The sequence below is a fragment of the Sarcophilus harrisii genome, chromosome 2 (genome assembly GCF_902635505.1).
Source record: "Sarcophilus harrisii chromosome 2, mSarHar1.11, whole genome shotgun sequence".
Classification (NCBI taxonomy): Eukaryota; Metazoa; Chordata; class Mammalia; order Dasyuromorphia; family Dasyuridae; genus Sarcophilus; species Sarcophilus harrisii.
In genome coordinates this window covers 192,439,591-192,727,948 of record NC_045427.1, presented here as the reverse complement: position 1 = coordinate 192,727,948, position 288,358 = coordinate 192,439,591, and positions in this window count along the sequence as shown.

Genomic DNA, 288,358 nt, shown 5'->3' with positions numbered 1-288,358 from the left:
GCTAGGCAACACAGTATTGAGTCTAAAGTCAGAAAGACTTATCTTCTTATAGTCCTCAGACATTTTCTGGATATGTGTCTCTGGGCAAATCACTTAACCCTGTTTACTTCAGTTCCTCATCTAAAATGAGCTGGAGGAGGAAATGACAAGCCAAGTCAGCATTTTTCCAAGAAAACACACATTAGGTTCATAAAGAATCTGCTAACACTGAAAGGAGTGAATAATTATCCCTTTTCAACTTAAATCCTAAGAAATTACCTAAGATTCATAGAGATTAGCTTGTTACATTTTTTTTCAAGTCAATCTGATTCTAAACTTAGTACTTTATTCAATATTATGTTATATTAACAATAACATAAAATGAATCACAATTTTCTGTTCTTAGTGAATTGCAAACTGTGTTTTGGTCAATTTTTCTCCAATACTTATAACATTGAGTTCATCATGTTTATCATATTTTACCCTCCTATTATGCCCATAGATTTACTACTGACAGCCTAGATTAGAACGAGATAGAAGTTCCATGAAGGCAAAGCTGAGAACTTATCTAAAATGTATATCTGCCCCAGTACAAAACACAAAATTACAGTATACAGATGTTGAATTTTTTCATCAGTTAATGTTTTTCCTTTTTGTTTCATTTTACTATATAGACACAAGATTTGAAGATCCAAACCACATCACAGACATTACCTAGTAAATGTGTGTGTGAAAACTGTTACTTGTTTGAGGGAAGAAAGAGAAGATGAACCATGGTTGCCTTCTGACACTATGAGATGAGGAAAGAAGATTTTATTCTTAAGTGATATTTCACATAAGCCTGGTTTGAGTAGACTCAATGTCATCAAGGCCAATTTTGGAAAGTAAAGTTTAACAACTTCCCTAACCTGTGTCAACCAAGAGCAAATATACTTTTCATTTGTTTGGTGTCAGCAGCTACACAATATGAACTTTTCCACATTGGAAAACATCATCTAAACGCTTCAACTCTAAAATATATAGAGGATTGACTCAAATTTATTAAAATTCAAGTCATTCTCCAATTGATAAATGGTCAAAGGATATGAACAGACAATTTTCAGATGAATAAATTAAAATCATTTGTAATCACATAAGAAGGTTCTCTAAATCATTTCTGATCAGAGAAATGCAAATTAGACTACTCTGAGATACCACTATACATCTCTCAGACTGGCTAAAATGACAAGAAAATATAATGATGAATATTGGAAGAATGTGGGAAAACTCGGACATTAATACATTGTTGGTGGAATTGTGAATGGATCTAGCCATTCTGGAGAGAATTTGGGACTATGTTCAAAAAGTTACCAAACTCTGCATACCCTTTGATCAGCAGTGTTACTACTGGGCTTATATCCCAAAGAAATATTAAAGAAGGAAAGGAACCTGTATGTACAAAAATGTGTGTGGCAACCCTTTTCGTGGTGTCAAGAAACTGGAAACTGAGTGGCTGCCCATTAGTTGGAGAATGGCTGAATAAGTTATGGTATATGAATATTATGGAATATTATTGTTCTATAAGAAATGATCAGGAGGATGATTTTAGAGAGTCCTGGAGAGACTTACATGAACCGCTGTTGAGTGAAATGAACAGGATCAGGAAATCATACACAGCAATATCAATATTATATGACAATCAATTCTGATGAACGTGACTTTCAAACAATGAGATGACTAATGCCAATTCCAAAAATCTTGTGATGAAAAGAGCCATCTACACCCAGAGAGATGACTGTGGGAAATGAATGTAGATCACAACATAACATTCCCACTTTTTTTGTTGTTGTTTTTTGCTTGCATTTTGTTTTCTTACTCATTTACTTTCTTTTTTTTTAATTTGATTTTTCTTGTACAGCAACTTGTATAAATATGTTTATCCATATTGGATTTAACATATATTTTAACATGTTTAACATATATTGGATTGCTTGCCATCTAGGGGAGAGGGTGGGGGGAAGAAGGAGAAAGTCTTAAACACAAGGCTATGCAAGGGTCAATGTTGTTAAATTATCCTTGCATATGTTTTGAAAATAAAAAGCTTTAAAATTTTTTTAAAAATAGATAATTAGTTTTAAATAATAATAAAAGGGGCGGAGCCAAGATGGCAAAGAAGGCACACACGACTTTCTAAGCCCCTCTCATGCCCTCACGAACAACTATTAAATTCAGCCTCAAAAATAGTGCTTGACTGGTAAAATCCATGAAGCTTAGAAGCACAACAACTTATCAGCCAAAGATAATCTGGAAGATCCCCAGGAAAGGTTTGTCTTGAGGGTCTAGGAACAGACCAGTGTAGCCAGGGAGAGACTAATGTCCAGAACAGATCAGGGGTGGGGGTAAGCCCTAGGACTAGAAAAGGCTTACTTGAATAAAATAGAGAAAGAGAAGATCAATGAATTGGGCTTGCAACTTAAAAAGCTAGAAAAAGACCAAATTAAAAACCCTCCATCAATTATTAAACATGAAATTCTACAATTAAAAGAAGAAATAATAATATTGAAAGAAAAAACAAAACTATTGAATTAATAAATAAAACTAAGCATTAGCTTTATGAAAAAAAACCAATAAAATAGATAAACCTTTGGTAACTCTGATTAGAAAAAGCAAAGAGGAAAATCAAATTGTTAGACTCAAAAATGAAAAGGGAGAACTTTCCACTAATAAAGAGGAAATTAAAGAAATAATGAGTTATAATGAGTTACTTTGCCCAACTTTATGCCAACAAATTTGATAACCTAAGTGAAATGGATGACTACCTCCAAAAATATAAGCTTCCCAGATTAACAGAGGAGGAAGTAAATTGCTTAAATAGTTCCATTTCAGAAAAAGAAATAGAACAAACTATTAATCAACTAACCCCCTAAGAAAAAATCTCCAGGCTCAGATGGATTTACATGTGAATTCTACCAAACATTTAAAGAACAATTAGCCCCAATGCTATATAAACTATTTGAAAAAAATAGGGAATGGGGCGGAGCCAAGATGGCGGAGAAGACACACCCGTCTTTCTAAGCTCTTCTCTTACCCTCTTTATCAATATTATATCGAGCCTCAAAAATAGTCTTGACTGCTACAATTTAAGATAAGAAGTAGAACAACTCCACCGGCCAAGAAAATCTGCAGTCTCGCCAAAAAGGTTGGTTCTGGGGCCAGGGGGAGATCGGCAGACTGGGAGAGAAATTAGGTTCCGAGGGAGAGTCTTCAAACCCAGGGTGAAGGCACAGATCTCAGCACAAGCGGCATCCCCAACCGCAGTATGGGGCTTTTCCTTGGGGCAGTTGTGATCCTGCACTGCAGGAGGACGCAGCCGGGTTAGCCTCCAATCTGGCAGGGGAGCCGGCTTGGGCCATAGAGGCTTATCCAGGGCCGATTTGCATTGGGCAGAGACACTGGGCAGAGTTTGTGGCTGTCTGCATTCCGGTCTGCTCAGCTGCTAATACTCACAGTCCCACAAGAGGTCGCCTGGGCTGACACTTCACCACTTATCTCCCAGCCGAGGGCAATCGATAATCCACTCAGCCCTACTAAGCAGTTTGATAGCTCGGCCAGTGCTGAATCCACTTCCTGTTGGGGGAAGGGAAAACTCTCACCAGAGCACTCCCATACTCGGAGCGGAAATGTTTTAAATCTTTCCCTGCTCTGAGAGGAAGCTTGGTAACCCCTTGGCTAGGAGACCCACCCAAAGGCTTTAAAAACATGAATAAAAGATGAAAAGAACGATCGACAGCTTCTATGCAGAAAAAGAGCAGGTCAGCAAACCTGAAGAGACCTCAAACAGCAAAAATGCATCAGACTGTCCTCCTTACATAATGCTTTCATAGAAGAGACCATTAAAAAGTCTCAAAAGAGAGTTAGAAGATAAATGGGAAAGGAAAGAAGCCTTCAAGAGAGCAAAAACTTCCTGAAATACGAATTGAAAAGTTAAAAATTCCCAGGAAGTGCAAATTGGTGAATTGGAAAATAAAAATCACAGGGAAAGGTAAGAATTGTGAATTGAAAAATAAAGAATTCACTAGAAAGTAGGATCTTGAATTGAAAGAAAATAATTCACTAAAAAAAATTAGTGAAATGGAAAAAATTCCAGACCAAAAACAATACATTCAAAACTCAATTGGACATATACAGAAAGAAGTAAAAAAGCTAATGAAGAAAATAATTCTTTAAAAATTGAACTGAACAAATTGAAACTAATGATGCATTGAGACAGCAAGAATGTCAAGCAAAACCAAAAAATGACAAACTGGAAAACCATGAATTATCTACTTCAAAATGACAGACTTGGAAAATAGATCTAGGAGAGATAATCTGAGGATTATTGGACTTTCTGAAAACTATGATGAAAAAAGAGCCTAGATACATTTTACAAGAAATCATCAAGAGAACTGCCTAGATGTAATAGAATCAGAAGGTAAAATAGGCATTGAAAGGAATTCATCGAACAACCTCTGAAAGAAACCCTAAAATAAAACCCCAAGGAATATTGTGGGCCAAATTTCAGAACCATCAGATTAAGAAAATTTTACAAGCAGCCAAAACCCATTTAAATACGAGGTGCCAACAAGGATCACCCAAGATCTGGCTGCTCTACATTAAAGGAAAGAAGGGCCTGGAATATGATATTCCGAAAGGCACAAGAACTTGGGATAACCACCCAGCTAAGTTGGAGCATTTTCTTCCAGGGAAGAAGATGGACGTTTAATGAAACAAATGAATTCCATTTGTTTCTGAAGAAAAACCAGAACTAAACAAAAATTTGATCTCCAAGAATAGAACTCAAGAGATGCAGAAAAAGGTAAAAATAACTTTGAGAATTGTATTTCTTGTGGATATACAAAAAAATACATGTAAAATTTGATAGTACTGATATAACATAAAAAGGGAAGTAGATATGGAAAAGGGATGATGGCAGAATAAGGTGGGAAGGGAGGGAAAAAAGAGGTCACATCCCACAGAGGCTAAGGAAACTTATCATATCTGAGGAATTAGAGAGGGAGAAATTGGTGAATCTACTCTCAATTGAGTTGGCTCAAAGGAAAAATAATTGACATTTGTTTAGAGAAAATTTTCCGCCTATTAAAAACGGGGAGAGGAAAAGGAAAAGAAAAGAGTAATAAGGGAAGGAAGGGGGAAAGACCTAAAGGGGGGAGGGAGGGATTAAAGAGGAAAGTATTGGATACAAGATTAATAAGTTAAAAGGGGAAGAGGTTGGGGAGGCAAGAAGTAGCACAACTGGGTTATTAGGATGGCAGGAAATACAGATTGTAATTCAACCGAAATGTATAGAACTCCATAAAGAGGGGAAGAGACTGGATCAAAGTCAGAACCCAACAATATTTGTTCAAGAACACATTAAAGCAGGGTGATACATATAGAGTAAAGAAAAGGTGAAAAATCTATTAGCTTCAGGTGAAGTAAAAAGGAGCCATCCTTATTCAGATACAAAAGAAAAATATCTAATTAAAAGAGATAAGGAAGGAACTCATCCCTAAAGGGAGCATAAACAACGAAGCAATATCAATATTAAACATATAGACCAAGTGGTATGGCACTAGCTCCTAAAGTGAGAGAATTAAGAGAGTTAAAAGAAATAGACAACAAAACTGAATAGTGGAGATCTCAACTTATCTCAGAATTAACAATCAAACCACAACAAATAAGAAGAAATTAAAGAGATATAATATTAGAAAAATTAGTATTTGATCTTGGAGAATTGAATGGAGATGAAGAGAATATACTTTTCTCCCAGAGTTCATGGAACCATTCAAAAATTGAACCATATATTAGGACATAAGACCCAAATTAAATGAAGAAGAGAATAGTAAATGCTTTCTTCATCATGGATGCAAAAAAACTACATTCAAAAAGAGGGGAAAACAAAAAGTAATTGAAACTAAAAACTCATCTTAAAGAATGATTGGGTGAAGCAGAAATTATAGATACAATTAAAATTTCAACTAAATAATGACAAGATGAGACATCATACAAATTTTGGGATGCAGAAAGCGTAATAAGAGGGAATTTTATATCCTTAGAGGCTTAAATAAAACGAGAAAAAAATGAAGGTTGAAATAAAAATAAAAGCAATTAAAACCCTCAAATACTAAATTGAAATTCTAAAATTAAAAGAGAAATTAAAAATAGAAAGTAAAAAACTATTGAACTAATTAATAAACTAGAGTTGGTTCTTATGAAAAGTCAAAAAATAGATAAGCCTTTAGTAAATCTGATTAGAAAAGGAGGGAGGAAAATGAATTAGTAGTCTTAAAATGAAAAGGAGAACTTTCACCAATGAAGAGGAAATTAGAGAATAATAAGAGTTATTTTGCTCAACTTATGCCAATAAATTGATAACCAAGAAATGATGACTACCTCCAAAAATACAGAGTTTAGACTAACAGAGGAAGAAGTAATTGTTGAATAGTCCATTCCAAGAAAAAGAAATAGACAGAATTAAACAACCCCAAGAAAAATCCCAGGACCAGATGATTACAATGTGAATTTTTCAAACATTTAAAGAACAATTGCCCCAATGCTATATAAATTATTTGATAAAATAGGAATGAAGGAGTCCTACCAAATTCCTTCTATGCAAGAATGGATGACCTAAACAGGTAGCTGAAAACAAGAAAGAAAATTAAACCAATCTCTAATGAATATTGATGCTAAAATCTAAAAAGATATTAGCAAAAGACTTGAAAATCATCTCCAAGATAATATCAGTCAAGTAGGATTTATAAAGGAATGAGGTTGTTCAATATTAGAAAACATAAATAATTGGCCAATAATAACCAAATTAACAAACCATATGATATTCATAGATAAAAAGCATTTAAAAATCCAAATCCATTCCTATTAAAAACACTTGAGAGATAGAAAAATGGACTTTTTCCTTAAAATAATAACAGATCATTAAACCATTCAAGATCTTAATGTAATGAGACAAACTCAAAATTCCAATAAGATCTAGTGAAACAGTTCCCACCTATACAATTTACTTTTAATATTGTATTAGAAACGCTATATAGCAATAAGAGCTGAGAAAGAGATTAAAGAATAAGAATAGGAATGAGGAAATAAATTATCACTCTTTGCCGATGACAGATGTATACTTAGAGAACCCAGAGATTCTGCTAAAAGTTATAGAAATAATCCAAACTTTCAAAGTTGCTGGTTATAAAATAAACCACATAAGTCATCAGCTTCTTATATATCACTAACAAAATCCAACAGTCAGAGTTACAAAAGAAATTCCATTTAAAGTAACTAGTGATAATAAAATATTTAGGAATCATCTGCCAGGGAAAATCAGAAACTTATGGCAAAATTACAGACCACTTTTCAAAATTAAGTCTGATCTTAAATTGGAAAAATATTAAATGCTCTTGGGATAGGGCGAGCAAATATAATAAAGATGACAATTTACCTAAACTAACATTTATTTAGCGCTAACCAATCAGACTCCAAAACTATTTAATGACCTAGAAAAATAACAAAAAGTTCATATGGAAAACAAAGGTCAAGAATTTCAAGGGAATTTAATAAAAAAAATCAAATGATGGTCAGCTGTACCAGATCTAAAAACTATACTATAAGAGCAGTTACCAAAACCTATTTGGATTGGCTAAGGAATAATTAGTTGATCAGTGGAATGATTAGGTTCAAAGGGATAAAACAGTCAACAACATAGCAACCTAGTCTTTGAAAACCCAAAGATCCCAGCCTTTGGGATAAGAACTTACTGTTTGATAAAAAATTGGCTGGGAAAAATTGGAAACAATATGCAGAAACTAGGCATTGATCCATACTTAACCCGACACTAAGAAAGGTCAAAATGGGTTCATTGACCAGGCATAAAGAATGAAATATTAATAAATTAAGGAACTAGGATAGTTTAACCTCTCAGACCTGTGGAAGGGAATTTTATGACAAAGAGAACTAGAATCATTACTGATCACAAAATAGAAAATTTTGATTATACAAACTGAAAAAGTTTTTAAAACAAAACTAATGCAGACAAGATTAGAAGGAAGCAATAAACTGGGAAAAATATTTAGCAAAGGTTCTGATAAGGCCTATTTCCAAATATATAGAGATTAACTTAATTATAAAATCGCCATTCAATTGAAAATGGTCAAAGGATATGAACAGACACCTCAGATGAAGAAATTGAAACTATTTCTAGTCAAGGAAGATGCTCAAGTCATTATTAATGGAAATGCAAATTAAGACAACTTAAGATACCACACACCTGTCGATTGGCTAAGATGCAGGAAAATAATGATGATTTGAGGGGATGGAAAACTGGGACATTGATTCATTGTTGGTGGAGTTGTGAACAATCCCCATTTTGGAAAGTTTGAACTATGTCAAAAAGTTATCAAATTGTGCATACCCTTGATCCAGCAGTGTTACTACTGGGATTATATCCAAAGAGATTATAAAGAGGAAAGGACCTGTATGTGCACGAATGTTTGTGGCAGCCTTTTGTATGGCTAGGAAACTGGAAACGAATGGATGTCCATCAGTGGAGATGGCTGAATAAATTGTGTATAAAAATTAGGAATATTACTGTTCTTAAGAAATACCAACAGGATGATTTCAGAAAAGGCCTGAGAGACTTAAAGAACTGATGCTAAGTGAAATGAGCAGGACCAGGAGATCATTACTATACTTCAACAAATACAGATGATGACCAGTCTGATGATCAGGCCATCCTCAAAACGAGATCAACCAAATCTTTCAATGAGCAGTAATGAACTGAATAGCTATACCCAGAAAAAAGAACCTGGGAGATGACTAGAAACCATTACATTGAATTCCCAGTCCCTATATTTATGCACACCGATCTTTGATTTTAAGCTAATTGTACAATAATTCAGAGTCGATTCTTTTGACAAGAAAATAAGTTTTGTCATGTATACTTATTTTATCTAAGTTATATTTTAAATATATTTAACATCTACTGGTCATCCTGCCATTTAGGGAGGGGGTAAGAGGTGAAAAATTGAAACGAGGTTTGGCAATTGTTAATGGTAAAGTTACCCAGTAATATCCTTATTAAAGGCTATTAAATAAAAAAAAAAAAAAAAAAAAAAAAAAGAAAATAGGGAATGAAGGTGTCCTACCAAATTCCTTTTTACACAGACATGGTACTGATACCTAAACCAGGTAGGTTGAAAACAGAGAAAGAAATTATAAACCAATCTCTAATGAATATTGATACTAAAATCTTAAGTAAGATATAAGCAAAAAGACTATAGAAAATAACCCCCACGATAATACACCATGATCAAGTAGGATTTATACCAGGAATGCAGGGCTGGTTCAATATTAGAAAAACTATCAGTATAATTGGCCATATTAATAACCAAATTAACAAAAATTATATGATCATCTCAATAGAGGCAGAAAAAACATTTTATAAAATCCAACATCCATTCCTATTAAAAACACTCGAGAATATAAGAATAAATGGATGTTTCCTTAAAATAATCAGTAGCATCTATTTAAAACCATCAGTAAGCATCATAGGTAATGGGGATAAATTGCAACCATTCCCAATAAAATCAGGAGTGAAACAAGGTTGCCCACTATCATTGTTACTATTTAATATTTTATTAGAAATGCTAGTTTGGCAAAAAGAGTTGAGAAAGAGATTAAAGGAATTAAAGCAGGCAATGAGGAAACCAAATTATCACTCTTTGCTGATGATATGATGGTATACTTAGAGAACCCCAGAGATTCTACTAAAAAGTTATTAGAAATAATCCACACCGTTAGCAAAGTTGCAGAATACAAAATAAACCCACATAAGTCATCAGAATTCTTATATATCACTAATAAAATCCAACAGTCAGAGTTACAAAGAGAAATTCCATTTAAAGTAACTACTGATAGTATAAAATATTTAGGAATCTATATGCCAAGGGAAAATCAGAAACTTTATGAGCAAAACTATAAAAACACTTTCCACACAAATAAAGTTTGATCTAAGCAACTAGAAAAATATTAAATGCTCTTGTATTGGGCAAGGAAGTACAATAAAATGACAATACTATTTAAACTAATCTATTTATTTAGTGCTATACCAATTAGACTCCCCAAAAAACTATTTTAATGACCTAGAAAAAATAACAACAAAGTTCATATGGAAAAACAAAAGGTCAAGAATTTCAAGGGAATTAATAAAAAAAAAAATCAAATGAAGGTGGCCTAGTTGTACCATATCTAAAATTATATTATAAAGCAGTGGTTACCAAAACCATTTGGTATTGGCTAAGAAATAGACTAGTTGATCAATGGAATAGGTTTGATTTAAAGGACAAAACAGCCAATAACTTTAATAATCTACTCTTTGACAAACCCAAAGACCCCAGTTTTGAGGATAAGAACTCACTATTTGACAAAAATTGCTGGGAAAATTGGAAATTAGTATGGCAGAAACTAGGCATTGACCTACACATAACACCGTACATCAAGAGAAGGTCAAAATGGGTTCATGACCTAGGCATAAAGAATGAGATCATAAATAAATTGGAAGAGCATAGGATAGTTTACCTCTCAGACCTGTGGAAGAGAAAGGAATTTATGACCAAAGAACTAGAAATCATTATTGATCACAAAATAGAAAATTTTAATTATATCAAATTGAAAAGTTTTTGTACAAACAAAACTAATGCAGACAAGATTAGAAGGGAAGCAATAAACTGGGAAAACATTTTTCCAGTCAAAAGTTCTGATAAAGACCTCATTTCCAAAATATATAGAGAATTGACTCTAATTCAAATCAAATCAAGCCATTCTCCAATTGATAAATGGCCAAAGGATATGAACAGACGATTCTCAAAGAAATTGAAACTATTTCTAGCCATATGAAAAGATGCTCCAAGACATTATTAATCAGAGAAATGCAAATTAAGACAACTCTGAGATACCACTACATACCTGTCAGAATGGCTAGAATAACAGGGAAAGATAATGCACAATGTTGGAGGGGATGTGGGAAAACTGGTATAGTAATATATTCAGCAATTCTGGAGAGCAATTTGGAACTGTGCTCAAAAAGTTATCAAACTGTCCATACCCTTTGACCCAGCAGTGTTTTTCCTGGGCTTATATCCCAAAGAAATCTTAAAGAAGGGAAAGAGACCTATATGTGCATGAATGTTTGTGGAAGGTCTCTTTGTAGTAGACAGAAACTGGAAACTGAGTGGATGCCCATCAATGGGAGAATGCCTGAATAAATTGTGGTCTATGAATATTATGGACTATTATTTTTCTGTAAGAAATGACCAGCAGGATGACTTCAGAAAGGCCTGGAGAGATTTACACTAACTGATGCTGAGCGAAATTAGCAGGACCAGGAGATCATTATATACTTCAACAACAATACCATGTGATGATCATTTCTGATGGACATGGCCATCTCCAGCAATGAGATGAACCAATTCAGTTCCAATAGTGCAGTAATGAATTGAACCAGCTACACCCATCTGGGAGATGAGTATGAACCATTACATAGAATTCCCAATTCTTATATTTTTGTCCACCTGCATTTTTGATTTCCTTCACAGGCTAATAGTACACTATTTCAAAGTCTGATTCTTTTTGTACAGGAAAATAACTGTTAGGACATGTATACTTATATTGTATTTAATTTATACTTCAACATATTTAACATGTATTGGTCAACCTTCCATCGTGGGGAGGGAATGGGGGGAAGGAGGGGAAAAATTGGAACAAAAGGTTTGTCAATTGTCAATGTTGTAAAATTACACATGCATATAACTTGTAAATAAAAAGCTATAATAAAAAAGAAAGAAAGAAAAAAAGAAAGAAAGGAAATAATAATAAAAGGAAAAAAGCATCATTGTGAATTTCCAACCTCATATAATGAGTAAGTGAGTGAGCTGAAGCTTGATCTTGAGACTTCTAAACCTATACTCAACAACTACAGCAAAAATAAATCAAATCTCAGTGCCCTTTGTTTCCTAAACATATTAACTCTTGCCACTTTACCACATATCTGTTTTGTTGACAGAGCTGAGTTTAGATTAATAATAATAAGATGATTTTAGAAAAACATGGATAAACGTGCGTGAAATAATGGAGTGAAACAAGAAGAATCAAAAGAATATTTTGTACAATAGAAATGATATTGTTTTAAGAACAACTTTGAGAAACTAAGTCATTTAGACAATATAACTACAAAGGACATATGAATTAGGACATTATCTAAATCCAGAGAAAGAACCCATAAATAGATGTATGTTTAGAATGATTTTACATATGTATACATATTGTGTTTAATGCTAGCCATCTCTTGGTTGGGGTGAGAGAAGAAAAGAAAAAGGAAAAAAAAAACGTTATTATATATTTCAAAGGTTGTACCTAATAGATTTGCAGTTTCATGTACAATCATTTTTGTATTGTACTATTTTGAAAATGCTTGTTTTATTCCAAAAATAATAATACACATATTTTTAAAAATATTAATAGTAATTGCAACAACATCATTAATAACAATGAAAATTTGTTTATATGCTTTCATTCCTTCAAGGTAAAGCTCAAATACCAATTCTCTGATTCTATAGTTCTTTTTATTTTTTTTATGTATTCAGGATATTCTTGATAACGTTAATTAGTTGCACAATATTCTGTTACTATATAGTGTTTCTAGAATCTGTCTTCTATATCTTTATATCTCACCCCAGACTGAAGTCTACTGTCTGACATTGTGTAGGTTTTAAATCAAATATTCTTTAATGGAGTGTTTGGGAGGGAAGAGGAAGAAAGTGATCATTTATTTAGTTTCAGTAATGAAAAATGCAAAAAAAAAAATTTCATTCCCAAAATTTCACCCTCATTTCTTTCCTATAATATAATACAAACCTCCAAATACCTTTACAAATTACATATAAATTATTTAATTCATCTCGAATCTTTTTTTTTTCCAGCCCTTCATTGCACAAGACTCTCTTTCATTTAGTCTATCATCCAGCAAAATTAGCTTTCTTACCCTCATATGTGACACACTACTGATGAGGTCTAGATATGGGGTACCTAAATGAAATTAGGGTTTAATTGAGGTCTAGTGGCAGGTTCGTGGTACAGGGAGTCAAATAGAGCTCCTCTGCAATCCCTTTGGATTCAGCACAAGGATATGGACTTAAATGAGATCTAGTAATGGCACAAGAGTCCCCTGTAAAGGAATTTACACGCCTGAAAAGCTAGATTGATAAAAGAGGTTTATTATGGGGTTTGGAAGTAAGGAACAGGGTTCCAGTGGACAGAGATCCCTGGCATGCCAGGTGTAAGGCTGGCATGTTTGGAACCTCTGAAAAGAGAGGGCTCCAGCTTGATTCTTTTAAAGGAGAGATTTAGCTAAAGGGGCCTGTGGATGGAGTCCCAAGTTGGCTCCTCCATGGATTTCAGTGGGGACTTGAGTTTGCTTTGTAGGGGTTGGGAAACCTGAGTATATCATTAGAATGAAGGCTGGGACAGCCCAAGTTGGCTCAGATCTGGGTTGGGGCTGGGACAGGCCCAGATCTTCTATTGGAATTCAAAGGGGTGCTTTTGACCAGGATTTGTGAATCAAAGGTTCTAGCATTGATAATGCATTAGCTAGGAGGGGTTGGGAATCAGAAAGAAAGCAATAAATCAATTCTTAAAGTGACCAAAACCAGCATCACTATCACCCATCTTTGTCCCTTTTGTACAGATTATTTATCATGCCTACAATACATTCTTTTAGATTTTTGAGTCTCATATAAGATTCGACTTATTATTTTCTTCAGTCCTCCAATTGTAGTTCCTCCCCCATGCCCATTAAATCTAACTCAGCAAGGAAAAAAAATCTAGAGCTAATAGGGATGGTTGAGAGTATAGAGCAAAAAATACAAGAATTAAAGGTTGTGTTTGAGGCAAAATGAAAAATCACATTACAAATAATTAAAAAAGAAATAAATGAATTACAGGCTGAGTCAGAGAAAAGATAAAAAGTTAGGTTACAGCAGTTAGAACAGAAAGAATTCAGCCTACTGGCTAAAATTAGAAGGAAAAAGTTGGTGAACATGCCAAGTGGAAATTAGCCTGAGAAATCCTCTTTAGAGTTTTGTTAATTTATCTCATCTACCTTTGCTTTTGGGAATCTATTGACTACCCTACTAAAAGGAAGGGATTTGGTTCTTTCATATGCAAAACTAGGTTTCAACTCTAATTTTGGCCACCGCTTAGCATGCATCTTTGGGGAATTTTCCCTTTCCCGATCCTCCTCCCTCAACTCCACTTTCTAGGGCAGCAGGAAGAGGAGGAATGAGAGGGGCAGTGATATTATCAGCACCACCCATTAACCAGTTGCTCCCTTGTGTTGTTATTACAAAAGGAGGGAATAGGCTTCATGGCCCAAGGCAAAAGAGACTCTTGGTATCTTGAGGGCAGCAATTGCTATTGTGCTCAATGAATCTTTGAAAATGCAGCTCAGTTAGTCTCTAAGCAAGCCTGTGAGGGTAAGAGATTGCAGTTAGAGAGAGTAGAGTTTTATACCTATAGAACTACAAAGATGTTCTCTGGGGAGCTGAAACTTGTCTTTGTTCACCTTATAGATCTTTCACACACAGTTAGCTTGATCACCTCATCCCTTGAGAGTACTTATAAGACAGTGTATATTTATGTACTGATTTGGGAAACTGAGGAATGGTTTGCTATTGTCCCAATTACTAATATAGAGAGAAAGTGTGTGATCTGTGATCCAGGAGGAGAAGTAACATCAGGTTTATTGACTCACACTCCTGAAATAGAATTTGGTGATAGTTATTCAAACTTTGACTTCCAGAAGCTGAATTCAGGTATATTATGGAGCTAAACTTTTACAGCTGAATGTCCTTTGCTCATTACCTGTATGAATGGCAGACCATTGAAAAGGTTGGGAGACACAGATGTAAGATAGTACAGCTATTAGAGGTGCCAGCTGGTCTAGTAATTGGCTAAAGATTACAGCAAACACCTATATGCCTGGCATAAAAAGATCTATAGTAGCTAAAATTAGTGCTACATCTTTGAGATGGGAATTTAAAGATAAGGCAGAAGTTTTTATTTATTTTACAGTTGAAAGGTTTCCGATCAATCAATGGGGAAGAGATATCTTACAAAGTGAAAAAATTCAGACTTCACTAGGTATAGGACAGGATCAAAGTAACCAAGGACATTTACAAACTTCTCTAAGTCCTTGGAATTCCTCTGAATTTGTTATAAAAAGGAAATTTAGGGAAGAGAAAACGTTTATTGGTTCAAGAAAAGTAAATGGACATATGGAGACAATGGAAGCTCTTTAGCTTGGGCTTCCATCTCCTCAATTGCTTAGGGAATTTTTCTTTTTTTGATTAAGAATTCTATCTCTCTAGATAAGAAGGATATGAAGAGATTTATCTTTTCAGTGCCCAGATTAATTTAGCTGAGTCTCATAAAGTATTTGAATGGACAGTTTTGCCACAGGGTATGAAGAACAGTCCTACTACATGCATGTCAAATGCATGTGGCTGCTGACCTTACTCCTGTAAGAAAAGTATCTCCAAAAGTTATGTTGTTACCATCATTAAGAGGAGACAGTGCTTTAGACTCACCATGCCAGCTTACAAAAGAAGCTCTAGAGACTCTAAAAGAGATTGAATTGGCTTTATTTAATATGGTTGAAAGAATAACTCAAAAAGTATTGGAAATATCCATTTTTGTTACAAAAGAGGCACCCACAGCAATCTTTCATTAAGGAGACAATATGATGAAGTGCATGACCTTCTAAACACAATCAGTTCAAAATTTTATTCCTTACCCAGTGCTTGTGGCTGGAATTTCAATAAAACCCATTAAGAGAGTAGTACAATTATCTGGGACAAGACCTGGCAAAATATACACCTCTTATACCAATGCATAAATTGATATGAGTTGTGAAACCATCCCAGAGTGGAAAAAATTATTGGCCACAGCTCCAAGCCTTTCAAATGGATATGTAAATATAATTTTTGATTTGGCTTATTCAGTAGATGTGGTACAAAGAATTGCCACAGCCCAAATAGTGGACTTTCAACTCCTATCTTTTATCATCAGGCTGCTAGCTTTACATTTGCAAATTGTGATAACTAAAGAGGAAGCTAGGAACATAGCAGAAGGCTGTACAGCTTGCCTTCCTTTTCACTCTCTTATGCTCCCTCCAGAACAAAACCCTCGTGATTTGAGATCTAATGCTTTAAGGCAAATGGACATTACTCATGTTAAGAGGCAGAGTATCCATGTAACTATGGATATACATGTTCAGTTCATTACGGTTTCACCAATCTGGAGAAGCAGTCAGGCATGTGATCAGCCATCTTTCCACTGTAGGAATCTCACATGCACTTAAGACAGGTAATGAACTAGCTTATACATCTTCTGCCTTTAGGTCCTTTTGCATTAAATTTGGCTTTGCCTGTTCCACTGGCATCCCATATAACCCTACTTGCCAAGCCATCATTGGACAGACTATTTATACCCCCAAGATATTTTCTTCCATACAAGAGAAGGGATTTGGGGATTTGCATGAGATGTGGCAATACATATATGTAATTGCCTGTAGTTTTCAAATTCTTTGGATTTTACCCCATCAATGCACTTCTGGCATACACAGAAAGTGCAGCTAACTAACAGGCTGACCAACAAGCACAAGAACTCTTTCTCCACAGTGATGTGGAAAGGCACATTGTGCAAAATCCCACAGTGGCATCTGGAAGGGCCCAGGTTGGGTCAGGATTTGGGGCTCTGGGTATAGTCTTGTCATTCCAGATTCAGATCCAACAGCAGAGGAGTGGATCAGAAATATCCTGGAGATCTAAGAAGAGAAGGACCAGACAAGGCCCAGAGGGTTGGCCAGATGAGGTCAGTCTGCTTGCATTTGGCCTGCCTCTCTACGTTTTTCCTGATAAAAACTGACCTTTTCTGATGATCTTCAAAATTATCTTCTGCTGGTAATTTGTTGCACTCCCAATATTCGTGGATTCTGCCAGTCCAGACCTAATTTAGAGGTTGGATTTTCTAATTAGTCTGAGGGTTGTAGAAGAAAGTCAGAAAGAAATGTGTGTCCTCTCTGACATATTGGCTCTGCCCCAGAAGTCCTGGTCATTCTTTTTCAGAACTGGTGGATGAGTCTTTAAAGCAAAGTCAAAAAGACTATTTGTCTAAGTTGGGGGGATTCTTTTTCATGTGTGGGTTGAACTAGGTGGTTATTGAAGTCCTTTTCAACTTTGAAACATTGTGATGTCTAAGATTCTTCCAAATTGAATATTTTAGAGGTGCTTCTGACTCTCCTTGACCACAACTGGCCTGACTTTCCTACTATCACAATCTTCTTACTAATCTCTTAAAGACATGTTTTATCATCATGGGCTCCCCTAAATCTGCTCCTTTGCAGCCTAAACATCCTTGGCTCCTTCAATCAGTTTTAAAATGTTTTCATCTCATACTCCCTTGCTTCTCTTGCTACTTTCTTCCTTAACAACCCTCTCCAATTTATTAATATCCTTTCTCAAAGTGTAATTCTCAAGAATTTAAGACTTTTTTACCAGGCTTTCACAACTGCTATGTTGTTCTTAAAGTACACAGTGTCTTTAAATATTAGTTGGCTGGCAATTTTCTACTTTGACACTGGTCCCCATATCCCAGATATTTGAAAAGGTGTTTTTTTTATTTCTTTCTCTTTTGTTATTCGAATTAATAGAAGTAATAGTAATAATAACAGTAAGTAGTAATGTCCAACTCTGTGGTATCATAAATAATATGACAAATTTATAGACTTAGCAAGTTGTTGGTTGCAGTGGTAGAGTAAGTGACTAGCTTAGCCCTACCACTTTGTACTTGTGTATTCCTGGGTAAATCACTTGATTTCTGGCTCTCAATTTTCTCTTATTTAAGTGAAGGTATTGGATGATATGATTTTCAAGGCCTTAGCTACTATTATCAAATATCGTGCGTCAGAATATTCAAATCTATATATGTATCAGTGCCCATTTGCAGTTTTTGTATATTTGTATATATAAATATATACATATGTGCAAGTAAATATATATGTATAAGTATAAAATTTATTTTATTACTATGTCAAAAAAAAATAGAATAAAATGTGTTTTTAAGCAAAACTATTACTTGTTTTCTCAGTATTTGTTTTGACTGGAATTCAATTTTTCTCATCCCTGATTTGTCTGTTTCAACATTTCTAGAATTTGTCTCTACTCTACTCATTTGTCAGCTGGGAAACATACAAGGGCTGGATGCTTGATAAAAATCCTAAGCAGGGAAGCTTAAGTACAGTTTAAGTATTTGCCATGGAGCAGGAGTTCACCAGACCTTCCTGAGGGGATGATAACAAAAGTACCACTTGTGGCTCAATAAAGACAATTTTAATTAATAGGAAAACATAATCAAGCCCAGGTACTGAGTATTGCTCTCTGTGTTTTCTTGCCAAATCTGTCTGTTGCATTGGCCCAGTGAATGACAATTATCTTCTCCAAGTTAATGGAACAAACACTGGCTGTCTGTGACCACAATGTCCCACAGGTTCACAGTTTGAAGGGGCCCATTATGAGTAATCACATCAAGCTTCTGATGAGCAGAAGCCTCCTTGGTTTATGCCTCTGTAATCACATTTCATCTCTCCATTAATGGAAAAATAGTAAAACAAAAAAAATAAAACCTTCTACTTCTTCTTCGAGTCTGGTAACCAAATAGCCATGGACTAAAACAAGGAGTTTCCCTATTCTGTGCTTCAGTTCTCTAATTTGGATAATAGCATTGCCTAATTATAACATTGGATGATAACTTCCTCTAAAGACTGCTTTGAGGAATAAATAAGATGATATAGTAATAGGGTATAGTAGAAAAACACAGGACAGGATGTAAAGAGATAAAAGTTTCCAAATCTGCCGTCTTCTCTTTTTGCTTTGTGACTTGAATAGATGTCACTTTATCATATAGACTTCATTTTGACTTAAGAAAATGTGGGGATACTTTCACTGACTATCTCATGTAGTCAAGATCAAATAAGCTAATATGTTAAATTTGTTTTCTTAAGTAAGTACTGTCAATGGGGGGTCTAGTATCAAATATTCCATTGGGCCTTCAATCTAATCCATTTCAATGTTCCCTTTAATGATACAAATCATTATCCATTCCCATTTGCTCATTCTGTGCCATCCTTGTTATGCTCCTCAAATGGGATATGGACAAAATGCTAAAGGTCTCTTTTATTTTTCTCTGATATTATAAAAATATAAATAGTGCATAGATACTCTTTATCCTTTATCCTTCAACCTTGTCATATTTCCAATTTACCATTTTTAAATGATTCCTTAATGATATCCTTTACTCTTCAGAATTCCTTTTATTTTTTTTTATACACTGCTTCCTACTCACCCTCATTATTTAACTTTTTCTTCACTCATTGTATAGTATTTACATTCAGTTTAGCTGATAATATTCCATTTACTGTAGCCTTTCAGCAAAGGTAGACTATTGAAATTAAAAAGATAGAGCATTGTATCTAATAGAAGTTTGGGTTTATTAAAACAGCCTTGTAATTTACAAAAGGCAATTCAGCTAGCCTTTGTACCCCTATTTGATTTTGTCTCTAACTTGTTCATTTGTACTGAGGAAAAGAGAGGGTAAATTACTTCTCTAAAGTTGCTAATTGAGTAAGTTGAAAGACTATGATAAGTTAGAGATTTTTTTTTAAGAAAGGGATAAGTGGCTTTTGGAAACTTGTAGGGTACAGAACCAGTACTGATTGCCTTAGATTTAGTTTCTATTAATGTATTTGGCAACATCCAGAGTCTGAATTTAGTAGAGGCTAATTTAGTTGATCAGTGTTTCTTTACATCATTTTGAGTTTTCTCCAAATTGTTCCTACCTCTTTTCACTTAAAAAAATATTAAAATCATATTTTGTGTGGAAAATTGTTATAGGTGTTGAGAATGATACAATAGACAAATTGACAATATCTACCTTTCCAAAGTCTACAGAATATTAACAGTCATGATGTAAAACTACAACATATATTCAGTATCTACTATGTACCAGTTATTGTTCTGGTGATAGAAATAATAATGAAATATAAGTGTATTCCAAGATAAAATATGAGAGTATCTATGAGAATTAAAAAGTAATATTTCAGAATAGAAAAACACTTCTTGCCTTCTTTCCAACTTTGATATTCTTAATTTTGTCATAGAATTTAGAGCTAGAGGTGGCTTTAATAATATGAAACAAGTACATTTTTATAGAGGAAATTAGGGTCCAGAAAATTTAATTTATTTGTCAAAGGTAACACAAGAAATAATGGAGCAAGAAGTCAAATCAAACATGTTTTCTTTTTAAAAAATCTTAAAGTCTTCAGATATTTATAAGAATTTATTTTTTTTCCTCTAAAAGAACATTTGATAAACCTATTCTTATTCAACCTAGCTACAGGCCTTTAAAGTTTGGTCTAACATTCAAATATCTACTAAGAACCATATAAAGTTAGAATTGATGGGAAATAATTCTCATCTATTTATTGAATACAGTATTTCAAAGATGGGTTGGATTTCATTGGCTATGAAATCAAGACAAGAATGGAAAAATGAACCTCTATACTCAACAAATGACCATCAAACCTCTGCCACAAAACTTTCAGTAAAAAGGAATCTACTGGCTTCATTCCATTTTGGGATAGCTCTAGCATGAATTTCACATCATTATAACAAATCTAAATTGCTTCTACAACTTTTCTCCTTCTGTCCCTGTCTTTGCCATCTAAAGCCAAATAGAAAGAAATCAATTTCTCTTCCTTGTAATAGCTTTTCATATTCTTAAAGACCACCACCTTATTTTTTCATTCTGGATTGTTAATTTCCTTTGCCTTAAACTGGGTATCATATGATTTCACTGAAGACCCTTTCTAATGATAACTCTGTACCATTTCAATATTCTCCCCAAAATATTCACCTAGAATTCTAATAGTATTTTAGAAAGATTCTGCCAGATTCAATACTCTTTGAACATGACATGCCTTCAACCACCTCATTTTACAGAAGAGGAAATTAATCCTCAGAAAAGGGAGAGGATTTAACCTAAGATCACAATTTCGATTTCTGGCAGAGCTGAGGCTTGAAATCAGGATTTTTAATCCATTCCCCTTTCACTTAAGAAAATCTTCCTTCTTTGCCCCATGTCACATCTCAGAAGTTTTCTCCCTGGACACATACTGTACTTTGCACAATAGTTATTGTGTCTGAATTATCGATTTTGCCTAATGGATTGCAAAAGAGAAAGGACATTTCCCAGAGAAGTCAGCTTTTTTTTAGAGTGTTCAATTTTAATCTTAATTCAATTTTAATGATTTCTAGCTATTTTTATGTACAGTAGTTAGTTTCCAGACTGATGAGGAGAAGTCTCCCTTGTACAGATGGGAAATGCTTATTATGCTAATGGTGTTCTGGATTGTTAGCAGAGATTATTAGACAGAGATGTTAGAAATGCCTCCAGTGGAATTGAGTAGGTGACAAGGTAAAAGGAAGAGATAAATGACAACACTAAGTAGGCAGTACATCAGGCTAAAGATGCTAAGCAGAGCTAAAGAGAATAACGGGATTTCATTCCTTGTGAGGAACCATTACATAAAGGTCCAAACTCACTATTAATGTAATAATCTATAATAAAGGCATGGTCTGCATCCTCTTAGGAGTATAGATGTAATCCTGAAATCCTGAAGGCTATTTCAGTAGAGCAACACAAAATGAAAAAGCTTTGATTAGGGACATAGTATCATACTATCTATTTGTTATCTGAAAACCAATCTGGATAAATGTGGAAAGAGAGTCTTAGAAAGTTGGTTCATCAGATGAAGAATAATGCTTTGGGTACACTGTCTCATGATGATTACCTGCATACTGTCTAGGGGTTTTCTTTGCAAAGTAACTGGAGTAGGTTGCCATTCCCTACTTGCCTGGATTAAGGCAAACAAGAGTAAAGTGACTTTCCCAGCATTGCACACTTAATATCTGAGGCAGGATTCAAATCCAGGTCTTTCTGACTCTAGGCCCAGCACTCTATCCACTGAGCCGTCTACTTGCCTCTAAAGTTTTATTACTTCACTATTTTCAAATGTCTTTGATTTTATTGCTGAGTATACTTCTATAACCTCTATATAGCCCAGAGTATGGGTAATGAAGAGCTTGATACAACCTAAGGACTGATCAACAATTACAACAACATAACCTATAGAAATATAGTTAAATGATGGAAAGAGCTCTGAAGAGCCAAATATGTAGACTTTTAGTCCTAGTCTGGCTGTGCTAAAAACTGTGTAATTTAGAGCAGGTCACTTTGTCCATATTTGATCAGGCTATTGAACTAGACCAGGATTTTTTTTTTTTTTTTTATATTATGAACCCCTTTATCAGTACAATAAAGTCTATGGACCTCTTATCATAATGATGTTTTTAAATGAGTAAAATAAAATACATATTAAGAAAAACAAGCATATTGAAATATAGTTTTCAGAATTTTTCCACAGACCTCATATGAAGATTCCCTGATATAACTCATCGCGAATCTCTTTTTCAACTTTAACATTTTGTTAAATGGAAGAGGAAAACCATTTGGTTAAAAACCCCTGAGTCCATATAAGGAGAGCAGATACAAATGGAACAATTACCTGGAGAAAGCTTATTGAGATGTTTACAAGGAAATCAGAGCACCTGAATTAAAAAACAAAACAAAACAAAACAAACAAACAAACAAACAAACAAAAAAAAAAACACTTATAGATCTCCTGGAGTTAAATGTTACTAAAATATTTTGGTCAAAAATCTATATCATGTAAGGCCAACAATGTATTTTTTCTCTTGGGTTGTGCCTGAGTAATGATGCTATCTATCACATGAGAATCTTTCGTTATACAAGAAAAGACACATACTAAAGTCAGGTGTGCTGATTGTTGTGGTTCTCTTGCTGTTGTCTCATGACTTTCTCTAAGTCATGCCACAACAATGGCATCTCCAAAATGTCAATGTCACTTATGATTGGGTACTGTCTTTTCCAACTGAGAAACAGGACTTGCTTTGCATTCTGTATACTAAAGAATTTGCTGAAAGCCCTTTTGGCATGGAAGCTTTATAAATAAATAATAATTCATTTTTATGTAGTGTTTTGATCACTTTTTATAACAACAGTCTCATGAGGAAATGTATCATAAATATTATTATTGTTTTATACATAAGGAATCTGAGGTATGAGATTACACATGTAAAGAGTCACAAAGTTATTGAGGAAGAGCTAGCATGTGAAAACAGATTTCACCATATCCCACAATATTTCTACTAAGATGCTTCTGATTACCAAGGTCCAAATACAGAATGATCTTGAATCCCAAAATGACATTTTCTCTGTGCAATGTATAAATGTATATCAAAATATTACATACATAATACACATGCAAACATAAGCACATAAAAATGATTGTGATGATTATGGAAATAAAGATGTCAGCTGATTCATATTATTTATTGTTATACAAATTATACCACATATATTATTTCATTTAAGCTTCATATTAATTGAGTGGTATGCTTGCTAATTTTATCCTCATATTAAAGAGGGGAAATTGAAAATTCAGAGAAGTTAAATAAATAATATGTCCATAAATAAAATGACACAGTATTGAAATCAGGTACTAGTGACTCAAAATCCCACACTACCTACCATTCAAATATATAGTCATAAGCATGTAAAACAAAAATCTATTTACTATGAAAAATGCATTCAAAGGTGGTAGAAGAGATGATGGAAGATGGCAGAGAAGTATGAGAGGTAAAGTTTTCTCAATTAAATACAAAGGTAGAATTTCAGATGATGAACAGAAAAGAAGCTTTGCATATTTTCACATAATATTTTATCTAGAGGAGAAGGGTAAAGAATTTAATTAGTATAGATTGTACACTAGACCATCACTTCTTGAAACATGGTGCTAGAGAGCAGCTAACCCAATCCAAAAGGAACCCAGAGGAATCAGATTATAGGCAAGCCACATTTGGGTAAGGAGGCCCCAACACATAAAGCCTGTAACCAGATTCTTATCTCCCAGCAGAAGAAACTTTTGATAATGTCCCTTGTGTCTCAGGAACATAGTTCAAAAAGTTACAAAATAGGTTGAAAATTAGCAAGAAACAGAATAAGGACCCTGATCATAGAAAGCTCCTATAGTGACAGGGAAGATCAAAACACAAACAACAACACAATCAAAATGACTACATGGGAAACCTCAAAGAGGACTATAAATTGGTCTTAAGCCAAAAAAGCTTCTTGGAAGATCTTAAAAAGGATTTTAAAATTAAATGAAAGAAATAGAAGAAAAATTGGGGGAAAGAATGAGAGATATGCAAGAGAGAATCAGCAGCTTGGAAAAGGAAAAAAAAAGTATCTAAAGAAAAGAATCCCTTAAAAAATATAATTGGCTCAATAGAAAAAAAAATCCCCTTAAAGAAAACATCCCCTTAAAAAGAAATGACCAAATATAAAAACAGTTACAAAACCTTACTAAAGAAATTAATTCCTTAAAAGTTAGGATTGGGCAAATAAAAGTTAATGAGAATCAGTTAAATAAAATCAAACAATGAAAAAAAAAAGAAAGTATTTCATTGGGGTGCAAACTGGCCTGGAAAATATATAAAGGATAGATAATTTAAGAATTATTGCACCCTACTACCTGAAAAACACAATAAAAAAAAAGTTTGGCAGAATTTTTCAATAAATTATCAATGAAAACTACCCTGATAGCCTAGAAACAGATGGTAAAATGTGATGACCACATTAGCACCCTAGATACTTTAGAATCAGCTGGAGTCAGGATAAGCAAAAATCCTTGGTCTTTGTTCTTGGTCTTTAGAGATAGGATTGAATTGAATGGAAGCAGAATCACTGCGACCTTCCTTCTTCGTCTCCCCCCAAGAAGTATTCTGGCTAGTTTTCCTCCACCCCATCGTTCCTCCTACAATTCTCTGTGTACACTAATTATCAAGCCAGCACAGAATAGTGGGAAGGGCCATTTTCCAAGCATATGCTTATAGAGTATTGTCCAATTGGTAATTAGCTTTAAGTGCTCAGTTGTCTGACCTCAGTGCATCACTCAAGAGCCATTTACAGTAAAGTCACTGAAAGAATAAACCAACTACTTCCTGAAGAAGATGAAAATAAAAATTCCAAGAAATATTGTAGCCAAATTCTAGAATTATGAAGCTGAGGAGAAAATAATGTAAGCCAAAAGGAAATGATTCAAATATCAAGGATCTACAGTCAGTATTTCCCAAAATTTGAGGGTTTGGAGTATAATATTCTGGAAGGCAAAACAGCTAGGATTACAAGCAAGAATCAGCTATCCAGCAAATGTGAGCATTTTTTCCCAGGGAAAAGATGGATATTTAATGAAATAAGAAACTTTCAAACTTTTCTTTGAAAAAGATCAGAACATGACAGAAAATTTTATTTTTAAATAAAAGATTCATGAGAAGCATAAAAAAGATAAACAGGAAATGAAAAAATAACATTATTCAATAAGGTTAAACTGTTTATATTCCTATAATGAGATGATTCTTGTAACTCTTGATTATTATGTTTATTAGGGCAAATAAAAAGAGTATAATACTCAGAAGATATGCTATAAGTTGATTTTTATGTGATGGTATAAAAATATAGGGTGAAAAAAAGATTGTATTGTGAAGAAAGAACAGGGCAAAGCAGAATAAGGTTAACTACATCACATGAAGAGGTACAAAAGACCTATTGCTATAGAGAGGAAGCAGTGTGAATTCTAATTTAAACCTTACTCTCCTGCTATTTGACTCAAAGAGGGAATAACATACACATTAAGTGGGTATAAATATTTATTTTTTTCTAATAGGGAAGGAAACAAAAAAAAAATGAGGAAAAATGAAAGAGGATTCTAATAGAAAGGAGGGCAAAAGAGGAGGGGAAGGGAGAGAAAGGGAGAGGACTGATAAAAGGGAGGGCAGATTGATGGTGGTGTCATCAAAAGCAAAACACTAGTAAGGAGGGACAGAATAAAAAAAGAGAAGAAAAGTATAAACAAGGGGGAACAGAGGATGGAGGGAAATAAAAACAAAATAGTAATCATCTCTGAAAATGTGAATGGAATGAACTCTCTCATAAAATGAAAGTGGATAGCATCAAAATAGAGATATTAAAAAGCCATACCCCTACAGTATGCTATTGATAAGAAATGAATCTAAAGCAGAGAGATACACACAGAGTAAAGACAAAAGCCTAGAGTGGGATATATTTTGCTTCAGGTAAAGTTTAAAAAAAAAAGCAACAGAAGCAATTCTTATTCTATACAAAGCAAATGCAAAATCAGATCTATTAACAAGAGCTAAGGAAGAGAACTGCATCTTTTTTTTTTCTTATTCTTGTTCCATTTTTTCTTTTCAGATAGTTTTTTTTCTTTTTTTCTTTTGTTTGTAGCAAGTTTATTTATTTTAATATATATTGCTTTATGAATCACGTGGGGAGAGAAAAATCAGAGCAAAAAGGAAAAACCATGGGAGAGATAAAAAAAAAAAACCAGATAAAAAGAAGTGATCATAGTATATATTGATTTACTTTCAGTTTCCATAGTTCTTTCTGGATGCAGGTAGCATTTTCTATTCAAAGTCTATTAGGATTGCATTGGATCACTGAATTACTGAGAAGAACCAATCCTTTCATAGCTGATCATTGCTAGTTTTGCTATTGTTGTGTACATTGTATTCCTGGTTCTACTTATTTCACTCAGCATCATTTCATATAACTCTTTTTAGGCCTTTCTATAATCAGCTTGTTCATCACTTCTATTATCCTTATGCATCACAACATATTCAGCCATTCTTCAATTGAGGGCATCCACTTCTATTCCAATTCTTTGCTATCATAAAAAGGTCTGCTACAAACATTTTTGTATATGTGGGTCCTGTTTCCTTCTTTATGATTTCCTTGGGACACAGAGCCAGTAATGGCACTGCTGATTCAAAGGGTATGCACAGTTTGGACAAAATTCCAGATTGCTCTCCAGAATGATTGCATTATTGATTGCAAGTGATTGCAACAATGCATTAGTGGAAGGGAACTGCATCTTGCTAAAAATGTACTATAAACAGTTAAGGACTTCCAGCCAAGATGGCAGAGAGGACACACACATCTACTTAATCTCCATGTTTGCTCTCAGAATTTATTTCATGACAAGGCCTCAGAATTAGTGCTTGACTTAAAAAATAAATAAATAAATAATTACCAACAGAAGACATCCTTGAACTTTGCCAGAAAAGGTCTGTTTTTGCTCCTCGGTGGGGGCGGTTAGACTGGGCGCAGACTGAAGGCAGCTGCAGCACAGCAGACAGAGTACAGAGCTCACTGAGGGGGTGGTGTATGATCTCAGCAGTTTCTGTGAGGAGATCTTTAACACAGCGTTGGCTACTTTGCCCTGGCAGCAAGCCAGCAGACCAGCAAAGGAGCTGTAAACACAGGAGGTAAAGACTATAATCCCAAAAAGCTAGAGTCTCTCAGGACCTGACCATACCCACCCAGAGTGTCTCAGCACACACTCAGAGTCTCAGAGCACAGAAGCAGACATTACTGTCCTGCTAGTGCCTCACTGCTGTAACCTCCAGTCTATAAGTCTATAGAGGAAGCTCACTAATACCATCCAGCGACCCCTTCCGCCCCGCCCCCCCAAAAAAAGATGACTGCATTTGTTTTTTTTTTTTTTTGTTTGTTTGTTCATTTGTTTTTTTTTGCTAGTTTCTGTCCTTTAATTCTTCTTTGACAAAATGGGCAAAAAAATTAAAATGGACTCTAACCGTGGATAGTTTCTATATGGCTAGAGAGCAGACTTTAAATCCTGAGGAGACTAAAACCAGACCATCTCCAGATGAATCTCCAAAAGGGGATATGATCCTCTCCTTAACACACAAGACTCTCATAGAAGAAATTAAAAAGGCTCTTGCAAGAGAGCTAGAAAAAAAAGGAAAGGGAAGCTTGGCAAGAGAGTCTGGATAAGTCATCCCACTTATTTAAAGATAGAGTTGATAAAGAAATCAAATTCTTGAAAAACAGAATCAGTGTACTGAAAAAAGAAAATAGCTCTCTAAAAAATAAAATTGGTGAAATGGAAAAAAATTCCATAGAACAAAACAACTCACTTAAAAACTCAATTGGACAATTAGAAAAGATATAAAAAAGTGAGTGAAGAAAATAATTCATTGAAAATAAGCATTGACCAAATGGAATTGAATGACTTGAGGAGACACCAGGAATCAGTCAAGCAAAACCAAAAAAAAAAAAAAACAATGGAAAAAATGTCAAATAACTGCTTGGGAAAACAACAGACTTGGAAAATAGATCTAGGAGAGACAATATGAGAATTATTGGACTCCCTGAAAAATATGATGAAAAAAAGCCTGGACACTATGTTCTAAGAAATTATAAAAGAGAACTGCCCAGATGTTACAGAAACAGAGGACAAAATACACATTGAAAGAATTCATTTATCATCTAGTGAAAGGGACCCTAAAAACAAAACTCCAAGAAATATAGTGGCTAATTCCAGAACTATCAAACCAAAGAAAAATATTATGAGCTGCTAGAAAAAAATCAATTCAAATATGGAGGAGCCACAATAGGGATTACCCAGGATCTAGCAGAATCCATATTAAAGGATCAAAGGGCATGAAATTTGATATTCCAAAAAGTTAAGGAACTTGGTATGCAGCCAAAAATAACTTACCCAGCCAAAATGAGAATTTTTTTCCAGGGACAATTGTCCAGATGGACATTCAATGAAATAAGTAAATTTCATCGATTTCTGATTATGAAACTGGAACTAAACAAAAAGTTTGATGTCCAAATATAGAACTCAAGAGAAATCAAAAAATATAAAAAGAAATCTTGGGAACAATGTTTCTGTTATAAAGATATATAAAGAACACATGGATTTTTTTTCTAGAAACTAGAGGTGGAAAGGAAATTGTACCAGAAGAAAGGTAAAGTGGGGTGTACTACATCTCACAAAGAGGCAAAGAAAATTTATTATATCTGAGAGAAAGAATGGATGGGGATGTACATAGTGTGTATCATACTCTCATCAGAATTGACTTAAAGAAAAAAACATTAGACATTTGATTTATGGTGAAACTTCTTCCACCTCATTGAAAAGTGGAAGGGTAAAAGTGAAAAGGGAAGGAGTAAGCTAAACAGAAGGGAATACAGAAATTGTGAAGAAAAGGGGTAAAATAGGGGGAGGAACTCTAAGGTGGGGGGAGAGATTCTAAAAAGGGAGGGTGTGAGAAGCAAGTAGTGCTCACATGTAAAGGTTTATCTGGAAGCAGCCTTAGTCTCAGTTGAAATAAATAATTACTCCAAAATTGAAGCCAGCTGGTAAAAATGCAAACATTTATTTCTCCTTCCAAATTAGCCCGGTTAGTTCAGAGACCTATCTCTCTGCTTGAGCTCTTGCAGCTTTGTCCTTGGCTTCTGCCTCTGCTTTCTTCAGCCTCCAGCCAGCACCAAGTTGGAAGATGCAATGGATCTCTCTTGCCTCGAAGATAGGGCTTGTAGGCTTTCTTCCAGGGTCTCTCTCTCCTAAGTCCCACAAGAAGAACTAAGCCCAAGCTTCAAAAGCTCCCTACATATGTGATCTCCCAAAGGTTAACTCCGCCTTCTGGAGGGAGAAGGATTCTGAGTTATCTCCCAGAGTGCTCTCTGGCCATAAGGGAGGTGTGAATTCAGACTAAGCCCTACACGTGTGAACTCCATTGAGTACTTAGATACTTATGAGCTCTCTAAAGGTGTGAACACAAGCATTGTTCTACCACTTCCACTTAGTACCTTGTTTCAAGTTCTGGCCCAAAATATCTCTTTCTAAGATCAAATCAACTCCAATGGCTTAACACTTTGTAAAAATTCCAACACTCACAAGTTTAATACTGGGGAGCAGGGTAAGGGAGAAGGAAAGGAGAAAAGCATAAGAAGGGCTTAACAAGATAGCAAGTAATACAGAATTGGTAATTTTAACCATAAATGTGAATGGGGTAAACTCCCCCCAAACTCCAGTTAGCAGACTGGATTAAAAGCCAGAATCCTAAAGGAAATACAGTTGAAGTAGGGCAATACATACGGAGTAAAGGTAAAAGGTTGGAACAGAATCTACTCTGCATCAGGTGAAGTCAAAAAAGCTGATCTCAGATCAAGAAAAAGCAAAAATTGATCTAATTAAAAAAGATAAGGAAGGGCACTATATCTTGCTAAAGAGTAGCATAGAAAATGAAGCAATATCAATATTAAACATATATGCACCAAGTGGTGTAACATCTAAATTTTTAAAAGAAAAATTAATAGAGCTGCAAGAAGAAATAGCAAAATTAGAATAATGGGAGATCTCAACCTTGCACTCTTAGAATTAGATAAATCAAACCACAAAATAAATAAGAAAGACAACAAAGAGGTAAATAGAATACTAGGAAGATTAGATATGATAGATCTTTGGAGAAAACTAAATGGAGACAGAAAGGAGTACATTTTCTGCTCAGCAAGTTCATGGAACCTATACAAAAACTGGCCATATATTAGGACATAAAAACCTCAAACTCAAATGCAGTAAGGGAGAAATAGTAAATACATCCTTTTCTGACCACGATGCAATGAAAATTAAATTCAATAAAAAGCCAGGGGAAAACAGACCAAAAAATAATTGGATACTAAATAAACTCATACTAAAGAATGATTGGTGATACAGCAAATCATAGACACAATTAATAACTTCACCCAAAAAAATGACATTAATGAGATGCTATACCAAAATGTGTGGGATGCAGCCAAAGTCATAATAAGAGACATTTTATATCTTTAGAGGCCTACTTACATAAAATAGAGAAAGAGAAAGTCAATGAATTGGGCTTGCAACTAAAAATGCTAGAAAATGAACAAATTAAAAAACCCCCAGTCAAACACTAAACTTGAAATTCTAAAAATAAAAGGAGAGATCAATAAAATTGGAAGTAAAAAAAAAAACTATTGAATTAATTAATAAAACTGAGATGGTTCTATGAAAAAACCAACAATATTGATAAACTCTTAGTAAATCTGATTTTAAAAAGGAAAGAGGAAAATAAAATTGTTAGTCTTAAAAATGAAAAGGGAGAACTTGCCACTAATGAAGAGGAAATTAGAGCAACAATTAAGAGTTACTTTGCCCAGCTTTATGCCAATAAATTCGATAACTTAAATGAAAAGGAAGAATACCTTCAAAAATATAGCTTACCCAGATTAACAGGGGAAGAAGTAAATAGATTAAACAATCTCATTTTAGAAAAAGAAATAGAACAAGCTATTAACCAACTCCCTAAGAAAAAATCCCCAGGACCAGATGGACTTACATGTGAATTCTATCAAACATTTAAAAAACAATTAAACCCAATGCTATATAAACTATTTGAAAAAAATAGGGATTGAAGTAGTCCTACCAAATTCCTTTTATGACCCAGACCTGGTACTGATACCTAAAGAAGGTACACTGAAAACAGAGAAAGAAAATTATAGACCAATCTCCCTAATGAATATTGATGCTAAAATCTTAAATAAAATATTAGCAAAAAGATTACAGAAAATCATCCCCAGCATAATACACTATGACCAAGTAGGATTTATACCAGGAATGCAGGGTTGGTGCAATATTAGGAAAACTATTCACATAATTGACTATATCAATAACCAAATTAACAAAAACCATATGATCATCTCAATAGATGCAAAAAAGGCATTTGATAAAATCCAGTATCCATTCCTAAGAAAAATACTTGAGGGGATAGGAATAAATGGACTTTTCCTTAAAATAGTCAGGAGCATATATTTAAAATAGTTAATAAGCATCATAGGCAATCGGGAAAACCTGGAACCTTTCCCAGTAAGATCAGGAGTGAAACAAGGTTGACCACTACCACCATTATTATTCATTATGGCATTAGAAATGCTAGCCTCGACAATAAGAGTCAAGAAAGAGATGAAAGGAATTAGAATAGGTAATGAGGAAAGCAAACTATCACTCTTTGCAGATGATATGATGATCTACTTAGAGAACCCCAGAGATTCTACTAAAACACTATTAGAAATAATTCACAACTTTAGCAAAGTTGCAAGATACAAAATTAATCCACATAAATCCTCAGCATTTTTATGCATCACCAACAAAATCCAAAAGCAAGAGATACAAAGAGAAATTCCATTCAAAATAATTGTCGATAGCATAAAATATTTGGGAATCTATCTATCAAAGGAAAGTCAGGCATTATGTGAGCAAAATTACAAAACACTTTCCACATAAATAAAGTCACATTTAAAGAACTGGAAAAATATTAAGTGCTCTTGGATAGGCCGAGCGAATATAATAAAGATGACAATACTCCCTAAACTAATCTATTTATTTAGTGCTATACCAATTAGCCTTCCAAGAAAATATTTTAATGACCTAAGAACAACAACAACAACAAAATTCATATGGAAGCACAAAAGGTCAAGAATTTCAAGGGAATTAATGAAAAAAAAAATCAAATGAAGGTGGCCTAGTTGTACCTGATCTAACACTATATTATAAAGCAGCAGTGACCAAGACCATTTGGTAGTGGCTAAGAAATAGATTAGTTGATTAGTGGAATAGGTTAGGTTCACAGGACAAAATAGTCAGTAAGTATAGCAATCTAGTTTTTGTCAAACCCAAAGATCCCAACTTTTGGGATAAGAATTCACAATTTGACAAAAACTGCTAGGAAAACTAGAAATTAGTATGGCAAAAATTAGGCACAGACCCATACTTAACACCATACATCAAGATAAGATCAAAATGGGTCCATGATTTGGGCATAAAGAATAAGATCATAAATAAATTAGAGGAACATAGGATAGTTTACCTCTCAGACTTGTGGAGGAGAAAAGGATTTGTGACCAAAGAAGAACTAGAAATCATTATTGATCACAAAATAGAAAATTTTGATTACATGAAATTAAAAAGCCTTTTTACAAACAAAACTAATGCAAACAAGATTAGAAGGGAAGCAACAAACTGGGAAAACATTTTTACAGTTAAAGCTTCTGATAAAGGCCTCACTGCTAAAATATATAGAGAATTGGCTCTAATTTATAAGAATTCAAAACTTTCTCCAACTGATAAATGGTCAAAGGATATGAACAGACAATTTTCAGATGATGAAATTGAAACTATTTCTACTCATATGAAAGAGTATTCCAAATCACTATTGATCAGAGAAATGCAAATTAAGACAACTCTGAGATACCACTACACACCTGTTAGATTGGCTAAGATGACAGGAAAAAATAATGATGAATGTTGGAGGGGATGTGGGAAAATTGGGACACTGATGCATTGTTAGTGCAGTTGTGAACAAATCCAACCATTCTGGAGAGCAATTTGAACTATTCCCAAAAAGTTATCAAACTGCGCATACCCTTTGATCCAGCAGTGCTACTACTGGGCTTATACCCCAAAGAGATACTAAAGAAGGGAAAGGGCCCTGTATGTGCCAAAATGTTTGCAGCAGCACTGTTTGTAGTGGCTAGTATCGGAAAATGAATGGATGCCCAGCAGGATGAATACAGAGAGGCTTGGAGAGATTTACATGAACTGATGCTAAGTGAAATGAGCAGAACCAGGAGATCATTATATACTTCAACAACAATACTGTATGAGGATGTATTCTGATGGAATTGGATATCTTGCACAAAGAGAAGATCTAATTCAATTCCAATTGATCAATGATGGGTAAAATCAGCTATACCTAGACAAAGAACACTGGGAAACAAGTGCAAACTGTTTTATTTTTGTTTTTCTTCCCAGGGTAGTTTTACCTTCTGAATCCAATTCTTCCTGTGCAAGAAGAGAACTGTTTAGTTCTGCACACATATATTGTATGTAGGATATACTATAACTTATTTAACATGTATAAGACTGCCTGCCATCTAGGGGAGAGGGTAGATGGAGGGAAGGGAAAAATCAGAACAGAAGTGAGTGCAAAGGATAATGCCGTAAAAAATTACCCAAGCATATGTATTGTCAATAAAAAGTTAGGATAAAAAAATAAAAAAAAGAAAATGTATTATGAACAATGAAGTCATATTAATATGAATGCACGTGCACCAAGTGGTGCTAAATAATTAAAGGAGAGATTGGGTGAATTACAGGAAGAACAAAGAATATAATTGTACAACTGAAAAAAAGCTAATAAATAAAATAAATAATTTAGACATTTTGATAATCAAAGGGGAGATTAATAAAATTGAAAGTAAGTAAATTATTGAACTAATAAATAAGCTAAAAGCTGGTTTATAGAATAAAATACAGTATACCATGTATCATTTGATTAAAAAGGACATCAAATTATCAATATCAAAAATGAAAAAGCCAAAATCACCATAAAATAAGACAAAATTGAAGCAATAATGAGAAGCTATTTTGACCAACCATATGCCAATAAATCTAACAATCTAAGTGATATAGATGAATATTTGAAAAAAAAATAAATTGTCTAGAACAATAGAAAAGGAAATAAAATACTTAAATTACGCCATTTTGAAAAATAAATTTAATAAGGCATAAATTAACTCTTAAGAAAAAAATCTCCAGGGCCAGAAGGAATTACAAATACTACTGAACATTTAAAGAACAATTAATAGTAGATCTCAGACTATTTTATACAGCACCAATCATCAAAATTATCTGTTATACATCTCATACTTGTCAGATTGGCTAACATGTCAGAGAAGAATAATGATAAATGTTGAAAAGGAAAATGAATTGTAATGAAATTAAATTAACAGGAAAATTGGGACTCTAAAGCATTGTTGGTAGAATTGTGAACCGATCCAACCATTATATGGAAAATTTGGAACAATGTTTAAAGAGTTATAGAACTGTTCATTCTCTTGATACAGCAGTGCCTTTATTTGGTCTGTATCCCAAAAAGATCATAAAAAAGGAAAAAGGAGACATGTACATAAAATCATTGATAGCAGGTCTTTTTTGTAGTGATAAAGATTTGAAACTGAGTGGATGCCTATAAACTCAGACATGGCTGTCTGTGTCATTTGAGTGTGATGGAATATTATTGTGTTTTAAGAAAATGATATGCAGGCAAATTTCAGAAAAACCCAGAAAGACTTACATTAACTAAGACTGAATAGAGTGAGCAGAATCAAGAGAACATCATACACAGCAACAGCACCTTGTGTGATGATCAACTATAACAGCTCTTCGCAGCAATAAGTTGATTTAAAACAATTCCAAAAGGCTATCCTGGAATATACTAACATGCAGAGAAAGAAGTATGGAATGTGAATGCAGATTGAAGCATACAGTTTTCACAGTTGCGTAGATTATTTGACTTTTTTTCTTTAAGTTCCCAGTATCTAAGACAGTTTCTGCCACATGGTAGAAGCTTAATTATTAGAATAAAAGAGAACTTAAACATAGAATATGTTATACAAACATGAGAATGAATCTTCAGAAGGCAATTAATCAAATATCTTCATTTATAAATGAAGAAATGGAGGCTGAGAGAATGGAAGTAAATTTACCAAAGCCACAAAGTTATGAAATTGAAAAGAACTTATCAGAAACAGGGATCATTTTGTCAATTAATTGTCTTAGTTTTCTTTTAAGTTGTTTTCCTTATTAAATATGTATTTGGGAAAAGTAACTTCTAGTCTTTCAGCCCCAGTTTTCTCAAGCAAAGAAAAGTTTAGGGGGATAAAAAAGTGTACTAGAATAGGAGTATATAACCCTAGGCTCCAACACTGGCTCTGAGACTATTCAAGGAACATTTATTTATAAAACACTTATTATATGGCAGGTATTATACTGAACACTGATTTATAAAGAAAGGTAGACCAATATTTTATGTGAACAGAGTCAAATTTCTTCTTTCAGGAACTTAGTTTTCTCATCTGTAAAATGGAGAGATTGCCTTCATTGACATTTTAACATTCTATGGATGTATGATTTTCAGTAGATGAAATGGTATAAAAAGATCCTTTAAATCAGCATCAAGTAATATTAAAGTAAAAATGCAAATATAAAACAAATTGGATGACTTATCCAAAGTAAATGTCAGAACAAAATTTTGTAACATATCCACACTTTTTTCTTGCTTTGTTGTACATTATACATAATAAAAGATTGCACATGGTTTGGTGAGTGTGAGGTGAAGGATTAATTGGGGAGAGATATTCTGCAAATCACTAGTTCATTGATGGGTCCAAGACTTTGTGTAGAAAGAAACATATTTTGTGAGTCTAAGTTAAGTAGAAACTTTCTCCCCTAAATCCTTCAGCAATATGATTCCACACACCCAGAACTATTCTCTGGCAGCAAGGAAGGAAGGAAGGCATTGCTTACATCCTGATCAGCATTTCTGAAGTAGAAATTTTCTAGGTGATAGTTTGGTCTGAGAAAAGAATTAAGGGTATTTATTTTTTAGTTCTGTTTTTTCCTCAAATAAAATTTGTATTCTGCTGAATGGAATCCAAGTTCATATTATCTTTTACATGGGTATAAGTAAGGACAGAGCTTAATGTCCAAGAATATCATGCTCCATTATTCAAAGGACACAGGGACCTCTTATTTGGAAGGACTTTTTTGTGGGGGGGTGGTTGTTTCTATTTATTTATTTGAGGAAGTACATGATTAAACCAGAAGCTGAAATAGAGGCTATTTATCTTTCCCTCTTTTCTTCTCTCTTACCAATACCAGCTCCTTTCCCTCCTCTCTTAAAAACTACATTTCCTAAATGTGCCAAAAGGTCAGAAACGGGCTTCATCTATCATTCTTAATAAGCTGATGAAAAGTGGAGAGTAGTCCAGGCTTGTGGCTTTACTATTTTAGGCAGAAATTGAAATGGGAATACCATGCTATAACTTCTACTTTCTAAAATGTAAAGCTGGTTTTTAAGGCATGGTTCTGGAACCCAGAAGGAAATCATATGAGACAACTGAAGTTTTTATTCCCTGTGACTCTAATTTTTCACCAACAGTCATGGCTTCCTTCAGGACAGGTATATTGTGATAGATTACTTTGAGAAAATAGCTCAACTCCTCACATTGAGTTGAAGAAAGCACCCATGCCTGTAAACTCATATAATTTATAGTAGAAAGAAAATACTCAGAATTCAGAAGTAAGAAAATTGACTTTGAAATTTAATTTTCACAATATTTATTTTCTAGAGTGATCTTAGAGACATCATTTATCCTATGGAAGTCTCAGTCTACCTTTTTAAAAGCATAGTATCCATGTTATTATATGAAAGTGTTCATGAGTTGTCTAAATACATTTCTGGGGAAAATGTGAACAGGTATCTTTGGAATCTCATACACTCTTTTTCATAGGTGATTGATTCTTCCTTGGAAAGGAAACAGGAAAAGATATCGTAAGTGCACGCTGCTATCTTCATAGAGAGAGTTGCACACTAGAATTTTATCTATTTGCTTCTCCCCTTAAAACTGTTGGTTAAAAATTTATTTTTTAATTGATACAATTTCCTGCTTCCTAGCCCCAAAAAGATCCATTTCAAATTTGTATTTAAAAGCTTGACCACTTTCCACCAAATGTCAAACTTCATAAAATACCATCACAAATATTAAATATCAATTAAAACAATTTATCCAAGAAAATCTCAGAAATCAGACAAGTCATGAAGATTCGAATATGCCTGACAAGAAATGAGTTCTCCCATGGAAGAACAAGTAAGAAATATTTCCCAATTCATCTCAGGATAAATTCCTGAAAAATCTATAAGGAGTCAATCTGGAGATCAAGGACATGTTCTGTGGTCAGTTTTTCCACATATTTGCTTAACCATAGGAAGCTGGTGGCATATTGGATAGAGCACTGGGCCTTAAGTCAAGAAGATGTGAGTTCAAATCCAACTGCCATGACTTATAATAAACCTGAGTATCATTTAAATTTCATTTGCTTCATTTTCCTCAACTGTAAAAAAGGAATAATAGTAGCATTATTGTAGCACATTAATAGCAATTATAGCAAAGAATCAAATAATATGAGGACCAAATAAGATATTATATAATAAAATGTCCTGGGACTGGGCACAGGATCATTCTCCTCACCAAAGTAGTCTTATCTAAATTCTCCAAACTTGAGCACAGGATTACATTTTTAAAATTGGACTTGATGTTATCAAAATTTCCTTCAAGCTATAAACTTTACAATTCAATGTTGAGTTAATATTTTTGGGTAAATAATAATCTCTTTCTCTTATTTAGTCTTCTCTTCTTTAAAATAATAGGATTATACAGGGTAATTGCTAGGATCCTTACCAGTTTTACCTTACTGAGTCTATGAATCAAGGTGTCTCAGTAAAATAAAAATAAAATGATGATAATATGATAAGATTTTATGATAATAATTTAATTTTTATTTAATATATTTGGGATATAATGATACAATATTGTGGGATATTGATGATGATGATGATATGCAAGGAAATGCCCTCTTGAACTATGAAGGTGTAGTTCCCTGACCACCTTTATTTGATGATTTCAAAAGTTTTTTTAATGACCAAAAAGATATTATCCTAATATCAGGTTAGTAATGGGCTTCCCTATTTTGTATGAGTCCTTGGAGGACAGGAATCCAGTTCTATCTCCTTCATCATTATAGGACCTGCTGGACTTTATGACATATTTATAGTCTTTGAGATTCCCCAGTCACTTCTATGCCCAAAAAGGTATAAAATTTGATTTTAATGGAGAAATAACATTAATGATAGTAAGGGGTCCAGAGCTCTAGACTTTTACTTTCATTGATTTCAAAGACTTCTGGATGTGGAAAGTACTTTCATTAAGATCAACAATTATTGTATCTTATAGTCTTCAAAAGTAACCTGGAGATCTGAAAGTTAAAGTGACTCACCCATAGTCATAATTCATGTGTCAAAGAGACAGTAGCTGAAGTCTTTTTTTAAACAATAAAATGGATCCCTTTTTCAACATGCAACAGTATCACTCTTTACTTAACTTTATATTTATATAATAGAGTGAAGGCTATGATAATCTTCCTGCATGATAACTCTTGCAGTAGGGGGTAAATTATTATACTGAACATTTCACAGATAACATTTAGGTTAACAGATTACTAAAGTAATGTCCATAATTTTCCCAGTTAGAATGTCAATGGTTAAATTGGTTATTTGATTCTCAATAAATATAGTACTGTTTTCTTTCTACCACATTGTCTGGAATGAAGAAACATATAATTTTACGCATAGAAGCAAATAAATTGTCTGTTAAAAAGATCTTGTATTTGTAGAAGTGCTATTTGTATATGACCAAAGCAGACCAATGCTAACATGGTATAGCAAGAAAGGTACATTGTATTTGAGGATCAGTATCTGGAACTCTGTCACTTTCTAATTATGGAACTTTGGGTGAGGTGAGTTACTTAAGTTTTATGCAGTATCTTCATTTCCTGGTCTAGAAAATGAGCAAAAGCAAAGCTTATGTGCGTAAGAATAAAAAAATCAAGGACATCCTCAATCAATCAGAATATATGTATTAACTTCCAACACTGTACTAATTTTTGGGTGTGCAGTGATAATATCTCAATCCCTATTTTCCAGAATTGTTGAACATATGGAATGAGTTTATTTATGGTCATTTTCTACTGCCTTGTATAGTGCCTGGCACTTATTAGGTGCTTAATAAATATTGCTTGATTGATTTTCCAGCCTCAGCAACTCATAAAACCATCTACAAAGGTATTCAGAAGATACAATTTGCAACAGTGGAGGTACCAACTCCATCAACAAATCACAGATCCTTGAATCACTGAAAAAGATAATGTAAGTTACAAGGTATTATGCAAAGGTAAATATTATTTTTATTTTAATATTATTTTCATTTTAAAAATCATGATTGCACTAGTTATTTGTGCATCTAGAAATGATGAAGCATGAACACTGTTTTTTATTAGATATTTGTTTCATTCAGATCAAGATAATCCATGGAGTTGCCCTAAAGTTAACCACTCTTCCAATCGAAAGAATATAATATGTAAGAAGGTAATATTTGTAATAAACATGGAATGAGCTCTTATTTCTAGTTTTACTGGAGTAGTATACAATACAACAAATGTATTGTAAAAAATGGGGCAATACTTTTCTTCTCTATGAGTCACCATTTATTCATCTAAAATATGAACGGTTTGCAGTACATGATAAAAATCTTATAATGAGAAAGAAAGAAGGCAGGAATGAAGGCAGGAAGGCAAGCAGGTAGGTAGGAAGACAGGAAGGTAGGAAGGCAGGGAGAAAGGGAGGAAGGAAAGAAAGAAGGAAGGAAGGAAGGAAGGAAGGAAGGAAGGAAGGAAAGAAAGAAGGAAGGAACGGAGGAACGGGGGAGGGAGAGAGGGAAGGAGGCAAGGAAGGAAGGAAAGAAGAAGAAAAAGAAAAAGAAGAAGAAATATTATGGGGGATTGAACTGGATGATTTCTGAAAACATTTTTTCAACTTTAGCATTCTATGATTTAGGCCAAGGAGATGCATATTTTCATGATCAGGGAAAAATTGATGATACACATATGCATACATAATTTTTACTATCTCTGCACTTATAGAGATGTGAATAGACATACAAACACATATGTATTTGTTGTGATATGGTAGCCACCTGCCAGTGGCAGCTGGAGGTCTAACTCAGACCTGTAGAATGGATCTCTTTATGTGAGTGGATGGTGATGATACAAGGATACTGGAAGGCAGTTGCATTCTCTGACTTCTCCAGTAAGAGACAGTTGTGTTGTCTGACCTCTCTCCTCTTCCCTCTTGCCTTCAATTTATTTTTTTCCCAGTTTACAAGGAACATCTGCAAAGGCTGCTTTGTAACTCCTTCAAGTTTATGATTCATAGCTGTGGAGGCTCTCAGAGAATTGACCTGCCCCTTCATCTAGGCATGGTCCTTAACATGTATGTGTACTTACACGAACATATTTACATATATATATATATACATATGCATATATATATACATATGTATGTATATGCATTTGTCAAACACGAATGCTAATTTTCATAGCATAACATCAAAGTGGAGATAAGCCAAGTCAGGAGATCAACATGTCTAAGATCAAAGATGGAGAGCTGACAATGACCTTAGAAATAATGTAGTTTAATTGTCCCTATCCGTTTTGCAGATGAAAAATTTGAATCTTATAAGCTTAACATGATCTATTCAAATTACACAGACATTAACCTAAGATTTGATCTAAGATTATTTAATTCCAAACCAAGAACTTATTCCAATAACATACTGCTTTTATTCAACCTTGTAAGTACCTTGGATAATTTTTACATTTGTTGTTTTATACACAAACACATGCACATAGATTCAAACACAATCCAATATGAAAGAATGGGGGCAGAGAGGAAAGTGATGTTATTTCTCATAAAGAATTCCCTTTAACACACAACCATATGTTCTTGGCTACTCCTGAGGTCCATGGTATTTTAATAAGAACCCCAGATCTTAATTAAACTGCCTCTATGAGAAGAAATTTTTGGCCAGATACTTTAGATTGCTAGGAAAATAGGTTTTTCTTGTCAAACTTTTAGCTCATTTTTGTAGAAAAAAAATTATGAATTCAACTGTAATCAACAAACACCTGTTATGGTTTCTCTTTCATCCCAACTAAAACATCCAAATACTTCTTCTCCACTCTGAAATAAATCATTATAATTGGGGTATTTATGAATAGATGCTTATGCAAATACACATATACACATATATGCATATGTATATATTTGCTTTTGCATATATTGGAAGATGAGTCATAGGAGGAAGATACAATTATATAAGAGCCTTTCAATTAATCAGAAAACATATTAAGTTCCAACACTTAACTAAGCTATGGATATACTGTGACCTACATGAAATAGAGCCTGACTTAAGGTAGCCAATAATCAGTGAGGGCAAGCAACATATACAAATTTCAACATAAAAAGAATATGTCTCGAGAAACCTAAAAAGTTAAAAAGAAATCCTGGGAACTCTATTTCTGCTATAAAAATATATAAAGAATACATGTATACCTTGTTCTAGAAACAAGAGGTAGAAAGGAAATTGTACCAGAAAAAGGGTAAAGTGAGGGTACTACATCTCATAAAGAGGCAAAGGAAACATATTATATCTGAAAGAAAGAATGGAGGGGGATGAACATAGGTGTATCTTACTCTCATCAGAATTGGCTTAAAGAGAAAAATATTAGACATATTTGATTTATTGTGAAATTTCTCTCACATCATTGAAAAGTGGGGAGGGAAAGTGAAAAGGGAAGGAGTAAGCTAAGCAGAAGGGAGTACAGAAATTGTGAGGAAAAGGGGTAAGATAGGGATAGGAACTCTAAGGTGGGGGGAGGGATACTAAAAAGGGAAGGCTATGAGAAGCAAGTAGTGTTCACAAGTTTGATACTGGGGAGGGGAGGAAGGAGGAAGGAAAGGAGAAAAACACAAACGGGTTAACAAGATAGCAAGTATACAGAATTGATAATTTTAACTATAAATGGGAATAGGGTAAACTCCCCCCAAAAGAGGAAGCGGTTAGCAGACTGGATTAAAGGCCAGAATCCTACAATATGTTTGCAGGAAACACACCTGAAGCAGGAGAATACATACAGAGTAAAGGTCAAAGGTTGGAACAGAATCTACTATGCTTCAGGTGCAATAAAAAAAAAAAAGGCAGGGGTAGCCATCTTCATCTCAGATCAAGCAAAAGTAAAAATTGATCTAATAAAAAAAGATAAGGAAGGGTACTATATCTTGCTAAAAGGTAGCATAGACAATGATGCAATATCAATATTAAACATATATGCACCAAGTGGTGTAGCATCTAAATTCTTAAAAGAGAAATTAAGAGAGCTGCAAGAAAAATAGACAGCAAAACTATAATAGAAGGAGATATCAACCTTGCAATCTTAGAATTAGATAAATCAAACCACAAAATAAATAAGAAAGATGTCAAAGAGGTAAATAGAATACTAAAAATGTTAGCTATTGTTGGAATTTTACAAAGTGTTAAGCCACTAGACTTGATAGAGACAATAATTATCTAATTTGGCATGGTTCAATATGATTGATTTGATCTTAGAAAGAGATATTTGGGCCAGAACTTGAAACAAGGTGCCAAGTACAACTGATGGAAACAATGTTTGTATTCACACCTTTAGAGAGCTCATAAGTATCTAAGTACTCAATGGAGTTCACACGTTTGGGAGAATTCAGGGTTTAGAAAGAGATATCCGAATTCACACCTCCCTTAAGGCCAGAGAGCACTCTGGGAGATAACCCAGAATCCCTCTCTCTCCAGAAGGCGGAGTTAACCTTTGGGAGATCATATATATAGAGGAAGCTCTTAGAGCTGGAAAGAGTTTACTTGAGAGTTTTACTTGGAGTCAGAGAGGAGCACTCTGGGAGGAAGGCTTAACACTTTGTAAAGATTCCAACAAGATATGATAGATCTCTGGAGAAAATGAAATGGAGACAGAAAGGAGTACACTTTCTGCTCAGCAGTTCATGGAACCTATACAAAAACTGGCCATATATTAGGACATAAAAACCTCAAACTCAAATGCAGTAATACAGAAATAGTGAATGCTTCCTTTTCAGACCACAATGCAATGAAAATTGCATTCAATAAAAAGCCAGGGGAAAATAGACCAAAAATAATTGGAAACTAAATAATCTCATACTAAAGAATGATTGTGTGAAACAGCAAATCATAGACACAATTAATAACTTCACCCAAGAAAATCACAATAATGAGACTTCATACCAAAATGTGTGGGATGCAGCCAAAGTGGTAATAAAGGGAAATTTTATATCTCTAGAGGCCTAGAAAAAAGAGAAAGTCAATGAATTGGGCTTGCAATTAAAAATGCTAGAAAAGGAAGAAATTAAAACCCCCCAAACACTAAACTTGAAATTCTAAAAATAAAAGGAGAGATCAATAAAATTGAAAGTAAAAAAAAAAAAAAACTATTGAATTAATTAATAAAATTAAGAGTTGGTTCTGTGAAAAAAAGAACAAAATAGACAAACCCTTAATAAAATTGACTAAAAAAAGGAAAGAGGAAAATAAAATTGTTAGTCTTAAAAATGAAAAGGGAGAACTCGCCACTAAAGAAGAGGAAATTAGAGCAACAACTAAGACTTCAATTACAGTCCAACTTTATGCCAATAAATTCGATAACTTAAATGAAATGGAAGAATACCTTAATAATATATCTTGCCCAGATTAACAGAGGAAGAAGTAAATAGACTAAACAGTCCTATTTTAGAAAAAGAAATAGAACAAACTATTAACCAATTCCCTAAGAAAACATCCCCAGGACCAGATGGATTTACATGTGAATTCTACCAAACATTTAAAGAAGGAGTCCTACCAAATTCCCTTTATGACACAGATGTGGTACTGATACGTAAACCAGGTAGATTGAAAACAGAGAAAGAAAATTATAGACCAATCTCCCTAATGAATATTGATGCTAAAATCTTAAATAAAATATTATCAAAAAGATTACAGAAAATCATCCCCAGGATAATACACTATGACCAAGTAGGATTTATACCAGGAATGTAGGGTTGGTGCAATATTAGGAAAACTATTCACATAATTGACTATATCAATAACCAAATTAACAAAAATCATATAATCATCTCAATAGATGCAAAAAAAAAGCATTTGATAAAATCCAACCTCCATTCCTAAGAAAAACACTTGAGAGGATAGGAATAAATGAACTTTTCCTTAAAATAGTCAGGAGCATATATTTAAAATAGTTAATAAGCATCATATGCAATGGGGAAAAACTGGAAGCTTTCCCAGTAAGATCAGGAGTGAAACAAGGTTGACAACTATCACAATTATTATTCATTTTTGCAAAAATAATAAGAGTTGAGAAAGAGATGAAAGGAATTAGAGTAGGTAATGAGGAAACCAAACTATCACTTGTTGCAGATGATTTAATGGTATACTTAGAGAATCCCAGAGATTATACTAAAACACTATTAGAAATAATTCACAACTTTAGCAAAGTTGCAGGATACAAAATAAATCTCCATAAATCCACAGCATTTTTATACATCACCAACAAAATCTAACAGCAAGATATACAAAGAGAAAATTCATTCAAAATAACTGTCGATAGCATAAAATATTTGGGAATCTATCTATCAAAGGAAAGTCAGAGATAATATGAGCAAAATTACAAAACACTTTCCACACAAATAAAGTCAGATTTAAAGAACTGGAAAAATATTAAGTGCTCTTGGGTAGGCTGAGTGAATATAATAAAGGTATTGGCTAAGAAATAGATTAACTGATCAGTGGAATAGGTTAGGTTCACAGCACAAAATAGACAATAACTATAGAAATCTAGTGTTTGACAAACCCAAAGATCCCAACTTTTGGGATAAGAATTCACGACTTGACAAAAACTTCTAGGAAAACTAGAAATTAATATGGCAGAAATTAGGCACGGACCCACACTTAAAACCGTACACCAAGAAAGATCAAAATGGGTCCATGATTTAGGCATAAAGAACGAGATTATAAATAAATTAGAGGAACATAGGATAGTTTACCTCTCAGACTTGTGGAAGAGGAAGGGATTTGTGACCAAAACAGAGTTAGAGATCATTATTCATCACAAAATAGAAAATTTTGATTATATCAAATTAAAAAGCCTTTATACAAACAAAACTAATGTAAACAAAATTAGAAGGGGAGCAACAAACTGGGAAAACATTTTTACAGTTAAAAGTTCTGATAAAGGCCTCATTGCCAAAATACATAGAGATTTGACTCTAATTTATAAGAAATCAAACCATTCTCTAATTGATAAATAGTCAAAGGATATGAATAGATTATCCCCACTCATATGAAAGAGTGTTCCAAATCACTATTGATCAGAGAAATGAAAATTAAGAAAATTAAGACAACTCTGAGATACCACTATACACCTGTCACATTGGCTAAAATGTCAGGAAAAAATAATGATGAATGTTGGAGGGGATGCAGGAAAACTGGGACATTGATGCATTGTTGTTGGAGTTGTGAACGAATCTAACCATTCTGGAGAGCAATCTGGAATTATGCCCAAAAAGTAACCAAACTGTGCATACCCTTTGATCCAGCAGTGTTACTACTGGGCTTATACCCCAAGGTGATACTAAAGAAGGGCCTGTATGTGCCAAAATGTTTGTGGCAGCCCTATTTGTAGTGGCTAGAAACTGGAAAATGAGTGGATGCCCATCAATTGGAGAATGGTTGGGTAAATTGTGGCATATGAATGTTACGGAATATTATTGTTCTGTAAGAAATGACCAGCAGGATGAATACAGAGAGGATTGGAAATACTTACATGAATTGATGCCAAGTGAAATGAGCAGAATCAGGAGATCATTATATACTTCAACAATGATACTCTATGAGGATGTATTCTGATAGAAGTGGTTATCTTTGACAAAGAGAAGATCTAACTCAGTTCCAATTGATCAATGATGGACAGAAGCAGCTATACCCAGAGAAGGAACAATGGGAAACAAGTGTAAACTGTTTGCATTTTTGTTTTTCTTCCCAGGTTATTTTTATCTTCTGAATCCAATTCTTCCTGTGCAGCAAGGGAACTGGGCGGTTCTGCACACATATATTGTATCTAGGATATACTATAACATATTTAACATGTATAAGATTGCTTGCCATCTGGAGGAAGGGGTGGAGGGAGGGGAAGGGAAAAGTCGGAACAGAAGTGAGTGCAAGGGATAATGTTGTAAAATATTACCCAGGTATATGTTCTGTCAATAAAAAGTTGTGATTTAAAAAAAAAGATTAAAAAAAAGAAAATATGTTCAAAATAAATTCAAAGTAGTTTGGAGAAGTGCAGTAGCAATCACAGAAGGATTCTTGTCAAAAGTTACTGCATAGCAGTTCTAAAAATCACAGATGAGGAAAGGATTGCTTGCTAAGCACAGAAACTATCAAGTATAAAAACATGCATTTGGGACATGGAATCAGTGTATGGAAAATAGTGTCTATAACTTGTTGACATAGTAGATATAGTTCTGAACCTGGAGTTAGAAAGCCTTGAGTTCAACTCTAGCCTCTAATATGAGCTGGTTCATCCTAAAAAATTAATTTGACCAATGTCTGCTTTGTTTTTTTCATCTGTATTTTGGGAATAATAACAGCAGCTACTTCCTAGGATTGGATCTTTAGCATTTTACAAACCTTTATATACTATGTAAATATTGGTACTTGCTATTAGTGAAATATCATCAAAATATTCATTTCAATATCATTGGAAAAATTTCATTTTCTAGGTGGTGACTGTAGATGTAATGCATATTTCTAATCTCTGGCATGGCAATGACTAAATCATTATAAGTTTGGGGAAAGAAGATAATTAGAAGATGATCTCTGTGTGTGTGTGTGTGTGTGTATGTGTGTATCAGGATCAAAAATGAAAGCCTCAGGTTTTTCTTGTTTTTCTGATTGCTAGACCTGAAGAATATGAATTAAGGCAGCCAAAATTCTTATTTCTCAGCTGGTAGAGCATGATAACCAAGAAGATTTTATTTCTAGCTAATTTGTTACAGGACAATCGGTATGCCTGTGTCCCCCAATCCATTAGCAGTGACAGCAGCTGCCTATGGTTGCTTGATTCCAGCTGCTTGTTCAACCATATTGCCTTCTTACTAATCACAATCTCAGAAACCAATTGAATGGGTGTGAGTGCAATTATCATTAGAAAAACAACAATAATTAAATATAATTAATAAAGACCCCTATTAGCAGGGCAAATTCATGCTTTGAGTCTAAGTTGGATGAAGTCCCTAAGTGAGCACACCTCATTACCCAAATGAATTGCTTTCATAAAGCATAACTTTTATGTTACTAATATTGTCTTAATACACTTGATTTCCACTCCCAACCCAATAGGTAGCTCTTTGTAGACATACGCCATTATTTGTTACTGAGTGATATAAGAGCAAATCCTATAAATTTAACCAGTTCAAAGTAGCTTTATCCTACCTCTTCAGTTGTTACAATGAATAAGTCATTTCATCAGTGAGCCTCAGTTTCCTCATGTGCCAAGTGACAGATGTCATATTATGGGGAAGATATATTATAAAACTGGAAGAGCTAAAGAAGTGTGAGTCTAGGTTGTAAATTAACTCATTGTGACATTATTTTTTTCATTGAGAGACAGAATAAGAAGCATGTCCATTGTTTCTCTATTACATGTAACGTTTCTTACTTCATCTGTACATTGACAAGATTCCTTATGTAGGTAGATCAAAAGTTAAAGTTTATTTTGACTCTGACAGCACACATATCCTGAAATACATTTTCTCATGAAATTAATGGTATACATGTGAATAAGGTACAGAGCCAGTCCACAGGAGCTAAATAATTAGTAGTTAATTCAGCTGAAATATAGACTAATAGCACTATTTTACTTCAATTTTCATATAACATTAAGTATATATCATTCCAATAACACTGCTTAATAACTCTAATCATAAATATATTTTGACAAGACAAAAAAATGTGGTTTACTATTGTGATCAAGGAGTACAATTTAAAATTTAATTACTTTAAATTACTTTAAATACTTATATATGGCGAGGTCTACTTGGTGTCCCTCTTTATGCATTATGTTGTAGTAAGCTTTGGAAAATTCCAGCTTCCGGGAAAAGATCTATAATATCTCAAAGCAGTCAGACCTGACCATTCATAAAGGAAAGAGCAAATGGAAGAACAAATTACAACATTCATTTGGATGGAGAGTATAGAATTTCTTAATCATTATTTATATATGATAGATAATAGAGATGGCCATTTAGTTCTTCCCAGACTTCCCAGACCAGAAGATGAAAGAGATGGTTACAGATTTCTACTGGTAGAGAGTGAAACAAAAAGAACCAGAGAAACAATTTATACAATATGCAATAAATACAATAACAAAATTATAAAGGTAAATAACTTTAAAGTACTTAAAAATCCTTAGCAATACAATAACCAAAAGACTGAAAACAAAGTTTGCTATTTATCATTTGACACAGAAGAGAAAAAAGATAAATGGATGATAATTACATATATCTATTTCTATATGTCTATATACAGATATAGATATGTACGTAGACATATATATTCACAAAGTACTTCTCTTCAATTTTTTATTTTCTTTATCTATAAAATGAGAGGGCTGATGCCTTCTAGCTCTTAATCTTGAGATACTTGAGGAGCTAATGATCAAAGGAATCTATGGCTATTTTTAACAATGTTTCTGTGGAAAAAAATATTCTAGTACTAGGTAATGAATGGACATTAATGTTGTCATTTTCTAGGACCAATGTATTCATTTGTTCATTCGACAAATATATTTCAAGTGTCTATTATGTACAACAAACTGTTAAGTGCTAAAGGACATAGAATGATGACTGAGGCTCTGAGGTCATCCTCATGAATTATATTTTCATAAACATACATATACATACACACTTCTATCATATATATACATATATTTACACATATTTCTGTGTATATATGTGTACATGTAAATATATACATATAGGCATAAGCACACATATTATGTAAGTATATGCAATAATATGTTATTTTAGACTTCCCCAACATAATATATAACAAACGAAATTATTGGATAGCAAACCTTTAACTTCTACAACTTTTTTTGAAGGGTATATACATTTCACAAAATTATAATAGATTTGTCTTTTTGTATTCTTTCTGATTTTCTTTTCATTCTCTTTTATTTTAAAAAGATTTACTGATGTTTATTTAGTTTTTTTCTTGATCTTTATTGCTACCCACTATTTCATCACAAGCTCCTCATAAAAGTCCTGCTTTGTCCCAAGTATATAGAGTAAAGGCAGACAGCTCATCACTTTGTCTTCTCTGCACATGTAGATTGTTTTTCTCTGAACATGTACATTTAATTATGCACTTCTATTCAAACACATCCCTGTCTGGATAAAAGCTACATCCGCATTCAATTGAAATCATGAGCAGTCATTGGATTGATCAAAGTTTAGAAGTTATTGCAAATTTCTCCTACATTTTATTACGTATTAAGTCAGTGATTCTCCTGATTATGCTTATTTCATCCAGCCTAAATTTGTACAAGTCACAATACATTCTCTTTCAAATGCTTATCTATCACTTAGGATCATGAGGTCATAGACAAAGAGTTGGTAGCGATCTCAAGGGCAGTAGTTCATTTTTTTCATTTCTACATAAGAAATCCAAGACTTAGGGAAGTTAACTGATTTTACCTAAGTATCTATAAGTAGTAAGCATTGTAGGCAGAATTTGAATCTAGGTATTTTTCAGCCCATATTCTTTCCACTCTTTCAGAATGCTTCCCATCAGCTTGTTAGGGATTTTAGACCAGAGATTTTTGTTGTGACTTCAGCCACATAGTCTTTTGAAGTCCTCTCCAATTTTGTAATTCTGGGATATTATGAATTTAAGAGTATAAAGGCTTGATCTACTTTGGGGATTTTTATTATAGCATTTACAGATTTCTAAGGGAAAAGTACATATTAAGGGGGTTTTAAATTTAGTTTGGAGATAAACAAGTTATAGATATAGCTACAAATACAATTGATTTCCTTTTAAATCTTGCATATTTTATTTTTGGAGCAGCTAGGTAGTGCAGTGTATAGAGGCCTGGCATGTAATCAAGAATACTAATCTCCCTTATTTAAATCTGATCACAGACAATTACTAGCTATATCATTACAAGGAAGTCACTTAATCCTGTTTGCCTCAGTTTCCTCATCTGCAAAATGATCTGGAGAGTAAAATGGCAAACTACAGGAATATGTTTGCCAAAAAAAAAAAAAAAAACTCAGATGAAGGCAAAAAGAATCAGAATAAATGCCACCAACATTTTACTATAAGCATTTAATTGTTTGAGAAGGGGTCTATGACACAAAAATCATCTTTTGTATAGTGGCTGTGTAATAAGTATGCCTCATGCTTCTATTTTAACTTCATTTTATATGTGTACATTTCACTTCATTTTAAAAAATATCTTAGAAAAGAAATTAATTTAAAAACAGAGAACAACCTAAGTTTCAATAAAGTATAAATGAATAGTGATTAAAATGATCTCACTTTTCTGAAGAAGACAACTCCCTTTGGCATATTCCTCTAAAGAAAACAGACTGCATGATTACAGAGGAAAAGTCACAAATCCTTTTGTTTTTCTGGGCTCTGTGGTTTTATACATTGGAATTTCTAAGTACTATTTCCTTCTGACTCTCAGAACAGTTTCTCTGCTCATTTCTTACTAAGTGGTTGCTATTAATAATAATACTGTCCTGTCTTTTTCTTATAGAAAACTGGGGACATCTTTCTGTTTAAGTAATGGCTATGCTATTTCCTCACAATTCCTTTCTATGTTCAGTCAAGGATTTGTCAGTCAATTATAATATAGTCATCCATCTAATCATCAAATAAATATTAAGTACCTACTATGACACAAACACAAAAACTTATATGATACCATGTAATTTTTCAGAAGGAAATAAACTCATACCATTTGAAATGTGAGGGAAAAGATTATTATCAATATAGTTCTTCAGAGAAGGCTTCATGTAGAACGTTACATTTAAGTGGGACCAGAATTTCAACACTTAAATAGACAATATTTTCAATCTAATTACTGAAAAGTGTACTGATCAATGTATAATTTTAAATACTTGTCAACAATTAGAGTTTTTATTTATTTTTTGTAGCACAAAATAGATAAAAAATCTATAGGCATAGAAATATGCTGTTACTGTTCTAGTACTCTCAGACTTAAGTCTTGCAATTTTTTTTTCAGAAAACAAAACAGTGCAACACTTCAAAAAGGTCATGCAATTAGACACTAATAATTCAGGAATATCAAACAAAATCAGCCTGAAACTTTTTCCCCTGCATGATCTGTAAAGAAAGCATTTGCTAAAAAAGACAACAACAACAAAAAAATAAATAAATTTACAGGAAGAAAAATAAAAAATGTCTAAAGAAAATAATTGTTTCAAGCACAATCATTTTGTTGTAACTGTCCCTTTCAGCTTTGTTATAGTGGTTAGAAAGCATTTTTCTCCTGCCAGCTTTGTGAAGTAGGTAGCACCATTTATTATGGCAGTTTTGTAGATTAAAAAACTGAGTATCATGGAAGGGAATAAACATACCCATAATCACATAGCTAATAAGTATAGGAACCATGGGTTGCTCTCGGGAGATTGGCTCCAAGACTATGGTTAATCATAATTCCCTGGCTTTTATATTTAAACAATTTTTGTGCTAATTACAAACCAACAGAAAAAAGTTTCCTAAGTATTTATAGACAATATTTAGCTTACTTTCACTTATCATACATTCTTAAATTATAAAATTATGTTTTCCAAAAATATATAATGTAGAATTTTCAATGATAATCTTTTCTGCCTCCACATATACCCCTTACTACAATTTTTGAAATTTGTATATGTTTAAATAAAGTTGCTGCTAAAATATTTATTGAAATTGTAGAATGCTATAACAGAGGGTGGATACTTTAGAATGCTAAACAAAGATGTCTGAAAAATCACTAAGTGATACAGAGGCCTGAAAACTGTTGAGCTGAAAAGGGACATATATGAAACAGATCTTCCTACCTAACATTTTTCATTGATTTAATGCCATTTTGCCTCTCTTTATCGTGGTGAAAGGAAATTTAAGCAATGTCTTACAATCAAAAGTTCTGAGATGAGGTTGAGAAATTTATAAGCAAGCAAGGGAATAGTTGGAATTCAACCTGCCTTCTGATATTTAAACAATTAGCCATCCCTCTATTTTACTGCTGAAAGTCAGTTAAAATGTAGTGGATCATAGTCTGGGTTAGAGTAAATGCCAACTCACTAAGATGATATTAGTTTTCTTGATTTCTTCTTTCATGTTTCAAGTATATAATATTCCTTTCACTAGTCCATAAATGACATATTCCTCCTACTTTTCCACCAAACAACTCTCTTTTCTGACCTATCACATTAATATGTGGATTTTTTTTAAGTTTAAGGTAAAAGTTAAGCAATTTATGATAAAGAGATATATGCAACTCAATTAAGTAGAAAAGCGGGTGGAGGTGCTATGTTGATATGTTAGTGTACCATACAGATGTGAGAAAGGGGGAGCTTGTGTGGGTGAGTATCAGAGGATGTGGGAGGGGTGTGACTTTAGTAAAAGATGTCAAAGTGTCATAGCTCTATCCCAGAAAAAAAATTGTACTTCAGTCTGAAAAACTGACTTGTTTTAGATTAATTCAATATGAAATACTTGCTAAAATATATCCCTGAAATGTGACTACTTTACAACTCTAGGACATATTACTTGTGGGACTCTGGACTTGATCTTGTTGAGCCATATTTTTTTTATCTATAAAATAAAGATATTTGGCTTTGTCTACTATATCTCAAAAAGTTGTTATAAGGAAACTAGTTTATCATTCTTAATTATCTTCAAACATGTGACCTATAGAATTCAGATCTGATTACATTATTCATGTTCTCCAGAAGTTTCAATGACCTCCCATTGCTTCTTAAAGAAAAATAAAACACAAACTTTTCAAATATTTTGCATTTGAAACTTATTATAATTATTCTTTCCAGAATGAATATTACTACCTCTCATACAGTCTACATTCCATACAAATTGTTTTAATTGTGGTTCTCTATGTGTGACATCCCTGCCTCAACACCTTTGCAAAGGCTGCTTGTAAATGACCAGAATGCTGTTCCTCTTTATCTCTGCCTCTTGGAAACCATCTCTCTTGAAGAATTAAATAAAGGAAAGGCTCAGCAACAAAGCCATTGTCTTCAAAATTCCTTTCCTCATTCCCTTTATTTGTTATTCTCTCCTCTCTTCAAATTACTTTATATTTGTTTTGCCTATATCTTTTATGTGAATTCCTATATGCTCCCAAACATCTTTAGGGAAAGAACTCTCTCACTTCTGTATTTATATCCCTATGTCTAGTAGAGATTTACACATGTTAAGCAATTAATAGCATGCTTAATATATGAATGATTGCTGAAGCCTGTTTAGCTTTTTGATCACAAATCTCCACAGCATTGTCAAAAGGGATTACAATAAATTTTGCTGAGGCTAAACCAGAATCATATGACCACAAAGCCCTGAGCACCTCTAGAACTAGGGTAAAATGTAATTGGAAAACATTTGACCAAAATGCAATAGAAAATAGAGGATATCCCATTTTAAAAGTAAGTCAATATATAGACTGCAAGGAACTTTATGAAAAGATTATTGACCCTATCTCCATGAGACTTTGATGCTACCACTTCAGTAGACAGTTTAATAAAAAAATTAAAAAAAGAAATCAGCAAATAGCAAAAACAAAAAATTTAACAAATAAATTTTGGAGACGCTGCTGGGAAACATATGCAAACATATGTTTGGTAGAACTATGAATTTATCATATCTGTAATACAGTTAGGAAGGTCTATAAATCAGTACTCCAAAACAATAAAAGAAGAAAATGATTCACATGAACAAAAATATTTAAGTCATATCATTTTGTAGTTTAAAATTATGGAAACCAACAAAGGGTCAATCAAGAGAAGAATGACTAACAAATTATGGTATTGGATATAATAGAATATTTTTGTGCCATAAGAAATGCTATAAATGGCAGCTCCTAAAGTTTTATACAAACTAATGCAGAGTGAGCTGATTGAGCAGAACCAGTTGATTCATATATTCACAAACAGTAACTTTAGAAAGATAAACCACTTTGAAGGTAATTAAGTAAATAAAGTAATCTCTTTAAATACTTGGGCATTTGAAATTATCTTCATTTGCATTTATGAATCTCTTTCCTTTCCTAGCTAGAGAACTATCTCCTGTAACAAAAAAATAAGGATAGAAGAAGAGGAAGAACAGCAGCACATTAACCAACAAATGTCCCCAGTCAGACAGTACATTCAGTGTTCACCCACAATCCTCCTCCTTAGGACTGTTTTATTTTATCTCTATGTTCTCAATACCTCATATGTTTATGTAACGTGTGTACATAAAAACATATGGTGTAATGGGCTGAGGTTTGAGCTGATGCACTGAGGTCCCAAGTACATGAGGCTACATAGTAATTGGGCTATACTCTATTAATATACATGATTGGATAAAGAATGGTCCCTGCCCACTCTTCGTGCAAGTCCTGATGTGTTGTATAGGAAATGACGATTTTGGTGGGTGGAGGCAGAGAGAGAGGGAGGAAGACAAGTGGGGAGAGATTGGTCTGGGTTGGAGACTCCGAGCTGCTGGTTGTGTGGCTGCTGGTTGAGCTAGTTTCTTGACTCAGCTGCACACATTGCTATCGCCGATTCTCTTCCACCTCCGATCCTTCTTCACCGAGAATAAAGACTGACGATTTTCCCCTGACCTGAATTCCTGTCTCGTGCTGATCTTAAAATACATGATCTTAACAATTTCCAATGGTTACTAAGCTAAGAAAATTATAGTCTTAATTTTCTTTCAATTAGAGTGAGATATTTCATAGCAGGAGTAGTTAGTAGATAGCAGAAGACTTTTTTCTTCTCTTGGTACAGTGAAGTACTAAGGTGAAATATGAATGTAGCCTCCACTTGTATATACTTAAATTAATAAAATTTCCTATCACCCATTAACACATTGCAATTTTTTGGTAAATAAGAAATACTTTGTAAAAATTAAAAAAGACAGAGAACTTTCTAAAAGTTCAAGTAGTGAAAATTTAAATTTGAATCACAGAACCATAATAGCTTCTTTTACCTAAAAGAGTATTTAAAGCAGCAAAGTAACACCTTATTTCTTCCTCTTCCAAAAATGCCAATCTTTATTTATACTACCTTCACAATATCTTTTCCATCTCTTCACAACACCTCTTCATAGCCTCCTAATTGATCTTCATGCCTCAAGTATCTACTCTCTCCCAGCCAACCTGCATATAACTGCCAAATATCCCAAAATCAATTTGGATAGTGTTATTTTCCTACTGAGTATGCAAAAATAAAGCCCTTTCCCTCTCACATAAAATATTAAATCTTCTGTTTGGTATATAAAGCTCTTCATCATTTAATCCAAGTATTCTTTCCTGAATGATTATATAAGTAGCTTCCTTTTACATACTCTGTATGTAAACTGCCCCACTCACTATTTTTAGTAAACAAACATTCCATCTTCCAGAACAATGCCTTTGGATAGGTTATTGTCTATTCCTGAATTACATTTCCATTTTTTTCTTCCTTTTAGAATCTTTAAGTTCCCTTGAAAACTCAGCTAAATGGCCCTGAAGTTCCATATCAGGTCTTCCCACATTCCCCAAGTTGATAGTGTTTCCTCTTTGAAATTAATTACCTATCTTGTGTGTTTATAAATGACATAAATGCATACATACACTTATTTTTCTTTACTTATATGTATATATGACATTTTCTATAAATGCAATGTATGATATTTGAGAGAGTACCTCTTTTCTTTTTGTATTCCCAATGCCTAGTTCAAGGCTTGGTATACAGTAGATGCTTATCAAACACTTTCTGAATGAAAGCTATTCCAAAATATATTTATAGATAGATACTTCAGATGCTTCCATTATGATTGTGTTAGTCAGAGAATATCTCTTCACTTGATTGACAAGATGATAACATTATTCTTATTTGCATCTGAAATCTTATATGATCTCTATTATGGGGTCAGAATTTGAGACTATCTATATGGCTTAGTCAATAGTTCTTACTTCTATTCAATAGATTGCACAATGAGAAAGCTGATCTCTTCTGTGTCAATCAGTCTCCACAAGCAAAAGAAAAAGAATTCAAAGAGTACACAAGATTTGGAATCCAATGATTTGGATTAAATTATTGACCATCCCAATTACTAACTCTGTGGATATAAGGTAGATCAATTTGCCTTTATCAGCTTTAATTCTCTTAACTATAAATTAATGATAATAGCACATATTCTATGATAATAGCATATAACATAACAGTTATTATTAGGAATGAGTTTTGACAGTCAAAGTAATATAAAAAGGTGTGATAAATCTACAGAAATCTCCTTTAGCAAATACTTGTCAGTTGATGCCATACTTTCAGCCTAAATATTTGCTTGAGGGTAATGAAGCATAAGAATCAATACTCAGGTGATATCCCTTTCCACAAATTATTTAAACTAAATTGACTTAAATATATATCGTTTGTTATAGAGGAAATTTCTGATCACCAGCAGGTGACAAACAACTTTCAGAGCTGATTACTTCAGCATAAAGTATAGTACAAACAAAAATTTTAGCTCTGGGTTCTAGAGTTGTGAGGTATTTAAAGATCTGAGGAAATTAAATTTGTAGGTCTTTGTTTGCTTCAGGTCACATGTAATGTTCTAGTTAGCTTTCTAGAGGTCTCTGGACCAGCCCTGTTTTTAGCAGAATAACCACCACAAGAATAGTCAGGTATAAAGTCTAAAAGTCTTTATCGTCTCCTTCACGGTCTTTCTCCTTTGTCTAGGACCTGCTTGCTTTCTGGAGGACCTTCCATCAGGCCTTAGTCTCAGTGGAGAAATGAAGGAAAACAGGCCAGCCACTATGATGGTGGGAGGTGGGAGATGGAATGTCTCTTTCCAGTCCTTGTTGGCTCTTCTACACTCTATTATAAGTACATCATCATAGGTATCAATCTTGTAGAACTATATTAAGTACTAAGAACATGTAAACTAGAGAATCATTATCTTAATTCCACTGAGTTAACACCTTGATTCAAGTATACTTCTCCAGAGTTCTGTCCTTTACAATCACATAAATAACATGAATAACCAGGGGCAGCTAGATGGCATGGTAGCTATTAGGTCAGGAATAAAGAAAACCTGAGTTCAAATCCAGCCTCAGACACTAGCTGTGTGTTCCTGGGAAAATCACTCCATCTTTTTTATCACAGTTGTCCCATCCATAAAATGAGCTGGAAAAGAAAGTGGCAAACCATTCCATTATCTTTGCCCAGAATGCGAAATAGGATCACGAGGAGTTGGACATAACAACAAGAATAACCAAGGGCACAAACCTAATTATATAAGACTTATTCCACTGGTGGAGAATGTGTCACAATATGTGAAAGAAGGAGTTGGTAAAAGCTTAAAAGCATGAAGCAATTAATCTCAACCAATGACAATAGTCTTGTGCAACTGGGCTTGAGCTTTTAGATACACATGTAACAGTCAAGACTTAAGTGCATATTATCAATTTAAATCCAGGAATCTTTCTTTAATATCATATGCCATTTTGTGAAAGGTTTGTCTCAAGCATTTTTCTCTTCTAATATTCTTCAGAATTTTTTTTTCTTTGTTAAATCATTTTATTCTTATTTTTGGGCAAAGACAATTATTTAATAAAATATAAAATCTTTAAGTAAATGACTTTTTTCTTTGAATTTTGTACCTATACCAGGTACATAATAAACATTCTAAATGCTTCTTAATTAATTGCCTACAAATGCTGATTGCTTTTGTGGATTATTTTTGAGTTGCAAAATTACCTTAATGATTTATCATATCAATTAATTTCTTTATGGTTTCTAAGTAAAACATTATTTCATCTACAAATGCAAGAATTATGTCTCTTCTTTGCCTGATTGTATTTTATTCTGTGATTTTATTTCATTGAAATGCCTAGCATTTAAGCATGATAATTGTGGAAATATGTATAGAAGAATTCCATATGTTTAAAATATTAGATTACTTGCTGCCTGGGGGAGAGAATGGGGGAAAGGGAAGGAAGAAAATTTGGAACATAAGATTTTGCAAAGGTGAATGTTGAAAATTATCTATGCATATGTTTTGAAAATAAAAAGCTTTAATCAAAAAAATAAAAAGTAAATAAAACTTTTTAAAAATGTGAAAATAAGTCCCAAAATTGTTTTGACTTATATAAATATTTATGAGAAATATCATGTCTTTGTTTTTAAAATAAATATTGCATATTAAGGTATGATTTATAGTATTTATTAAATACTTAGTAATGTTGACACTGACTTAAATGTTGAGGATACAGAGAGAAACAGAATTAATAGTCCATGGCAACTGGGAAGGGGCAATATGAATCCAATTTAGTTAAAGTATACTATTATCTGTGTATATCATTAAACTCCCTTTCCAGGAGTTTCATTTATTTATTTTGCATTATTATGTATCAATGAAATATAGTTTTTGTTCTCTGATTTATCTCTCTTTCTCTTGGGTATCTAGATTATGTTTGTTTTTATTTAAAAGTGATTTATAAAATCCCTTCTGTATTCATTTTTTTTATATGTAGGTAGTAGTTATTTTTAAAATATCTGATAGGGTTGGAGTTAAGATGGTGGATAGGACACAAGTTTCTTGCTGACCTTCTTCTACAGCTCTTAGACTAATTAGCAAGTCCAGACTCTGAATTATTTCTGGACTGGCAGAATCCACAAATATTGGGAGTGAAACAAATTAATTGCAGAAGATAATTTTGAAAATTGCCAGAAAAGATCTATTTCAATCAGAAACTAAGGAAGGCGGGTCAAGCACAAGCAGGGCAAGCACATATGCCAGCACAGAGAACACACACTAGTGGTGGTGCAGACTCCATGGAAGGTTGTGCAGACTCGTACAGTGGAGAATCTATATAGAGGAATCTACAGCAGGGTTGGCTACTGCCCTGGCGAAAAGCCAGTAAATCAGCAGAGAAGTTATACAACATCCAACATGCACACAAAAGGTAAAGAATGAACCCAAATGCCAGAATCTCATCAAACCTGGCCATGCCCACACAATACTGGGAGTAAGTCAGCACTGACTCAATGCAACTGCTGCCACTTGTAGAGAAAGCTGTTGCTGCTTGAAGAGGAAACTTGGAAAACCTCCCCTGCCCTAAAAGCATACCTTAACTTTTTTTTAAAATGTGTAAAAAAGCAAAGGGAAATCTGACCATAGACAGTTTTTATGATGAGAGAGAAGAACAGATTTTTAAGCCTGAGGAAAGTAAAAGCAGATCATCTCCAGACAAAGCTGAAAAGAGTGATATAAATTGGCTCACACACAAGGCTTTCCTAGAAAAAATTAAAAAGATCTTAAAAGAGAGCTGGAAGAAAAATGTGGAAAAAAAAAAAATGAAAACTTTGCAAGAGGGTTTGGAAAGGGCATATAACTCATTAAAAGATAGATTTAATAAAATGGAAAAAGAAAATAACTCCCAGAAAAACAGAATTTGGGAAATGGAAAAAGAAAATAACTCCTTAAAAACAGAATTTAGGAAAGGGAAAAAAATTCCACAAAACAAAACAAGTCATTTAAAAATTCAAATGGACAAATATAAAAAGATGTAAAAAAAGTAAATGAAGAAAATTATTTACTACAATTCAAAACTGAACAAATGAAAATGAATGACTCAATGAGACAATAAGAATCAGTCAAACAAAATAAAAAAAAATGAAAAAATAGAAAAAATAAAAAAATGTAAAATACCTGATTGGGAAAACAACTGATCTGGAAAATAGAGCTAAGAGAGACAATCTAAGGATTATTGTACTCCCTAAAAACCATGATGAAAAAAGAGCCTAGGCACTATTTTTCAGGAAATAGTAAAATAATCATTGAAAGAACGCACCAAATATGTCCTGAAAGAGACCCCAAAATTAAAACTCCAAGGATTAGCATGGCTAAATTTCACAGCTATAGGACAAAGAGAAAAAATATTACAAGAAGTCAGGAAGAAACAATTTAAATCCGGAGGAGTCACAATAAGAATTACTCAGGACCTAGTATCTTCTACCCCAAAGGTTTGAAGGGCCTGGAATCTGAAATTCCAAAAAATAGAGGAAGTTGGAATGTAGCCCAAGAATAAATTACCCTGATAAATTGAGCATTTTCCTTCAGGGAAGAAAATGGACATTCAATAAAAAAGGTGATTTCTATTTATTTCTGATGAAAAGACCAGAGCTAAACAAAAAATTTAAAATCCAAATATAGAACTCAAGAGAAGCATAAAAAGGTTAAAAAAAAAGAAAAGAAAAAGAAAAGATCTCTTGAAAACTGCATTTCTGATAAGGGTATGCATAGAGAGTGCATGTATAATCTGATTTTACTGTTAGATTATAAAAAAGAAATTAGAGGCAGATAGGGGATTGCAGCAGAAAAAGGGGAAAGTAGAGGTAAAATGAGGGAAATACCATCTCAGGAAGAGGCAAAGAAAACCTATCATAAATGGGGGAAAGAAAGGAGGGTGAGGAACATCGTTTTAATCTTACTCTCATCAGATTTGGCTCAAAGAAAGAATACTTTACATATTTGGTTTCACCAAAAACTTCTCTCACCTTATAGAAAAGTGGGAGGGGAAAGGAGAATAGAGAAGGGGTAGGCTGAATAGAAGGGAAAACAGAAATAATAGGAGTAGGGTATAAGAAAGGAGGAGTGTCTCTAAAGGGGGAAGACTGCTTGAGGCAAGTAATACTCATAAATAAAATACTGAGGAGGAAGTAAAGGGGGAAAGGAAAGAGAAAAGTATAACTCAGTGTTAATAAGATGGCAGGAAATATAGAATTAATAGTTTTTTTTAATAGCCTTTTATATACGAGTTATATGTATGGGTAATTTTACAGCATTGAATATTGCCAAAACTTTTGCTCCAATTTTTCCCTCCTTCCCCCCACCCCCTCCCCTAGATGGCAGGATGACCAATACATGTTAAATATATTAAAGTATAAATTAGATACACAGTAATATACATGATCAAACCATTATTTTGCTGTACAAAAAGAATCAGACACTGAAATATTGTACAATTAGCCTGTGAAGGAAATCCAAAATGCTGGCAGGCAAAAATATAGGGATTGGAAACTCAACGTAATGGTTCTTAGTCATCTCCCAGAGTTCTTTTGTTGGGCATAGTTGGTTCAGTTCATTATTGCTCCATTAGAACTGGTTTGGTTCATCTCATTGCTGAGGATGGCCAGGTCCATGAGAATTGGTCATCATATAGTATTATTGTTGTTGAAGTATATAATGATCTCCTGGCCCTGCTCGTTTCACTCAGCATCAGTTTATGTAAGTATCCCCAGGCCTTGTTGAAATCATCCTGTTGGTCATTTCTTACGGAAAAATAATATTCCATAATATTCATATACCATAATTTATTCAGCCATTCTCCAATTGATGGGTATCTACTCAGTTTCCAGTTTCTGGCCACTACAAAGAGGGCTGCCACAAACATTCATGCACAGGTCCCTTTCCCTTCTTTATGATCTCTTTGGGATATAAGCCCAGTAATAACACTGCTGGATCAAAGGTTATGTACAGTTTGATAATTTTTTGAGCATAGTTTCAAATTGCTTTCCAGAATGGTTGGATGTATTCACAGTTCCACCAACAATGTATTAGTGTCCCTGTTTTCCCACATCTCCTCCAACATTCCACATTATCTTTCCCTGTCATTCTAGCCAGTCTGAGAGCTGTGTAGTGGTATCTCAGAGTTGTCTTAATTTACACTTCTCTGATTGATAATGACTTGGAGCATCTTTTCATATGGCTAGAAATAGTTTCAATTTCTTCATCTGAGAATTGTCTGTTCATATCCTTTGACCATTTATCAATTGGAGAATGTCTTGATTTCTTATAAATTAGAGTGAATTCTCTATATATTTTGGAAATGAGGCCTTTAGAACCTTTGATTGTAAAATATTTTCCCAGTTTATTGCTTTTCCTCCAATCTTGTCTGCATTAGTTTTGTTTATACAAAAACTTTTCGATTTGATATAATCAAAATTTTCTATTTTGTGATCAATAATGATCTCTAGTTCTTCTCTGGTCATAAATTCCTTCCTCTTCCACAGATCTGAGAGGTAAACTATCCTGTGTTCCTCTAATTTATTTATAATCTCATTCTTTATGCCTAGGTCATGAACCCATTTTGACCTTATGTTGTTGTACAGTGTTAAGTATGGGTCGATGCCTAGTTTCTGCCATACTAGTTTCCAATTTTCCCAGCAATTTTTGTCAAACAGTGAGTTCTTATCCCAAAAGTTGGGGTCTTTGGGTTTGTCAAACACTAGGATGCTATAGTTATTGACTCTTTTGTCCTTTGAACCTAACCTATCCCACTGATCAACTAATCTATTCCTTAGCCAATATCAAATGGTTTTGGTAACTGCTGCTCTATAATATAATTTTAGAACTGGTTCAGCTAAGCCACCTTCATTTGATTTTTTTTTTTCATTAATTCCCTTGAAATTCTTGAACTTTTGTTTTTCCATATGAACTTTGTTATCATTTCTAGGTCATTAAAATAGTTTATTGGGAGTCTGACTGGTATAGCTCTAAACAAATAGATTAGTTTAGCTAGTGTTGTCATCTTGATTATATTTGCTCGCCCTATCCAAGAGCATTTAATATTTTTTCAATTGGTTAGATCTGACTTAATTTGTGTGAAAAGGGTTTTGTACTTTTGCTCATAAAGTTTCTGATTTTCCCCTGGCAGATAGATTCCTAAGTATTTTATACTATCAGTAATTACTTTAAATGGAATTTCTCTTTGTGACTCTGTTGGATTTTGTTAGTGATATATAAGAATGCTGATGATTTATGTGGGTTTATTTTGTATCCTGCAATTTTGCTAAAGTTGTGGATTATTTCTAATAACTTTTTAATAGAATCTCTAGGATTCTCTAAGTATACCATTATATCATCAGCAAAGAGTGATAATTTGGTTTCCTCATTGCCTACTCTAATTCCTTTAATCTCTTTCTCAACTCTTATTGCCAAAGCTAGCATTTCTAATACAATATGGAATAGTAACGGTGATAGTGGGCAACCTTGTTTCACTCCTGATCTTATTGGGAATGGTTGCAGTTTTTCCCCATTACATATGATGCTTACTGATGGTTTTAAATAGATGCTGCTGATTATTTTAAGGAAAAGTCCATTTATTCCTATACTCTCAAGTCCTTTTAATAGGAATGGGTGTTGGGTTTTATCAAATGCTTTTTCTGCATCTATTGAGATGATCATATGGTTTTTGTTAATTTGGTTATTAATATGGCCAATTATATTGATAGTTTTCCTAATATTGAACCAGCCCTGCATAGAATTAATAGTTTTAATTGTAAATGTGAATGGGGTGAACTCTCCCATAAAACAGAAGTTAATAACAGATTGGACTAAAAGCTAGAATAGTACAATATGTTCTTTAAAAGAAATACTTTTAAAGCTGAGTAATACATATAGAGTAAAGATAAAAGATTGGGGCAGAATCCATCCGGTCAAGTAAAAGAAACAAGCAGGTGTAGCCTTCCTAATCTTAGATCAAGCAAAAGCAAAAATGGTTCTAATGAAAAGAGATAAGGAAGGAAAATATATTTTGCTAAAGGGTACCAGAGATAATGAAGCAATATCAATACTAATCATATATTCACCAAGTGGTTTAACAGCTAAATTCCTAAAGAAGAAGTTAAGAGAATTATAAGAATAAATAGATAGCAAAACTATAATAGTGGGAAAACTCAAGCTTGCTCTTTCAGAACTAGATAAATCAAACCACAAAATAAATAAGAAATAAGTTAAAGAGGTAAATAGAATACTAGAAAAAGTTAGGTATGATAGAATTTGGAGAAAATTGAATGGAGTCAGAAAGGAATACGCTTTCTTCTTGGGAGTTCATGGAACCTATACAAAAATTGACTATATATTATGACATAAGGACCTCAAAAGCAAATGCAGAAAGGCAGTAATAGTAAATTCTTTTTTCAGATCACAATGCAACAACAATTTCAATAAGAGGCCAGGGGTAAATAGGCAAAAAAGTAATTGGAAATCAAATAATCTCATCCTAAGAATGAATGGATGAAACAGCAAATCATAAACCCAATCAATAACTTCATCCAAGAGAATGACCATTATGAAACTACATACCAAAATTTGTGGGATGCAGCCAAAATGGCAATAAGGGAAATTTTATATCTCTAAATGCTTACTTGCATAAAATAGAGAAAGAAAAGATCAATAAATTCAGCTTGCAATTTAAAAAATTTAGAAAAAGAACAAATTAACCCCCCCAATCAAATATCACACTTGAAATTCTAAAAATAAAAGGAAATATTAATAAAATTGAAAGTAAAACAAAAAAAATTATTGAATTCATAAATAAAAAGAAGAGTTGGCTTTATGAAAAAAACAAAAAAAAAAGATATACATTTAGTTATTTGATTAGAAAAAGGAAAGAAGAAAATCAAATTGTTAGTCTCAAAAATGAAAAGGGATCACTTTCCAACAATGAAGAGAAAATAAGAGCAATAATTAGGAGTTACTTTTCTCAACTTTGTGCCAATAAATTTGATAACCTAAGTGAAATGGAGGGATATCTACAAAAATATAAATTCCCTAGATTAACAGAAGAGGAAATAAATTACTCAAATAGTCCCATTAAAAAAAAAAAGAAAGAAAGATAACAAGCTATTAGTCAGCTCCCTAAGAAAAAATTCTTAGAACCAGATGGATTTAAATATGAATTCTATGAAACATTTAAAGAAAAACTAGCCCCAATACTATATAAATTATTTGAAAAAAATAGGGAATGAATGAGTCCTAACAAATTTCTTTTATGACACAGACATGGTACAGATACCATGGTAGGATGAAAACAGAAAAGGAAAGTTATAGACCAATCTCCTTAATGAATATTAATGCAAAAATCATAAATAAAATATTAGCAAAGAGATTACAGAAAGTCGTCCCCAGGATAATATACCATGAGCAAGTGGGATTTATATCAGGAATGCAGGGCTGATTCAATATTAAGAAAATTTTTAGCGTAATTGACTATATCAATAGGCAAATTAACAAAGAACATATGATTATCTCAATAGATGGAGAAAAAGCATTTGATAAAATCCAATACCCATTCCTATTAAAAACACTAGAAAACATAGGGATAATTGGAATTTTCCTTAAAATAGTCAGTAGCCTCTATTTAAAACCATCAGCAAGCATCATATGTAATGGGGATATATTGCAACCATTTCCAGTAAGATCAGGGGTGCAACAATATTGCCCATTATTACATTACTATTCAATATTGTAGTAGAAATGATAGCTTTGCCAATAAGAGAAGAAAAAGAGATTAAAGTAATTAGAGTAGGTAATGAGGAAACCAAATTATAACTCTTTGCAGATGATAAGATGGTATACCTAAAGAACCTTAGAGAATCAACTGAAAAAAAACAATTAGAAATAATCCACAACTTTAGCAAAAAATGTTGCAAGATATGAAATAAATTCATATGAATCCTCATCATTTTTATACATTACTAACCCAACAGCAAGAGATACAAAGAGAAATTCCCTTAAAAAAAACAGCTGACGACAATATAAAATATTTGGGAATGTATCTGTCAAGGGAACGTCAGGAAGTATATGAGCAAAACTATAAAACTCTTTCCACACAAATAAAGTCAGAGCTAAACAATTGGAAAAATGCTAAGTACTCTTGGATAGGTCAAGCAAATATAATAAATATGACAATACTACCCAAACTTATCTACTCATTTAGTGCTATATCAATCAAACTCCCAAGAAACTATTTTACTGACCTAGAGATAACAACAAAATTCATCTGGAAAAACAAAAGGTAAAGAATTTCAAGGGAACTAATGAAAAAAAAAAAAAAAAAAGCAAATGAATGTGGCCTAGCTCTACCAGATTTAAAACCATATTATAAAGTAGCAATCATCAAAATGTTTTTGTACTGGCTAAGGAACAGAGCAGTTGATCAGTGTAATAAGTTAGGTCACAGAACAAAGTAGTCAATGACTGTACCAATCTAGTGTTTGACAAATTGAAAGACCCCAGCTTTTGTGATAAGAATTCACTATTTGACAAAAACTGCTGGGAAAATTGGAAACTATCATGGTAGAAACTAGGCATTTACTCACACTTAACACCATATACTAAGATAAGGTCAGAATAGGTTCATGAGCTAGACATAAAGAATGATATTCTAAATAAATTGGAAGAACATAGGACAGTTTGCATCTTTAGACCTGTGGAGAAGGAAGGAATTTGTGACCAAAGAAGAACTAGAAGAATTTGTGAACAAAGCAGATTGTTGATCACAAAATAGATAATTTAGATTATATTAAGTTAAACAGTTTTTGTGCAAACAAAACCAATGCAGACAAGATTAGAAGGGAAACAATAAACTGGGGAAACATTTTTATATACAAAGGTTCTGATATAGGCCTCATTTCAAAAATATATGGAGAATTGGTTCAACTTTTTAAAATTTCAAGCCTTTCTCCAATTGATAAATTGTCAAAGGATATGAACAATTTTCAGATGAAGAAATTGAAACTATTTGTAGTCATATGAAAAGGAGTTTTAACTCACTATTGATCAGAGAAATGCAAAGTAAGATAACTGAGATACCACTACACATCTCTCCAATTGGCTAAGATGACAGGAAAAAATAATGATGAATATTGCAGGGGATGTAGGAAAACTGGGGCACTGATGCTTTGTTGGTGGAACTGTGAACAGATCCAACCATTCAGGAGAGCAATCTGGACTATGCTCAGAAAGCTATCAAACTGTTCACATCCTTTGACCCAGCTATGTTTCTACTGGGCTTATATCCCAAAGAGATCTTAAAGGAGGGAAAGGGATCCACGTGTGCAAAAATGTTTGTGGCCTTTTTGTTGTGCCAAGAAACTGGAAACTGAGTGGATGCCCATCATTTGGAGAATGATTGAACAAGTTATGGTATATGAATATGATGGAATGTTATTGTTCTAAAAGAAATGATCAGCACAATGATTTCAGAGGGACCTAAAGTGACTTACATGAACAGATGCTATGTAAAATGAGCAGAACCAGGAGATCATTATACATGGCAACAAGAAGAGTATATGATGATCAATTCTGATGGACGTGGCTCTCTTCAATAATGAGATGATTCAAACAATTCCAATTGTTCATTGATAAAGAAAGTCATCTACACCCAGAGAGAGGATTATGAGAACCATGTGTGGACCACAACATAGCATTCTCACTATTTCTGTTGTTGTTTGCTTGCATTTTGTTTTATTTCTCAGTTTTTTCCTTCTTGATCAATTTTTTTTTTTTGTGTGCAGCAAGATAGCTGTATAAATATGCATAGATATATTGGATTTAACATATTTAATATGTGTTGGACTACCTGCCATCTATGGGAGGAAGTGGGAGAAGAAGGGAATAATTTGGAACAGAAGGCTTTACAAGCATCAATGTTGAAAAATTACCCCTGCATATCTTTTGTAAATAAAAAGCTTTAACTTCCAGCCAAGATGGTGGAGAGGACATACACACATCTATTTAAGCTCCTTCTTTGCTCTCAGAATACTTTATTTCATGACAAGGCCTCAGAATTAGTGCTTGGCAAAAAAACACAAATAATTACCAACAGACGATATCCTCAAAATTCACCAGAAAAGGTCTTTTTTTTTTTTTTTTTTTTTTTTTTTTTTTTTTTTTTGCTCATGGGTGGGGATGATTAGATCAGGCATAGACTGAAGGTAGGCAGTGCCAGCACAACAGACAGTGAGAGTATGGAAGGCAGGTCACACTGAGCAGACCTGAGGGTGGGGTGGGGTGTGATCTCAGCCATTTCTGCAGAGAGAACTTTACCACAGTGCGGCTACTTTGCCCTGGCAGTAAACCAGTAGATCAGCAGAGAAGTTATAAACATAGTGGGTAAAGACTATAACTCTGAAAAGGTAGGGTCACTTGGGACCTTCCCACATCCACCCTGAGTGTCTCAGCATGCTCTCAGAGTCTCAGAGCACAGATGGAGTGCAGCCATTGCTGTCCTTCTAGTGCCTCACTGGTGCCCCCTGTAGTCTGTAGAAGAAGCTCAGTAATACCATCCAGTCAAATAAAAAAAAAAGCAGATTGTATTTGTTTGTTTTTGTTGTTGTTTTGTTTTGTTTTTATTAGTTTGTTTTCTTTGATTCTTCTTTGACAAAATGAGCAAAAAATTTAATCAAGGTCTAACTACTGATAGCTTCTATATGGATAGAGAGCAGACTTTAAACACTGAGGAGACTAAAAACAGACTGTCTCCAGCTGAATCCCCAAAGGGGGATATGATTTGGTCCTCCCACACAAGACTCTCTCTCATAGGAGAAATTAAAAAGGCTCTCATAAGAGAGATAGAAGAAAAATGGGCAAAGGAAAGGGAAGCTTTGCAAGAGGGTCTGGATAAGTCATCCTACTCATTTAAAGATAGAGTGGATAAAAAATATCAAATCCTTGAAAAACAGAATTAGTAAATTGGAAAAGGTAAACAACTCCAAGGAAAACAGAATTAGTGAATTGAAAAAAGAAAATTGTTGGGATCTTTACAAAGTGTTAAGCCATTAGAGTTGATAGAGACAATAATTATCTAATTTAGTATGGTTCAATACAAATGATTTGATCTTAGAAGGAGATATTTTGGGCCAGAACTTGAAACAAGGTACTAAGTACAACTGATAGAAATGATGCTTGTGTTCACACCTTTAGAGAGCTCATAAGTATCTAAGTACTCAATGGAGTTCACACATTTGGGAGATTTCAGGGCTTAGAAAGATATATCTGAATTCACACCTCCCTTAGGGCCAGAGAGCATGCTGGAAGATATCCCACAATCCTGCTCTCAGAGAAGTAGCATAAATACAGCTCCAGTGGGCCACTTGGGAGAGTTTTCTTGGGAACATTGACTTGGGTCAGAGAGGAGCACTCTGGGAGGAAGCCCACAAGCTTCGAGGCAAGAAATTCATTGCATTTTCCAACTTGGTGCTGGCTGGAGGCTGAAGAAAGCAGAGGTAGAAGTCAAGGACAAAGCTGCAAGATCTCTTGGAACCAGGCAGAGAGATAGGCCTGAGCTAACCGGGCTATATTGAAGGACACAAAAAAAAGATCTGAACTTTTATCACCTGTCTGTGTTTTGGAAAAAGAACACCATAGAAAATAGCTAAAAAATAAAATTGGTGAAATGGAAAAAAAAAATCCATAGAACAAAACAACTCACTAAAAACTCAACTGGATAATTAGAAAAATATATAAAAAATGAGTGAAGAAAATAATTCATTAAAAATTAGAATTGAACAAATGGAATTGAATGACTCGAGGAGACACCAAGAACCAGTTTAGCAAAACCAAAAAAAAAAAAAAAAAAAAATGAAACAATGAAAACAACTGTCAAATACCTTCTTGGGAAAACAACAGACCTGGAAAATAGCTCTAGGAGAGATAATCTGAGAATTATTGGACTTCCTGAAAAACAGTATAAAAAAAGAGCTTGGACAGTATTTTCAAAGAGAACTGCTCAGATGTTATAGAAACAGAGGGTAAAAGAGACATAGAAAGAATTCATCAATCACCTACTGAAAGGGACCCTAAAACCAAAACTCCAAGAAATATTGTGGCTAAATTACAGCACTATGAAACCAAGGAAAAATACTGAAAGCTGCTAGAAAAATCAATTCAAATATAGAGGAGCCATAATAAGGATTACTCAGGATTTAGCAGAATCCACATTAAAGGATCGAAGGGCCTTGGAATCTGATATTCCAAAAGGCTAAAGAACTTGGCATGCAGCCAAAAATAACTTAATCATCCAAAATGAGCATTTTTTTCCAGGGAAGAAGATGGACATTCAATGAAATGGGTGAATTTTTACTATTTCTGATGAAAAAACCGGAAAAAAACCCAAAAAAGTTTGATCTCTAAATAAAGGAATCAAGAGAAAACTAAAAGGGTAAAAATAAATCTTGGGAACCATATTTCTGTTATAAAGATATAAAGAACACATGTATAATTTGTTCTAAAAACTAGAGGTAGAAAGGAAATTGTATCAGAAAAAGGGTAAAGTGGGGGTACTACATCTCCCAAAGAGGCAAAAGAAACTTATTATATTTGAGAGAAAGAAAGGAGGGGTTGAATATAGTATGTATCTCACTCTCATCAGAAGTGGCTTAAAGAGAAATATTTGATTTATGGTGAAACTTCTCCCACCTCAATGAAAATTGGGAGGGGAAAAGTAAAAAGGGAAGGAATAAGCTAAGCCGAAGGGAATACAGAAATTGTGAGGAAAAGAGGTAAGATAAGGGAAGGAATTCTAAGATGGGGAAAGGGATACTAAAAAGGCAGGGCTGTGAAAAGCAAGTGGTGCTCACAAGTTTAATACTGGGGATGGGCTAAGGGGGAAAGAAAGGCCTACTTGCATAAAATAGAGAAAGAGAAGGTCAATGAATTGGGCTTGCAACCAAAAATGCTAGAAAAGGAAGAAATTAAAAACCCCCAGTCAAACAGTAAAAAAAAAAAAAAAAAACTATTGAATTAATTAATAAAACTAAGAGTTGGTTCTATGAAAAAAACCCCAACAAAATAGACAAACCCTTAGTAAATCTGACTAAAAAAAGGAAAGAGGAAAATAAAATTGTTAGTCTTAAAAATGAAAAGCGAGAACTCTCCACTAATGAAGAGAAAATTAGAGCAATAATTAAGACTTACTTTGCCCAACTTTATGCAAATAAATTTGATAACTTAAATGAAATGGAAGAATACCTTCAAAAATATAGCTTACCCAGATTAACAGAGGAGAACTAAAGAGATTAAACAGCCCATTTTAGAAAAAGAAATAGAACAAGCTATTAACTAACTCCTAAGAAAAAATCCCCAAGACCAGATGGATTTACATGTGAATTCTACCAAACATTTAAAAAACAATTAACTCCAATGCTATATAAAGTATTTGAAAAAAAAAATAGGGATTGAAGGAGTCCTACTAAATTCCTTTTATGACACAGACATGGTATTGATATCTAAAGCAGGTACACTGAAAACAGAGAAAGAAAATTATAGATCAATCTCCCTAATGAATATTGATGGTAAAAGCTTAAACAAAATATTAGCAAAAATATTACAGAAAGTCATCCCCAGGATAATACACTATGACCAAGTAGGATTTATACCAAGGACAGAGGGTTGGTACAATATTAGGAAAACTATTCACATAATTGACTATCTCAATAACCAAATTAACAAAAACCATATGATCATCCCAATAGATGCAGAAAAAGCATTTGATAAAATCCAACATTCATTTCTAATAAAAACACTTGAGAGTATAGGAATAAATGGACTTTTCCTTAAAATAGTCAGGAGCATATATTTAAAATCGTCAGTAAGCATCATATGCAATGGGGAAAAACTGGAACTTTTCCCAGTAAGATCTGGAGTGAAGCAAGGTTGCCCACTATCACCATTATTATTCAATATTGTATTAGAAACACTAGCCTCGGCAATAAGAGTTGAGAAAGATATTAAAGGAATTAGAGTAGGCAATGAGGAAACCAAACTATCACTCTTTGCAGATATGATGATATAATTAGAGAACCCCAGATTTTCTACTAAAAGACTATTAGAAATAATTTACAACTTTAGCAAAGTTGCAGAATACAAAATAAATCCCCATAAATCCTTAGCATTTTTATACATCACCCACAAAATCCAACAGCAAGAAATACAAAGAGAAATTCCATTCAAAATAACTGTTGATAGCATAAAATATTTGGGAATCTATCTACCAAAGGAAAGTCAGGGATTATCTGAGCAAAATTACAAAACGCTTTCACACAAATAAAGTCAGATTTAAAAAAGTGGAAAAAAAATATTAAGTGCTCTTGGATAGGCCGAGCAAATAAAATAAAGATGACAATACTCCCTAAACTAATCTATTTATTTAGTGCTATACCAATCAAACTCCCAAGATACTATTTTAATGACTTAGAAGTCAAGAATTTCAAGGGAATTAATGAAAAAAAAATCAAATGAAAGTGGCCTAGCTGTACCTTATCTAAAATTATATTACAAATCAGTGGTCACCAAAACCATTTGGTATTGGCTAAGAAACAGATTAGCTGATCAATGGAATAGGTTAGGTTCACAAGATAAAATAGTTAATAACTATAGCAATCTAGTGTTTGATAAACTCAAAGATCCCAACTTTTGGCATAAGAATTCACTATTTGACAAAAATTACTAGGAAAACTGGAAATTGGTATGGCAGAAATTAAGCATGGACCCTAAACCATACATCAAGATAAGATCAAAATGGGTCCATGATTTAAGCTTAAGCAATGAGATTATGAATAAATGAGAGGAACATAGGATAGTTTAACTCTCAGACTTGTGAAGGAGGAAGGGATTTGTGACCAAAAAAGAACTAGAGATCATTATTGATCACACAATAGAAAATTTTGATTTTATCAAATTAGAAAGCCCTTGTACAAATAAAACTAATGTAAACAAGATTAGGAGGGAAGCAACAAACTGGGAAAACATTTTTACAGTTAAAAGTTCTGATAAAGGTCTAATTTCCATAATATATAGAAAATTCACTCTAATTTATAAGAAATCAAGTCATTCTCCCATTCATAAATGGTCAAAGGATATAAACAGACAATTTTCAGATGATGAAACTAAAACTATTTCCACTCATATGAAAGGTTTTTTCAAATCACTTATTAATCAGAGAAATACTAATTAAGACAACTCTGAAATACCACTATATACCTGTCAAATTGACTAAGATGACTGGAAAAAATAATGATGAATGTTGGAGGGGATATTGGAAAACTGGAACATTGATGCATTGTTGTTGGAGTTGTGAACGGATCCAACCATTCTGGAGAGCAATCTGAAATTATGTCCAAAAAGTTATGAAAATGTGCATACCCTTTGATCCAGCAGTGTCACTACTGGGCTTATATCCCAACAAGATGCTAAAGAAGCGAAAGGGACCTGTATGTGTCAAAATGTTTGTGGCAGCCTTTTTTGTAGTGTCTAGAAACTGGAAAATGAATGGATGCCCATCAGTTGGAGAATGGTTGGGTAAATTGTGATATATGAATGTTAGGGAATATTATTGTTCTGTAAGAAATGACCAGCAGGATGAATACAGAGAGGCTTGGAAATACTTACATGAACTGAAGCTAAGTGAAATGACCAGAACTAAGAGATCATTGTATACTTCAACAACAATACTTTATGAGGATGTATTCTGATGGAAGTGGATATCTTCAACAAAGAGAAGATCTAATTCAGTTCCAACTGATCAGTGATGGAAGAATCAGCTACACCCAGAGACAGAACACTGCGAAATGAGTATGAATTTTTTGCATTTTTGTTTTTCTTCTCAGATTATTTTTACCATTTGAATCCAATTCTCCCTGTGCAACAAGAAAACTGGTCAGTTCTGCACACATATATTGTATCTAGGATATACTATAACTTTTTTAACATATATAAGACTGCCTGTCATCTAGGGGTGGTAGTGCAGGGAGGAAAGGGGAAAGTCGGAACAGAAGTGAGTGCAAGGGATAATGTAAAAAATTAACCATGCATAGAAAAAGTTATAATAATAATGAAACAAAAAAAGCTTTAATTTTTAAAATTCCAGAAAATATATAAGTAAAATATCTGATAAAATTCACTTGAAAATCCATCTAATTTTGGAAATGTTTTCCTCTTGGGCAGATCATTTATAACTTCTTTAACTTCATTTTCAGGATTATGATCTATATATTTCATTCTAATCATTTTTTAAAAGATTTTATTCACTCCCATTTACTTATCAGGTTACGTTATATATAATTGTATATAAGTTCAGGTCTAATAAATCAAGGAAAACAATAAATCTATTCAAAGCACAAAATGTATAAACTATCTGGAAAACAAGCCTTTAAAGAGTTCTCTTTCTTAATAGAAGCCAGATGAATCCATCTCAAATCTTCATTCAACCTATTATATATTGTTTTGGTATGGTAGAAACACATGAAGAAAATTTCACCTTATACAAATATGTAGTTGAAAAATGGATGAATATTTTAATACACAATAGTTTTTGATTTTATAGATTCCTAAATGGTTTTGAGGACTGGTCCATGGTAAAAGAACCACACTTTACAAATTTCTGGATTCCAGGTTCTTCACCACCCTAGTAGCCTTTCTCTAAACACTCTGTTTATCAATGTCCACAAAATTCTAGTGAGGATGAACAAACACTGAATATTCTGTTTAAATAATCTCATTCCTGATGATTAGGCCTCCTTTAATGCTGTCCAAAATCTTATTATATTTTTGATTGTTATATCATAATGCTGATGAAGAGTGAACTTATTTTTTCCCTTTTATTTTAGTGAAAGTGATAAAAAAGAAGTAAAATGATAATCCTCTCCAATATTATCCTATAATTACCAAGGAAAGGTTCTATTCCATCTTTAAGGTTCTTTTTTTCTTTTCAATTTAATATGATTTTAGAATTCCTTGTGTATTTATATCTATCTCTTCAAATAAATTTCATTTTTTCCCTCCTCATTGTAACTGTAATTATACACTCTTCAAAATTCCATTGTTAAACATTAGTCTCTAAAGATTTCTTTGAGGATCTTCCAGTCCTCTTAAGCTTAATTACATTACAGAATTTTAGTCTATAGACTGCTCCATTCCATTTCTGTGAATACTTTAAAAAAAATCTTTCTTTTTTTCAAAGTCCAGTTTGCAGAGAAGATAAGCCCATCATATCTTCTATTTTGTTGAAAACTTTAGGAGAAAGTGGTCACTTCTTCCCAGGATTCTCATCATGTTTACTTCAACACACAATTCTACTCAGTTAGTAAGAATAAATTCAGAATGTTGTCCTTCTTGGTGATTCCATTTTTTGAAGAATGAAATTATAACTAAGATAACCCTAATTATTAGACACTCTAGTTTTAATGGAGAGGGAATGTAATATCTGGGCTAGCTTTCTGGAGGTCCTCAGGATCAGCCTGAGTCTTTGGTCCTAGTGGAGAAGTAATGAAGGCAGATTTGACCGGGAGCCTAGTCAAAGATAGAATTCTCATTTCTACTTCTTCTCAGCCCTTAAATACTCTACTACAATTACATCATTACAGTATACTGAATATATATGAACTAGAGAACATTACATCAACAACTAAGTGGTAAATATATATGTGAATTAGAGAACCATTATCTCATCATTTCCACTGAGTTAAAACTTTGTTTCAAGGATACTTCTCCAGAGTTCTGGTCCTCTATAAGGGAACTCCAGATTTCCAGAAAATTGAAGTCCCCAGTCAATGCCACAACTCTATGTCAAGTTTCCAAGTTTATGAACTCTCTCAAACTCCTCATCTATTTCTACATTCTGTCTAAGTAGGCTGCAATATACTACAAAGATAAAAATATCACTTGCCTAAAAAACCCATGCTTTTAAAATTTGATCTGAATAAACATTTTCTCCATCAATTTCTTAAGTCCAGATAATAAAATAATATATAACATAGAATTTATTTAAAGAGAAGTAGAATAAGATACCTGTCAGACTGGCTAGAATGACAGGGAAAAGCAATGCGGAATGTTGGAGGGGATGTGGGAAAACAGGGACACTAACACATTGTTGGTGGAACTGTGAGTACATCCAACCATTCTGGAGAGCAATTTGGAACTATACTCAAAAAGTTATCAAACTGTGCATACCCTTTCATCCAGCAGTGTTACTACTGGGCTTATATCCCAAAGAGATCTTAAAGAAGGGAAAGGGACCTGTATGTGCATGAATGTTTGTGGCATCCCTCTTTGTAGTGGCCAGAAACTGGAAACTGAGTAGATGCCCATCAATTGGAGAATGGCTGAATAAATTGTGGTATATGAATATTATGGAATATTATTGTTCGGTAAGAAATGACCAACAGGGTGATTTAAGAAAGGCCTGGAGAGACTTACATGAACTGATGCTGAGTGAAATGAGCAAGACCAGGAGATCATTATATACTTCAACAACAATACTATATGATGATCAATCCTGATGGACCTGGACATCTTCAGCAATAAGATGAACCAAATCAGTTCCAATGGAGCAGTAATGAACTGAACCAGCTACACCCAGCGAAAGAACTCTGGGAGATGACTAAGAACTATTATGAATTCCCAATCCCTATATTTTTGCCCACGTGCATTTTTGATTTCCTTCACAGGCTAATTGTACACTATTTCAGAGTCCTATTATTTTTGTTCAGCAAAATAACGGTTTGGATATGCATAATTATTTTGTATTTAATTTATATTTTAACACATTTAACATGTATTGATCATCCTGCCATCTAGGGGAGGTGGGGTGAAGGGAAGGAGGGGAAAAATTGGAACAAAAGTTTTGGCAGTTGTCAATGTTGTAAAATTACCCATGCATATACCTTGTAAACAAAAAGCTATTAAAAATTTAAAAAAATCTCCCCCCAAAAAAGAGAGGTAGAATAGATATTTCTAACTCTTTCCTCTCCACCTTTCTCCTAAGGATAATTTAATTCCTGCCAGGAGGAAAACAAAGTTTCAATCAAAAGCTACCATTCTGCCTTCCCCAGAAAGAGGAAGTGATGGGCTAGAATTATGATGACTAATTTAAATATTCATGTTTAGATTTTCTTTTATCAGATTCAATCTACAGAAACTATTTTAATGACCTAGAAAAACAATAACAACACAATTCATCTAGAAGAACAAAAGGTCAAGAATTTCAAGGGAACTAATGAAAAAGAAAATCAAATGCAGGTGGCCTAGCTATACCTGATCTAAAACTGTATTATAAAGCAGAGATCACCAAAACCATTTAGTATTGGCTAAGAAATAGACTAGTTGATCAGTGGAATAGATTAGGTTCACAGGACAAAATAGTCAATAACTATAGCAATCTAGTATTTGACAAACTCAAAGACCCCAGCTTTTGGGATAAGAATTTACTATTTGACAAAAACTTATGGGAAAATTGGAAATTAGTATGGTGGAAACTAGGCATTAACCTACACTTAACAGCGTACAACAAGATATAGTTAAAATGGGTTTATCTAGGCATAAAGAATGAAATTATAAATAAATTAGAAGAACATAGGATAGTTTACCTCTCAGACCTGTGGAGGAGGAAGGAATTTGTGACCAAAGAAGAACTAGAGATTATTATTGATCACAAAATAGAAAATTTTGATTATATCAAATTAAAAAACTTTTGTACAAATGAAACTAATGCAGACAAAATTAGAAGGGAAGCTATAAACTGGGAAAACATCTTTGTTAAAGGTTCTGATAACGGCCTCATTTCCAAAATATATAGAGAATTGACTCAAATTCATAAGAAATCAAGACATTCTTCAATTGATAAATGGTCAAAGGACATGAACAGACAATTTTCAGATGGTGAAATTGAAACTATTTCTACCCATATGAAAACATGTTCCAAATCATTATTGAACAGAGAAATGCAAAATAAGACAACTCTGAGATACCACTGCATACCTGTCAGATTGACTAAGATGACAGTAAAAGATAATGGTGAATATATTTCACCATTATGAATGGTGTGGGGATGTGGGAAACCTGGGACACTGATGCATTGTTGGTGGAGTTGTGAACAGGTCCAACCATTCTGGAGAGCAATTTGGAACTATACTCAAAAAGTTCTGAAACTGTGCATACCCTTTGATCCAGCAGTGTTACTACTGGGCTTATATCCCAAAAAGATATTAAAGAAGGGAAAGGGACCTGTATGTATCAAAATGTTTGTGGCAGCCCTTTTTGTAGTGGTTAGAAAGTGGAAATTGAATGCCCATCAATTTGAGAATGGCTGAGTAAATTGTGGTTTACACATGTTATGGGATATTATTGTTCTATAAAAATGACCGGCAGGATGATTTCAGAGAGATCTGGAGAGATTTACATGAACTGATGCTAAGTGAAATGAACAGAACCAGGAGATCATTATACATGGCAACAACAGGAGTATGTGATCATCAATTCTTATGGAAGTGGCTATCTTCTACAATGAGAGGATTCAATTAATTTCCAGTTGATCAGTAATGAAAAGAAACAGCTACATCCAGCAAAAAAACATTGAGAAATGAGTGTGGACCATAACATAGCATTTACACTCTTTCTGTTATTGTTTGCTTGCATTTTTGTTTTTCTTCCCAGGTTATTTTTACGTTCTTACTAAATACGATTTTTCTTGTGTAGCAAGACAACTGTATAAATATGTGTGTATATATATATATATATATATATATATATATATATATATATATCATTTAACATATACTTTAAAATATTTAACATGTATGGGACTACTTGCCATCTAGGGGACGGGGTGGAGGGAAGGAGGGGAAAAGTTGGAACAGAAGTTGTTACAACGTCAATGTTACCCACACATATGTTTTATTAATTAAAAAATACAATAAAAAATAAATAAATAACAACTAAGGGGAAAAAAGAAAGAAATATCCAATTTTAGTATAAGAGCATACTCAAGCCCCTAGTTTCACAACACAGAAGTAGCTAGTTGTCATTCTAGCTTGGATGGAAGTAGCATGATTTGGAGGTGTTAACTTTAGCAAGACATTACCTGCTGTAAGTATTTGGAGTTAGGTAATTCTAATCATCAATGCATAAGTTTTAGCAAGGCCAAATTAGTCTTTGTTTTAATGTTTCAACATTCCTGGCCTTCCTTGCTCTTTGATGAAAAGAATTGTTTTACTTTTAGGTTTCTAACCTTGTGTCTATCATAGAACCTTGGCATATAATAAGTACTTGATAAATTCATTTTGAATTGAAGTAGAAGATGGTACTTTAGTTAGAATGGAAAAAGAAAGGATATATCTAAGGCAAATGAAGTTGAAATTCCATTTTAGGAATGGAGGACTGGGTGGCCAAAGTCAAGGAAGTGACTTCAGATAAAAAGAAAATGATACATGGAAAATGCTTTAATTTTCATGGAAGAAGATTTGCATGAGCCATAGGTTTTACTATAGTAGGCTGTATTTGGATTGCAGAAAAGCTTAAAGGTCTTCCATGGCTATTAAAGTAGTCTAGTTGGGAAGAAGACCTGAACAAAGATCATTGAGATGGAAGTAGATAGAAAAGATCATGGAATTCCTAGGATTTAAAACTAGAAGGAAACTTAGAAATCATTTAGTGTAGGAGTTCTTAATCTGGATTCCATAAATTTGTGAAGTTTTTTTTTTTTTTTTGTAATTGCATTTCAATGCTTTTAATTTCCTTTATAGTGTTATGTATTTTACTTTATGCCTTTAAAATATTATTTTGAGAAGGAAGTCCAAATATTTTCTTGGAGTATCAAAAGAGTCCATGATATAAAAAAGGTTAAGAATTCCTAATTTAATGGGAATGTCCCCTTCCTCCTCCTTTGACATAGGAGAAAACTGAAATCCATAAGACTGAGAAAGATCTGTGCAATATCTGGATCCATATATTGTAGTTATTCCTCCTTGCAAGCACCAGTTCCTCTAAGACTTAGGAAATACAATTGTTTATCCTTCGTTATAGTTGGGCTGTTTTAATGGCATGCATTAATGTGACATTGACTACTAGAGATATGAATTGGTTTTGTGTCAATGGTCATAAGTGTGTACCAACAATCTCTCTGAAAGTGATTGATTGACCTCAAAAGGCATAACTCATGCCTAGTCAGCTATACCAAACAAACCATATGTCTCAGATGTTTTAGCAGTGTGCTTCAGTCAAGGATTGTTAACCTTGAATCTCATAACTTTTTTTTCCCCTTCTATTTCCCCCAGCAACCCTTTCCCTGGATACCCCAGCAAAGCTCATCACTATTACTTCTGAACATCTGCATTCCATAGTCCTGGAACTCATTGCCATAGCCAATCATTTCTGATCCTTCTGTTATCTATCCTGACTACCTCTTCAAAAGGGATTATAAATTGATCTTTAGCTTGTCCTTTGTTTGATATGACTTCACTTCCTGTCATGAGTCTGATATCCTCAGATGAAATTTAATAGTCATATGTATGAAACATTATGTTTATGTTTTTTTCAGAAAAGATAATACAGAAGTACAAAATCGATCTATCAAAAAAATTATTAAGTACCTATAATGTGCTAGATACTGTTATAGATCCTGAAAATACTGTGAGTTCTGGTCATTGAACTTTAGGTCTTAGAGCGTAGCTCTTTAGAAAGTTCTTTAGTTCAGCATCCTGAGCTGTTCTGCTTAGGGCTGAGGAGGAATGGAGATCAAGGTGGTAATAGTGGAAATGAAATGATCACATTTGGCTTCCTATTCTGCTTTATACTGCCTAGCTATATCTTTCCTGAGTGGAAACTAGTTGGCATTTGGTGGGAATTAGCTGGTCCCTTTTGCACATGAGTAGCTTCTATGAACAATGGTTATAAGGGCTGGGTTGCAAGCAGGATCTAAGAGATGCTATCCTGTTGGGGATAATTGATCAGCAGTTGCTGCTGGTGACAATGAGGAAAAAAATTACCTTTACCTTCTCCACAAGTATGTTTCCTTTCAGTGGAAGCTGTGGGTGATGGTCTGGAAGCAGATTTGGTGGTTTATATCTGAGACTTTTGAGAATCAGTCTACTGGGTCTATCTCCATCAGCGTCAGAGGGTAAATGGTACTCAACTTGGTGGGAATAATTTCATTTCCCTGGCACATGCTGCATCTTGTCCCTTCTTGCTACTTTTTTTTTCTTGGCCAGAAAAAAGCTAACTGTTAATAATCCAATGACCTTGGGGCCATTTTAAAAGTATGGCCCTAAGTGTTTTGAAATGACTATAGTCTACAAATGTGGTAGGAAGAAATTTCAGAATTGAGTTTACTTAGTGTATAATTATGATAATTCCATGGGTTCAAAATGCCCAGTTTCATAAGTAAAAATAATGTAATAGAACATATGTAAGTTTTTAAAGAGGAATCTTCCGGGAAAAAAATCAGCCCACCAAATCAATGTATCCTATTTTTACATGTTTTTGACTTTAGAGTAAGAACACATTTCAAAATCATAATAGCTAGAGTCCTGAATGGCTATAAAAGTTGGATTGGAGAAAGGGAGGAGGGTTTAAGACAGGATATAGAAAGGGAATGCTTTCAGTAAATGCTGTTTTCATTTAACTATGAATTATGCACAGCACATCTGATAGATACTCTATGCATTCATTTGAGTATTTGTCCTTTCATATGACATTTATGTACACTCAACATCTAAATGTTGTAAGTTTTCACGTGCTGTAATGTGAAGCAGAAAAGAAGCATCTTTATTCACAAGAGAATGAATGGTAGATACTACAGACTGTTAGGTATAGTAGAGGAAGAAATTATCCAAGAACTGGATACTATTTATGGATATGCTGCTCTTTTTAAAAGGATTGTTATCTATGCTCAAAAAGTTATCAAACTGTGCATACCCTTTGATCCAGCAGTGTTACTACTGGGATTATATCCCAAAGAGATTATAAAGAAGGGAAAGGGACCTGTATGTGCACGAATGTTTGTGGCAGCCCTTTTTGTAGTGGCTAAAAACTGGAAACTGAATGGATGTCCATCAGTTGGAGAATGGCTGAATAAATTGTGGTATATGAATATTATGGAATATTACTGTTCTGTAAGAAATGACCAACAGGATAATTTCAGAAAGGCCTGGAGAGACTTACACGAACTGATGCTGAGTGAAATGAGCAGGACCAGGAGATCATTATATACTTCAACAACAATACTATATGATGACCAGTTCTGATGGACCAGGCTATCCTCAGCAACGAGATCAACCAAATCATTTCTAATGGAGCAGTAATGAACTGAACCAGCTATGCCCAGAAAAAGAACTCTGGGAGATGACTAAAAACCATTACATTGAATTCCCAATCCCTATATTTATGCACACCTGCATTTTTGATTTCCTTCACAAGCTAATTGTACAATATTTCAAAGTCTGATTCTTTTTGTACAGCAAAATAACGTTTTGGTCATGTATACTTATTGTATATCTAATTTATATTTTAATATATTTAACATCTACTGGTCATCCTGCCATCTAGGGGAGGGGTTGGGGGGGTAAGAGGTGAAAAATTGGAACAAGAGGTTTGGCAATTGTTAATGCTGTAAAGTTGCCCATGTATATATCCTGTAAATAAAAGGCTATTAAATAAAAAAAAAAAAGAAATAAAAAAAAGGCTTGTTATCCCCATGCCTCTTCAAATACAATCCTAGAATTAAAATCTCACATTATTTTATTTTTTATTGTTGTAGTGGGGGAAGGGATGTGGGGAATTGGAACCAATATGATTTTAGAGTAGAGAAAATTAGGGCATAGAAAAAACAAATCCATATACTAAATATTTACAAAATAAAAACAGTGAAATTTTTCTACTATACAAAGAAGGCCGTAAAAAAAACAAAATATACACAAAGTGATAAGTGATGTTCAAGGAAAAGAAGATTATTTGCCATTCTAAGAATAATGGGGAGGCTTTTCCAGAGGATGCAACATTTGAATGAGGCATTGAATGGTTTATTCAATCATTCAATTGATAAACGGCATTAATTGAATACCTGCTATGTACTCAAATCCCATGCTAAGCACTGGAGATACAAAGATATATATGAACCAATAAGTTGGCTTACATTCTCTTGGGTATATGACATGTACAGAAATAAATATATAGAATACACACACACACACACACACACACACACACACACACAAACAAACAAACATAATAAATGTTATGTGTTGGAGATGGCATTTAAGCTGAGATTTGAAGGGAGCTAAGGAACCTAAAAGGGGAATTCAGAAGGGAATGCATAAAGGAGAGACAGTATGTGCAAAGATGTGTAGATAGGAGATGGAATGTTGTGGTGAGGCATACCAAAAAGGCTAATTTATCTGGGTTGAAGAGTGTGTGGAGGAGAGTAAGCCACACAAAGTTTGGAAAGGCAGAGAAAAGCTGATCTGTAAAATACATTAAATGTCAAAGAAAAGAGTTTATATTTGAATTTTGGGACAATTGGGTCTTTTTTAATTTACTGAATGAAGGGGCTGGGAAGGCATAAGATAATTGGATGTGTGGAATATTGACTTTAGTTGCCACATGGTAGATAGAGTAGAGAGGAGAATTAGGAAGACCAATTAGAAGCCTATTCCCAAAGTAAAAGGGAGAGATGGAAGATAGCCTAGGGTGACAAATAATCTATGCAGACGAACTTGAAAAGTTTAAAGTGTTAAAGAAAGGCATATGTTTATATAATCCTATGCCTTTATTAATATTAATTCATTATGAATTCATAACAAGAAATGCCAGCATTTCAAATGATACCATATGAGAAAATGAATTCTGGACAAGTAGATAATAGGTACCAAGCCATAGAGGTGGGAAAGCAATGGGAAGATTCAAAGGGTTCCAAGTTTGTATAGTCTAATTTGGGAAAAGCATAGTCGATATTAAAGGGAATATTGTAAGATTTATGCTCAGAGCACAAATGTTGTTCAGTTGTTTCTAATTGTGTCCAAGTCTTCGTGACCCCATTTGGGATTTTCTTGGCAAGGGACCACAATAGTTTACCATTTTCTTTTCCAGCTCATATTATTGATAAAGAAATCGAAGCAAACAAGATTGCCAGGGTCACACAGCTAGTAAGTATCTATGGTCCAACTTGAACTCAGGAAGAAAAATCTTTGACTCCAGTTCCAGCACTCTTAACAACTGTACAACTAGCAGGGCCATATAAAGATAGTACCTACTGCACAGAAGTAATGAACTTCTCCTTTGATCTAAAGGGATTGATTAAGGTGATAATATTATATCCTGTACATTAAGGATATGAGTTATATGAAAGATAAATTAAATAGATAACATTATAAGAAGGAACAAGTCATCACAGTAAAGTACACAATGAGTTGATTCAACTTAAGACACATTTAGTTAGTGCATATAGAAATATAAAGACTGTGAATGTGCTTTTTATGTTTAATAGCATGAATTTCATTTATCAAAGTTGACAATTGGATTCACTTTCCAGTGTATTCTATTTCCCTTTCTTGCTTTACAGGTCCTTTTTATGTATTTTCTTTCCCTGTTAAAATGTAAACTCCTTGAGATTAGCAACCATCTTGTTTTCATATCCCCAGCATTTAGCAAGGTACCTAGACCATAGCAAGTAATGAACAGATTCTATCTCTGTCTCTATCTTTTCTTGCTCTGTTAGTCTTAATCTCTCCTTTCATCTCTTTGTTTCCTTTCTCTTCCCTCTCCTCACCTCTCCTATTGTCTCTCTTGCTCTGTCCTCATTAAGTATTCTATCCCAATCATAGAAACTGGTATTATATAGTGGATACAAAGGTAACCACAAAATCAAGAAGACCTGAATTCAAATTTTACTCTTACACATAATAGATGTGTCATCCTGGTTAAGTTGCTAAAACTCTTAATATTCTCAGGCAACTCTTCAAGTTCATAAATCACAAAAGTCAGAAATCCTCATTGGGATTTCTACCTCACACTTTACATAATCCCTTTATCCCCCCACCCCCTGAAATGAAGCAGGCTTGGGATAAATGCATGGCACATAAAAATAAAACAGAAATAGTTTCTGCTCTTAAAAAAAACAATAGCATAGCCTTAAATTTAACTGGGAGACACAATAAATATCTAGGTGAATATAAAGTGTATTAAAATATTTTTTATTATTAATTCACTTCTGAAATGAACTCAGGAAAGGCCTAGAAATGGAAATAGCACTTGACTTGAGACTTGAAAGGAGCAGTAGTTTCCAAGACTTGGAGGTGATGAGTAAAAGCATTTCAGGCAGAGATAGAAGTATGCAGAGACAATGAGGTAAAAGATGGAATGTCATCTATGGGTAAAGGCAAAAAATGGAATTAGGAAGTTGAAATGAACATGAGATATTTGAAAAATAGAATCAATAGGTCTTCATCCTTTATATGATGGGAGCAAACAGTATGAAGGGAATCAGGTATTTTGTTAGTAGGGAATAATAGAATGAGAATTCTGTATGGTTGAAAGACATATTTAGGATTGATGAGCTGCTTGCCTTGATTGGGGTTGATGGGAGGATAATATTAGAGCCTGTGCATCTTGAGGTTGTAATACTTTTAACAAGAAGTAAATAGATCTCAAAAAGAGTAATAATGAAAAAAAAATATATATATATATATATACAAAATGACAATATATCTGCGTGTGTGTGTGTGTGTGTGTGTGTGTGTCTAGATAGATAGAGATATATAAACATATAGGCTTTTAAAGGTTTCATAAGCTATCCCCTTCCTCCAGGTGAAATTGCTTAGTGGATAGAATTCTGATCCTGAATCAGGAAACCAATCCAATCAAGGAAACCTTGAGCTTTAGTTAGCTGTTTAATCCATGAGCAAATCACTTAACTTCCCTTCTTTTCTTTTCCCCTTCCCTTCCCTGTAGTGTGCTTTCTAGAGTCTCCAAGTTGGGGTGTAAAAATGTACTGTGTTTTCCAGAGCTGCCACTGTGGGGTGCCAAAATATACTGTCCAGACTAACTCTCTGGAGGGTCTCGGGACTAGCCCTGAGTCCTTGGTCTAGAGAAGGAGTGATGAGGCAAGGACCCATGAGGATGGTCAAATATGGAGTCCATTTATTTCAAATTCTCTCAGCCCTAAATTCCTTAGTACAATTACTTCACTACAGCACACTGAGCATGTGCTAATTATAAGCACCCTACTATTAATATGCAAATGCATCTTTTACTTTGAGTATCTCTGTTTCAAGTAGAACATAGGTTGTCAGTCCCTCCTCCCCCCACACTTCTCAGGAAGGGTGAGGCACTTCAAGGGGAGATGAGAGCCCAACCAGACATTGTCAGTAGGTTCCCTTTGGGCTGAAGGGTCTATACCTCATTAAGAATCTCCCCACTGTCTGTGGCTATATACACTTCCCTCTCCTTCCCTTTCCTCCCCTCCCCTCCCCTTCCCTCCCCATCTCTTTCCCTTCCCTTTCCTTCTGCATCTTCTTCCACATATTTTCTAAGCCAGTAACACTTGCCTTCTTGTTGTTCCCTCACACATGACATTTCATAGCTTGATTCTGAGTATGTTTTATTAATTTTATACCATATCTGGGACTCTATTTCCTTCTTTTCCATGCCTACCTTCTAGCTTCCCTGAAGCCTGAGCTAATATCCCATCTTCTATAAGATTTTCCAATTTTCCATAATCTTAGTGTTTTCTTGCTGAAACCACCTCTCATTATCCTGTTTGTGCATAACTGTTTGCATTTTTCTCTCCCATGAGAGCATGAGCTCATTGAGAGCAAGGTCTGTTTTCATTTTGTTCTGGTTTGTTTTGTTTTTGTTTTTTCTTCATTTTTTTTTGATTGAATGACTGAAGACCAGCTATATAAGGGGAATCTCTATTTTTAATAGAGGGCTCAGTTATTGTTTCATATGTCTTTTAGGATGAGTTTGAGACTTTGGAGAAAGATGATTTTCCTTCCTGGTAACACAACAGAATGCCCATTTTTTCCAAAGGAATCTTGCCAAAATAGATGTGCTTAGATCAAGGATGATTTACCATGCTCAAGAATGAGTTGTTTTGTTTTAAATAAAGGCTATTTGTGGTGCACTAGAGAAACTTTGCCAAGTGGGAAGAGATCTTTCCTTAAACAAATAAGTGACTTTCAAAGCATGGTCTGAGAAGGAGGTGATCTATGATGTTTACTTTTTCTCTTGACTTGGAAAGCTTGGCTTATAGATTGGCATAGTAAAAAAGAGTTTTAGAAAGGAGATTAAAGAACTTAGGTTCTAGTGAAGCTTTCTTACAAACCCAATATGACAAAGCAGAAAAGTTCCATGTATTTGGAGTCATAAAGAGCTAAATTTAAATCTTACCCCTTATGGATAAAAACTGTGTCAACCTGATCAAATCATTTCACTTTCATTTTCCTACTTTGTTCTGATTTCATGATCATCATATTCACTCTTCCCACTCCCAGTCTTCCAGTCATGAAAAGCTCATTGTCAGAAAAGTTATCACCATGGAAATTACTAAGTCTTTGGTTCTCATATTTCCTTATGACCTTCAACTGCATTTGCTTCTTTAATGAAAAGACTGAAGGAAAGAGCAAAAATCAAAACAAAACAAACAACAAACAACAACAACAACAAAAACCTGGCCCCAAAGTAGATGCCTCAAAATCTTAGCCAACTCTTTATTTCCCATCCCCTATTCTGCTTGGATTCAACTCCACCATCGCCATATCCTCTCTTGTTTTGTCTTTCAATCTCCTTCTGTGTATTGTCTTTCCCCATTCTATTGTATATAGATAAATACATTTCTATTTCTATATACATATACATGCACACATATGTGTATACACATATGTGTGTATGTGTAAATATATTTGACCTGCAGAACCTTGGATTCGCTATAATCTATAGATTTATTGGTTGGACTAAATGATTTCTAAAGTTCTCTCAAATTCTAAAATTTTACAAAGCTAACTTTTTAAACCCTGTTCTCCTAAGTCTATGGTAGAGTTGATATATTATTACATAGATTCATATTTGAGAATACATACATTTGTAAATTATTTCCTTGAGGGAAAAATCTTTAATTATAATCTTTAGATGGCCAAAGCCTAGAAAAGTAGAACAAAATAGGTGCTTAATACTTACTGAATGAATGGTTGGCTGACAAATTCTTATTCTAATCAATATTATCAACTTTCTTCTTTCCTGACATTTGGCAATACTTTGTCTAGCAGATACTATGATAAACAGGGAACTAAATTAAGCTGACCTAAAGTGCTTGGATAGTGGTGCTGCATTCTCCATTGCAAACTGATATCTGATGTGTAAGATCTATATCAAAGAAGGAAGCATGTCCATTTTGGGGGATGTCAACAACCTCTGTGGAAAGTGGGAGCTGGAATGAGTCTCTGGTTGTATCCAAATAGTCAATTAGAACTGAACTTTCTGTTTTCCCAGTAACTTATGTTAAAAAACTATCAAAAGGCATTAGAAGTTCTATGAAGAGATCACTTAGATTCATGGAATCTAATAATGTGAAGGAATTTCAAACACTTTCTGGGCTAAACTATATATTTGAGGCTAATGGAAGCTATATATTTGAAGTACCTGGATGGCATAGTTCTAGGGTACTCAAACTATGGCCCATGGGCCAGATGCAGCAGCTGAGGACGATTATCCCCCTCACCCAGGGCTATGAAGTTTCTTTATTTAAAGACCCACAAAACAAAGGTTTTGTTTTTACTATAGTCTGGCCCTCCAACAGTCTGAGGGACAGTGAAGTGGCTCCTTATTTAAAAAGTTTGAGGACCCCTCACATAGAAGATAGAAAGCTAGGTTTGGAGTCAGAAATAATTGAATTCAATGTATACCTCAGGCATTTACTAGAAATCTGACCTAGTCATTGGCATTATCAAGTTTAGCTCCACATCACAAAATGGGGATAATGATAGCACCTATCTTATAAGGTTGTTGTGAGAATCAGATGTTGTAAAATGTAAAAGGCTTTGCACACCTTAACACATTGCATACAGAATAGCTATTATGAAATGTTACCTTTCTGATCAAAATACACTTTAAAACATAGCTGACAAACAGTAATCTGTTCTCTATATGAACAGTTCCAGTACTGGGGGACTTACTGATTTCTAAAACAGTCTATTTCATTGTTGGATGGCTTAATTCTTGGAATGTTTTAGTTTTCTCAATATTAAACCCGATATTTTATAAGTTCCATTTGTTTTCTAGAGCTAAGTGATGGCAGGTGCTGTATCTTATCCAAATTTTATCTCCCTTAATATCTTCTACAGATATTGTTTACAGTAGATGCTTATTACCTGTTTGACCTTTAAAATGAAGTGAATAAGCATGGTATATAAGCATCTATGATGTATTAGGCACTCTGCTAAGACCTTTAGAAGTGTTATCTCATTTGATGCTCACAACTTCATCTTTGAGCAACTCTTTGGAGAAGGTGATATAATTATCTCTATTTTATAATTGAGGAAAATGGAGCAAACAGAGATTACATGTTTTGCTCAGGATCACATAGCTAGTTAGTATCTCAGGTGCAATTTGAACTCAATTTTCTGATTCTAGTTCCAGTGCTCTATCCATGATACCACTTTATTGCCTCTAAGTAGAAGTTTAATCTCTCTTCCATATGACAATTCTTCACATTTGTACTAACTATCTTATAATCTTCCCATGTCTTTGTTCCTTAGACTAAATTAACTGATTTCACACATAGTTTTCTTTGCAATTCAACCACTTCCTTGATATTTAAGTTTTGTTTGTTTTATGAAAAATTTTGAATGAGTCTAGTCATTTTCAATCTTTACTAAAAGTGATACCAACCACTAAAATCTGAATTTTTTTACCATTTGCCAGCCATCTTGAAACAAAATGGTAATGGTACTTTTAAAAGGGATTATTTTTTACCTGTAATATATTTCAATAAAATTGAATGTTTTGGTAAAATTAAAGAAATGTGTGATTGCATGGGAAGGTCAGAATTCACAGAACTACTAGCATAATACGGGAAAGAAATTGGATTTGTACTTCTGTTGTGGGATGAAGAAACATCAATATGCACTATTTATTATTAAACAGATATGTGTGTTGGGTTTTTTGGAATCAAGTATCAGTTCTTACACATTAGGATATATTGGTCTTGTGATTTTCTTTCATAAAACTAGCTCCAAACTGAACTTTTACCATTAGAAAGGTATTATATAGTTGTTTTTCCTAAAACAAATTGGATTTTTTTTTTTGTTTTCTGAAAAACATACTGTGCCTGTTCTTTGCTCTAGAAGTTTTTATCTTAGGAGAAAAACAATAAATCTCTTACTTGAAATACTTTGTGGATTTCTAATATTTAGCTCATTTTCTGATGAGGTAGATGTAATACTCTGTAACACTTGCTCCTGTCTTCCCTTGCTCCTTCCCTCTTTTCCTTTCTTCCTTCCTCTCTTCCTCCCTCCCTCCCTTCCTTTCTTTTTTTCCCTTCCTTTCTTTATTCCCTCCTTCCCTCTCTCATTCTCTCCTTACTTTCTTTATATTCTCCTTCCCTCTCTCCTTCCCTCCTTTCTTCCTTCCTTTTGTCTTCTCTTTACAAATAGCTCCCTTTTGAGATGTGGTGGAAAGCTCATCATATTAGTGATGGGCTAAGTGTAGATATCCAATCAGATTAGCCTTCTCTGGCTCAGAACTCCTGACATCCATGGCTCATCAGCCTCAGCCTTGCTACTAAGAGGTGAGCATCACCTTTTCCTTTTATCTCTAGCAAAGAAAATGCATACCACAACCTAACAGTGAGGTTGGAAATATCCTTCGTGATTCTCAGAGCACCCTTCTTCCTTGTGGACTCTTTGTTTCAACAATTATGGAATCATAACAATAAAATGTAAGCTCCTTGAAAACAGGGAATATTTAATTATTTCCCCTTGTATCATCAATGCCTAAAATACTAGATGACACATAATATGCACTTGATAATGCATATTGATTCCTTTAACAATTTTAGAATTCAAAATTTAAATTTGTAAAAAAATGTTAATAATCACCTGATTCAGATTGTGGTCTAAGCAACAGTTCCTCCTATAAGACAGTCAATAACTAATTATTCAATCTTTTTTTTTTAATAATTCATCTAAATGGTACTTTCCCAGTTCCCAAGGCAGCCCATTCCACGTTTACATTCTTTAAATAAATAGGAATATAGTGCTTAGCACAATTATTATTTTCTCTGCAGTCTCTTCCTATTGCTCCTGATTCTTTCCCCTGGGACAAAGCAAAACAAATCCCATTTTATTCCCATATAGTAGTATTTTGAAAATTTAAAAGATATTTCTATGATCCTACTTAATTTTCTTTTTTCTAGTCTACATTCTCCATCTTCTTCAAATAATCTTCATATATTATAAAAGTGAGTACCTTCTCTATCTCATTGCCATTTCCTGTACAATATCTAGCTTATCAACATCCTTCATGAAACCAGAAATGCAGAATTCAATGTACCATTGCAGAAGAGTTATAATCATAGGAGGCTGAAGATGGATTTTTAACTTCACAAGTCTTGATGCCTCATTCCCCTTAGTGTGGCCTGTTATTACAATAATTTTTTTATCTTCTATAACAGACTTTTGACATATATTGGATTTGAAGTTCAAAAATTTCATCTTATTGGAATCACCTAAAATTTTTATTCTGTTAAAATCTTTTTTGAAGTATAAATCAGTCTTTGAGAATGTGCAAATTTGGAAAGCAGGCCATGTATACTTTTATGCTGAGTTGACTGCTTTGCAGTATGGATGAAAGGCTCTAAACTCTTCCTCATCTCCTACAAAGGGAATCTTGATCAGTCACTGATAATGAGGTTTAAACTGTCACTGATTACTCTCAGAGGAGAGATTTTCCTATACCCTCTCTCCTCCATTCCCGGAAATAAGGGCAGTGTGGAAAGATGGTGAATTTCAGTGAAGTTAAAGATTCTCAACAGTCAATATTTATAGAACACAATAACTCTAAGATCTTTTTCTTTCAAAATATCCATGTTAAAGGAAACATAACAACTCCCCATTGGAGAATCAATGGGTTAGTGGAAGAGGGGCAGAATTTGAAATCAGGATATATAAGGTTTAATGTTGCCTTTGATTCAATTTCCAGATATTAATTAATGATGCATCAGGCATTCTACTAAGCTCTAAGTAACCAAAGGCCAATTTGAAACAGTTTTTGCCCTTAAAGAAATTTGCTCTCTAGATGATGGAGAAAGCAGAAATAAACACAGGCACACCTACAAATCAGACACAACACATTTTGGAAGAGGCTGGGGTCATATTGGTAGTTGGAATAATTGGGAAAACATATAGAAAAGGGTAGTTGAAGGGAGCCTTGTTAAAACTAGGCATCCAACAAAGAAGCAGAAAATTAAGGAGGAAATAAAATCTAAGCTTGAATGAAGGTCAGTGAAAAAGACACAGACACAGGAGATGGAATATCTTGTTTGAGTAACAATAAGAAGGACAGTTTCCCATATGATTTTGTATATGAAGAGGAGTGATATACAGTTGGGAAGGGAAGGCAAGAGATTATATGCTGCTCTTATTCAGTAATTTAACTTGTATTTGACATTTTGGGGTTCCATTTAGAGTTTTCTTCCCAAAGATACAAGGGTCTGCTCATGCAGTTTTCTTCTCCATATTATTTTACAGATGAAGAAACCTAGGTAAATAAGGCTAAATAATATGCTCAGCATCACACAGCTGGAAAGAGTCTGAGGCTAGCAAGTCAGATCTTCTTAGTAAGTAGGAATGATTTTTCCATGACTTCAATATACTAAATGAATACACATAAAGTCACTTGAAGAGTTGGACCTATGTCCTAGGTCTTTTGACCCCTAGACTTTTTGACTCTTCTTAATTTATTGATTAAATGTAAATATAATATTTGTACAAAATCCTCAAAGACCTGAAAAAGGCTTGTATTCTTTATGGGGCTACATCAGCTTATGCTAAAATGTTATTACAAAATTTGGCTTATGAAGTCTTAATCCCTAGTGACTAGAAGTCTATAGCAAGGTTATGCTTAGAACCTTGACAAAACTTGTTGTGGCTTTTGGAATATACTGAGCTCTGTAGGATATAAGCTCAACAAAATAGTCAAAGTGGAGTTAATACTTCAATCACATGTGACCAACTAACAAGTGTAGGTTCTTATGCAGACATTTCAGTACAGATTAATTATTCCATAGCAGCATATGAGCAAATTGTTGCTGCTGCTGTTAAAGCATGGGTTTCTCTCCACAATAAAAATGACAAGGGTGAATCCTTCACAAAAATAACATGAGGGCTGCTATCTTTATATAATCGCCAAGTGATGTAGAGAGGCCCAGAAAGTGGTGAATGGAAGGGACCAAATAGTTTAACTGCTTGGGGGAGAGGGTTTGCTTGTATCTCTATAGGTGGAGAAGGAATCAGATGGATGCCAATGAGCTATATTCACCTTGTCCATCAGAAAGAGACAGAGCAGACCCTTGAAATGAAGGAGAAGACCCAAGAAACATCTGGTGGTTCCGTTGCTAACTGTGCCCACCACTGAAAGAGCATGACAGTTATGGCATTTGACTCATGGACATCAAAAATTGTTTGACTTCAAAACCCTGAGGAATCATTGGATTCTATGAGATATGATAAAACTGATATAGGACTTGAAAACCCTCAAGAATCATTGCATTTTCTGAGGAATGATAAGACTGTTGCAGGACTTCAAAATCTGCTGAAATCATTGGATTCCCTAATGCATAAAAAGACTGTTGCAGGACTTCAAAAACTTGTGGGGATCATTAGATTCCCTGGCATGTGAAACAATGAACAATAGATTGGTTTTGGACTATCTCTTTGCTGCTGAAGAAGGTTTATGTGTGACTATTGTTTACATACCCTCCTTCTAGGACTTCTTAAAATCTTTTACAATACCATGTTGATTTATATTATTTGTTATATCACTACTTGTATGTACAATTCACGCTTGTAACAGCACGTCGAGCCTGCACTGACTGTGGGTAGAGTCATCACTAATAGCCTGTGCATTATTGCCATGTGCTTGTGTAATACTTCCCATGCTGATGGGTTTGTGCATACCTGTTTCTAATAAGACCCTTCAGCCCAGAAACCCATTAGCAATCCCCACTTCCCTTTGATGCTTTTCATTTCCATTCCTGAGAAGTCAGGGAGGGTGTAATCAACTCCCTTTGGGGGCTCTCACCTCCCTGAGAAGTCAGGGATACCATGACTACCTGTGTTCTAAAACAAAAAAAAGCAGGAAATGTAAAGAGCTGAAAATCTTGAGTTCATGCACTGAGGTTCAGACAAGAAAGCACTTAAGGCTAATTACCAATTGGACAATACTCTATTAACATTTGCTTGGAAAATGCCCCACCATTCTGTGCTGGCTTGATCAGTTGGTGTATAGGGAGATTGGAAGAAGGGATAAAAGGGTGGAGTGGGACAAGTGAGGGAACTCCTGGAGGTAGAAGAAAGAGGAGATTCCTGTGTCCACTCTCCTCTCCCTTCAACAAATAATAAAGATTAAGGACTTTTGCTTATCCTGACTCTGGCTGATTTTAAAGTATCCAGGGTGCTAACATGGTCTTCACACTTCAGTTAGTCACTGTGCTTGGGTTTGAATGGAGTAATAAATGTTACATTTATTATGACTTTACTATGTAAAAGAACTGAGGTAAGCCTTAGGTATACAAACAGAAAAGTAAATCAGATCCCACTCTCAAGGAGTTCACAATCTAGGGTAGAAGACATTGTATATGAGAAGTTTGATTTGCAAATCTGAAGAAACAGGCCCATGATCCTAAAGGGACAACAGCAAAGTAGATGATAATGCCTCTTCTTTAAAGTTCCTTCCATTGGTCATATCATTTTTTAATATTAAACCATTTGTCTGTAGTAACGACTAGAGTAACAATCACTTTCTTTTCTGGGTTTTCAGTAGCTATAGGAACAATTGCTGGACCATATATTCACAGGGGTTATTTCCCAAGATGATGCCTAAGAATAATGGGTTCTTCTCCTTGTTTTTCCCAAGGCTCATAGATTCAGGGTCCTAAGTAGTCACTATCATGGTCTGAGGAACAATGGTGGTCAAAGAGGTGATGGTGGTTTCACTTGTCTATCATATGTTCATGTCTCTTTCTCAGGATGCCTTTCTGTCTCAGCTAAGTTGGCTTGGTTGCTTTTGATGTGGGTAACATTTGGTTGACAGTGTTTGAGGTTGACTGGCTTTTTATTTTCTTGGATCATCACTAAGAAGTCTAGAGTGGAAGGAGTAGTGATATGTAGCATACCTCCACTTACAAGGCTACTGTGCCTATATGCCTTTTGGTGATGGTTGGCACTTACTGTTGGTGATGATACAAAGATACAAAGATAGAGAGATAACAACAACCATTACCACCACCAATCCTTACTCTCAATAAGCTTAGATGCTCTCTCTTCCTTTCTTTCTCTCTCTCTCTCTCTCTCTATCTCTCTATGTCTCTCTTTCTCTCTCTTCTCTCTTTCTTTGTGTCTCTCTGTCTCTGTCTTTCTCCACTCTCTCTCTCTTCTTTCTCTTTTTGAGGGATGGGTGTTTATGTAAATGTGAAAACATATATAAATTCAATCTATACAAAAACTTGTAAAGTAAATGACAAGTTAATTGGGCAGCAGGATGATATAGGGGATAGAGTATTGGATATGTAGTAAGAAAGACATGAGTCTAAATCCGGCCTCCATCACTTACTAATACTATGTTCCAAACAAATCATGTAATGGATCTGTTTCTTCATGTAAATGAGTATGATACTTGCAGGAGTGTTGTGAGGATGAAATAAAATAATATTTTTACTATGCTTTGCAAATTTTAAAGTTATCTCTAAATGTTATATATTGTCAATGTTTTGGTAGAATGAACTAGCAGAAGAGGAAATGAAAAAAGTCATCATCCAGGAGATGGTGTTTAAGCTGAGTACTGAAAGACAGAAGACACATATAGGAAGTGGAGAGGAAGAGAGTATACAATCCAGAGTGAAGTTTGTATTCTTCTATTTCACTTGACAAACCACTTCACTTTTTATTCACTGTCTTAAACTTATAAAATCATAGAGCTTCTAGTATCTCAAAGGGACAATGGAATCTAGTCCAAGAGATGGGAAACAATGATGAAGAAGCCAAATTAATCTTCTACCTAATCTTGGATGTCCTGCAAAAAAGAATGGCTTTTATATTTAAAAAAGTTAATTCCTGATTTAGTATAAGAAAAGGCACACATTGTGAAGAATGAAATGTTGAACTTGGAGTCATCATAAAGTGGAAAGAGATAGAGAACATCTCTGCTTAAAATGTCCTTTTCTTCTTCAAGTGGATTTTTTCTCTCTAGGGAAAGCTTGTCATATGTGCCCCACCTACACTATGGGGTTACAATAAGGAAAGTCACTTTTAAAAAATTTTAAAATAAGGCATAATAATAAGTCATTGCCAATATTATCTAATAAAAGAATGTTTTGAAGTAAATTGGAAAGGAAAATCAAAAGACAATCATGTGACTAATCAAGAGATGCAGCTGGCTACACACTCATGTAGGCATGTGCACACAGGTGATTGCCTTTAGGCATTTACCCTGTCGAAGAAATCAGTGGACTTCTGTGCAAACTAGGAGATTTTCTTCCCTAGAGGTCGTCAATCAGTGAAGACATTGACAGTAAAATTAAATTGTGAAAATTACATATGTTTAGAGTCTAGGTAGTTTCCACAGTCAACCATGGATGCTTCCTGGAGAATTTACTCAGAGACCTTACCCAAAGTCAGATCTGGCAAGAGGCTTGCCAAGTCAAACAGAGCTGCACATTTGCAAAGTTTCATTCCCTTCAGGCACTGCCAGAGGCAATTCCATTAGCCTTGATGGGTCAAATGTTCATCTCATGTCATTCTAAGGCAATGCACCTGTTAGGTTACAAAATGCTGACTGAGAATCTGGCCTTTTTGACACACAGCTTTCTTCCTTGTATTTGTAAGACCATATGTTCATAAGTTCTTATTTATGGAATTTAGAAAAGCTTTTTAAAAATAGAATCTTACTCTTTAAAATCCAGGTCCAAGACAAATTCTTTACCTTGGCACCAGCATATCAGAATATGCAGCATCAATATAGTCTTTCCTTGCCATGCCTTACAGGTATTTCATAAGATGTAAAAGAAAGAGTGGTTTGTTAAAACTTGAGAGGGATAAGGAAATATCAAATATTTGTGAACAGTGCCCTAGACATCCAATATCCTTCACTATTTTCCAAAGAATACAAGGCTGATGTATATCATGGACAATAATGTACCTGCATTAAAGTTTAACTGTGTTCATTGCTCTATATTACTGAGTAATAGCTGGTTAATTAGCCTAGGACAATGTGCCAAATGATTTTTAGAGTTGAAAAGGACTTAGAGATAATGTTTCTCTAACTTGTTTCTTTAACTTGTTTTATAAGTGAGAAAACAGCACTATAGAAGCATAGGAATCACAAAGATAGTAAGGGTCTTTTAACTCCAAATTCATGTTTTATAATATATACTGTTATCTGATAACTCAGAATTATCCAATACTGCCATTTTTCCCTTTATCACTGAGTGAAGTGAGAAGATCCAAGAGAACATTATACACAATAACAGCAACATTGTGTGAGAACCAGCGGTATTTAATTTAGTTCTTCTCAGCAAAATAATGACAATTCCAAAAGACTCATAATGGAAAATGTGATCCACATCCAGAGAAAGAACTATAGTCTAAATGCAGATTGAAGCATACTATATTCACGGTGTTTATGTGTGTGTGTGTCTATAGTTTTTTTTTTCCTTTTGTTCAGTTTTTTCTTTCACAGAATGGTTAATATGAAAATACATTTACTTAATTGCACATGTATACTCCTACATCAAATTGTTTTCTGTCTTGGGAAGAGATGTGAGAAGAGGGGAGAAAAAAAATTTGACACACAACATTTTATAAAATTGAAAGTTGAAAGCAATGTTTATATGTAATTGGAAAAATATTTATTAAAAAAAAGAAAATGAGAAGTAAGAGAGCAAAATTTCTGCTCTGCATAGCAAAAAAAAAAAATGTATAAAATAGAAAAACTGGAATTTGACATGGCAAATCATACCAAAGAAACAAAATAGAGAGCAAAATATGGAGAATGCAAATATTGGAAGTATAAAAAATAAAAGAAGAGAAGCAAAAAAATAACATTAAAATAAAATATGCTCACAATTCAAGCAAAGAAGAAGAAGAAGACGAAGACGAAGAAGAAGAAGAAGAAGAAAACTCTCATCTCATGGACAAAATACAAAGTCACAACCTGAGGATCACAAGTATCCCTCCAAAATAGAACAGGACCAATACAACAGCAACTACTACAAGAACAAAAATCTAAACCCCTGATCCAAATGAGATGTCAGGGAGGGCATGATCACCTCCTTTTTATGATGTTTTAACTCCTTTTTTTTGAGTACTCAGGGAAGGTGTGATCACCTTCTTTTTGGGGGTTCTCACCTCGTTGAGAAGTCAGGCTGCTCATGATACCTATGTTCAAAATCAAAAGAAAGCAGGAGATGTTATGGTTCTTATAAGGTGCTAAGTAACTGGAATTGATAGGCACTCCAGGAGATTCATAAGTCAGGATTCAGTCCAGGAGATTCACATGTCAGTAGGACAAGCCCACTAAAGGAGGAGCCCATTAAAAGAGAAGCCCACTCTTGGAAGCAAGACAGATTCATTCCATTTTTCCACCTTTGTGCTGGCTGGAAGCTGAAGCTGGCAGAGCTAAAGAACTAGCAACAAGAGCTCTTGGAATCAAGAAAAGAGGTAGGCCTCTAAGAAAACTAACCAGGCTATTTTGGAAGAGACAATAAAGTACTGGACTTTAACTTCTGGCTGCATTTGGGGTGATTACTCTGAACTGAAACTAAGGCTGCTCCCAGAAGCTCCCCAAGAAACCTGCTCACAGAGAACATTATATTTTAGAGAAGAGAACATTACAGGTACCAACTAAATTAGGTGAAAAAGATGAAGAATCAGATAAGAATTAACATCAGGAGAAATTAGATCATTCCCAGTCTCCTGACCTATTTCCCTCAATTAACCCTTCATGGGTGGAAGGAGAATTTGGAGGGGGAGAGGCAGAAACATATTCAGTACCACCTATGAAGCAGCCTATGACAAAATTAGAAAAAGCATTGGTTAAGGCAAAAAATGAAGGACAGGATGTAACTGATTTAATGCATGCATACCTTGTGATTGAAGAGATTGATTCTTTAGGTGAAAAAAGAAGATATACTTCTTTTGATCTGGAAAAAATTAAGGATTTGAAAAAAGGTTGCACTTTTTATAGGGCTACATCATCTTATGTTAAGATGTTAGTAGATAGTTTGGCTTATGAAATCTTAACCCCAAGTAATTGGAAATCCATAGTAAGGACATGTTTAGAACCTGGACAAAAATTGTTGTGGCTTTCTGAATATCATGAATTATATAGAATTCAAGCCCAACACAATAGGTAAACTGGAGTCAACATACAAATCACTTTGGACCAACTAGTAGGTGAAGGTCAGTATGGAGAGAATTCAGAACAGCTTAATTATTCCAAAACTGTGTATGAGCAGATTTATAAGGCTGCAATAAAAACTTGGGGTTCTCTCCCAGAAAAAGATGAAAGTAAAGCCAATCGGTCCAATCACTGACCAAAGATTAAGATAGTCACCTATGTGTCTGACATAGGAGGATCAAAAGCAGCTGGAATTAGTGCTACCCCTTTGAGATGAATATTTGAAGGTGAAACAGAAGTTTTTACTCCTTTTGTAATTGAAAGAATCCCCATGAATCTATAGGGAAGAGACATCTTACAACAGTTAGGATTACAATTGAGTTCTTAGCTTTTATGTAGTGCTGCTGTTGAAGGCCTGCCTGTACTCTCACCTGTTCCCATTCAATAGAAAACTGATACACTAAGGTGAGTAGAACAGTGGCCCTAAGCAAGTGAAAAAATTCAAGCTTTATTAGATATAGTATAGGAGCAACTTGACCAAGGACATTTACAACCTTCTCTAAATCCTTGGAATTCCCATGTATTTGTTATAAAAAAAGAAATCTGGAAAGTGGAGGATGTTGACTGATTTAAGAAAAGTAAAGGAACAGATTGAAACTATGGGAACTCTTCAGCCTGGACTTCCATTTCCTACTCAATTGCCTATAGAATGGCCTCTTTGCATTATAGACATTAAGGATTGTTTCTAAATTCTTAGATAGGATCTCTATCTCTCTATTTCTCTAGACAAGGAGTATATGAAAAGATTTGCCTTTTCAGTACCCAGTGTTAATTTAGCTGAGCCTTATAAAATATATGAATGGACAATTTTGCCACAGGGAATGAAAAATAGCCCTACTATGTGTCAAATGTTTATTGCTACTGCTCTTATTCCAGTAAGAAAAGCATTTCCAAAAGTTATGTTATTATATTACATGGATGACATCTTGGGGTGAGCACCTGAAGAACAAATGTAAAAGCTTGTTTACAAAAGACACTAAGGAACTACAAATTGCCTATAGTTCCAGAAAAAATTCAAAGACATGCTCCTTTTCACTATTTAGGATATGAAGTATATCCTAAGGTGCTTACAGTACAAAAACTTTCTTTAAGAACAGAGAAGCTGAACACCTTAAATGACTTTCAAAAATTAATAGGAGATATTCAATGGATACATCCATTGTTAATCTTACCTACCTATCAATTACAACCATCATATGACATTTTAAGGGGAGACACAGCTTTAAACTCACCACACTAGCTTATAAAAGAAGCTCAAGAGGCTTTGAGAGAAATTGAATTGGCTTTATCCAATGTGTTTGAAAGAGTTACTCAAAAGCCCTTGGAAATATCAGTTTTTTTTTTCCTAGAAAAGAGGCACCACAGCAATTTTTCATCAAGAAGATGGTATGATAGAGTGGGTGAACCTTCCAGCAAAACTACCAAAGTCTTACTCCTTACTCAGTGCTTATGCCCAGAATCTTATTAAAAGCCATTAAACAAGTAATACAATTATCCGGGATAAGTCCTGACAAGATTTATATCTTTTATACCAATGCACAAATTAATATATGTTATGAAACCATCACAGAGTGGCAAATTTTATTGCACACAGCTCCAAATTTTACATATCGGTCTCCATTAAAGACATCTCGGCTATTACAAAATTGGAAATGGATTTTTGAAGAAAAAGTTTTTAAGGCTCCTCCTAAAGGACCAACTATCTTCACAGATGCATACAAACATAGCACGTGTGCTGTATACTCTCATGACTTAAACTATAAAGAGAGTAGTCAGAACTCATTTTAAGTCCACTCAGCAGAATGAATTGTATGCAATCATGCTAGCTCTTACTTATTATCCAGGAAATATAAATATAATATCTGATTCAGTCTATTCATGTGGTGTGGTACAAAGAATTGCCACAGTCCAAATAAAATTTGTAGTTTTTAATACATATTAGCTCTTTAAGGAACTTCAAGAGCAAGTGAGAAAGCATCCAGGTAAGATTTATATCTTGCATGTCCACTCTCATAGTGGACTTCCAGGTTTGATTTTTTAGGAAATTGAAAGGCAGATAGCTTTCTAACTATGTTAGCCAATACTCTTTTATTTCAGGCAGCCCAAGAATCTCATTCTAAATATCATCAGTTTGCTTGAGCTTTCCATTTACAATTTGGAATAACAAAAGATGAAGCTAGGAGCGTAGTAGAAACCTATACAGCTTGCCTTCCTTTCCATGCTGCTACACTCCCTCTAGGGAAAAACCCTCATTGTTTGAGACCCAATGAAATTCAGCAGTTATGGCAATTGACTCATGAACATTAAAAAATGTTGATGAGACTGCTGTAGGATTTAAAAACTAGCAGGAATCATTGCATTCCCTGCAACATGATGAGACTGTTGCAGGACTTCAAAACTTGCAGGAACCATTGGATTCCCTGCCATATGAAGTAATGGACAATAGATAAAAGATTATCTCTTGGCTGCTGAAGGAGGTGTATGTGTGATTGCTATTTATATACCCTCCTTCTAGGACTTAGGACATGTATAATCCCTCATATTGATCCATGTTATTTGTTATGTCACTATTAGTGTGAGTTATATTACTATGTGCTTGTATAATAGCTCCCATGCTGATGGATTTATGTATACCTGTTTCATGTAAGACTCTTCAGACTGTCAGCAGATAACCTGCTAACAATATCTGGTTTGACTTCCCATTTTCCTTTGGTGTTTTCATTCCCCTTCCTGAGAAGTCAGGGAGGGTGTGACCACCTGTGTTCTAAGACAAAAGAAAGTGAAGATGTAGAGACCCACCAACTCTGAAAAGGTGTACTTGAATCAAGGACAGCATGGTATTTATAGTTAAGCACCTACTCAGGGTGAGAAAATGATTCTCTAAACATACACTTAATGTGATGGTGATGTAATGGTTGCACATGCTCAGTGTGTTGTAGTGATGTAATCATATTGAGGTATTTTAGGGAGTCTCAAACACAGAAGGCTCTCTCAGCCACAGACCCAGAGGACTCTCAGAATAGATACAAAGAAAACTTTGGACTTCATCTTTGACCATCATCCATCCTCTTGAGTTTCCTGCCTCCTTCACTCCTCCACTAAGACCAAGGACTTGGGCTGATCCAGGGTTCCTCCAGAGAGCTAGTCTGGACATTACACTCAGACAACAACCTCGCTTCATTCTGTCATCTTGGCTACACCCTTGGAACTCCAAAACAAATATGTCAAATGCCTTATCATCCAAATTTTTAAAAAATTATTTGAGGTACAGGATTATAATGTAATAATGATAGTAGATTTCAATTTCCCTAAGGTTTGATTAAAAAAAGAACAATAAAAAGAAAGTTAGAACTTAAAAAAATTGCTGGTGAAACTAGAGTTTAAGGCTTATGGAATTCTCTCAATGGGGCAGCATTTAGAAGTATATACATATTTATCAGGGCAAAATGGAGTTAAAACAAATTGAGTAAGTATTAACATATTACACAAAAAAGCATAGAAATGTAAAAAGATAGAAATATTCAATACATCTTTTGCAGACCATAACATAGTAAAATTACAATCTGTTCAGGAACCATAAAAGAAATATACAGACCAAAATGGAGCCTTAACAATGAAATCTTAAGTAGTGTTTCAGTCAAAGAATGGATTCTGTAAGCAACTGATTGTTGTGTAAAATAATGGCAAAATTTTGAAATATCATACCAAAATTTCTGTGATGAAACTGAAGCAGTTCTTAGGGAAAATTACATCCTTATAAAGATACATTTTAAAAGTTTAAAAGAGAGAAATCTAATGAATTAAATATGTTTTTTGTTTTACATTAGAAAATAAGAAAGTAAACAATTCTTCAATAAATGCAAAGTATATATTAAACTCAGTAAAAATAAATTGTAAATAAAAATAAAAAAATAAAAAAATTATTGTTTGAAAAGATTAATAAAACTGATCAATGTAATGATTAAGAAGAAGAAAGCAGAAAAATACGTTAAAAGAGCAAATGTGTAACATCAAATCACAGGAAATCAGAAGTAATAAATAGATAATATAGGACAATTCAGCACAGTTCATATATTAATAAATTTGATATCACAAACAAAATAGAGAAATATGTTCCAAAAAACACCCTAAAGCTCAGCAGATTGGATAGAAATATTAAATAACTCAATATCAGAAAGATAAATAAATATAGATATAAATCAGTTACCAAAAGCTGATGGCTTGCTCTTGATCTACAGGTTACAAAGACCTTCAAATCCAGGATTTTTTAGGATGACTAAGTTTAAAGGAAAAAGGAATTAAATAATTTAGCTTAAGAAATTAGAAAGCTTCTTTTGAGAAATCACCACATCCATTGTTACTACAAATTTCTTTGTCATCCTAATATTCACCTTAAATAACATTTAGGGTTTCCACCATTCTCCTTTTAAAAATGTAATACTATTTGTTTTATATGTTTGATTGAATTTTGTGTAGGAATTATTGTGTTTCTTCCTTCTTTTGAATCTTCTACCAATGTCTTATAACCCAAAGTCATTTTAATTCTAATTCCTGCTCTGAAAAAAATTATCTTCTTATTTGATCTTAAAGAGATCTGTCTTTCATAATTTGTTTTCTCTCACAGTGACTGCAGAAAGAACGAAAGAATTAGGTTAGAATACCTCATTTCTAATATTTTTTTGTGATAGTTTCAATTATAATCATATATTTATGGTATCAAAAACTATAAAAGAGTTTGTAGAGCATTGAAGTATTATATATTAAGTCCTAGAAGAAACATTAGAAATTAGTTAGTACAAACCCAAGATTTGATCAATAGGGAATGAGGGCCTAGAAAGATCATATAACATTTCTGATGTCACATAGATTGGAAAATAGCAGAGTTGAGAATAAAATCTGGCACTCTAACTACCAATCCAGCATTCTATCTTATTATTCTATTCTAAGTTATTATTCAGCTAAGTGTCACTGAGAATAAATAGAGTATTGGGCTTAGAATCAGAAATATGAATTCAAAGCTAGCTTCACATACCTTTTAGCTATGTGACTTAATGTAAGTTATCTAACCTCTGACTATCTCATTTTCTTCATCTATAAAGTTGATGTAATATTAGAATTTCCCTTTGGGTTTAGTGTAAAGATCAAGCAAAACACAATTTCAAATTGCTTTTGAAATTTCAAAATTCTTTATAGAATAAACTATGATTTTAAAAATCCATTTTTTGTATAATACTTCAAGGTTTGAAGAGTATTTTTTACTAATAAATCTAGGCAGTGCAAAAGTTTTATCAATATTTAATAAAGGAGGTTTTAAGAGGTTAAGTGGAAGGCAGAGCCACATGACAGAGTAAAGGCAGTGACTCACAAAATTCTCTACCAAACCCCTCCAAATTTCTATAAATGATGACTCTAAATTAATTTCAGAGTGTCAGAGCACATACAAAGACAGAGCAGAACAATTTTTCCACTTAATACAACCTAAACATATAAGCAGAAAAGGTCTGTGTCATCAGATTGGGAATCTAGCACACACTCTTAGTACAGCTCCTGTTCAACTTCAGCAAAGCAGGAATGGGTCTTGGGACTTCTAAATCAGCCAAATGGGAAAGGTGGTACAAAAGTTCATTGAGAAAAATAATACCTTGAAAATTAGAATTGAGCAAATGGAGGCAAATGACTTTACAAAAAATTAAGAAACAATAAAACAAAACCAAGGCAATGAAAAAAACAAAAAACAAAAAACAATGTGAAATATCTCACTGGAAAAACAACTGATCTGGAAAATAGATCCAGGAGAAATGATTTTAAAATTATTGGTCTACCTGAAAACTGTGATTAAAAAAAAATAGAGCCTGGACATTTCTCCATTTCACTTTTTCACTAATTTTTTTTTAGTTAATTATTTTCTTTTTCCAATTCACAAATCCTACTTTCTTATGAATTTGTTGTCTTTTCCAATTCATAAATCCTACTTTCTAGTGAATTCTTTGTCTTTTCCAATTCACAATTCTTACTTCCCTAAACATTTTTTTTTATTTTTTCCAATTCACAAATTCTGTTTCCCTGCACTTTCTGGGAATTTTTACCTTTTCAAATTCATATTTCAGCAAGTTGTTACTTTCTTGCAAAGCTTCTCTTTCCTTTCCCCATTTTTCTTCTAACTCTCTTTTGAGACTTTTAATGGTCTCTTCTAAGAGAGCATTATGTAAAAGAGAAGAGATAATATTTCCCTTTGGGATATTGTCTGGAGACTGTTTGTTATTAGTCTCCTCGGGGTTGCAAACCTGCTCTTTTTCTGTATAGAAGTTATCAATCGTACTTTTAATTTTTTTACTCATTTTTTAAAGCCTTCAGGGTCTGCATTCAGGGCAAGGGGGTTACCAGCTTCCTCTGCAAAGCAGGGAAAGATGTAAACAGGTGTGAGATTGCTCTGGGCAAAAGCCCCTCCTCCCCCCAACTGGAAGTGATTTAGCACAGGCTGAGCTAGGGAAGTGCCCAGTGAACTCCTGCTGTGTGGTTTAGCGACTGCCCTAAGGCTAGAGACTAAGCAGTGAAAGTGAGGCCAAAGTCCCCTGTAGGGCTGTGGGTATTAGTGGCAGACCAGCTAAAGGCCCCCTTCAAACTGGAAGTCTCTGCCCAGAAGTCTCTGCCTGGAAGCTAATTGCACTGTGAAAGTTCTATTGCCCCAGGCTGAGCCCCCCACTGTGCAGATTAGAAGCTGCCCCAGGTTGTGCCCCACTGCTGTGTAGTTCCCAACTGCCCTAAGGAAAAGCTCTGTACTGTGGATTGGGGCTGCAAGATTGTGCTGCAATCTGTGCTTTCACTTCCAGTTTTGGGTATATGCACACTACCACCCAATTCTCTCCCTGCTTGCAATGATCTTCTCCCTGGCCCCTCAGGACAAATCTTTTCTGACAAAATTCCAGATTTCTTCAGCTGGTGAGTTGTTGTATTTCTAGTCTTTGTGGGTTTTACCACTCTAGTGCTATTTTTGAGGCTGAATATAATGTTGGTAATAAGGGTAGTAGAGGTGCTTAGAAAGTTGAGTGTGCCTTCTCTGCCATCTTGGCTTCACCCCCCTGGACATTTCTTTCTTTCTTTCTTTCTTTCTCTCTCTCTCTCTCTTTCTCCCTCCCTCCCTCCTCTCTTTCCTTCCTTCCTTCCTTCCTTCCTTCCTTCCTTCCTTCCTTCCTTCCTTTCTTTCTCTCTTTCTTTCTTTCTCTCTTTCTTTCTCTCTCTTCCTTTCTCTCTCTCTTTCTTTCTCTCTCTCTCTTTCTTTCTTTCTTTCTTTTTTCTTTCTTTCTTTCTTTCTTTCTTTCTTTCTTTCTTTCTTTCTTTCTTTCTTTCTTTCTTTCTTTCTTTCTTTCTTTCTCTCTCTTTCCAGTCAACTCAAGTTATTTTTGTAGCCTAAGCCTGGTCTCTCTCTAAAACTTCACTCTCACTGGACAGTCAAATTACTGGAATGTGCATGATAATGTTCTAAGAATAATCCTGCATGGTTGCAGTTTCTAATACTTTTACTTATAAGCCCTCATCCAGCATGCCTCCTCCTTTCAATTAACTAGTAGATATCAATTAGTGTTATACAAGGGAGTTACAAAAAAGACCAGAAGAATGCTTTTCAACTTTTAATATTTTTGATTGAAACAAGGTAGAGGATACTTATTTTTTTCTAAGAATGAGACCTTCATTGCCATGTCTCCTATTAAGTTAGAATTTTGTTTCTTTGCTTTTGTTCAAAAGATGCATTTTTGAGATGATTTCTGTTTTATAGATATCTGCTTTCTGGTTAAGAAGGAGATGCATGATATTATATTTGAAGATAAAAGTTGAAATCAGAAAATTTTTCTTTTTTATCTCACTGTGGCATAGAGATAACTTTGGTTTCTCAGAAGATATGCCAGTGAAGTGCATGTCCTGGCAGGTTTTCTATGCTGGAGAGACTTTTAATATGGCCATGTTAATAGAGCAAGTTTATTTTCTGTATAGCAGATGAACTTGTCACAGAAAGTTACATCAATAAACAAGCCACCTAGAAATGAAATTGATTTAATCATGGCATCTCATGAAACAAAGAAAATGAATATAATGGACATCAGTCTTTTGAAGCCCCATTACCTTTTGGTTGTGACAGTAGGAGAGACTACATAGAAGCTATGAATCACATAATTTTTGTATTGTTAACAAATTTCAATATAACTCTTGGTAATATAAAATTGACATACATTTTCAGTGACCCAAGAGTGAGCATATTACTGCAATAATGCAATCATATCAAACTTGACATTCTTTCTATAATTGAAATCAGAGAAAAATAGGAAGTTGAAGCAAGATTAAAATATGTCTCAGAGGACTACTTAGGGAAGTAAATATACATGATGAAGTAAAGTTGTATTGAACATTCCAAAGCAATAAGAAATATTATTTTATAATACATTTGATACGTGTGTGTCGATAAACTTGAGAAGTATTTTTTTAAAAATGCTAACATGAAAATAATTGTAATTTTTGCATTAACAATAGTTTCAAGGGTAGGGAAATTTTACAAAGAACTTAATGAGGCATTCCAGGAGAAGAAAAAGAAGGAGAAAGAGGAGGAAGAGGAGGAGGAGGAGGAGGATGGGGAGGAGGAGGAGGAAGGGGAGGAGGAGAAGAAGAGGAAGAAGAAGAAGAAGAAGAAGAAGAAGAAGAAGAAGAAGAAGAAGAAGAAGAAGAAGAAGAAGAAGAAAAAGAAAAAGAAGAAGAAGAAGAAGAAGAAGAAGAAGAAGAAGAAAGAAGAAGGAGGAGGAGGAGGAGGAGAGGAGGAAGAGGAGGAGGAGGAAGAGGAGGAGGAGAAGGAGGAGGAAGAAAAGGAGGAGGAGGAAGAAGAGGAGAAGCAGAGGGAGAAAATGTATTTATTTTTAATACACATTACTTCATGAATCATGCTGGGAGAGAAAAATCAAAGAAAAAGGGAAAAACCATGGGAGAGATTAAATACATAGAAAAGAGAAGTGGATATAGCATGTGTTGATTTACACTTACTCTCCATAGTTCTTTTTCTGGATGCAGATGGCATTTTCTGTCCAAAGTCTAATGGGATTGCTGTGGGTCACTGAACCACTGAGAAGAACCAAGTCTTTAATAGTTGATCATTGTACATTCTTGCTATTATTATGTACAATGTATTCCTGGTTCTGCTTGTTTCACTCAGCATCAGTTTGTATAAATTTTTCCAGGCCTTTCTAAAACCAGCTTGTTCATGATTTTTATAGAACAATATAAAACAATAATTTTCCATTATCTTCATATTTCATGTGAATCATTTTCCAATTGATGGACATCTACTCATTTTTCAGTTCTTTTCTACCACAAAAAGAGCTGCTACAAGTATTTTTGTACATGTACATTTTGTACATGTTTTCCCTCCTTTATGATTTACTATGCATATCTTTTGACCCAGCAGTGCCATTACTGGCATAGCTTTATAGTACTTTGGGCAAAATTCCATTTTGCTCTGCACAATGGTTGGATCATTTCACAACTATTCAAAAACACATACATATCTATAGATACATTTAACCATACATAAACATTATGGACCTAAAACAATATCAGCAGGGCTATCATATAATGTAGCTTTCCCTTTTGATTGAATCTTTAAGTTTGACTATGTATGAGATCAATGATTACTAGCCCTCCTTTTTTTCTCCTAAATTCTATTCCTTGTTGCAGGGTTTGTCTATATATCTCATCTTTCCTACCCCTGTTAATGCTTCTACTTTAATTCTGCTCCTTAACTTGCCTTGCTATTATTTAACCTCCCTCAAACCATAGGTTTTCCCCTTGTTTTCTTCCCCCCCACTTTGTTTTCTCTTCCACTTATTCCTTCCCCTTATCTTTGTAGATTTTAGAGGGTGCTATATCCTTCTTGGTATATATGTAATATTGCCTATTTAAACAATTCCCATTGTGGGTAGGTTTTCAGAACTACAAGCCCTTTCCCTCCATCTAATGCGACTTTGTCTATTCTTCCTCTGCAATTCACTTGTATGATTTAATTACCGTTTTTATCTTTTTCTAGATAGTTTTGCTTTTCAGAGTCAGGTAATAGTCGTCTGCCCCAATTTTCTTTTGAGCTATCCAATTACTTATGTTAATCTTAAACATATAGTATGCATTTCCATGTAAACTACATAAACAATTGGGCCAGATTAAGTTCCTTGAAATTAATCTTTGTTATTACCTCTTACATGTTAAATTTTCTATTATGTTTGCATTTGACTGAAAGTATTGAAAATTTGCAAGTTCGTTGAATGTCCATTTTTTTCATGCAGTATTTTGAATTATTTTCATGAATAATATAATATAACAGGCCATAGGCCTAATTCTTTTGATTGCCAGTATACATGATTGCAGGACCTGTGTAACTGGAAAAATAAAATAAGATATTTAGAAAATACAGGCAACTCTGAGGTGATATTATATTCTGAATATCTTTGGTTATGTTTAATATCTGTTAACTGCACACACAAAATTTTTGAATAAGTTAACTTCTGAATATTACTTAACAAACAGTTGTTTTAATTGTATTAAACAAAAACAACCAATGTGAATATTTTACTTATATCTGTTATTACGAACCCTCTTTCTGGAAAATGAAAATTTACTAGGACACTGATAAAGGTTTAAAGACTGTATGCAGAAAAGGAAAAAAATAACTGACCCTAAATTAGTATCTCCATCAGCTTAAAGCAAAATCTAAAATTACTTTCCAGCTGAGGACAACCCAATCCAACCCAACCCCATCTGAAACTAAAAATTACAAGTGAAGAAGATAAACAGCAAACAAAATGGGAAATCAAAGAATCAGAGAATCATAAAATGTTATAGCTAGATGTGAAGTGATTTGGCCAAGGTTACTTATTGATGAAGGCAAAATCAACAGCAATAAGTAACATATAACAATACAGTAGAAATAATAACATATTTGAAACAAAGGTCATTGGTTCAAATTCCAGCTCTCCTACTAAGTTCTCATGTTACCTTAGTCATCATTAAACATCTGGGGGCCTTGGTTGCTTCATGTAAACATAAAGGATTGGATCTAGATGGCCTCTAATGCCCATTTCATCTTAAAATCTCTCCTCCTGCTACACAAAGACATAGATACTGATTCACACACCATTAATTTATTCAAATATAATCTATCATAATAAGACAGAAAAATGTGAAGATCGTGTATTTTAAGATCAGCACGAGACAGGAATTCAGGTTGGGGAAAATCGTCAGTCTTTATTCTCAGTGAAGAAGGATCGGAGGTGGAAGAGAATCGGCGATAGCAATGTGTGCAGCTGAGTCAAAAAGCTAGCTCCACCAGCAGCCACACAACAAGCAGCCCGGAGTCTGGAACCCAGCCCAATCTCCTCCAGCTTCTCTTCCTCCCTCTCTCTCTGCCTCCACCCACCAAAATCGTCATTTCCTATACAACACATCAGGACTTGCAGGGAGAGTGGGCAGGGACCATTCTTTATCCAATCATGTATATTAATAGAGTATAGCCCAATTACTATCTAGCCTCATGTACTTGGGACCTCAGTGCATCAGCTCAAACCTCAGCCCATTACATTTCCCTCTTTCTTTTATTTTAGAACACCGGTGGTCATGCCATCCCTGACTCCTCAGGGAGGTCAGAGCCCCCAAGGGGAGGTGATCACAGCCTCCCTAACTTCTCAGGGAAGGAGGTGAAAGCACCGAAAAGGAGGTGATCACAGCCTCCCTGACTTCTCAGAAAAGGCAGAAAGCACTAAAAGAGATGATCACGCTCCTACCTGACATCTCAGGAAGGAGATGAAAAGCACCAAAGGAAATGAGGGGTTGCTAGGTTTCTAGTGAAGGGTCTTTTTACAAACCCATCAGCATGGGAGGTATTACAAGCACATAGCAATAACGCAGAAGTTATTAGGGATGACCTCCCTCAGTCAGTCAGGCTCGATGTGGTGTAACAAACATGAATTGTACACGTAAGCGGAATAGAAACAATATAAATAAAACATGGTGTTGAAAAGATCACCAGAAGTCCTAGAAGGAGTGTAGACAACAGTTACACATACATCTTCTTCAGCAGCAAGAGATAGTCCAAAACCAATCTATTGTCCATTGTTTCATCATGTCAGGAATCCAAGATCCCCTGGTTTTGAAGTCCTGAAAAAGTCTTTTTATGTGTTAGGGAATCCAATGATTCCAGCAGATTTTAAGTGTTGAACAGTCTTATCATTTCTCAGAGAATCCAATGATCCTGAGAGTTTCAAGTCCTATGTCTCAGAGAATCCAATGATTCCTGAGGTTTTCAAGTCCTATGTCTCAGAGAAATCCAATGATTCCTGAGGGTTTTGAAGTCCAACAATCTTTGATGTCCATGAGTCAAACGCCATAACTGCTAACGCTCTTCAATGGGAGACAATCAGCAACAGCACACCTGATATTTCTTGGTCTTCCTTTGTTTTCAAAGGTCTGCTCTCTCTGCGATGGACAAGCGATTATGGCTCGTTGGCACCCATCTGATTCCTTCTCCACCTGTAGAGATACAACAAACCTCTCCCCAAGCAGTTAGCCTATCTAGTCCTTTCCATTCACCACTTTCTGGGTCTCTCCACATCACCTAGCATTATCAAGATATGGAGCTAAGTTTGCACTGGACACTGACCTTCCGTGGGTTATAAACCTGTAGCAGTAGCATCTTTGTCAAAATCAAGAAGTTAATAGTATAAGAGCTAGATTTAAGTTCTCTAGGGTTACCTGTGCACCTTCTCTTTTGTTTTTGAGAGTGTCTTAATATCTCTGTTTCTCCTCTCCACTATTGCCTGTCTTGAGATTAAAAAAGTATGCCTGTGATGTGTAAAATCTTATACTGTGCACAAAAGTGTGCAAATGTTTCAAAGTATAAGCAGGACATTGTCTGTTTTATTGCTTGTGGTACACCCATAATGCAAAGCTTGTATGAGGAATTCAGTGACTACTTGGGCTGTCTCTTTCTGTGGTATTGCAAAAGTGAATCCTGAAAAGTGTCTACACAAATGGATGAAAGATGAACCAAAAGATTTATAATGGGTCACATCCATTTGCCAGATTTCATTGGGTCTCAAACCATGAGGTTCATCCTGAGGCAGTGTAGAGCGTGGAAAAAGGAAGCAGTAAGGCTTTACTATGCTCCTAGCTTCTCTGTTATTCAAATTGTAAACGTAAAGCTCAGAGCAGCCTGATGATATTTAGAATGAGATGCTGAGCTTCTTGGAACAAAGGGGTATTGACCAACATAGTTAGAAGGCTATCTGCCTTTGAATTGCTATCAAATATGGACTTGAAGTCCACTATGAGAATGGACATGTAATATATAGATCTTACCTGGATGCTTTTCACTTGCTCTTGAAGTTTTAAAGAGCTGATATATATAGAGGCTGCAATTTTATTTGGGCTGTGGATTCTTTGTACCACACCTCTACTGAATAGGCTGAATCAGATATTATATTTATGTCTCCTGGATAATAAGTAAGAGCTAGAATGATGTGTACAAATTATTCTGCTGAGTGGACTGAAAGGAGTTCTGACTACCTCTTTATAGTTAGATCATGAGAGTACACAGCACAAATATTATGTTTGGATGCATCCGTGAAGATTGTTGGTTCTTGAAGAGGAACTTTAGAAACTTTTCTTCAAGAGTCATCGCAATTATGTAATAGTCTAGTTATCTTTAATGAGACCCATGTAAAATATTTGGAGCCATGGCTAATAAAATTTGCCACTCTGGATGGTCTACAACACATTAATTTGTGTATTGGTATAAAAGGTGTATATCTTATCAGGTCTTGTCCCAGATAATTGTATCTGCTTTAGTGGCCTTTAATAAAATTCTAGCCACAAGCACTGGGTAGGTGTAAGGCTTTGATCTGGTTGTGCTGGAAGGTTCACCCACTTATCACACTGTGTCCTTGATGAAGGACTGCTGGGTGTCTCTTGTGTGGAAAACTGTTATCTCCAAGGGTTTTGAGTGACTCTTTCAACCACATTGGATAAAGCCAGTTCAACTTCTCTCAAAGCCTTTTGAGCTTCTTTTGTAAGCTGGCGTGGTGAATTTAAAGCACCGTCTTCCCTTAAAATGTCATATAATGATTGTAACTGATAGGTACTCAAACCTAACACTGGTCGTATCCATTGGATATCTCCTATCAATTTCTGAAAATCATTCAATGTGTTTAGCTTTTCTGTTCTTAAGGACAGTTTTTTGAACTGTAAGCAATTCTTAGGGTATACTTCATACCTAAATATTGAAAGGAGCATGTCTTTGAATTTTTTCTGGTGCTATGTATAATTTGTAATTCCTTAGTGTTTTTATGGTCTTTTGTAGACATGCCTCTAACATTTGTTCCTCAGGTGCACATCCCAAAATGTCATCCATGTAATGTAATAGCATAACTTTTGGGAATGCTTTTCTTACTGAGCAAGAGCAGCAGTAACATACATTTGATACATAGTAGGGCTGTTTTCATTCCCTGTGGCAAACTGTCCATTCATACCTTTTATAAGGCTCAGCTAAGTTAATGCTGGGCACTGAAAAGGCAAATCTTTTCATATCCTCCTTATCCAGAGCAATAGAATAGAATAGAAACAATCCTTAATATCTATGACCCCAAGAGGCCATTCTCTAGGCAACTGAGTAGGAGATGGAAGTCCAGGCTGAAGAATTCCCATAGTTTCCATCTGTTCATTCACTTTTCTTAAATCCGTTAACATCCTCCATTTTCCAGATTTCTTTTCACAACAAACACTGGGGAATTCCAAGGACTTAGAGAAGGTTTTAAGTGTCCTTGGTCAATCTGTTCCTGTACTATATCTAATAAGGCCTGAATTTTATCTTTACTTAAGGGCCACTGCTCTACCCACACTGGTGTATCAGTTTTCCATTGGATAGGAACAGGTGAAAGTGTTGGCAGGCCTTCAACAGCAGCCCTGCTTAAAAAACCAGAGTACTCATTTTTAACCCTAATTGCTGTAAAACGTCTCTTCCCCACAGATTGATGGGGATTTTTTCAACTATAAAGGAGTAAAACTCCTGTTTTGCCTTCAAAAGTCCATCTCATAGGGGCAGCACTCAACTTCAGCTGCTATTGATCCTCCTACACTAGACATGTAGGTGTCTGCTTTAATCTTTGGCCAGTGACTGGGCCAGCTGGCACCTCTAATGACCGTCCGATCTGCACCAGTGTCTACCAATCCTTCCAATGGAAGGCCATTTATATAGATTGTGAGCATAGGTCAGTCAGTTGTTACAGCTGCTGTCCAGTAAATTGCTGGATTTTGTGATCTGGAATCAGAATCTGGGTGACTATCACCAGGCTGCTTATTAGGATTCTGTAGAGTAAACCTGATGCTACTATTTCTCCTGGGTGATAAGTCACACATTGTCTGCCTGTATTGGTGACTGGGATATTATCTACACATTCCCCAGTTCCCATCAGTATGTGGATGGACACTGTTTTGTACTCTCAGGAGGTAAAATGGTCAAGCTACTGTGCCTGGAGGCAAGGGATCCATAGGCTGGAAAGGAACAGATTTCACCTCTCCAGGGGATTTCGTTGTCTCAGCTGCATACAACTCTATTCTCCCTAATTGTAATCCCTTTCTTCCATCAGGTTGCTTCCTGGCTGATTGATTGTGTAATCCTTTTGCCATCATATGGCTTCCTGGCTGATTGGTCATATTGGGTATTGGCGTCTAGGCACTCTCTGGGTGCACCATTGCCATCATGCCCCAAGTGTTTTTGCCTGGGGCCCTGGGGCTGGGCCCCTCATCCCGTTTCCCTGAACCTGTCTACATTCTGAGGCCCAATGGAAGCCTCTGTTGCATTTTGGACATGGGATACTGGGGCTTTCTCACTCTGCCTCTATACCAACATTGAACTTTCAGATGCCCTACTTTACCACACTGAAAGCATTGATGTGTCTCTCTAGAAGTCCCTTGCCGGAAGGGACCCTGTCTACCCATGTTGGGATCTTGGGAAGTCTGCATTATAGTCTGGCTATAAAAGGCATTTTGCCACTGTGGCACAGCGTCTTATGAATCTCTCTAAAGGAGCATCCTTACGCAGTCCTAGTATAATCCTTCTGCACACCTCATTAGCATTTTCCTTAGCAAGTTGCCTTATTAAAACATCTGTTGTTGATTTTCCCATTAGTTCTTGTGATAGCAGTCTGCAAACGTCCCATAAAGTCAGCAAAGGGCCATCTGGCCTTGCATTATTTTGTGAAGGCCTCACCTTTATCATTTTTATTGTGAATCGAATCCCATGCTTTGATAGCATTAGCAGCAATTTGCTCATATGCTGCTACTGAATAATTAACCTGTGCTGTGATGTCTGCATATGGACCTATACCTTGTAGTAGGTCATAGGTGATCGCAGCATGAACAGCATTTTGACTATTTTGTTGGGCTTGTATCCTACAGAGCTCACTATATTCAGAAAGCCACATGTAATTTTGTCCAGGTTCTAGGCATACCCTTGCTATAGATTTCCAGTCATTAGGAGTCAAGACTTCAAAAGCCAAATTCTGTAACAGCATCTTAACATAAGCTGATGTAGCCCCATAATTAGTGCAGGCCTTTTTAAGATCTTTAATGATTTCTATGTTAAAAGGAGCATATCTTCTACTTTGTTGACCTGAGGCATTAGACTGGGAAATTACAGGAAACATAAGTGGTTGAAGTTCCTGGATGTCCACACCCTTTTCTTTGGCCTTCATTAAGCCCTCTTGAAGCCTGCTCAAGATTGGTCCCCTCACTGGACCCCCCACTGCCTCTCCTCCCTCCATCCCGGAGGGTGGAATTGGTGGAGGAGAGTCAATCACTTGCTCCTGGGGTGGGGCTGAAGTAGCCTCCTGAAGGGAAAGGTCACCACACCCTTGCTCACTTAAGTCTCCATGCCCTGTGGGGATATGGTCATTAATGTCTTCATTGTCTTCCTCCTTAATATCATGGCTAATTTGAGGAGGAGTGGAAGGAGCCAAGGGTTTTTTCTTTCTTCTAGGGATTCTTAGTGCTAACTGAAATATATTGTATAAATAAAATGCCTCCATGGAAATTGAATGAGGACCATATTCTCTGAAATGTATGGACATCTCTTGTCCAACTCGGGACCAGTTATCTCGAGAGATCTGCTCCTCCTCTACGATCCAAGGGGAGATGCAGTTTAATATACCCACAAATCTCGCTATCTGTTCCCAAGTTATAAGTAACCCATGTATTTCTGTCAGCTTAATCATGCTTTCCATAGCACCACTCTTGGGTGGGGTTGGGGGCGGGGATGGAGAGTCTTTAGCTAGCATTTGTCCCATTTTAGCCAAAAAAAAAAAAAAAAAAAAAAGATTACTGGTTTAGTTTTTAAGAAAATAAGTTCCTTATTTGTCTATTAACAATACTCACCCAAGTTCCTGGTCACCAGAAACTTCTTCAGTCCTTGGTTCCCACTGTTGGGCGCCAAATGTGAAGATCATGTATTTTAAGATCAGCACGAGACAGGAATTCAGGTTAGGGGAAAATCGTCAGTCTTTATTCTCAGTGAAGAAGGATCGGAGGTGGAAGAGAATCGGCGATAGCAATGTGTGCAGCTGAGTCAAGAAGCTAGCTGGACCAGCAGCCATACAACCAGCAGCCCAGAGTCTGGAACCCAGCCCAATCTCCTCCAGCTTCTCTTCCTCCCTCTCTCTCTGCCTCCACCCACCAAAATCATCATTTCCTATACAACACATCAGGACTTGCAGGGAGAGTGGGCAGGGACCATTATTTATCCAATCATGTATATTAATAGAGTATAGCCCAATTACTATCTAGCCTCATGTACTTGGGACCTCAGTGCATCAGCTCAAACCTCAGCCCCTAACAGAAAAACTTGAAAAAAATAAATTAAACCTGAAGCATCAGACCAGAAAAATCATTTCAGAATAGTCAGTATCTTCTGTTGCACAAAAAAATTAGAATCTTAATCATTGTATATATTCATCTATCAAAATTGTAAGGGATCCAAAATGTAGGATAGAGATGCATGATACAAGGATCCTGGTCATAACAGTGAATTGAATATTAAAAGAATAGTGAAAAATATCATTGAAGACATTTGTGGCCAGAAAAGGAAGCAGTGACAGAGTGAGAAAAAGGAACAACAGATGGACATCTCAGATTACAACACCTTCACTTTTATCCATGACAAATAAAAAGAGCCAGAGGAAGATCTCCAGTGATTTAGGAAGTGCTCTCTTGAGGATTTGTGGAAAGATGCAGCCATGAATTAATTAACATGAAAAGTTACAGAAGGATCATGACCCGTAATGGTGGGAGGAGTTACTACTTCCTCTCATGGGAAAATAGATCTATTATTGCATTATCAAAAATATGCTTCCATTCTAAATCCTCCAAAGTGAAGTGCGTATTTCATAGTTGAGGTTACTAATGAAAACATAGAGTGTTATACATATGGCCACATTAAATGGACATTTGAGCTTATCAATCACATAGGCAAGTTTGAGAAGGTATAATTGACTCCCTCTTTAGGAACAAAGGGAAAATCTTTGGGAAAACAGGTGTAAGCAAATTTGGGGCGATATGATTTAAAAATAGTATATAAATCTCCATGAAATTGTATTCCTGAAGGCAAATGATGCAAAGATAGACAGACTTTTTCACTAAAAATCTGTAAAATATCAGTTTCATTTTCAGACAGGCACTGACAGATCTAATAATCAGACAGTATCAACCGTCTGTTAAATCTCCCCACTCTGACACCCTCAGATGCTACTGAGAGAAAGATTTTTTACTTAGCTTATTTAAAAATGTACCCCCTGCCCAAAAGCTTTTCAGAGGGTAACAGAAATAGAGAATTTTTTAATGGGAAAAGATTGCTAACTCAGGCAAAACCGATGTAAAGTACTAACTACTATGTCTTATTTCAGCACTCAAAGCAAAACCAATTAAGACATAATCCATTAAAAGTGACTTTGGATGTTGTGAAATTTACCTGTTATTTACCCCTGGAATTGCCATTTCTGAAAGTGTTTGGAACAGGAAATATCTGTTGGGGTGACATTGCAAACCATAAGATCATAAATTTGGAGCTGGAATAGAGTAAATTTTCAATGCCCCATAAACGTTTCTAAAAGTACATGTTACAGATAAATTGCTGAATAGTGTGAAAGGAAGGAGTTCCTCTATGGGGTAAGAGAAATAGGAGAAAAGTATAAAATACACCTGCAAAAATAGTTTGTATCCAAATTTTAAAATATCTAGATGTGCCTTTCCCACAAAGGATATTCATACTTCTTTTTTAGAGTAGGTATGAGGACAACTTTACTTAATTTTACTTCGTTATTTTAGCACGACCAGTAGTTATAATAGTAGTGACTAGTAGCTATGTTGTAAAAGGAATCATTTTTCTATTGTAACCTGGATACAGTGGCCTTTCAAATCCCTCCTTGAAATTCTGTGGTTATATGACATGATGAGATACTGTATTAGGAAGATTGTTTTGTTCAAGATGGATTGGAAAATATTTATGGCAGCCCTTTTTATAGTGGCAAGAAAATGAAAACTGAATGGATGCCCAACAATTGGGAAGTGGATAATAAATTATGATATATGAATGTTATGGAATATTATTGTTCTCTAAGAAATGACCAGCAGGATGATTTCAGAGAAGCTTGGAGAGACGTATATGAACTGATGCTAAGTGAAATGAGCAGAACCAGGAGATCATTATATATGGCAACAACATGATTATGTGATGATTAATTCTGATGGATGAGGATCTCTTCAAAAATGAGATGATTTAAACCAGTTCCAATTGTTCAGTAATAAAGAGTGCCATCTACACCCAGAGAGAGGACTGTAGGAATTGAGTATAGTTCACAACATAGCATTTTTACTCTTTTTATTGTTGTTGGCTTGCATTTTATTGTGCTTCTTTTTTAAACTGGTTTGATTTGATTTTTCTTGTGCAGCACGAAAATTGTATAAATATATATACATATATTGGATTTCACATATATTTCTACCACATTTAACATGCATTAAATTACTTGCCATCTAGGGGAGAGTGGGGGGAGGAGAGAATTGGAACACAATGTTTTATAAGGGCTAATATTGAATAATTGTTCACATATATGTTTTGAAAAATAAAAAGCTTTAATTAAGTAAATGAAAATGGATTGGAAAGGATAAAAAAGCTAAAAATGAGACCAGTTGGGAATCTTTTCTCACAATTATGTTAGGAAGCAAAAGGACTATACAAAAAGCATTGCTAATGAAAGTTGAATTGAAGAAATAGAAATAAATCTTGCCTTGTAGAATTGATAGGACTTGTCAACTATTTAAGTTGGTAATTAAGAGAGTGAAGATTCATATGACGTGGTGTTTTTGAGGTTTCAACTTAACTATTCAGATTTCAGTTCCTTACATTATCATAATTTCTGGCCAACTTTGGATCAGCACCTGACACTCCTGACTTCAAATTTACCTCTTCCTTTTGGACTGTCATTGACATATTACCTAACCAGAAGTCCTGGAGCAATATGATGATTCATGAAACACCCGCTGTCCAGGAATTGATTACCATGTGCATATGTTCTTGTCAATTACAACATAAAGACAATGTTAAAATCATTTGTCTAATGACTAGTCTGTGTAGGTCTTTTATATTTGATTCTGGGTGTATAAAGGTAGAGTTGACATAAACCCTTTTCTTTTTTTTTTATTTTTGACTGTGATTAATTTATTTCTTCATTAATAAAGTGCTGCTCAGGTGTTAGCTAGATTTGCATCCATATAATTTCCAGAATAATCTAGAGTAACCAAGGTAAGCAGATTTATATTACATCCCATAGGTTCCTCAATGTTAGAAATTAGGAATCAATTTTATCAGGAACCTGGGCCAAAAATGACTAAGTTATCTGCCTTTTTATCCTGTAGGAATCTTCTAGGAACTCAGCTTGATGCCATTTATATCAAATTCTCCCTTGGTATATTTTTTGCTGACAATAATTTGCGGCAGTTATTTCCTAATGTGCCTCAAAATGGCAGATGATATTACATATGATAAATTTTTTATTATAACTTTTTATTTACAAAATATATGCATGGATAATTTTTTTAACATTGACCCTTGAAAAACCTTCTGTTCCAACTTTTCCCCTCCTTCCCCCCACCTCCTTCCCTAGATAGCAGGTAGTTGAATATATTATGGGCCAGAACTCTGAAACAAGGATTCTTACAAGTATTAAGTCAGTGGAATTGATAAGGACAAGGGTTATCTAGTTTGGCATGGTGATTAATAGTACACTAAGTACACTAAGATCAATATGATTCTTTCCTAGTGATATAATGATTGCTTTATACTCAGCGTAGAGCATATAAACTGGCATTCAGGCCAAAGAAGACAAAGGACTGGCGGCAGGAGCTCAAGTTCTCAGAGTCAAGGAGACAGATTCATTCATCCCATTTCATACCCTATGGTGGCAGACTCTCCTCCTTCACTTCTCCACTGAAACCAAGACTCCAGAAGGTCTTTAAGAAAGCTAACCAGGCCCCAGGAAAAGAGACAAGACTTTGAAAGAGATAATAAAGGATCTGGACTTTAAGGATTTGGTGATTACTCTACTGGAAAGAAGGCTGCCTAAGAGATCTCCAGAAAACCAACCAAGAATATTACACCAAGACATGTTAAATATGCATAAACCCTTTTCTCATAGTGGTTGTAACTTAATATGGGGAAGAAGAAATATGCACATAACTAAGAGAGGAGGCAAGGAAGCAAGTGATGAGGAAAGTTCATTTTCAAGTCCTTTATGAAAGTCTGAGCATTGCACTTAATCATGTCCTATTTCTAAAATGGAGATGATGATGATGATGATGTAATAGAATAAAATAATGATGATAAATAATTTTAAAAAACAAATAAGAATGGCTGAATCATATAGATTTCTCTATAGAAATAAAGCCATATGAAGTCAACTCACACTGAAATCACTATCATCCTTAATTTATAAAGGTTTATATATAAAAAACTTGGAATTTTGTTCAATTCAGTTACTCCACTTAAATGATAGAAATTGCAACAAATCATAACAAAATACCAAAACATAATATCTACTAAATAGATAGCAAGACATGACTTTATTGCTAGAATTATCCATTAGAAGTTTGCTATATTTCATTAATTATCAAATGATTAATATTTATAGTCAAAATTTAAGTTTCAAAAAATGTTTAACCATACCGGCAATGGACCATGACCGTTACCTATTACAGATAGGAAAAATACTGATCCATAAAACATATTAGAACAATATTTTAAATAGATGCTACCATAGAACATAATGATAATTTTCATGATGTGTAGAATGAAAAGTTACTAATATAAATAGTGGAAGGAATCAAATCTATGTAGGAAAAAACAAAGTATTTCTCAATCTTGGGATCTTGTATGTTCCTGAAGTGGTCCTCAGGCACTTTCAGTGAGTCTACCGAGGATCAATTTGCATAATATACTTCTATTTATCACAAAAGCATTTATTTTTCTACCTTTGCAAGAATCCATAAAATATTTAGTATAAAATAATTTTAAGATAATGACTTGTCCCAGAACTATTTCACATTGAACAATATAGAACCTGAGAGAGAAAAAAATTATATAATAGTAAAAGCAATGATAAATAGCAAAATCTCAACTTATTATCCATTTCATAATATGAAAAAGTATGGAAGGTGGGGAGAAGCAACATAAATTGAGGGAATTCTATTTAAGAAAATGTACAATGGAAATTGTTTGTCATGAGATAGCTATGATTATCTAATAGGACCCCCACCGTCTGGGCTTTGATTTTAATCAATAATTAGGTGAGCACCCAACCTGTGTGTTGTAATTCCTATGAGTCTAAGAAAGAAATGGAGTGTTAAAGAATTTCAGGCTTTGCTTACTAATTGTGACAATAATTTGATTAATAGGGAAGATAGAAAGAAATGAAATTCCTTTAGGTTCAAGTATCACAAGTCAAGAGCAAATTAAAAACAAAAATAACAACAACAATATATGGCCTGATGGAATTGCTTACATTTGACACTGTCCAGAAAAACAAATAAATCTTGAATGAACATTGAATAGAATGAAGAAGAAATGAATGAAATTTTTATATGCCAATATTACATGGTAATAAAAATGGAAACATTTATTTCAGTTATATAAAATTATTTCAAGTTCTTTTTGTCAACAATATCTTTGGATACAAATTACATAATAATGAAGACCAATACGGGTAATCAGGATCATAGGACACAAAATTATTCTTTAACCTGGATTATATAAACCAAGAGTATATATTGATTAGTTACTTAAATTTGAAAAAGGAAAAAGAAGACTAGGAAAACACTGAAAAATCTACCTAGCACTAAACCAGAAATTCTACTCATTAATGAAAGAGATAGTAAAAAGTGATATTCATGTCCTGAACCATTCAATCCATTAACAAGTCTTTATCAATTACTAGATATCAAAAAATGTGCTAGGGTACAGAGATACAAGTACAAAGAATTAAATAATCTCTATTTCTAAGAAGTTGACATTCTAATTAGGATGATAATATATACATACAAAATGAACACATCATAAATATAAGGTTAATGAATTTAATATATGCAGAGTGATTAAGTATGAAAAAGTCTAGGAGGATCATGGAAGGCTTTCCGTGAAAGAGTTTGCCTGAGCTGTGACTTTTTCTAAATTAATTGTGTTAACATTTTTTTTTTTGCCTAATCTAAAATTTCACCTTCTATTTTCCCCTCTTCCCTCCTAGGAAATTATCTCACACAACAAAGTTGTATTAAAAATAACATTAAAAGATTAAGAAGAAAAAAATCAGGAAAAAGTTCTATATAATAACCAAAAATGACTATATATATATATATATATATATAAATATAATGTTAATATGACTATATATGTCTTTATATACATATATATGTATTTTTGTGCATGTGTTTGTGCATGTGTGTGTAAATTTTCTATACATATGGACTGCCACATCTTTTCTTTGGGGCTATATTTATTATCTGTAATTCTGCAATATTCAATTTCTATTTTTTGTGTGTTTTTGTTGTTTCTAGGTATATTGTTATTGTAATTGTGTGTATTTTTTGTGTCTATTATATCAACTCATAGTTTGTTTATTTTTTTCTGGATTTTCTGTACCCCTCATATTCATTGTTATTTATTGCATAGCAATATTCCATAATATTTGTTTACCATGATTTATCTAGCCATTGTCCAGTTGATACACATCTATTTTATTTCCAGTTATCTCCTACCATAATAATGTACTTGCTTAAATATTTTAGTGTATTTAGGGTTTTTCTCTTATCAATGGCTTTAAGTATAAACTAAGTAACAGAAGTCTAATTCAAAAGCTATGAAGTTTAATCACAGTTTGAGAATTCAAACTTGCTTTACTAATGATTGAACTAATTAATATTGAGCATCTTTAATGAAAAGCGGGACTCTATAAGGCAGGGTCAAGGAAAATATCCCTTCTAGTAACAGATAGTGTGAAAACATGGAAAGAACTCATAGAGTATGATAAATAAGGAACAGAAAGAAGACCAGTTTGTCTTTATTTCAGAGTGTGGACAGGAAAGTAATGGTAAGGGAAGTGAGTCTAGTAAGAGAACCTCTGATCAGTTTGTATATGGCATTAAAAGCTGAAATTAAAAGTTAAATCAAAATGGCTTATGTATATATACATATTTTAAAAAGAGCTAAATGGTTTATATTTTACATTCAAAACAATAGGAAGATATTGGAATGCTTGAGTAGGAGAATTATAATGCTAGGTCTTTATTTGTGGATAATTAATTTGGCAATAATGCATGGGATAAACAGAATTTTTTGAAGTTTGAGACAGGAAGACTAATTAGGATGCTTTTACAGTGATATAAATTCAAGGTAATGAGAATCTGAACAAAATTGTTGTATGAGTAGAGAGAAAATATAAAAGAAATAACATATGAGTGTAAAAATGGCAAGATTTTTCAACTGATTGATTGAATATATGTGGTTAAAGGCAAAAAAGAATACAGAATCATGCTAAGAATATATATTTGAGAGATTAAAGAAATAGTGGTTCCTTTGACAGAAATAAGGAAATAAAGAAGGGATCTTCTTTTAAAAGGAAAGACAATGAAGTAAATTTTACACATATTGAATTTAACATTTTCCCAGGAAATCCATTTCAAATTATCCAGTAGGCAATTGGTGATCTGGAATTAAAGTTAAGGAAAGAAACTGAAATTATATGTGTGTATATATGTGTGTGTGTGTGTGTGTGTGTGTGTGTGTATGAACAGAAGTGGAAGAGAGAAGAGAGAAGAGGAAAGTAAATTTGAAAAGGAGATTGACATATATATTTAATATTTCAAAGGCATGATTTCAACCCATATCCCTTATTACAAAATAGTGCATTCCAAAAAAGCTATTATCTGCTAAAAACCATCATGTATCAATACATTCTCCCACAAAATTTGACAAAGAGTATAAAAATATTTTACTACTTTTGTAAAAGGAGGGCTATACTATAGTATTTTTTTTCTTTTGCTTAGGCAATTGGGGTTAAGTGATTTGCCTAAGGTCACACAGCTAGGAAGTGTTAAGTGTCTGAGGCTAGATTTGAATTCAGACCCTCCTGAGTTCAGGGCTGGTACTAACTACTTTTTATTTTTTACTACTTTTATAAAAGTCTATACTGCAGTTGTTACCATGGTAAAAACTCTAGGTAGAAAAGTGATGCTATGTAGATAAAGTAAACTTCAGGACAGTACCTCCATGCTTTAAAAAGCTTTTGAGCTTCTTGAGCTATCAAAAATTATCTAACATATGAAATAAAATACTTAAAGAAAAATTTGTTCAATTAAAAGTAATAATAATAAGAAATTATGGAAATCAGTTTTGGGAAACAAAATTATATGAGAATTGCTTTTATATTCTTGTTGTTTGTTGTCCATCCTTCATTATTGAAGAGGACTAAAATTACATCATGATAATAAGGTAATAGTGGGTATTGGGTGGATATCTTGACTTTCAGGTGATTTGGATGTAAGTGAAGCAGAGTTGTCTCTTCCAATGTTGACAGGACAAAAGTCAAGATAAGTGGTGGTGGCTAAAGAAGTAATGGTTAGATGACCTTGGTATCTTTTATGTCTAACTAAGCTCTAAGTATCCCATAATATATACTTGATGCCTTCATTGCCATTGGATCAAATTCCACAAGGGGGAAGTCATCATATAATTGTGGTAGACATCCCTTAACTCACTCTTGAGTTTGAGGAGGTTTGGCTGTTGTGCATGTGTTATTCTTAAAGCTGAATACTTTAATACTCTTGACATCTTAATCCAAAACTTAAAGTAAAAACCAGACATGGCTATGTTTAACGTGACATTGGTGACTATTTGTTTGGACTAGTCAAGTAGGGAGACCATGGTCTTGCTCCACTTATAAGTGGTGGCTTTCCAATCCCTACTTCTCTTCCTTGATCTCTGTCTCTGTTTTAGCTCCAACTTTATATGCCCCACAGAAGATATTTATGCCAGTTGAGATCCCAAAGTGAATCCATTCAATGAGGGGCTGCAGAGACCCCTCCAGCATCTGACTACATGGGGTTCAAATGAACAACATTTGTGAAATCCTCCCGCTCTGGAAGATTTCCCCCCTGCCACTAGTTCTGCTACTATCTGGGGATGATGAACAGGCTTCTTTTGGAAGAACCTTCTTATGACCTGCCTCCCTTTTCCAGAAGAAGAAGCATTCCCTTCCCTCCATCTCATCTAGTAGAGGTAGGAGTTGAAGCTCCAGCATCAATATATGTACACAGAAGAAAAGTGAGTATAAGATGGAGTCTCTATCCTCCTTGTTGTATGACATGGTCCAAAATGATCCCTTTAAACCTAGGATTTCATCTGGATTTGTGCCTTTATAGCTTTACTTCAATTTTCTCTTAAGTCAAGTGTCCTAGTTGTCCTACTTTTGAAAACAGCACCTCTTGCTCCTTGGTTGAATGCTACTGACCTTCCTTATATAAACCACGTAGTTTTTAAGTCCACAATCTCACCTCCAGATCCATACTCAACTTTAGCCCTAGTCCGCATCTCTACCTCCAAGTTGAACACTGTGGTCCTATATTTAGTCCTATAATCCCTGTTTAGCTATCTGAGATTTGGGTTTCCACTCATCAGAAACGAAGAAATTCACCTTTCCTCACTGGTACAGGATCCTTTCAACAGTTCCTTAGCCTCATTTATGTTCAACAGAGAGCCAAACCCTATGTTCAACAGAAGCAATGTCCATTGGTTCCTCCTGCACAGGACCAGATGCAACATCCTGATGATAGGACCTCTAATTCATTGGAAGGTAGAAAAGCTGGAAAAATTAACACAGCAGCTAACGAGGGACATGGAACAGTTAGCTAGTAACAAGCTTTCTATGAATGAGAGGTGTAGTTGATACCACAACCCCTAGTACATTCCCAGCTTTCAGTCCAGATGTTTGGATATCAATTTTATGTCATATGTTTCACATGCCACCTATGTGAGTGACAGCTGTAAGGCAACAGTTCTTTTTATTATTATTATAATAACTTTTTATTGACAGAACCCATGCCAGGGTAGTTTTAACCTTGCACTCACTTCTGTTCCGATTTTTCCCTTCTCTCCCTCTACCCCTTTCCCTAGATGGCAAGCGGTCTTATATATGTTGAATATGTCCTAGATACAATATATGTGTGCACAACCAAACAGTTCTCTTGTTGCACAGGGAGAATTGGATTCAGAAGGTAAAAATAACCTGGGAAGAAAAACAAAAATGCAAACAGTTTACATTCATTTTTCAGTGTTCTTTCTTTGGGTGTAGCTGCTTCTGTCCATCATTGATCAATTGAAACTGAATTGGGTCTCTTTGTCAAAGATAGCTACTTTCATCAGAATACATCTTCATACAGTATCATTGTTGAAGTATATAATGTTCTCCTGGTTCTGCTCATTTCACTTAGCATGAGTTCATGTAAGTCTCTCCAAGCCTCTCTGTATTCATCCTGCTGGTCATTTCTTACAGAACAATAATATTCCATAACATTCATATGCCACAATTTACCCAACCATTCTCCAGTTGATGGGCATCCATTCATTTTCCCGTTTCTAGCCACTACAAACAGGGCTGCCACAAACATTTTGGCACATACAGGTCCCTTTCCCTTCTTTAGTATCTTCTTGGGGTATAAGCCCAGTAATAGCACTGCTGGGTCAAAGGGTATGCACAGTTGATAACTTTTTGGGCATAATTAAGGCAACAGTTCTATAGTGTTGAAGAGGCAACTTCCTGTCAACAGTGCTATGAGATCATTCAGTGGAATGTTGCATGTATGGAGGGTCTATCACTGAGCAGATAATGAGAGCAACAGACTGGGCCTTCTATTCCCAATGCTTCTCCTGTGTACTCTGTTTTTCCTCTTACCCCCCAAGGTACTTTTTTTCAAAATGAATTGTAGAGAGCCAGAATTCTGGAGAAGTATACTTGAAACAGGGTGTTAACTCAGTGGTATTGATGATAGTTCTCTAGTTCACATATATACTTAGTACTAAGTATGGTGATATAATGATTTTCTAGTTCACACATATCTAGTATGGTGTAATGATGTAATTGTACTGAGTCCTTCTCAGCCTGGAAATGAGACATTCTATCTTTGACTATCCTGATGGCTCTCTTTCTTCCTCCACTAAGACCCAAAGACTTGGGCTGGTCCTGAGATTCTCCAGAAAGCTAACCTGGACATTACAATGAATTAAGCCAACATTCCCACTGCATCCCTGATTGTCATTGACAGTATTTTCCATTCTGCTCTCTGCTGAAGACATCACATTTGAACATGGATGAAATAAAACTTTTCAAGTAGTAGCTCTTGACACATAAAAATTACAAGTTTAAGTGAGGATTGTATAAAACACCTACATTGAGGCTGATGAGAATCCTTGTTTTCTTCTGGAGAGAAAAGTATAGTGTCAACACAGTCAAGTGATCCAGGTCCAGACTTAAGAGTAAACTAATTTTCATGAATCTTGAAGACTTAGAATACCTTAATATCTAGTTTTCCTTTATTCAATTTTTTCTCATTCTCCACCTCAAACCATAAGAAAAGTTAGAGCTAGCTTAACTTTAATTCCTTGTAAATTGTGGGAGATAGGCTGATAATGTAGAACAATTTAACCTGCGTCCAATTCCTTAATTTTAATATCCCTTTTCTGAGGACCACCACATTACTCTTTAGGCTTCACAGCATCCTTCTACATCTTTCTCTCTATCACTTTCCTTTTGGGGGAGCTGGCCAACTTGGGTAGCACTGTTGCTTCTGTTCTGACATTGAAGCTGCTGGCTACTCCCAGCAATCTTTGTTTATTGAGGGGCTAGAGGAGAGGCTTTGCCATGGCTATCCTAGAGGCTGAGCTGGTGGCACTCTTTTTGGACCACACATTTTGGGACTTTGGCCACATTTACAAGTAAAGTATTCACCATCACAAGATAAGAAAAGAAAAGAAAGTAAAATCCAATATTTTCAAATCAATATATGAGTGAAATCTCATGAAAAATAAAAACAAAGAACATTCTATTATAGTATAGAAACTTGCTAAGCAAAGAAATTAGAAGAGAAAAAGAATCTGTGAAAAAAGGGGAATGTGGAAAATTTCTGGCCTTTACCATGATAGAAAAAAAGATAAAGAAGAAAAACAGTGAAAATGCAAGTTGCATCAAATTTGAAACAGAAAGCTTTCTGCATCAAATTTGAAACAGAAAGGAGAATGAATATTCTCCTTCTTAGTATATTGACAGGATGAAACAGAAAGCTTTCATCCTGTCAATATACTAAGAAGGAGAATATTCATATCAAGAGAAAATCATAGTGACAGGTAAGGGGAGGATGGATTGGAGAGGGGAAAGACTTGAGATAGGCAAATTAGAAGGCTATTATAACAACCTAAACACCAAGAAATATGATAAGGGCCTGAATTAGAAGGGAAAGAGGTGAAAAATGATGTAATAACTTATAAAGTTTGGAATACATGTTGAGAGAGAGAGTGAGAATTCGGGGATCACACAAACATTCACATTCATTCTGTGAAGTATCATTGTCTGCATTTTAGAGATGTAAAAAAGGAAACAAGCAAAATTACTGAATTTCATCATAGAGCAGGTATTTAAATCTATTTTGGGGGGATCTATTCTCTCTGTTTTTGTCAGTCTCTCTGTTTCTCTCAGTCTCTGTGTCTCTTTCTCTCTTTCTACCTCTCTCTCTCCCTCCTTCACTCTCTGTCTCCTTCCCTCCATCTCTTCTTCCCACTCTCTTTCTCTCTGTTTCTCTCTGTCAGTTTCTTTCTGTCTGTCTCTCTCTGTTTCTGTCTCTTTGTCTCTCTTTCTGTCTCTGTCTCTCTCCCCCCTGTAAAGAGGTGTTCAAATAACCTTTAAAAATTTGTCATTCATAAATTTCCTATATGATAAAAAGCACTGACTGGTGCTTGAAGAAATACAAAGTTTAACCCAAAATACTCTGCTCACATAAAGGCTAAGTGATAGGATAAGATATGGAAATCAATGTTGAAAAATTTATATATTATATATATAATAATGAATGGTAAATTCACTGGATAAGAATAAAAATAAATTAATCAGATGAAATCTAAAAAGGAAAATATTATAACTGAGTAGGTATGAAGTTAACCCTTGATGATCAATAGGTAAAATGCAGCAAGCATAGAAAATGCATTCAGGGAGCAGAAACCCATCCAGCTCATCTACATTGTAAATACCTATGTGACCAAGTTAACACAGTGTTGGTACTGGAGTCAGGAAGACCTGAATTCAAATCCTATCTAAAATTCTTTTAATTACCATGTAATCCCATAAAAAAAATTTAACTTCTTTTCTTCCTCAGTTTTCTCAACCACAAAATGAGGAGCATGGACTCTATACATTCTAATAATTTCTTGAAATCCATGTGTACAATCCTATGAATGAACTGTACAAGATAGGGAATATGAGAATATGAAAAGTCAGTCAACATGCATTTCTTTTAAAAAAAAATTATTAGGGATTGTGCTAAGTTTCCAAGAAAGATAAAAACATTTTTGTCTGTCAGTAGGCACAAATTCTAATGAAGGGGACAACAGTTTTTTCTTTTTTTTTATTAAAGCTTTTTATTTACAAAACATACATGGGTAACTTCACAACATTGACCCATGCAAAAGTTTCTGTTCCAAATTTTCTCTCCTTCCTCCCACTCCCTCCCCTAGATGACAGATAGTTCAATACATGTTAAATATGTTAAAATATATGTTAAATCCAATATATGTATACATATTTATACAGTTATCTTGATGCTCAAGAAAAATTGGATCTAGAGAAAAATGAGTACCTGAGAAGGAAAAGAAAATGTAAGAAAACATCAACAGAAAGAGTGAAAATGTAATGTTGTGGTCCACATTCAGTTCTTACAGACCTCTCTCTGGGTGTAGATGGCTGTCTTCATCACTGAACAATTGGAACTGGGTTGAATCATGTCATTGTTGAAGAGAGCCACATATATCAGAATTGATCATCGTATGGTCTTCTTGTTGCCATGTAAAATCATCTCCTGATTCTGCTTATTTTACTTAGCATCAGTTCATGTAAGTTTCTCCAGTTCTCTCTGAAATCATCATGTTGGTCATTTATTACAGAACAATAATATTCCATAACATTCATATACCATAATTTATTCATCCATTCTCCAATTGATGGGAATCCATTCAATTTCCAGTTTCTAGCCACTACAAAAAGGGCTGCCACAAAGATTTTTGTACATGTGAATCAAGGGGGACACTTTAATAACTAGGTATAAAGATGCATGTAATAAATATATACATTATAAATGAAGAGGGTAGGTATTGAGAAAGGTGGGAAATTAAGAAAGGAAAAAAGTCTCATAGAGGAAGTAGGATTTGAACACGGATGAAGAAATTAAGAAAAAGAAAAAATTTAGGGAAGGGAATGTATTGCAGACATGAGGGACACTTAAAGCAAATCTAAGGAGGTAGAAGATCCAAGTATCATGTGTGTAAAAGACCAAGTATTTAGTACTTGCATTGTGTGTATTGTAGCTGTATTGTAAAGTGCTTAGAGAGACATAAAGGGTAATAAGGCCAAGTTGTGAAGATTTTTGAATTTGAAGAAGAAGAAAATTTTAAATTTAGTCTTTTTAGTAATAATCACTGGAATATACTGATGGAAAAAGGATGGATCTTGGGATATATGAAATAGTCTGATTTGTATTTTAACAAAATAACCTTGGCATCTAAGTAGAAGATGAATAAAATTTAGGAGAGAGAAAAGGAAATCAATTAGGTTATATCATTAGGGATGCCAGGGTTTGGACTATAATGCACCATAAAAGTATTTAAATTTAATCAACAGATAGAAAACCATCCTAGATTTTGTAGCAGAAGGGTAACATGAACAGATGTATGAATAAAAGATTTTTACTGATAGTAATATGACTCAGGCTGGAAGGCAAAGAGAAGAAAAGAAGGAAGACTTATTAGGAAGCTATTAAAATAGCTCCAGTGGGAAGTGAAGAGAGGTTGTAGAAGCATTGCGGTAATATAATGAAATAATTCCAGAAAGGAATGAAAAAAAAGGGTATCAAGTCAGTTCTGCCCTAGCCTCAGAATCCTTATAATTTATTACTCTTCTTTGTTTTCTGTACTGCAAAGCTATTGGAATATTAGCTCCTTTTGTCTCCTTAACCTTCCCTCTGTAACCCATTAGCATGGACAACTCATTAATTTCCTTTTATTTGACCCAAGACATAAGTAGAATAACTTTTAAATAAAAGTTATTAAAAGTACACAAAGTACACCTAACTTTAGCTAACTTTGAAATAGTTCTAAGTTTTTTTAAAAAAAAGTGTTAGTTACTAATACAAGAAATTTAATGCAAAATATATCCCAACTATATGTACAGCCCTTTGCTCAATTTGGGGGAAAGATATAAAAAATAATATTTCTCCTATTTCAAGGTGCTAATACTATAAAAAATAGGGGTACTGTCACATATAGAAGATATAAGATAGACTTTGATAAGGTAATGTACACTAAGAAAATCTGGTGAAAGACGAAACACTTCTAGATAAGAGAAATCCAGGGACACTTCATAAAAGAGGGTGCACATGAGATGGATGTCAAAGAAAGAAAAGGATATCTTTTTTATTATAGATTTTTTTTTTTGACAGAACACATGCATGGGTAATTTTTCAGCATTGTCCCTTGCAATCACTTCTGTTCCAACTTTTCCCTTTCCTCTCTCCACTCCCTCCCCTAGATGGCAGGAGATCTCATACATGTTAAATATGTTAAAGTATATCTTAAATAAAATATATGTATATACATCCGTACAGTTCTTTTGTTGCACAAGAAAAATTGGATTCAGAAAGGTAAAAATAACCTGGGAACAAAAAACAAAAATGCAAGTAGTCCACATTCATTTCCCAATGTCCTTTCTCTGGGTGTAGCTGGTTCTGTACATCATTGATCAATTGGAACAGAATTGGATCTCCTCACTGTCAAGGATACCCACTTCCATCAGAATATATTCTCATTTACTATTGTTTTTGAAGTATATAATGATCTCCTTGTACTGCTTATTTCACTTAACGTCAATTTATGTAAGTCTCTCCAAGCCTATCTGTATTCATCCAGCTGGTCATTTCTTACAAAACAATAATATTCCATTACATTCTTATACCACAATTTACCCAACCATTCTCCAATTGATGGGCATCCATTCAATTTCCAGTTTCTAGCCACTACAAAAAGGTCTGCCATAAACATTTTGGTATGTACAGGTCCCTTCCCCTTCTTTAATATCTCTTTGGGATATAAGCCCAGTAGTAACACTGCTGGATCAAAAGGTATGGTAACTTTTTGATCATAGTGCCAAATTGTTCTCCAGAATGCTTGGACCCATTCACAACTCCATCAGCAATGCATCAATGTCCCAGTTTTCCCTCATTCCCTCCAACATTTGTCATTGTCTTGTCCTGTCATGTTAGCCAATCTGACAGGTGTGTAGTAATATCTCAGTTTTGTCTTAATTTGCATTTCTCTGATCAATAGTGATTTGGAATAACCTTTCTTATGAGTAAAAATAGTTTCAATTTCATCATCTGAAAATTGTCAGTTTATATCCTTTGACCATTTATCAATTGGAGAATGGCTTCATTTCTTATAAATTAGAATCAATTCTCTACATATTTTGGAAATGAGGCCTTTATCGGAAACTTTAACTGTAAAAATGTTTTTCCATTTTATTGCTTCCCTTCTAATCTTGGTAGCATTAATTGTTCTGTTTGTACAAAGGCTTTTTAACTTAATATAATCAAAATTTTCTATATTGTGATCAATAATGATCTCTAGTTCATCTTTGGTCAAAAATCCCTTCCTCCTCCACAAGTCTGAGAAGTAAACTATCCTATGTTATTCTAATTTATTTATGATTTCATTCTTTATGACTAAATCTTTAACCCATTTTGATCTTATCTTGGTGTACAGCATTAAGTCCATGCCTAGTTTTTGCCATACTAATTTCCAGTTTTCCCAAAAGTTTTTGTCAAATAGTGAATTCTTATCCCAAAAGTTGGGATCTTTGGGTTTGTCAAACACTAGATTGCTATAGTAATTAACTGTTTTGTCCTGTGAACCTAACCTATTCCAATGATCAGCTAGTGTATTTCTTAGCAAATACAAATGGATTTGGTTACCACTGCTTTGTAATATAGTTTTAGATCAGTATAGCTAGGCCACCTTCATTTGATTTTTTTTTCATTAATTCCCTTGAAATTCTTGACCTTTTGTTCTTCCATATGAATTTTGTTGTTATTTTTTCTAGTCATTATAAATAGTTTATTGGGAGTCTGATTGGTATAGCACTAAATAAATAAATTAGTTTAGGTAGTATTGACATCTTTATTATATTCGTACATCCTATCCAAGAGCACTTAATATTTTTCCAGTTGTTTAGATCTGACTTCATTTGTGTAGAAAGTGTTTTGTAGTTTTGCTCATATAGTTCCTCACTTTCCTTTGGGAGACAGATTACCAAATATTTTATGGTACTAAGTTATTTTAAATGTAATTTCTCTTTGTATCTCTGATGGATTTTGTTAGTGATATATAAGAATGTTAATGATTTATGTGGGTTTATTTTATATCCTGCAACTTTGCTGAAGTTGTAGATTATTTCTAATAGCTTTTTCATAGAATCTCTGGGCTTCTCTAAATATATCATCATATCATCTGCAAAGGGTGATAATTTGGTTTCCTTATTACCTACTCTAATTCCTTTAATCTCTTTCTCAACTCTCATTGCTGAAGCTAGCATTTCTAATACAATATTGAATAGTAATGGTGTTAGTGAGCAATCTTGTTTCACTCCTGATCTTATTGGAAGTAGTTCCAGTTTATCCCCATTACATATGATGCTTACTGTTGGTTTTGAATATTTGCTCCTGACTATTTTAAGGAAAAGTCCATTTATTTCTCTACTCTCAAGTGTTTTTATTAGAAATGGATGTTGGATTTTATCAGATGCTTTTTCTGCATCTATTGAGATGATCATATGGTTTTTGTTAATTTGGTTATTGATATAATCAATTACGTTAATACTTTTTCTAAAATTGAACCAGCTGTGCATACCTGGTATAAGTACTAATTGGTCAGGTGTATTATGCTGGGGATGATTTTTTGTAACCTTTTTGCTAATATTTTATTTAAGATTTTAGCATCAAAATTCATTGGGGAGAATGGTCTATAATTCTTTTTCTCTGTTTTCAACTTACTTGGTTTAGGTATCAGTACCATGTCTGTGACATAAAAGGAATTTGGTAAGACTCCTTCAATCACTATTTTTTTAAATAGCTTAGTTACCATTGGAGATGATTGTTCTTTAAATGTTTGGTAGAATTCACATGTAAATCCATCTGGTCCTGGGGATTTTTTCTTAGGGAATTGATTAATAGCTTCTTCTATTTCTTTTTCTAAAATGGAACTGTTTTACCAATTTGCTTCTTCTGTTAATCTGTTTTTGAAGGTATTCATCCATTTCATTTAAGTTATTGAATTTATTGGCATAAAGCTGGCCAAAGTAATTCTTAATTATTGCTCTAAGTTCCTCTTCATTAGTGACAAGTTCTCCCTTTTCATTTTTAAGACTAACAATTTGATTTTCCTCTTTTCTTTTTCTAATTAAATTTACCAAGGGTAAATTTTTTTGTTGGTTTTTTTATAGAACTAACCCTTAGTTTTATTAATTAATCCAATTTTTTTTTTTACTTTCAATTTTATTAATCTCTCCTTTTGTTTTTAGAATTTCAAGTTTAGTGTTTGACTGGGAGTTTTTAATTTACTCTTTTTCTAACTTTTATAGTTGCAACCCCATTCATCGACCTTCTCTTTCTCTATTTTATGCAAGTAGGCCTCTAGAGATATAAAATTTCCCCTTATTACTACTTTGGTTGCATCCCACAAATTTTGGTATCATGTCTCATCATTGTCATTTCCTTTAATGAAATTATTAATTGTGTCTATGATTTGCTGTTTCACCCAATCATTCTCTAGGATGATATTATTTAATTTCCAATTATTTTTTGGTCTATTTTCCCCTGGCTTTTTATTGAATGTAAATTTCATTGCATCACAATCTGAAAAAATGCATTTACAATTTCTGCTTTCTGTATTTAAATGTGAGGTTTTTATTTCCTAATATATGGACAATTTTTGTACAGGTTCCATAAACTCCTGAAAAGAAAGTGTACTCCTTTTGTGTCCCTTTAGTTTTCGGCAAACATCAATCATACCTACCTGTTCTAGTATTCTATTAACTCTTTGACTTCTTTCTTATTTATTTTGTGATTTGATTTATCTAACTCTGAGAGTGCAAGGTTGAGATCTCCCACTATTATAGTTTTTCTGTCTATTTCTTCTTGCAGCTCTCTTAATTTCTCTTTTAAGAATTTAGATACTACATCACTTGGTGCATATATGTTTAATATTGATATTACTTCATTATCTATGCTACCCTTTAGCAAGATATAGTGCCCTTCCTTCTTCTCTCTTTTAATTAGATCCATTTTTGTTTTTGCTTGATCTGAGATCAGAATGGCTACCCCTGTGGTTTTTTTTTTTTTTTTTTTTTTTTTTTTTTACTTCAGCTGAAACACAGTAGATCCTTCTCCAGCCTTTTTACCTTTATTCTATATTTATCACCCTGCTTCAAGTGTGTTTCCTGGAAACAACATATTGTAGGATTCTGGCTTCTAATCAAATCTTCTATTCATTTCCACTTTATGGGGGAGTTTGCTCCATTCATGTTTATGGCTAAAATGACTAATTCTGTATTTTCTGCCATCTTGTTAACCCAGCTTATGCTTTACTCCTTTCCTTTCCCCTTACCCCTCCTCCCCAGTATTGAACTTATGAGCACAACTTTCCTCACACAGTCCTCCCTCTTTTAGGATCTCTTCCCCCACCTTAGAGTTCCTTTCTTTTTCTTACCTCTTTTCCTCACAATTTCTGTATTCCCTTCTATTTAGCTTACTCCTTCCCTTTTCACTTTTCCCCTCCTACTTTTAAATGAGCTGGAAGAAATTTCTCTGTAACTCAAATATGTCTAATATTTTTCTCTTTAAGCCAGTTCTGATGAGAGTAAGATGCACACTATGTTCATCCTCCTCCCTTCTTTCCTTCAGATATAATAGATTTTCTTTGCCTCCTTGTGAGATGTAGTATCCCCACTTTATCCTTTTTCTGGTACAACTTCCTTTCCACCTCTAGCTTCTTTTTTGTATTATATCAGTAAAACCAAATTATATATGTACTTTTAAGTATACTCATAAGAGAAATATAGCTCCCAAGATTTCTTTTTACCTTTTTATGTTTCTCTTGATTCCTATATTTGGAGATCAAACTTTTTTTGTTTAGCTCTGTTTTTATCATCAGAAATAGATGGAATTCATTTATTTCATTGAAATTCCATGTTCTTCTCTGGAAAAAAATGCTCATTTTGGCTAGCTAAGTTATTCTTGGTTGCATATGAAGTTCCTTAACCTTTTGGAATATCAGATTCCATGTCCTTCGATCCTTTAATGTGGATGCTGCTAGATCCCAAGTAATCCTTGTTGTGGCTCCTCTATATTTAAACTGATTTTTTTCTACCTGCTTGCAGTATTTTTTCCTTGGTCTGATAGTTCTGGAATTTAGCCACAATATTTCTTGGAGTTTTGATTTTGGGATCTCTTTCAGTAGGTGTTTGATGAATTCTTTCAATGTCTCTTTTACCCTCTGTTTCTATAACATCTGGGCAGTTCTCTTTGATGATTTCCTGAAAAATAGTATCTAGTCTTTTTTTTTTTTTAATCACAATTTTCAGGAAGTCCAATAATCTTCAGATTATCTCTCCTAGATCTATTTCCCAGGTCTGTTGTTTTCCCAAGTAGATATTTAACATTTTTTTCAATTTCTTTCTTTCTTTCTTTCTTTTGGTTTTGTTTGACTGATTCGTGGTGTCTCCTTGAGTTATTCATTTCCATTTGTTCAATTTTGATTTTTAATGAATTATTTTCTTCATTTACTTTTTTATTTCCTTTTGTAATTGTCCAATTGAGTTTTTTTTCCAATTGAGTTTTTAAATGAGTTGTTTTGTTCTATGGATTTTTTTTCCATTTTGCCTATTTTATTTTTTAGAGAACTATTTTCTATTTCCAATTCACTAATTCTGGTTTTCAGGGAGTTGATTTCTTTATTGACCTTATCTTTTAATTTGTAGGATGACTTATCCAGATCCTCTTCCCAAGCTTCCCTTTCTTTACCCCATTTTTCTTCCAGCTCTCTTGTAAGAGCCTTTTTCATTTCTTCTATAAGAGCCTAGTGTGATGGGGACCAGATCATATCCCCCTTTTAAGTTTTATGTAGAGACAATCTGTTTTTAGTCTCCTCTGGGTTTGAAGTTTGCTCTCTATCAATATAGAAACTATATATAGTTAGATCTCGCTTTAACTTTTTATTCATTTTGACAAAAAAGAAACAAAACAAAACAACCAACTGTGTTCTGCTTTTTGGGCAGTATGGTATTACCATGCCTCTTCTATAGACAACAGGAAGTAGCAGTGAAGCAGCAGTGGGACAGCAATGGATTTGTTACTTCTGCACAGTGGTTGCGCTCTGAGACTCTGAGAGCATGTTGAGTCATTATGGGTGCTAGGTGGGTGTGGCCAGGTCCCAAGACACTCTAGTGTTTTGGGGTTATAGTATTTATTCCCTGTATTTATAGTTTTTCTGCTGATCTACTGGCTAGCTGCCAGGGCAAAGTAGCTCACACTGTGGTAAAGCTCTCCCCACAAATTTTCCATCAGCAGAGACCACACTCTGCCCCACTCTAGTTTCTTCAGCATTAGCTGCCTTCTGTGCTTTTGCTACCTGCCTGAGTGAGGTCTGTGCCTGGTCTAATTGTCCCCACCCACCAGCAAAAACATATTTTTTCTGACGAATTTTGAGGATATCTTCTGTTGGTAATGTGTTGGACTCACAATATTCATGAGTTTTTTTCGGTCAAGCACTAATTTCGAGGCCATTTCATGAAAGAAGTACTTTGAGGGCAAGGAAGAGCTTATAAATGTCCTCTATGCCATCTTGGCTCTGCCCCCCCAAAGAAAAGGATCTCAATAGGCAGAGATTAAAAAAAGAATAAATCCCAGGCATAAGGCATAAATTCAGAGATGATTATGGATTTTGATGTCTTCCTATGCCGTTTACTGAGGAAACATTCTGCAAATATTTGATGATTGATAGACATTATTTTCTAGAGAAGTGAGATTTGAAAGAATTATAAGCAGCACAATATAGTATGAAGAGTACTGGATTTGCAATCATATGGCCTGGATACATCTTAGTTCTCTGCTAATTAGCTGTAAGAATTTGTACAAGTGATAAGGTAGTACCTAGTAATTTGTAAATTCCTTTTAGCAGCAGAGGTCTGTAATTCTATAATTCTATGGTTTGATATGAGGCACTGAAGAACATATCTATCAGTAGCCACCATTTAGCTTACTCAAGTCTGCTGCCCCCATTTGACTGTTGGGACTTGTTTGGAATTGATGGAATTTCCTTTTCCCCCCCTCAAACCAACTTGGACAGATCTTTCATTATTCTTCTTTATACTACGAGGCACAAATTGGAGAGTATATGATTGTACTTTTTAACTGGTTTCAGAGTTGAGAGTAATAACTCCTACAGATGGTCTTTAAGATACATCAATAAGCCAATATGAACTTGAAGTCAAATGATACTAAAAGAGAAAGGGACATATTTCTTAAATGACAGGAACCAAAATGAAGGTGAGGGGGAAAGATTGGGGGAACACTTTTGCCAAACTAAATCCCAAAGCTAGCCAAGCATCCATGTGTTATGTAAGACTGGAGTCAAAGTTCAGGCTAATCGTGGGAAACTTGTCTCTCGCCAATCCAGAAATCAAGGCAGTTTTCCCCAGTTTGGGGTGCCAAGATAAAAGTTCACTCTGCGCACCTGTTCCATCTCCTTTCTCCTGCCAGGATCTTTTCTTCTCTGTGTGACTATTTTGACCACTGTTATGTTTGGGGCTTGGCAAGGACAGACATTCCTCACTAATGAGACAGCTTTGGTTGTTAGACTGCTTGACAATGGGGCATTTGTGCATGTGGCAGCTTCCTCCTGCGGAAGGGCCCTACCCAATCTCTATCCCAAAGCTGTTGCTTCTGTTATGTTTCCAGGCCCTGGGACATGGGACCTATTACAATTGAACCTAAGAATATCATAATGAAACACTCCACTTACTTTCCAGTACTTCTGACCTTCCAGAAAACATTGAAAGATGACTGAGATTTCTTGTTGCAAAATAGCCACATAAAGTGATATCTAACATGATGATTATGAGTTTTCAAGAAAAGGATTGGCTTATGTTCAATAGAGAAACAGCTTGGTTTGTAGGGGGAGGGGGAAGAAAAGAGGAATGAACCTATAACCAGAAAATCTGTTGTCAAATCTTGGCTTTACCACGTATCATTTCTTGATCCCTAGCCATGTCACCTCACTTCTTACCTTCAGTTTCCTTACTTGGAAAACAGAGGTAATGTATATCTGTATTACTTAAAGAAAAAATTTTGAAAAAGAAATTGTATTTTTAAAAAGTCATATATGTGTTAAAAATTACATTCAATAGGTCTTATACCAATATTGCAGTTTCTAGAATTAAAATGGACCTTAGGAATCATGATCTTGACATCCCTCACTTCACAAACAAGAAAATGGAATACAAATAGATGAGACTTTTCCAAGACTATTTAAATTAATAGCAGACACTGAATTTGGATGTAAGTTTGATTTCCAGTCTAGGGATGTTTTCACTGTATTACATTTCTCTGCTTAAGAGAACTAGCAACTAGGTAATGGATCTGTAAGCTACTTTTATCCTAAATTAAAATTATAAGTAAAAAAAAAATGTTCTGAGACCTAAAAATTAGCTTTACTTTTCTGGAAAATTATTTATTTTCACCAAATCATTTCACAACAATTCAAATAAAGGCTATGATGTAATATGCTAGAGATAGTGTGTCACAATCATGAAGTATAGAACTTGTCTTCAGAAAGGCCTGGGTTAAAATTCCATACCTGATACTTTCCAGTTTGGGGTAAAGTCTCTCAGCTTCAAAATTATGAGCTTCATACAACTCCCTAAGCATTTATCATTTAATTCATAGATGAATTGATACCTGCAATGGTAAAGTAAGACCCACACAAAAGTTTATCACAAATATTAGATAAAATAAAATGAGTTGTATCTTTAAATGCTATTTTATCACTCGTCAAAAGGGTTACATTTAGCAAGAGTTAAAAGATCCATAAAAGTAAGTAAAAGATCCATTAAAAAGCTCACATGAACTATCTCTAATTGTGAAATCTGACCCCTAAATGGATAATTTCTCTTCTTTTCTCCTTTCTTCTACCTATAATTATTGCAGGAAAATAGCAAAATATAACTTTTATTTGTGACATGTTAGGTTCTTCCAAATGTGCATAACTAGATCCCCAGCTGCCATACAACATTCAAGGTATCAGATGTAAAAGGTGTGGACAGATTCCACATGCAAAAGATTCAGAGGACTAAAATGTGTTTCATGACATTTATTCATTCTTTATTGATTATTGAAAAGTACTTAATTCATTAATGTATTGAAAATATTTTAAAAGATTCAATTAAAATGAAAATGTTAGAGAATTTTATGTACACACAGAAAACTTTTCTACTTAAAACACAATACCAAGACAGCAAATTCAAGAAGAAGAAATTATCTAAAAGGTGTCATATTTTAGGAAACAATTTAAATTTTCTATAGCTCTGTCTACTCATAAAATGATTATTATCTTTTCTAAATAATAGGAATTAGAATTTCTAAGTAAAAAAGACAGCCATACTATAACTATATATAGTAATATAAAGGCATATGGTTCCAGTGAAAAATACGACTAGTTTATCCATTTTATAGAATGCCTCTCTTATGATATCAATATGTCATTTAGACTCAGTAAATATAAAAATTTAATGTACACTAAAGAAAGATAAAGAATGGAAGGTCTGAGCTTCAATCCAGAGGTTGAATTGTACTTATAAATGCTTTTGGTCTTCTCTACACAAGACACATGAAGAAGACACAGAAGGAGAAGGTCATACTTATATATGACATGTGTTTATGAATTATGGAACAATAGAACAATGAGAAAAATGGCTTATAGGAATTAAAATCTATATACATGTGTAATATATAAATATATAATCATATAATTAAAATAAATTAAATTGTTTAATTAAATTTTTTATTTAATTATATAATATATACATGATACATTTATATCCAGTGCTATTTAATACACATACAATGTTCATGATATGTAAGTTTCACATCTTAATAGCAGTTATGCGAAAGATAACACAAATAGAGACTGAGAGACAGAGAGAGACAGAGGATGGAGATTGATAAATGTTTTCAGAAAAAAAACATTAATCAGATTAAAAATATGGAAATATTTTGAAACAAGTAGATGTCAGTCCAATAAGTAATAGCTGACTTTACATAGATACCATTGTATATAAAGGCTTTTGGTTTTCTCTACACAAGACACATGAAGAATATATAGCTATGAAGGAGAAGGTCATACTTATATATGACATGTGTTTATTAATTATGGAACAATAGAACAATGAGAAAAATGGCTTATAGGAATTAAAATCTATATACATGTGTAATATATACAGAAATAGCTATAATCTAAGAGCAAAATCAAAAGTCTGTTTTTGGGCAGAATCTACATTATTTCAACTAATATGTAGACAGACATAGTGAACAAATAACTAAGTCAAGTAGATATGCTCATATAAATAGAGAGATTGGGACTACAAATCAGAATTAGGTCATTATCACTAAAAATAACATGTGAATTATTATTAAAGATATTGTACTTAAATTGTCCTTATGTAATGTGACAGTATGCAATAGAAACTTCAGTGTATCATAAATGAGGTAAAATTTTAATGTTTACCAAATATCTTTCAAAGCATAGGCTGTTATCTAGGAATATATCTCACAAGTTTATAAAAGACTGAAACTCTGAGCAGATGCATTTGGACCACCGAGCACTTATGGCTAATTACTTATTGGACAATACTCTATTAACATATGCTTTGAAAATGGCCTGCCCTACTATTCTGTGCTGGCTCTATCTGTTGGTATATACGGAGAATTGAAGGAGGGATTAGAGGGTAGAGTAAAACAAGCCAGAGTGACTTCTAAATTGGAGACAAAGAGGAGACAGTATGGAGATTCCTATGTCCATTACTCTCACTTCGACCAAGAATAAAGACCAAGGACTTTTGCTTATCCTGACTCCAGCTGATTCTAAAGTATCCACAGTACTAACTCGGTCTTCACACAAGTTGATTGTAGTTTATAAGTTATTAAATAGCAAAATACCTTTGTCTTCAACAAAATTCAAAATAGTCCTGAGAGATCAACAAATGAATTGTATTGTATGTGAATATTATCATTAGTGGAATTGTTACCTATTATTGCTAATACATATGATTCATCCATCTAGATTTAAGAATTGTTATTTTATTCCTCATTTAATTTATTGTCAAACGATATGAACACAATTTTTAGATGACTAAATTTAAGCCCTTTATACTTAAATGAAAAAATCCTCTAAATCACTATTGATTAAAGGAATACAAATTAAAACAACTCACATCTCTCTGATTGTCTAAGATGACAGAAAAAGATAATGATAAATGTTGGAGGGGATGTGGGAAACTGGGACACTAATGCATGATTGGTGGAGTTGTAAAATGATCCAACCATTGTGGAGAGGAATCTGGAACTATGCCCAAAGGGCAATAAAATTATCCATATTCTTTGATCCAGCAGCACCCTAAAGGAAAGGAAAAGACACACATGGGCAAAGCAAGCTGATTATCAACAGGCCTGAAAAGATTTACAAAACATATTATATATGTATATGTATATATATATATATATATATATATATATATATATAGCAAAACAATCAGAACCAGGAATTCATTGTACATAATAATGGCAAGAATGTGTGATGATCAACTATGAAAGTAATGCCATCTATATCCAGAATAATATCTAAGGAGACTGAATGTAAGTCAACACATGCTATGTACTTAGCACTCCATGTACCAGGAGAAAATTTAAAAATCACATAGAAACAAAAACATACTTCTATCTGCTACTAAAGTTGTCCCAATAATGATTTCATTGAATCCATTTGTTTTTATATTCTCATACTTAAATTAGAACGATCAATCATTTTTCCTCCTATACATTAAACTGCAAAACATTAAACGTAAAATAACAGTAACAGATTAGTGACTTTTCCTGCATCTTTTATTTCTGAATACCATCCAAAAACGATGAAATAACATAAATAGTATGATTGAGAGTGATGAGGAGGAAGAGGAAGAGGATGAAGAGAATGAGACAGATGTAGTATCTACCTTTTTATATGGCTCAAATGAGATAAAAAATGTAGTGACTTGATAGCTATAAAATGCTTTTTCAATGCTAACTGTTATTATCCTATTTATTAATACTATACCTGAATGTTAGATATTGTCCTATTTCGAATTTGCCCAAATTCCAGTATGACATTTTCAAAGTTTATAAAATAGCATTTTAAAAAATTCTTATGAATTAAAGAATTATTTTCCCATTACTTGCATTTTTCTTATTCAGTTTCTTTTGTGTATGTATTGTAATCAAGAGAAAAACATTGTCCTCCTCATTATAAGAAAGTGATTCTCCTATACAATCCTGGCACTATTCATTATAACTTCTATTCCCCTGTCCATTGTAACTTTTCCCTCCTTTTAACCTTTATTCTAGGAGGATAGTTTATAAGAAAAGGCATAAATATCAAGTCTTCTTAGTCAAAAAGCAAAGCAGAGACACATTAAAGCTACAATATGTAAAACTGTATTATATAAGCTTTAGTGATAGTTATAACTAAAGATTAACATATAAGGAAGTACTCTGGATTGACTTGAAATTAATTAAGATTATGCAGGATGTTTAACAGTCTATCTTCAGATTTTCTTTTGGATTTCTCCAGTATTAGGAGAGATCAGGGAAAATTTTCCACTACTCATGCATTTCATTTTTTTTTTTATAATTTATGTAATCTTAGAAAGTTGCTTAGAGCAGTGGTATCAACTGAAATAGAAATAGGGACTCCTAAACCATATAATAAGATCCTTGTGGATGAACTGAGAAAAACCACATTTAAATAAACATATATACATATACATATATGTGTGTATATTTTATATTATATATGTATATATATATATATATATATATATATATATATAATACACACACAATAAAGAATTAAAATTGTATAGGAGCTGCATTTTAATTAGATTTGGTAATACTTGAGAGTGTTGTGAACTATATGCAGCTCTGCATGTTTGATATATTTTACTTAGAATTCTCAGAAGTTAAGTTGCTCACATGGGATCATATAGACAAAATGAATCAAAGGTGGGTCCTGAACTCAGCTCTTTTTTGTTCTGACACCTTTGAAGCACTATGTCATACTAGAGAGATAGAGGGCCATCCACTCAACAAAGAAAACTTAGCTTCAAGCTTTACCTTTGACATAATGGTTGTGTGACCCTGATTTATTTTAGTACTCTAGGAAAACTCTCTAAAACTCTTAATTACTATAAATTACTTACTTAATATAAAGAGTACGAGTTTCACTGAAGAATTTCCTCATCTGGGGCTTCCCTTTATCAGGGAAATAAAAAATTCAGACCCAATCCTATCTATAATGGTGGAGTAACTCTTCAGCCATTGTTTCAATTTGCATAATTTTTCTATGAATCATGATTTTTTTTTAATAGGATGAGAGAACTGAATGATAGATGGGTCCTTAGAATCATCTACTTATAGGAAAATAGTATTATTGTAAGGCTAAGTACTTGAAGGGACCTTTGAGATCACATAATAATAATATTAATAACAATAATACCTAGTATTTATATGGCACATTATATAATGCTTTATTGTTTACAGAGTAGTTTATAAGTATTTTATTTTATCTGGAAGATAGGTAGCATTGTTATACCCATTCTGTAGATGAGGAAACTAAGACAGACAGAGATTAATTTCTTTGCTTAGAGTCCCATAGATGGAAGGCACAAGTGTTCTATCCATTATAACACCTAGTTGCCTAGTCAAATGCCATTACCCTTTAGATAAAGAAATTGTTTCTTACAGGGTATATTACACAGTCATGCATTACTTGTTGGGCTTATCAGGGTCAGGATTCAAACCAAGGTTCAGTTGTTCCAAACCCAGTGATCCTTTCAAATTTCACAATGCCCTTAATATATACATACTGTTTTTCCTAAATAACAACTTTGATTAAGAACCTTTCAAGGCAGGAATTCTGTGCTGGCTTTATCTAGATGCAAGTTTGTAGTGGTAGCGTGTTAATTAGTTAGGATTACAGAGCATGGGAAGGTCAATTAAAAGGGGGAAAATGCCATTAAAATAGGCATGGACAGAAAAGATGAACAATGTGAGGGTGAAGAGAACCAGGAACCAACAGAAAAAATAGTCCAAAAGATGTTGAGAACCCCAATTCAAAAAGGTGTTGTGAAGACAAACTATAATAGAAAAAAAATGGCATAATTGAAAGTTTTAAACTGTATTAAGGAAGACCTGAATTCTAATCTTCTCTCTACTATTTAACCATATAACCCTGGGCTTGTTACTTAATTTCACCCAAAACCAGTATTCTCTTTTGTAAACATATATATATATATATATATATATATATATATATATATATATTAGAATTAATAATAGCATTTCACTGGGTGATTTTAAGGATCAAATAAGATAATGTGTTAAGTGCATTGCATATTTTAAAGTGCTTAAAGTGCATGTGAATGCTAACTGATATAATAGTAGTAGAAGTAGTAATAAGAAGAGATAATAGCATGATGAAGAAAGGAAGGGATAGGAATTGGGCATACAGTATATGTTGAGAAGGCTAAATCTTTTTTGAAACTTATTTTATAATGTTAATACCTTTCTGGTAGTGGCTCAGAATATTTTCTAGCTGTGGACAGCTCCAGGCTACTTGTAGCATTTTTTGCATTGAAAACAGTCTAATTTATATGACAATAGACACAATCTTCCTGTTCTACTTCCTTGGACTAATGATGCTTTGATTTTTCCTTTATTCACTAGGATATTCTCTCTATTCACTCCTCCCTACCTTTTCATCTGTGCCATCCAATTATTGATTGCTTCCTATTTTTCAAGTGTATATTTTTTGTGACTCCTATTATTAAAATGAGACTTCAGGTTTCTGTGTTTTCTTGATTTCTTCCAGTAGAATTGAAAAGTTACAATCTCATGAACAATAATCAGTATATACAAAATCATTATATTATGCCTTTATTTGCTAACAATTCTTGCAAATGTAATGGGTATAATTTTTTTCTAATAGAAAGCTAAATAATACATTGAAAACTGCAACATATTTTCATATATATCTGTACTTATACTGAATTATATACTTTCATTGGTGGCAAAGTATCAAAGGAGCTTGGTTTGGCATTTTTTATTAATATCTAGTTAATTTTCTTTTCAAGAGTTTGTGTTCAGTTTGATAAAGAATATGCTGCTTTGAGGTCTTAGAGGAAGTGGTAGGGGTAAAATCCCATCTAATCTTGGTGATATTGCTAAGTAATTTTCATCTATTTCAACACCAATATGTTTTGCTTTATGTGGATGTATATATATATATATATATATATATATATATACATATATAATATACATAATATTTACATTTACTTCGTCAGAAAATATTTTAACTTCAATACTTTATTATGTTCTGCATATAATGTGTTATTATACAGAGCAATCAGACCTGTGTAGTGGCAACTAACTGAGGCTGATTCTTTCATTTTTCATATACATTTCATAAGGCAGAAGTTTTGCCTAGGATTATCAGATTTAGTCCAGGAAGAAATTTTAGGGATTAGTGACTTAACCAGCATCATACATGCAATAGAGCCAGAGCTCTAATCCATGTCTTAGGATTTTAAACTCCTGCTCTTTCTTGACCTTGCACAGTCCCTAACCAGCTATCCTATGGTACAAAAATAGATGACCAGAATCTATGACTAAAGTCTCTGCCTGGATACTTGACATCATGTAGATATAATCAGGCGTCACTTCTTCATCCTATTAGTCTGCTATAGTGTTGAAAATACATAGTGTCATAATTTAACTTCAGGAGGATTTTGTTTAGACCCACATTCTCTGTTAGATTGGAAGCTTATTGAGAGCAGATATTTCCTGGTTTTTATGTTTGTATTCCTAAATATTAGCACAATGTTTTGCCCATAGTAGCCACTTGATAGAATGCTTTTTTAATGAAACAATTTATCCATTCCCGTGGCACATTCATAATTATATATTTCTATAACTTTTGAATTTACAAAGTACTCCCCCCCCCAGCAATCCAGTAAAGCAAATTTTGTAAGTTCACTTATCTCCTATTTTTAAGAGATGAAAGCATGGAGGCTTTAAGAAGTAACAAAATTTGTTCATGAGCATACAGATGATAAAAGAAGTGACAGAATAAAGACTCAAATCTATACCTTCCCAAACCAAACCCAGTGATGCTTCTATTTATTATTTCATAAATGTCAAAGCATTTTGATAAAACTGCAGCTCTGGAATTCAAAAGATCTTCATACTCAGCTATTACTGAAGCATTAGTTGTAGAATTTTTCCAGATAGCAAATTATTAAATGCTTGAACATAAAATACATGTCCATTAATTGGAAGTGATCACAATAAATTGTGATACAAGAGCATACTGAGATATGGCAGCATGCTGAGAGACAACAAATATGAAGAATTCAGAGAATATTGGGACACTTTATATGAATTAAGGACAAATGAATATAATATTGTTAAGTTGTTAAGCCCCTTTCCTGTACAAATAAAAACTAGGAAATTCCCTGTTCTCAAGGAAGTTACATTCTAAAAGGGGATTCTATGATTCTCTCGTCTCCTTGTCTCTGTCTCTGTTTCTATCTGTCTCTATCTCTCTCTCTTTCTCTGTCTGTTTTCCTCTGTCTGTCACTACACATACTCACACATACACACCTGTGCATATTTATATAAACTCATATGTATATACTTATACACACATACATATAATAGTTCCAGCTACAAAGTGTACATGGGTCTTGGGATGCAGCCGAATAGAAAATGTGAAAGACTTTAATATTTACTTCAAATGATAAAATTTTAGCCATTTCTGATTCTGAACATTTGTCAATACCAAGTACTATGGAAAACAAATATGAACTCTTCAATTTTTAGTATCTGTAACTGTTGGATTCATAGGGACCAATTGCCAGCCTGCATCTCCAAAGGGGTTGCTTCCCAGTATGATAGTTAAGGACATGCACTACAAACATTGTTATTCCTATGACTCTTGTCTTCAGAATCCTGATCTGTCCCCATTGTGTTTTTAAGGGAGATGATGGAAAGGATGGTGGTGGTTATTTGACTTACTTGGGATGAAAATGCCCTTTATATTTCTGTCAGGGCACTTGAATACTTTAACTATGCATACCAGTTGGTTGGTAATAGTTGAAGATGGCTGGTACTTTCTTCACAGTACCTACTTCCCCAGATAATGAGCTGAAATAAAAATCAGTAATTTTAGGGATGACAATAACCCAGGATCCTTGTATCTGTGTTTTGGTGGTAAACAGCTAGCATTTATTGCCAGTTGTGATAAGGAAACTGGCTTCCCACTTCCCAATGTTTTCTTTCTCGAAAATGGTTAGGAGGAGTAAGCAGAACAAAATAAAAGAATTGGAAAAACAATGCAATTAATAATGGTTAGTCAAATATTTTGTATGTGTATTCTATGTAATAAGCATTTTTCTACATGACCAGGATGCAGAGGCAAAATAAAATAGAAAGAAGTTTGCAACAACAAAAATGGAAATAACCATAAAAAGAAACCTGGTAATATTAGCATTATCAAAAGCTGAGTGGAGAAGAATAAACAAAATCCAAGCAACAATGTATAATGTAACCATTATAACATAAATGTAAAGATCACTAAAAAGACAAATCTGAACAACTGGAAAAGAATAGTTACCAGAACATAATGAAGCATGTTTCCTTTCTCATTGAAAAATGCAGAAGACTGCTGCTGTTTAATTATTTCAGTCATGTCTGGCTCCTCATCATCCTATTTGAGGTTTCTTGTCATATACACTGGAGTGATTTGCTATTTCCTTCTTTAGCTCATTTTACAGATCAGACAATTGAGGCAAACAGGATTAAGTAATTTTATCTAAGCTCACATAGCTAGCAAGTAATTGAAACTGCATTAGGACTCATATCAATGAGGGTTCCTGATTCCAAGTCAATCTTCTATACCCCAGGTTTTTAACTGTAGGTTGTATTCCTATATGGGGTCTCATAACTGAATGTTGGAGTCAGGAAGTTATGATTAATTATAATGAAATGCTTGATTTGTATACTTATTTTATATCCCTATATACCTGAAAAAATTTCTCAGGCAAAAAGAGAATCACAAGGAGAAAAGTTTAACAACATATATACTATACAAACTAGCCACCCTAGAGGACTACTCTGTTAAAATATTTCTTACATTATCAGAAATGGTCACTATATATGAGTACTTCTGCTCAATTGTCTTTATAAATTATGCATTATTGTGAAATTAGAATAACCAGATTTATGTTAAGAGAAGCAGTTTAAAAAAATTGGACTTCTCCCTTCACTGCCAAAGTGGGAATTTGGGGGCATGGAATATTGTATATATCACTGGAAATACTCCTTATTTTGTTTGTTTTTGCTGTAATTTTTTAATCTTGGTTTTCAGGGTAGACTTGTTTGGTAAAGAAAGTAGAAGAAATATATTTGACAATGAATGTAATGTTAAGCAAATGATTTTTCCATTTTTCTTTTGAAAATGAAGGATATCAGAGAAACAAGGGATTCTGTTCTTGAGTTGGTCTTTGGAAAGCAGTCACTTGTAAATTAATGTTCCATTAGGTAATGTAGTGTTGAAAAATAACACCAGGGAAGTAGAGTGACTGAGAGAACCTCACTCACTGGCATTTTCAATTCAAACAAGTCATAGGATTTAAATTTGTTCAGTAGAATTGCATGAAAATAAATCTTAATTAATATCAAGGACTCACTAGCACTTCTTTCTGGAGATGTCTTCTTATAGACTACAGATGCCACTAGCATGCAAGAAAAGATACACATAGAGCAAACTGACAAAGAAAGTAAATGACAACAACCTCAGGTTTATTGGTTGATGAATATGAAAAAGAATGAAGGTATAAAGTATTAAGTGCCTTGAAATCTTATACAGTAAGAAAAGAACAAAGAGTTACATAGGACAGCTCATTGAGTCTTTTTGGTATGCTGGTTTCCATTTCAATGGCCTGCCACCACTCCATAAAGCTCCTGTAAGTCTCAGGATTCTTTTGAAATGGGATTGTAATTTCTTTGGTCATAGATATGCCATTCAAAAGTTGCCCTGGTAGCCTCTCCAAACAGTCTCCCTTCAGCCTGAAATGGTGATTGCTAAGTGTAGTTAAGATACTCTGAGAGAGGAAGGAAATAGAATTTGACCGCAAACAGGGGAAAAAATGTTTTATAGGCAAGCTATCCAAAAGATTTATGATAAGAATGTAATCATTACTCCTCTATGTCCTAACTGCTTTAGGTCAGTTATTTTATCTTTTTTTTCCCTTGATACCTTGCTCTGCAATGTTTCAAGCGAATACTAGGGGATGCCTATGTGTGTATATATGCATGTTTATATACCATATTGTGAAGATCATGTATTTTAAGATCAGCACGAGACAGGAATTCAGGTTAGGGGAAAATCGTCAGTCTTTATTCTCAGTGAAGAAGGATCAGAGGTGGAAGAGAACTGGCGATAGTAATGTGTGCAGCTGAGTCAAGAAGCTAGCTCGACCAGCAGCCACACAACCAGCAGCTCAGAGTCTCAAACCCAGCCCAATCTCTCCCAGCTTCTCTTCCTCCCTCTCTCTCTGCCTCCACCCACCAAAATCTTCATTTCCTATATAACACATCAGGACTTGCCTGGAGAGTGGGCAGGGACCATTCTTTATCCAATCATGTATATTAATAGAGTATAGCCCAATTACTATCTAGCCTCATGTACTTGGGACCTCAGTGCATCAGCTCAAACCTCAGCCCATTACATTTCCCGCTTTCTTTTATTTTAGAACACCGGTGGTCATGCCATCCCTGACTCCTCAGGAAGATCAGAGCCCCCAAGGGGAGGTGATCACAGCCTCCCTAACTTCTCAGGGAAGGAGGTGAAAGCACCGAAAAGGAGGTGATCACAGCCTCCCTGACTTCTCAGAAAAGGCAGTGAAAGCACTAAAAAGGAGATGATCACGTCCTACCTGACATCTCAGGAAGGGAGATGAAAAGCACCAAAGGGAAAGGGGGTTTAGGGGTTTCTGGGCTGAAGGGTTTTATTATGCAAAACCCATCGCATGGGAGGTATTACACAAGCACATAGAAATAACTAAGGTATTGGGATGACCCTCCCCTCAGTCAGTGCAGGCTCGTGTGGTGTAACCACATGAATTGTACAATAATGCGGAATAGCAAACAATATAAATCAACATGGTCTTGGAAAAAGATCACCAGAAGTCCTTAAAGGTGGATATTGTAAACAACAGTCCAAATACCCTTCTTCAACCAAAGATATCCAAAACCAATCTATTGTCCATTGACATGTCAGGGAATCAATGATCCCCTGAGTTTTTGGGTTGAAAAAGTCTTTATATGTGTTGGGAATCCAATGATTCCAGCAGATTTTAATGTTGTAACAGTCATCATTTCTCAGAGAATCCAATGATTCCTGAGAGTTTTCAAATCCTATGTCCAGAGAATCCAATGATTCCTGAGGGGTTTTCAAATCCTATGGCTCAGAAAATCCAATGTTCCTGAGGGGTTTTGAAGTCCAACAATCTTTGATGTCCATGGAGTCAAACCCATAACTGCACCTCTTTCAATGGTGAGCACAATCACCGGCACCACCGATATTTCTTGGTCTTCTCCTTTGCAAGGTCTACTCCCTTCTCTGCGATGGACAAGGGCGAATATGGCTCGTTGGCACCATCGTTCCTTCTCCACCTGTGGATACAACAACCCTCTCCCCAAAGCAGTTAGCCTTTGGTCCTTTCCATTCACCACTTTTTGAGTCTATCCACATCATGGCGATTATCTAAAGATAGTGTTGCTCGCACTGGACACTGACCTTCCTGGGTTATAAAACCCACCGGAGCCAGTGCATCTTTGTCAAAAAATCAAAGTTAATAGTATAAAAAGAGCTAGATTTAGAAGTTCTCTAGGGTTATTGGGCTCCCCTTTCTTTTTTTGGGTGGTTTACCTGTTTCTCCCTCTCCACTTTCCTGTCCTTGAAATTAAAAGGTATGCCCGTGGTGTTGGAAATACTGTCAAAAGTGTGCAAAATTTTCAAAATAAAAGCAGGACCATTTCTTTTTTTCTTTGGCACACCTTGAAATGTTATAGAATTCAGTACCACTTGGGCTGTCTCTTTTTGCTGCTGGTACAAAATAATCCTGAAAAAATTCTACCAAACATGGATGAAAGACAGACGACCAAAAGATTTATAATGGGTCAATCCATTTGCCAGATTTCATTGGGTCTCAAACCACGAGGTTCATCCCTGGAGGCAGTGGGCGCGTGGAAAGGAAACGCAAGCAGTACAGGCTTTTACTATGCTCTAGCTTCCTCTTTTGTTATTCAAATTTAAATGTAAAGCTCAAGCACCTGATGATATTTAGAATGAGATCCTGAGCTTCTTGGAACAAAAGGGGTTTGACCAACATGTTAGAACTATCTGCCTTTGTGCCATCAAATATGGGACCTGAAGTCCACTATGAGAATGGACAGAATATATAGATCTTACCTGGATGCTTTCTCACTTGCTCTTGAAGTTTCTTAAAGGCGTATATAATAGAGCTGCAAATTTTATTTGGGCTTGGTAATTTTTGACCACACCCTACCAATGGCCGAATCAATGTATATTTATTCTCCTGGATAAGAAACTAGAATGATGGGACAATTCATTCTCTGAGTGGACTGAAAGGAGTTCTGACTACTCTCTTTATAGTTAGATCATAAATACACAGCACAAATTTATGTTTGGATCATCCTGAAGATTTTGGTCCTTGAAGAGGAACTTTAAAACTTTTCTTAAGGGTCCATCCCAATTATTAATAGTCTAGTTATCTTTAATGGGCCATTAAAAATTTGGAAATGGCTAATAAAATTTCCACTCTGGGATGGTCTCCAAACAATTAATTTTGTTTGTTAAAAGGTGTATATCTTATCAGGTCTTTCCCAGATAATTGTACTCCTTGCTTAGTGGCCTTTAATAAATTCTAACAAGCACTGGGTGATGTAAAGGCTTTGATCTGGTTGTGCCGGGGGTTCACCCCTATCACCTGTGTCCTTGTTGGGAAGGACTTTGGGTGCCTTTAATGGAAAACATATCTCAAGGGTTTTTGGTGACTCTTTCAACCCATTGGATAAAGCCAGTTCAACTTCTTAAACCTCTTGAGCTTCTTTTGTAAGCTGGCTGGTAATTTAAACACTTCTCCCCAAAAATTCATATAATGATTGTAACGATGGTATCAAACCTAACACTGGTCCATCCATTGGATATTCCTTAATTTCTGAAATCATTCAATGTGTTTGCTTTTTTCTTTCTTAAGGGGATTTTTGAACTGTAACCCAAAGGGTATACTTCATTCTAAATTTGAAAAGGACATGTCTTTGAATTTTTTGGTGCTATTATTTTGTAATTCCTTATTTTCTATGGCTTTTGCAATCCTCTAACATTTGTTCCTCATGCCATCCAAAATGTCATCCATGTAATGTAATAGCATAACTTTTGGGAATCTTTTTCTTATGGACAAACAGCAACAACATACATTTGACATAGTAGGGCTGTTTTCATTCCTTGGCAAAACTGTCCATTCTATCTTTTTATAAAATAGCTAAATTAACGCTGGGCACTGAAAACAAATCTTTTCATATCCTCCTTATCCAGAGGGATAGAATAGAAACAATCCTTAATATCTTAAAGAGGCCATTCTCTAAGGCAACTAGTAGGAGATGGAAGTCCAGGCTGAAGAGTTATAGTTTCCATCTTTCATTCCTTTTCTCAAATCCGTTAACATCCTCCATTTTTCCAGATTTCTTTTTCACAACAAACACTGGGGGAATTCTAAGGACTTAGAAGGTTTAAAGCCCTTGCAATGTTCCCTGTACTATATCTAATAAGGCCTAATTTTATCTTTACTTAAGGGCCCTGCCACCCACACTGTTATCAGTTTTCCATTGGATGGAACAGGTGAAATTTGGCGGCCTTCAACAGCACCCTCTTAAAAACCAAAGTACTCATTTTAACCCTAATTGCTTAAAACTCCTCTTACAGATTGATGGGGGATTTTTCAACTATAAAAGGACAAAATCCTTTTGCCTTTAAATCCATCTCATGGGGAACTAACTTCAGCTCATTGATCCTCCTACACCAGACATTGGGTGTCTGCTTTTCTTTGGAGCTGGGCCAGCGCCCTCAATGCCGTCCATCTACCAGTGTCTACCAATCCTTCCAATGGAAGGCCATTTATATAGATTTGAGCTGGTCAGTCAGTTGTTACACTGCTTCCAGTAAATTGTGGATTTTTGTGATCTGGAATCAGAATCTGGGTGACTATCCGGGCGCTTATTAAATTCTATTGGGTAAACCTGTCTACTTTTCTCCTGAGTGATTCACCTTTTTGCCTATTGGTGACTGGGATTTATCTACACATTCCCATTTCCCCATCAGTATGTGGATGGACACGGTACGACTCTCAGGGGTAAAATGGTCAAACCCTTGCCTGGGGCAAGGGATCCATAGGCTGGAAGGAACAGATTTTCCCACCTCTCCAGGGGTATCTCAGTTGTCTCAGCTGCATCCAACTCTATTCTCCCTAATTGTAATCCCTTTCTTCCATCAGGTTTGCTTTGGCTGATTGATTTGTAATCCCTTTCTGCCATCATGGCTTCGGCTGATTGGTCATATTGGGGTTTTGGCCGTCTAACTCTCTGGGGACCTTGGCTATCATGCCCCAAGTTTTTTCCTGGGCCCTGGGGCTGGGCCCCTTGTTTCCCTGAACCTGTCCATTCTGAGGCCCAATGGGGAAGCCTCTGTTGCATTTGGACATGGGATACGGGGCTTTTCCTCATCCTCTATCCAACATTAATTTCAGATGCCCTACTTTACCACACTGAAAGCTTGCGTTCTCTAGAAGTCCCTTGCTGGAAGGGCCCTGTCTACCCATGTTGGGATCTTGGGAAGTCTGCATCTAGTCTGGCTATAAAGGCATTTGGCCCCTGTGGTACAGCGTCTTATGAACTCCTCTAAAGGGAGCATCCTTACAGATCCTAGAATAATCCTTCTGCCACCTCATTAGCATTTTCCTTGAAAGTTGCCTTATTAAAACATCTGTTGTTGGATTTTCCCCATTAGTTCTTGTGATAGCAGTCTGGAAACGTCCCACAAAGTCAGCAAAGGGCTCATCTGGCCCTTGCATTATTTTAATGAAGGCCTCACCTTTATCATTTTTTTGAATCAGATTCCACGCTTTGATAGCATTAGCAACAATTTGCTCTATGCTGCTACTGAATAATTAACCTTGCTGTGACGTCTGCATATGGATCTATACCTTGTAAGTAGTTCATGGGTGATCGCAGCATGAACAACATTTGACTATTTTGTTGGGCTTGTTCCTGAGCTCACTATATTCAACCACATGTAATTTTGTCAGGTTCTAGGCATACCCTTCTATAGATTTCCAGTCATCAGGAGTCAAGACTTCGAAGCCAAATTCTGTAACAGCATCTTAACATAAGCTGATGTAGCCCCATAATTAGTGCAGGCCTTTTTAAGATCTTTAATGATTTCTATGTTAAAAGGAGTGTATCTTCCACTTTGTTGACCTGAGGCATTAGACTGGGAAATTACAGGAAACATAAGTGGTTGAAGCTCCTGGATGTCCACACCCTTTTCTTTGGCCTTCATTAAGCTCTCTTGAAGCCTACTCAAGATTGGTCCTGTCCTACCCCCCCCTGCCCCTCCTCCCTCCATCCCGGAGGGTGGGTTAGTGGAGGAGAGTCAATCACTTGCTCCTGGGGTGGGGCTGAAGCCACCTCCAGAGGGGAAAGGTCACCACACCTTTGCTCATTAAGTCTCCATGCCCTGTGGGGATATGGTCATTAATCTCTTCATTGTCTTCCTCCTTAATATCATGGCTAATTTGAGGAGGAGTGGAAGGAGCAAAGGGTTTTCTTTCTTCTAGGGATTCTTGTGCTAACTAAATACATTGTATAAATAAAATGCCTCCATGGAAATTGAATGAGGACCATATTCTCTGAAATGTATGGACATCTCTTGTCCAACTCGGGACCAGTTATCTCGAGAGATCTGCTCCTCCTCTAGGATCCAAGGGGAGATGCAGTTTAATATATCCACAAATCTCACTATCTGTTCCCAAGTTATAAGTAACCCATGTATTTCTGTCCGCTTAATCATGCTTTCCATAGCACCACTCTTGGGTGGGGTTGGGGATGGAGGTCTTTGCTTCTTTGTCCCATTTTGCAAAAAAAGATTACTGGTTTAGTTTTTAAGAAAATAAGTTCCTTATTTGTCTATTAACAATCTCACCAAGTTCCTGGTCACGGAGACTTCTTAGTCCTTGGTTCCACCATTGGGCGCCAAATGTAGAATCGTGTATTTTAAAGATCAGCATGAGACAGGAATTCAGGTTGGGAAAATCGTCAGTCTTTATTCTCAGTGAAGAAGGATCAGAGGTGGAAGAGAATCGGCGATAGCAATGTGTGCAGCTGAGTCAAGAAGCTAGCTTGACCAGCAGCCACACAACCAGCAGCTCAGAGTCTCAAACCCAGCCCAATCTCTCCCAGCTTCTCTTCTTCCCTCTCTCTCTGCCTCCACCCACCAAAATCATCATTTCCTATACAACACATCAGGACTTGCCTGGAGAGTGGGCAGGGACCATTCTTTATCCAATCATGTATATTAATAGAGTATAGCCCAATTACTATGTAGCCTCATGTACTTGGGACCTCAGTGCATCAGCTCAAACCTCAGCCCATTACACCATATGTTTTTATGTACACACGTTACATAAACATATGGTATATAAACACTAACATGTTATACACATATGTGGTATGCATATATATGGATGAACACAAACATACATACATATATACATACATACATCTTACAGCTAAACAAGAACTCTATGCCACCTATACATTTCACAGATGAGTCCCCCACCCCATGAATATGGATATGATGAGGCTGAAAATGCCAGACTATCTACATTGGCTAAAAAAAAAAATAATCAGCATTGGAAAGAAGTGTGCATTCAGTGTCAAAAGAATGAATTTGAATCATTGTCCATATTCCTTAAGTATCTCACTTAACCAATATTGACTAGCTAAACAAATGATATTATATAAATGTCACAGAATAGACAAGTTTAAAGGAAATTGGGAAGGCTTTCATGAATTAATGCAGACTAAAGTAACCAGAAGTAAGAGAATGATTTATATAATGATAACAACATTATAGGAAAAAAAATAACTTTGAAGAAATTTAGAACCAAGATCAATTAATGACAAATTAGGAATCCAAAAGAATAGAGGTGAAAAATATCATTCATTTGTTGACAGATAATTAATTTAAAAAGCATAAAAAGAAAAAAAAAGTTTAGAACAAGTTAACATGGAAATTCATTTTTGGCAGACAATATAGATATATATTGAAGATTTTATTTTAGAGGATTTGTTTTAGTTGCTTAAAAGAGAATTTATTTGATTTGCTTAAAAAAAGAGGCAAAATAGTTTATGAAAAAAATTAAGGAAATTTAAAAACAAACACACTTTTTCTTCTATGGTCTCCTAAATTTCCAAAAACAAGAGCCTGTTAGGCTAATGATATCAATAGCCTTAATATATTTTCATAAATTTATGTGTTTATATAAGTATCTATGTACTTACTCAACAAGAGTCTTAACAGTTTCTGAGTATTTTCCCAGAATTAATGTTTTCCAGAGTGATAAAAGTCCTCCATCTTCCTAAGTTTTCCCATGGTCTCTGGTCCAACAAGCCTTTCAGAGCCTTGGAATATCTGGCATATTAACCTCTCATGTGAATTTCAGCTCTAAGACCTAGTAATTGCATACACCTAAGCTAATCACTTAGCTTTAGAAGACAGTGTAGTTAGAGAACCAGAATTCAAATGCCCTATTTTACCAATGTTGATGCTACCTATTAATCTTGGCAAGCTGCTTAACTTCCTTGGGTCTCTTTCCCTATATATTAAATGAGATAATTGAATCAGATGGCTTGTTATTTTGCTGTATTAAAAAATGATATAATCTCTAAGTTGCTTTTCATTTTTAATATATCCCAGTAGCTTTGTCTTCAGAAAAGAATTTAACAAGGTGTTTTCATTGGTTAAATCAAGACCTATATGTAGGTGGATGGAGCTGTGTATATTCCCTACATACCAACATTTGGCACTGGAAGGGTGAGGAGCAAGGTGCAGAAACTTGAAGGGTTTAACACATTTAGCCATAATGAAGGTCAAGACAAAAAAGAAAATAGAGGAGAGAGATAAACTGGAAAGATAGGAAATATTTGCATAAGAGCAGTACCATTTTTTGCTGAAGAATTAAGGATAACCAAAGGGACATCCAGAACAAATAACCATTTTAAGGAATCAAAAGCTGACATTTTTGCAAGACAATCCATTGACTCTCATATTCTACTATCCCTCATAGAAAAAAAGTTCAAATGGACATCAGAAATCATTTTCATTTTACTAATCAGAAAATCAAGGCCTAAGGCGGTTCAACATTTTGACAAGAACTTAGAAATAATAAACATCAGAAATGGGTTTTCAAGCAAGTTTATATACTCCAGAGCCCATTTATTTTTTTTCCCTGCTGTGCCATGTTGATTTCAGGGGTAGCTATGTGTCACAATGGATAAAGTGCCTGGAATCAGGAAATCCTCAATTCAAATCTGACTTCAGAAAATTACTATGTGCCTCTGGGTAAGCTACTTAACCCTGTTTCTTTTTTCTTCTGTTAAAAAAAAAAAAAAAAAAAAAAAAAAAAAACACACTCCCATAACTGTGTCAGGAAAACTTCAGGTAGGGTCATAAAGAATCTGGCAGGAATGAAAAAACTCAAAAAAAGTTGATTCCATAGAAATGTTTTTATGCAGTAGATAGAAAGTCACCTCTATAGTCAGGAAGGTCTTCTGTTGAAATCCTGTTTTTAGCATTTACTAGCAGTGGGTACCTAAATGTCCTCAAGTGATTAAATTTGTAAATTACAAATTGTAGGTCTACCAATCTGGATCAAAGCAAAAAGTTTTCACACTGGAATTTCCCACTATGGACAAACCACATTTGGACCAATTAAAAATATTTTGATAGTTTTCCGTTTATTTTCCCTTGAGAAAACTATAAATATCTGTCTCTAAATACAGGTATTATAGGAGACATAAAATAAGCATCTTACCACTGTTGACATTAACAGATCAAAATCAACCAATTGTCTAACAAAAGTGTATCTCTCCATGATGCAACTAGGAATTCTACTATCATGGTCACAAAATGCATTTCCAAATTGACTTGCTTTCCATATAAGCAAGCTGTGTGGATTGAGGAGGCCTTATTTGGTAGAATGACAGGACATTGCATAGCCTGGCGGTCCTCAAAGATTTCTGCCTTAGGAGTCTGTAGTTTTTCAAGCTTCTCTGTGAGGTCTGTGTTTTTTCACTTGGAAATAAGACACTCTCAGAATGCAGCCCTGACTTGGCAACTGACCACTGCCAGATAACAACTGACACCAGGACTAATTTGGTAAATGTGAAGCTCTGAGGAGTGACATTTATTGTATCTGCTGGTGTAGTTGACACAAAGCAGCCATTCCAGGGTTTGGATGATGTCAGGTGGAGGCAGGCAGGCTGGGCTTTGGCAGAGGTGAGAACCCCAGCTCATCAAAGTCACCTCCCTATAACATAAACACAGGGACGTCTTCTCTGCCCCTAGGCTGCTAGGCTGACCATTACTTGCTATTTCAACTGTCAACACACTGTACTGAAACTGATACTTGGGAGGTGGAATATGTACCAAAGATAATTGTTTCCCTAAAAGAGCAAAGTGACAGTGAATTGGTTAAGGGGAAAATAAATAATTTTGTAGTCTAATAAAAAATCAGGCAAGGTAGCTTCTCAATAATAATGCCTGAATTTGTGAGTACTTTAACATTTACAAAGTACTTTTACAACTGTTATCTCTTTTAGACCTGCCATAGGATTTGAGAATTAAGCAAGGCTGCTATCCTTATCACCATTCTGTTTTACATCATATTAATTACTCCTTCCAACTCCATATTATCTATAATTTTGATAAGCATGATTTGGGACTAATTCAAGTCATTGGTAAAAAATATTGATGAGTATTAGAGAAAAATTGTACATCTTTTGATAAATAAGAGTTTATAGATTTATACAAATTATTCATAAAATTGTTCATTTTTATTCAGCCAAGGTTATAAGCATCTAGATTGTTCAATGAATAGAATACCACATCTGGAATCAGGGAGTTCTGAGTTCAATTCTAGCACCAGACACTTGACTGTGTGATCCTGAGCAAATCAATTAATTCACTGGAGAAAAAAATGGCAAACTACTCCAATAAACTTGCTAAGAAAACCCCATACAGAATCACGAAGAGTCAGGCACAATTGAACAACAAAAGATTGTAACTCTTTATTACAGCCTTAATATTTTACTTGGATCCTACTCAATAATAAGTTTCATTATCTACCTGTTGCCTTTGTTCAGATTCATAATCTTTAATTTGACGCTGAAAGTCCTTCATAACCTGACTCCAGTTTATCTTTATAGGCTCATTACACCCTACTTCCCTTAACACACTCTACAATCTGGTAATGTTGTCCTTTTCATTCTCACAAATGACACTCCATATTTCAATTAGCACCTTTGTAAAGATTGTCCCAGATAAACTTCCTTCTTACCTTCATCTCATTTTCAAACTTCAGCTAAAGTTCTGTGCATTCCTTTGAGTTTCTATCATTCCTCCCTTGAAATTACTTTGTACCTTCATTTGTACACATTTTGCTCATGCTTGTATGTGTGCCCATTATTTCTCAGATAGAACATAAACTGTTGAGGGCAGAAATTGTTTCTTTTTGCCTTTATATTCCTAGAATTTAGTACATAGTAGTTACATATAATGTTTGTTGTTTGCTTGATCTCTTATTTACTTCTTAGAAATAGTTATTCTACAATAAATATACATAATTTTGATTTCATTAAGACTTTATTTTTCTCTCTTGCTATTAATGTCTAACACAAAATGTTGCCAAATTGCTTTCAGAATGAAGATACCATAAATGTATGACAAGTAGTTTTATTGCAAAATAAGAAACGAGGTTAATTTGACCTGGCCTCCTCTTCCTCTTCCTCTTCTTTTTCTTCTTCTTTCTTCTTCCTTCTTCTTCTTCTTCCTTCTTCTTCCTTCTCCTGCTTCTCTATACCCTCCTCCTGTTGCACCTCCTTCTCCTCTTACCCCTTCTCTTCCTCCTCTTCTTTTATGAATCTATTAGTACTCAGTGGCCATCCTTTTTAAAAATTCTCAAAAGTTTGATTATTTGTTCTAGAATTTTGTCAGGAGATAATCCAATCTTACTATATCTTCTAAAATCTACCATTTAAAAGTCAAGGCAAAATTTCATCATCTCCAAGTGGCTGGCTCCTATTCTATTCTGCATGATCTTTCAGAGATGATATTGATGACACTATAATTGTATCTACTAATTATTTCACGGCTATGGAAGATAACATGGATTTGGAGATGAACTAATTTTTGAAGCAGCAAAGTAATTCATCTCCTCAACTGTATTAGTAAAAATAAAGTCATTTGTAGCAACATAATTTTACATTATTATGTCTCTTAAGGATTAAAAAATACTTTTACATTCTTTATCTTTCTAAATATTTAACATGTCAGTGGTTTCTTGGTTTAAGCCATATGCATCTACAGTATAAATTCACAACTTATTTCTACCTTCTCATACTGTATCATCTATGTTCATTTTTTCAATCTTCAATCCATCCTCTAAACATGTGCTAAATGAAATTTCTGATGTATATTTCTAATCTTTTCGCTACCCTTCTCAAAACTTTCCAAAGCTCAATATTATACATAACCTATTACCTCCTATGTTTGTCACTTAAAAGCCTTTCACAACTCTAGCTGTAGAAGCATTTCAAGCTTATTGCATGACTCTTTCATATGATCTGTCCAAACTTGGAGTCATTCATACATAATATTCCATTTCCCATCTATGACACCATATTGCAAATGAGATCTTTCCTGAAGATCCCTGATTCTACTCAACTTCTACCTCATAATCTTACATGAACTTTACACATATTTTGCATTTTTATGTGCAAGCATATTTTTGCAGTTATAGAATATAAATCACTTAAGAACAAAGAACTGTCTTTTCTTTATATACTTCTAGTACAGTGCCTGCAACTTAAAATACACTTAATTGGTCTTTGTTCATTGCTTGATTCTCCAATAAATTTTCTCTTGATCAACTATCAACTATAGGTCTAATTATCAACTAACTCATTTGCAGTGATGACATTTATATGGGCCAGGGAAGTACATCTATGTCTTCCTTGAATGGAAGTCATAAATCATTATATTGTCCAATATGCTAATGCCTGATAATTTTCTTTTGATCATTTGTACCAATTTATAAACTTAATCATTAAAGATTTTTTTTTAATGTAAACTATTTGATTTAGAGAAACAGTATAAAATAGTGAAAATAGCATTCAATTCAGAATCACAAGACTTAGATTTATGTTCTTACCCTAGTGGTTAATAGCTCTATGGCTACAAAAAAAGTTAGTTTATTTCTCTGAATCTCTATTGTTTGAATTATAAAATGTGAATGGTACACTTACTGCCTCTTTTCCTGGGTTGTTGTGAAGAAAGTAAACTTTATATATTTTAAAATAATATATAAAACATTTTCTCTTGATGTACAATAAAAAGCATAACACAAGAAAGAGAGGTGTCAAAATCTGAACATTGAGGCTACAATACTAAAGAGTACAGCCTGAACTACATTAATTGTATTTGGGAAATAGTTGACAAAATTAAAAAAAAATACAAATACAATAAAATAGATATTTTTAAAATTAAACTTTCTCAGTCAATATGTGACTTCAGGCACACTTCTGTATTGTTTAGTGGCCCTATTTCTATGTGAATTGAATCCAGAGGACAAAACTAAGATGGCAAAGAGTAGACAGTATTTTGCCTGACCTCTTCCTAGTTCCCTCAGAATCAACACTATATTAAGTCTATGAAGGGATTCTACAGCTACAAAAGTCACAAATAATTGAAGTGGAACATTTTCCAACATGAGATATCTAGGAAAGACTTCAGGAAAAGTATATCTTCATTGGGCTGTGGGGATGGGATATAGTCCAGTGGAAGTACAGCATTTGGAAGCCCAGGGTGTGGAGGCCCTACATGGGAAATGTAGTGGGAGGTTATTAGCCAAAATACAGTAGCATTGGCTACTCTGTTTTGGTTCAGAAGGACAATGGATCAGCTGTGAGACATCACTACTACAGAAGGCAAATAATGAACCCTTGAACCCCATCATAACAGAACTTGATCAGGCCCACCAAACAGTAGGAAAGCCTGTAGCTTCACCAGCCACAGGGAATCCAGTAAGAAGTCCCTGTCACCATGTAGAGAAATCTTGGTACAATCTTCCTTGTGCCCTAAGAATAGACCTCAACCTTTGAAAATGAGCAAAGAAGCAAAAAGAACTCTGGCTATCCAGGACTATTGTAAAGACAGGGAAGAACAGAGCCCAAACCCCAGAAGACAACATTAAAGATAAGCCAAACCAAAAAATAGAAGAAAATTTAAAATACTTCATTAGAAAAACAAATGAACTGGAAAATAGATGCAGGAGAGATAATCTAACAATCATTGGACTACCTGAAAGCCACAATGAAAAGAAGAAAAAAAAAAAGCCTAGACAACATCTTTCAAGAAATTATCAAGAAAAATGGCTCTTATATATCATAGAACCAGAGGCTAAAATAGTCATTGAAAGAATCCAACAATCATTTCCTAAAAGACATCCCAAAATGAAAACTCCAAGGAATATTGTAGCAAAATTTCAGAATTATCAGATTAAGGAAAAAATACTGCAAGCAGTCAGAGAGAAGCTATTCAAATATCAAGGAGTCACAATCAGAATTAGCCAGGACCTAGAAGCTTCCACTTTTTTTCTGAGGCAATTGGGGTTAATTGACTTGCCTGGGGTCACACAGCTAAGAAGTATTAAGTATCTGAGAACAGATTTTGACAGGTCCTCCTGATTTCAGGGCTGGTGCTCTATCCACTGTGCCACCTAGCTGCCCCATAGATTCCATTTTAAAGGATGAAAGAGATTGGAATATATTATTCCAGAATACAAAGGAACTTGAGCTTTGACCAAGAATCAACTACCCAGCAAAACTAGGCATTATCTTTCAAAAAGATGGACATTTAATGAAATAGGGTGATTTTAATCATTTCTGATGAAAAGACCAGAGATGAACCAAAAATTTGATCTTCAAATATAAGACTGAAGAGAAGTATAAAAAGGTAAAAATAGAAGAAAAACCTGTTTTTAAAGGTTAAAATGTTTACGTCCCTACATGGGAAGAGGATATGTCTAACTTTTGAGAACTGAATCTTGTTATGGGTATACTTAGAGGGTGTAGGTATAATTTGCTTTTACCATAACGATATAAAAAAGAACCTATCGGTACAAAAGGGATTGTACTGGAAGAAGAGGAAAAGGGAGGTAAAATGGGATGAATTACATCACATGAAAAGGTACAGAATACTTATTACAGATGAGAAAAATAAAGGAATAAGATGATCATTGTGTGAACCTTAGTCTCATTGGATTTGGTTCTAGAGAGAGTATCATATATACTTACTTTCATATAGCATCTTGTCTCACCTTATAGGAAAGTAGGAGGGAATGGGAAAAGCAAAGTGGGACACTATGAGTTTAATCCTGATGAGATATATGATGTAGACAAGGGATGATTAAAACTAAGTGGTTTAGGAAATATGAAGAAGGATGAATTATTTTTCTGATATTGATCTGAGAAAACTTTAAGAAAAAGATAAAGATTTATTTGAGTTTATAAAAATACCTCAAAAAGTAGAGATGAATAAATAATATGTACTAATAGAAGGACTTCAGATAACCTAAGTGGGTTAGAAGTGGCAATAAATTAAAATTATATAATGTCCACTAGCTTATAATCTTTTCAAAGACTTTGATTCTCCTTTGTTTCTTTTTAATTCTAACACTGTGACTGGTGCTCAGCAAAAAAAAAGCAGAGCTATAAATCTGTGCAGAAGCTTGGGAGATTGTCTTAAAAGGTCAATCTCTTAGCTAAATTGAATGATCTCTCAATCCCAGGTAAATTAGGGATCAGTAAACTACAGATCAAATTCTGATACTGCTTATTTTTTTTGAATGATCCATGAACTAAGAATTTTTAAGTACTATAAACTTGTTATGAATTATAAAATCTATTCTTAACTTGAGAATAGTTAAGAAAAGAGGCATAACAAAAGAGACAGTCAGTCAGATTTGGTCCATAAGCCATATTTTGCTGACTCCTAACTTTATGATGAAATACATTATCAATTAACAACTAATTCCATCAGTTAATTAATGCCTATCTGAACAGTCACTTAAATGTACAGAAGAATGTATGGACAAGCAAATTAGAAATGAATAATTTGAATGCATTTTCCTTAAGGAAGGTCCCATTTGGGTATCTCCAATAACTTGAGTTGAAATACATCACTTGCTTTATTCCAAAATTTCATTAGGCAAAATGAAAAGAATAGTGGATTTATTATAGACAGAGTGATTTGGTTTGAATACCAGTCCTGATATTTGTCATGCTATGTGAACTCTGACTTTGTACAAGTCATTTCATTTCTCTGTGTCTTAGTTTTCCTCATCTGTAAAATATCAAGGTTTGGCCAGATAACTTCTAAGATCTCTTCTAGCTCTAACTTCAAGAGTCTTATGATTCACACAGGGATAATAAACAAAACAAACAAAAAGCACAGATGTATACTCTCTTCTCGTCTGATGACAAATAATTAAATAACTTCAAGGCTAAATAACTTCAATTCAGCTTCAGAATTGAGTGTGTGTGTATGTGTGTCTCTGTGTGTGTGTGTGTGTGTGTGTGTGTTTTAGAAGGAAGAGGGAAAAAAGATGACTTTCTAAATGCATGCTCCATATCTGCAAGATTTAAGGTATCAAAACACTGTTATAAGTAAAGAGCCTATTGAACATGTTTGTCAGAGGCCAGTTATTGATTTCTTTCCACAGACAACTTGGTTTAAGCAATAAACTTATTCATTATGCATATGACCACATAATAATTATTTAGGCTAGAGTTTATGGCTGACACAAATAGATTGTGTGTGAAAGAAAGGAGTATTTTTTCCTTCATTTGAGGGTTCTGGCATTTGGCCACTATATTTCTTGGTGTTTTGATATTAGGATCCCTTTCAGTGGGTGATCGGTGAATCCTTTCAATGTCTATTTTACCCTCTGTTTCTATGACTTCTGGGCAGTTCTCTTTGATAATTTCCTGGAAAATAGTGTCTAGGCTCTTTTTTTCATTGTATTTTTCTGGGAGTCCAATAATTCACAGATTGTCTCTCCTAGACCTATTTTCCAGGTCTGTTGTTTTCCCCAGAAGGTATTTCACATTTTTCTCCATTGTTTGATTTTTTTGGTTTTGCTTGACTGATTCTTCTTGTCTCCTTGAGTCATGCAATTCCATTTGCTCAATTCTGATTTTCAATGAAGTATTTTCTTCATTCACTCTTTTTATATCTTTTTCTAATTGTCCAATTTGTTCTATGGAATGTTTTTCCATTTCGCCAATTTTATTCTTTAGAGAGCTATTTTCTGTTTCCAGTTCACTAATCCTATTTTTCAAGGATTTGTTTTCTTTATCCATTCTGTCTTTAAATGAGTGGGACAATTTCTCCAGACTCTCTTGCCAAGCCTCCCTCTCCTTTTCCCATTTTTCTTCTAGCTCTCTTGTGAGAGCCTTTTTAATTTCTTCTATGAGATTCATCTGTGCTGAGGAACAGATGATCTCCTCCTGTGGGGATTCACCTGGAGATAATCTGTTTTTAGCCTCCTCAGAGTTTAGAGTCTGCTCTCTGTCCATATAAAAGCTGTTGATCGTTAAGGTCCTTTTCAATTTTTTGCTCATTTTGTCAGAGAAGACTCAGAGACAAACTAGTAAAGAAAAAAAGAATAAGAAAACCGAAATGGAATCTGCTTTTTTGGGGGGAGGGGCTGGGTGGTGTTACTGAGCTTCCTCTTCAGACTTTGGGGCAGCAGCAAGGCACTAGCAGGACTGTGCTGCGCCTGTGCTCTGAGACTCTGAGAGCATGCTGAGACACTGTGGGGGAGGGTGGCCAAGTCCCAAGGAACTCCAGCTGTTTGGGGTTGTATTCTTCACCCCCGGTGTTTTTAGCTTCTCTGCTGGGCTACTGACTTGCTGCCAGGGCAAAGTATCCAATCCTGTAGCAAAGCTCTCCTGACAGAGACGGCTGAGATCACACCCCACCCCACTTGGGTCTGCTAGGCTGTGAGCTGCCTGCCAAGCTCTCGCTGCTGCTACCCTCAGCCTGCACTCGATCTAAAACCGTCCCGCCCTCAAGTAAAGACAGACCTTTCCTGGTGAATCTCAAGAATGTCTTCTCTTGGTAACTATTTGTGGGGTTTTTTTTCAGTCAGGCATTAATTCACTGGCTTGTAATGAGAAAATGCGGAGCTTACACAGCTGTGTGCCTCCTCACCGCCATCTTGGCCAGAAGTCTACTGAGAGCTTCTGAAGAAAATCAGCACATGCTTTTTAATAAAGTCATTCTTGGTACCTTGAAAGCATGGATGAGCATAAGGGAAGAAAATTAAATATACATTGGAAAATGTAGCTCAGGGTTAAGAAATGAGAAAAACAATGATTTTCTACCACATGGAATGTCAGCCAGTTACATCCAGAATACTTTCTAAAGAAAAAAAATTAAAAATCAAATTATATCAGGAGAATAAAACTGATTATATGGTTTCCACTTAATTTTAGTAACACATAAAAGAAAGTTTTTAAAATTGCTATTTATAATATTTTGAGTTACAAATTTTTCTTTTTCCCTCCCTTCTTTCCCTCTTCTCCAAGGCAGCAAACAATCTGACATCATTTATAAAACCATGTTGAACATATTTCATATTATTCATGTTGTGAAAGAAAAACTAGAATAAAGGGGGGAATGGAAAAGAAAATTTATTGTGAATGTTGGAGTCACCTTGAATCAATTGTCAATGAAATGAGGTCAATAATTTATTAAAGCAAGATGCTATTAATACAGATCCAAGATAACTAATAACAGGGGTGGGACATGAAATGCAACTTTAAAATAATATCAACCTGACCCATTAAAATAAGTCTGGCACGGAAAAATATGAAATAGAGGGGATATAATTCATTGACATAGATTGCAATATTTTCATGTGAAATTTAATTTGCACAAATTAGTTTTGATAAGGAGACCAAAAGAGCTTTAACCTATTTTATCCAGAAAAGAATTGATCTTATGAAAAAAAATAAAGATCTATAAGAAAAGCATCTAAGTGTAATTAAATGGTGCCTTGAAAAGCTAGATCCTGTATTTCACAGATGAAGTCAGAAAGACTTCATTGAGTTTCAATTTTTCCTCAGTCACTTACTAACTGTGTGACTTGGTACAGATTACTTAATCCTGACTGACTTGGCTTCCTCACTAAAAAATGAGGATAAAAGAACCTATCTTTTAGGGGATTTTTTGTTTTTTTTAATGGGGATCAAATGACATAACTTGCAGTATAGGTATTCTTAAGATACCTGACATCAAAATATTCACAAGAATATTTAAGGATAAAATTAGTGCATCAATAATAAGATGTGAAATGTAAAATATCTTCAAATGTGTTCCAAAGCTATCTTCTCACCCTCAAAGTGATCATATTTAAACTCTAGTAACACAGCCCTGTACATATCACTAGAAGAAGTTGAAGGGACACTGAAGATATTAAAATAGTTGGGGGACAAGCTGTTATAGATCTTATACTGATAGAAGGGGTATCTGTTTGTTTTTCGTAAGGGGTATTTACTGGAGGAAGTTCAATTCTGAGTGTATTCATGTATTGATTTGCAAGACATGTGAAAGATGGGAGGATACAAAAATCATTGAAAATATCTTTGACATTACTAGACAAGTAGACAACCATTATTATTACCAACTAGCAACATTATTAACTATCAAACCATATTTCTAATTTGTAATCTACACAAAAGTTTTGTTAGAATATTCTATACTTAATAAAAAAGAAGAATTGAGAGTGCATCATGGATCAGAGAGAGCCATATTGAATTCTATCTTTGACTGAGAGACACTGGTTAATTCACAACCTCAGTACCCTAGATAATTCTCTAAGACTAAATTGAAGATGGGTCCTGATCTTCATTGAGAGATTTTGTTCTTCCCTATGCCACAATATCACACTTCCCAAATGATACCACTTAATATAACAAATAAAATGAAAACAAAACAAAAATGTACATATTCATTGAAAGAATCATTGATGAATGAAAAAATTTCTAAGGTAACATTCTGTTGTAGATTATAATTTTGCAATCACAAAGTGATTGAAGATTGGAAGGAACTAAGATCCCATTGTGCTAATTTTTTACTCGTTATTTTTTTTCAATAATTATAGAACATGATCTTCCAATGTTGTCATCTACCATTAAGATGCTAACTATATATATTTACAAAGACCATAACTTGAATGCATATAATTAATAAGAATTTTGCAAAATGCTAGTAATATAAACATTATAAATAAAGAGAAAACTGTTCTATGATTAAACATGAAATGGAAGTATGACTATCAAACATGCTGACCATTGGCATTGAGAGGATAGGGTTAAAAGTATAAGTTGAAAAGGAATTCCCTATGATGAAGAAGTTATCCAGATATTCCTTTTTGAAGACAAAATTATGCTGCTTACATCAGGCCCTGGGACATGGAAGAGATTTCTAAATGAGATACATAATCAAAACAGTTTAGCATAATTATCCACACAGGAAAAACTTAGTGTATGAAGAGGAAAGAATATTATACATGCTTTGATATGCAGTTGTTTAGATAGCCTAGGAAATATATTCTTCAATACACATTTCTGAGACAGACAAGCCACAATTTTTCTAGTATTTGTTTTAAGTTTTTGCTGTATAAAACACATATCAATATTAGCCATGTTATATTTTAACATATTTAACATGTATTAGACTACCTACCATCTAGGGGGCAAGGGGAGGGAAAGAGGGGATAATTTGGAATAGAAGGCATTATAAGGGTCAATGTTGAAAAACTACCCATGCAAATGTTTTGCAAATAAAAAAAAATTAATAAAAAATAAAGAAGGAAAAGAAGAAGAAGAAAACACTATTAGCCATGTTACAAAAGAAAATACACAAAAACCAAAAACCAAAAGAAAAATAAAGAATGTGAAAAATTTATACTCTCCATCTCTAGATATATTGGACAGATATCAAAAAGAAGTCATTCTCATTGGTGTAAAACGGGCATTCAGCAGTCTGGGAAAGCCAGTGAGAGGGTCTGAAACACACCAATAGTACCTGAGACATTGGTCCTGGCTCAGTAGTGGAGCAGATCAATGGGGCAGCCCCAGTATAAGTTCAGAAGACAAACTCTTGGAAAGCAGACTATATCCTGGAAGAAGCAGATAAAGATACCCTCTCCTGAAAGCAAAGTAGCAAACACCGGGGACCCTTGTGTTCAAAGCCACAGTTAGATGTATAGGAAGCACAGGACAGCTACCATTTTACCCTAGGAGCAGAGCTCAATCATAACAGTAAAAAAAAAAAAAAGGAAATAGAAAAAAAAAAGGAAAGGAAATGAGCAAGAAACAGGAAAAGAACATTGAAAATAGAAAGCTATTATGGGGAGAGGGAAGAGCAAAATACCAACTCGGATGAAGACAAAATGTCCACAGAGGAAATCTCAAAAAGTGATATGAATTGGTCTCGTAGTCAAAGAGACTTCTTGGAGTGTTCATAAAAGATTTTAAAAGGCAATTAAAAAGGTAGAAAAAATAAGAATAGAAAAGAGAGGTATGCAAGACTCAACAGCTTGGAAAAAGAAGGCAATTCCTTAAAAAAATGGCCAAATACAAAACAAAAAAAATATCCATGAATACAAACACTGACTGAAGTAAATCACACTTTAAAAATTAGAATGGGGCAAATGAAGTTAATGATTATGTGACATCAAGAATCAATTAAACAAACAAACAAACAAAAGAACAAAAAAAGGAACAAAATGTAAAATACCTCATTGGAAAAACAGCCAACTTGAAAAATATATGCAGATGATTTAAAAAATTATTTAAAGAAAAATGGTCTATTTGAAGGCCATGACCATGGGAAGAAAGAGTCCGGAAGCATTCTTGAAGAATACATCAAGAAAAAAAACTGTACTGACTTTCTGGAAATGGGGAAATAGTCATTGAAAAAATTGATTAATTACCCAGAAAGAGATCTCATCAGAGAAACTCCAAGAAACATTGTTGCAAATCTACAGAACTATAATCTCAAGGAAAAACTACTTCAAGCTGCCAAATCAAAGCACTTCAAATATCAAGGAACAACAATCAGCATTACCTAGGATGTCATAGCATCTACAATAACAGATTGAAGGTCCTGCAAAACCATACTCTGGGAGGCAAACAACATGGGGTTTCAATCAGACATTAAGTACCCACTGAGACTCAGTATCATCTTTAAGAGTATGCTATGGCTCTTCAATGGATAGAAAATGTGGTTGTGCATGATATCAATGAAAAGTGATGATATCAAAGAAAAAGAAATTAAGGGGGAGGAGAAAGGACTATATGGGAGAAGAGGAAAGGGGAGGTATGATGGGATAAATTAGACTCCATGAAGAGGCACAAAAGACCTTTACAATAGAGTGAAAGAAGAGGAGATGAACATTGTCTGTACTCAATTGAATACAGAGATTTATCCTACCCACCATTATACTAGAAATGTTGGTTTTAGCAATAAGGAAAGAAAAAAATGAAAATAATTAGAATATGCTATGAAGAGATAGAACTATCACTCTTTGCAGATGATATACTTGGAGAATCTTAGAAAATCATCCAAAAACCTACTGGAAATAATTTACTGCAATAGAAATGTCATAGGATAAACCCACACAAATTATCAGCATTTCTATATATTACTGATAAAACTCAACAAGAGGAAAGAGAGATTTCACCTAAAATTATGGTAAACAAAATAAAGTACTTGGGGAATCTACCTGCCAAGAGAAACCCAAGAACTTTATGAACACAATTACAAAACACTTCTCACACAAGTAAAGTAACATCGGAACAATTGGAAAATATCAGTTGCTCATGACTCACAATTCTGACTAAATTGGTCTACTTGTTCAGTGCTATATCAAACTTCCAGAACATCACTTTACAAATCTATTAAAAATTCATCTGGGAGAATAAACAATCAAGAATATTAAGGGAATTGTGGCAGCTAGGTGGTACGGTGGATAGAGCACCAATCCTGAAGTCAGGAGGACCTGAGTTCAAATCTGATCTCAGACACTTAACACTTCTTAGCTGTGTGACCCTGGCAAGTCACTTAACTCCAATTGCCTCAGAAAAAAAAAAGAATATGAAGGGAATTAATGAAAAAATAAAAACAAAGGATGGATGCTTAGCAGTAGAAGTACCAAACCTAAAACTAAATTATAAAGCAGAAGTCATCAAAACCATTTGATACTGGCTAAGAAATAGAGTGGTGGATCAGTGGAATCAGTTAGATACATATGACATAATAATCAATGATTAGAGTATTATAGTATTTGATAAACCCTCATACTCCAGCTTTTGGGATAATAACTCACTAATTCACAGAAATTGCTGGCAACACTGGAAAATAATATGTCAGAAACTTGGCATAGACCTACAACTCACATCCCACACCAAAATAGGGTCAAAATGAATACATGATTTGGGAATGAATGATGATACCATAAACAATTTAGAAGATAAAGGGATAATTTACCTCTCAGATCATTGGAGAACGGAGGTATTTATGACCAAATAAAAACTAGAGAACTTTATGAAAGGTAAAATGGACAACTTTGATTACATTAAATTAAAAAGGTTTTTAGAGAAACAAAACCAACAGAAACAAGATTAAAGGGTAAGTACGAAGCTGGAAAAATATTTATAGCTAATATTTCTGATAAAGGTATCATTTTTAAAATATATAAAAACTGTGTCAAATTTGTAACAATACAAGTCATTCTCCAATTGATAAATGGTCAAAGGTTATGAACAGACAATTTTCAGATGCCAAAATTAAAGTTATCTATAGTTATATGATAAAATGCTCTAAATCAGTATTGATTAGAGAAATGCAAATTAAACAACCTTAAGTGCCACTTCACATCTCTTAGATTGGCTAAGATGATAGGAAAAGATAATGATAAAAATTGGAGGGGATGTGGGAAAACTGGGACACTAATGCATTATTGATGGAGTAGATGTCCATCAATTGGGGAATGGCTGAATAAATTGTGGTATGTGAAGATAATGGAATATTATTATTCTATAAAAATTGGTGAACAAGCTGATGTTAGAAAGGCTTAGAAATATTTACTGGAACTTATGCTGAGCAAAACAAACAGATCCAGGAATGTATTGTGCATAATAACATCAAGAATGTGCATTGGCAACTATGAAAGACTTGTTTTTTTCTCAGTGGTTCAATAATCCAAGGCAAATCCAAAGAACTTTGAATAGCAAACTCCATCCAAATTCAGAGAAAGAACTATGGAGATTGAGTCTGAATCAACACGTGCTATGTTCACTTCTTTTTTCTATTTTTTCTCTTTCCTATAGTGTTTTCCCTTTTGTTCTGATTTTTCTCTCCCAACATATTTCATAAAGAAACATGGAATTTAAAAGTTAATGTATATGTATAATCAGAAAAGAAAACAATTCATTAGAAAAAAAGATATAGTGAGCATTTTTTTAAGGATGGTGGAGGGTATACACATGTTTGTACAGGAGAAGGGAAGGAGCCAAAAAATTGGGAGAGATTAAAAATTCAAGAGAAAGAAGTGGTTATAACAAGAGGAGTATTTTTCTGGAAAAGACAGGAGATGATAACATGGATAGCTTTGGAAAGAAAAAGACCATCTCTTCATCAGCAACTAGAAAGAAGAATTAGATTTTGGGTTACATTGGAACAATGTCAGAGAGCAGAAGGAGAAAACAATAGAATTCTGGATCACAGAACTTCAGTGCATTGTGAGGTGAGTTTATCAGTGAGAGAATAGTTTGGGGTCACTATGTGTCTAATGAGATGGGAATAAAAGGTTTGGAACTGCCATTGTGACAATATGGAAATGGAGAATTGATAATAGAAGAGTAGAAATAAATCCCAACTGCAGAGAAATTAAGAAAATCAGACTCATTTTGTAGTGATTTTATGACTCTTTCTAGTAGGAATAAAATAGATGGTTTTTAAATCGATTAAAATATTGTCAGAGTACACGGTTATAAAATATTAGAGAGTAGAAGATAGTTTAAATTTGAATCAGATGCAAGAAGTCAATATTAAGATGGAAGAAGAGTAATTATTGTAAGGGTGAGGACCTGAAAAATTCTGGGGATTAACTATGGAAGGTCACAAAGTTGATCTAAGTTTAAAAAGACCCTAAGAAAGAAAGAGAGCAAGAAATCTAAAGGTTATAAACGTATAATATAATTTTAGACTTCTTGAATGTAGAACTAAAGATTTGTTGGTTAAGGCAAGAAAAAAAGGCATGGTAATCCCTATGCTTTGTTGAAGTGGAATTGAGAAGCAGGTTATGGGTGTTGAATAACAAACAAGAAGTGTTTTAAAATACACAACTCAGAAACCTCCTTTATTTTCAGGAAATTATATTGTTGTAGAACAGATGAGCCAGTAAACCAAAACATTTAAAGAAGCATAAATCTTGTGGTATTGGACAGGTTTCATATTTGCAAAACATCTTGGAATCTATTGATCAACAAAATAATAGTATATCATTCTCAAAATCAAGTAATCTGTAGGAATTCTCAACAAGTGTAGCAGATCAATGCCCCTAAAAATAATTCAAAAATAATCTTTGTGTTTCAGCATTGCTATTGACTTTCTTCTGCCTGTGAGCTCTTTTTATCTTTTTATTGTTCTTCTGCCTATCACACATATCTCAAACCATTGTCCTTGCCTCAACTCTAAAAATTAACCAACAAATTAATGAGTAGAAAAATGAAAAAAAGGGAGCTAGAAAGGAAGAAAAAATTATTCATTAAGTACTTGCTCTGAATTGGGCATTAGGAATAGAATTTTTAAAAAAAATATATAGCTACAATGGTTCTTGTATTCATATAGTGGAGTAAGAGTCAGGAAGATTGTTTTGGCATAGAGACTCACAGATATGGTGAACTAAGACATGGGCTGACAACTAATATGCTTTTACTAGAAGTACTTGTAGTATTGATTTGATTACTGCAAAATGTATGTGCACTTATGCATGACAGAGAGACACAAAGATACATACAGAGAGAGAGAGAGAGAGAAAGAGAGAGAGAGAGAGAGAGAGAGAGAGAGAGAGAGAGAGACTCACACAGAGTTGGGGCCTGCTGAAAATATTTGATGGCATGGACTAAATAAATAATTGTTCAGTTTTCTCAATGCTATTTTCATTCCATGTTGCCTATTTTTAGCAATCAAGAAGAAAGCCTAAGGATGTCTTTGCCCAGTTAATCCTTCTGAAAACTAGAGGAGAAGCAGAAGAAGATATTACTTGTACACCTAGGATTGTAGAGAGCTCATTTTCTAAAACCTGTAAAATCACCGTTTCATGTACAACTTATATTTCTATTCTCTTTTTTTGGTTCATGGAAGTGTTTATGTTTGTTGATATTTGTCAAGTCCAGAATTTTTAAGAGGAAAATCTTCTGATAGGATTATAGCTTTAGAACTAGAGGAAATCTCATTAAACCTACTTATTTTATAAGCAAGGCAAAATTATTTAGAACTTGCTGAAGGATGCCTAGTTACTATGTATCTACCTAACATGGATGTTTAAGTGATCATTTGACAAAGACTAGACCTGTGATTTCATTGAATAGGAAATTCCCAGATGAGGAAATCTCTTTCCCAATGCATGTATATTACAATCTGTCCATGTGCCTTTTGGAGCAAATACTTTTCAATATGATTTTTAGACATTCAAAAGTGGTGGAGTCTAATTGCATGTATTGTTCCACTGTCACTGCCAGTAAGAAGGAGGTCATACATATTATATACCTGGGAATTTTGGTGCAGAAGGGAACATGCTCATATACTCAGCTGTGCCTTGCTAACTAGCAATTTAACAAGGAGAAATTTGTGAACTTTCTGAGGAAGACTAAGAAACAAATTGAAAGGGCCACTGATTCTCTTATTCAATAAAAATTCAATGTGCCAAACACTGCTGAATTTGGATAAGAGTTTAATAAGATCCTGCCTTCAAAGAGCTTACAATGTAATATTATAGTTCTAGTAGGGAATAAGACACTGTTAGGAAATAGTAAGTAAAGAAAAGCCTAAAAAAAGGAAAATCAACAAAGTGAATGAGAGAGGCATCTCAAACATGGGAAACAATACAGGAGAATCATGTAGGGGAGATGATTTGTGTAGAGGAAAGACTCAAATACAATGTACAACTGAGTATGTAAAGGATAGAAATAGAAGATAAGACTTCAAAATAGGGCAGCATTTTTTGGGGGGCAGAGACAAGATGGTGGAAAGGACATGTTTCTTTCTGACATTCTCCCACCTACTCTCACACTGATTAGCAAATTTAGCCTATGAATTAGTTCTGTACTGGCAAAATCCATAACTATCAGGAGAGTAACAAATTACCAGCAGAAGATAATTTTGAAGCTTTTTAGAGAAGGTATATTTCAATCAGGCATGGACGGGGGCAACCAAGCCTCCCTAACCACAGATGGAAAGTGCAGGAAGCAGAAAGGGGTGGTATGAGCTCTGTGTGGGGCAGAAATATGTGGAAAAATGTATAGCAGTGTTGGCTACTCTGCCCTAGCTGCAATCTAGTAAATAAGCAGAGAAGTTATAAAACATCCAACACAAACACAAAAGGTAAAGAGGGAACCCCAAAGCCAGAGTCTCACAGGACCTGGCCATGCTCACCCAGTACCAGGAGCGAGTCAGCACTGGCCCAGTGCAGCCACTACTGCTTGTAAAGGAAGCTTAGACAATCTCCCTTGCCCTGAAAGCAGATCTCAACTTTTTTCTTCTTATATGTTTTAGTTAAATTTTTGAAAACTGGAAAGTATAACTATTAGGAGAATTTTTTTTGACATGTCATCTCTCCACCTCTTACTATTAACCTGACCAAAACGTTATTTTGCTGTATAAAAAGAATCGGACTTTGAAATAGTGCACAATTAGCTTGTGAAGGAAATCAAAATTGCAAGCAGACAAAAATAGAGGGATTGGGAATTCTATGTAGTGGTTTATAGTCATCTCCCAGAGTTCTTTAGCTGGGTATAGCTGGCTCAATTCATTATTGCTCTATTGGAACTGATTTGGTTCATCTTCATTGTTGAAAAGGGCCACATCCATCAGAACTGATCATCATACAGTATTAACTGTTTGGACATGTATATATATATTGTATTTAACTTATATTTTAACATACTTAACATGTATTGGTCAACCTGCCATCTGGAGGAAGGAGTGGGGGAAGGAGGGAAAAAGTTGGAAGAAAAGGATTTGCAAATATCATTGCTAAAAAATTACCTATGCATATATCTTGTAAATAAAAAGCTATAAAAATAAAAAAAAAATTACTAAACCTTAAAATAAAACATATGCATGGGTAACTTTTCTTTTCTTTTTTTTTTTTTTTTTTTTACTATAGTAACTTTTTATTGACAGAATCCATACCTGGGTAATTTTTTTTTTACAACATTATCCCTTGCACTCACTTCTGTTCCGATTTTTCCCTCCCACCCTCCACCCCCTCCCCTAGATGGCAAGCAGTCCTATATATGTTGAATATGTCCTAGTATATCCTAGATACAGTGTATGTGTGCAGATCCAAACAGTTTTCTTGTTGCACAGGGAGAATTGGATTCAGAAGGTAGAAGTAACCCGGGAAGAAAAACAAAAATGCAAACAGTTTACATTCATTTCCCAGTGTTTTTTTTTTTTTTTTCCTTTGGGTGTAGCTGCTTCTGTCCATCATTGATCAATTGAAACTGAATTAGGTCTCTTTGTCAAAGAAATCCTGTTCCATCAAATTGCATCTTCATACGAGTATCATTGTTGACGTATATAATGATCTCTTTGGTTCTGCTCATTTCACTTAGCATCAGTTCATGTAATTTCTCTCAAACTTCTCTGTATTCATCTTGCTTGGTCATTTCTTACAGAACAATAATATTCCATAACATTCATATACCACAATTTACCCAACCATTCTCCATTGATGGGCAGCCACTCAGTTTCAGCTTCTAGCTCACTACAAACAGGGCTGCCACAAATATTCGTGCACATACAGGTCCCTTTCCCTTCTTTATAATCTCTTTGGGATATAATCCCAGTAGTAACACTGCTGGATCAAAGGGTATGCACAGTTTGATAACTTTTTGAGCATAGTTCCAAACTACTCTCCAGAATGGTTGGAATCATTCACAGCTCCACCAACAATGTATCAGTGTCCCAGTTTTCCCACATCCCCTCCAACACTCATCATTATTTTTTCCTGTCATCTTTTTTTTTTTTTTTTTTTTTTTATTTATTTAATAGTCTTTAATTTACAGGATATATACATGGGTAACTTTACAGCAGTGTGTAGTGGTATCTCAGAGTTGTCTTAATTTGCATTTCTCTGATTAATAATGATTTGGAACACTCTTTCATATGAGTGGTAATGATTTTAATTTCATCATCTGAAAATTGTCTGTTCATATCCTTTGACCATTTATCAATTGGAGAATGGCTTGGTTTCTTATAAATTAGAGTCAGTTCTCTATATATTTTGGAAATGAGGCCTTTATCAGAACCTTTAACTGTGAAGATGTTTTCCCAGTTTGTTGCTTCCCTTCTAATCTTGTTTACATTAGTTTTGTTTGTACAGAAGCTTTTTAATTTGATGTAATCAAAATTTTCTATTTTGTGATCAATAATGGTCTCTAGTTCGTCTTTAGTCACAAATTTCTTCCTCTTCCACAAGTCTGAGAGATAAACTATCCTATGTTCCTCCAATTTGTTTATAATCTCGTTCTTTATGTCTAAATCATGGACCCATTTTGATCTTATCTTGGTATACGGTGTTAAGTGTGGGTCCATGCCTAATTTCTGCCATACTAATTTCCAGTTATCCCAGCAGTTTTTGTCAAATAATGAATTCTTATCCCAAAAGTGAGGATCTTTGGGTTTGTCAAACACTAAATTGCTATAGTTGACTATTCTGTCTTGTGAACCTAACCTGTTCCACTGATCAACTAATCTATTTCTTAGCCAATACCAAATGGTTTTGGTGACTGCTGCTTTATAATATAGTTTTAGGTCAGGTACAGCTAGGCCACATTCATTTGATTTTTTTTCATTAATTCTTTTGAGATTCTTGACCTTTTATTATTCCATATGAATTTTGTTGTTATTTTTTCTAGATCATTAAAATATTTTCTTGGAAGTCTGATTGGTATAGCACTAAATAAATAGATTAGTTTAGGGAGTATTGTCATCTTTATTATATTTGCTCGACCTATCCAGGAGCAATTGATATTTTTCCAATTGTTTAAGTCTGACTTTATTTGTATGGAAAGTTTTTTGTTATTTAGCTCATATAATTCCTGACTTTCCTTTGGTAGATAGATTCCCAAATATTTCATGCTGTCCACAGTTATTCTGAATGGAATTTCTCTTTGTATCTCTTGCTGTTGGATTTTGTTGGTGATGTATAAAAACGCTGAGGATTTGTGGCGATTTATTTTATAACCTGCAACTTTGCTAAAGTTATGGATTATTTCTAATAGCTTTTTTGTAGAATCTCTAGGGTTCTCTAAGTATACCATCATATCATCTGCAAAGAGTGATAGTTTGGTTTCCTCACTGCCTATTCTGATTCCTTTAATCTCTTTCTCGACTCTTATTGCCGAGGCTAGTGTTTCTAATACAATATTGAATAGTAATGGTGACAGTGGGCAACCTTGCTTCACTCCAGATCTTACTGGGAAAGATTCCAGTTTTTGCCATTGCATATGATGATTACTGATGGTTTTAAATATATGCTCCTGACTGTTTTAAGAAAAAGTCCATTTATTCCTATACTCTCAAGTGTTTTTATTAGGAATGGATGTTGGATTTTATCAAATGCTTTTTCTGCATCTATTGAGATGATCATATGGTTTTTTGTTAGTTTGCTTATTGATATAGTCAATTATGCTAATAGTTTTCCTAATATTGAACCAGCCCTGCATTCCTGGTATAAATCCTACTTGATCATAGTGTATTATCCTGTGGATGATTTTCTGTAGTCTTTTTGCTAATATTTTATTTAAGATTTTAGCATCGATGTTCATTAGTGAGATTGGTCTATAATTTTCTTTCTCTGTTTTCAGCCTACCTGGTTTAGGTATCAGTACCATGTCTGTGTTGTAAAGGAGTTTGTAGGGACTCTTCAGTCCCTATTTTTTCAAATAGTTTATATAGCATTGGGGTTAATTGTTCTTTAAATGTTTGGTAGAATTCACATGTAAATCCATCTGGTCCTGGGGATTTTTTCTTAGGGAGTTGGTTAATAGCTTGTTCTATTTCTTTTTCTAAGATGGGACTGTTTAGGATATTTACTTCTTCCTCTGTTAATTTGGGCAAGCTATATTTTGAAGGTATTCTTCCATTTCATTTAAGTTGTCGAATTTGCCATAAGTTGGGCCAAAGTAATTCCTAATTATTGCTCTAATTTCCTCTTCATTAGTGGCGAGTTCTCCCTTTTCATTTTTAAGACTAACAATTTGATTTTCCTCTTTCCTTTTTTTAATCAGATTTACTAAGGGTTTGTCTATTTTGTTGGTTTTTTCATAGAACCAACTCTTAGTTTTATTAATTAATTCAATAGTTTTTTTACTTTCAATTTTATTTTTCTTTTTAGAATTTCAAGTTTAGTGTTTGACTGGGGTTTTTAATTTGTTCCTTTTCTAGCATTTTTAGTTGTAAGCCCAGTTCGTTGACCTTCTCTTTCTCTGCTTTATGCAAGTAAGCCCCTAGAGATAAGAAATTTCCCCTTATTACCGCTTTGGCTGCATCCCACACATTTTGATATGATGTCTCATTATTGTCATTTTCTTGGGTGAAGTTATTAATTATGTCTATGATTTGCTGTTTCACCCAATCATTCTTTAGTATGAGATTATTTAGTTTCCAATTATTTTTTGGTCTACTTTCCCCTGGCTTTTTGTTGAGTGTAATTTTTATTGCATCATGGTCTGAAAAGGATGCATTCACTATTTCTGCCTTACTGCATTTGAGTTTGAGGTTTTTATGTCCTAATATATGGTCTATTTTTGTATAGGTTCCATGAACTGCTGAAAAGAAAGTGTACTCCTTTCTGTCTCCATTTTGTTTTCTCCAGAGGTCTATCATATCTAACTTTTCTAGTATTCTATTTACCTCTTTGACTTCTTTCTTATTTATTTGTGATTTGATTTATCTAATTCTGAGAGTGCAAGGTTGAGATCTCCCACTATTATAGTTTTGCTATCTATTTCTTCTTGCAGCTCTCTTAATTTCTCTTTTAAGAATTTAGATGCTACACCACTTGGTGCATATATGTTTAATATTGATATTGCTTCATTATTTATGCTACCCTTTAGCAAGATATAGTGCCCTTCCTTATCTCTTTTAATTAGATCAATTTTTGTTTTTGCTTGATCTGAGATCAGGATGGCTACCCCTGCTTTTTGACTTCACCTGAAGCATAGTAGATTTTGCTCCATCCTTTTACCTTTATTCTGCATGTATCTCCCTGCTTCAGGTGTGTTTCCTGTAAACAACATATTGTAGGATTCTGGCTTTTAATCCATTCTGCTAATCGCTTCCTCTTTATGGGGGAGTTTACCCCGTTCACATTTATGGTTAAAATTACCAATTCTGTATTACTTGCCATCTTGTTAACCCCTATTTATGCTTTTCTCCCTTCTTTCCCCTTCCCCCTTCCCAGTATTAAATTGTGAGCACTCACTTGCTTCTCACAGCCCTCCTTTTAGTATCCCTCCTCCCTACCTTAGAGTTCTCTCCCCTATCTTACTCCTTTCCTCTCAGTTTCTGTATTCCCTTCTGCTTAGCTTATTCCTTCCCTTTTCACTTTTCCCTTCTCACTTTTCAATGAGATGGGAGAAGTTTCACCATATATTGAATATGTCTAACATTTTTTCTCTTAAAGTCAATTCTTATGGCAGTAAAATACCCACTATATTCATCCCCTCCATTCTTTCTCTCAGATATAATAGGTTTCCTTTGCCTCTTTGTGAGATATAGTACCCCCACTTTACCCTTTTTCTGATACAATGTCCTTTCCCCTCTGATTTCTAGAACAAGGTATACATGTATTTTTTATGCATCTTTACAGCATAAATATAGTTCCCAAGATTTCTTTTTACCTTTTTAGGTTTTTCTTGAGTTCTATATTTGCAGATCAAACTTCTTGTTAAGTTCTGGTTTTTTCACCAAAAATAGGTGAAATTCACTTATTTCATTGAATGACCATCTTCTTCCCTGGAAAAAGATGCTCATTCTGGCTGGGTAAGTTATTTTTGGTTGCATACCGAGTTCCTTAGCCTTTCGGAATATCATATTCCAGGCCCTTCGATCTTTTTAATGTGGATGCTGCTAGATCTTGGGTGATCCTTATTGTGGCTCCTCTATATTTGAATTGGGTTTTTCTAGACGCTTGGAGTATTTTTTTCCTTTGTTTGAAGGTTCTGGCATTTGGCCACTATATTTCTTGGTGTTTTGATTTTAGGATCCCTTTCAGTGGGTGATCGGTGAATCCTTTCAATGTCTATTTTACCCTCTGTTTCTATGACTTCTGGGCAGTTCTCTTTGATAATTTCCTGGAAAATAGTGTCCAGGCTCTTTTTTTTCATCATTTTTTTCTTGGAGTCCAATGATTCTCAGATTGTCTCTCCTAGACCTGTTTTCCAGGTCTGTTGTTTTCCCCAGAAGGTATTTCACATTTTTCTCCATTGTTTGGTTTTTTTGGTCTTGCTTGACTGATTCTTCTTGTCTCCTTGAGTCATTCAGTTCCATTTGTTCTATTCTTATTTTCAATGAAGTGTTTTCTTCACTCACTTTTTTTATATCTTTTTCTAATTGTCCAATTTGTTCTTTGGAATGTTTTTCCATTTCACCCATTTTATTCTTTAGTGAGCTATTTTCTGTTTCCAGTTCACTAATCCTATTTTTCAAGGATTTTATTTCTTTATCCCATTCTGTCTTTAAGTGAGTGGGATGACTTCTCCAGACTCTCTTGCCAAGCCTCCCTCTCCTTTTCCCATTTTTCTTGTAGCTCTCTTGTGAGAGCCTTTTTAATTTCTTCTATGAGATTCATCTGTGCTGAGGAACAGATGATCTCCTCTTGTGGGGATTCACCTGAAGATAATCCGTTTTAGTCTCCTCAGGGTTTAGTCTGTTCTCTGTCTGTATAAAAACTGTCAATTGTTAAAGTCCTTTTTAACTTTTTGCTCATTTTGTCAGAGAAGAATCAGAGACAAACTAGCAAAGAAAAAAGGAAAAAAAAACACAAATGGAATCTGCTTTTTTGGGGGGAGGGGCTGGGTGGCGTTACCGAGCTTCCTCTACAGACTGCGGGGGCAGCAGCGAGGCACTAGCAGGACTGTGCTGCATGGGTAACTTTTCAACACTGTCCCTTGCAAAACATTCTGTTCTAAATTTCCCCCTCCATCCTCCTCCCTCCCCTAAATGGCAGGTATTTCATTACATGTTAAAATATATGTTAAATCCAATATATGTATACATATCCATTCAGTTATCTTGCTGCACAAAAAAAAAAAAAAAAAAAAAAAAAATGGATCTAGAAAGAAAAAAAAAAAAAAAACCTGAGAAGGAATGCAAGCAAACAACAACAGAAAGATTGAAAATCCTATGTTGTGGTCCACACTCAGTTTCTACAGTCCTCTCCCTGAGTATAGATGGCTTTCTTTATAACTGAACAATTGGAACTGGTCTGAATCAATTCATTGTTGAAGAGAGCCATGTTTATCAGAATTGATCATAGTATAGTCTTATTGTTGCCATGTATAATGGTCTCCTGGTTCTGCTTATTTCACTTAGCATCAACTCATATAAGTCTCTCCAAGCCTCTCTGAAATCATCCTGCTGGTCATTTCTTACAGAACTATAATTCCATAGCATTCATTTATCATAATTTATTCAGCTGTTCTCCAATTGATGGGCATCTATTCAGTTTCTAGTTTCTAGTCACTATGAAAAGGCCTGCCACAAACATTTTTGTACATGTGGGTTCCTTTTCCTCCTTTAAGATCTCTTTGGGATATAAGCCCAGTAGTAACACTGCTGAGTCAAAAAATTAAATGCAATATTTTTAGACCATAATGGAATAAAATTTACATTAAATAAAAGGCCATGGAAGCATAGACAGAAAGTTAATTGGAAACTAATATTCTAAATCCAAAGAATGAGTGGATCAAAGAATAAACTATTGAAAAAAAAAACAGTTTCATAAAAGAATGATATATCCCCTACTAAATTTTGTGGAAGGCAACCAAAGCAATATGAAGGGGAAATTGTATATCTCTAAATGCTTTAATCATTAAAACAGAAAAAGTGCATCAATGAATTGGACATGCAACTAAAAAAACAAAAACAAAAACAAAAAACAAGGAAAAGAGCAAATTAAAAATGCTTATTTAAATATAAAATTGGACATCCTGTAAATCAAAGGAGAAATTATTAAAATGGAAAGTAAAAGATCCTTTGAATGAATTGATAGCAATATGATTTTAATATCTAAAATAGGGAAATAAATATCAAAGAAAGAAAACTATTTTTCTTAATGAATATCAAAATAAAAAATAATAAAATATTAGCGAGGAAATTACAGATTAAAGATCATTCACTATGACCAGTATGAATTTATAACAGGAATGCAAGGCTGATTCAATATTAGAAAAGCTGTCAGCAAAATTGGCCATACCAATAATAATAACAACAAAAACTATATCATCATATGAAAAGAAGCAGAAAAAAAATTTGATAAAAAACAACACCCATTTTATTAAATGTAATAAAAACATAAAAATCAATGGAAGGTTTCTTAAAATGATAAGCAAGTAATATCTATCTAAAACTGATGGCAATCTTTATTTGTAATGAGGATAAACTTGAAGCCTTCACAATAAAATCAAGAATTATTTAATATTGTACTAGAAATGCAATCAGACAAGAAAAATAAAGTGAAAGAATAAAAATGTGTAATGGGGAAACAATGTCATTTTTTTTTGAAGATAATATAATGGTATACTTAAAGAGCCCTAGATAATCAACTAAAAATTAATGGAAGTAATTAGTAATCTCATCAAAATTGCAGGATATAATATAAACACACATAAATCAACAGCATTTCTATATGCTATCAAAAAAACTCAGCAGAAACAGGTAAAAAGAGAAATGGCATTTAAAATATCTTCACACAACATAAAATACTTAGTTTACCTACTAAAACAAACCCAGGGATTATATGAACACAATTACAGAATATTTTTCACTCAAATAAAAACAGATCTAAACAATTAGAGAGATACTAATTGCTTATGGATGTCCTGAGTCAATATAACAAAAATGACAATTTTATTTAAATTTGTTTACTTATACAGTATCATACTAAATTACCAAACAATTATTTTATCAAGCTAGAAAAATCATAAGAAAATTCATCTGGAAGAGTAAAAGATCAAGAATATCAGGGAAATCATTGGAAAAAAATGTGAAGGACAGTAGTCTAATAGTTCCAAATTTAAAACTTTATTACAAAGGAATAATCATAGAAAAATCCAGAACTGGTTAAGAAAGATGGATCAGTAGAATAGATTATATAGATAATAGTAGCAAATGAGTATAGTAATCTAGTATTTGATAAATCTAAGCATCCAAATTTGGGGGCTAGAATTCAGTGTTTGACAAAATTTTATATGAAAAGTCTGGGACTGGCTAAGAAAAAAAAGTGGTGAATATATGCAATAGATTAGACACAAAATACACAGTAATAAATGACCACAGTAATCTGGTATTTGATAAACCCAAAGATCTGAGCTTTGGTGATAAGAAACAACATTTTACCAAATTTTCTGGGAAAACTAAAAAGTATTTGGGTAGAAATTAGGCACAGACCAGCAATTCACAATATATACCATTACAAGATAAGAATGTATAGATAATTTAGACATAAAAGGTGATATCATTTGGAAATGAGGAGTATGTTATGGAAAATACTTATTAGATTTATGGATATGGGAAGAGTTGATCAAACAAGATATACAAAATGTCATGAGAAGCAAAATAGATAATTTTGACTATATGAAATTTAAAAAGTTTGTGTACAAACAAAAGAAATATAGTCAAAATTAAAAGGAAAACAGCAAAATGAGAAAAAATGTGCAGCAAATTTTTCTGATGTAGGTCTCATTTCTCAAGTATATGGAGAACTGAATCAAATTTATAAAAATGATAGCCATTTCCTAGTTGATGAATCATCAAAAGTATTTTAACAGGCAATTTAGTTATTAATAGCCATATGAAAAATGCCCTAAATAATTATTGTTTATAGAAATGCAAATTAAAACAATTCTAAGATACCACATTATCCATTAGATTAATTAAAATAACAGAAAATGAATCTGAAAAAGGCTGATGAGGATACTGAGAAAAATTGAGACAGTGGTAGAGTTGGCAGCATCGTGAACTCTTACAGTCATTCTGGAAAACAATTTGGAACCAGCATTGTGAACTCTTTCAGACATTCTGGAAAACAATTTGGAACCACGATCAAAAAGGTACAGAATTGTCTATGTCATTTTGCCTAAATAGGTCTGTTTTCCAAATAAATTACAGAAAAGGGACTTTTTTGTACAATATGATTTATGGCAGCTCTTTTTTTACAGTGGCAAAGGAAATCAAGGAAATGATCATCAACTGGGGAATGGCCAAACAAGTAGTGTTATATGGTTATAATGGAATACCATTGTGCTATGAGAAATGATAAGCAAGATGATTTAAACAAAACATGAAAAGATTTATAAGAATGAAAAGTGAGCAAAATCAAGAGAACACTACAACCTTAATAGTGATATTGTAAGCATGATATATTGTAAACAAACAAAAGCTGGTTCTTTATAGATATACATACTCTGATCAAAACAATGATGCAAGAAAATTCCAAAGTATCTGTGATAAAAAAACTGCTATCTACTGCCAAATAAAGAATGAATTCTAAGTACTTGTTGACACTTTTTTATCCTATTTTTATGATTTTGTTTTAGTTTTCTTTTCAAACTTGGTTAACATTTAAGAGAGTTGCAAGAAGAAATAGACAGTAAAATTATACTAGTGAGGGGATCTCAATCTCCCTGTATCATAAGTAGATAAGTTAAACCACACCATTAAGAAGAAAGAAGTTAAGGAGGTAAAGGGATTTAAAAAAAAAAAAGTTAAATATGATAGATATTTGGAGAAAATTGAATGGAGACAAAAAGGAATATATTTTTTTACTTAGTGTTATGTGGAACCTACACAAAAATTGACCATGTTTTAGGGCATAAAAACCTCAAAACTGAATGCAGAATGATAGAAATAGTAAATTCATCTTTTCCAGATTGTAATGAAATAAAAATTACATGTAATAATGGGCCAGAGAAAAATAGACCAAAATTAATTGGAAATTAATCAGATTCTAATGTATGAGTGGGTGAAACAACAAATCAGAGAAACAATCAATAATTTAATCCGAAAGAATAACAATAATGAGACAACATACAAAAATTTTAGGATGCAGTCAATGCAGTTCTTAGGGGAAATATTATATTTCTTCATGCTTACGTGAATAAAATACAGAAAAGGAAGATCAATTAATTAGACCTGCAAAAAAACACAAATTAAACACTCCTAATTAAAAACCAAATTTGCAATTCTGAAAATAAAAGGGGACATTAATAAAACAGAAAGAAAACTATTAAATTAATAAACAAAAGAAAAAGTTGGTTTTATGAAAAAAAACAACAATATAGATAATCCTTTAGTTAATTTGACTAGAAAAAAGGAAAGAAGAAAATAAAATTCCCAGTATCAAAAACAAAAAGGGTGAACTTAAAGCAGTAAAGAGAAAATGAAAGCACTAATTGGAAGCAATTTTTCACAACTACATGCCAATAAATCTAATAATCTAAGCGAAACAAATGAATACTTGCACACATTTATATTGCCCAGAAGGAAGGACATTATTTTAAAAGTTCCATTTTAGAAAAAGAAATTGAACTCCCAATGAAATCGCAAAGAAAAATTCTCCAGGGCCAGATGGATTTATAAGTGAATTCTATTAAATATTTAAAAACAATTAATTTTAATACTAAGCAAGCTATTTGGAAAAAATGAGGAAAGAAGTCCTACCAAATTACTTTTATGACACAAATATGGTGCTGATAAATACCTAAACCAGATAGAGCCAAAACAGAGAAAAAAAAATATAGATGAATTTCCCTAATTCCACCATATTCCTAAAGAAAGTTGAAGTAAAATATTAAATAAATTATTAACAAATAGATTACAATAACTTATGATTAGGATAATATACTATGATCAAGTAGGATTCATACCAAAAATGCAGGGTGGTTTATTGTTAGGAACATTATTAGCATTATTGATTATATCAATAAGCAAACTAACAGAAACCACGTGATATCAATAGATGCAGGAAAAGCAATTTACAAATTCTAAAACCCATCAGTAACATCTATATAAAACCATTAACATCATATGTAATGGGGATTAAATTTAAAGTATTTCCAATCAGTGGTAAGACAAAGTTGCCCACTATCACCATTACTATTCAGTATTGTATTAGAGATGTTAGTTTTAACAATAAGAGAAGAAGAAATTAAATGAGAGCAGGTAATGAGTAAAACACTTTATCACTCTTCGCAGGTGATATGATGATATAATTAGAGAATCCTAGAGAATCAACTAAAAAACTACTAGAAAAAATTAACAACTTCAAAGTTGCAGGATACAAAGTAAATCCACATTAATCATCAGAATTTCTATATGTGATCAACAAAGTCCAGCAGCAAGAGATATAAAAAAATTCCATTTAAAATAACTATAGATAAAATAAATTATTTGGGAGTCTACCTGGCAAAACAAAGTCAGAAACTATATGAACACAATTACAAAACACTTTCAAAACAAAACAAAAAAAAGTTAGATCTAAAGAGTTGGAAGAATATCAAGTGCTCATGAATAAGCTGAGCTAATATAATAAAAACGACAATTCTATCTAAATTAATCTAGTTATTCAGTTCCATCCCAACCACTTCCAACAAATTATTTCAAAGCTAGAAAAAATAACAAAATTCATCTGGAAGAAAAAAAGATCAAGAATTTTAAGGGAATTAATGAAAAAGTACAAATGAAGATAGCCCAACTCTACCACATGTAAAAATATATTATAAAGTAGTAGTCATCTAACCATTTGGTATGTGACCAAGAAATAGAGTTGTTGATCAGTGGAATAGGTTATATTCACAAGACACAATAGTCAATGACTATAGTATCTAATTTAATGTTTGATAAACCCAAAGACTCCTTTTGACATAAGAACTAACTATTTGACAAAAATTGTTGGGTAAATTGGGAAATAGTATGACAGAAAATAGTCACTTCCCAACATCTAACTTTCTTTACCAAGATTGGTTGAAATGGGTTCATGATTTAGACATAAAGGCTATACTATAATTAGAAGAACAAGGGAAAGCCTACTTCTCAGATCCATGGAGATGGAAAACATTTTTAGTTTAATAAGAACTACAGAACATTACATCATGCAAAATGGATATTTTTGAATATATTAATTTTTTTAAAAAATATACCAAAAAAACTCCAAAGCAGACAAGATTAGAAGGGAAACAGGAAAATGGGGGAAATTTTTTACATCCATGGGCCTCATTTATAAAATATATTGAGAATTGACTCAAATTTATAAGAATACAAGCCATTCTCCAATTGATAAAGAGTCAAAGAATATGAACATTCAGTTTTCAGTTTTAGGGCATTAAAAACCTCAAAATTGCAGGTTTTTATGCAGAATGCATAAAAATAGACTCTATTGACTAGAGAAATGCAAATTAACATAACTGATGTACCACTACACACCTCTCAGATTGACTAAGATGGCAGGAAAAGAAAATGATAAATGTTGAAGAGAATGTGGGAAGACTGGCATATTCATACATTACTGGTGGAATAGTAAACTGAGCCACGTATCCTGGATAGCAATCTGTAACTATGCCCAAGGACCCAGCAAACATTGCAAACTCTTTGATCCAGCAATGTCTGTATTGGGTCCGTATCCGAAAGTGATCATAGAAAAGGGAAAAGGATCAACAAATGAAAAAAAAATGTTTGTAATAGCCCATTTTGTAGTGGCAAGGAATTGAAAATTGAGTGGATACCCAAAAATTGGGAAATGGCTGAATAATTATGGTATATGAATGTTATGGAATGTTGTCGTTCTATAAGAAACAATCAACAGAATTATTTCAGAGAGGCTTGGAGAGACTTACATGAACTAATACTAAGTGATGTTGAGTAGAACCAGGAGAACATTGTACATAGCAACAGCAAGGTTATGTGATTATCAGCATTGATGGACTTAGCTTTTTATTTTCTTTTAGCAAGGTGGTGATTCAGGCCAGTTCTAAAATATTTGTGATGGAGAGAGCTATCTGCATACAGAAAGAGGATTATGGGGACTAAATATGGATTACAACATAGTATTTTCACTTTTTGTTTGCTTTTTATCTTTCACATTTTTTTTTTTTTTTGCTTTTTGATCTGATTTATCTTGTGCAGCATAATAAATGTGGAAATATGTATAAAAGAATTGCACTGGGGGAAAAGGGGGTGGAATTTAGAACAAAGGTTTTTCAAGGTGAATGTTGGAAACTTTGAAAATAAAAAGCTATTATTAAAAAAATCTTGCCTAATAAGAAAATGTTTTCTATGATCTCACATTTATAAGTGAAATCAAAATGCTTGTCTTCTCAATATGGGGGAAAGAGGAAGGGCAAAAAAAAAAAATTAGAACTTAAAATTAAAAGAATATATATTGAAAAAAATTATAAATCATTGAGAAATGCATACTGAAGCAAAAAATATTTTAATTAAAAATAATTACATAATAAAGCCATAGGAAAATTTCTACCATGGGAACAACACCTATCATCTATATACATAGGTATTTCTGAGAATTAAGTACAAAAGAAAAAGAGACAGAGGCAACATTTGTAATGCTATAAAAAATGATTTAAAGAAGCACCCCATGACATAGAGTATGGTTTAATGTAATGGGCCATAATTCTGGAGAAATGTACTTGAAACAAGGATTCTTGCAACAAGGTATTAACTCAGTGGAACTGATAAGACAATGGCTATCTAATTTATCATGGTAATCAATAGTTCTCTAGTTCAGTATGACTGAATTAATCTTACTACAAATAATGGTTCCCTAGTGATATAATGATTGGCTTATACTCAGTATGATGAATTGATTTAATTGTAATAGAGTACTTAAGAGATCAGAGTGAGACCTAGAGAGAGACTCGAACAGACTCGGACACAGATGAGAGAAGACAGAGAATTGGAGGCTAGAGCTGGTTGGCCTGTCCTCCTGCTTTTCCCACTGAAACCAAGGCCTGTCTGAAGAGCCTCCTTAAAGCTAGCTGAACCCCAGGCAAGGAAACACACTGTGAAAGAGACAATAAAGACTTTTGCACTTTAAAAAAATAAAAAAAAATAAAGAAGCACCCCAAAATAGGTAACTTGGAAGCTGTAATTCCATGAAGTATGTGGACTAAGGGAAGATTAAACAATATAGTTGCTATGAGTCAAAAGAAAAAAAGTCTAAAATAGACAAGAGAAAAACAATGATGAAGAACAGCAGAAAAAGACATTTTTAGAAAAGATTTCATAAACTGAAAACTAATGAATAAAATAAATTGCTAGGGAAGAGATAAATGAGGATTTTACTTGACTAAGAAAAAAAAAGCAGGGATGAATTGAATAACTAAATAAAAGAAAGAAATAATGGCAGGAGATTTCAAAGCCTTTTCTTCGTTTTAGTCAACTCTAACAAAGAAATAGATAAGCAATAGAAAATATAGGATGGAGAAAATTTCTGGAAAAAATAAAGCTAAAAGGATTATGATATCTTTTATACACATATATCTCATATCACATAAAATGTTATAAATATTTCCATTTATTATGACACCGAAATATTGAAAACAAATATTAAAACGGCAGAAATAATAAACATATCATATACACAACAACAGTAGTTACTTTAGGAAGCACATTCAGGCATTTACACACACATGCACATAGAGTCAAATGAAGAGAACTATAAACTTTTGGAGAAAAATGAGGAAGGGAGGAGAAAGGAAAAAGGTGATGGAGAAAGAAAGAGAGAAAAAAGTGGGAGAGAAGAGAGAGGGAGGGAGGGAGGGAAGGAGGAAGGGAAGAGAAGGAGGAGGAGGAAAAAGGGGGAGAGTGGGAGAGAGACAGACAGAGACAGAAAAGGAGGGAGAGAGAAAAGGAGAGGGAGGGGAAGGAAGAAAGATATAGAAAAAGGAGGAGGAGCACTATGGCTCATTAGTTTGCAATTTTATCAATTCCTCCTTTCCTGCATGGTTTTGCTTGAAGGTAATTTGTATTTATGATATTTAGGTTACAACTTAATTAGGCCAGAGACACAACAAGTGGTATACTTTTTGTCAATTACTATTCTTGCCTGTGGTGGATCTGTGAGTCATGAAGCCAGAGGCTGAGTGGCAATAATTGTTCTATATATTCATTAATCCCCTAGAAATCGTTTGAGATATGATGAAATGGAAATAGGAGAGGAAAACAAATAAAATTCATGTGACCTAAGTCTTAAACAGAGAGGCATTGAAGTAGTCATGATATAATTAACCCTTAATAATAAAGTCCTTTTGTTTTTAAGCAATATGTGCCTAATTCATAATGAAGTTGATGTCACCCAGGCTGCAAGAAATTTTGTCTAGTGCGATGAGTCTCTTGCATTATTATGTGATGAAGGCAGGAGTTTGCAAATGTATTGCATTTGTGACAAATGTTGAAAACCCATGCTATGAGCTGACTGTGATAAACAATTAATAGGAAATCACTTTATTCCTGGCTGTCAGCTCAGCTCAGGTATTATGCTTTTGACAAACCAAGAAAGTTAAGTGAAGAACCCACTTCTCTCTACCAATCAGAATTCACAAATCTTAATTACAAAGCCTTATTTGAATATTTTAAAATTTCAAAAGTGTAAGGGAAATGATAGAGATAATCTAAATACCACAACCCTTTATTAAAGAGACAAGACCCAATTTTATTGTTTCTGATATCACATGATTTAATCTGGCAGGAACCTTAAAATTATACCCAATATCCTTGAATTAAAGAAAAGGAAATTGAAGCCTAACCAAGGGAACTGATTTCTCCAGAATATATTTAATATATATTAACAGTCATATATTTAATGGCAAAGGAAGAAGTATAATGGAGATACACAATCCTATATCCTACCGTGGTGATTATTTTACTATATCTTGTTCCACAAACTAAATATATGCTGAGAAAACAATTACAAAGACAAATCAGTCCTGTCCTCTAGGAGCTTACATTCATGGAGGGGGGAATCAAGTAAGGAAGGAGGTAAAAAAAAAAAAAAACAATTAGAGAGGAATAAAGGGAGGTTCACAAAAGTCTTTTGTGAAAAGTGGCATCCAAGTTGACCCTATGGATATAGAGTAGAACAACGACAGACCTTCTTCAAGAATAATTAGAAGAGAACTGCTATAAATAAAGAATGGAAATAGCAGAGATGCCTAACATTTGATGAATGGCAAAACAAGTTGATTTTGATGAAATGCTATTATACTATAAAAACTGGTAAGCTCTATGATTTTAGAAAAACATGAAAAGACTTGCATGAAATATAGAAGAGCAAAACAAGCAGAACCAAAACAGTATCAATAAATATTGTTTTAAAAGTGACTTTGAGTAAATAAATTATTTTAACTATTATAAATACCTAAAGTAACTATAAAGGACATATGAAGAAAGATAATGTCTGCATACAGAGAAAGAAAAAATGTGTGTGTGTCTGTGCATGTGTGTATGTTTCTAATGGAGGCTATCTTCAGGGCAGGATGGGAATAGGAAGCCAAAAAAGAAATTTGCATTTTAATTTTGTTGCATATTTGAAAGGAATAACATATCTTGTACATAATAGGCTTACAGTTTCAAATGTAATAGTTTTATTATACTGTGGAATGCTTGTTTTATTTCATACATTAAAAATAAAATAATAATTAGGAGACCATACGTAAATAAAAGAACACAAAGTAAATTATTTAACTTTTTAAAGACAGAAAGGTTTGATTTCCTCTCATCAAAAGTCTAAACTTAGTTGTTTTTTTTTTTTATTAATGATGGTGAGATTTGAAAACATCCTTACAGGAAGATATTTTCTTTTTTTTCCCCTCAGTTATGAGTCACCTGTCTCCAAGATTTCTTCAAAATTTGTATGTAAGGCTGTTCAAATTTTAAAATCTCTCTTTAAAAATATTTTATCTTCTATCACTATAAAACCAGTAGACCCATAAAATGGAATTAAAGAAGAAAGGGTTTTGAAAAAGGAGTTGATTTAATTTTTTTTTCAAAGAGAACCAGTGACTATGGAATGATGTCTTGACTCTTGGGTAAATTGGATTTAAGTGTAGCAAAGTTGCATAGTCATCAACCTCACTTTCTCTTCCAGAGCCATCAAAGTCCAGTGGTAGGAAAAAAAGTCAGAATGACCAATGATGGCCCAGGGTGCAGTGATGACCTTGGGATTTTTGATGTCTAACCCAGGTTCCACAGGGTCTGCTTTAGTTTCCTTCAGGGTCATTGGAACAAACTATTGGCATCTGCCTATTCCACTTGGGGCAATCTTCACATACTTGAGATAGATATAACTCTAATTTACTAATCAATTATCCTCAATCTGCTTTATACTGTCTGCATGACTACTGTGCATGCTGCAACTTCCTGGAGCAACAGGAGAGAATTATATGACAAATGAACATTGGAGGTAGATAAGCTCTGAAGCTCTGAAAAGGCCTTAGCAAGCAGTTGCAAGTCCACAACCATATGAGCCCCAATGCAGAGTAATTAATTTGTTTGCTTGCTTGTTGTTGCTTGTCTTTTCTTCTAAGAGGACCTAAGACATCAGGAGGGTTATGTTTTGACTTGCAAGGGAATTGGATCTCATACTGACTCTTTTGAGTAGGCAAACTAGGCTTCTTTTGCCTCAATTATTAACTAGCTTTAAATTACTAAATGGATGCTGCTTTAGAAAAAGCTAAGGCATTGGAAAAAATATTTGCTTAAAAATTAGTAATTTCCTAATGAAGGCTTGAATTCTTCTCTGTTTACTGGATTCCAAATCTCAGTCAATGCAAACTGATAGAATTGGGGATTTGAGCATTTGAACAAGACCATTTCCAATGCAGTAATTAACATTCTAGAATTACTTGTTGGATAAATCTAAAAGATATGAAACTAGTTAAGGAAAAAATAAAATTAAAAACCATTATGTTAATCATCATTTAGAATACTAATAAGTTCTTCTAGGTATATGATAATTGACCACCAATCAGTTTCCCAAATATCACTTTAATAGAATTTTGGGAATCTCTTAGATTTCTTTCCTTTTCTCCCTTTGAGTATGTTTATTTTAACTCATCATTTTATCTTGTAACTAAATCCTCTAGTAATCAGTATTCTTGCCTAAGGCTTGAAGCACAATTATTCCTTTTTTTTCTAATTTTAATCTAGCAATCATCTTTCTACCCTTCATTTTATCCAACTTAAATGTATCAAATGCCTGCTGAAAATTAAATTCCTTTGTATGTGTTTAATTGAACTCTTTTTTGTTTTATTTTATTTTCCCAGAAGTTCACATCAGCACTTCAAAATTTGTACCTTTAACCTCTCTATATTACTCTCCACCCTGCTAATGCAATTCATCTAGTTTATCTTTGCTAGTTACCTCATTCCAAAGCCCACTCCAGGTACATAATTAAAACATGTTCATTCTAGGGTCATTTGCATTAGAAATTCCAAGTATAGACATTCCCAAATACCTTACACCTGTTCCTTGAAAGGCCTGGATTTTTGCTTTTGGTTTGATGCATTCTTTGGGTTCAGAGAAAATTTTTCTTGCCATTGCAAATCAATAACCATTTTTGCTCCTTAAGGCCTTATGTCATTGCTTGGGGGAACTGAGAGGGGAAATAACTTTCCCAGGATCTCAGTGTTAATATATGTCAGAAGAAGATTTGAAGTCAGATAATCCTGACTACAAATTTAGCTATCTGTCCATTATACAATAATGTCTCGTATGCAAAAGATAAAATAAATATTCAGTCATAAAAAAAATAGCTAAACAAACAAGTCTACTATCATTTCTGTTTTGGGGGTGGATATCTCAATCAGTTAGCCAGCATTTTTCTTATTTGTATCTCTCCTTGCTAAGTTCTGGGGATTCAAATAAAGTTTTTTTTAAGTTCCTGTTCTTAAGAATCTTGCCTTCCAATGAGGGAGAGATCACATAAATAAATAGGAACATATAAACTATATATAGTGTAGATGGAAAGCAATATGAGAAAATTGGGGGAAGAATGAAAGACTTTCTATTGAGGCTGGGTTTGAGTTGAGGCTGAAAAAGGTAAGGGCCAGAGCATTCCAGGCATTTGGGAAAAACCAGGTCATTGACATAGATGGGAAATGGAGTATCATTCTCTAGGGACATAAGTAGACTACTTTAGCTGGATCTAAATTGGGAAAGGTGGCAAGAGATTCTGTTGTAAACAACTTTGCTTCAAAATTGGTGACTTTACATTCCATCTTAGAAATAGTAGGTGAGCTCCATGACTGAAGTAAGCAAAAGGTGATATGGTCAGAAATATGTTTAAGAAAAATCACCTTGGAAACTAAGCAGAGAATGGATTGAAGTGAGAAGAGATTTACCATGAGGTTATTAGTTAGAATTGTAATAATCACAGTCTATAATTGAGAAGAGCCTGAACAAAGGTTATGACCCTGTGAGCGGAGCAAAGCAGAAAGCAGTTATATCTAAACATTCTTGTGAAAAAAAAAATTGTGACCAGAATCAGAACGTTGTACACAATTACAGTAATATTGTGTGATGTTTGAAATAATGATCCACGATAAATTCAAAGGACCAGTGATAAAAAAATGCTATCTACTGCCAAAGAGAACTGATGAATTCTGAGTGCAGTTTGAAACATACTTTTTCTACTTTCTTTATTTTTTGTGTGTTGGTATGTTTTCTTTTGCAACATGACTAAATGGATACGTGTTTTATATGACTTTACATGCTTGCTTTTTCAAGAGATGGAAGAGGAGTTGAATGAAGGAGAGAATCTCTATCTCAAAATTCTTAAAAATGAATGTTAACTTTATATGTATAAGAAATTGTTAGGGGACTCAGCCCTAACTCCCAAGTGGAACAGGCCTTATGTGACCAGCACTTCCTGTCTACCTGAAATGGCAAAGACTGTGAACAATGAGGGGTGAGAGCCAAGCTGGTGTAAGCCTCAGTTTATTACAAAAACTGCAGGTCTTTTTATCATCTTGGTGCTTGTTTCTAGTTACTACTTCAAAAGTTCTCTATAGGAAACTACAGGTAGATATGTTGTGTGCATTCCTTTCCTAATAAGGATATTCAAGGTACTCTCCTCTAAGGTCTGGCACCCCTCTCCTGAGAATTTCCACGTTGCTCCTTAGGGTGGGACCCCCTTCCTCCCAGCGCAATCTTGTTCACTCTTACAGGCTACCTTTAGATTACCTGAGCCGTGCCCTGTACAATGTCCAAGGCTGGCGGCGGGGTTGGCAGGCCCTCTTACAAGAAATAATGGAATAAATAAAATATATTAATAAAAAAGAAAGTAAAAATGAGATTTGACAATGAATTGAAAACGTGGATAATTGAATAATAAGCTGAAGGTTGAAATCCTGGGTGATTGTAAGTGTAGTACTCTTGATTATATGGAAGGAGAAGAAGTTTGGAAGGAAAAGAATTTGCTCTGAAAGCGAACAGCTTAAAATTATAGGACATCTGAGGCAACTAGATGGCACAAAATTAAAGGATAGGGGAAATATGAATGTATTTGTAGACAAAAACAGAAGGCAGAGTAGACAGAGAGAAACTGGAGATTAACGAGACACTGATCTGAGACAGAGAGCCATTTGTGAGAGAAGATATGAAGAGAATGGAACAAAAAAAAATAGGTCTAGAGGCTTGTTTACTCAAAAAGTGACACTTCCTCATATGAAACAAGGGTGAAGGGGACAGGTATCTAAATAAAGTAAAATGAGAAGAAGATGGCGAGGATGGTGAGATGATATGGGATGAGGGAAGAAAGCACAGTAATATTATTAATATTATTACTGAACCATTTGTTGAGATACTCAGTTAAGAGAGACGGAGAAAGCAATCGGCAGCTTTAGGGAAGATGAAAAGATTTGAAATAGACATTGTGGTAAATGGATAATAATGAGGAAAGTATAAAATTGGGTCCTTTTTAATAGTGATTATTCTGTTAAGAATAAATGACAAAAATTTTGTAGTGGATACATTCATGTTGGTTTCTTGATGTTATATATTTAAAGTACCTTGGAAAGATTCAAGTATGTGTAGACATTTTGTAAATTGTTTCAATCTGGTAACTAAAAGATTAAAAGAAATCTTTTCACTTGGCTACATAACTAGAACTGAGAATGTAATAAAAGACAAAAACCTTGACTTAATTTTTTGCAGCTATTCTCTCTTGATTAAGAAAACTATTAAAAACAAGCTTAAAAAGGCCAAGATTTCCTATTGCATCCAGGGCCATCTTCAATTGTCCTGATCTACACTTGGCCATTGCACTCATATGGCTCTGGAGGGGAAAGTGAGGCAGGTGACCTTGACCAGCTTTCCCTTATATAAATCCACTTCACTTGCCATGTCACACATCCCTAATGTCAAGATACTGTTGAGAACAAAGGACAAAATAGAAGACACTTGTTGAATCCACTGAAAGATCATAATGAAAAAGAAGAAATCTTGTTTCTCCACCACTCTGACACTAATATATGACTCCTTGAAATGGCTCACAATCTTAGACTTCCTGATCATTCTTTCCTCTTTTGTATGAAGAGATTGGACACTTTGACCTTGTAGATTTTAAAGGGTTATGGTAAAGGTTTCATGACTTCAAAAATCCTAGAGTCACAATACCCCAATGATCTGATATCAGCATCTGAATTTTGCATTCAGTTTAACATCAATATTCTTAGGAGCAAGGAGTAATCTTTTAGGAATGACTTTCAGGATCCAGCACAGTAGTTTCTGAGATAAAGACTCATTCAAATCACTGTATATTTTGTTTTATATTTAGCTCTTCCAGTTTCTTATCTCCCCAAAATACTGTAAGCCTAATGTGGTCAAGTGACTCAAAACATTTGAATTTCTTTTTTCTTTTTCTTTCCCCATGGCTCTTAGAATAGTTTTTTCCATGCTGTAGTCACATCATGAATGTTTGTATGTTTGCTGAATTGAGATGAATATGAAAGAAGTAATATATTTGGTCTTCAAACTATGATTTTGAAGTATAAACAATGAATTCTAATATCAAAAGGACATTTTTTCTTATTACAACAAAGGTTCAGAAAAAAATTAAGAAAGAGCCTTTAACATTCTTGAGTTTGGTGATTCTAACTTATATTCCTCCCACTCTTTCCATAGTAGGTACTAGATAAAGACTTGAATGGAATTGGATAAGATGTAGCCTTTGTTCTCCCAAGTCTCCCAACTAATCCTTGAGAATTCATAGAGAAAAAACCAGATCATCCAGACAATTTTACTGTCTCTAGAGGATCTCGGACATGGGCACATCTAATTTCACTGATTTACATAGTAAATTATAATCTTTCAAATGTTTTCCTTTGCTTATACAGTATATTCACATTTAATCATGAATACATTCATTAAAAGACAATTTTCATTAATACAAAGGGCATATATTACACTATGTTCAATTTGAGGTCTAAATTGGCTCATAATGGCCTTTGTCTCTCATTTCAAAAACTTTTCTTTTTGCAGTTCCCTTCTGGCAAAGTTGTTTTGTCAACCATAAAGCAAAAGAAAAACTGAAATGAACTTGTCATATTCTTTAAGTAGTCAAAGAAATCAAATTAAAAAGAGAGGTGAGTGAAGTATGGAGATTAGTGAACAAAGAAAAGAAGAAAATATCATGATAGTATCCCAAAAATCAGAGCTAAGAGAAATGCAAAGATCATTGATTTCACCTTCTGCAATAGAAGAAACTGAGACAGAGATAACTGATTTTTTAACATTATTGAGCAAATTGTCAGATGCATGGGATTTTTTCCATTTTTATAATGTTTTAACTTTTGAACTAGGCTAACTCTGTACATACCTTGTGATATAGATAATATATGTATTGTCTATTACTAAGACAGATTGAACTGATCCAAAGACTATAAGAGTCAAGATTGAAACCTACCTTTTAAAGTCATATCTAAAGCTCTTTTTTATTTCTTTTGCACTTTTTAGAATCTATTATATTTGTATTTTCCTACAATTTTTTCCTTATCTTTTCCATCAAAGTAGTAGACATTTATTAATGTGCAGTTTATTTCATTAGGTATCAGGCCAGCTAAGCTTATATTTTTCTTGATATCAACTCCCCATTCTCAAAAAGTACATTTCATAGGAATATAATAGCTTCCCTTTAAAAAAAAAATCAATTTTCTGCATCCAGAGAGAAAACAGTGGCAATTGAATGTGGATCAAAGCATAGGATTCTCACCTGTGTTGTTGTTTGGTTGGTTGTTTGTTGTTGTTTTTTTTTTTTTCCTTTCTCCTGTTTTTTCCCCCTTTGATCCAATTTTTTTCTTGCACAGTATAATGAATATGAAAATACATTTAGAAGAATTACACACATTTAACCTATATTGGATTGCTTGTTGTTTAGGGGAAGGGAGGGAGTGAAGGAGAAAAATTTGAAACAAGATTCTGCAAAGGTAAATGCTGAAAATTATTTTTGAATGTATTTGAAAAAATAAAAAAGCTATTATAAAATAAAAATTAAAACAATATAAAATGTTTTCAATTTCATAATAGATTTTTGTTTTATTTTAAATTTTTATTGCTATTTTATGTGACAATTACTAAGCATATTCCTAATAAGTGATTTATTATATTTCTTAAAAGTTAAAAAGGCAGATCAGCAAACTAATGCATTAAAAGTAATATCAAGTGATGACTGCTTATATAATGTTCCAAACCCATAGTTCTTCACCTTTACAAAAATGGGTAATGGGTACCTTTCTCATCTTTTTGGAACAAAATATATTTTGTAAGTCTTCTATGGAAGTTGTTTTACACTTTGGATATAATTTTACTTTCCTGGGTATATTTTTATTTTTACTAGATTTTCTTTTGCTTTAATTTCCCTTCCTAATGAATAAGTGAATATTGAAAAGGATCCCTTCTGTCTTTGACTGAAACACCTCAAACATATACAATCTCAACTCTTGAGATATGTACAAATCATTAAAGCAAACCAAATTATTAACCATATCTTCAATCAAGGGAGATAATGAGAGGATACCCTAGTCTACCTTTTCATAAAGGTAAGAGATTCACAGGTATTGTACATTGTACATATTTTAATACATTTTCAATATATTGATTGTGCTTATTTTTTTCCACTTCTTTCTCTTTTGTTAAGACACTATTTGTTGGGGCAGCTAGATGTCACAGTGGATAGAGCAGCAACTCTAAAGTCAAGACAACCCGAGTTCCAATCTAGTCACAGATACTTAACATTCACTAGCTACGTGATACTGGGAAAATTACTTAACCCCATTTGCCTTGTCAAAAAGATAAATAAATAAAGGCTATTTGTTGTAGGAGATGGATTTGGGTGGGGGGGAAGGGCAGGGGCAAGAAGGGATACAGTGAAAATAAACAAATGGAAAAATCAAAAACACCAATACAATTTTACCCAAAATAAGTAACTACTGGGCACCAATATTCATTAGTAGATAAAATTTCCTTATCTAAGTATTTCTTATGCCAGTGAAACCATCTGTCCAGTCCCTATTCCTATATAGAATTTGTATTTCACATAGTTTTTTTTTTTTTTTTTCCCCTACTCCTAATCCCATTCTCATTCCATTGCCTGTAGGGAAACTAAGAAAGGTTTATTGAATGATTCCCTGTCTCAATTTCCATAGCCCAATTTCCATTCACACAGTGAGTTAGTGGTAGAGCTAAGAGCTAAATATAGATGACATGTACCTGGTATGCTTTTGCATCATGGTAAACTTAGACTGCTATTTTCCCCTGCTATTTTCCAGCAATTGTACTAAGCCTTTTACATGTATCTCACTTAACTCTCCCAACAATCTTACAAGACAGATTTTATTATTACCCATTTTATAGTTGAAGAAAAGAAAACATACAGATGTTAATGCCCAGGATCACATAATTAGTAAGTATCCAAAGCTGGACTTGAACTCAAATTTTACTGACTTCAGGATCAATGCTCTATCTACTGCACTACCTCCATACTGTAAATAAGTGTTATTTTGATGATAAAAGGTTTTGCTTTTTGTAGGTGATTTTGCTGCTTAAAATGGAACTTAATTTTAATGCTGAAGTGCTATCTAGTGTTTCTAAGCACAAGAAGGTTGTGATGAGTCATACAGAGAAAATACATGATTTAGATAAGCTTTGATTAGGCATGAGTTACAGCAGTGTTGGTCTTCACTTCACCATTAATGATTAAACAATATAATACATCTGGGAAAAGAAAGAGGAAGTTCACCCATCATTGCAAGAAGTTGCTCCCTGCAGGGCTAAAGTAACAGGTATAGTATGTGATTAAATTATAAAAAAGAGGGAAAAGCAACCATTTTTGTGAATTCATGAGACAGTGACCATGGAGAGAAAAAAGCAGGGCGTATAGCATTCTAGTAAGACAGAAAAATAAGGAAATTTGTGAACATGTTACCTAAGATCATGAAAATGTAAAACTGTTCTTGGTTAATGCTAGCTGACTAGCTAATGCTTGTTTTCTAGGAGAAATGAGTCCCTAATTTACAATCAAATGACTCTCAGGAAAGACTGAAATATTTTCTTATCTCTTTCTCCTTTTTGGTACAATTACAACTGACAAAATCATTTATACATTCCCATAAGCCTTACTACTCTAAATGAAATTAGTGGGAAATAAGAACAAAAAGAGTACTGACTTCCTTATAAATCAAAGGTCAGAAGCTTTCTAAAAGAAATATAGTGTGGTTGACTTAAAAAAAAATATTCAATGAAACTAATGTCTCACACATTACATGAAAATGTGTTGTATAGTTGTAGTATTTTTTGTATCAGTATAATATATGTGTCTAATGTGAATACTGTGTATATATACACACTGAGCATATAAGAATTAAGGACATATATACATATAAATAAGTTATATATATATATACATATAATATCACAATCTCAATATAGTAGGATATAAATATTGTCAGTGAAAAAGTTTTATTAAAATAAATACTCATAAGAAAAATATATAATATTGAATAAAGTGCCTTTAATCTGAAACACAATATATTATCTTGAATCATTATGTTAACATTCTCTAATTTAGAGTTCAGGATGTTATTATAGAACATAATTACTTGAATGATGAGAATCAATTATATATACTGTCATAAAAAACTGTCTTCCTCATTAAACTCCAAATATTTTCATTTATTCTATTCAGCTCTTTATGACAGTCAGTACAGTAGATCTACTTTAAGAGGTGGTGAAAGCAAAATATAGAAAGTTTATACATTTTCTTTAACATAATTCACCATTCTTAGCTCATAAATAATTCAATTGGACTCTACAACCTACTTACCTTTGCCCTTAAGAATAGTTTGTGGTGTGAGAAAATTAGGAATTGGAAAAACTAGATCACCTAATTCTCTTTTAGCATTATTTTTCTTGAGTGACTTTGTCAAGGCCCAGTCAAGCAAAATGCATTTTTTAGAAAGCCTCTGTCATTTGCCTTTACAAAGGGTATAACTCTGGTAATTATTTCCCACTAGCTACATTTTTGGTAATATTGGGCTAATGAGAATGTATAATGAATTCTACCAATTGTATTTGGACCAAAAAGAAGGAAGGGATGAGAAACTAGTCCAGTGTTTGGTGAGAGGCAGGGTGATATAATAGAACATTTGATTGGAAATTAGGGACTCTTTCCTCTTAGAAAAGTTAAGCACAATTGGGGCAAAACAATCCATCAAATTAAAAGTAAAGGGGTACAAGAGACTAAACAATATATGTGATGTTTAATTAGAGGTACAGTGATGTGTTTCAATTTTTCCAATATCTAGGCAGGTGGGGAAATTGGGTTCAATTCCCAACTCAAATACCTATGTGTAAATTATTTTTTCAAATCAAGGACCCTGAAATCACAAAATATGATCCTTTTTTCTATATTAGTCTACTGTATAATGAGGAAAATCACACATTCTCTTAAAAGTTGCTTTCTAATGACTGAGTTTAGGACTTTCGTTATTTTTCTGAATTACAGGATTTTTCCTGGGAAAGGAAAATTCACAACCATTTTTGAAGTTTTATGTGAAGGTCACTTTGCATTTTCCAAATATAGTGAAAATGTCTAAAAACATGTCTTACCTGGTAGTAAACATACTTTTATATTGCCTTGGTACCTCATGGGGGGAAATGTAATTTCACTAAATTTTCTACTGAAGGAATTCACCTTTGTATTGAGTATACTCTGGGGAAACCTGAACCCAGAGAATGATTATTTCTTCACTGAAATTTACACATGCTGGAAATGAAAGCCTTAAAGTAAAAATGTCCTCATGATCCCCAAAAAGCAGTCACTAAAAGGATATTGTTGATTTAAAAAAAAAAAAAAAAAAAAAACAGAATTGAATCCCTCTATTGGAATAAGTATTTTATATGAGATACATGAACCTAGTTCCAAATCCATCAGGGCCACTTATTGTCAGGGTAACCTTGGAAAATTTTTTTTTAAACTGGAAAGGAGTTTGGCATAACAGGAGGAAGGAGAGAAGTGGGGAGGTGTACTATTCTGAGCAAAAGAATCTAGGTTCAAATTCTGAGTCAACAAATTATTTCCTGTATGGCTTTATGAAATCATTCATCTTTTCTACATCCCAATCTCAGCATCTGTGAAATGAAAATTATAGAGTTGATTATCTCGCAAGCCCCTTCCAGCTCCAAATATAATAAAATTCTTTAAACTTTATGAACCTCAGTTTCCAACTTTTTTCATTTTTTATTATTATAGCTTTTTATTTACAAAACATATGCATGGGTAATTTTTTCAACATTGACCTTTGCAAAACCTTCTGTTCCAAATTTTCCCCTCCTTCCCCCCTCTCCTAAATGGGAGGTAGTCCAATATATATTAAATATGTTAAAATATATGTATACATATTTATAAAGTTATCTTTCTGCGCAAGAAAAATTAGATCTAGAAAGAAAGAAAGAAAAAAAAACCTGAGAGAAAAAACAAAAATGCAAGCAAAGAATAACAGAAAGAATAAGGATGCTATGCTGTGATCCACACTCAGTTCCCATGGTCCTCTCTCTGGGTATAAATGGCTCTCTTTAGTACAAGATCATTGGAACTCCCCTGAATCATGTCACTATTGAAGAGAGCCATTTCCAATAGAATTGTTCATTGTATAATCTTGTTCATCTTATAGTTGCTGTGTATAATGATCTCCTGGTTCTGCTCATTTCACTTAAGCATCAGTTGTGTAAGTCTCTCCAGGTCTCTCTGAAATCATCCTGCTGGTCATTTCTTACAGAACAATACTATTCCATAACATTCATATACCATATTTTATTCAGCCATTCTCCAATTGATGGGAATCCATTCAGTTTCTAGTTTCTTGCCACTACAAAAAGGGCTCTCACAAACATTTTTGCACTTGTGAGTCCCTTTCCCTCCTTTAAGATCTCTTTGGGATATGAGCCCAGGAGAAACATTCCTTTATGAAAGGATATTTACAGTTGGATAACTTTGTTAGCGTAATTCCAGATTGCTCTCCAGAATGGTTGGAACTGTTCACAAGTCCACCAACAATGTATCAGTGTCCCACTTTTTCCACATTCCCTCCAACAGTCTTCATTATATTTTCCTGTCATCTCTGTTAACCTTTCAGATATGTAGTGGTATCTCAGAGTTGTCTTAATTTGCATTTTTCTGATGAATAGTGATTTGGAACACTTTTTCATATGACTAGAAATAGTTTCAATTTCTTCATCTGAAAAATGTGTATTCATATCCTTTGACTATTTATCAATTGGAGAATGGCTTGATTTCATATAAATTTGAGTCAATTCTCTATATATTTTGGAAAAGACCTTTATTGGAACTTTTGAATCTAAAAATGTGTTCCCAGTTTATTGCTTCCCTTTTGATCTTGTCAATATTAGTTTTGTTTGTACAAAAACTTTTTAACTTAATATAATCAAAATTATCTATTTTGTGATCAATAATGATCTCTAGTTCTTCTTTGGTCACAAATTCCTTCCTTCTCCACAGGTATGAGAGGTAAACTATCCTATGTTCTTCTAATTTATTTATAATCCCATTCTTTATGTCAAGATCATGACATATGGTTTTTGTCCTTATTTGGACAAAATTTGACCTTATATTGGGATACGGTGTTAAGTATGGGTCAATGCCTAATTTCTGTCATACTAGTTCCAAATTTCCCAGCAGTTTCTGTCAAATAGTAAATTCTTATCCCAAAAGCTGGGGTCTTTGGTTTGTCAAACACTAGATTGCTGGAGTTATTGACTATTTTGTCCTTTTAACCTAACCTATTCCACTGATCAGCTATTCTTTTTCTTAGACAGAACCGAATGGTTTTGATGACTGCTGCTTTATAATATAGTTTTAGATATGGTACAGCTAGGCCACCTTCATTTGATTTTTTTTTTCTTTAGTTCCCTTGAAAAACTTGACCTTTTGTTCTTCCAGATGAATTTTGTTGTTATTTTTTCTAGTTCAGTAAAACAGTTTCTTGGGAGTTTGATTGGTTTAGCACTATATAAATACATTAGTTTAGGGAGTATTGTCAACTTTATTATATTTGCTCACTCTATCCAAGAGCACTTGATATTTTTCCAATTGTTTAGATCTCACTTTATTTGTGTGGAAAGTGTTTAATTGTCTTGCTCATATAGTTCCTGACTTTCCCTTGGCCAGATAGATTCCCAAACATTTTGTACTATTAACAGTTATTTTTAATGGAATTTCTCTTTGTATCTCTTGCTGTTGCATTTTGTTAGTGATATATAAAAATGCTGATGATTTATGTAGATTTATTTTGTATCCTGCAACTTTGCTAAAGTTGTGGATTATTTCTAATAGCTTTTTAGTTGATTCTCTGGGGTTCTCAAAAATATACTATCATATCATCTGCAAAGAATAATAATTTGGTTACCTCATTACCTATTCTAATTCCTTTAATCTCTTTTTCATCTTTTATTGCCAAAGCTAGCATTTCTAATACAATATTGAATAGTAATGGCAATAGTGGGCAACCTTGTTTCACTCCTGATCTTATTAGCAATAGTTCCAGTTTATCCCCATTACATATGATGCTTACTGATGGTTTGAAATAGATGCTGACTATTTTAAAGAAAAGTCCATTTATTCCTATACTCTCTAGTGTTTTTAATAGGAATGGGTGATAGATTTTATTACATGTTTTTTTTTTTTTCTGCATCTATTGAGATAATGGTTTTTTTTAATTTGGTTTTTGATATAGTCAATTATGCTAATAGTTTTCCTAATATTGAACCAGCCCTGCATTCTAGGCATAAAACCTACTTGGTCATAATGTATTATCTGGGGGATGATTTTTTGTAATCTATTTTATTTTAGATTTTTGAATCAATATTCATTAAAGATATTGGTTTATAATTTTCTTTCTCTGTTTTCAACTTACTTAGTTTAGGTATCTGTACCATGTCTGTGTCATAAAAAGGAATTTGGTAGGAGTCCTTCATGTCCATTTTTTTTTCAAAAAAGTAGTTTATATAATATTGGAGTTAATTGTTCTTTAAATGTTTGGTAGAATTGACATGTAAATCCACCTGGTCCTGGAGATTTTTTACGATAGTTGATTAATAGCTTGTTTTATTTCTTTTTTCTAAAATGGGGCTCTTTAAGCAATTTATTTCCTACTCTGTTAATCTGGGCAGCCTATATTTTTGAAGGTATTCATCCATTTCACTTAGGTTATCAAATTTATTGAGATAAAGTTGGGCAAAGTAACTCCTAATTATTGTTTTGATTTCCTCTTCATTGGTGGGAAAGTTCTTCCTTTTCATTTTTAAGACTAACAATCTGGTTTTTCCTCTTTTCTTTTTCTAATCAAATTTATTAAAGGTTTTTCTATTTTATTTTGTTTTGTAAAGCCAACTCTGAGCTTTATTCATTAATTCAATAGTGTTTTTTTTACTTTTAGTTTTATTAATCTCTCACTTTATTTTTAGAATTTCAAGTTTGATATTTGATTGGCGGTTTTTAATTTGCTCTTTTTCTAGCTTTTTTAGTTGGAAGCCCAAATCATTGATCTTCTCATTCTCTATTTTATATAAGTAAGTATCTAGAGATATAAAATTTCCCCTTATTACTGCATTGGCTGCATCCCACAAATTTTGGTATGTTGTCTCATCATCATCATTCTCTTGGATGAAATTATTAATTGTGTCTATGGTTTGCTATTTCACCCATTCATTCTTTAGGATGAGATTGTTTAGTTACCAATTACTTTTTGGTCTATTCTCTCCTGGCTTTTTATTTAATGTAATTTTTATTGCATCATGATCTGGAAAAAATGCATTTACTATTTCTGCCTTTCTGCATTTGATTTTGAGGTCTTTATGCCTGAATATATATGGTCAATTTTTGTATAGGTTACATGAACTACCAAGAAAAAAGTGTACTCCTTTCTGTCTCCAGTTTTCTCCAAAGATCTATCATATCAAACTTTGTAGTATTCTATTTACCTCTTTAACTTCTTTCTTATTTATTTTATGGTTTGCCTTATATAGTTCTGAGAACACAAGGTTTAGATCTCTCACTGTTATAGTTTTTTTCTGTATATTTCCTCTTGCAGCTCTCTTAACATCTCCTTTAGGAATTCCCATGCTATACCACTTGGTGCATATAAATTTAGTATTAATATTGCATCATTATCTATGGTACCCTTTAGCAAGATATTGTGTCCTTCCTTATCTGTTTTAATTATATCAATTTTTGTTTTTGCTTGATCTGAGGTCAGGATAGCTACTCCTGCTTTTTGTACTTTACCTGGATCATAATAGATTCTGCTCCAGCCTTTTATCTTTACTCTGTATGTATCGCTCTGCTCTAAATGTCTTTCTTGTAAACAACATGTTATAGGATTCTAGACTGTAATCCAGTCTGCTATCTGCTTCTGCTTTATGGGAGAGTTCACCCCTTTCACATTTATGGTTAAACTACTAATTCTGTATTTCCTACTATCTTATTATTCCCTGATTATATATTTTTTCTTTCCTTTTCCCTTTTCACTTCTCCCCACTATTTAATTTATGAGCACCACTTGCCTCAAGCAGCCCTCCCCCTTTAGAATCCCTCCCCCTTTAGAGTCCCTCCCTCTTCCTTTTACCTTTCCCCTTCTATTTCTCTTTTCCCTTCTATTTAGCCTACACCTGCCCTTTTCACTTTTTCCCTCCCACTTTTCAATAAGGTGAGAGAAGTTTCTCTGTAAACAAATTATGTCTAATATTTTCATTTTGAGCCAAATCTGGTGAGTGTAAGATTCACACAATGTTCATCCTAGTCCCTTCTTTCCCTCAAATATAATAGGTTTCCTTTGCCTATTCATGAGATGTAATTTCCTTCTTTTTACCTCCACTTTTCCCTTTTACTGGTACAATCCCCTTTCTAATTCTAGTTCCTTTTTTATACTATAACAGTAAAATCAAATTATGCATGCACTCTCTATTTATACTCATAACAGAAATACAGTTCTCAAGAGTTTTTTTTACCTTTTTATACTTCTCTTGAGTCATATTTTGAGGTCAATTTTTTTTTTTTTTTATTTAACACTGATCTTTTCATCAGAAATAAATGGAATTCAGCTGTTTCACTGAATGCCCATCTTCTTCCCTAGAAAAATGCTTAATTTAGCTGGATAGTTTATTCTTGGCTGCATTCCCACTTCCTTTAACTTTTGGAATATCAGATTCCAGGCCCTTCGAACCTTTCAGGTGGAAGCTGCTAGATCCTAAGTAATCCTTCCTGTCATTCCTTGCTATTTGAATTGCTTTTTCTCTGGTTGCTTGTAATATTTTTTTCCTTGTCCAATAGTTCTGAAATTTAGCCACAATATTCCTTGGAGTTTTAATTTTGGGGTCTCTTTCAGGATGTATTTGGCATTCTTTCAATCGCTATTTTATCTTCTGATTCTATGACTTCAGGGCAGTTCTCTTTAAAGAGAACTGAAAAACAATGCCTAGGCCCATTTGGTTCATCATGGTTTTCAGGGGGTCCAAACAATCCTTAGATTGTCTGTCCTAGATTTATTTTTCTAGGTCAGTTGTTTTCACAAGTAGTTTTTTTACATTTTTTCTATTTTTCTTTTTTTCTTTTTTTACTTTGCTTGATTGATTCTTGATGTCTCATTGACTCATTCATTTCCATTTGTTCAATTCTGATTTTTAGTGAATTATTTTCTTCATTTACTTTTTTTGCTTCTTTTTGTATTTGTCCAATTGAGTTTTTAAATGAGTTGTTTTGTTCTACAGAATTTCCCCCCCATTTTACAAATTTTGATTTTTAAAAAGTTATTTTCTTTTTCCACTTCACAAATACTATTTTCCTGAGAATTCTTTAACTTTTCCATTTCACAAACTCTGTTTTTCAGGGAGTTGTTTTCTTTTTCCCTTTTGTCAAATCTATCTTTTAATGAGTTATATGCCTTTTCTAAACCCTCTTGCAATGTTTTCCTTTCCCTTCCCCATTCTTCTCCTAACTCTCTTTTAAGATCATTTTAATGTCTTCTAGGAGAGCCTTGTATGGTCAGTACTAGATTATATCACCTTTTGGGGCTTCATCTGGAGACAATCTGCTTTTAGTCTCCTCAAGGTGTGAGTTCTCTTTGCCTTTTTACTCATTTAAAAAAATTAGGATCTGCTCTTAGGGTGGGGAATGTTTTCCAAGCTGCTGTGGCAGTGCTGGGGGCCATGTTTATTTACTCCCAGTGCTGGGTGGGCATAGTCAGGTATCAGGAGACTCTGGTGTTTCAGAGTTCACTATTTACCTTTTGTGTTTGTTTTAGATGTTTTATAATTTCTCTGCTTGCACCCAGGCCAAAGTAGTAGAGTCCTCCCCCACATTTTCTACAATGCAGAGTCTGCACTGCCTGGCAGAGACCATGCACCTTCCTGGGTCTGCACAGTGTGCACTGGTGTCTATGCTCTGCCTCCCTACCTGCGCCTGCTCACCTTCCTCTGCCCAACCAAAACAGACCTTATCTGACAATCATTGAAATTATCTTCTGCTGCATTCCCAATATTCGTGGATTCTGCCAGTCCAGTACTATTTCTGAGGCTGGATTTCATAATTAGTATAAGGGTAGTAGGAGAAAGTCAAAAAGAAATGTGTGTCCTCCCCACCATCTTGGCTCAGCCCCACCCCCTCCCCGCCCCAGTGTCCAACTCTTTAAAGTGAAGAAGGTTGAAAAGTAAAGTAAAACAAAACATATTTTAGTTTTTTTTTCTATATCAAAATTCAAATATTCTAATAGAACTACATATTTAAGGAAAAGAGCCAATGAGGATAGGTCTTTATAGATATAGCAATAATAAAGAGAAATTCTTGTAAGAAAGAATGGAATAATTAATTTATCTTTCCAATTTATGGGTAAGGGAAGAATTTACAATAGAAAAGATGCAGAGAATATTACAAATGTAAATTAGATGATTTGAATAGATAAAATTAAAAAATTTTGTGCAAACAAAACCAATGCAATCAAAATTATAAGGAAAGCATAAAAATGGGAGGGAATCAGAGTAAATATCTCTGATAAAAGGCCTCATTTATGAAATATATAGAGACTTAAGTTAAATTTATAAAAACACAAATCATTCCCCAAGTGATAAAAGGTCAAATGATATAAACAGGCAATTTTCAAACAAATAATTCAAATCTACCTGTAGTCATAGGAGGAAATATTATTCAAATCACTATTGACTAGAGAAATGCAAATTAAAACAACTCTAAGATATCACCTTAGACCTATCTAATTGGCTAATATGACAAAAACCTATCTGGATCCAACTTTTCTGGAGAGTAATTTGGAACTATACCTAAAAAGCTATTAAACAATGCATACCTTTTGGTCCATCAATCCCCCTGCAAGGTTTATGTACTAAAGGGGAAAAGACTTTGTTGTACAAAAATATTTATAGCATATCTTTTTGTGGTGGCTAAGAATTAAAAATCAAAGGGATACCCATCAATTGAGGAATGACTGAATAATCTGTGGTATATGAATGTAATGGAATATTATTGTACTATGAGAAATGGTAAGCAGGATGATTTCAGAGAAACTTGGAAAGACTTACATGCACTGAATGCACAGTGAATTGAACAAAACCAGGAGAGCATTGTGCACAACAACAATAATTTTGTTTGATGAAGAAACCTGAGTAATTTATATATTCTCAGCAATGCAATGAACCAAGATAATCTCAAAAGGCTAATGATGAAATACACTATTCAACTCCAGTGGGAGGAATAAACAAACAAAACTGATGCTGATTGAATACAGACTGAAGCATGCCATTTTTCACTTTATCTCTTTTATTTTTTTCTTTTATTCAACTGTTGTTATATAAAATCTCTAAATGGAGATATATAAATTGCACATATATAAACTATATGTGATTGCTTACTATCTCAGGAAGGGGGAGAAGGGAGGGAGGAACAGATAGAATTTGGAACTTAATGTTTTAAATGAAAAGGTTTTAAAAAATTAAAAAAATCAATCCTCTAAGGATGTGATTTTCAAAGTATGATTCCTTAGGACCTAGTAGTTTCCTGCACTATTTTAGGGAATTTGAAGGGTCAAAACTATCTATATTAATACCAGAATATTATTGAGCTATTAAAACATTTCTCTTTTTTCTACATATATATCTGTACAAGGCCAGATTTTTTTAATCTCCTTTAACCCAAACTCCATATTGTAAAACAATGAATGCAGAAGGAGATATGTGAATCAGCTGTCTTTTATTAAGCCAAACATTAAAGATATTTGAAAAAAAAAAACAGCAACAACAACAACAAAAAAAAAAAAACAAAAAAAATGCTACTCTTCTCACTATTTTATTGTCTTGGACAATATAGTTATTTTCACAAATGTAATTTATGATAAAATGTAATAGATATATTATTATGTGAAATGAATTAATACATACATATTTTTAAAATTGATCAGTTTTTATTTTCAATATAGATAACATCAACAGATGTAATTCACATTAATCCAAATTCTTTGAGGTCCTCAATGATTTTTTTCTTCTTTCACCCTCAATTATTTTTGTGTGTAAATTGATCCTGACACCACAAAATTTGAGAACCTTTGCTCCAGGGAAAACAATGCCTAAATGATAACTATTATGTTTGTTGACATATTTTTTCCCAAATGATTGTAGGGGATAAACAAAATTTTGTTTAATCTTCATTTTGTGGCAGCCAGTTAGACAGCTTTCACACTGATAAATTAACATTTCACCTAAGTTTGTCTCCAGGTCTGGCTTCCTAATAATTTAGAAAGAAAAAATGAAATGGATGTAGAGAGTTGATCAGAGGACAAGAATGACCTGAAGTACCGAATGAGTTTTTCTGAGAAAAAAGGTCATCTTGTCCAAACTTTTCATTTTATGGATGAAAAACCTGAAGGCCAAAGGAATTAAGCATCATATTCAAAGTCACAACAGATTTAAGATGCTGATTAAGGATTTAAACCCAAGTTCTCAGGGGGGCGGAGCCAAGATGGCGGAGAAGACACACGCGACTTTCTAAGCTCTTCTCTTACCCTCTTTATCAATATTATATCGAGCCTCAAAAATAGTCTTGACTGCTACAATTCGTAAAGATAAGAAGTAGAACAACTCACCGGCCGAAGAAAATCTGCAGTCTCGCCAAAAAAGGTTGGTTCCGGGCCAGGGGGAGATCAGAGACAGGGAGAGAAATTAGGTTCCGAGGAGAGTCTCAAACCGAGGGTGAAAGCACAGATCTCAGCACAAACGCACAGCCCCAACCCGCAGTAAGGGCTGTTCCTTGGGGCAGTTGTGATCCTGCACAGCAGGAGGATGCAGCCCGGGTTAGCCTCCAATCTGCGCAGGGGGGAGCTCAGCTTGGGGCCATAGAGCTTTTCCAGGGCCGATTTGCATTGGGGAGACACTGGGGCAGAGTTCCGGGCGGTCTGCGGTCTGCAACAGCTGCTAAACTCAAGTCCCACAAGAGGCTCTGCCTGGGGCAGTGACACTTTCACCCCTTAGTCTCTAGCCCAGGCAATCGATAATCCACTCAGCCCTACTAAGCAGTTTGATAGCTCGGCCAGTGCTGAATCCACTTCTGTTGGGGGAAGGAAAACTCTCACCAGAGCACTCCCATACCTAGAGCGGAAATCGGTTTACATCTTTCCCTGCTCTGCAGAGGAAGCTGGTAACCCCTTGCCTAGGAGACCTACCCTAAAGGCTTTAAAACATGAATAAAAGATGAAAAGAACAATCACAGCTTTATGCAGAAAAAGAGCAGGTCAGCAAACCTGAAGAGACCCTCAAACAGCAAAATGCATCAGACTGTCCTCCTTACATAATGCTATCATAGAAGAAGACCATTAAAAGTCTCAAAAAGAGAGAGTTAGAAGATAAAATGGGGAAAGGAAAGAGAAGCCTACAAGAGAGCAACAACTTCCTGAAATACGAATTGAAAAGTTAAAAAATTCCCAGGAAGTGCAAATTGGTGAATTAGAAAAAATAAAAAATCACAGGAAAGTAAGAATTGTGAATTGAAAAATAAAGAATCACTAGAAAGTAGGATCTGTGAATTGAAAAAGAAAATAATTCACTAAAAAAAAAATTAGTGAAATGGAAAAATTCCACAGACCAAAACAATACATTCAAAACTCAATTGACATATACAGAAAGAAGTAAAAAAGCTAATGAAGAAAATAATTTTTAAAAAATTAGAATTGAACAAATTGAAACTAATGATGCATTGAGACAGCAAGAATCAGTCAACAAAACCAAAAAAATGACAAACTGAAAACCATGAATTATCTACTTCTAAAGGACAGACTTGGAAAATAGGATCTAGGGAGATAATCTGAGGATTATTGACTTTTCCGAAAACTATGATGAAAAAAAGAGCCTAGACACTATTTTACAAGAAATCATCAAAGAGAACTGCCCAGATGTAATAGAATCAGAAGGTAAAATAGGCATTGAAAGAATTCATCGAACACCTTCTGAAAGAAACCCTAAAATAAAACCCAAGGAATATTGTGCAAAAATTTCAGAACTATCAGATTAAGGAAAAAATTTTACAAGCAGCCAAAAACCATTTAAATACTGAGGTGCCAAATAAGGATCACCCAAGATCTGGCTGCCTCTACATTAAAGGAAAGAAGGGCCTGGAAATGATATTCTGAAAGGCACAAGAACTTGGGATGCAGCCAAGAATAAACTACCCAGCTAAGTTGAGCATTTTCTTCCAGGGAAGAAGATGGATATTTAATGAAACAAATGAATTCCATTTGTTTCTGAAGAAAACCAAGAACTAAACAAAAAATTTGATCTCCAAGAATAGAACTCAAGAGATGCAGAAAAGGTAAAATAACTTTGAGAATTTATTTGTTGTGGATATACAAAAAAAAATACATGTAAAATTTGATAGTAATTGATATAAATAAAAGGGAAGTAGATATGAAAAGGGATGATGGCAGAAAAGGTGGAAGGAGGGATAAAAGAGGGAAACCACATCCCACAAAGAGGCTAAGGAAACTTATCATATCTGAGGGAATTTAGAGGGGGAGGAACATTGTGGAATCTTACTCATCAGAGTTGGCCCAAAGGGAAAAATAATTGACATTTGTTTTAGAGAAAATTCTCCTGCCCTCATTAAAAAGGGGAGAGGAAAAGGGAAAAGAAAAGAGAATAAGGGAAGGAAGGAAAGACCCAAAGGGGGGGGGAGGATTATAAGAGGATAAGCATCGTGATACAAGAGGGGTACATAAGTTTAAAAGGGGAAAGAGGGTTGGGGGGAGGAAGATAAGTAAAGCACAATCTGGAGTTATTAGGATGGCAGGAAATACAGATTTAGTAATTCTAACCGTAAATGTGAATGGGATGAACTCCCATAAAGAGGAGGCAGATAGCAGACTGGATCAAAAGTCAGAACCTCAATATGTTGTTTACAAGAAACACATTTAAAGCAGGGGGATACATAGAGTAAAGGAAAGGCTGGAGCAAAATCTATTATGCTTCAGGTGAAGCAAAAGTAGGGGTAGCCATCCTTATCTCAGATCAAGAAAGTAAAATTGATCTAATTAAAAGAGATAAGGAAGGAAACTACATCCTGCAAAGGGTAGCATAAACAACGAAGCAAATCAATATTAAACATATATGCACCAAGTGGTATGGCACAGCTTCCTAAAGGAGAAGTTAAGAGAGTTCAAAGAAGAAATAGACAACAAAACTGTAATAGTAGGAGATCTCAACCTTGCACTCTCAGAATTAGACAACCAAACCACAAAAACAAATAAGAAAGAAATTAAAGAAGTAAACAGAATATTAGAAAAATTAGGTATGTTGATCTTGAGAAAATTGAATGGAGATAGAAGGAATATACTTTTCTTTCCCAGCAGTTCATGGAACCTATTCAAAAATTGACCATATATTAGGACATAAAGACTAAAATTAAATGCAAGAAAGCAGAAATAGTAAATGCTTTCTTTTCAGATCATGATGCAATAAAAACTACATTCAAAAAAAATTAGGGGAAATAGACCAAAAGTAATTGGAAACTAAAACAATCTCATCTTAAAGAATGATTGGTGAAGCACAAATTATAGATACAATTAATAATTTCACCTAAGATAATGACAATGATGAGACATCATACCAAATTTGTGGATGCAGCCAAAGGGTAATAAGAGGGAATTTTATATCCTAGAGGCTTACTTGAATAAAACAGAGAAAGAAAAGATTAATGAATTCGCAACTAAAAAAACTAAAAGACCAAATTAAAAACCCCAATCAAATACTAAATTGGAAATTCTAAAATTAAAAGGAGAAATTAAAAATATTGAAAGTAAAAAAATCTATTGAACTAATTAATAAAACTAAGAGTTGGTTCTATGAAAAGCCAATAAAATAGATGCCTTTGGTAAATCTGATTAGAAAAAGGAGGGAGGAAAATGAAATTAGTAGTCTTAAAATGAAAAGGGAGAACTTTCCACCAAGGAAGAGGAAATTAGAGAATAATAAGGAGTTATTTTGCTCAACTTTATGCCAATAAATTTGATAACCTAATGAAATGGATGACTACCTCCAAAAATATAGACTTCCAGATTAACAGAGGAGGAAGTAAATTGTTTGAATAGTCCCATTTCAGAAAAGAAATAGAACAGGCAATTAAACAACTCCCTAAGAAAAACCCAGGACCAGATGGATTTACATGGAATTTTACCAAACATTTAAAGAACAATTGGCCCAATGCTATATAAATTATTTGATAAAATAGGGAATGAAGGAGTCCTACCAAATTCCTTCTATGAACAGACATGGTACTGATACCCAAACCAGGTAGGCTGAAAACAGAGAAAGAAAATTATAGACCAATCTCCCAATGAATATTGATGCTAAAATCTTAAATAAGATATTAGCAAAAAGACTACAGAAAATCATCTCCAAGATAATACACTATGATCAAGTAGGATTTTATACCAGAAATGCAGGGTGGTTCAATATTAGGAAAACTATCAATATAATTGGCCAGAAAACCAAATTAACAAAAACCATATGATCTCCAATAGATGCAGAAAAGCATTTGATAAAAATCCAACATCCATTCCTATTAAAAACACTTGAGAGTATAGGAATAAAATGGACTTTTCCTTAAATAATCAGCAGTCTATTTAAAACCATCAGTAACATCATATGTATGGAGACAAACTGCAACCATTCCAGTAAGATCTGAGGAAACAAGGCCCACCATCACCGTTACTATTTAATATTGTATTAGAAAACGCTAGTATAGCAATAAGAGCTGAGAAAGAGATTAAAGGAATAAGAATAGGCAATGAGGAAGCCAAATTATCACTCTTGCCGATGACATGATGGTATACTTAGAGAACCCCAGAGATTCTGCCAAAAAGATTAGAAATAATCCAAAACTTTAGCAAAGCGCTGGTTATAAATAAACCCACAAAGTCATCAGCATTCTTATATCACTAAAAAATCCAAACAAGTCAGAGTTAAAAAAAATTCCATTTAAGAATTACTGAAAATATAAAATATTTAGGAATCTATCTGCCAAAAAATCAAAACTTTATGAGAAAATATAACCATTTTCAAAAAAATTAAGGTCTGATTTCAACAATTGAAAAAATTAAATGTCTTGGATAGGTGCCAGACAAATATAATAAAGATGAAAAACATACCTAAACTAATTATTTATTAGGCTTATACCAATCAGACTTCCCAAAAACTATTTAATGACCTAGAAAAAATAACAACAAAGTTCATTGGAAACAAAAGGTCAAGATTTTAAGGGAATTAATGAAAAACAAATGATGGTGGCTTAGCTGTACCAGATTAAAATTATATTATAGGCAAAGTTACCAAAATTTTGGTATGGCTAAGAATAGATTAGTTGATAGGGAATAGAGAACAAGATAACAGTCACAATAGGCAACCAGTCTTTTATAAACCATAAGATCCATTTGGATAAGAAAATTTTGATTAAAAATCTGGGAAAATTGGAAACAATATGGCAGAAACAGCATTTAGAAACAAACGGTAAAAATTTATGTCAAATGGGTTCTGACCTAGGTCATAAAGAATGAAAATTAATAAATTAAGAACATAATAGTTACTCTCAGATTGGAAAAGGGGAAGGCTTTTAGAAAGAGAACTGGAAGATCATTTTGTCAAAAAGAAAATTTTGATTATAAAACTGAAAAGTTTTTTTAATAACAAAACTAATGCAAAAGATTAGAAGGAAGAAAAACTGGGAAAATTTTTTTACAGTCAAAAGGAACTGAAGGCCTCATTTCCAAAAATTTAGAGAATTTAACTTCTAATTTAAAAATCGCAACCTAATTAAAATGGGTTTCAAAGGATATGAAACAGGAAATTTAGATGAAAAATGGAACTTTTTAGTCATAGAAAAGAAATGAATATTAATCAGGAGAAATGCAAATTAAGAAACTCTAAGAAATACATTACACACCTGTCCAATTGGCCAAGATGACAGAAAAATAATGAATTGTTGAGGTGGGAAAACTGGGACATGATTCATTTTGTATTTAAATAACATTTTGAGATAGTTTTGAACTATCCTCCAAGTTATCAAACTTGCATACCGAAGCAGTGTTAACTTATCGATTATATCCCAAAAAGAGATTAAAAAGAAGAAAACCTTATTGGTCACAATTTTGAACCCTTTGTTGGTAGAATTGGAAATGAATGGATGTCCATTCTTGGAAATAATTGTTATTGAAAATTATGGAATATTACGTTTTGTAAGAAATACCAACGGATGATTTAGAAAGGTGGGAGAGATTACACAATGAGTGATGAAATGCTGGAGGAGATAGTATATTACTAAAATAAGATGATGAAGTTCCATGGATAAACATTCCTACAACAAGATCAACCAAATATTTAAGGGAGAATGAATGAAAGCTATACCCAGAAAAGAACCTTTGGAATGTAAAAAATTGATTTGAATTCAATCCTATATTTTGCAATCATTTTTGTTTCCTTCAAAGGTAATTTACAATAATTCAGAGTCTGAATTCTTTTTTGTCACAAAAAAGGGATGTAATTATTAGTATCTGTTATATTTAAACATTAACATTCTACTGGATCCTGCCATTAGGGAGGGTTTGGGGTAAGAGAAAAATTGGAACCAAGAAGGTTTGGGCAATTTTAATGCTTAAATTAATCCATGTTTCCTGCAAATAAAAAAGGCCCATTAAATTAAAAAAAAAAAAAAACCCAAGTTCTCTGGCACAAATTCAGACTCAATCATCTGTAAGATTTTGAAGGTTGGAATGATAAAGACTTACTCATTTTTACATGTTCCTGACTCAGTTTTGCATTCATGTAGATGAAATGATAGGGTTGGATAGTTGATACTTGGTTTTTGTGAGAGAAATCATTCACTTGTGTTAAAAATACCAAAGGAAGGGTGGGAAATCATTATCAATATAGGGAGCTCCATTGAGAATTCTTGGTTGGGCTGTCTTTCAAAAAAGGGATGTGATTATTGTATATCCTCTTGCTCACTGGACTTTAGAGACAGTGGTAACTTCTCAGTGAGCACCAAATATGACAGTTGAGAAGATGGAATTTAAATAATCCAAGTAAAAGGAGTTTCTGAATCCCAACCTCCTGGTTAGAGAAGGGGAATGATTTCCCATATAGCATTAATTTTCAATCTCGTTTTCCATGCAGAAAAGGGGAATTCCTAAAAAGCATGCAATCAGAGCTCTTTCACTTAACAGTCTTGATTTCTGAGATTCAGCTTTCTAACAAGAGACAAAATCAGTTCCTTGGCAGGGCCAGCACTTTGGACAGGAAATCATTATCAGCAATGGTCCATGAGGCTAAAAGGAAGAAGAAAAATTTGCATAATCTCTCAAAGAGGTGACAAGCATGGATTAGGAACTCATGAAAAATAGCCAGTGCTTTCTGTTAATATAATTCTATGGTGATTGTTGGGCTGGATCCCTGAAAAAAAAAAAGTGTTACTTTTTCTTCCCATGAGCAGGACTCTATTAATTCTTGAGAATCTTAACTAGAGAGTTGCAGGTGAAGTAAAGACTAGACATTTGAGGTATCACTTCCTTTTAAACAGTTTCAAATTCTTGCATTTATTGTCTGTATATAATCAGCAAAAATAAATAAATTCATACATACATAGAGTTAGATTTTGAACTCTCCTACTAATTTTATGTATTACATTTCTAGAACTAAAATTTTCCATAATGCATTTTCTTTTCAGGATTGAAGGCCATATGTGTTATACTTTTATCCCCGATTCTATCTAAGGAGACTTATTCCAGGATCTTTATTCTTTGAAAGATTTGTAGGGCACTAGAAAATTGAGTCCCAGAATTTTCACTATTGAGTTTGCTAACAAGATTCATCCAAAGTTAACACTGCCCAAAATTCCACTCAATATTCCTCCTGAAAACTTGTGTTCAGGAACCCCACCCCTTGGACAAAATGACATTTTTTTTCCATTGACTGCAATGGCCTAAAAATTATACTATTGTCTTTCTAATATCAAGGAACTTCCTTTTAGTCATTTGGACAAGAAGAGATGTAAATACATGTAGTTTTTTATAAAAGGCAGCCTTTACTAATTCCTTCAGAACAGTATCCATGCTTCTTAGTTCTATTGTTACTGAAGTTTTTCTCTACAGAGAAGGGAGTAAGGGAAAAGCTCTCCAACTAAAACTTTTTCTTAAATAGGTCCAACACAGAAACCTTACCAAATACTTTCATTTCTTATGAAGTCAAATAATATATCAGCAAATGTAGATAGTAGGTCTATAAAATTCTTTAAAAATATGTTAACATCTTTGCCTGGGTTATTCTGAGATCCATATAAAGTAATTTACATAAAATTCTTTGCAAATCTTAAGCTAACATGCCACTATAAGCTATTATTATTATTAAGAAGATGAAAGTTTAGTTCTCTGTCTAAGGCAAGATTTCAAAATGATTTTTGTTGCTGTTGTATGTATTGCTGTTTTGTCTGTGTATATGTATGTGTGTGTATGATAGAATCTTTTAATAGTCTGGTGAAACATGCAGGCCTTTTCTTAGATTACTTTTTATATAAATAAAGTATATAATATTTCAAAAGAAACCAATTATGTTAAATTATTATTATAAAATATATAATTAAAAATAGGTTCACAGAACCCTGGTTAAGAATTCTTATTCTAGAGTCATAATTAATCATAATAATTATCCAGAGTTTACTTTTCAGTGTTAATGTTTTTTAACTTATATTATTACAATAATTGTCCATGTTTTTCTCCGGCTTCTATTTAATTCATTTTGTATCTGTTAATATAGGTCATTCTATGCTTATTTGAATTCTCAAGCCTGTGATTTATTAAGGCTCTATGCCTCTACATTAGACACAGCACAATTTTTAAAGTTATTCCCCAATCAATTGGAAATTATTGTCTAGTCTTTGCTATCATTAAAAGAAAACAAAACAAACAAAACTGCTTCGATGCTATAATGATTTTGGTATAATTATTTTCTTTGAACCCTTTGGGGTATATGCTTATATTTGCCATTACTAGTCAATAGATATAAACAGAATACAAAGTAATAATAATAAATTAATTACAATTAGTCATAATAATGATTTCCCTTAAAACAGTCATATTATATTGAATTCACAAGCATATTTCCTTTGGATTAGAACCAATTACCATATTTTACATAATTTTTACTTTGAATGCTGTGAATTTGAATTTATGTGTCCACTTCAGAGAATTCATTATTTGTACTTTTGTTCTGTACTCATTTTATATAATTATCTTCCCATATTGCCTATTTTTATCTTTATTTATATATGATTATTTAAATATTATCTTTGTAAATTCGATGGGATCCTCTTATTTTATCAGGTAAAATGAAGCCTTTATTACTTGAATGACTTTCACAAGTTCCCAAAGTATTAAATGTCCTTGTTTTTGGATTTGGGGATTGAGAAATATGGTTGCACTAATTTTGGTCTTATCATAACTCAAAGAGTTGAGATTTAGAACTTTCAACTAGCAATACAAGACTAAAGTGACATTGGAAGAAATGGGTCTTGAAAAAAGGGGCATAATTACATTAATATAATGATTACAATAGTCATCAAAATATAAAAAGTATCCTTTCTACCAGTTTCAAAAGTTGTAATTTTTTCTTTTTACAGAGTTTTGACATAAATTGATGGATTTTAAACAAAAAAAATTATGTTTATGGCCATAAAACTTCATATAAAACATGCAGGATCTCAAAATTATTCTTTTTGTTAACCTTTTCAGCTTGAAATGATAATTTAGAAGCAAAAGATAACATACAAAATGAAAGGAAACGAGACAGAGAGAAACAGAGACAAAAAGAGAGGACACAGAAAGAGAGAGAGAGAGAGAGAGAGAGAGAGAGAGAGAGAGAGAAAGAGAGAAAGAAACACAGAGAGAACAACATACTTCATTACAGGGGAATAAAAAAAGGAAATAAGCTTTTATTAAGTACTTACTATGTGCCAGATACTGTGCTAAATCCTTTACAAAAATGATATGCTTTCATTCTCATGGTAATCCTATGAGGTAGGTATTATTATGATCACCATTTTAAAGAAACTGAAAGAAACAGAAATTTAATAACTTACCTAGGATCCACATTTAGTAAGTGTCTGAGGTCACATTTGAACTCAGTAGTTTTTGACTCTTTTGGATGCTGTATCCACCATATTCCCTAGAGATCATTAATAAGGTGACCTGAGACAATGATCAATATTTGCCATAACACTTTCACCTCCAATATCTCTTTGATTGGCATTTCAAAAGGGTCCTTCTTGCAACTATCTATAAAAGTACAAATATTTAGGTAAACTGGCTTAGATGTTTGTTGGGTCCCCAGATTTTGCAGGAGCCAGGCATATAATGTAGACTCTTGTCATGGAAAGAGAGAGCAATTGGGATTCAAGAGACCTTTGCCTATTTCCTCTCACCTTTCTGGATCCATTTACTCTCCAGTCAGATAAAAGAAGCAATATCTTCTCTAAGTCCTCATGTGATTATATGTATGCAGGGAATTTCCACTGTGGAAACTCCTTTTTCTGAAGTACATGGTAAGTCACATATAACTTTAATTCTTAGACAAGTTGTCTAGGTCAAAGAGAAGTTAACATATGGGTCTATGTCTCACAGACTTGAACTTAGGGTTTTTTGATTCCAAGTTAGCTTATTGTTCTCTGCCATGCTACTTTTTTTTTTTTTTTTTTTTTTTTGCCATGGCCTTAAAGTGTTCTTTTTTACTAGATTTAGCCATTATAAAAATATTAAGGGGTAGGCAAAGGACATGTTCTGATTTTCTTTTGAAGTATGATACCCTCCTAGAGACGGGCCTACCCAAATTGTTCTCCCCACTTGGGAGTATTTGCTAAAGGAAACTCAGGATGTAGTTAGGCCTGGGGCCCTTTGCAGCATCTCCAAGCAGACTTGTGAACAGGTGTGAGCGTGGGTGGGGAGTTTATTTTCAAGCCAAGGAAGAACAGCAGAATGAGCTGATAAACCACACAAAGGGACTATGTTAGATTTTTTTTTTTTTTTTAATGCAGGGAGGGAGGAAGATGGAGAGAGAAGAGAAGGAAGTGGGGGTGGGGGTGGGAGAGCTCTAAGGGCTGGCAAAAGAAAGACATAGTGTGGTACAGTGGGAAAAAAATTAGAGTTGGAGTCAGGGCAGCCTGTATTTCAATCCTAGTTCAGAGACTCCCTTTGGGAATTTAGAATTTTAGAATTAGAATTGTGGGAAGCCCAAGGAATCATGCAAGGCAATTGCTTCTATTTAGTCATAGGGAAGCTGATAGATGAAGGGGCTTTATGTGTAATAAGGAAAAAGGGGTTTTGGAAATCAAATACATCATCTAAAAAATAAAGGGATTGCCTAGATGATCGTTAAAGTCACTTTCCTTACCCTAAACCTAAACACAAAATAAGTGAATACAATTTAGCAAAAGATACTTTGATTTGGCTTTCATAGTTACTTAGATTAAGCACTAGTAGGTCCCTTAGAGACCATCTATTATAATATATTCATTTTACAGAACAGCAAACTGAGGCTCAGAAAGGCTAGAGTGACATAGCTAGTAAGTATAGAGACAGAATTTAACCCCAAACCCTCTCACTCCAGATAGAATGAGTGCTTTTTCCACCCATGGGCATAGGTGCATACTTAGGTGGCAGTTCTCTGACTCAACTAAGCATTAATTCTGAATAAAATCAATGACATGGAAATGTATAAGCAGATCAATTTTTTTGTTTGTTTTTGTTCTGTGGCTTATGCTAAATTCCCTTCTCCTTTGGTAGAATCATAGTACAAGATTTTCAGTCATACAGCTTACCTGAAAATCTCTATTACCCCACTACCCAGTTCCTTTCAACTGTATGACTAACAGTGTATTAGAAATTCACATGGTTTCCATGGGGCCTATTTGTCTGAGCCTCATGATTAAAAATTCTGTTTATGTTTTTTTGCTTGTCAAGACATAATCAGCACTCATGCTGTGCCTATGTGATAGCTTCAATAATCAGTCAGGTTTATGGGGAAAGCAGGAGTGGAAATGCTGGGGAAAGCACTTCACAGCAATGATTTTGGAACTGTGAACCTTGCTTTCATTCGGCTGCACCGAAACTCTTAAAGCGATGGGTTGCCATCAAACAAGTTTTCAGGAACAATCTAAAATCTATTAGCTAACTAGCTCCCCCTCTTGAAACTTTGATTTCAGATATTGAACTCCACATAGAGTTGTAATGAGATTCCATGAGACCAGGCTAGAAAAATGGATGACAAGAGTTTTAAGCAAAAGGGACTGTGGTGATGTATCCATTCTTTCAAAAAGATTAAATCCTTCTTCAATTGTTCAATTTCTTTTAAGTGGATTTATACTCTTCCTTTTACTTTTTGCCTTTTCACCTTTCCTGACCCTCTGAAAAAGTCAGGGGTCAAGTATATGAACTTACATATGTTTTGTATGAAAATTAGAAAACACTGTTCAAAAACCAACCTCCGGAATCTGGATAGTTTTTATCAGATATAACAATGTACACAGAAAGTCAGTTTCTATGAAAAGGTATTAATGTAAAATTATCCTGACATTTGTTGTCCTACAATTAACTTGGCTAATACAATACTATCAAAAACAAAAAACTCCATGGTATATATGTATACATAGTAAAAAAAATCAACATATCAGTATTGTGTGTGTACTCTTGATTTTTATTTATTTTTAAAATATTTTCCAATTACATTTTAAACTGTCTTTCCTCTCATTAGGAATGTTTCAAAATGTACTAGCTACTATAAGTCCCTTAACATTTCTGAGCTTCAGTTTCTCCATCTATAAAAAGATTTCTATGGTGTCTACTAAATACGGTTATGGAGAGGCTCAATTTGTGATAATATATGTAAAACATTTTTCAAAATTTAAAAGACTGTATAAATGCTTATTATTATAATAATCATTATTATCATTAACTATTATTTCAGGATCTATACTTACATTATGAGAACTCCATTCATTGACTCACGATACATACAGGACTTTCTTACATTAAAAAAAAAAAATAGCATTAAAAATCATGGGTTCTTGCCTAGCTGAATTGTCAGAGGTAATTTAGTAAAAATCTTTCACATAGCAAAAAGGAAGTTAAATAATGTCAAAATTACACAGGTAGGAAGTTTCAGGGAGAGAATTTGAACTCAAGGCCACTGACTTAAGACCCATTGCTCTTACTAAGGCCTTCATGAGTTCCTGTGGTTAAAAGTAGAGAGAACACACATAATAATAACCACAGTAGCAACAATGACATTAGCAAAACCAAGTTAAAACAAACATATCATCCCCTCATCATCTATTTATTTTAATTTTTAATATTTTAGAACTTTTTATTTTCAAAACACATGCAGAGATAATTTTCAATATTTACCCTTGCAAAACCTTGTGTTCCAAATTTTTTCACCCTCTGTTCTACCATTCCCTGCCCTAGACAGCAATTAATCCAATATATATTAAATAGGTGCAATTCTTTTATACATATTTCCATAATTATCATTCTACAGAAGAAAAATTAGATCATAAAGGAAAAAATGAGAAAGAAATCAGAATGCAAGTAAACAAGAGCAAAAATTGTGAACAAAAAAGTGAAAATACTATATTGTGATCCATATTCAGTCGCCACAGTCCTCTCTCTAGATGTAGATGGCTCTCTTAATCATAAGACCATTGTAACTGGCCTGAATCACCTTTTTATTGAAAAGAGTTATGTCCATCAGAATTGACCATTGTATAATCCTACTGTTGCTATGTACAATGATCTCCTGAAAGTCTCACCAGGCCTCTATAAAATCTCTAAAATCCCGCTGATTGTTTCTTAAAGAACAATAACATTTCTTAACATTCATATATTATAACTTATTCAGCCATCCTCCAACTCATGAGCATCCACTCGGTTTTTAGTTCCTTACCACTACAAAACATATTTGCAAAGATTTTTGCACATGTTAGTCCTTTTCCCTTTTTTATGATCTCTTTGTAATATGGGTCCAGTAGAAACACTGCTGGATCAAAGGAGATACACATTTTGATAGCCCTTTGAGTATAGTTCCATATTGCTTTCCACAATTGTTGAATCAGTTCACAACTTCACCAATAATATATTAGTGTCCCAGTGTCCCCACTCCAATATTGATCATTATCCTTTCCTGTCACCTTAGTCAATTTGAGAGGTGTGTAGTAGTACCTTAGAGATTTGCATTTTTCTGATGGATAATGATATAGAGCATTTTTTCATATGACTATAACTGATTTTTATTTCTTCATCTTAAAATTATCTAGTCATATTCTTTGACCATTGATTAATTGGAGAGCAGGTTGTATTCTGAAAAATTTATAACTATTTTCTATCTATTTTCAAATGAGGCCTTTATTAGACCCTTGCATGTAATTTTCCCCCCAGTTTACTGCTTGTCTTCTAATCTTGTCTTCATTGGTTTTGTTTATACAAAAACTTTTTAACAATAAAATCAAAATTATAATTTTGCATTCCATAATATACTATAGTTCTTCTTTGGCCACAAGTACATTCTTCACAGATCTAAGAGATAAACTATCCTTTGTTATTCTAATTTGCTTATAGTATCACTCTTTATGTCTAAATCATGAACCCATTTCTATCTTATCTTGGTGTAAGGTGTTAGATATGAGTTAATGCCTAGTTTCTGCTATACTAATTTCCCATTTTCCCAACAATTTTTGTAAATAGTAAGTTCTTTTCCCAGAAGATGGAGACTTTGAGCTTATCAAACACCAGATAACTTTGGTCATTGACTATTGTGTCTTGCGGATCTAACTTATTCCATTGATCAACTACTATATTTCTTAGCCAGTACCAATGGTTTTAAAAATAACTGCTGCTTTATAATATAGCTTTAGGTTTAATACAGCTAGGTCACCTTCATTTGATTTTTTTTTTTTTTTAATTCCCTTGAAATTCTTGGCCTTTTGTTCTTCCAGATGAATTCTGTGATTATTTTTTCTAGCTTTGTAAAGTAATTGGTATGGTACTGAATAAGTGATTAATTTATGTAGAATTGTCATTTTTATTATATTAATTTGGACTACCATCCTCCTTTAACTCTTCCAAATAAAGTCAGGCTGGGCCTCATCTGATGGACACAATCCTTTACTCTAATTTAAAATTGTTCAGCTTAGTAGAACTTAAGATGGAAAAAAAAAATGATTTAGAACTGGAAATAATCTTGGTCATTTAGTCAAATTGATTAATGATATAGATAAAGAAACTGAAATCCAAGGAATTCAAGTGAGTTCCCCAACATCATATGGAAAATAAGTGGCAAAGCTGAGAGTTGAACCTTAATGATTTAATGTTCTTTTCCTTATGCCACATGATCAGAGATTTCATTCTTACTATCAAGACAAATTTTGGCAAATCAAAGTCACCTTCTGGGCATGATGAATCATTGGAAGAGTACTATAACAGGCATTTGGTCAAAAATAATATTTTTCTAATGTCAAAATCTGTATGATTTATATAATTTATGAAACATCTAGATTCATTTCTGTTCTTTTTTATTTTTAAATGGTCATTATGTTCTCTAGAATCCTTTAGTCAAATTTACGAAGCAGGACACACTTTGGACTAGAATCATAAATTCCTTCTCTACTTGCTTTTAGCTTACCTGAGTTTCTGCATTCTTAAAAACAAGGCAAAAAACAACAGCAACAACAACAAAATCCTTCAGGAGGCCCTATCATCCTCTTTTTTCACAGAATTCCTCTTTTTCCTCAAGACACAGGACAAGCGTTACCTTCAATATCATGCTTTCCTTGGTTCCCTCACTGCAAGGTCCCTCCCTTCCAAATTACTTTTTATTCAACTATTTCATATGTCTTTTTCACATCCTCCATTAGATTATAAATTGCTTAAGAGAAATGATTATTTCATCTATTGAATTATTTTTATATTGTACTATGCTGAGAACCACCACAGTACCTAGAATATAGCATATACTTAATAAATGATTGTTAAATGATTATATAATAAAGACAAATATTGCTATTTCTACTATGCTTCAAGGTTTATAGAACACCTTCTAAATATTTGTTATCACTGCTGCTATACTCATTGCCAAATTGGATATCCAGAACCATGCCCTGGAAGATCTAATGTACTCAGCTTTGAAACTACTGATGTGGGAATGCCTTGTCTTTACTGATAAATATATTGTCCACTATATTTAGCTGATCCTACACCACTGATCATGCTTCAGCCTGTCATCATCATATCATTCCACCCTGTGCCTCTATTTTCATATATTATCATAATTAAATCAATGTTACTTTTGCTCCTGGTAAGGATATGTGATTTAATGCTTTACTTGTCATAATTGCGATTTACTAGACTAAAACACACTTCTCTAATCACATCTGCCCTGTATGTATTATTTCTTCTCATGTTCCAGAAGGCAGAATCCATTTTTTGTATCTTTAGATTCAGCAAAGCATTGAACAGGTTAAGCATAAGAATTGATCTATTTTTGCAAATACTTCAAAAGTATATTTTCTTCCTTCCTTCCTTCCTTCCTTCCTTTCTCTCTCTGTCTCTTCCACTTGCTCACCCTCTCTCCCTCTATTCTTCCCTCCCTCCCTCCCTCTCTCTTCTTCCTTCCTTCTTTCCTCCCTCCCTCCATTCCTCCCCTCTTTCCTTCCTCCCTCCATCCTTTACTTCCTTCTTTCCTTCCTTCTTTCCTTTCTTCTTTCCTCCTTCCTTCCTTCCATCTTTTTTCATTCATTAAATAATGCTATAAGAATGGCAATACAGTTATCCTTTGTGTCATTTTACAGACAAGGAAATTGATAATTCAAAGAGAATGAGATGACAGTTCTGAAGCTATGGTGCCAAAAGACCCATTATAACTTGGCCAATTCCACTCTTTTATCCTGAGTCTTCCCTCTCAAGTCAAATTAAGTTGAATTCTTAACCAATGTCACTACTTTAATAACACCCTCATTTTGTAGTGATTATCCCCATATCCAGTACAGATCACAATATTTTTATGAGATAGAATGATGTTAAGTATAACATTCAATGTATCTTAAAGCTAAATTTTTCATCCCTTGGAAAGTTAACTTCCTCTCTATGCAATAAGTTAGTCTTATCCCCAGACAACATTATGTACAATCATCACCAGATGGGTATTCAAATGCTTTCCAGCCTAGTTAGGCATGCTAGAGTATTCACTCTACTAGCAGAGATTTTGAGAATGTTAGCCAAGTAAGAAGGAAAAAGACCTTACCAAAGTACCTAATGTTCTAATGAGGTTTAGCAAGGGATGAATTTGGAGACTAAACTATGTCATCCTCAGCTAAAAAAAAAAGTGGGTGATGATTAACCCAGAGTAGATATTTATTTGAGGCATAATTTTAAGCATTTAGAAGGATGTACAGGAAGATGCTATCCAGGTTTTTCCTTTTTTTTTTTTTTTTGGTAATAAATGACATGATAATAAAAGAACTGACTTAGGAATCATACATCTATTCTCAAATTTTGGCTCTCCTTTGTTACTTGGTAACTTTAGGATATCTCCAGATATCTTGCAAATAGTTGATGCTCAGCTAATGGTGTTGAACTAAGTAGCTGTTGGTGATTGGTTACAACTACTTATCATGGTAAAACATCCTTTTATAGCATTTCTTGGAATATCCTCAAGTCTGTTAAAGTGCTTACTTCAAAAGCTCAGTACCAAGCAGGCACCAAACAATGAATAAGTGTTGTTAACAAAATAATATTCTGAGTGGTATCTTGTTCTAAAGTGAGGAGATAACATGAAATGGACTTTCTAAATACATTTCTTCTGTGTCTAGGACATCTTCTACAACATTATCTTCGCTTGTTATTTGAATTGAATACTAGAAGTTTCAGTTTTACTTTTTGTAAAGCTTTTAGTAATAGGGGGAAAATGCAAAGGTGAAACTCAACCTGCTGAAATAGCATGTTCATAAAGTCCTATCTCACATTTACAACTTAAATACACCTCCCCAGTATCCATCACATTGAATTTCAAGTTCCTGGCTTTTGGTTGTTACAATAATCAAATCCTACTTTGCCTCTCAGATATTATTGCCCATGTCCTCAGTGCTACACTTCTACTATATAGTCGACTGGGCTCATTTTTTCAACCCTTCATTGCAAGCATCTATACTTAATCCTACTTTTCTGGCAGCATAGATTTAAAATTAGAAGGGACCTTAAGTGGCACAGTGTATAAAGTGTCAGGCTGAAAGTCAAGGAAACTCATCTTCCTGAGTTCAAATCTGGACTAAATCATTTCCTAGTTGTGTAATGCCGTGAAAGTTACTTAAATGCTTGCCTCAGTTTCCTAATCTTAAAATGAGCTGGAGAAGGAAATGCCAAACCATTCCAGTATTTTTGCTAAGAAAAGCCCAAAAGGAATCTCAGAAAGTTGGACATGACTAAAATTATTAAACAACAACAAAAGTCAGTCTAACTCCATGATTTTACAAATGAGGTAAGTTAGACTGAGATATAAGAAATGACTTGTTCAACTTCATATTTTATGGTAAAGAAACAGAGTAGAGATTCCAATTCAAGTCTTCTGATTTTTATATCTTCACACCTCTACCTGTTGCCCTTCATATCACACATATTGATGTCCTATTTCTGCAATGCTGTCTTATCTCTACATATCCAAACACTGCCCATCAAATATCAGCATATCTTTCTACCTCATCTATAGTACCTCACCTAACTATTCCGTGGTGATGACTTATTCAACATTTATTCATCATCTATTATATGTGAGGTAGTATTCAACGTTCTGGGTGAGGTACAAAAATAAATAAAACACATTATTCTTCCTCATTGTGGAATGTCTCTAAAACATAGATCTGCAAAACTGTATTGTACTATGCACTGTTTTATTCTTCATTAGTCTGGTCCTGTCAATTGGACAATGTTGCTTGAGGGCAAGGACCATGTCATATGTGCTTCTTTCTCATCTTTCACATGACATTTCTGGCATATAGCAGGTGTTAAATAAATCCTTGTTGAAGGATGACTTTAAATGAAAATCATTGGAGGGGCAGCCTAATGCTAGCAAATGGTGTAGAACTTGAAGTTTAGCCTCTGGCATTTCATAACTGGATAACTTGTGGCAAATAAATTAATTTCCCTGAAGCTCAGTTTCTTCATCAGTAAAACAGGGATGGCAATATCTGGAGAGCCTAACTAAGAGTGTTATCCTAAGTTAAAGTGATTCTACAGATAATCAATACTTTATAAAAAAAGGGAAAAGGTAGCTCTCTATTATTTTAAATTATTTTTTCATCTTGTTTAATTATTTTTCAATCATATCTGACTCTGAACCCACTTGAGATTTTCTTAACAAAAATACATGTGTTCTGTTACCTCCATCTCTAGCTTGTTTAATAGATGTGGAAACTTAGGCAAACATGGCTAATTGACTTATCTAGTGCCACACAGCTAGTAACTGTCTAAAGCTAGAGTTAAACTCAAAAAATTAGGAAACTCCCTGTCTAGCACACTATATGCATCATACTACTTAGCTTTAAGAGAATAATCAAACCATTATGATTTGGGATTGAAAAAAAAAGTCATCTTTTAAAAATGGCAATTCAGGGTTTATTTGCACTGCTAGCATACTATTACCAATTTCTTTTTCTTGTTATTGATTTATTTGCACAACAGATCTGTGATTTCAGTGACATAGGGGACTTCCATTGAGGAATTCCTTTTATCTATGGATTTTGGTACCTTTTCTTCATCTTATAATGTTAGAAACTCACATGAGTCCTTGAAAAAATTAAGTGCTTTTACAAGACTCATAAAATCATTACAGGTTAGAACTTGGGGCTTTGGCACAGATCTCCATGCATCTTGAGCTAGGTTCCTGTATACTTGGTCATATTACTCATAATAAAATAGTTATTGGTAACAACTTTTATTAGTGCAACATTTTATAATTACATAGCATTGTAATATTCATACGTATCTGACATAGAAAATTTTGGGATCATAAAGGGCAAGTGTTATGATTTTACAAATGAGAAAGCTTTGGCCCAGAAGGTAAAGATACTTAGCCCAAGTAGATGAAACTGGACTTGAACTCAGGTCTTTTGACTCTAAAGTTAGTGGTCGGTTATGAAATATTTTCTTAGGTTTTTTGACTCAAAAACATAGTGATTTGATAAATCATTTAACTGAAGACTTGAATGGTAAAATACAAAGAAAGTAGAATATAGGTATATCCCTAAGTCATATTTTGGTTTTCCTGCTTACTATCTGATTGATCTTGGTCAAGTCACTTTAGTTTCTCTAAATCTCACTTTGCTAGAAATGGAGGAACTAAAACTATTTGAGTCTAAAATTCTTTCCAGAATTGACATTCTGGAAGATTAATTAACCTATGTGTATAAACCAAATTTTTCTTCTCTCAACCTCCCCCCACCAAAAAAAAATAATCCAGGTTAGGAGTTTTGTACATTTACTTGTTTTTGCTTTAATGCTAATAATTTTAGAAATTAAACCTCTATCAGTGATTACTGCTTTGTGTAGAGGTAATGCCAAGAAGGTCATCTATATTAAGACAACTTGACCTAGCTTGCCAATTGTAAGCCAGTGTTAATCTACTAATGACCATCTGGAATGCAGATGCAGTGTCCAGATTGTTTTGTCCACCATGTGAGTTGTTTTACTTTGGGAAAAAGAAACACATACACACACACGCACACACACACCTAGCACATAGCTAAAGAAAAAGTAAAACACAACAAATAACTTGTCTTGTGTGTTTTACTCAAAGGTACAAGTTTTTGCTTTTGTTTTGGTTTGTTTTTTTTCCCAACTGTCTTCATGACATTGCTGATGGCAAGGTCAACCATTTCTTCCTCTGAATTTCTGAATGGTTGACAGCTGCTGGAGTGTTTTAGAAAGGAATTAGATGGGGAAACAGGTTTCAGAAAAGACAGCCACATGAATGCTTTCTGTGGTTTGTTTCCCTTCTACAGTCACCAGCAGTTAGAGAAGACAATACCTATTTATTAGTTGAATAACAATCCTTTGCCTGGTTCACTTTGCTAAATAGATGATGGAGCTCTTAGGGTGTTTGTCTCCTTGGTTCCCACACTGTGAAACTCCCTTTCTTTTGTCTCTAAGAATAAGCAAATCACTGGAAGACCTAAAATCTTTCTTTAGGAATGAAAAAAGAGACAGTTTGATTTGGCTTTTAATTAGGGATTTTTATTTCTTTTTGTCTCTGTCTTGAATTGGTGCATTGTTTTTTTCATTTGAACCAGTGAAGAACTAAGTTTTCTTACTGATTTTTTGTTGACTTTCTGTTGGTTTTACTGTGATGGTCCTGTCAGAAAAGCATCAACAGAGCTATCTGGGATGGCACCATTATCAATGAAGCACAGAAAGGCAAATGTTTTCTCAAGGAAAATGGCAGCCATTCATCAAATCCACTAAAGCAATTTTCCAATACAATCTTGCAGATTTTATACCTATTCATAAAATGTCAGTAAAGCAAACAACAATACATTTGTACAATGTCTCACAGGTGAAGCACAAGCCAGAACACTTCATTTCTGTGAGAATTTATGTGTTAATTTGCAATTATAGAAGGCCACTTTACACTGTCAATAGTCCCAAATGGGAATTGATGGTTAGTTATCTATTAATTAAAAAATTATATTAGACATGACCTCAGAGGATAACTGTATTATTTTTCATTTTGGTATTCTAAGTTCCTAGTACTCTGCCTTACACATAGTCAACAAACTATTTTTAGCTTAATCGAGTTATATATCAAATGTTAACCAGCCTGAACTGTACTCAAACTGCCATGATTGTTTATTTCAAACTTTCTGGATTTTAGCAATTCTACATACCTCCATACTTGTGCACAACTTTGCTCTTTCAATACATTCTCCTTCAAGGGAAAGTGAGACAATGACCCTTCAAGATGAACAGCTTCTTTTTGGTCTGTAAATCCAGGCAAACCTGAAGATTTCCTTCTGACAAGCAAAACTTTGTTTCCCAGTGTTAATTTCTCTTTGGCTAAGAACTGTCTAGAATTACACTAGAGTAATTGAAAAATATAAATGTATTAAGTACTTTAGGATTGAACTCAGTTCAAATAATGAATTCTGTTTAAGATATTGCAGTCTTTGATTAAATATTTGATTTAAATATTTGATTAAATAGAAAAGTGACCAAAAAAAAAAAAAAAAGTCTCATTCTACCTGTAGCCCGATATGGAGTAGGAGACAATTAACTGAATGAGGCCTGAAAGGCTGAAAAAAAGGCTTTCCAAAACCTGGTACCAACTTATTTTCCCCCAGCCGGATCTCATGTTGGTTTACTGACTTTATCCTTCACTCTCTATCAGGTGGATGTAGTATGGCCTTCTGACTTGAATTTTTTAAACTGGAGAATCAAAACTTCCTTTACTAATGCATATGAGTACCTTCTCTGAAATTTGTAATCTCAGAGAGTTCCATAGGTTAAGCAAAATGTCTTAGGTCAAACAGCTATTTGTGGCAGAGGAGAAAATTTACCCAGGTTTTCCTGATTTTGAGGTATGTTCTCTATTCCCTATTTCCATTTTTTCCTTGTTGAAGTTTTGCCCATTCTTTAAAAATTAAGCTAGTGCTCACTTCTTCCTTGGGTGTCTATTTTGAACCCCCATCAGCCATCTCCCAATATGAAAAGCAATTGTTTTCCCTTTTTCTTTTCTTCACTTCATTCATTTACCTGTCTATTCAGTAAACATTGAGTCTCCACTCTGTGCAAGTCACTACAAATTGATATGAGGGAACTTCCTTCTCAGACCTAATTTTCATCTTTTTTCATTTCTCTAAGGCATTAATTCTCTATTACATTACCACTATGTTTTTAGAGTCTCTTGTGTTCCATGGGTACAGAGAAATTGTATTTCTTTGTAGTACTGAACCACTTTCAAACAGATTTTTAGTTTTGTATGTCTAGTGCCTAGAATGGTTCCTGGAACCTAACATTAAAATGTGATGATTTCTTGATTGATTTCTATCCCTAGAACCAAACACTAGGTCACACTTATAGGATAGAATGAGACGTTTGGCATGTCTTATTAAATATTGATTTTATTTTGTTTCCCATTACTTCCTTTGGGACTCTGTGGATGAATGCCCCTGGGCACTACTGTTGAGACTCCAGCTTTAAAATAAATGTCATTGTTCTTTGTGTTAAATCCAAATACTACTTCATTGTTACCAAGAATAGATGCTCCTCATTTGAAATGACTGCTTCAGAGATGATCAAGTTGTGATTAATCCTAAAGAGGAAAAGTAGCTTCCAATGAGCATAGTTTCTCTTTCTTAGAACACTCCCCAGAGATAGGCTAAGTACACTCTTCAATACCAATCATTTGAAGCTGGAGAGGGAAAACATTTAATGGTAATTCAGAAAACCTAGTATGCTGAAATCTTGACTTTGCTACTTGTGAAGTGAATACACAACCTTGAACAAGACATTTAAACTCTAGGCAACAACTTCATTTTCTGTAATGTGAGAGATATGTTGGACAATTTTAAAATCCCATACACTCTATTTTCTGGGACAGTAAAAAATCTCAACTGTCATCTGATACAATCCTTTTTTGCACCATCCCACAATAAGCAGTTATACAGACTCTTCTTGAAGAATTTCAAGAGGTCTGATTCCCAGCAGAGCTATGTGTTTCCTAGTGTGTGACTTTGCTGGCATCTGGGCCTCCTAGTATTATCAAGGTGAAGAAAAGAGGCAGCTGTATAAAGCTACAAGGCTAGGATTTATGATTCAGATTTATATATCACTAGATCTACACTTATACACAGAGGCTTGCAATCTGACACACTTTTTGCCTCTGGACCCACATAGCTTATCTAACCTTCTAGGCAATGCATCTACCTAGGGATCATATTGGCCCTTTGAGGAGATGGCAAACATAACCTCAAGTACTGAGAAAATCAGTCAAAGTGATTGTGAAGTTTCTGAGAGAGAGTAGCAGGAAATGAGCTATAGGAAAGGGAGAAGATGCAGCTGTCTCCCACACAGCAGTGAAAGCTTTGGTTCAGACAGGGAACCAACCAGAGACAGACTTAGCAGAGCTGACTGCACCCCCAGAGACATCAGAGCCTGGCATGTGTGGGTGTGCAGATTGAGGTAACTCAACTTGTGTACTTTTCTAACCTTCCCCCAATTACCGCCCCCCAAATAAAGGTGCTATTGTCAGAACTCAACCCTGTGTTTTGCTATGCAGTGACTGAGTCACTGATAGCACTGAATTGGTTAAGGAAAAGAAAAATCTTCTTGAACTAGAGTAAATTCAACTTGTGGAAAAAATTCACTGTCTTTTTCCTTCCCTACCTTCACCCCTCTCCTATAGTATGGAGAGGGAAGAAAAAGGAAGTGAAATGTTTTTGCTTTTATTGTTTGGGGTGTGTGTCCTTCCTATATAACTTTCTTATAATTTTCTTGACCCAGTTTACATCATTTGTATGCAAACCTGAATAAGTGCTGGTTCATGTACTCAGTCTCTGATGAATCCTAAATATTTAACCTTTGACAAGACATTTCCCATCTCTGGGCCTCAAGTTCCCCATCTTTTTTTTTTTTTTCTGAGGCAATTGGAGTTAAATGACTTGCTCAGGGGTCACACAGCCAGGAAGCATTAAGTGTCTGAGATCAGATTTGAACTCAGGTACTCCTGATTTCAGAGCAGGTGCTTCTATCCATTGTGCTACCTAGCTGCCCCCAGGTTCCACATCTTTAAAGTGAATATAATAAACTCTGCCTGCTATATCATGAGATTTCTGGGAGTGTGCAGATTCCAAATGTGGAAAAAACTTTGAAATGGTTCACTTTTAGGGAGCTGATAGTATACCATAATAGGATCCTTGCACTTGTCACACGATTTGTATTCAACTTTCTCTTAGTTCTGCCAACTGAGTGATCCTGAGTGATCCTGTCTGTTCTGGTCTTGACTTCCATTTTATCCTTTTTAAAAATGTTAAGATAAAGCTAGATCAAGTATTCTTAACATTTTGTGACTTGGACCTTTTTGGCCATCTGGTAAAACATATGGATTACTTATCAGAATTATTTTTCTAAATGCATAATATATATATATATATATATATATATATATATCAATGGAAATCAGTTATCTTGAAATAGTTATCAAAATATAGTATAAACAAAAAAAAATTAAAAAGTTCACAGATCCCATGAACATCAAGTTAAATTATCTCTAAGGACATTTCTAGTTCTACCATTTTGAGAAATACAAGAGAACTATAATATAACTATTGACTATGATAACATTATTTAAATAATGATGATATGACAAGAGAAATAGTATGACTGATTATTAAGTATACTATATTTCACACTTCTTTGGTTTGGTTATATGAGATATAAATATAAGCTCTCAAAAACACTTTAGAGTAAATATAAACACTCTCCAACTTTAACTTCAACACAACTCCAACTTCAAAACTCTGTACTTAGAGAAGTGTGGCTAAGCTTCCTTAGGTATGCCCATCCCTTTTGTTCTTCCTGTTTCTGAATCTTGCAAAGTTGCCATATAAGTGAAAAGCAAAACAAAACCAAAAAAAAAATTCAGAGAACCTAGGGGTTAAGAAATAGAGGAAAGAAAGAAAATGAAAAGAAGAGCACATTAATAATTATATATATGAATATATGTATATAAATATAGATATATACCTTCTTTCTTCTTTTCTTATCTTCTTCCTTTTTTATCTATCTATTCATCTATCTACCTATCTACCTATCTATCTATCTAAAGCCCAAATAGACATTTTAAACTCCAAGGATTCCTATCTTAACTCCCACTACAAATAATGAATTGTATCTTCAGTTGTTGGCCACATTTTCTCCTTAATGCCTCAAAGGAGTACCTTTGAGAAGTCAAGAATGAATCATCAATGCTGTTGACTCAAGCCAAAGCAATTGTGCCCATTCCTCTTTCCCTAAGATTTTTCAGTTGAATAATATCTCATCAGTAAATCTTGAATAATTGTCATCTTCTTCTTCTTTTTCTTTTCTTATCTTCTTCCTTCTTCTTTTTGGTCTTTTCTTTCTTCTTTGTGGGATGATCAACTATGACAGACTTGGTTCTTCTCAGAAGTGTAGAGATCCAAAGCAATCCCAATATACTTTGGATAGAAAACACCATTCACATATAGAAAGAGAACTATAGAGACTGAATGTAAATCACCACATGCTATATTCACTTTTTTTTCTTTTTCTTCTGTTTTCTTTTTCTCTTATGGTTTTTCCTTTTTGTTCTCATTTTTCTCTTGCAACATGATTCATAAATAAATATAGTTTTTAAAAATGAATTTAAATGTATAACCAAAATAATAATAAATATATATTTTTAAAATTAAAAGCTTTCTCCTTAAGCATAGATACCATTTAACATGCCTATGGGAATATGAGAAAACTAATATCCTCAGGAGTCTTTGAAGGTGAAACGTCCTCCTCTTCTCAAAGAATTGGCCAATACTTCTACTAAAACAATATTGCCACTGCTATAATTATACACATAGAGAAGTAGATGAATAGATACTTTGCAGTAGCAGTGGCAATACTGCGAAGTATCTATTCATCTACTTCTCTATGTGCTACCACCTTCAATTTTACAAACCAAAATAAGTTTTCCTTCAGTTCATTCCCTTCTTAGCTGTTATATTGCCCTTAAAACTCAGGTTTCATTATATCACTTTCCTATTCAATAAACTCCAGTGTATCTCTATTATCTTCATCACCAAATATAAACTCCTCTGTTTGTCCTCCAAAGTTCTTCATAGTTTTATCCCCTTCCAAACTTTCCAGAATTCTTTGATCTTACCCTTCATTTTTTTCTAATTTACTATAATCTTACATGTAAATTGTTCTACTATTATAGACCACTGGTTTCCATGCTAATCCTCACACAAAACAGTCAATTTTCTGACTGAGTTTTCTCTGGATACTCCTATGGTTTCCCCATCCCGCTCTCTACCCTTCATAGCTACCTACTAACTTTTCTGGCTTCTTTCAAAAATCAGTTGAAGTCTAATTTTCTGTAAAAAAAAAAAAAAAAAAAAAAAAGTAAACAAACCTTTCCAGATCTCCTCAACTCAGGAAATAAAGGCAAAAACATTCCTTGAACTCAAGGAACATATACTATATATGCAAATTTATAATAAATTACAAAATGTATTCAGAGTAATATTGGAGAAGGGCACTACTAGGTAATAAAGGCTGGGCAAAGTCAGGCGACTGAGCGAAATATGATCTAAACCATCCTCATATTTTAATTTTGCTCAACCATTGGATACTCTGCCCAGCCAGAGTAGAGAAGAAGGGGAGATCCCCTTTAAATTCATCCTATAAAACAGATACTAAATTCTATCACCCAACAACTCATCTCATCTTCCAGTTCTACTGTAATGGGGAGGAGCTGAGATGACATTTATTCCACCTCTGCATGAAAACAGTCTGAAAAAATTGTTTTACCCTTACATGTAAATGTTTCTACTATTATCTATAGCAGCAGTCTGGAGCTTGGATTTGATACCTACTCCACTTCAACTACTTGATGTTTTGGGGTGTGAATAAGTTCCTGAGTTTACCTTTAATTAACCAGTACAAAGCCTTAATCATGATTTTAATGAGGTCCCATGCTGGAAATTGCCTGAATTTAATTTTAAAGAAACTCTTCGAGGAATGAATGCATTCTAGGTATGTAGGAAAGCCCTTATGAAGGTAAGGAAGTTGGAGATGGAACTGTCATAAATACAAGTCAACAAATAAATCAGCTTGCTCATAATTTGAGTTGAAGGAGAAAAAGGAGAAATTATTATGAAAAGTTAGGTTGGATCCAGATTGTGTAATCTTAAAACACTAAGCAAAAAAGAATTGTAATTTTTTGTCCAGAGGCAATAAGGAGCCATTGAATATTCTTGAAAATGTGAATGGTGTGTCCAGATTTTTATTTTAGGAATATTTAGTAATGTGTAGTAAACCTTGGAGAGGAGAGAGATTGGTGATGGTGAGATCAACTGGGAGGTTATTATAACAGTTTATGTAAGAAGGATGATGGTGACTAAGTTAGGAGACAGAAGTGGACAAGTATGAGAAACATTTAGATGTACAATAGACAAGATATTACAGTTGATTGGAGGAAAAATAATCATGGAGATTGAGGCACTGAGAATGATGAAAATTTTGTGAACTTGAGTGACTAGAAGGTTAATAGTATACTTAACAGAAATCAGAACTAGGAACTCAGCATTATAATGTTTACTTCACTTTAGGATATTTGGCTTCATCCATGTGGGAGCTCCTTTTACTTATTGTAATAACAACATTCCAATGCCCCTGCACATGGTTTTGATGGGGTAAATGTACTCCAACAAAAGATTATGTTTCTAATAGTGATCCCATGTCTGATTAGACCTCAGTAAGGAATAAGCTGACCCTCTAGAATAACCTTGTACCGACAGTTTCCTTGTACAGATAGAACTATGCTGTACTGATGCCTACAGTTACCTTAGACAATCTGGAGGTAAAGCTAAAGACATCAATTTCTGAGCCTAAACTGCATAAAAAACAGGATGACCACTTTAGTTAATTTACTGATGTATATAATTAGTATAACTAGCACATCTTGTTTTGGGTTCTTTCTCATAAAAGATTCCACTTCCCCCCTTGTTGACTGCAAGTTCATTAGAAACTTTGCCTACTTTATGACATTACAATAAAATTTTGTCCTTTAACCTGGAAGTGGTTTGAGTTTATGAATTCTTTCCAGATGCCTTCCAACCACTTATTTTACCTCATCATGACTTAATGGACCTCATCAGTGTCAGGGGTAACTACCCTGCAAATATTTAAGAATCTAGTAACTGGTTCAAATACAATAAAATGTCCTATAGACAATAGAGCCCTTTGTTAGGTTCATTAATCTTCTGAACTTGGTAGGATCTTCCAGAACTTGTACTCACCTGAGTAACATTAGATAATTAATGTATCATCTCTATGATACAAAGAAATATAACACATTGATAGCAAGTGACAAATAAGGAATTATTTTCTTTTGTGGAACTTAAACACTTATCTAATGTAATGAATACAGGAAAATGCTGGGTGTTCTAAATGCTCACTTTACAAATAAACACCTGAGCGAAGAGTTGCTAGAGACTTTGGGTAGCTATTTATTTATAACTCATTTGAGTTTATCTCATTTTGGGAATAAAAGGAAAAAAGAGAGAACTGGAAGGAAACAGTGAGTAAGTCCTTTATTATTCCCTCAAAACAAGTTTGTAATCTCAAATCAGTCAAGAAATTCCTTTCTTCCTGACAAGGGACCAGAGACTATAAAGTTCTAGACATGGCAGAAAACTCAGAATTTGTTCCCTCCCACATTTTATAGATGAGCAAATTGATTTTAGTTACTCTGCTTATAGAATTCCAGACATGAAAGAGAACTCACAGTTTGTTCCATCCCCATTTTATAGATGAGCAAAATGATTTTAGTTACTCTGCTTGCTAATGGTATATATATATATTGTAGTAGAACTAAGGTTTCCTTTCTTCTAGTATAGATTTTTTTCTACTTTACAATATTGTCTTCCATAATTCCATATCAAATTTCTTTTCCTCTTCATTTTTCCTTTTCATTTTTTCTCTTTCCTTTTTGTGTATACCTACTGCATTGATTGAAACCACCTGCTACATGTTGTACTGATCCCCTGCCCCATCCTAGTTATTGTGACATGTTTATTTTATCAGAGGTAAATATCCAAGGTGATCAATGTTATTGAAATAAAAAGAGGATGGCAAGATCAGTTCACCATTATAGTGAACTAGGCTCACACTGGGAGCAGCTAGGAAGGAATTAAGGAGCCTGTAGACTCATTGGATCAAAAGACATTATTACAAAAACGTATTTATGAGAGTCCCACAGAGAATATAGTAATTGGCAATACATATTAGAAAACATAGATTTGTCCTTGACAGTTAATTGAAATGCTGATGGTTGAGTAAAACCAATTCTTCATACTGTTAGGAACATAAAATTATTTATTTATTGAGGTAGTTTTATATTTGAATCTATTCTTTCAGTTTTATTATTTTAAAACTTGTAAATCAATCTTGGGGTTTACAGGTTAATTTCTTTCTTAAGGATCATATCTTAAATCCAAATGACTGTGGTTCTCATTGATTGATTGACCATTAATAAGTCCCAGGCCAATCCTAGTTTGTCATCATTGAGGCCCTGATGGCTCAGAAAATAAAGAAATATAAATAGTGGTTATCTTTTTCATGTTTATATATACATATATGTATGTATGTATACACATGTACATACTTATACATATTGGAAATTCCTCTCTTTAATCCAGGTTTCACTTCTTTTGTCAATGTTTTTTTTTTTTTAATTTCCTCCACCTGAAAGTGATCATTCCATGCTCCAGTAAGATGTTTTGACTAATAAATAATATGGAAAATAAATATTTTCTTCACTGTCTCCTAACTCTGAAAAGAAGACAGAAAAAATTATAGAATACCAAAAAAAAAAAAAAAAAGAATTATATTACAGAGGTAAAATAGTTATACCTATTTACACAGGACAAGAAAGCAAGAAGCCCAACAAGGTAAAAGTCTTATAAATTGAAAGGAGAAAATACTAATATCTAATGATCTCACTCACTAGCCTCCACATGAGCTCTCGGTACCAAAACTAAGTCAAATTTGTACTTTGAAATTCAGCAATATCCTTCTTCACACTCTGCTACCAACTCATACCATTCCTACAAGATCTAGTTTCCAAAAGTATTGGACCTCAGCTCTTGCTAGGCACATGTGAAGAAAGGGGAAGAAACCACAATCTGCAGATAACTGTTACAATCTTTAAGTTAGAGAAGTTGATGCTGGCAGAGTTTCTGCTTAGAACAATCTCTGTACCTATACTAAAAAGAAAGTAATTGCTTTTGATTCAACCTAGCCAGAGCACACAAAGTAACTTGGGCAAGGGACTTGCAAGTTGGACCTCTGAAACAAAAAATATGAAATCAATCAGCAGCTAGTCTTATCCTCCCAGAAGCTCTATTGGATGGGATCTGAGTCTTTTGAATATCATTTCATCAATCATGAGAAGCAGCCAAGGTAGCTTTCAAAGTGGAGTTCTGGGAGAGGACAATATCTAAAAGGAAAGGCATGAAAAATGAGTATTGGGAACTATAAAAGGGAGAAAAATAATTAAAACTACCAAAGGTTTGAGATAGAAAATTTAATATAAAACCTGAAGAACAAGCAAATAAATCAATAAGAAAGATACTAAATTTTGAATGAAACATTAAGACTATAGTTTATTAAAAAAAAAAACCTGAATAAATATTGTAAAAAAAATAAATTTAACCACGTGTTAAAGCACAAAATGCCATCATTTCTCAAGAAAGCATGAGTTTTGTATTATATTCTAGAATGTTTCAGAACAGAAATCACAATCGTGAGAAGAGACGTTATAAGGGAATGCATGACAGAATTTATGATTTGCAAACAGAAATAATGACCAAAACAGCAAAATTTAAATTCCCTCTACTAAATATTTTCTAGAAGTGAACAAGAGAATACGAGATTAGGAAAGCAAATAGACTTTCTTCTGGGAAAAGATGATAAAAATAACTTAAAGTAATGCATTATTATCAAACACAATGGTTGTAGAGCTAACATGGATCATAGGCTTACCAAAAATACATCAAAAATCAAACATCCTTAATAACATAATGCTAAAAACAAAAAAAGAAAACTTTCTAGAACTTCATTTTTTTTAAATAAAAAAGAGAAGAAGACGAAGGAAGAAGGAAGAAGAAGAAGAGTTGTATCACCAGAATTCCAAAGACAAACAATGGATTCTGGGGGGGAGGGGAACTAGAGAAAAGGATTTAAATATAAAGGAAAGGAACTCTAAACAAAATTTCATTGTACTGATCTTCCCAGAAACCATAGAAATTAATGATATAATATAGTCTAAAAATCAAAGAAGCTCAAGATGCAATTCAAAAGTGTCAAACTTTGCAGTTGTCCCTAATCATCAATGACACAAGATGTGCATTGAATTAATGAAAGACATTGATGCTTTTCTATAAAAAAAAATAACCAAAAAACAACGAACAATTATTCAATTTGCTAACTACTCAAATAAGAAAAACACAAGAATGATAAATAAATACAAATCCCAAGAAAAATTTAAGTAACAAAGAAAATCCCGCCACAAATAGCAATTATATTTTTAAAAATCTAATATGGTGACGTCTCTTAGTTAAAAATAAACAACAGTGATACTATGAAAGTAGATTAACAGAAAGCCAAAGGTGGAGTGCTAATTTCTAAGAGTTAATAGCATAGAAATTATCTGTTTCTGTCTATTTGTCTCTTTCTATCTGTTTATCTATGTCAATATCTGTGTGTGTGTGTGTGTGTGTGTGTGTGTGTGTGTGTCAGTCTCTGTCTCTCTCTGTATCTTTCTTATCTTCACTCTCTGGATTTCAGATACATTTATTATAAAAGGGTGTAGATGGCTGAAACTATTGAGCTGATACACTAAGGTCAGGACTGCCGAGTACTTGAGGCTAACTACAGATTGGGCAATACTCTATGGGCATATGCTTGGAAAATGGTCCTTTCTGCTATCGGTGCTGGCTTCATGATTGGTGTATACAGGGGATTGTAGGAAGTAAGTAGAGGAGAGTAAGACAAGCCAGAGTCACTCTTGGGCAGTAGACAAGGGAGAAGGCGGTTACAGAGATTCTGCTTCCATCCTGTTCAATCCTGCGTCTAAGAACCAAGAATAAACACTGAGGACTTTTGCTTATCCTGACTCCTGGTGATTCTGAGGTATTCTGGGTGCTAGTGTGGTCATCACAAAAGGGAAATGGAGATTAGCTTGTTTTAGGTGGAATTTTAAACTTTTTAACAAGTACAGTTATTTAGAATTACACTTCTTCTGAAATTTTTTTTGATCTCTTTAGATGCAGAGCATTTTATGACTTTTAAATAATATTTTCCCTTCAAATTTCTGAGATTGATAGTCGCATTATGGAAAGGAACAGAAGACTAGGTAGGATAATGTCAATATTCAATAACACATCATCTATAAAATTTTATGTTATCACTGTAGCACATTATCTGTCTCAAAGATGAAGAGGTCTCATGTATATGTGTCTAGTGAAAGTGCCACTATATAGATTCTTCATGAGTATTTGGGATCAAGTATCTACTCCAAATTTATAATTTTGCTAGGCACTATCATTAGCGAAAGTCAAGTTGAATCAGAACACACATCTTTCTTTCATCTACTATGCCTTCAAAATGTTTGGTCAGAATTGGAACAAGGCATTTTGCCTTCTAGAACATGCTAAACTTCTTTTTATTTGTATTTGATATTCAGGATCATTGTGTATTATTGTCCACGAGTGGCTTCACTATAATTACAGCAATTTGATACATCAGAAAATAAATACTCACATATCAAGTGACTTTTGGGGGTGGACCAAAAGGGGAAGAGTCATGTGAATAAAAAGTTAATACTATTTGCAATAAATCTGTTCAGTACCATGACCAGAAAATGAGAGAGGCAACAAGGAAAAAAGATTTTTCATTTCTCAGGTGGTAAATAGCACTTGAACTTTCTGAAACTCTGTTATAATTCACTGCCATTTTGGTGGTGTCAAAGGATAGCATTATTGAATTTGATATTACTAGGAATTTTTAAGGAAAAAAAGAAGCTATTAACAAATTGTTGGGAATTTGACTAGGCCTTTTTCCTTGCAAATATATGGCAAAATAACAGAACAATAAGACCCAAACAAGATATCAATTGATGGAAGGGAAGTTTCTGAATTATCTTTGCTTGCTAAGTTTAAATTTAAATAATATTGTTGTGTTCTCATCTCTAATTATCAAGGAAGTAACTTGAAATGAATGTGTTTGACTTCATGTTTCTTATCTCAATGTTTGGTCTTTTGTGGTAGTTCTCCACACCATTCTATCATGACAAATGAACTAGTAAGATCCACTTATTTAATACCCCCTAGCCCTTTTGAACGTTTTTTTTTGGTTCACTTTTCATGACATACATTCTAAAACCGTAGTCTATAAGCTTGGCCATTGTAATAACAATCCAGACTTTTAAGAAGTCAAAGTTTTTTTTTTTTTTTTTAATTTTAATTTTGCCTTCCTTTTTCTAAGTTATATCCCAAGAAGCTACTTAATTTTTAGATCACTAATTGTTGTCTCTTGTCACACTTTTGATATGTGTATGTATATGTATGTACATTTGTGTACATATATATGTATGTACATGGTGTTGATATTGATAGTTTCTGTCAACTTTATAACACATTAAATCACAATTAATGGCAGCTATTGCCAAAGGAGTTCTGTTAAGTAGTATCTGGTGAATAAAAGTCAGCATAAAAACCCCATCTGGTATTCCATATTCTCATAGGCACATGTCAGAATAGGAAGAAATGCCAGAAACTTTCTAGTCCAATCCATACCTTTGCTTCTCAGAATCCCAACCTTTCCTTTCTATGGCTACTAACTATAGTCTTTAATTCCTGTGTTTCTTCTCTTTGAAAAAAGGCCATTAAAGTGTCCAAATTCCATTTAACCTTTTTATGCACATACATATGCATATACATGTAAGTATATGTAAACAGATATATATATGGGAATATATGTATATGTATGTGTGTATCTATAGCTATATTTATTTTCTTTTACAAGATATAGGGAGAACAAATTACAATGGTTCCCCAATTCCTTATAGGGCAGAAGGGACATTCTTCCTAATCTATCTCAGTCTCTGGGGAAGTAGGTTCATAGCAGAATTCAATTTCTATGTAATATACTTGGCCAAACCAAGTTCATATCCTGATATAGTTAGAATTCTGGGTTTCAGTTTCTGATGAATTAGTTCTAAGGGAATTAATGCTAGGTTGGGTGGATCCAAATTCTGGATTCTTTATACTCACTAGTTTATGAGACTCCATTCCCTTAGAACATTGCCTACAAAAACTGAGCCAGAGTACACAATATCCTTAGTCACTTCCTGGATCCTATTAAACCAGAGATTTGTGGGTTACTCCAATGCCTTAAAACAGAAAAGAAAAAAGAAAAGGCATGTTTTTTAAAACCACATCACCTCAGAAGAAAGAAGGGCCTAATTCTGATCCACTTATAGTATATTTGGGGTAGGATTTGAAATCAGTAATTTTTGACTCTCAGTCCAATATGTGCGCAACTAAGTGGCATAGTAGAAAGAACACATTGGACTTGGAATTAGGAAGATTCATTTCATGAGTTCAAATTTGTTCTCAGGCACTTACTAACTGTGTGACCCTGGATATGTAATTTAAAACTGTTTATATCGGTTTCCTCAGCTATAATATGAGCTCTAAATAGAGCAAACCACTCCAAGAAAATCTTAAATGGGGTCACAAAGAATTGGACATGACTGAACAATAGATAGCATTTGAATTCAGTTCTTCCTGGCTCTAAGTCCAATATAGTATTTATTTCATAAAGTTTCCTAGGTGTTTTTAATAACTTTTTGAACTGAGATTTAAGTATGTATTCCACAAAGATTTTTGGATGATGGTGAATTAAAGTGTTCAGAATTGGAAACTGAAAGGGAGGGAAAAAGTACAAAATGCTCTTGGAAAATTTGAAGATGGAGGGAACATTTTTAGCTGGTGGAATTAGGCAAGATTTCTCTCCTTTTTTATTTTCTTTATATTAAAAGTCTTTGTGACTTAATTTCCATTTATAGTGCTCTAAATCCATCTTAAATACAATGAGCACAACAACATTCAATATGATAAGTTCCATTTCTAAGGCAGTGTGTGTTACATAGTGAAGGATAAGAATATATTTCCCTTTTCATTCTGAATCCATCCCTGCTCATTGATTTTGGAATGAGATGCTGGTGGCAGGCAATTTAAAGATTACATTCATGTTTACTTCTTTCCACACATTTAACAGATATCCTTTATTTTTTGTTGGTAGATAAATACCTGCAGGTTTTCACACCTGTTTTCCTTTCAGAAATGAGAGGCTGAAGAAAAAAAATTCAGTTTCTTTTACTGACAGGTGGATGTTTAGTAAAGTTTCAAGGTAATTAAAACCAGATTCTAAATATTTAAATAAGATGCTTAAAATATGAAAATAAAGTTTATATTCAATAAATTGTTAAGAATTATTTGAAAATATCAAATGTTTCCTTGAGTGATTTTTCTTAATTGAGGATCTGTATCTCTTCAAGGTACTTTGTTAAAGTTGATGAGTATTGGGCATGGTCATTTCAGGGAACATTTCATGCAACCTTTTCCTAAAGTTTAGGTTTTTAAAATATACTAACTCCATAAGACAGGTGATGGGGAATATGAGGCTATTTCATAGTAAAGTCCAGTTCTTTAATTTAGCTCTACTTTATCTCTCTAGGCTGATTTCACATTTTCTAGGTTGTATGTGTTGTTTGTGTGTGTGTGTGTGTGTGTGTGTGTGTGTGCATATGTGTATATGTGTGTGTGAGCACACAGATCCTTTGGTTGAGCTATACTGCATGAGATTTATTCAATGTTGGCAATTCTATCTCTCTGTCTCTCTGTCTCTCTGTCTCTCTGTCTCTCTCTCTCTCTCTCTTTCTCTATCTCTCTGTCTCTGTGTCTCTCTGTGTCTCTCTTCCTCTCTGTTTTTCTCTCTCTCTCTTTCTCTATCTCTCTGTCTCTGTGTCTCTCTTCCTCTCTATTTCTCTCTTCCTTTGTCTCTGTCTCTGTCTTTTTCTGTCTCTCTCTGTCCCTCCTTCCTTCCCTCCTTTCCTTGCTCTCTCACTTTTACTATTGGAAACTCTGTCTTCTTTCAAGATTTAACTCTAGTGTTATCTTTTTGGATCATTGAAGTTATTAGAGTTTGCTTCTTCAGTAGCCCCACCCACATCCATTTGTATTTATTTTCCTCTCAATATAAGTATAGTTTCTACTGATTGACTTTAAGGTCTTCTATTTTTGTTCTTGTTATTTTTTGTATCAATCTATATGATTGTATTTGTAACCATAGCAAAATGTCTGGCATATACTATGAATTTAATACAAACTTGCTGAATTAAATTGGATGAAATTTGAAATCAGCAGTTTTTAAGTAGTCCATGATATCTTGAGCCAGAAAAAAAAATCATCTGAAAGTTCTATATTTGAATAGCTATTTAACCATTACTTATATGTTGGTCAAGTAAGGTGATCTAAATATGCCTTTTCAACTCCTACATTCTGTGATTTAGAAAAAGAAAAAAAATATGCTTTTTGAAAAGCAAGATAAAGAGAATTCAAGATGATGAAAGAGAATAAAAAAGAGAACTTTGGACACTGGGAATAGAGTTAGCATTTGTAGGCTTAGAGAATTCTTGTACCTGGGCAGGGAGGAAGGGTAAGAGGTAAACGGTCTGAACCAAGGCAAGACAAAATCCCAGATTCTTATTTAGGGACTGTGATTTCAAATGGTGAGTGGGAACAGATCTGCCAGTGATCAGATCTGTCACTCACTACACAGTTCTGGATAACAGATTCTGGTTTGAATGAGAAAAGGACTTGTTTCCAACAATGGTAGGCTGAGGTAAAAAGCAGTTATTGACCATAACTCCCTGTGCACCAACCAGAAGCAAGTTCAAAATCATAAAATAACATTGTGGCCCAATCCTAAATGTTCAATGAAATAACCAATACAGATTAATAGTGATTTAGTCTAGACCTATATCAGACCTAAACTCAGGTCAGAAATTTGCAGAACTTATGTAGAGGTAGGCGTGCGGAAATATTTTAGAAGCACTGAAGAGTCCATTTCACAGCTAAATCTAGCCAGAAGAATAAGCAAAGAACCAAAAATACCATCACAAAAAAAAATAGGCTACAAGGATGCTTAGAAAATAAACTCAGAAGAAGAAACTACTCTAAAACATTCAAAATTGAAGCCTCAAAGGAAAATACAACTCAGGAACAAATATAACTTGAATTCATCAGAGAGATGAAGTAATAATTTTAAAAGATTTTTTTTTGTTTGTGGCAGCCCTTTTTGTAGTGACTAGAAACTGGAAACTGAATGGATGCCCATCATTTGGAGAAAGGCTACATAAATTATGATATATGAGTGTTATGGAATATTATTGTTCTGTAAGAATTGACCAACAGGATGATTTCAGAGAGACTTGGAGAAACATGTAAATTGATGCTAAGTGAAATGAGCAGAACCAGGAGATCATTATAAAAGGTAACAACAAGACTATATGATGATCAGTTCTGATGGATGTGACTCTCTTTAACAGTGAGATGATTCCAATTCCAATTATCCAATAATGAAGAGAACCATCTATTCCCAGAGAGAGGACTATGGGAACTGAGTGTGGAACACAACATAGCATTTTAACTCTTTCTGTTATTGTTTGCTTGCGTTTTTTTTCCTTCTCAGTTTTTTTTTCTTTCTAGATCTGATTTTTCTTGTTCAGCAAAATAACTGTATAAATATGTATAAATAAATTGCATTTGACATATATTTTAACATATTTAACATGAATTAGACCACCTGCCATTTAGGGGAGGAGATGGGGAGAAAGAGGAGAAAAGTTGGAACAGAAGTTTTTGCAAGGGTCAATGTTGAAAAATTATCCATGCATTCATATGTTATGTAAGTAAAAAGATATAATAAATTTTTAAAAGAGTTATTTTTTTAATAAAGTAAGGCTACTAGAAAAAATTGGAAATAAATGAAACCTTGAAAAATAATTTAACAGATTAGCAAAAGAGGTGCAAAACCTTGATCAAGAAACAAACAACTCCCTGAAAATTAGAATGCACCAAATTGAAAGTAATGGCTCTATGAGACAAGAAATTTTCAAAAAGAAGCAAAAAAACCTAGAAGAAACTAGAAGAAAATATATATGCTGTAGCAATAACAACTGGTCTGAAAAATAGATCAAGGAGAAAGATACCTGGAAATCAGGAGCAAGAAGAAGATCTGGATTTCATCATTGAAGAAATCATAAAAGAAAACTGCTCAAATCTCTTAGAGTCAGAGGATGAAGCAGAAATAGAAAGGATCCTCAAGTCACTATCTGAAAGAAAAGTCAAAATGAAAATTTGCATGAATGATACAGACCAAATTCTTTGGTTCCAGGTTAAATTTTAGAAAATATTACAGATTACTAGAAAGAAATAATTAAAATACCCGAGTCCCAGTCAAGATAACATACAAATTAAATGCTACCACTATGGTATAGATAACTTGAAATACACTATTTCAAAATCTAAACAATGTAAATTTGTGGCCAAGAATAAATCCCTCCCCAAAATGAGTATAATGATACAAGGGGAAATTATAAATCTTCAATGAAATAGAGGACTTTAAAGAATTTCTGATAAAAAGATCAGAGATGAGTAGAAATTTTGAAGTTCAAACACAGGAATTAATAGAAAAAAGATAAATATAAATAATTATAAGGGAGTAACTACAGGTAGGCTGCTAACATTTTAATGTAATCTATATGTTTCCCTGTGAAACCTATGATATTCAGGAGTAGAATTATTTTTTTTTAATTTCTCTCTAATTAGAGAGAAAGACTTTGAGTAGTTTTACTAATCTTGATGTTAAAAACAGAAGGAGAGAGAAAGGGGAACATACTTGAGGAATAAGGGAAAGGAAGATTAGGGGAAACTATGTTTCATGTAGATAGAGAAAGGGTAAGGAAAGCAGCTAACACTTGAACCTTATTCTCATCTGAACTTATTAAAGGAAAGAATAATATGACTACACAGTTAGTTCCAGAAATATATTTCACTCAACAGTGAAATATTAGGGAAAGAGTAGAAAGGGGAAGTAAGATGTAAAGGGAGTAAAATTAAAGAGATTAGTACTAAACAAAATAAATTCTAATGGAAGATATAGATAAAAATCATGACTTTTTATTATTTTTCTTTTTTTTAGCAAAATAGTAACAAAGAATGGTAATTTGAGGGGGCTTCAATCAACTGAGCAACAAGTTGCAGTATATGGAGGTGATCAGAAGACTATTGGGTGAAGGGAATTGTTTCTTTCTTTTTTTTTTTTAATAGCCTTTTATTTACAGGTTATATGCATGGGTAACTTTACAGCATTAACAATTGCCAAACCTCTTGTTCCAATTTTTCACCTCTTACCCCCCACCCCCTCCCCTAGATGGCAGGATGACCAGTAGATGTTAAATACATTAAAATATAAATTAGATACACAATAAGCATACATGACCAAACCATTATTTTGCTGTACAAAAAGAATCAGACTCTGAAATATTGTACAATTAGCTTGTGAAGGAAATCAAAAATGCAGGTGGGCATAAATATAGGGATTGGGAATTCAATGTAATGGTTTTTAGTCATCTCCCAGAGTTCTTTCTCTGGGCGTAGCTGGTTCAGTTCATTACTGCTCCACTGGAAATGATTTGGTTGATCTCGTTGCTGAGGATGGCCAGGTCCATCAGAACTGGTCATCATATAGTATTGTTATTGAAGTATATAATGATCTCCTGGTCCTACTCATTTCACTCAGCATCAGTTCGTGTAAGTCTCTCCAGGCCTTTCTGAAATCATCCTGTTGGTCATTTCTTACAGAACAGTAATATTCCATAAATATTCATATACCACAATTTATTCAGCCATTCTCCAACTGATGGACATCCATTCAGTTTCCAGTTTCTAGCCACTACAAAAAGGGCTGCCACAAACATTCGTGCACATACAGGTTCCTTTTGAAGGGAATTGTTTCAACAAGAACAATGATAACAACAACAACAACAACAAACAACAGCAACTACAAAAATAAAACCTTTGAAGACATTTGAACTCTATGCATGGTAAATTGAACAAAACAAAAAGAAAAACTTATACAATGACAAAGTTATTGTAAAGAAAAACAACTGAAAATTTTAGGAATGCTGATTAGTATAATGACCAAAAATGAGTTTAGTTTATTAATAATGAAATATATGACAAACCTTCCTGATAGAGTGGTAAAAGATTCAGTGTGCAGAATAAAATGTGCATGTATTGTTTTTTGTGTGTATGTGTGTGTGTTCATATATGTGTATTGTAAAGGCAAAACAAGCAAGACAAAATTATATTGCTAGATTATAATTTATTATAAATATGTAAATATAGTCAACATCCTCAATGGACACAACGTCCATTACTGAGTTTTGTGCTTATGATATAATTTAATATGTTTTGAAAAATCCATGCTAAGTCTGCTAATCTAAATAGATAGTGAAATCCTAATATGATTTTTTTTTTAAGGAGAGGGAGAATAATAGTAATTATAAGAGTTTCCATGTCTGTCTCTTTAAGGTTTAAAAAAAGTAAACACTTCCTGACCCATACATGTGAGAAGTAGATGCTACAAATATTTTTATCCTCATTCTATGAATAATGAAACTGAATTCCAGATGGGGTAAAGTGAATTTCCCAGAGGCACACAGGAGAAATCACAGCTAAGATTAAAACCCAAGTGGTCTGAATTTTTATTTGAAAGGTCTATAAAAACTTGTCTGAGTATAGTAGATACATCCCAATAGAAAATATATTATCATAAAAATGTTAAGTCTAATAGATTAGTTGTAATTTCAGGGCAATAAAATTCTACTACTTTCTACATTACTTCTGAATGTATCCCAAATTTCAAGAAGTGAGATACTTGTGTATTTTCAATTTTTCTTCTTGCTTTCTTTTCTCTCCTTAAGTAATCTGAATTTTTCATTAAGTTCCTAACTTTAGAATAAACGAATTAATGTCATGATTTTTTTTTGAGAGAGGGAAAGAGAGCCAAAGCCTATATCCCCTTTATTCCACATGAATAGGCAACAATTCTTCATTATTTTTTATATTATTTCGCCCTTCCAATAGCCTCTTTTTACTTCTTTCTCTACTAAGGCATAAAGGCCTTTTGAATTATTATTACTGATCAGATTCATTTAAGCAAGATGTGATGGAATACCTTTAGCAAGAATGAAAACAAAATGCAAATACAAAGAGAAGATCTGAGCTGTGAGAATTAGGACATCATCTTACAAAGTGGTAATTCTCTTTGACAGCCTCAGCTGTACCAATCATGACATTGGGCAAATTAGCCAGGCCAGGAGCAAAGAGAAAGGAGAAACAGGTGTGAAGCCAACTTCCTGCCTCCTGGGATAAATACATGGGCACACTGAAGGGCAGCACACCTGCACTATTGTTTTAGGAGGGAAAAAAAAATAGCTTTTAAGTGCGAATACTCTTGAGCCAGGATAAAGATAAGTGACTTCTGTATAATTTGAGCATAAATGTTTTTTTTCTTTTATGATAGTTTATGTTATATTAACTCTATGAGGAGAAGGTTTTCAGGCTTTATTTAAACATTTAACTGCCCCTTGTTTTAAATAGGAAGGAGGAAAGGAGGTTGAGTGGAAATTTGCTTTTGTTTTTATTTTTATTTTTGCCATTGTTTTATAGGAAATCATCCAAACTGTAGGATCTCAGTATTTCAGGCTGAAAGAGATCTTTGTTGGATGTAACTCCAAGGCCCTCATTTAGACAAAAGGAAGACAAAATTGAGATAGGAATTTGCTTATAGTTACATGGCTAATATTGTACCAAAAATGGAATTGAGACCCAGGTTCTCTGATTCTCAAATCATGCTTTATTTCTGCTCCATTACTAATACTTGCATACCTGCTTTTGAAAGGTTATTCATGTAGGGGGAGAAATGCTATTCGTCATGTAAGATCAAGCTATAAGGACATCCATCGGAAACTTTGATGTGGCCAAAAGTGGACTTTAGCACCCACATTCCTTTTTAGGGTAATAACCATGCCTTTCATAAATGTCCCCTCTTTAGCTTCCATGATGCCCCCTGGCTGCATAAGACATCTTATTATTATATTCTATCTATTCTATTATCTGGACTTTTCCTGAATGCTCATTAATATATGTATGTGTATGTGTATATATATGTGTGTGTGTATGTGTGTGTGTACACACACACACATACACACACACACACACACATATTATATTCAAAATGGGTATTGCTTTCCAGTCATGTCAAACTCTGTTTTACCCAGTTAGGTTTTCCTTGGCAAAGATATTGTGTGTTTTGTCATTTCCTTCTCTAGCTCTTTTTACAGATGCGGAAATTGAGGCAAACAGAGTTACATAACTTGCCTAGGGTAACATAACTATTGTCTGAGGCCGAATTTGAGTTCAGGAAGATAAGTTTTCCAGACTTAGACCTAACACTATCCACTGTGCTATCTAACTGCCACTCCAAGCAAGCATAATGCATTTTTTAAAAAATGAATTAGTAAGAGACCTTGTATTCAAATTTCTACATTATATAGCCTTATAACTATAGACAAATTATTTACTCACTATAGTCCACCATTTGCTAAGTTGTACAATTTAAAACAAAGATATTCAACTAGAATCTATCTAAAGCTCCTTCTAGGCTGAACATTCTGTATTTTATAATCCCATTTCCTCAGAATATATCTAGGTAATTGGGAAACCTGATAAATTTGCTAAGAGAATTTAGACTAAGGTTTAACTCTGTTTACCTAGAGATTAACTCTTGGAATCAGAAAGAGCTTTGATTGAATTTTATGTAACTGCAGGGTTGGAATTGATTTAACCTCTTAAATAAACCAAAATTTAATAGCAGGCACTATTATTATCCCCATTTTATAGATAATTGAGACAAATAGACATTACATGATTGGCCCAGGATTACACAGCTACTAAAAATATCTTGAGATCCAATCTGAACTCAGATCTTCCTGAATTCAGTCCTAACACTCTAGATACCTAACTAAATCTAAATGCAACTAGATACCTAATTTCAAGGGGTTATTGTGAAAACCGAGTGTGATAATGTGTTTATGTGTTTACAATGCATTATCTTGAACATAAATTAAATTTGGGATTCTGAGCAAGTCATTGACTTTTCAATATCCAGACAATTCCCTAAGACTCTAATCTGCAGAATAAGTGCAGATCAAATCAGATAAGTTAAAATAGATAATATTTGCAAAGTGCTTCATACAATGCCTGGAAAACAGTAAAAACTATATCAACAGTTACTACTACTGCTGTTACTGCTACTGCTACTACTTCTGCTACTGTTATTGATACTCTTAAAACTTCTATAAGTAAAGCTGGTCAGTTGGTCACTAGAAAGATGTTCTTCCTTTCTTTCCTCCACTTCTTCCCTCCCTCCTTTCTTCTCTTTCTCCTTTCCTCTTCCTCCCTCCCTCCTTTCATCCCTTCCTCCTTTCCTCTTCCTCCCTCCCTCCCTCTTTCCTTTACTCCTTTCCTCCTTTCCTCTTCTTCCTTCTCTTCCTCCTCCCTCTTTCCTTTCCTCCCTCCCTCTCTCCCTTCCTCCCTCCCTTCCTTCCTTCCTCCCTCTTTTCCTCCTTTGTTTCTCCTTCCTCTTCCTCCCTCTGATTTCTTTGTTAAAGCCCAGACCTTAAACCAAAACCAATCTGATTCTAATTGATCACCTTTAAGTCCTAGGACAAAACCCCATTTGGTCATTGTTTCGGTCCTGATTGATTCATCTTGAATTCGAATAGCAATCCTGTTTTGGCAGAAACCCTGAGGATCTTCCCCTCCCAGATTCATTCTTTCATTTATTTATTTAGGTTTTTTTTTTTGTTGTTGTTTGTTTGTTTTGTTTTGTTTTGTTTTTGTTTTTTGGACTAGGTGAAAGAGAAGGTTCTTTGCTTCATTTGCTTCCTAGCCTTAATCACTGAATGTGTGCTGCCTCAGTCAAACTGAGACCTGTTGAAGACCTTAGCTTAAAAAGGCCAAAATCTCCCATTGCATTCAAGGCCATCTGCAATGTCCTGATCTATATCTGGCCAATGGACCCAGGTGGCTCTGGAGGGGAAAATGGGGCAGGTGACTGCACAGCCCTCCATCACTTAAAGCCAATTCACTTGCATGTCAAGGCATAATCTCCCTGATGTCATGGTTCTCTTTGAGAAGGAGACAGAGACAGAGACAGACAGAGACAGAGACAGAGAGAGACCAGAGAGAGACAAGACAGAGAGAGAGACACAGAGACAGAAAGACAGACAGAGAGAAACAGACACAGAGAAGAGACAGAGAGAAATAGAGAGGGAGATACAGAGAGAAAAATGAGATTCACAAAGATAAAATTCAAGATCACAAGTTCTGTGAATGAAGCTCATCTCTCCTGAATCCTTGACTAAAGTGCTTTACAAAATACCTCTTCATTCTGGATGTGATATAAACTTACATAAATATGGAAGCAATACTTCCATAGGCTGGAGATTGGTCCTATGATTTGGTGATATATGGAGCTTCCAAGTAAGGAAATTTCCTTAACTAATGTTGATCTGCAATCTATTTTCTTGGAAAATTGCCTAGGGCATTGTTAGATTAAATGATTTGTTTTAGGTTGCATAGCTTGTCATTTATCAGGAATGAGATTTGAATCCATGTCTTCTTGGTTTTAAAGCTGAAGCTTTGCCCATTAAGCCACACTGCTTCTCAATACTTCTATAATTTCCCTTAAATAGAGTTATTACTTGCTACAAAGTGACTATTATTTTCTCCACATTAAATATGGGGCCATCTGGGGGATAGTTATGCAAGTAAGATTAGTCATGATTGTATAGAACCTGTTTCTTTAAAATGTATTTATGCTTTTGTATTGTGTGGAATAGGGCAGAAAGATTTCCTGAAGTTCTGTGGGAGCACCCAGCATCTGTATCATTTTCACATCTGTCACTGTGTGGAATTGATGGTAATCGTGGTTATTATTATGGTGTCTTCCTCCACTTAGTACAAGGCCATCTGGGGTTTGTGTTATAGGGGAAGTATTAGCATTTTTTTTCAAGTGCTCCTCTTCTTTAGTTAAAAAAAAATATTTCACAGAAATTATTTCAGAGAAAGGGTTATAATAATGATAATAATAGTAATAATGGGGTTGTTATATGAAAAAAAAGACAAAAATCCCTCTCATAAGCAAAACCTAGAGCTCACAAGGCCAGAAGTTGAACACCTGGCCTGTCCTTTGGGGGCTGCACCATCATCTCACATCCACAGGATTAAAGCTGTTTTGCTGGCACATTTAGCTTTGAATCCTAACTTCACAAAATGTCAGAGGTAAAAGGAACCTTTAAAGATAGAAAGTTAGATAGTAAATTGGAAGACAGACCTTAAAGACCACTGAATCTAACCCCCTAATTTTTATTGCCAGAGAAACTGAGGCCTAGAAGGAAAATGACTTTTTTTAATAAGGTTAAAAACCTTATTTTAAAAAATTTAATTAAAAGTTTAATTTTTTAATTTAAAAAATTAAAAAAATTAAATGATTTTAAAAAACAGCTTAATATCAAAGATGGAAATGAAAAAAAGAGACATTTCTTTATCCCTTACCCTTTTCTGTCACCATCTTATGTTGCTTTTATTCCTGGCCTTCCCTTCCCCCCATTCAAAGGGGCTTTCATTTAAGTGTTTCAACATTGCTTCATCATACTGTAAGGGGAACCCAGGGTCTCTAAAACTAAGTTAGTGAGAAACCTCAATTTTCTGTTCCTACTAAGCTGAAAAGTATTTACACAGGGATCTAATAAATCACTATGTATCTTTCGCCAAAGGATCCTAGCTGATCTGGAAGTAGCACTTTACCATTATTTCAACCATCAGACAATGGATTATTTTAACTGTAAAAATCCATAAACACTTTCAATTTAACCAAATATGAACATGATATAGTGATATATGCATTAGATTGTGCATAAGGATAAACATCTCTACAACTAATTTAATAGAATTCATGCAGTTTTTAGAGTCAATATAACTAGTAGTGCAACTACCATGTTGCACTTGGAATCAGGAAGGCTTAAAATAAGAAAGACATGGTTTCAAACCCTGTTTCTGACACTTGCTTTTGCATGTTCAAATTCAAATGACCTACAAGCATCAGACAAGTGATATTTATCAAATTGTAAATTAGTCAAGACCTATTATGGTACCTATCTTGGTAAGGAAATTTCTTTATGGTGATGGAATCATAGACTCTTTTCATATTCATATATGACTTTTTGGACCTTTTATCTATAAATTTAGAGAGTTGTCAGTTTTCTGATAGACTGGTGATAGATTCAGAGTACAGATTAAAGCATATAAACATGCATGCACACTATATATATATATATATATATAGATAGATAGATATTTATATCTATGTCTAAATCTATATAATGTTTGTATGTGTGTGTGTGTGTGTGTGTGTGTGTGTGTGTACTGTAACCAATAGGAAGAAATTTGTTTTTTTTTTGAGTACCCATATCTGGTAAAAGGGTTTTGTTTTTGTTTTTCATTTGGAGGTGGGAAAAGGGCAAAGAGAGAAATTGAATGTTAGTTAACTGAAAAAAAAATTTTTTTAAATACAATGAGATAATTGCACTTGATGGTCTCTAAGATCCTTACTAAAACCGGGATATTAGCTTTTCATATATATATGAGTTGTAATAAACTCTTAACTGAAACTTAACTTTGTCAATAATAGAAATCTTAAAAAAAATGTTTAATGTATGTTCTAAATATTTCTCTTAAGTTCCTTTTATTTTCTTCCCTGTCCCTCTGGCTCTTCTTTGCTTCTAATGTCTTCCAACTCATGGTCTTAGTGGAAATAAATACTTACTATTTTTTCTCCTGTGGTTTGTCTCTTTCACAATGTTGCATGCCCTTCTACTTCAACCAGTCCATATTGTTTTCTAAATATACAAGAATAAATTGTGTATTTCTCACTCCATGCCCTCGCCCCCACTTTGGCTCTATTCTTTTAGAGTCCCATATGAAAATCATCCTTCTCCAAGTGATTTTACCCCACCCTTGTTTGCCATCTACCACCAACAGCCTTAGAACAGTTACATAAGTGAAAAATCACACTTCATATGGAACATACGGCTACAGATAGCTACATTGTTCCATAATAGCCTGATATTTTAGCCTATTTTTTCATCATTGAGAATAAATCCTTTTTACGTTTTAATTCCAAATCTGTTTCTTTACCCAAATATTTATTTCCCCTCCATCGTGAATCGTGAAGGCATGCGCCTTTGGTATTTTGGTTCTGCCTGGGAGACCTTATTTGCATCTGTTTAAGAAACTTAAAAAAATTAAATGAAATATATTCTTAGTGTGTTTTGCCAAGATGAAAGGCATTTCTTTCCTATAGCCTGCATACTAAATTTCTCTGAAATCTGTTCAAAGTTATAGTTGATATGACCATTTGGAAAGAGATCAGCTACTATGGTTTTGTTTAAACATGGCAGATTGGCCCTCAAATCAAATGTGTTAAGTATCTCGATGTTGTTCAGTATTGTGAAATATTTGGTCAAAGTCAATCATCTCCGTTTTCTGTTATCATAAAATATGTTCCTTGTATGATTTTGTGAAAATGGACAGACTTTTTTTTTTTTTTTTTTTTACTTCCAAACTGAGTCTTGGCTTACAAAATCACGAGACTACCTTTATGAAGTGGAAAGTTCAATGGATTCCAGCTCAGAGAATTTGAATAAGAATTCCCACTTAGAGATTATTTACAATTCATTAAATAAGTCACTTAATAGTTAATATTTATATAGATTATTTAGAGTTGATGAATCATTTTACTCACATTATCTCATGTAGTTTTTAAAACAACACTATGAGATGTGTACTATAAAAATAATTATTCTATTTAAAAAAGAGGGAACAAGCTTAAAGTGAGTAAGTGATTAATCCATTATCATATAGTTAATAAATGTTAGAGATGGGATTTAATCTCATGTTTCTCTTTATTTCATATTCAGAGTTCTTTCTACTAAGTCATGTTATTTCTTCATACCTCAATTTTCCATGCTTAACCAAAGAATTTTGAATTTGGTAACCTTTAATGTCTCTGATCTTACATAATGTTAGAGATGCTGTAAGACTTTTTTAAAGATCTTCCCTGGTATTTGATAAGAGAAGGAGATACAAGGCAAGCAAAAGATTTCCTTATTAAATTGATAGTGGTGGATTCAGAAGAAGATGCCAGGTATACTAAAGGACAATATAATTGTGACTCCATATCTAAAGTGTAATAAGAATGAGAGTTAATACAATTATTACTATCATTAGATGAGACCAAGGCAGAATAGTTTTATTTCTATACTCTTCTACATTCATATTTCTCTTCATAATAATTAAAAAAGATTTACTTCTCTCAGAATTATTCCTTGCCAATTAATCCTTCTCCTGCATTCTTATTATGTGATTGATTTCTTAAATGTAAGTATAGGACATTATATCTATTCCTATTAAATTTCATTTAGAGAGTCAAAGAAGTTATAATTTTAGGGGGAAAGTGTACAAATTACTTGCCCTCCTACCAAAATGGAAAGAAAAAAAAAAAAGAAAATACGTTTGGGGGCATACCTGATACCTATTGTATTCAATAATTATCTATTCTAACTTTGTTTCACTTACATGTTTGATAAGCATCTCCTATCTTTATTCAAACACTGATAAAAATGTTTAAAAGGATTAAACAGCATTGATTAGTCTGTCAGTCAATAATCATTTATTAAGTATATATTCCTTGCCAGTGTTGTGCCAGAATTCCCTTTTATTGTCCTGCCTCAGTTTCCCAAATTGTCCTGCCTAAGTTTCCCTAAATTGTTTTGCCTCAGTTTCCCTGAACTGTTCTGTCTCAATTCCTTTTATTGTTCTGCCTAAATCACCTTGGTTGTAACACCTCCCCCTCTTGACTGAGATAATTAGGGCTGTGGCCATTCTGGCATTCCAAAAGATACAACTCCAGATGTCCTATCTCAGATACCTAATTGGCATTGTCTGCCTCTTTCTCTTCAGACTTCATGGCTCTAGTTTGATTATATCCTTTACTCCCAATTTGTAAGAATTTATGGTCCTACCCCTCACTCTGTCAGAAACAGATTGATGGTCTGTTCCAGCTCTCAGTGCTTGGACTCCACCCCTACCTTGTCTACCCTGGTCAATTAGAGCCATGTGTATATATATTTCATGGGAAACTTACATTCCCTGTTGGATGCTTTGAGACATCAGCCCTGGGGGCAACATGCCCTCAGCACAATCTCTCCCTCTCAAATAAAATATTAAAAACTCTCTAACCTCTATCTTGCCTCAGTTTCTTTGGCATTACACCAGGAACTGTGCTAAACACTAGGAATAAATACACACACACACACACACACACACACACAAACTCCATAAAACAAAAGACAGTACTTGTTTTCAAAGGGCTATAAGTCCTGAGATTCTCCCAGAGACCTAAATTAAAACTGTAGTTGTTTCCATTAATGACTACTATTTTCTTTGGTCATTCAACCAGATCTAAATATACCTAATTGTCCTACTTCACCTACATTTCTTTATTGTGTCCATGACTTATACTGTTAAATTATTTATATTCAGGTATACTGCATCTATGACATTTTCTTAAATCAATGATGTCAAAATTAAATAGACATTTGGTCCACTAATAAGTAAATAAGTATCCTGTATGTTCCTTACTGACTTAGAAAACCATATATTAACATTATCTTTTATTTTATTTTTATTTATTTTGTTAAATATTTCCCAATCTCATTTTAATCTGGATTAGACCACATTAAGTTGTAGACTTTGCATTTGACACTTTCACTTAATAAATGAAGTTTAGAAAAACTATACTCAGAAATCTTCTCATATAAAAACATCTGATGAAGATAGAATGAATTATTCTTCATGAAACCATACCAGTTCTTAATGATGATCACTCAGTTTTCTAAATATTCTCTTTCATATGACACTCTAGAATTTTGATAGGAATTAAATTCATGTTTACCAAATTATAGTTGGATGACTATATACTCTTTCATTAAAAAAAACAAGCAAATAATGAGACTACCTTAGCCCAAATCCTACACCCTACAATCAATAAGAGCTATAAACCACCATCTTTCAAAGTTCCTTGGCAATGGTTCAACAATCACATCTGCCATTTTTAAAAAGTACTCTGGGAGGTTGTTAGTGTAGGCCTGGTGAATAGAAGTTACTGAGGCAATTGGTACTTTATTACCATAGTGTGGCTGATCTTAGATTTTTGACTCCCTGTAAACCATTTTCCTCCTATCCTTCCAAAACTAAAGATCATTCTCCTTGGCAAAGAAAGCCACTTGATAGAAGAAAAGTGAATTAACTCTATAATTTCTCTCTATTGTCTATTATTATTATCTCATTTGTACCGAGAAATGATCTCAGCACATTTTTGATCCTTCTCTGGCACCAAAGAGTTCACAACTAATGTAATTGCCTACCAGCTGTAAGCCTTGGTTTCAAATCCACCATTATTATTGTGACTGCTGAGTACTTTCTCCTTTCCCTGTCTTAAACATTGCTCCCATTCCTTTTCTGGTTTCTTTTGTATATTGTCTAACCATATTCCTCCTCCTCTCCCCTCTTTCAGGGTAAGGACTGTCTTTCTTTCCCTTATTTGTATTCCCCAACACTTAGAACATTTTATTTTGCAGACCATTTTATTTGTTGTTGTTGTTGACTTGATTTGAATTGAATTCTATATCTACTCTTCCAATCACTGTCCACTGGTAGGCTAAATGCTAAAATCTTGGAGGCTACATCTTTCTTCTGGCCTCTTTAAGAATTTCAGGGTAGATCCTTAGATTTTTGGGGTTGTTTTCCAGTGCCCGCTTATAAGCCCTTAATAGTATCCATAATAATATCTGTTGATATTATTTAGCTTTTAAAAAGAGTATATACTAAGATATAACAAAAATAATTGGTGTACAACACTCTCTCAAAAGTCTGTGACATATTTCGCATTATACACAACATCTAAATGAAAGTAGGCTAAGTTTTAGAAAACACATGTGACAACATGGTCATTCACAGATCCTAACAGTCCCTTCACTAAAATTCCCCAAATATTCTGCTCTACCATGGTATATTGTTTTTTTCCTTAAGTTTCTAGTAGAAATGTGAAGTTGGCTTTATTTACTGTGTCCAGTATCAGACTTGTGACATAGACAGCACCATTAGGTGTTCCAAGTATGCTATTGAAATTTTTATTATTATTCCTAATCATTCATTGAAAAGGGCTCAGAGATAAAGTTTATCATCTTTTAATAGATGAGGAAAGTAAGATCCAGAGAGATTGGGCTTTTACCAAGGACACTGAGATAGGAAATGGTATGAAGGGGTTATAAAACCAAGATTCTATGCTATTTTTTTAGGAATATTGTTTTCTTAATATTACCTCTGATAACTACTGTTGTTTTTATTTCAGTATTTGAAGCATTTGTGATTTCATCAGTGCGGTTGTTCTTATCATTCATATAAATAACAACTTATTCATACTTTAGATTGTTCAAGAAAATGTAAGCTGCTGGGGGCAGGGAAAGTCTATTTAATGTTTGTCTTTATATCCCCAGCATGAAGTCTAGCAAGGATCATAGAGTAATCACTTAATAAATGTTTAATTATTAAACATTCATCACATGTGAATTTTTCTGTCCAAATATATGTTGAAAGAAGGATATGCATATATATATTACTATATATATTTACATATAAATGTGTATATTAATATATGTGTGATACATGTCTGTATATGTATGCCTCTATGCATCTCAGAGACCAGCCTTTCTGTGATGATTCACTATATTTAGTTGGAATGGATAGTGCGCATATTTAGTTACTCTCAAGGGCCATACTAAAATTTGATTACATATGACATAAATGATGAAACGTGCAAGAAAGTCAAAGGGTGTTTTCGATGGAAATTCTTTGGTCCCAGGTTGACTTGACTCAACAGTCAAATAGCATGGGAGTAGTGACAATATTTAATTAGTGATGAAAAAACATGGATTATAGGGAATTTTAAAATGAAACACAAAAATAAGTGAATTTTACAATATGATTATGATCAGAATCTCAGACTCAGGAGTAACTTCATAGCTTACAGTGCAACCCATTCACTTTAAATAAAACTCTCTAGAGCAGGAATTCTTACCCTTTTGTATGTTTGTGTATCCTTTGGCCATCTGGGGAAGCCTATGTACCTTTCCTCAGAATAATATCTTTATTTGCAAATATATATATATATATATATATATATATATATTAAAACGTTATAAAAGAAATCAATTATATTGAAATCACTATCAATATTTCTAAAAACATAAATATACACACATATACACACCTGCTCAGACATAACACACTGAGAGATTTCAGGTTGAGAATTTACATTCTACTATATTTCTTTTTTTTTTCCCTGAGGCAATTGGAGGTCACATAGCTAGGAAGTATTAAGTGTCTGAGGCCGAATTTGAACTCAGGTTCTCCTGACTTCAGGGCGAGTACTCTATCCACTGTACAATCTAGCAATATTTCTGATAAGTACTAATCCAACCTTTTTTGAAAACATAGTAAGGAAACAACAATTCCCTCTTAAGGCAGTCCATTCCATTTTGAATAGCTCAACCAGTTAATAAATTCTTTATGACATGCTAAAATCTGGCTTTTTTTTTTTTTTTTTTGCTAAATGACTTGAATTTTGAAATTCTATCCAATTTAATTCAATTAAATAAATATTTGTTAAATATATGCTGTGTACTAAACATTATACTAGGCAGGGAACTCTACAATAAAAACCCAAAACATTTCTTGCTCATGAATTCTAATTTGTTAGAATTCTGAAATATTCTAAAATGTATGTAGAATTCAATTAAATATTAAAATGCTAAAAAAGTGGACTTGTTTTCCTCATAGGAAATAGTTTAATTAGAAGACTGCCATCCTTTTGATATGATTTGCGAGAAATACTGAAAATTTGGATTTCCATAGTGTTGCAAGCTTTGAGGTAGTGTAGGAGAGCAAGTACCACTGACAAAGAGATTTTCAGAATTTGAGAAATTAAGAAAGATTAAGATTCTACAGAACAATTAAGTGATCAATAGAAGCCTTGAGCAAATAAGAAATTGGGAGCTAGGAAGGCACAGGTGGATTCAGCCAATCAGAATATGTCTTATGGTTTTGATTAAGATAATAGTGATCCAGCTCAAACTAGTTGGGGCCAATGACCTGACTTTACCAAATCACTATTATACCTGTTTAATAGGCTAATTGAATATCAAATGACACATTCTATAGGAGTTTTCCACCATTTTTAAACATGGGGTGTAGGGGGCCGAAAATCTGAAGAAGTATACTTGAAACAAGGATCCTAACGACAATGTGTTAACTCAGTGGAATTGATGAGATGATGGTTCTTTAGTATATATATATATATATATATATATATATATATATATATATATATACTTAACATGGTGATGTAATGGTTCTCTAGTTCACTCATAATCAGTATGCTGTAATGATGTAATTATATGAGGTATTTAAGGACTGAGAGGACTGGAAATGAGACATTCCATCTTTCATCATCCTCCTGATGGCTCTCTTGCCTCCTGGGTCAGACTGTGGCAGACACAGACTGTGAAGGAGACAGACTGTGAGAAGAAAGACTTTAGACTCTATTCCTTATTATCCTTGTAGTAACTATCCTGCTGAGACCAAGGCCCATCCAGAGAACCTTCAGAAAGCTAGCCCAGACATTACAATGGGGAAGAAGGGGAACATGTTTATACATATTTAGAGGGAAGCATATAGTGGCCAGTATCAAAAAGATTGTAACCCAGAAGGGAACCAACCAATCCTTTCTCTGAAGGGAGAGGCTGCACCAGGCTAACAGAGATAAATCTTATCTTACTTTTGTGCTCAGGTCACTCTCTTCTTGTAGAAGAGCAGAGCTTGCTTCTGACCAGAAATGTTAAGACAATTCCTTTAGATTCTTCTTTAATAAACCTTCCTGGATATCTGATTTTCAGTGTTAGGAATGTGTTTATAACATGTTAGATTCTGAGAAATTTTAATTCATATGGTTAGCACAAAACAGGAATACTGTATGTACTTGCTGATTTGGTTTGACTAGTATGTTTGATAGAAACCTATGTTAATATCCTAGTTCTGCTACTTTGTAATTTATATATAATGTGGCTTTAGACAAGTCATTTTACCTTAGTTTCTTGCACATTAAAAAGGGAATTATAGTATCTACTCCATTTCCCACATGGTGGAATTACTGGGGGGGGGAGAATGTTCTATTAAATTAAATAATCATTTATTAAGCATCTACTTATGTGATAAATTCTGTATTAAATTATTGGAGATACAAAGAAAGAAAATGAAATATTTGCTACCTTCAAAACATAATACATGGTTCAGACCTATATAAATTTGAGTTATTGCATGATATAAAAAAGAGTTTTATTTCAACTTTTACTTTTCTTCTAGGACTTCAATCTGACTTGATATCTTTGTGCTTTTGTTGCTGAGAGGAGCCATTTTGGGTGAGTTTCAAGGAGAAATTCATGGTCATTCAGCTCAATATGTAGATATCTGAATCAAAAGGTTTAGACTATAATTTCTGGGTGACTGCTATGGATTCCAACTCTCTGAATATATGAGTGCCTCTCTTTGGTATGTAACCAATTGGTCATTAACAATAAATGTATTCCAGGAGCAGCTAGATGGCACATTGGATAGAGCACTGGCCCTGAAGTCAGAAGACCTGAGTTCAAATTTGGATTCAGACTTAACAGTTACTAGCTGTGTGACCCTGGACAAGTCAACCCCAATTAACCCCAATAAATTCCCCCAAACTAAAACAAACAAATAACCATAAAAAGTGGATTGGAGGCAACTAAGTGGCACAGTAAATAGAGCTCCAACCTGATTTAAATCTGGACTCAAACCCTTAATTACCTATGTGACACTGGATAAGTCACTTAAATCTTATTATATGAATATATATATATATATATATATATATGTTGAATATATTACATGAATATATATGTATACATATATTCATGTAATAATGCAGCAAACTTTTATTTCATTTCCAACTTTGAATTATTTTGATCTAACCTCTCTTTTTTTAAACCTTGACTAATATTTAAGATGCATGTATCCCTACAACTATGATCTTGCACTTTTTTTATTTTAAATGTATTATGTCTTCACTTTTGCTTTGATAACTACTCCCTTCTATTATTTGATTTATAACTATTTCTGATCACCTGGACATGGCCCCAGATGTTTCTTATAGGCCTCAGTTTCTTTATCTGTAAAATAAGTTGAACCAGATGGTTTTTAAAGATCTGTGATTCTATGAAATTTTGCATACTTGCAGAATGTTATATGGTATGAAAATATCAGTTTGAAATGCATCAAGTTCTTGAAATTCAATACAATTCCATTAGCATTTATTAAGAGCCTCATCTGTGCTACAGGAAAAAGAATCAAGGTTATTTAAAACAAGGTCCCTGCTTTTATGAAAATTATATTCTATAAAGAAGATGACACCCATACAGATAATTCTGACACAACAAAATAGAGTATTGAGCCTGGAATGAAGAAAAGCTAAACTCAAATTTAACATTAGACACATAATAGTGTGTAACTGAACAAATCAGTTTACCTCTGTCTGTCTGACTTTCCCCAACTGTAATAGTGAGGATATAGTAGTTACCTCCCAAGATAGTGGTAAAGACAAAATAAGATAATTTTTGCCAAGTGCTTAATACAGTATCTGGCATACAGTAGGTACTCAATATATGCTACTATTCTCCCTAATTAAATATAATGTACCATAACAGTTTAAGAGAGATAGATACATTTGAACCTCAGGAAAAAAAAAAAAAAAAAAGGTTTGTTTCCCTTCTTTGTAGAGGTGTATGTGGAGGACAGAAGGGAGACTATGGCTGTGGCACATTGCATATATTGTGAGGCATGATGGATGTGTCAGCTAATCATGATGTTGAATAGGAGGACATAGAATACATTGAAGTACACATAAAAGTCCAGACTGGTGGAACCATGAACCATAGAAGGTAATAGTGTGAGATCAAGCTTGGAAGATTTGGTGATATGAGTTGGAAAACTTTATGTGCCAAGCTAAGGACTCTGAACTTTATTCAGTAGGCTACAAAAATGCATTGAAAGAAAGATGCTTTCTAAGTCTAGAAGCTTTTTGGTTAAGCAGGCCTCAATGTATTTTTACATACTTGTTCTTTTTTTTTTTCCCCTCATATTTCTTTCTAATCTTCTCCCTGGGCTCTCACTTCTCCTCAATCTTATTATCTTGCAACATTTTAATCCAAGCACCTTCCCCAACTGGCTCCTTCTTTCTTTTCCCCAGATTGTCTCTCTTCCCAAGCTGATGTCCCTTCTTCTCACTTTGAGGAATTTGACTTGTCAGTTGAATTCCCTCGACTCAGTGAATGGTACGTGCCCGCTATCATTAGTTCTCCCCAGTTGCGGTCCAAATGTTCTCTTTTCTTCTTAACGGGCTGTGCCCAGCTTTTTGGTCTGACACTGATGAGCATGATAACTACAAAGACTAGAAGTGTAAAACCACTCCCGGGATTGCAAGAAATGGAGTTTCAGCTCAAGAATTCATAGAATACTGCAGAGCATGTTCCAAACTGGGCAAGTTTGTCATCTTGCTCATTATTTTCTTCCAGGGGGAAAAATCCCAACTTGTATTGAATGGACAAACTTTGTTGAATCCTAGTCAGCAGTCTGGTCAGTTCCAGTCTATCTGTCTCTCGATTGTAGAGCGATGTTGTCAGTCAGCATTTCAGATCATTGTCTTATGGGGGAAATAGCATTCTTTTCTCATGCAATACAGCTAGAATGGGTAATGACCTGCATTGCCAATCTTTCTCCTCTTATCTAAATGAAGGTGGAATTAGCCATTTTTAAAAAGCAATGGAGAATAGTAGTAGGAGCACTATAATAAGAGTTTATATATATATATATATATGTATATATATGCATATATATATACATATAATACAGTATAATAAGCACAGTACAATAAGAGATGGGAGACTTAATTTATGGTCCTATTTTTACCATTATCTAGTTGTGCAACTACCAGTGATTCACTTTACCTTTTTGGGTCTCATTTTCTTTATTTATAAAATTTTTAAAAGTCCTAAATCAGCTATATATGACCTATTTCATTGATAAGAACATCCCAATATTTTGTTTGTTCATTTTTTCACCATTCTTTTGAAGAATTTTTAAACTGGTATACATAAATTCCACATATATAAAACCTGTACATAGGTTCTATTTCTTAAATTCAACAAATTTTTAAAAGGTGATTCTTTCTCCAATCTACTTTTTTCATTCCTCCCTGGTTGTATTTCTCCCTTCCAGGTTATTACTATTACTATTATTGTTATTACTCTTCCATCTCTGATTCCCAAGGCACTGTCTCAGTGTGAAAATCCTATAGAGGGATGAATGTTCATAGGAGACAACTGGAATATATCACCATCCATACCATAGTTTGACTTGGATGAGACTCTACTAAGTGATGTCTAAAGTCCCTTTTAGCCTCCAAAGTCTATGGTCTTATGTAAGACTACTAAGTGATGGCTAAAGTCCCTTTTAGCCTCCAAAATTTATGGTCTTGTTAAGGAGAATATGAATGGTCATCTGCTAAAATCATATCATTCCTTATATTTGGAGGATGGCCTTCTCTTGCTATACTATGAAGTCCATCTCTAACTGAGAAAGTTGTGTGTGTGTGTGTGTGTGTGTGTGTGTGTGTTTAATGTAGTTTAATCATCCTGGTGCTATACGATTAGCATTTTCAAGTGGTTCCGACTTAGTTGAAGCAGATGGCTTATCTTCACTTGTAGTGCTTTGACTTGGACATTATATCATTTCTGCATCTAACTCTTTCCTTGCAGTGCTCACAGAATCATTCCCAATCTTACACACTGTGTTTTGACTTATTTAATGCAGGCATACTTTCCCTGCAGTAAACATGATTACCAAAATACTCTAACTCAAGAGCTTTTGCTTCCCTCTCTGGCATAATTAGTCACACTGCACTCCCGCTGCATTTAGGGGGGAAAAATCCGCCACACACAGCATCTTGCAAATGTGGCTTTGCCTCCTCCCCAGCTGCTTGTCTCACTTTATTCTTTTGACTCTTTTGAGTACAAAACCCTTGCAGCTGGGGCAACAATAAGGAGAAGTTACAAAAGTTCACAAAGTTGCCCTGAGCTGCTGGACCCATCCTTTCTGGGCACAGAGAGTGACAACAGATGGGTGGCAGCTTTACTGGTATTGGTATTTATGCGATGATGGGAGAGGGATGTGAGGGTTTGGGGATGTTATTTAAGGGGGAAAGGGAAGGCTTTGTATGAATTCCATGACGATAAGATTAAGCTGGGATGTTACCAGTGTTTACATGCCCAGAGTTACTGTATTGGCAACTTCCTTATCAGGGCTGGCCATTGAGGAATAGGCAGTATGACTGTAAGATGGGAATTATAGTCATTAGGAAATCCTCATATTCTCATGCCCCATGCATAATAATAATAATAATAATAATAATCTTCCTTATCTACTTGAGGTTTGAAATTCTTTTAATAATAGGGAAAAGTTTTCAGTTACTATAGGGAAAACTTGAAATGCACCTAACTCTGTTCAAGAAAAAATATTGAAAAAGAGAAAATATAAAGACAGACAATTTCTTGGAATAAACTGCAAAATATATTTACAGTAGTATCATAGGATTTTAGATTTGTAAGGGACCTCATAGGTTATTTAGTCCAAATTGTGAATCAAGTCCAATTTAGTACAAATTGTGATACAGAGGCTGATGGTAATTGCTTCTGATACTCAAAAACTTAGGGTATTCCCTCCTCCTTACTCTATACCCAATTATGCAATTGTATAACAGATTTGTTACTCAGAGGTTGCCTGACTTCTTGATAGAGGAAATAACATTCTAATTTCTGGCATGCATTGCCTTAACAGTTAATCTGGAGAGTTGCTAATTATAGAAGTGATGTAGGACTAGATATTTAGGGTTTTCCCCAATAAATGAAGACATTTTAAAAGCATGGTACCAAATGTACAAAAATATAGATCAGGTATAAAACAGCCGATTTATTGCCATACAGAAAAGCAAGCAAGCAAAAAGATGACGCTAAGAAACAAAACATCATAGAATGATTAGAATCTATCACTAGTTCAATCAGTTAAAACGTTAAATACTTAAGCCTCATTGTGATACAATGCTTGCAAAACTGCTAATTATCTCTTACATTTCACCTCTAAACTGGCAAAGTCTGTTTAAATACTATTTCAAACACCAAGCAAAATCTAAATTGGAATTGATATTTTGGGACCCCCTCATCTAATACTGTTTCCTTAATCCCAAAACCAATCCTGTGGCTGTTGTCATAACCACAACTACCCTGTTAAAGACTCCCCTTGTCATCAACACTCAGTATTTTCAGGACCACTCATAATGCTTTCAGGTCAATGCTAGAGCAAAAGAAACACAAAAGGAAATGTGAAGTATCCAGGATCTTCCCATGTAAGTCTAGCTAGTTGAGTCTGTGAGAAACACTGAAAAGCTGGATTTCCACAGAATGTTGCAAGCCTCAAGATAGTGTAGGATAGTAGGTACCACTGACCAATTAGTTTTCAGAATTTGAGAGGTTAAGGAAAGTTAAGATTCCACAGAACAATTAAGTTTCATTCTCTCAGAAAACTTGAGCCAACAAGGAACTGGGGAACTAATAAGGCACAGGTGGATTCAGCCAATCAGAAAGAGTATTACGATTTTGAGAAAACCACACACTTCAGATAATAGGGATCCAACTCAAACTAGCTGGGGCCAGTGACCTAACTTGACCAAATCACTATTGTACCTGCTTAATAGGCTAATTGTATATTAAACAACAAATCCCATAGGACGGAGGAGGGGCTTTCTGCCATTTTTGAATGGGGGATGTATGATGAAGGACTGGGGATGTGCTTACACATATTTAGGGGAAAACATGTAATGGGCATATAAGAAAGATTGTAACCTGGAAAGGAATGGACCAATCTGGTCTTTACAGGGAAGGATTGTACCAAACTAAAAAGTATAAAGGTTCTCGAGCTTCTATGCTCAGGGCTCCCTCTTCCCCAGGAGGAGCGGAACTTACTTCTGGCAAGAAATGTTAAGACAATTCCTTAAGGTTTTTCTTTTAAAAAAAATTTCTTCAATATCTGATTTTCAGTGTCAAGAGTATATTTCTAACAAATCCATGATCTCTTAGAGCAAAAGGTGTCTGTAGATTCCTAACCCTGCCCTTATGGGAAATTGGATAAGGAACATTCTTTACTCCACTACCTGCCCACCATCCTGTGCCATATCTTGTCTCTTCCCAATCTATCTCCAAGACACCTGTCCCCATGTTAACCTTGCTTTTTTGGATCTGGTATGGGACTCTCTTATTAGTTTTCCCAGTCAAGAACTAAATCTAACAGTGGGTCATGTATAGGAAGAAGGAAGATTCTATCTATGTATGCTCATGCTTCATCATGGTTCCAGGTTTGCTTGGAAGCCAAGTGTATGTGTGTGTCTGGTGGTGGGAGGTAGTGATGGGACACAGGAATTGGCCAAAAACTCTCATAACATTTCGAATGGAAGTTCAACTAGTCTCTACCCAAAAGTCTTTTAGAAGGGGACAAAATGTTATCTCCTTAGGTAATCCATTTCAAATTTGAAAAATGAAAATTTCCCATATATGGAGCTGAAACCTACCTCTTTGTAAGTTCAAGCTATTTATCCTAGTTATTTAGCAATTAGCTGGGGAGGAGGGGGAGCAAAGAACAACTCATTTTTCAGTTTAAACTACATTATTAACATTTCTCCACTATTAAGTCTAGAACACTGACAAAATAATCAAGCCTTCATTTCTTACATTTGCTGAGTTCTAAGGTTTAAATGCTTACTCAGAAAATTTAACAATCAACTCTTGTAAACCCATTCAAATTAATTCCAGCAAAGTCCTGCCAGAAGACAATTATTAGACAAGCAATATGTTGTTCAAAATGATTGTACATGTTTAACCAATATGAGATTGCTTGCTCTTTTCGGGAGAGAAGAAGTAAGGGAGGGAGAAAAAAAAATGGAACTCAAAATCTTACAAAAAGAATGTTGCAACACATCTTTACATGTAATTGGAAAAATAAAATAATATAGAATTTTGAAAAGAATTAAAAGGGAAACTGCCACTTGGGAAGGAAATTGCATCAACTATCTCTGAAAAAAAAAAGATAATGTTATTAAAAACAATGGAGGCAGGATAAATCTGGAATTGAATCCTAACAATGACATAGCCTTTTAAGGTTAAATTCCCTCACTATTAAAAAGAGAATAATACTTTCAAAATCTAGTTGTGTGGTAGAAGGATCTAATAAAGTTTTATTTATAAAATGTCATAAAAATAATAGTTACTTTTTGAGAGATAACACAATATAATAGTATTTGTCTAGTAAATAGGGTCAATAATACAGATTCAAATTACAACTTTGTCTTTTTTTATTATATAGCTTTGAACTTACAAGATATATGCATGGGTAATTTTTCAGCATTGACAGTTACCAAACCTTTTGTTTCAACTTTTCTCCTCTTTCCCCTTACCTTTTCCCCCAGATGGCATGTTGACCAATACATGTTAAATATGTTAAAGTATAAGTCAAATACAATATATGTATACATATCCATACAGTTATTTTGCTGTACAAAAAGAATCTGAATTTGAAATAGTGTACAATTAGCCTGTGAAGGAAATCAAAAATGCAAGCAGACAAAAAATAGAGGAATTCTATGCAGTGGTTCATAATGATCTCCCAGAGTTCTTTCTCTGGGTGGAACTGGTTTGGTTCATCTCATTATTGAAGAGGGCCACGTCCATCAGAATTGATCATCGTACAATATTGTTGTCGAAGTATATAATGATCTCCTGGTCCTGCTCATTTCACTCAGCATCAGTTCATGTGAGTCACTCCAGGCCTTTCTGAAATCATCCTGCTGGTCATTTCTTACAGAACAATATTTCATATGCCACAATTTATTCAGCCATTCTCCAACTGATGGGCATCCACTCAGTTTCCAGTTTCTGGCCACTACAAAGAGGGCTGACACAAGCATCTGTGAACATAACAGGTCTCTTTCCCTTCTTTAAAATCTCTTTGGTATATAAGCCCAGTAGTAACACTGCTGGATTAAAGAGTATGCACAGTTTGATAACTTTTTGAGCATAGTTCCAAATTGTTCTCCAGAATGATTGGATGTATTCACAATTCTACCAACAATGTATCAGTGTTGAAGGGAAAGGGACCTGTATATGCACGAATGTTTGTGGCAGCCCTTTTTGTAGTGGCTAGAAACTGGAAACTGAATGGATGTCCATCGGTTGGAGAATGGCTGAATAAATTGTGGTATATGAATATTATGGAATATTGCTGTTCTGTAAGAAATGACCAACAGGATGATTTCAGAAAGGCCTGGAGAGACTTACACGAACTGATGCTGAGTGAAATGAGCAGGACCAGGAGATCATTATATACTTCAACAACAATACTATATGATGACCAGTTCTGATGGACCTGGCCATCCTCAGCAATGAGATCAACCAAATCATTTCCAATGGAGCAGTAATGAACTGAACCAGCTACGCCCAGAGAAAGAACTCTGGGAGATGACTAAAAACCATTACATTGAATTCCCAATCCCTATATTTATGCCCACCTGCATTTTTTATTTCCTTCAGAAGCTAATTGTACAATATTTCAGAGTCTGATTCTTTTTATACAGCAAAATAACGTTTTGGTCATGTATACTTATTGTGTATCTAATTTATATTTTAATGTATTTAACATCTACTGGTCATCCTGCCATCTGGGGGAGGGGATTGGGGGTAAGAGGTGAAAAATTGGAACAAGAGGTTTGGCAATTGTTAAGGCTATAAAGTTACCCATGCATATAACCTGTCAATAAAAAGCTATTAAATAAAAAAAAAATAATAATAATAATAAAAACAATGTATCAGTGTTCCTGTTTTCCCACATCCCCTCCAACATTCTGCATTATCTTTCCCTGTCATTCTAGCCAATCTGTCAGGTATATAGTGGTATCTCAGAGTTGTCTTAATTTGCATTTCTCTGATTAATAATGACTTGGAGCGTATTTCCATATGGCTAGAAATAGTTTCAATTTCTTTGTCTGAGAATTGTCTGTTCATATCCTTTGGAGAATGGCTTGACTTCTTATAAATTAGAATCAATTCTCTATATATTTTGGAAATGAGGCCTGTATCAGAACCTTTGACTGTAAAAATGCTTTCCCAGTTTATTGTTTTCCTTCTAATCTTGTCTGCATTAGTTTTGTTTGTACAAAAAATTTTCAATTTGATATAATTAAAATTTTCTATTTTGTAGTCAATAGTGATCTCTAGTTCTTCTTTGGTCATAAATTCCTTCCTCTTCCACAGGTCTGAGAGGTAAACTATCCTGTGTTCCTCTAATTTATTAATAATTTCATTCTTTATGCCTAGGTCATGAACCCATTTTGACCTTATCTTGGTGTACGGTGTGAAGTGTGGGTCGATGCCTAGTTTCTGCCAGACTACCTTCCAATTTTCCCAGCAATTTTTGTCAAACAGTGAGGTCTTATCCCAAAAGCTGTGGTCTTTGGATTTGTCAAACACTAGATTATTAAAGTTATTGACTGTTTTATCCTTTGAACCTAACCTATTCCACTGATAACTAATTTATTTCTTAGCCAATACCAAATGGTTTTGATAACTGCTGCTTTATAATATAATTTTAGATCTGGTAAGCTAAGCCACCTTCACTTGATTTTTTTTTTCATTAATTCCCTTGAAATTTTTGACCTTTTGTTTTTCCATATGAACTTTGTTGTTATTTTTTCTAGGTCATTAAAATAGTTTTTTGGGAGTCTGATAATATTGTCATCGTTATGATATTTGCTCACCCTATCCAAGAGCATTTAATATTTTTCCAATTGGTTAAATCTGACTTTATTTGTGTGGAAAGTGTTTTGTAGTTGTGCTCATATAGTTCCTGATTTTCCCTTAGCAGATAGATTCCTAAATATTTTATACTATCAGTAATTACTTTAAATGGAATTTCTCTTTCTAATGGATTTTGTTAGTGATATATAAGAATGCTGATGACTTATGTGGGTAGGTATCTAAACATGGGCAAACCACTGAACTAAACTTTTCAGTTTCCTTTCTTATAAAATTAAAAATATTAATAATTGTGGTAATGATTTAAGGGTTCTGATAAAGGCCTCATTTCTAAAATATATAGAGAACTGACTCAAATTTATAAGAATTCAAGCCATTCTCCAATTGATAAATAATCAAAGGACAGGAACAGATAATTTTCAGATGAAGAAATTAAAACCATCTCTTATATGAAAACTTGCTCTAAATCACTACTGATCAGAGAAATGCAAATTAAGACAACTCTGAGATACCACTAAACACTTCTCACATTAGCTAAAATGACAGCAAAAGATAATGATGAATGTTGGAGGAGATGTGGAAAAATTGGGACACTGACACATTGTTGGTGGAGTTGTGAACTGATCCAATCATTCTGGAGAGCAATTTGAAATTATGCTCAAAAAGTTATCAAACTGTGCATTACACTTTGACCCAGTGTTACTATTGGGCTTATATCCCAAAGAGATATTAATGGAGGGAAAGGCATCCACATGTGCAAAAATGTTTGTGGCAGCCTTTTTTGTAGTGTCAAGAAACTGGAAACTGAGTGGATGTCCATTAGTTGGAGAATGGCTAAATCAGTTATGGCATATGAATGTTGTGGAATATTATTGTTTTGTAAGAAATTATCAGGCGTATGGTTTTTGAGAGGCCTGAAGAGACTTACATGAACTGATGCTGAGAGAAATGAACAGAATCAGGAGATCATTATACACAGCAACAAGAAGACTATACAACAATCAATTCTGATGGATATAGTTTTCTTCAACACTGAGATGATTCAAACCAGTTCCAGTTGTTCAGTAATTAAGAGAGCCATCTACACCCAGAGAGAGGCCTGTGGGAGCTGAATGTGGATCACAACATAACATTCTCTCTTTTTGTTGTTATTCGCTTGAATTTTGTTTTCTTACTCATTTTCTTTCCTTTTTGATTTGATTTTTCTTCTGTAGCAAGATAATTGTAGAAATATGTTTACACATATTGGATTTAACATATATGGGATTACTTGCCATCTGGGGAGAGGGGGAAGGGGAAAATCTGAAACACAAGGCTATGCAAGGGTCAATGTTGAAAAATTATCCATGCATATGTTTGAAAATAAAAAGCTTTAAAAAATAATAGTGGTAATGAAACTCAAATAAAATAGTATTTGTAAAACATAAATTTTAGAACACAATGGAAATGCTCTGCCCAAGGATTTTTTTTCTTTTTTTTCCCTTCTTCAACCTAAATAGTCAATACTTTTTGATTTATTTTATATAGATAGATAGATAAGAGATGTAAACTCTTTTTGTATATGACTCTCAGTAGCCTTACTATTCTGGTCACTCTATATTGAGCCCACAACACTTTGTCAGTGACAAAGCACAATTAATCAACACATAATTGTCTGTCCCCTGTGCCAGAGTATGAACTTCATATTGAAAAGTGTGGAGCCAACATGATTACAAACAAATTGAATTCCAAGATAGGTGAGCATTTAGTAAGAGCATCATTGAGCTGATTTAAATTACTTCAGATTTTCAGTCCCAGATGAATTGCATCCCTGGGTACAGAAACAACTTACATATGATTGCAAAAACCCATCAATAATCTAAGAGGAAAGGGAAGAAAAAGGGCATAAACCTATATATAGCACTTACTATATGCCAAGCACTTGACAAATATTACTGTACTGATTCTAACCACTCTGTGAGGAATATATTATTGTCACTCCCCTTTTGTAGTTTTGCAAGCTGAGGAAAAAAGTTCACAGAGATGATACATGTCTGAACTCAGATCTTCCTGATTCTGGACCCAGAGCTTTATCTACTGTACCACCTAGCTACCTGGAGAGTGTTGAAAATAAAGGATTATAGAAAACTGGAAGTGGGGAAATGATGGTTATAGGTTACATAAAAGAGAGATAAGTTTTAAAATTTTAGATTCATTAGTGGGACAAATGTTTACCAGTGAAATAATCTATTTAATTATTAGACAATTTCTGTAGATTCAAGAAAAAAAGCAATGGTTATTACGAGTCAGCTAGATTTACTAAAATAATTGCTATTTTGGAATGAAAAAATAGTTAGAAAAGGAATTACCATTATAATATTTTCCACATTTCATTGCTCTTCTGCTGGCAGATATCCAAAGTGGAGGAAACTACCTCTCAGCTTTAATGGCCCATATCACTCGTGAACAGCGCTAATTTTTGTTAGGAAGTTTTTTGTTTGTTTTTTATTTCCTTTTCTTTTCTTTGATTTTTCCTGATGTTGAGCCTTAATTATCTTCTTTATAATTTCCATTCAATGCTCCTGGTTCATTCCTTCGGGACCAATTGAAACAAATCTAATTCCTATTCCATGTGACAGGTTTTAAAATACTTGAAGATAAACATCATCCCCCTCCTCTTAATCCTTGCTTCTCCAAATTTAACGGTGTTACTTTCTTCAAAGAATACTACTATTATTAATAATAATAACAATAATTACTAATATTTTTACTGTGTCTTTTATATGCCAGGCCCTTCACAATTATTACATCATTCGATCCTCACAACGCTTGAAGGTAGGTATTATTATTATTACCCTTTTAAAATAGAGCAAACTCAGATAGAGGTTAAGTAGGTTTACAAGGCTATTGTCTCTTATGACACTCAGATTGAATGATAGAATACTTAGGTTAATAGTAATTGGTTGGTCAACCATCAAAAAAATTGTTTAATAGTTTATGTAAACTTAGAGGGAGATATTTAGCAATTTGCCACCAGGTTTTCGCCTTGATTCTGACCTGATCAGTGGCATAGATAAATTTTATCTATATCTTGAATAAAAGGGAACGTAGCATCTTTAATAGGTGGCATAGATCTAGTTTAAATGGGTATTGTGCTAGACAGCAAATGAGAATAGAACTCATTTAGATGTTAAAAGTAGAATATCTGAAATGAGTACCTGGTGCTAATGGAGATGAAATTTAACAGAGATGGGTGTGAATTCTATAGCTTAGGTAAAAGAAAATCACTTGTGCAAATGTAGTAGGTATGCAAATTAATTTCTCAGCTATTTGGTTAAGTTAACTTAGGGGTTTTAGTGGGCTACAAGTTTATTTTCAGCAAATTATGAAAGGTAGCTCTAGATAGATATGTGTATGTACATATAGATAGCTATAGAAATATCTATATCTTTCTCTATATGTTCACACATATGTTTATACTATAGATTATACTATTTATGGAATTTTATATACATATAGTATGCACATACATTACTGTAAAATATGTACATTATACAGTAATATAACTATATTATGTGCATCTGTCTGTGTGTATTAATTCTCAGATTTGAAAATATATCTAACAATGGAACTTGCAACTTTCTCTCAAGGATAGTCATAGAGATTTCCATAGAAGGCTAACAAGTAAGGGATTTGTTCAGTCACACAGCTAGTATATGTCAGAAGTGGGTTTTGAACCAAGGTCTTCCTGGGAAGATAATTCTTTTTCCATCACATTTCTCTATCTTTCTGTTTCATCTCTCCTTTCCCCTTTGTTGTGGAAGAATGAGTGGTCACACAGTAGGGAGTACACTAAGGGAGCCTCTGATAAGATTAGAGGTTCAGAATTATAAGATGTCAGATTTTATCCAAGTATAATAGGGACTTTAATGATAATTTAAAAAATTAAAGGACGTTGGAAATTATATAATTCAATGATTCTATAGAAGGGGGAACTAAACTGAGGTGCACAGAGGTTAAGTAACTTAGACAATGTCATGCATTTATTCTTTCATGATTTAAAAGGTCTTTTAAAACATTTGGAACATTCTGTAAATGTGTGTGACTGTGCTTATATGTAAATATGTATGTGTGCATACACACATGTATAGATACATACATGCCTAATGTCTAAGGCTTTACATTCTAATATTCTAATAAGAGAAGATAATATGCAAAGAGGACTAGAAGTATACCTCAGTGGACTGTGACGGTAAATGGAATCAGAAAATAGTGGACTGAGACACGCTTTAAGTGAAATAAAGGAATTGTGATTTGAATATTATTCATAGAAGAAAAGGTAGAATAGGAATTGGAAGGAAAGATAAGAATATGTTAGAATGGAAGGAAAATACTTGGAGTGAAGCATGTTTGGTGATCATGAGTTGGCTATATATAGTTGGATATCATCAAATAAGACTGTATTGCTATGAGGCAGGAGTCACCCTCCAAGATATTATTAGCCTCAATAACACCATAAGGAAAAGTGAGTTTTGTGTGATTGTCTCTTTTGGAATTATAATTCAAATCCCATTCACCCTTCAGGTTCAACATTTTCCAATACTATATCTGATACTTGTTTCTTTTTCATTCTTCTCTTGTCAGGTTAAAGGAGTTATCTCTGTCTTTTTCTAACACTTCACTTTTTAAATGATACCTAACTTGATTGAAACCTCTCATGGAAGAGATACCCCCAACATTTATACCACAATATCACAACAAAAAGTGGCATTATCCTAAGAGATTTATAGATCTCAACATGCGCATCTACTGGATTCTGATTTGGAAAGAGGCTGTCTGAGTACTAGTTTTGCTGTCTCTATCACGGTTGCCATATCACCTGGTTTTCCTACTCCTCTGAGCCAATTGAAAGTGGGAGAAGACATAACAACAGTTGTCCACACTCAACAACACCTGTTTTCAATGTTGCAGGTGTGTCCCACCTTCAGACTTCTGCTTCTGTTGGCTCAAATGGGAAACTAGTAATGTGGTGATTGTAGTATCCAGAACATATAAGTGTAACACCTGTGTGGTATGTATGTGACATATGTGGAATGCCTGGCTTGGACCCATCACACTCTGTCCATACTTCCTTTGTCCTCAGAAGACAGTGATGGTGAATGGAGCGGATTGATATGCTCTTTACAAGAAATAAAGGGAATATTCTTTTGAGTATTATTCCTAGAACAAAAGATAGAAAGGGCATTTCTAAAAAGGTAAGCACATGACAGGATGAAAGGGAAATGGCTAGAGTGAAGCATTACTACTGGTCATAGGCTGACTAAACATAGTTAGATCTCACTAATTAGGACTCTTGTTTTGGAGAAGGTGCTGTCCTTCAAAATATAATTAGCCTCCTCTTGCATAAGGCATGGATCACCCATTTACCCTCTCATCTGGTACTTTCATTAGCTTGTTTGGATTTTCAGATAAGGACCACTCCCATACTGAATATTCAAATTATCTTAAGGTCCTAGTTATAACCTAAGTAAGTAGAAGTCCTCAGATTCACCACTATAGACATCAAACCCCCAACATTGTTCTTTCCTACTCACAAAGGAAAAAATAGAATTTTATTGTAACCATTTATTTAATAGTAAAACAATAACAATTAACACATCACATGCATTCATTGTAAACAAACAAACAAAAAACCCAAAGAACAATCAATGTATCATTATCCAAGTATAAACTTAGGTCACTTTCTCTCACCCTTAGTAACTTTGGACACGGTAAATATAGAAGTACATAAACCTGGCTTATGTCTTGAGGGTAAATTCAACAGTTTTGATCACATCACAATTTTGTAACTGTTGTTTAATTTTGAAAAGTTGTTCAAAACATTTTATATGCAAAGAAAGAATTTTCAAACAAATGACCTGAACATCAACATCCTATAGCCTCAGCAAGCTCAATCAGGTCCTCTAAATATTGTGAATATCTGATAACTGCTTCTTCAAATTAGGCTTTTATAGGGTTCTACTAAATATAAATTGTTTTTTTTTCTCTTCAGTCATCAAATTATTTAAATAAGAAAGTGGGAACATTCTCATAAAGACATTTAAATGTTTTAATTTCTTTAGAAGTCCATTATCTGCTCTCTTTTTGTAACCAAACAGCTCATGCAGCATTTGAAAATTTCATATCTTTAAATGTGGGTTCGGGGATTTTTTCTTAATATTTTCATTAACTGAAAAAAGAAAATTAACCTGTGAAATTTCCAGAGCTACAAATCAGCATCACTATTTCAAAGACTACCTTACTCATATTCCTGTAAAACTGTCTTAGAAGATAGACTAAATCAGTTTTAGGGAAATCAGGTTTCAAAGTTATGAGTGAGTTAGGGAATGTCTACCTCAGTATGTGAATATTTCTTCCAGCAGAATGGATATATGAGAACAATTTGTTCTAATGATCATGAAGATGGTTGAAGCAGA